The sequence below is a fragment of the Lepidochelys kempii genome, chromosome 7 (genome assembly GCF_965140285.1).
Source record: "Lepidochelys kempii isolate rLepKem1 chromosome 7, rLepKem1.hap1, whole genome shotgun sequence".
Lineage (NCBI taxonomy): Eukaryota > Metazoa > Chordata > Testudines > Cheloniidae > Lepidochelys > Lepidochelys kempii.
Genome location: NC_136386.1, coordinates 85,601,987 through 85,841,783, shown reverse-complemented (window position 1 = coordinate 85,841,783; position 239,797 = coordinate 85,601,987). Strand labels below are relative to the sequence as shown.

General features: G+C 42.4%; 2 protein-coding genes across 11 annotated transcripts in view; one reads left to right on the top strand and one right to left on the bottom strand.

Annotated features, from left to right (window-relative positions):
• Window positions 1–8,569: 8,569 nt before the first annotated feature.
• Window positions 8,570–158,343, bottom strand: MCU (mitochondrial calcium uniporter). 5 transcript variants are annotated; one of them, XM_073353630.2, is made up of 9 exons: window positions 158,138–158,213; window positions 116,727–116,906; window positions 36,449–36,518; window positions 29,787–29,957; window positions 22,418–22,522; window positions 18,432–18,592; window positions 17,352–17,555; window positions 12,550–12,666; window positions 8,570–10,473 (listed from the first exon to the last, which is right to left on the bottom strand). In XM_073353630.2, exons 2-9 carry the CDS (start codon window positions 116,784–116,786, stop codon window positions 10,396–10,398), a joined length of 966 nt encoding a protein of 321 aa, XP_073209731.1. In that variant the 5' UTR covers window positions 116,787–116,906; window positions 158,138–158,213; the 3' UTR covers window positions 8,570–10,395. The 5 variants fall into 5 exon arrangements, with proteins under 5 accessions (XP_073209731.1, XP_073209732.1, XP_073209730.1 ...); XM_073353631.2 differs by lacking the exon at window positions 158,138–158,213 and adding an exon at window positions 117,223–118,448; XM_073353629.2 differs by lacking the exon at window positions 116,727–116,906 and having other exon boundaries at window positions 158,138–158,338.
• Window positions 158,344–213,464: 55,121 nt separating this feature from the next.
• The window catches only part of MICU1 (mitochondrial calcium uptake 1), a 217,284-nt gene continuing 190,951 nt past the window's right edge, over window positions 213,465–239,797 (top strand). For 2 of the 6 annotated variants that reach the window (XM_073353622.2, XM_073353623.2), the window contains exon 1: window positions 213,469–213,706. In XM_073353622.2, the coding sequence (XP_073209723.1) occupies window positions 213,570–213,706 (137 nt within the window). In that variant the 5' untranslated portion in view covers window positions 213,469–213,569. Of the gene's footprint in view, window positions 213,913–239,797 lie in introns of all 6 variants that reach the window. The other 4 variants (XM_078853821.1, XM_078853824.1, XM_078853823.1 and 1 more) reach the window with 4 other exon arrangements.

Below are 239,797 nucleotides of genomic sequence, written 5' to 3'. Positions count from 1 at the left end.
AAACAAATGTGGTAGCCTCCAACACAGCACCCAAAAGTCAGCTCCTTGCTACACTCACCAGAGAAGCTGACAACTTAATGAGCAGACAGGGGAATGCTCTCTCATTCCTTTACCAGCCATAGCCTGGCAGGCCAGGGTAGTGGGTGTGCAGCTACCCCCGGCTTCCTCCACGGGGGACCCAGACTCCCACAAACTGCAGGAAGCACCCTCGGCCCTTGGGCAGACTCACCCAGAGTCGCTCGGTCCCCCTCTGTCCCGCCGCCGGCCCACAGAACCAGCCCAAATCCTCCAGCAGCCACTCAGGCCAGGCTATCGCTCTTGCTGAAGGGGACAGATTAGCAGTCTAAGTAGCCTATTTTAAACACCTGCGGACCCTTTGTGCCATGTGCTTTGCAGCAGCTGCCTCCTCCCCTCCCAGGAGTGCAGCAGGCCTTCATCACCCCCTGAGGGGCCCCAGTGCCCCCTAGGATGCTCAGAGCTAGGGAGTCTGCACAGCTCCACCCCTTTCAGAGTCCCAGGTCGAACTGATCAGCACTGGTGTGTAACAGGAGCCTTCACATTATGTCCTAACTGGTTCCAACTGGCTCATGCCAGAGCCTCTTAAAGGTAGTTTTCCCCAGCTCCAGGATTAGGTGAGTGCATATCTCATCCCAGAGTCTCTGTGCTGGTACAGGGATGAATTTGACACCCTGAAACTACAGGTTTAAATCCCAGCAGGAGTAACTCAGCCGTTTGTCCTTCTGAAGTACATAATTTGAATTCAGCAGAGTTTATTGGGGAAGGGAGATTTCAGGGAGAAACTGGTATTGAGTACCTCACTGCTCTGCATAGATATTCAAGACCCTATACATGTTGTATAAAAAAACCTTTTCCTCTTTCTCTTTGGGTAAAAATTGCCCTTACCAGTGATGTACTACAGTATATTGCTTCCCTGGCTGCTCATATCCACCCCAGCAGTGGCTGTATTTCAGGGGTGAAGCAACTTCCATATTTATATAGTGTGTTAATGCTTTTGAGATTTGTTGTGATGAAGGTTGCTATATTAATACCTGGTACAGCCCCCTCCCATAAAATAGGGTTGCTAACTTTCTACTCACACAAAACCAAAACACCCTTGTCCTACCCCTGTCTCACCTCTTCTCCAGGGTCCTGCCCCTGCTCACTCCATCCTCCCCACCCCCCATCACTTGCTCTCCCCACCCTCACTCACTCGCTCCTTTTCACCAGCTGGCTCAGGGACCTGGGGTGTGGGAGGAGATGAGGGCTCTTGCTGGGGGTGCAGGCTCCAGGGTGTGGGAGGGGGGCTCCACGCTGAAGTAGTGGGTTGAGATGCAAGAGGGGGTGAGGGCTCCAGCTGGAGCTTAGGATGAGGTGTTTGGGCTGCAGAAGGGTGCTCTGGGCTGGGATTGAGGGGTTCAGAGGACAGGAAGGGGATCAAGGCTGAGGCAGGGGTTTGGGAGGAGGTGCAGGCTCTGGGCAGCACTTACCTCAAGCAGCTCTTGAAAGCAGCAGCATGTCACCCCTCTGGCTCCTACTCAGAGGTGCTGCCAGGTGGCTCTTAAAGCTGCCCCATCTGCAGGTGCCACCCCGCAGCTCCCATTGACCGTGGTTCCCCTGCCAATGGGAGCTGCAGAGCTGGTGCTTCAGGCAGGGGCAGCATGAGGCTCCCTCTGGGTGCCCTTATGCGTAGGAGTCAGAGCAGGGAACATGCTGCTGCTTCAGGGAGCTGTGTCGAGCCATGGGAGGCAGGGAGCCTGCCTTAGCCCTGCTGTGCCGCTGACCAGTGCTACCAGGGTCCCTTTTTGATTGGGCTTTCCAGTGGAAAACCGGACACCTGGCAACCCTACCATAAAAAAGGTAAAACTTTTAGTGCATGTTGTAATAGGATTGTGAGATAGTGTATAAGGTCTTGCAACAGAAGGAGAAGAAAAACTAAAATTCACCATGTAAAGCCAGGGAGCACAGAGTCCAGAGATGACCATTTTCATTCCCAGAAGAAAGAAAAAGGAGGACTTGTGGCACCTTAGAGACTAACAAATTTATTTGAGCATAAGCTTTCATGAACTACAGCTCACTTCATCCAATGAAGTGCCACAAGTCCTCCTTTTCTTTTTGCGGATACAGACTAACACGGCTGCTACTCTGATTCCCAGAAGAGAAACTAAAATTGAAGGGCGAATATTGCAGCAAGTCAATACTATTACAGTTTGCCATTTTCATTTAGAAGCTGATTCATACTTAAAATCAAGGGTAAATAAAAATGACAAGTTTGAATTGAAATTCCTATTTGTGTTACAAGTGTGTATATGTATTATTTCTCTGCATACAATTACATTGCCTTCTGCAGCTCTTTTTGTGCAGCAGATATATTAATTTTGACAGTAGCACTGTGGAGGTTGTATGTGAGTGACTGATGACTATTAGCACAGAGAAAACAATGGCATCTGACTCACATTCATTCAACTCCAAACACTAAAAGGGAACAGACATAGCCCCATAATGGTCTGTTTGGAAACCCAAGACAGTGGAGATTCCAGCCTTTTGGATGACAAAACTATACCAAACCCCTGACCTCTCCTCTCTATTCCAGGGATTCAGTTTAAAGCTTTAAAGATACAAAGTATTGCATTTGATCCAAATCTATCTTTGAATTTCTTCTGAATATGCAGTAAAGATAAGGAGCTCATGCAAGTTGTATGAAAGCCACCACCTGTATAGAGCTCTTCTGTCAGCATGGTCTAGGCTGACCAGACAAAAAGTATGCAAAATCGGAACAGAGGGTGTGTATATGGGTCCTCAAAGAATCAATCCTGAAGCACTTACATGAGAGGAAAGTGATCAGGAACAGTCAGCATGGATTCACCAAGGGAAGGTCATGCCTGACTAATCTAATCGCCTTCTATGATGAGATTACTGGTTCTGTGGATGAAGGGAAAGCAGTGGATGTATTGTTTCTTGACTTTAGCAAAGCTTTTGACACGGTCTCCCACAGTATTCTTGTCAGCAAGTTAAAGAAGTACAGGCTAGATGAATGCATTATAAGGTGGGTAGAAAGCTGGCTAGATTGTCGGGCTCAACGGGTAGTGATCAATGGCTCCATGTCTAGTTGGCAGCCGGTGTCAAGTGGAGTGCCCCAGGGGTCAGTCCTGGGGCCGGTTTTGTTCAATATCTTCATAAATGATCCGGAGGATGGTGTGGATTGCACTCTCAGCAAATTTGCGGATGATACTAAACTGGGAGGAGTGGTAGATACGCTGGAGGGCAGGGATAGGATACAGAGGGACCTAGACAAATTGGAGGATTGGGCCAAAAGAAATCTGATGAGGTTCAATAAGGATAAGGGCAGGGTCCTGCACTTAGGACGGAAGAACCCAATGCACAGCTACAGACTAGGGACCGAATGGCTAGGCAGCAGTTCTGCGGAAAAGGACCTGGGGTGACAGTGGACAAGAAGCTGGATATGAGTCAGCAGTGTGCCCTTGTTGCCAAGAAGGCCAATGGCATTTTGGGATGTATAAGTAGGGGCATAGCTAGCAGGTCGAGGGACGTGATCGTCCCCCTCTATTCGACATTGGTGAAGCCTCATCTGGAGTACTGTGTCCAGTTTTGGGCCCCACACTACAAGAAGGATGTGGATAAATTGGAAAGAGTCCAGTGAAGGGCAACAAAAATGATTAGGGGTCTGAAACACATGACTTATGAGGAGAGGCTGAGGGAACTGGGATTGTTTAGTCTGCAGAAGAGAAGAATGAGGGGGGATTTGATAGCTGCTTTCAACTACCTGAGAGGTGGTTCCAGAGAGGATGGTTCTAGACTATTCTCAGTGGTAGAAGAGGACAGGACAAGGAGTAATGGTCTCAAGTTGCAGTGGGGGAGGTTTAGGTTGGATATTAGGAAAAACTTTTTCACTAGGAGAGTGGTGAAACACTGGAATGCATTGCCTAGGGAGGTGGTGGAATCTCCTTCCTTAGAAGTTTTTAAGGTCAGGCTTGACAAAGCCCTAGCTGGGATGATTTAATTGGGGATTGGTCCTGCTTTTGAGCAGGGGGTTGGACTAGATGACCTCCTGAGGTCCCTTCCAACCCTGATATTCTATGATTCTATGTGGGGGTAATAGGCACCTATATAAGAGAAAGCCCCAAATATTGGGACTGTCCCTATAAAATCAGGACATCTGGTCACCTAGCATGATCATACTTGCCACCCACTTCCTCTCCCCTGCAGCCTGGTCCAAATGTAATCATGGATAAGCTAGAATTGTGACACACACCCCCCCCCCCGGCCAGGGAAGGTTTAGATCCAAACTAGGTTTGCCTGGAGCTATTGGTATATGGAAGCTGAAATTCAGGGGAGGAAAGAAAAGTGAAAGGCACACGAATACCCTTATTACATGGGGGTTTGGAGTTTACTTAGGCATCCATCCAATAGTGATGAGCTGCAAAGTCCTATGAAGGCACTTTCATAAGATAAAAAGAAAAGGAGTACTTGTGGCACCTTAGAGACTAACCAATGAGGAGACAAGATACTTTCAAAAGCTGGGAGGAGGGAGAGAAACAAAGGGTCTGTGTCTGTCTATATGCTGCTTTTGCCGGGGATAGACCAGGAATGGAGTCTTAGAACTTTAGTAAGTAGTCTAGCTAGGTATGTGTTAGATTATGATTTCTTTAAATGGCTGAGAAAAGAACTGTACTGAATAGAAGGACTATTCCTGTCTGTGTGTCTTTTTTGTAACTTAAGGTTTTGCCTAGAGGGATTCTGTATGTTTTGAATCTAATTACCCTGTAAGGTATCTACCATCCTGATTTTACAGAGGTGATTTCTTTACTTCAATTAAAAGTCTTCTTGTAAGAAAACTGAATGCTTTTTCATTGTTCTCAGATCGAAGGGTTTGGGTCTGTGGTCACCTATGCAAATTGGTGAGGATTTTTACCAAACCTTCCCCAGGAAGTGGGGTGCAAGGGTTGGGAGGATTTTGGGGGGAAAGACATGTCCAAACTACGTTTCCCAGTAAACCCAGTTAAAGTTTGATGGTGGCAGTGGCGATCCAGGGACAAAGGATAAAATTAATTTGTACCTTGGGGAAGTTTTAACCTAAGCTGGTGAAAGTAAGCTTAGGAGGTTTTCATGCAGGTCCCCACATCTGTACCCTAGAGTTCAGAGTGGGGGAGGAACCTTGACATCCAATGAAGTGAGCTGTAGCTCACGAAAGCTTATGCTCAAATAAATTGGTTAGTCTCTAAGGTGCCACAAGTACTCCTTTTCTTTTTGCGAATACAGACCAACACGGCTGTTACTCTGAAACCTTTCATAAGATAGTATCTAATCAAAGCCTATCAGTCCTATTGTCAGTGTAGAGGGCGTGCTGTTGAGTGGTGAGGTATTTCCTGCCAAGTACCATTTTATGACAGTTCATGGCAGAAGAAATGACTGAGCCATTTGAAGTGTATCCAATTATACTGTTTTGCAGGCACCAGCCAGTACTCACAAGTCAAGATGCAATGTGTTTGATTTACTAACCTTATACAGACAGCTCAGCCTCCTCCTCTATTTAGTCAGATGAGAAAGGATCATGCAGATTATCTACACAGGAGCATCCACTCATTGCACCATTTCACTATTTGCTATTGTTGAGTTTAGGTAACTTTGCCAGAATCATCCTTGTAACACATGAAAGTTAGATGGAAACACGACACCAGTTGCTGTTTGAGCTAATGAAATCTTTCACAGCAGAAATGATCCTGGCAGGCCTGAGATCCTGGCTGGCAGAAGGTGGAAGAAAAAGCAGATCAGCACTTCCTGATGCTGGGAAGCCATTGACAGCCTGACACATGCTGTAAGATCCCCATCCGCAGTTAACTGGAGGATGTGTGCTCCAGATAAGCCTGGACATGGTGCCAAGATTAATTGAGAGTGTGTCAAGGACTTCTACTGAGATAGCTCTTGTTTCTGTAAACAAGCTGTCCCAGGACAGAGCATTCATGCTCCACCTAGACTGAATTCACAAGATTTTAATAGCCCTTCATTTGGCACTACTATGGAACTTGAACCACACGTGTGAAGAACAAGTAATCTAAATTTAAAGGTCACAAAGATTAAAAACAAAGTGTTGAGGAGGCAGTACAGTCAGCCCTGAGTTTAGGATCGGGGAGGGGAAGGGATTATTCCATTCCCCATTTGGCAAATATTCTATTGGAAATTTAATTATACTAATTAGCACCTAGACAATATTCATCCATAGAGATCAAAGCACTTTATAAGGTAAAATAAATTTCCCCAATTTACAGATGTGGAAATTGAGGCACAGAGAACTTGAACTTGCCCGAGATCACAAAGCTAGGCAATGGCAGAACTGGGATTGTAACCTACCTCCTATTTCAGTATCCGGCCCCTTGGATCATGCAGGCAAGGCTACAGACTGGTACCTGCCTCTAATGCTCTAGATGTGGAAACCAAAATTTGCCACCCTTGTCATATACATCGAAGAATGCTCTGGTCTGGCCTTCTGCACTTAAGGATCTAAAACAAGGATGTCAGTGAGAGATCAGGAATGATTATGTAGGGTGAACTGGCTAGAGTTTCCAGGATTCAGTGGCAACATTGTTTTATGGGAAATGCTCACCATTGCTCTTTTTTTTAAATTAAGTTTCTAGTTTGCTAGAGCACAAAATTAAGATTAAGGCCACTGGCACACACGGTCTAACCACACATACAGCATGGCTTTCAACTCAAACAAAAATATAAAGAGTTAAATAAGGTGATCCAATAGCTCAGTTAGTAGAGGAAATCTACCCACTTTACTTGATGGGTTGTGGTACAAGATATCCTGAGCCAACAGCACCTTCAGGATTGCTTACCAGCCTAGGGCAGTTCTGCCATATTACAGAAAAGACACTGGAGTTTGTATGTTAGAGAAATGTGAGAACTGCAAAGGCAGCTGCTTGTTATATAATGGATGACTAACAGCTGGTCTATGGAACAACATCACTGCTACCTATAAGGAGAGGAGAAAGGTTAGAGGCAACTCTGGATGGACAGACCTCCAGGTTAGGGTTACCTGGGGCAAGGCAGAACTTGTCTCGGGAAGGGGTATAAACACTCCACTCCCTAAAAACACACTTTTAAAAAGAACAGTCACGTATCTTGGAAGTGATAAGCACAGAGCCTATTGTCTCAGCAAATGAGAATTGAATTTGGGAGACAAAGGAGCAGATGAACTAAGGCAACAGGTCCCATAATTGCAGCTGCTTCCATCTTGCTGGTGACAGATTACACTGGAGCTGGTGCATGCAGTGTTGCATCAGGCAATGTTGCCTATGCTTAAATTGTAACAACTAGAAATTTCATTACTACCTGTTTGGCTTTTAAAGTGAAGAGAAATTACAGGCAAAAAAGTGGCAGGAGCTCTGAGTTTTTTGGCACTTCTCAGACTGTAACATGGTAGCGGTACCCTCCTCCTTGTGTCAATCAGATGTGCATTTTGGTGGGGCTAATGGGCAGGGAAAATCAATCAGATAAGGACAACTTGCAGGAAACAGACGTACAGGAACACCAGAACAGATAACCACCCCAGTAGAAGAGTGTAGAATCAGTAACTTCATGTCACCTCCTCCCTCCCTCGGACTCTCCTCTGGAATGATAAAGGCGGTAGGGAAAAGTTCTTTCATGGTATTTCCTTGCCTTGTGATTCAGGATTTTAGCTTTTAGTGGCTACCAGAGGTAGGCCCAGAATACTTTTGGATGCCACTTCTGCCCAGTTCTTTATGTAAAGTATGTTCCAGGTCGGTGTGTCCAGACAAGGTTAGGAACTAATCCAACTACCGTATTGGGAAAAAGCTGCTGTTACCGAACAATTAAACTTCATAAAAATTGACCGCAACTACAGATCGGTAAAAACAGACACGTTCACCTGGTTTTAAACCCTAAAAGGGGCTGAGTGTGTGAATACTAGCCAATAATCTATTCCACAACCAAACAGGAGAAAGTCCTCTGGAATCTAGTGTGTTGAGACTGTAACCAGAACAAACTAAATACCCTGCTAATTATGATCTTAATAAGCAGCCACGAATAGCAGGTAAATGTTTGTGTCAAACAAACTGCAACACAGCCACTAAAGTCTTAAAAGGCTTTAAATCTCTGAATGCCCAATTCCAATGGAGAGCCTTTAAAATTAAAAATGCTGGGATGGCTCGAGGTCTAAGGACGCAGGTGGCTGCATTCCAGATGAGCTGCTCCTTGGGTATATTGTTATGCTGGAGTTCCAGCTTGCCAAGGTGTCCCCAGATTTCCTCAACCCCTACAGTGACGTCTACTGTTCACAACGAAGGTGGTAACAGTAGCACAAAGCTTTGACAGAAGCACTGTTGATGTATCTCATGTATGACATAAGATGGTGACAGCTCCATTTGAGTCTGAGCAGGAAGGTTGGTGCCTGCATCAAAATGGTCTCAAATGAGATAAAGTCAGGGAAATGCAATTTGAATGAAAAGAAATAAGGGGAAATTAGGAGTTCAGCTGCTGCATGAGGGACGCTCCCCCCTCAACTGGAGAAAAAGTTTTTTAAGAACACAAGTTCAAAAACTGAATAATTATTTATTGTTCCAGAAGTACATTGCTTTATACATATTTCATAAATGATACAGGATTTTACACATGTTCAGGTTTTTTTTTCCTTTTAAGTAAGGATTTTTCTCCATGCCCCTCCCTCACCCCAAACACACAGTAAGGTTTCAGCTACAAGACTGTGTTAGTTTTCTTTCCCTTTAAAACTCAGCACGCAAACAGGATAAAACAGGTAAAAAATAACCCACATAATGTAATTAAAACAAAAAGAGAGGGAAAATGTGGGGAGAAAAAATTAGAAACATGCATCCATTCGGTTCAATATGCCACCGAGTGAGGAGAGGCAGCAACAATCCCATCTGTTTTTCCATATCTGCAAGGCACCTGGCATCTTAATATTGGTTTAGTTTTTTTGTTGTTCTTTTTTTAAACATGGTTCTCCAAAAACTGGAGCCTCTCGTCAAGACACAGTGAGAAGTAAGAATGAACTGTCAAGAGGAACCCCCATCTTTTTGTGTATTATGTATGGAGCCCTATTCCCACCTCCATCCTGTTTCCACAATATTTATCAACAGGATGAGGGATCCATTTTGAATGTAGTTATCTGCTTACAAATCAGCTAGTTTCAGGCAAGGTGGAAAGCAATGTGTCAGTTTTCCAAACCCAATATCTTTTTTTAAATAAGAATGGGGGAATGCAATTAGCCTGCACTAAGAAATCCTACCCTTGGGCATCAGAGTTCATTGAAAGCTATCTAAATAAGGGAGCAGGCTAACAAATCAAAGTGCAATTCTGTATCTTTTGCTACGGGAACCCTGGCCTTTGACAAAGCCTGCAGATATAGCAGTGTACCATAAATGAGACCATTTATCCCATTACACAAGCAGTCAAACTTAAATCAAATTTAATTTTTCCCATCCTGAAACTGCTTGGTTAAGTAAGAGTCATGATTCTGAGTCAATTTCCTAATCCTTGAAACCTTCAAGGTTTGGTAATCCAGGTGGCTACCAGATTTGGGGTGGGAGAGATGAAAACCTTCCTCCCTTAAGACTGAGTACAAAAACTCTCATGCAATGTTGCCATTATTTCTAGAAGTAGCTCTAGAGCACTGGGACACTTCATAGTTGAAGAAGGTATTAAGGAATAATCCAAAGTGTCCATTATCAAACATTTAGAACAAAGATAGTTCCATTTCTGATTTGGATAAAACTCATCAGTGTAACCAACAAGTAATGGAAGAAGTCAGTGAAGGGCATGGGGGTGGGCAGGGGAAACTCATGATTTTCAGTAGAAGGCAGTCTTGCAGTAACTTTACAAAAAAGATACCAGTTCTGACCAGGACTGTGTGTTAATGGAGATGGAGCTCATTATCTGATCACCAGCCATAGCTCCAGATGGCTTGGTTTTTTTGGTGCGCTTTGTTATTGGTGTGTGTCAAAAATCAAAAAAGGAAAAAATTTAAAAGAGCTCAGCAGGCTGCTGGTGCATTATTGAGAGGCAGACCCTGCAAAGCTGGAAGAAGACAGCCCCCCCAGCATTACATTCTCATTATGAAAACCCCCAATCTTGTATTTGTACACCATTTTCATCCAGATACAAATGCTTGCATGTGACAATATTTGCCAAGCCCTTTTTTGAGGCTAACATTCCACAATGCCCGATCTTCAGATTTAAGAGATTTTCCCCCCACGGTCCTTTTTTGTTTTAAATTAAAGGTAAAAACCCTCCACCCCCACACTACCTCCCAGCTTCTACCTTTAATTAAATGCTTTAATTAAAAAGGGAAGAGCTATGAACAGGTTCTCTTTTTGCTGGGATTCAGACATTCTTTGCTGATCAGTCTTTATCATTGATTTGCTGGACAGGCAGGTGAACCTGCAGTGGGTCTCGAAGTCTCTTAAGATCCAATTCTGCCTAAAAATAAAGATAAAGTATAAAGGACAGGTTTCTTAAACATCTTCAATTGCCAGTGCCTGCCCTCCAACCCACGGGTGCCATAAGAGTAAATATCCAAAGAGGAAGTCTTAAAGTCACAGTCTGAGCATCAGCAACAGATATTCTGGTCATTATAGTCACTTACTGACAGCTTTCTACACCTAGAACACTACTCATCTGTTCTGGTATTCAACCATTAAAAAATTAACTTAACAGAAGCCAGAATCCACTGAGACAAACTAGTGTCTTAAAAAAAACCCAAACAAAAAACAATACAAAAAGTCAAGGAACTACCATTGTGAAGTCTTTGCAAAATGACACTCAACAGCTATAATCCCTTCTGACCAGGGACCATCATTTTTGTTGAGTTTTCTTATAACCACTTGTAACCTCCTTGAGACAGGTGGCGTGAACATAAGAATGGCCATACTGCGTCAGACCAATGGTCCATCCAGCCCAGTATCCTGTCTACCGACAGTGGCCAGTGCCAGGTGCCCCAGAGAGAGTGAACTTAACAGGTAATGATCAAGTGATCTCTCTCCTGCCATCCATCTCCACCCTCTGACAAACAGAGGCTAGGGACACCATTCCTTACCCATCCCGGCTAATAGCCATTAATGGACTTAACCTCCATGAATTTATCTAGTTCTCTTTTAAACCCTGTTATAGTCCTAGCCTTCACAACCTCCTCGGGCAAGGAGGTCCACAGGTTAACTGTGCGCTGTGTGAAGAACTTCCTTTTATTTGTTTTAAACCTGCTGCCCATTAAATTTCATTTGGTGGCCCCTAGTTCTTATATTATGGGAACAAGTACATAACTTTTCCTTATTCACTTTCTCCACACCACTCATGATTTTATATACCTCTATCATATCCCCCCTTAGTCTCCTCTTTTCCAAGCTGAAAAGGCCTAGCCTCTTTAATCTCTCCTCATATGGGACCTGCTCCAAACCCCTAATCATTTTAGCTTCCCCTCTCTGAACCTTTTCTAATGCCAGTTTATCTTTTTTGAGATGAGGAGACCACATCTGTACGCAGTATTCAAGATGTGGGCGTACCATGGATTTATAGAAGGGCAATAAGATATTCTCTGTCTTATTCTCTATCCCTATCCCTTTAAAAGTTATTCTTAACATCCTGTTTCCTTTTTTTGACTGCCACTGCACACTGCATGGATGTCTTCCGAGAACTATCCATGATGACTCCAAGATCTCTTTCCTGATTATTTGTAGCTAAATTAGACCCCATCGTATTGTATATATAGTTGGTTATTTTTTCCAATGTGCATTACTTTACATTTATCCACATTAAATTTCATTTGCCATTTTGTTGCCCAATTACTTAGTTTTGTGAAATCTTTAAGTTATTCACAGTGTGCTTTGGTCTTAACTATCTTGAGCAGTTTAGTATCATCTGCAAACTTTGCCACCTCACTGTTTACTTCTTTCTCCAGATCATTTATGAATAAGTTGAATGGGATTGATCCTAGGACTGACCCTTGGGAAACACCACTAGTTACCCCTCTCCATTCTGAAAATTTACCATTTATTCCTACCCTTTGTTCCCGGTCTTTTAACCAGTTCTCAGTCCATGAAAGGATCTTCCCTCTTATGTTCTTATTAAGACACACCCAGGGAACTGAGTGGATGAAAAGTCTTCAGCCCTTAGTAGATCCATAGTATGTAGGTGGACAGAAGCAGAGAAAGGAGGAAAACTAGACTCAGACCTTCTGAGGCATAAAGTGCTCCAAGCACCTCTAAAAAGATGCAAGGTTTGTCAATTTCTCAGACGCTCTTACAGATACATGGCTCCTTTTTCAGACTCCATCTTTGAACAGCAGTTGCACCTGTTTGCTTTTATGCATAGCGCATGCCAAAATACTAAATCCAATTAACGGTTTATTGATGGCTATGACAAGAAAGTAGACTGGAAACCCAAACTAAGACAGAGACTATCATTCTACTTTCGTTTGAAGTGCACCCATCAATTATGGTTAAAAACACAAGTGGGGGGGGCAAGTTCTTTCGTTTTCACTCCGGCAAAACTTTGAATTACCTGAGCAATTGCATCCTTGAGTTGATTGTATTTCTCTAGGTCAAAACGTGTCTTTTTGGCTCCTTTATGGAAAAATAATAAGTACTGTCGGTCTCTGGCATCTGGGTAAATATACTCCTGCAGAGAAGGGGGAGGGAGGGAGGCAGAGATAAGAATTAAAAACTTCCAAACACAGGCTGCTACAAACTTAGCATATATTGGAGGGGCTGAATTGTTACTGGTATTGAAGTGTGGGTTTACTTGCTAAATGCAAGCAGCCACTCCACTTCTCCAACACTTACCTGTCTCTGAACCTCAATCCTGACTTGCAGTAGCCCCCCTCATGCCCTAAATTTGGGACTCTTTTGAGAAGGAAGAGTTAAGTATGCCAAACCATCAAACCGTGGGTTTTTTTTGGGATGCTGGCATATCCGCATGTGATAGGGTGTCCTCCCCCGCACTGGCCATGCAAGAACTGAATTAGGCCCAGATGCGCCCAATCAGCTAATTAGGCTGCAAAGAGGAGCTTTAGGCTAGAGACAGGTAATTAGAGAGAACCTCAACAGCTCCACTGCCTAGTTCCTAGCCTCTTTGGAGGAGAAGGTCACCAGAAAAGTCACTAGATTTTACAGAAACTGGAGTGATGTGTTATCTATCTATAGTCCACTCTTGGGGTGCATGTGCCCTATGTGTTGAGATTGGAGTCTTTTGGTCAGTCATGTCTGCTGGGGCTTAATCTGTGCCTTACATGTCCTTGGGCTCCTGTACTGAGAGCGTAGTGTGGAGTGGCCGCAACTGCCACTAAGTTCCTTCACTGCAGAATCCAGATGGTAAGGACTCCATAGTAACAGGAAGAAGGGTGGGTTGTGGAATACATATAACACCTCTGCAAGGTAAATAACTTTTCTTCAAATGCTTGTCCATATGTATTCTGCTCTTCGTGACTCACAAGCAGTGTTTTGATGTGAAAGCAGTGGGTACTTGGAGCCTACTTAAATAAAAATTATGGCAAAGCTCTGCCAAAAGATGTGTGGGAATCCAAGGGATTGGAGAATTAGTATACATCAGTCCCAAGGACCACAGTATCAGAAATGCATCCAATAGGATCCTAGGCATAAATCCCTTCTGGAACAGAAGCTGAGATGCTTGTTACATGAGACCGGCCATCCTGGGTCAGATCAAAGGTCCATCTAGCCCAGTAGCCTGTCTTCCAACAGTGGCCAAAAACACTTATCTCCAGACACCCTCAGTATGGAGGTGCTGTCTGTTATCACTTGGACAGTCAGTCTTTGACTCAATGGTAGAAAGGTAGCACAGGTTTGTAAACTGTGCTGAGAACATTTATATGTACATTTAGAGTTGAGTCACAGACTTGTGCCCAGAGGTAAAAGTAAGTCGGTCCGGTCCGGAATACCGGTAAAAAAAGATGCAGTAGTGTACTGGCAAAGAAGTGGAGCATTCAGTACTGGCTCACTTTCACCTCTTTTGACTGCAGAACAAAAAATTCAAACTAAAAGCTAATAAAAAGTTTGGAAAAGGAAAACTCACTGTCACATTTGTTTGTTGTTTCTCTCCCTCTCCTCCAGCCAGGCTGCCGACAGGGCTAGGCTCCCCGTTCCCCTGACCCCCACACTCAGCAGGGGCTCCCCTCTAGCTTGTAGCAGGGAGCAGGAGGACTGGCTGAGGGAGAAGCCTCCTCAGGTAGCCTGCTGCCTGCATAAGAACAGTTTAAATTTAGCTGTTCACTGTAGATTCGGGGCTATTTCTGGCTTCCTTGTTAATTTCACTCAGGGTTGTTGCTGGGAGCGGGGGAGGGGGTTGTGAGAGACCAAGGCAGGGGCAGAATACAATGGATTTAAGCTGTGCGGCCAAATGGCTAGAGGTAATAAAAGCCAGTAGGAGGGGAAAACTCACTGTCACATTGGTTTCTCTCCTCCTTCCTCCTCCAGCCAGGCTCCCCAGGCGGCTAGTCTCTCTCCCCCCTGCCCCAGCAGGGGCTGCAGCGGCTCCCCTCTAGCTTGTAGCAGGGAGACTGGCTGAGGGAGAAGCCTCTCTAAGATGCCTGCTCTCTGCATAAGAACAGTTTAAATTTAGCTGCTCACTCCCTGGTCTGAACCGCGGAATGAGGGGCTATTTCTGGCTTCCTTGTTAATTTCACTTAAGGTTGTTGGGGCGGGTTACCAAAGCCTGAGCAGTTCTTTTCTGCCCCCTGGATGAGGCGATCTTCAATAATATAATACACAAAAAATACAATCAAAATCAGGAATCATTTCCAAGTTCAAATCTATCCCATTCCCCCCGCAGGAGAATATCATGGTTGTGATGTCCAAACTGCTTGCAGATCCTCTTTGAAATGTTACTGTTTAAAAAAAAGTTCGAGAGGATTCTTATACCTCAGAGAATTGGCTGTTCTCTGAGCAGGTCTTAAAAGTCCTTGTAGCCTTCTGGGTGAGACTGTGCAGCTAGGACCACCACCTCATCTAGGGATGAGGACAAAATACCCATGGCTAATGCCTGACCCTCAGTTTGAAGGTGTTCCTCTTGGGAAAATTACTCATGGGTCACAGGTTCATGTACTGCAATCTGAAACACCCTAGGCTCCTGGCATGGAGAAGGTTCTCGTCCTAGGAGGAGGTGCGGCGGTGTGATGACCTGGGCAGTGAAGACTCTAGAGGTTCTAACAGGGCCACATAGGAACACTGTATGGGAAAGGGGCTGTGCCACGAAGAAGGGTATTTTGGCATATGCCTACGCTCAACCCCACCCTGAAACCCAGACCTCTCGAATTCATAATATTCAATAGAAAAAGCCCTTGGAGAATAAGTAGGGAAGCCCTCCCCATTGTGTTTAAGTCAAAGCATGAAAAGGACCATTTTAGGCCTAAGGGAGTAGGCTGCTGAAGTTGGAGTGTTAGGTTGCATAGTGATCCTACAAGACATCAGCCCCTGGCAGGCACTCTGTGCTAATGAGGTAGAAGGTATTTGTACCAAGGTAGGAATGCTTAGTCATGTAGATGGCAGAGGAGATTCTAGTTCCTTTGAGAGCTGAAGAGCCTTCAGTATTGCATGCTTCCCTGATATCCAGAGCACAGTGCTACAAACTTCAGTGCAATAGGAGGTAATATCAGGATTGTGCCTGGTACTGATGTGCTTGGTACAGAAGTGAGTAGCACTGAAGACAGCTGTACTAGGGAAACTGGTACCATAAATCACTAGTGCTGAAGCCCTTGATTCTGAGCTAATCCCAAATACCCTGGGCCTTGATTTCAATTCTCAAGGCAGTCCTCAGAGCTCAGATCAGGCCATATAGAGAGTCTCCATTGAATGAGAAAGGTGAGATGATTTAGATCTCTTCTTACTGGGAATTCCTGTTGGGGATCTGCCCCTGCTTTTCCATTTTGTCTGAGGACTTGGATTTAACAGTTCTAGCTGAGTCCAAAGAAGGCATGGTCTTCAAAGACGAAACATGGGAGCTAGTGGATGTGGAAGTCACAGGGCACTAATGGGCTGAGGTGAAACTTGTCGAAGATCTGCACTGCCTGGATTGAAGGCTGGCTGCATGGAGCACTCCAATGAACCTTTTCAAATGTGCTTTCCCAGCTTTTAAGATCCTTTTAGAAAAGGACTTACACACCACCCACATGTCAGGGATGTATGCTTCCCCTAAACAAAAAAGACATCTTATGTGCCCATCATTTATTGGAATTGCCACTTTGCAAGCGGGGCAAGACTTAAAGACAGGAGGCTTAGGGAGGGGACATTATTAAGTTCTAGTACTGGCAAACTCCTGATCAGAAAAGAAAAAAAGAAAAATTAAGAAATTTATAAAAACTATCAACATGTTGCCAATTGGCAACTACCAAACTATCTCAAACTAATTAACTCTAATATGTACATAAATATTTACAGAAAAGCAAGAAAGGGATGAGTAAAGAGGTGTACACTGAGAAGCTCCATCTTGTAGCCCTGGCTGGTGAGAAGGAACCACTGCCCTTCGGTACCCTCTGTACAGGAGCACAGGAACACTCAAAGCGTATGCACGGTCCTAAATGGACGCTGCTGGCCGAAAGACACCAATAGACTACATGGGATGCACATGCACTCACAGTGGAATACATATAGACAAGTATTTGGAAAAGAATTGCAAATCTTCAAACAGGTGAGTATGAACGGGTTTTTCTACAGCCTTGGATTGCTGAGAAAGGGGGCGCAGACAGGCAGAAAGGACAAGGAAGGTGGTCTGATGGAGAGGGAGCTGGATGGGCACTACAACTATTATTGTACTTCTCATCCATCCCCTCAAAGTGCTGCTCTTATTACTCCTTAAAATATGTGGGAGATCAGAGACGTGAGAAATTACTCTACTTCCCAAATAAGAAAGACCTGGGCAGTAAAACCAGGAAAAGAACCAATCAAACACATTCTTCTAGCTTTCCTGCTGTGATCTATAAGGTAAGGACCCTCCTTGATCTGCAGGAATAAGGTTCCAGGCTGATCTAGTTCCAAGTTATTATAAGCTAATCACATGCACAGAGAACACCTACTGATAGTTCTGTTTTATCATGGCAGACTAATAGTACACTTCCTCAACCAGCAAGATACCACCTCAGTTATGAGTAGCTCGTGCATATCCAGTAACAGATGAGTGTAATTTTCATGTTCATGCCACCAGCAGTGAATGGGGAAGTTGGGTGTGTTTTGGGGGAAGAGAAATAAAGGTATCGTGAAAGGGGGCAGGACGGTGTCCAAAGGGCATGCTTTTCAAAGCTTTGCATGAGCTAAATCTATCATTAAGATGATCGCAACACAGAGGGCAAGTCTTACCTGACGTGTCATTACGAAGTAAGCATACATTGCCATTGCGCTACCATAGGTGATAAAGTAGGTGACTGGCTCCATAATGTCCCAAGAGTACTCCCACCAGGTGAGCCGGGCCAGAATCCCAAACTGAGTGGCCATGTAGGCCAGTCCACCCCACAGAACCCAGGTGGTCCTCTTCTCTGCTTTTCTGCCGATTTCCATCCTGACCTAGTGGACACAAACAAACTGTGTTGTATTCTCAATACCTTCTGGGGTTGAGACAATCATTCTGAGATTAGGTAAAAATAAAGGTCTACTTTCTATGAAAGCGGTTAGTGTTCACAGGTGCTTGATTCGAGTGTTATAGTTTATGCAGAAAGAGAACAGGGAGCAAAAAAACTAACTCTAGCCTCTTTCGGGTCAACATCTCACATATTCACTTTGACTAAGCGATAGATACATAGCCACGGCACGACTTATATTCTTGTCAGAAATGTAGATGGCTATGTATGTTTATGATTGTCATCACTACGTTGTTGGTGAGTGCTCTGATGCACTATTTTCAGTCTGTCTTTTAATATGATTTGTTTTAATTGTTTTGTTTAATGGCTGCTCTGGAGACTGTAACCACCACTTATGATATATCCTACTTTCACTGTCAAAATAGTGTATCAAAACTGTATCAAAACATTGCTTTGAAACCAATATGGCTCAAAATATTTGTTAGCCTGTCTTGTTTGCTTTGTGTTTTCTTCCTTTTTCTTATCAAATTAAATAAATAAAATGGTTTAAAAATGACAACACTTTTTGCAAGAATGTGGGGTCTTGGTCTGGGGCCAATTTGGGAAGTGACCAGTTTTAAAAACATCCTGTCAAATTTTTAAAAAATCATTTCATTTTATTTTCAACTCTATGCAGCAAATGCTATTTATTCTGTGAAGACCATACACATGGCTTTCCACCCATTTAGTGAGCCAGTCTTTACGTTTCAAATAGTTTTTAAAGCTTAACCTACAATTAGGGCCACCATTTAAGACAGACTTCACTCTAACGATGAAAGTAAATGGGCTCAGTGGATAAGTAGATTTCCATAGGAGATCTCACCTTTTCCAGGGGTGCTAGCTGCTCCTTGAGGTCTTCTAGCCGCCCAATCAACTCCTTTTCCTTGTTCAGTTGGTGTTCCTCAATGCACAGAGTGGTGTACAGCTGCTGAACCAATGTCTTCACATCATTCAGCGTGGTTGCATCTTCATGGCTTAACAGGTCTAAAGAAAAAGGAGACTGCTTTATGTGCCTTTATCCACATTGGTTATCATGTACTCTTCAAAACAGCTGTGGGAGTCCAGGGACTTGCATTAGTATCTATTCTGCTTGCCTAGAAAATTTATGGAACAGTCTATTAGAGAACTGCAGCACTCGAGTTTTAAGTAAAGTTATGTTTCAGAGTAGCAGCCATGTTAGTCTGTATTCGCAAAAAGAAAAGGAGTACTTGTGGCACCTTAGAGACTAACCAATTTATCTGAGCATAAGCTTTCGTGAGCTACAGCTCACAAAGTTATGACATTTTCTAGGAAGAATGCTATGCTTCACACTAGAGGCACCTAAAAATTGATACCAAAGGCCATACTGCCTTATACCCAAATATTCCAACATAGCCAAATCACAGAATAGTCTTCATCCCAACGCCAAATATGGAATGTTTATTAAAAATCAAGCAAGCCAGTAAAGGAGAGTCATATCTAATTAAATACTAACTAATATATATTCCATGCAGAAAACCTCAATAATTTTAACAGTAAGGTTGAGAAATCAAGCACTATAAAGCCATGAAAAGCAATGTTAAAAGATTGCACACTTAATTTTAATTCCGCTTACATGTATTACAGCTGCCTTAAAATATGTTAGCCAGTGTTAATTTGTCAATACAATGCAAGTTAGAGCAAGGGTGGCCAAACTACTGTCCAGGGGCCGCATCTGTCCCTCCAGATATTTTAATCTGGCCCTTGAGCTTCCACTGGGGAGCAGGGTCCGGGGCTTGCCATGCTCCAGCCAGGGAGTGGGGTCAAGGGCTTGCCCCGCTTCATGCGGCTCCTGGAATCAGCAGCATATCCCTCCTCTGGCTCCTACGTGAAGGGGTTGCCGGGGGTTCTGCATGCTGCCCCCACCCCAAGTGCCGCCATTGCAGCTCCCATCGGCCAGGAACCATGGCCAATGGGAGCTGCAGAGGCAGCGCCTGTGGACAGGGTAGCGCACAGAGCTGCCTGGCCGCGCCTCTGCATAGGAGCTGGATGGGGGACATACCGCTGCTTCTGGGAACTGCTTGAAGTAAGCACTGCCCTGACCCTCTTCACGTGCCCCAAGCCCCAGCCCTGATCCCCCTCCTGCCCTTGAACCCCTCAGTCTTAGCCCAGAGCACCCTCCTATACCGCCAACCCCTCATCCCCAGCCCCATCCCAGAGCCTGCACCCGCAGCTGGAGACCTCATCCGCTCCCACACCCCAACCCCCAATTTTGTGAGCATTCATGGCCCGCCATACAATTTCTATACCCAGATGTGGCCCTTGGGCCAAAAAGTTTGCCCACCCCTGAGTTAGAACTTATATAAACTTGTATACAGTAAGTTGAATACAATCTTCAGGTTTAGCTTGTTTTGTAGATTTTACTGAGACTTGGAAACCAAGCTAAGTTTCAAAAACATCCATTCAGTAAAAACTAAAAAATATTTGTAGCTTTAATGCCAGCAGTTCCATTGTAAGAGATGGCTCAATATTAAGCCACACTTCTCACCTTTCATTTAGATCAAAGAACAGCAGACTGTTTTCTTTAATGTAAACAAGAAATCACTTTTTAAAAAGGAAGTGGCTTCGACCTGAATGCTTGGCTGAAAATATCTTTTTAACTCAAGTTTATGGTTTCTTAGCATTTATTTTCTAAAATATATTGAAAGAGTATTTGTAAAATGAAAATACATCTGAAAAGCTAGATGAAATTTAATGGTGGGGACTGTTGGTGAATATTAATTTTATAGCCATCAGCTAATCAAGGAATTCTCCCTAGGAGAATGGGCCAGAGGTGGAAATTTGCATTTGCATCGGTGATCCTAGACTCCATCTGAACCAGCACTATTAATGTCTGTGCTGAGCTGTGTAAATTTAGCAGGTCAAGTGTTGGGTCTACTCGACATTGTCATGTATTAGAGTTGCATGAACTGTTCTACACTGGGACAAATAACTCCTCCTCTCAACACAGAAAAGTATATAATTGTATATTTGATTTAACAAAGGGGAAAATGAGAAGTTAATGGGCAGATCAACTTTGTATAGTGTCTTAAGACTGGTTGAGAAGAGCTCAGGGTCCCACTGGTGTTATGGTTAGGAGACACGTTCAAATTCTTACTCTCATTCCCGTAAGAGTGTGGGAATGTGAGGAGGGAGATTCAGTACTCATTCAGTGGGGAAATGACCCATTCTGGCTCATTAAAGAGGTGAGCAGATGGACTCCAAAGGGAATTCTCCACCGACTTGTCTGTTCAGAGACAGCTGTGATGTGAGAATTTAAATAGTTGGAGCTTTTGTTTTACACAGCTACGCTACAGCATGATTCATGGACTTGCAGGCTAACAACCTAATGATAAAGGAGAGGTATCTGCGGTACTAACGCACCAGTTCCATACTCAAACGGCTTATGAGCCCAGTGAGGATGAGGATGCCACTGTCTCATCTTGAGAAACCCTGATTTCTCTCCTCTCTTCATTTAGGGGTTTGCACCCCAGGGCAGTGCTAGGGGGGCTAGCAAGGGCTATGGCTACCCCAAAATTTGCCTTAGCCCTCTGGTAGCTACCCCCCGTGCAAAGGTCAAATGTTATGCAGAATTAAGGGTGGCATGGTATGGCACGGCGCTGCTGGTGGTGGCAGTGCTGCCTTCCAAGCTGGGTGCTGAGCCAGCAGCCACCGCTCTCTTGCCACCCAGCTCTGAAGGCAGCGGTGCCACCAGCAGCAGCGGAGGAGTGAGGGTAGCATATCGAGCATGGGGAAGGGGTGGAGGCACGGAAATAACAAATGGGGGGGACAGAGCATGCAAGAGAGACAGGGAGGAGCATGCATAAGGGAGAGGGATCACAGTGGAGGAGAGGGCAATCACAACAGGGGCATGGGGGAGCTGGGAGGGGTCCGATCCCACTGCCATGGCTGTCCGAGGGCTCCTAGTGGCAGGCTTGCTAGCACCGAGCTGAGCTGTGGTGCAGGGCAGCAGGCAGTGTGAGGTGTGCGGGGCTGAACCTCAAGGTGCAGCAAGAGGCAGCAAGGGGCCAGAGCCCTCATGCTCCTCCCTGGCCCCGTGTGGAGGCAGAGAAGTCTCCATGCTCCCGTACGTGCGCCCACAAGATGTATGGCACAGCCCCTTCAATTTTCTGACTAGCCCAGCTCAACCCCGCCCTCCCAAAGTGGCGGCTGGTGCCGCCCCTGTTTGCAACCCTTTATACACTCTGCTTAGTTTATTTCACTGAGGGCTAGCATCATTCAGCTGTCAACACAGCTTTGGTAACAGAGTCGGCTGGTCAGATTTTGCTACCTCTACTGGCCACATATGTGTGGTAGTTGGGAACAGTATAGGTGCCACATTCAGGAAACAAATCTCCACTACTTAAGTGCGTCAGAATGGTGGAAAGGATTTGTATGTGGAGGGTTCTTCCAAACCAGATTACAGTAGTTTTAACAGAGGTCACATTTTGGGTTTAAACTAAAGAGCTTAACTCTGCATATTAAAAACGCTAAACCAATTCTACTAGTTTTCTTCATTTATTCCTCTATTAGTAGGGGTGTTGCTTGAGAACAAGATGGATGTTTGTTTATAAATGTTTGATGCTGTATACAATTATACAAACACTGCAGTTAGGACTTCAAGTGGATGATTAGACAATAGGAAGATTCACTTTAGAAATAACCTGTTTTTACACAAGTGTCCTTCATTTGAAACATCTTTTAAATGTCAATTAGTTTGTGAGATTGAAGTAACTCCTTAAATAACTAAGTGCAGAATTTGCTACTAAACATTTTTTAAATTATTTTTCAGATGCAACAAATTGGTTTTACCTCTCTTTGGTGGTCGAACATGGTATGTTAAGTCATTGATGACCAGTTTGAAGTCATCCAGCAGGAGGAGGTCTATGCCAGTTGAAGAGGCTACTCGCGTACCATCTGTATGACAAATCACAGATGGACTCATTAAGGATTAAGAAGAAAACATTCACCTGTATTACTGCAGTTAAAGAAGAAGCTGACATCGTTATTTATACAATTTCTGGGCTACGAAAGCATTCAGAAACTCTAATGATTTCCTAGTAGCTAGTACTCTGCCATGCCATGCAAGATCTCCTGGTTTATATTCCTGACTTGGCAAGGACTGACTCGGTTTCTGAATCCTTCAGTAGCTTGTGAGGGCTAGTAACTAGAACTTTCAAGAACCAGTCATGTCTTGCTGTCAGTTGGATATTATAACATGCTACCATGTTCTGCAATAGTACAGACACTGGATGCCCTGTATCTAATCATTTGAGCACTGCAAATCTGCAGATATCTGCGGACCATATTTGCGGACTGGATGCAGGTAGAAGTTTGTATCTGCACAGGGTTCTACTAATCATACTGCTGTAAAATATGATTTCTACCACCCTCTATGTAAGAAGCGACAACAGCTTTGACACCTCCAACCCAGAGGGGTCCTCCTTTTTGAATTTCCTATCAAAGACTTTCTAGAAATATATGTATTTGTGTGTGTGATCATTCTGTGACCCCACAGTAAAAACCGGTTATCTACTCTTTGTAACTGTTGTTCTTCGAGATGTGTTGCTCGTGTCCATTCCAAGTAAGTATGTACATGCCGCGTGTGCGATCGTTGGAAGGTTTTTCCCCTAATGGTACCCATTGCGTTAGCTGTGCAGGCCCTAGACTGGCACCTTCGCGGCTGTGTATATAGGTCCCTGCTGACCTGCCGCCTCTTCAGTTCCTTCTTGCCGGATACTCCAACAGAGGGGAGGTGGGTGGGTCTTGGAATGGACATGAGCAACACATCTCAAAGAACAACAGTTATGAACAGTAGGTAATAGTTTTTTCTTCAAGTGATTGCTCATGTCAATTCCAAGTAGGTGACTCCCAAGCAGTTCCCTGAAGAAGGTGTCAAGCACCACCCTGCTTGTTTATATAGAACATCATTGTGATGTTGTTTGTCAACACTGAAACACATTTGCCCTGAAGACAGGCCTGAAATGTCTGGCAAGCTAGATGCACCACTCGTAGCTCCCTGACATTGATGTGCAGTGATAGTTCTACCTGGGACCATAGACCTTGAGTCCTGACGTCGCCAAGGTGTGCCCCCCACTCCAGCACCGACGCGTCCATGACTAGTGACAGCGACGGCTGTGGTTTGGAGAAAGATACTCCCACATAGACCACCTGCGGCTGTAGCCACCACAGGAGGGACTGGAAGACCCGAGGAGGGAGTGTGATCAGCCTGTCCAGCAGGTGCTGGCTCGGCCTGTACACCTGAACCAGCCATGCCTGGAGAGGGCAGAGCCGCAGTCTTGTGTGCTGCACTACTTAGGCGCAAGCTGCCATATGATCCAGCAATCTTAGGCAATTCTTGGCTGTTGTGGTTAGGAACTGATGGAGACCTTTGATAATGGCACTTAGGGTCAGGGAAGGGATGCCCTGGCTTGGGTGGAGTCCAAGAGAGCCCCAATGAATTCTATTCTCTGAGTGGGGGGTTAGGGTTGATTTCGCCACATTGAGGATGAGAGAGTCTGAGGAACGGTGTCCGCACCAGGATCATGTGTTCCTCCACCTGAGCTCGATATTGCCCCTCGATGAGCCAGTCATCCAGGTATGGGAAGACTTGCACCTGGTGCCTGTGAAGAAAGACTGCCACTCACTTGGTGAACACCTGAGAGCTGCTGATAGTCCAAATGGGAGGACCGTGAACTGACAGTGCTGGCCTCTGACCACAAATTGCAGAATATGTCTGTGGGACGGGATTATGGAGACATGGAAGTATGTGTCTTTCAAGTCAAGGGCGGCATACCAGTCCCCCAGATCCAAGGAAGGGATGATGGAAGCCAGGGAGACCATGCAGAACTTCATTTTCATCATGAATCTGTTGAGATTTCATGGGTCTAGAACAGGCCTGAGCCCACCCATGGCCCTGGGGATTCGAAAATAACGGGAGAAGAACCCTCTGCCCCTGAATTCCAGAGGAACCTCCTCTCCTGCCTGGAGTAGGAGGACGATTTTCTGCGGAAAAAGGACCTAGGGGTGACAGTGGACAAGAAGCTGGATATGAATCAGCAGTGTGCCCTTGTTGCCAAGAAGGCCAATGGCATTTTGGGATGTATAAGTAGGGGCAAAGCGAGCAGATCGAGGGACGTGATCGTCCCCCTCTATTCGACATTGGTGAGGCCTCATCTGGAGTACTGTGTCCAGTTTTGGGCCCCACACTTCAAGAAGGATGTGGATAAATTGGAGAGAGTCCAGCGAAGGGCAACAAAAATGATTAGGGGACTGGAACACATGAGTTATGAGGAGAGGCTGAGGGAGCTGGGATTGTTTAGCCTGCAGAAGAGAAGAATGAGGGGGGATTTGATAGCTGCTTTCAACTACCTGAAAGGGGGTTCCAAAGAGGATGGCTCTAGACTGTTCTCAATGGTAGCAGATGACAGAACGAGGAGTAATGGTCTCAAGTTGCAGTGGGGGAGGTTTAGATTGGATATTAGGAAAAACTTTTTCACTAAGAGGGTGGTGAAATACTGGAATGCGTTACCTAGGGAGGTGGTAGAATCTCCTTCCTTAGAGGTTTTTAAGGTCAGGCTTGACAAAGCCCTGGCTGGGATGATTTAACTGGGAATTGGTCCTGCTTCGAGCAGGGGGTTGGACGAGATGACCTTCTGGGGTCCCTTCCAACCCTGATATTCTATGATTCTATGATTGCAACTCCTGCATAAAGAGTTGCTCGTGAGAAGGGTCCCTGAAGAGGGACAGGGAAGGTGGGTGGGAGGGCGGGAAGGAACAGAATTGGAGAGAATATCCCAATTCCACGTGCTCAGGACCCATTGGTCAGAGATGATTTGAGACCAGATATGGTAGAAATGGGATAGATGCTTCACGAAGGGAGGGAACGGATCCAGGCATTGAGCTGGTGCCTGTCCTTAGGTGCACCTTCAAAAGTTTGGCTTTGCTCCTGACTACTGTTTAGCCAAGCCCTGGCCCTGGCCCGAGGAGGATTGCGATGGGCGCCTCCTGTTACTCCTGCCCCGCTTTCTACTGAAACCCTGCCTAGGAGGGGCAGAGTAACATAGAATGGCGGTCTGGGGTTTAAACGGCTTTCTCTGAAGGGCCGGTGTGTGAAGCCCCAGGGACTTAAGGGCTGCCCATGAGTCCTTAAGGCTATGCAGCCTTGAGTCAGTCTGCTCTGCAAGCAGGCCCAAGCAGTTGAAGGGCAGGTCCTGGATTGTATTTTAGACCTCTTGCAGGAGCCCAGAAACCCAGAGCCAAGAGCTGCATCTCATAGTCACTGCTGTGGCCATAGCGTGGATAGCTCAGCCAGTGGAGTCCAGGGCGGCTGCAGAGATGTCCTGGCCACCACCTTGCCCTCCTCCAGGACTGCTGAGAATTCGGAGCATTAGTCCGCTGGGAGAAATTCCTGAAACTTCGCCAAAGTGTTGCAGGAATTATAAGCATAGCGGCTTAGGACTGCATGCTGGTTAGCTATCCGAAGCTGGAGCCCTCGGGTGGAGTATACTTTCCAACCGAAGAGGTCCAGCTTTGGGCTTCCTTGGATTCAGGCATGGGCCCCAGTTGCCCCTGCTGCTCCTTATGGTAAGCTGCCTCCACCACCAGGGTCCCAGGCTGGGGGTGGGTAAACAGTTGCTCGTATTCTTTGGACAGCACAATGTATCTCTGCTCTACCCCCTTGGCTGTTAGTGGAATAGAGGCAGGAGTGTGCCACAATACCTTGGCAGTGTTTTGGATAGTTTTAACAAGGCGCAAGGATACCCTTGACAGCCCTTCTGGGACCAAAATATCCACCATCAGGTCCGTTGTCCTCCATGGACTTCCTCAGTTTGCAAATTAAGGTTTTGGGCCACCCTCCTAAGAGGGTCCTGATGGGCTCTAACGTCCATGGCAGGCAATCTGGTGGATGTCCCTGCCACTGCCTCATCAGGGGAGGAAGATGATGATCCCTTTGGTGGCATGGGGTCTTTCAGACCCTCCAGCTCACTGGGAGGGGGGAGGAGGGAGGAGAGAAGAAGAGGGTATGTGCGCTGCTGCCTGGGTGTTGGCCCCTTGCGTTGCGCAGGTGGCTGCGGGGGTACCCAGTGCCGCGGTGGGTACAGAGCCGGCGCTCGTATCAGTCATACCTGTCTTGCTGGTTCATCGGCCTGAGCCTGTGCATCCCAACCCCGAGGGGATTCTCGGGTGACTGAGGAGGCCAATGGAGGTGCACGGGCCTCTGACACCAGGGCCCTGGACCCCGACACTTGGGCTTGGTGATAGGCCCTTGGTGTCCAAAATGGCCACCGAGGGGACCAGGACATTATGGACACTGGTTGCCCCTCATCCTGCCTGGGGTGGCACCCGGATCAGTGCTGGGAGTGGTACCGGCTCTGGTGAGAAACACAGGCATCTGCCTCTGACTCAGAAGAAAAGTCCGAGCCTGACCATGGTGGAGCGGACCCAGACAGTGCTGGGGAATGGTGCCACATCATAGTGGGCTTGCTCCTGTGGCGGACAAGCATCGGTGCTGCTGCTGCTGCCGCCGCCGGTGCCGGTGTGCAGGCCGATGGGATAGCAGACTGTGCCATCATGGCAATCAGGTCCCTTGCTGCCTCGAACGTGTCCAAAGTGGAGGGAAGACCCAGATCCTCCTCCGGTTTCTCCCGTACCAGGAAGTCCACCAGGATCACACTCAATGTACCTTCCCATGAAGCTGGAGTCAACAGCGCTGGCATAGGCAGGGTTGAGGCTGGGTGTCCCGATGTGGGACGCATCCCACTGGTGTCCGCACACTCTGATGGCTTGGTAAGGGAGCGCCCCCATCAGCCCTTTTCTCCTTGTGTGGCACTGGGGATTGCGAGAGATGCCGCACGCTGGAGCTGGTTCTTGGCGCCAAGGAATGGTAGTGCTGGGGCTCCTTAGATGAGTCCTCCCTCAGTGCCAAAGCCTCCTGCACCTAGGCTGATGCACTGTGCACCAAAGTTCCTGGTGCTAGGTCCAAAACTGCCTGGGGGTGAAGGGCTGACTCCATGAGGAGGAGTTTCAGCCAAGAGTCCCGTTCCTTTTTAGTTCTGGAGGTAAAGCCTATACAGATATTGCACCTGTCAGACTGGTGATTTTCACCCAGGCACTTAAGACAGAAATCACGTGGTCCTCCTTTGGACATAGACTTAAGGAATGATGCGCACAACTTGAAGCCCTGAGATGAAGGCATGCCCCGGTCCTGGGGAAGGGGTTATGTGGGGCGACCCCCAACGTAAACCTAACTAACTACAACTAAGCTACATAACTATTTACAGATAGACAAGAAAGAAGACCACTAGGGAAGCACTTGCAAATGCAAGAAAGAGCTGCTACAATGACTGTCACTGGTGGTAAGAAGGAACTTATATACATGGCCACAAAGGCAGCACTCCAGGGGTCTCCACAGCCGACCAGACGGATACCACTAGGGGAAAAACCTTCCGACGATCATGCATGCGGCGCACATACACCTACTTGGAATGGATATGAGCAATCGCTAGAAGAATAATAACTGTTTTAAAGTTGTGGTGGTGCATACACCATGGGTGATCTAAGCACAATACTTGAGTGTACTTTGCTCTATGAACACTCCTCCTCGCAAATTGATTAGAGGGCTCCAGTTGTGTCACTAGAAGAGTCTCTAAATAATCAGGTTTTTTAAGTACACTCCTGCCATGCCTTCAGACTAGACGTTAGGGTAACCACAACCAGGACTTATAGTGGCCAAAAGGCAGCTTATCTGAGCAACTGTACCCTTTGCATGATTAATAAACTTGTTTAGAGACAGGGCACAAGCTATCTACACAAGTTCATGAGGGAGCATCTCTATTAAAGCAAAACCATTTGCTTGTTAAACAGAATTTCAACTGATCGAATACGTTTAGATTGTAGGGTTTAAAAATATATTTAAAGAAAAAATACTTTCAGCAGCAGACCCTTTCTACTCTTCCTGGAATGATCTAATTTTGTGAAGACCACAGCAAGGAAAAAGTGATTCTTCTCGGACTTCTTTCAATAGAATGTCTCCATGGGTAGTCTCTCATATTTCGATGCTGGTGCCACTATCAAGCATGGCTTTACAAAAAAAAGACCTAATTTTCACAGTGAGAAAAATGCCAACACCTTTCTAGATGTTTGGATCTGATAGGCAGGGGGAGGGAAAACAAGATAATTGATAGATGTTTATATTTCTATTTTCAAAGTAGTTTTTTAAACTGTCCTATGGTACTTTGATTTAATCTTTTTTGCTAAAATGATTCTCATTCAGAGGTATTAATGTGAAGCTCCTCTTTGCCACTTTGACATCCTCAACCATTAAACTCCCGAATACCTATGCAACTTCTAAAAATGAGGTTGTGTGAGCTGTTACATTCACACAGTTACAATAACTAATGCTGCAGCAAGGGCTAGCGTGCTTCTGCTCCATGTAGTTTTCATTACGAATCACTTTTTTGAGAGTCAAGTATCAGAGGGGTAGCCGTGTTAGTCTCGATCTGTAAAAGTGGCGAAGAGTCCTGTGGCACCTTATAGACTAACAGACGTATTGGAGCATAAGCTTTCATGGGTGAATACCCACTTTGTCGGATGCATGTAGTGGAAATTTCCAGAGGCAGGAATAAATATGCAAGCAAGCATCAGGCTAGGGATAACGAAATTAGTTCAATCAAGGAGGATGAGGCCCAACTGCTAGAAGAGGGCCTCATCCTCCCTGACTGAACTAACCTCGTTATCCCTAGCCTGATGCTTGCTTGCATATTTATACCTGCCTCTAGAAATTTCCACTACATGCATCCGACGAAGTGGGTATTCACCCATGAAAGCTTATGCTCCAATATGTCTGTCTATAAGGTGCCACAGGACTCTGCCTTTTTTTTTTTTTTAGAGTGAGATGCGAAGGTAAGAAGAAAACTATAGCTCTAGCAATAAGAAGTTTCTAAGTTGAAGCTTGGTATTAGAAATGTCCACACTCCCTCCATATCACTGTCTAGCCTGTCCATGAAATATATGAGCATGCACTCAGAAAACAGAATACTTCCTACCTTGGAGGCTGCACTTCCACTGGTAAATATGATCAAGACATTACTTTTAAAAAAGTTTAAGGCCTGAAATGGTGCTATAGTTGGATGGAATAAGGTGCTATGAGTAGTCAATTTGTTTGCATAAATAACTGTACCTGGGGAGTAGATTGCGACCCGGTCAATTCCCCGGTCCTCTGTCTGCAGCTGTTGTAAGAACACTCCAACAGAGTCTGAGATAGGTTTAAGCGTGAACTGGCAACGCTCACGCCGAGATGGAAGATTCACAGAAATCACAGGTAACCCATTTTGGTAAACCACTGTCACATCTAGAGAAAAGAAAATTAGCCTCAAGACAGACCATTTCCAAATACACAGTATAAAAAAAGTACCTTGTGTAACAATCCTGTATCTGTCCCCATGAAGACATGACAGGGATGGTTAAATATTAAAGTGGAAGCTTCAAGTTTTGAATTATTGTTCATTACTATACAGGCAACCTCATCAATCTTCATGTTGAAGGGTATCAGAAGTTCTCCCTCCCCACAAGTTCACAGCATCTATTAACTTTCTGGTGCTTTGTTGGAAAGTCTTAAAGTGGAGTGTGATTCTTTGAAATACGATGACAGTGTAGCTATTGGACAAAAGTGCATGGTAATTAATAGCAGCCGTGATAAAAAATGTTCTTTAATCTAAGCACCAAACATTCGGTACTTCGCAAGACAAAACAGATGGTCTTTCAGGTTCTATTCTCCCTGAAATAAAGACAGATCACACACTAGGAGACCCAGCAAAAAGGACATGATTTAGAAAAATTATGTTTTTACTCTAATTCCATTTCCCCCTATTTGTGTTGAATGAACAAATCAGCATTAAGTAGGACCAGTAAGAGGCCAGTCAGAACTCTGAAATCACAGAGACAATATTCCATCAGTTTTATAAGCTAGAAGGTGTTAGGATATAGATATTCAGGCCTTTCTGTAAAGGCCTATACTCAAAGAATTTAGGTGTATTCTTATCACTTAGCTAGTTCTAGAGGTATAAAAGAGAGAATCAAAATTACTGTCTGACTGTATAAGGCCTTTTCTCACTGACACTCTGAGGCCCTGTTCTTAGGCTAAGGCCTTTGGCTAAGCAGCAGAGGCAGCCATAAGCTGGGAAGCTAACGGTCACATCCTCACATTCCAAACTAGTCACATTGAAATAAGGTGCTATTGGGCTGTTAGGAATACAATCCTGTCCTGATAATGCCTATCGCCTCCAGAGAAAGGGAAGTCCCTAGAAGATGTAAAAGGAAACTTAGTTTGATAGCATCCTGTCTGGCAAGAACTCACCTATCAATAGCTGGGATGTGAAATCCTCATTTCTTTGTTGTTCTATCACTGTAGTCCCCATTTCCCTATTGTTTGTCTGTATAATCTCTCTCTGGTTCTGTGATTGTTTCTGTCTGCTGTATAATTAATTTTGCTGGGTGTAAACTAATTAAGGTGGTGGGATATAATTGGTGACATAATCATGTTACAATATGTTAGGATTGGTTAGTTAAAGTTCAGTAAAATGATTGGTTAAGGTATAGCTAAGCAGAATTCACGTTTTAATATATAGTCTGCAGTCAATCAGGAAGCGGTGGGGGAAATGGGAACAGGGAATGGGGGTGGGGAATTGGAATCACGTTTTGCTAAGGGGGGAATGGGGGTGAGGAAATTGGAATCATGTTTTGCTGAGGGGGCAATGGGAACAGGGACACAGGTAAGGCTTTGTGGTGTCAGAGCTGGGAAGGGAGACACTAAGGAAGGAAACCGGAATCATGCTTGCTGAAAGTTCACCCCAATAAACATCAAATTGTTTGCACCTTTGGACTTCAGGTATTATTGCTGTCTGTTCATGCGAGAAGGACCAGGGAAGTAAGTGGGTGAAGGAATAAGACCCCAACAGAAGGTAGTCCGTCTAATGCTATATCACTCATACATAGAAATAGGAAGGGGAGAAAAAACAACACTTACACTGACAATCATCATAGGCTAAGCTGGAGACAAAGAAATTCTCAATTTTTTAAGTGTTCTGAGGTGCATTTTCACACAGGTGCATGAGGATTTCTGTGTGACTCATAATTCCTTGTCCCAAACATAAGTTAAGTAAGTTATTTTATTATTTGCATGATCACAGCATCCACATTGTGCTAGGGGCTGTCCACATATAGAAAGACAGTCTGCTCCAACAGCTTACACTCTAAAATGAACAGATGGAGTGAGAGAGCGGGATAAAATAAAGCTGCCTACCTACCCATTATTAGTTGGTCAAGTTTTCCAAGTAACAGTCGCTGACTAATGAAGTATGGGAAAATAGAGGGTTAGCAGTATATATTTCTAATAAAATATGCAAAACTTCATGGTCTTTGAATTTTTATGTTAGGCATAGTGTTTACCATGTCTGAAGATAAAACCCAGGCACCTATAGTAATCTAGTCCAACATTAGTTTATCAGTATCTCAGGCCTCAAAAACCGCACTTATTTAACCAAATCATTTTCTAAATAAATTTAATTAAATTGGTGCAACTTCCTGGTGTTACTGTTATTAAATCAGTTTTAGGACTGCTAAAATCAAGACAAGGGAGAGATGCACTGATTTAAGTGAGGCTATTTAGAAACTGATCTAGTTAAGTTGATACAATTTCTATGTGTAGATCAGTATACAGACAGTTGTGCTGCTGACATACCTTACGCTACTCTTCACAGGCAGGTTGCAAAATGATCATCCCGCCTGTATTGCTCATCCTTTCAAACTAGTAGGACTGAAACTGGGACCATGCCCTTTTAGAAATATCAGTAGGAAACATGCCAAAAAACCCATACAAACTGAACAGTATATCGTAAGTGGAGCAGAAAACTGCATACAAGGGAAGTTTAATGTTGCATTAGCATGTGTGGAATTAAGGGTATGTCTATACTACCTGCCATATCGGCAGGCAGCGGCTGATCCAGCAGGGGGTTGATTTATCTCATCTAGACTGGACGCGATAAATCGATCCCCAAGTGTTCTCCCGTCGACTCCTGTACTCCACTGCCGCACGAGGCGCAGGCAGAGTCAACAGGGGAGCGGCAGCAGTCGACTCACCATAGTGAAGACACCGTGGTCAGTAGGCGTAAGTATGTCTACTTCAGCTACATTATTGACATGGCTGAAGTTGTGTAACTTAGATCGATCCCCTCACCTAGTGTAGACCAGGGCTAAGATATGAAAGGAAGCCATGGAACTAAGTCTGAACAGCAACAATCTAGATTCAAGACATACGACTACCTGTGAGTAAATGCAATGCATCACACCTAGGTAAAGGGGCAAACAGAACTACATATGCAAGAATTGCAGCTTCTAATGCTAAGATGCATCTTTAAGAAGTATAACAAAGTCTTAAGGCAAGGGGACAGTATGGCAACCAGAAGCATCTATGAGGCATATTTAAATTCCATAACAGTTATGTATAACCTCAGTTTCATAGTTATGTGTGTTTGAGGAAACTCTGCATCTAAAGTGGAGGCCCATACACTGTAATTCAGTGCAATGACAAGGTGTGGTCACCTGCGGAGACAGTACAAAGTCAAGAAGAGCCCCAAAAACATTAAGGAACTAGTAGCTGTAATCGAATGCTGTCTCTGGGAAACAAATCACAATGCTCAACTAACAAATTATGAACACTTGATTAAATGAATATTCATCTGCCAAAAACAGTGAAGCAGCAGGTTACAGAGAACAACAACGCAGACCTGTATACCATTTTGATTTATATGATTTGTCAAAAATCTTAGGAGAAACAATATGATGCAACATACAAAATTCCAAAGATTAAAAACCTGTGATAATAGTATTATCCCTGAAAAATATGCATTTTTTTTAAACATTGCACAAAGCAAAGACTGGTTTGTAAGGTAACAAAACAGTTTCAGGAATTCAGAAAAAAGATTTTAAATCCTGATATTTTAGGAAAATGTCAACCATAATTTAATTATACCACTACCTTTCCACTGAAGTTGCATGATCTGGTTCTCAGGCTGGATTCAAAGAATTATTGTCAAAACACACCACCTTTCCCTCTTTAATGCTAGTTTGTGCTCTAGAACATAAGTTTACTTTTCCAAGTTAACAGGTCATGTGGCTAGCCTTTGCTAGGCTATTTCTTGGCCTTTGCTGAAGTTCATCTTCGAGAGAACCAGAGTGTGTGTCTTTCTATTCCAATAAGCAATTGGGAACCTCTATCTATAACTCCCAATGGTTTGAGATTTGTCTATGGATCAGAGCCTGCATTAAACTGCTAGGATTTCTATAGTAACATTTCTTTTGCTACTTTTTATTCCGCTCTCTATCTGACTTAGAGTGAGCCTCATCAGGGTACTTGGAGATCTACAACTTGAATTTAAAACACTCAAATTATACCATCCAGGTTTAATACTGTGTTGTATTTTACATGGTGTGATGAAAAAATGCAAGCCAGTGGTTGTTGATTATGTAATCTATATGCAAAGTGTCAGTTGTTCAAAGTAAACTCATCTTACTTATGCAGCTGTAAAACAGTCCTGACTAGAATAAATATAACTTCCGAAAGTGTTGGGGTATCCATATTCTCCTACATCAAAATTTGCACTTCACTGAAAAGAAGGGATACATAACTTTCTTTTCTACACCATTACACTTAGAGAAAGAAAAACTCTGTCTGTAGAAATGTATATGGCAAAGAGCTCACATATTGGTTAAAGTTAATGCCTCAAAACATCCAGAGTGAATTTCAGCAAATTATTATTAATGACCTCCCTGGGTTCTCACATAATCATGGCATAGATTATTTTCCCAAGCAAAAAAAATTGCTTTCACCTTTGAGAGTTAGCTTATCAGAGACCTCTCAAGTTATCCAATAAATGGGGCTTCTTATTGACTGTTTTCTATTGATGCATAATTCACACTCACATTTTCTGTTATACTGCACACTGGCAGCACAAACTGTTACATCAGAGACTGGAAATATTTTAATTTCAGATGATGTCCTGGTCACACATGTCTTAGACGTGACCCCAATGCTGGGAAAGAACACTCCTTACAGAAAACGTCCCTGGCTTTTCAAGGTCCCAGTGTCTACATTTTTTGTCAAATGGTGACTGGTTTCTCTTGTATTTAGTTTATCCACCAATTTAATTAAGATCCCAGATCTATACAAAATGTTTGGGCTATTCATTCTCTCAGCAGGAAATATTTGCCATTTGGAGCACTTGTTATACTGTATGTTTTCACTAACATGCAGACCTATTTTGGGATACAAGACTACAAAATTGCTCTCCAAAGATTTTTCTTCAAATGTGCATATAACTGGAGATCTAGCACAAGGACCTTTGGCAATGACCCCTTTGAATTCTGATCCACTTACAATTTTTGGGGGTGGGGCAGGAATGTATATTAATGCTTCTTTTAGCTTGAAACTGCATGGCTGTGTCGTGGGAGATTTCAATTACAATTACTTCTTCCACTGCATGCAAATGTAAAAAGCATGTAACCCCCCCCATACTAGGGGTTCTCAAACTGGGGGTCAGGACCCCTCAGGTGGTCCTGAGGTTATGACATGGGGGGTTGCAAGCTCTCAGCCTTCACCCCAAACCCCACTTTGCCTCCAGCATTTATAATGGTGTTACAAATTAAAAACACTTTTTGATATATTTAAGGGGGGGGAGCGCGCACTCAGAGGCTTGCTATGTGAAAGGGGTCACCAGCACAAAAGTTTGAGAACCACTGCCCTATACAGTAAGATGGGCCCTGACCTGTATAACAATAAAATCTAAACATGCTTGTCAAAGATTAAGACAATGTTTTTGTTCTGGATAGGTGGCTTACTTAAATAACAGGAAACTAACATTTATAAGGAGTGCCTACTTTTGCAGTTTGTTTTAACATGGAAGTTTTTAATGCCAGTTTGTAAATTCTGATCTCTTGGAATGATCATTTCATCTCTATTTTGGGGTAAAACATGGCTAATCCATTGCATTGCCTCCACAACTTTCCTAGATCCCGTTGACCTAGAAGTACACAGGTGGGATGAGGCAAGGAGATGCTTTGCTGGACTGGTGTTCGGCTATTTCAAAAGCAGCACAGACTGGCTCTGGAGGGAGCTGGTATGAAAGGCTACGGCTTGTTTGGAGGGAGGAAGAGGAAAGGTATAGGAAGAGTAAAAGTAAAATTGTGCTATACTTGGGGCTCAGTAGCTATTTTGAAAAAGAAAGCCACGGATTGGTTTAGTGGCACAGCTACACAGCATTCTGTAAGATGAGAGTGACCTTCAAGACTCTTAGTTCACATAAGCAAATGAGGTGGGCTGCGGATGTGATGTATGGTTTCTGGGCATGAACATTGATCAAGCCTTTCTGAAAAAAAAAAATGACCACTCTCTTCTCAAGTCAGGAAATGGAACTGAAGATGAACAAAAATCCTTTTATCTTCCTCCTTCCTTCCCAGAGGGAGGGTGCTACCATGGTGAAGCAGAACTAGGGAAAACTCAGGAAAAGAAAAGGAGCAGCTGTCCTAGAAGGATTATGTGCATGCATTTATCCAAACTTCAACAAAAGATATTGGGGCAGCCCAATTTTTATTTTATTTTACACAAGCCACTCTATGAACAGTATTTCAGACTGCTGTTGTCTTAGCATTGCCCTTTCCTCTCCACCCCCACCCCAGTCCCTGGAGAAAAACTGGATTGCATCCCAGGAAAAACAAACAACCACACTGGGTGATTTAAGTTGGAAAGTCATTCAGAAACAAGAATAAAAATTCTTTGCCAAAACTCACCATCAGAGGGCACTACTGTACTGCAATGCACCACTCTCAAGCTCTGCCATGGAGAAAGCCTCTGGTGCACCTAGAAAATCCAAAATGGAATGGTTAATAAAGCGCAAAAGCTGGGTTATGCCAGTCTGTCAGACGCTCACCCCACTGCCACCTCCTATCTCCTCTCCACACATCCTAATGACATTTATCTAGGCATATCCTCCTATCTACCACAGGGATAACAGCAAGTCAGGGGTATCTGTCAAGAGCAGCATCTTTTGTTGCCATCTGTCATCCAGAAGGGATTTACCCCCTCAGCCATGTTCACTTCTCATGGTTTCTGCCCACCAAATAGTGTAGTTGGAGAAAACTTTAAAGGGGCAGCTTAGAAATCAATGTTTTTTGGCGTAACAGCCACCTTAGCTTAAAACTGAATTTTTGAAAATTAAATTTGAGAGAGTCACAGGCAAGAAAACACACAAGTGTTATCAAACTGTACTGCTCTTTACCTTAGGAAAGACAGAAGGAACTGCAACATAATGGGTGAATAGAATGATCTAACCTATAATTCTTCATATCTCATTTTGTCCTTTGGGTATATAAATCAACACAACAGAGGAAAAGGTAATTTTTAGCATGTTTCATACAAGCAAGCTTGTATACAACCACCTCACCAGAATCAGGGACAAAGGGGCAAGACCACTGGGCTGAAAAAGACTGCCTTGCAGTAATCAGGAGAAAAGTACAGAAGTGGATTAACTTACTTTTGTATGTATTGACGTTATTTATCCTCAGTAAGCCACGTACACTAGTTTGTAGAGGAGAGGCTAGAGTCAGGCTGATTTAAGTACTTGTTTCCAGAAATATTGTATTCTAGGATAACCCCACTACACGTGTTTATGAAATGCTTACTGGTAGATTACAGCACTAGCACAAACCTCCAGATCCCCCCGTTTTATCAACTATATGGCATTCGTCAAGATTGGAGTAGTCTATATATTTAAGTAGTTAGTACAGTTAGATCTTTGAGCAGTTTGTGACCATGTTTAATTGCAAATTATTTTTATATTCCAAAGCCCATATTCAAATTACAAGTGTACCTTTAGGAAAGAGCCTTGCTTTAAGTGTTTTTTGGACAATTTCTGCATTGATCAGAATTTTGTATCAAGAACACAAGCGTGTTAGTTATTGCTGTACCTAGTTGTCAAATGGACTTAAAACTATTGGGTTAGGGGAATGTCAATGGAATAAAAATTGCTTTCTCAGCAATTTAATTTCTGCTTTTCTTTTGAAAGCAGTTGTACAAATTGAATCCGGACCCCAATATCACAGTCTTTAGGCTGGGAAATATGCCCTCCTGCTGAAAACATTGAAAATTCTAAAAATCCAATCCAACTTATATTGTATTTACATTATTTTCTCACATTTGAAAATGCAAATCAATGCAAGTCAGTTTCACTCTAACTTGGGGTCAGTTGCATTTTGAACATCTCAGAGCTGTGTTTGGGTGGTGAACAAAAGAGAAATGGTCATTTTAAAAGTCTGTCTGAATTTAAAGAAATGAATTTAAAGATGTCTATTGGGCTGGAAAAATCTTGCTTTTACAAAAGTCTACATTTTGGGCCAAATTTAAAATTACAGTGTCCCTTTAATATTTGAAAATAGCAAGTCTGACTAAAAGCAAAAGATGGTTTGGAATGAAGATCTGGATATTTAATCTGACTCTGGGATCCCAATAGGAATATTGAATGTCCACTGCTTGAGCTACCAAGCAAAACCCGCCCACTGAGTTAGGAACATGGTTCAATTTACTTTGAAACAAACGGTCACAGCTCCAGATGTCAATTGTCAAAAGCTGTGCAATTCATATGTAAACACACAAGGCTGTAAATATGACATACGGTTGTCCCTAGTTCAAGAGAAACTAAGACCCTTTTGAAGGAAGTTGAAATTACTAACTACTTACATTAATGCTTCTAAATCTACACGAAGTCCAACAGCCATCAGTCACACACAGATTGTAAAGTTGTGAATTTTTAAAAAATTAAGTGTTCTGAAGACAGTTCTGATATTGCTCAATATTTCATTTTTGTTTCACTCTATTTCAAGGCAGAACAGCAAACCCTTTAAACTTAACACTTCTAGTCCTTTCCCCTCCTTTCTGAAGCTACAATCTCTATGCATAAACATCAGATAGAGGATTACCATACTACCTGCAGGACAATCCTAAATCTGACAGCTGTTTAAACAGTCCCAAAAATCATTTAAGGCCTGTTTTATCATTACCACATAATTGTCATAATCATTCAAGTGTTCTTTTTTTTAAATCACACACACTGCCCTGATATGATGTGATGACATAAAGCCAACTATCCCTCAAAACAGTGTCAAAAGTGGCAGTTGTGGAGATATTACACTAGGACAGAGGTGGGCAAACTACGGCCTGCAGGACTGTCCTACCCAGCCCTTGAGCTCCCAGCCGGGAAGGCTAGCCCCCGGCCCCTCCCTCACTGTCCCCCCTCTCCCGCAGCCTCAGCTTGCTGTGCGCCAGCACTCTGGGCGGCGTGGCTGGCTCTGGCCGGGCAGCACGGCTGCTAGTCCTGCTGCTTTGAGTGGCAAGGTAAGGCGGCAGGGAGCGGGAGGTATGATAAGGGGCAGCGAGTCCAGGGGGGATTGGATGGGTGGGGGGCTCTAAGGGGGGCAGTCAGGGGCTGGGGACCAGGCTGTTTGAGGAGGCACAGCCTTCCCTACCCAGCTGTCCATACAGTTTCAGAACCCCGATGTGTCCCTCAGGCAAAAATGTTTGCCCACCCCTGCTCTAGGAGGATTGTAAGTTTAGGTGGCGAGTATGCAGCATGCAGAGACACTCTAGAAACTTTCCTACTTTAATGCAAAATATTCTTCAAAACAAAGGAAGAGGGAAAAGAAAGAAATTATGCTGTGTATGTGCCAAAAGGCTGTTATAAGGCAAGGTATTTAACCATTGATCATTATTCTAAGATGGTCAAGCACTCATTTTCACACAACACAGATGACAAGGCCCCACATCTATTTTGTGCCTACACATCTTTAGGAAGTGAAGGATTTGTAATTTCCGAGTCAAACAGAACCAATTTAGTTTTGAAACAAGGTTTTCAGTAACCCTATGGAAAGAATTTGGTTCGCATTTCACTTTATAGATTCCAAGGCCAAAAGGGACAACTGTGATCATCCATTCTGACCTCTTGTGTAACACAGGCCAGAGAATTTCCCCAAAATAATTCCTAGAGCATCTTTTGGGAAAATATCCAATCCTGATTTAATATGTCAGTGACAGACTCCAACAAGAAGCTTGGTAAGTTGTTTCAATGGTTGATTTTTAACCATAAGAGTACCTGACCCCTTATTTCCAGTCTGAATTTGTCTAGCTTCAGCTTCTGGCCATTGGATAGTGTTATACCTTTCTCTGTTAGATTAAAGAGCCCATTATTAAATATGTGTTCCCTATGTTGATATTTATAGACTAATCAAATCATCTCAACCTCTTCTTCATTAAGATAAATAGATTGAACTCGGAGTCTATCACTAAAGGCAGATTTTCTAATCCTTTAATCATTCTCATAGCTCTTCTCTGAACCCTCTTCAATTTATCAACATCCAGGTTAAAATCACATATCACTTACATTCATCCCAAGATTCAGAACTGGGCCTCAGTATAATGAGGCATTGTCAACAGACATCCCATTCCACCCCAATGTGTGCTATTCAACAGGTTTACAGGGAAAAATGGCAGAACAACGAAATTCTGGACCAAAAGAGCAGTTCATTTCATGCTTCACTGATCATGTCTCACAATCAATTATTTGAGGACACTTCGTTCATAGCCAAAAACTTTAGTTTTAGTAAAGTGATACACAATAATCATATCCAAGCTCACACTGAGGCATACATTTACTATACATTTAATATGAAGAGAGACTAGAACTATGAATTCGCTTTTCATGTCCATTCAGTCCTTGACCTCTCTGTCTTGTCCAGAATGGGTTTAGTGTTTCACATCTCAGTTGGTGTATCTACACAACATTTTGGATTGAACAGGAATGAGCCTCTAGCCTGGGTCAACATACTTGTGCTAGGAGGACTCGTGCTATGCTCTAAAAATAGCTGAAAAACTAAGTTGTGGCTCACGCTTTGAAGCCTATGGCTGGGCTTCAGACTCCAACCTCCAGCCCAAGGCACGACTTCAAAGCACTGTCTATACAGCTATTAACTGGGACAGTGGTTTGTGTGTTGTGGAAAACTGTCTACTACAAACTGGATGGAAACCACTACCAACTATTTCACCTAGGCTAGCATAAGTATCCTGACAGTAGTGATTTTTGGTTACTAATGTCTGGAACTTGATTTAAACCAGGGACCAAGATTAAGTGACAAAGAAATATGAGTTTCTTTTAAATTGACGTTATTACACATAAAAATATGCTCACTGAGAATCCTGAAAGTTTCCCAGCTGCAAACTAATCTAGTAACATTTGAGAACCAAGCTTCAGACTAGGTGATTAGAACTCCTGAATCACAATGTGAAAGGACAGCACATATTTTCTGAGGAGGAAGAGAATGTAAAAAAGGTTTAAAATAACAAGAGCTTGTACTATTTATGATGCAAAATATTTTAAAAACTTCAAAATATTAGTGAGTGCACACTGCAGTGTTCATGCCAGCAACCTAAGAAGGAACCCCGTCAAATGTGTACCAGCCTGAAATCAGATTTGAGCCAATTAGTCTTTTCAACAGTTCCAGCCATTTTTCTTCCCTATCCAGTTCTGCACTGTGTAAAACGGAATGCCCTTTGTTGACTCTGACACTGGTTACCTCAGAAGCTACTGGTTAGAATTTCTAGGACATGACAAAACTATTGCTAATAGGGTGTCGCCTAGTCCATCTTCTGTTCAGCCTCTGGCTTGGACATCTGGCTACACCTGAAATGAGAAGTCCTATTTATTCCTATATGTTCCACTCCACAGTATTATCTAAGCGTTTGTTATTTATTTATTTTTTTTAAAGCTTCTGAGAAGTCTTTCATTCAGAGATCTTTTCTTCCTTCTCCCCTCCTAGCTCCCTCTCTGAACCCATGAATCCTTAGCTGTCCCGCAGGACTTCTCCTGAGTTGTTTTGGAGAGTACAATTACTGACATTTTTACTTTCATTACCAGATTTACATCAAGAAATAACTTTGTACGGCAGGTTTCCTCAAACATTTTCCAACACGATCTTTACAGACATTCACAGTGTAAAAGTATTATCTTAACTAGTTATGTATTTTAACACATTTTAGGCTATTATGTGTATATTTAAAAGTCTGCAACCCAATAAAATGCACACCAGCAGCCTGATATCGTAACATTCATTGTTACAAGAGTAACATTCAAGCCTAAAGGATGCTGCTCTGTACTGTAAAGCCACATGAGAGATCAAACTTAAGATTCATAATCCTTCATTCCCTGGCTAACAAGGGCTAATTTTTCTTTGAACAGATCGCATTAGGGCAAAATGGGTGGGAGAGGAAAAAAAGAGGGATAATGGGGGAGTTTTATTCATGTCCCTCTTACACCTACATGGTTGCAGAGTAACAGAAGTATCCTACTCCATTTGAGTATCTGGGAGCAATGCTATCAGAGATGCTCCGTTGAGAAGACCTCTCTCTTGCAATTCATGTGTTCTCACCAACCTGAAAACCACACCCAAGAGGCTGCATTGTTCACTGCGCACAGCTCCTGCTTCCCACAATGCAGTCCAATAGACTTAGATTTAAACAAATGGCTTAAGCTCATTTCTTGTTTGCCTAGCTTCCTGTTCTTCCCTCCCCTCATTCAACTACCTACTGAATGACTGTTGTGCCCTGAAGAAATGTTTTAGTGTTTGACCTCCAAACAGATAAAGGCCCAAAGTGGTTGTCAAGGTAACTGAGGCATGTCTGAACAGCAATAAGAGTCTCTTAAATCCTTACGTTTTACCAGGACACGGAAGGCAGACACAAAGGAATAATGCCAATAATATCTGGGGAAACATTAAATCTTTTCCTCAAATGCCAAGCAGCAGACTGTGTGAATGATCTCGAGGTTGGTTTCTACTCAGCAAAAGAAGCTTCCCTTACAGACATAGGGGTTACAGTCTGAGGTAGTTGAATAAGCCCTACACATTAGAGACCCTTTGGTATATTCCCTTCCCATCCCCTTACCCTTAATTATCTTACCTCTATTCTATTACCTGTGTGCAGCTTCAGCTCACATTTACATTCCTTTCCTAGCAGATGTACATAGGATGAAGAGCTTAAGCCGTGGGTGGCTGCTATAAGTATTTCCCTGTCAGTGTGTTTCCTTCACTTATCTTTTTCAATAAAAGAAACAGGTAACAAGCCAATTCGAGGAAAAGGGGGTGGAGGAGGAGGTAGGGGTAGCATTTAACCCCTTGAAAAAGGAAGGTAGCAGCTGTCCCATGTTCCTTATTAAATTCTCCATGCAGTGCTATAGGGCTAGGATAGCTGACATGAGCAACCCTATGTTAAAACAAGACATGCTCAAACAAGTAATTGCTGAAACAACTAACTATTGTGAATATGTTTACAGTAAACAAGGGAGGTAGAAACAAAATTTAAACTAACTATTGTGGGTATGTTTATAGTAAAGTAGGCAGAAACACCCTACATTGATATGCTATCCTTATGCAATCTGCAAAGCAATTCGTCTTTACCAGGAATAGATGTTAGTAGCTAGGGCAGATGTACATAAACTGTGGGGTGTGTGACATGAATTGGAACTGTGGTATCACTCTGTCTAAAGAGCCTGGGCCTGGCTTGTGTGTGCAAAATGCTGTTACATGCCTAATAAAGTAACCCGAGTGACCAGTAGGGTTGCCAACCCTCCAGGATTCTCCTGCAGTCTAAGAATTAAAGATTAATCTTTGAAGATTAGGTCATGTGATGAAACCTCCAGGAACAAGTCCAACCAAAATTGGCAATCCTAGTGACCAGCTAGAGTCAAACAGTTTTTTGGATCTCCAAAAACCGGAAGCGTGTTTGTGACATTCCCCAGGGTACAGTCTCGACTACTGAACAGCTGTGTCCCCTCAATTCTCCAATCTGGGGTGCCTTTTACACTGCTTCTTCTGTGAGAGCAGCCACTCTTGGCCTGCTCATGAAGCCTCCAGTTTGTAATTTACTCCCAGCTATTCTTCAGGAGTGGCTAGCTGGAGCACTCTTGCATTGTATTACAGAGGGACAGCAGCAAATTCCAAGTCCCAGACTTGTCCCCAGAAATGTGCATCTTGTACTGCCCAGCTCTTTCCTTCTAGACAATATAAGATAACAGAAAGTCCATCATTTCATTAATAGAAAATGATATGCACAAATCTTGTTATCTCAAAAGGAGTTCCCAAACACTTCAATCCAAACACACTGGTTTAGATAACACAATCAAGCAAGTGTATTAACTATAGAAAGATACATTTTTAAGAGATTACAAGTAATGAGACCTAAAAGTCAGAATTGGTTACAAAGAAATAAAAAAGAAAAATTGCAAACAAATACCTAACTTAAACTACGTGAATTTAAAGCAAAAAGTTCTCTTTCACCACATGCTCACAATAGTCTGGCTGGATTTCTTTCAGCCAGGACCCCTCCCTCAGTTCAATGAAGCTTCCTTTGTTTTAAGTGTTGTTAATGCAGTGAGTAGAGACAAGGGGAGAGAGTAATTTGGGGTGTCTGTTCCTCATCTCCAGCTGGGATTCAACGACAGCCAGTATATTTACACAGGAACCTCCAGCTTTTCCATTGCCAAGATATAAATTTCTCACTCACACCCTTCTTGCTGCCAAAGTATGGCCACAACCAGGTGACAGTCCATTTGATTTTGTTGACACCTGGCTGAGTTGTCAGTTTGCCTTTGGTCTCTGAGGAACTGGTTTGTGCCTGCTCTTCTAAACTTTGAGCATGTCTCAGCAATGTCATACAAAGTTGCCACACACATTTTATCAAGACAATAACAATCAGCAAATTATGAGTTTTTGTGGGAGAGTTACATCGGTGGGAGTGAAATTTTAGTGTAGGCACTTACAGAGTTAGATCAATGTAAGGTGCCTTGCATCAACCTAACTCTGTAGTGTAGACTAGGACTTAGTCAAGATGTTACCTAGGTCAACGGGAGACCTTCTCCCGTTGGTGTAGGCATTCCATTTCTCCTAGACGCAGTAGCTATGTCAACAGGAGAAGCCTTCCCAACGACATAACGCTGTCTATGCTGTGGATTAGGTCGGTATAACTATGTCGCTTCGGGGTGTGGATTTTCCACACCTGTGAGCAGCGCAGTTACACAGACAAATTCCTAGCACAGGCCAAGCCTGAGGTGGATGTCAGGGGAGGCACCCACACTTCTAAGCTGAACACATTCTACCTCGATCCAGGACTGAAATAGAGTGGGGAAAAAAGTTCAAGGAAATACTTCCTTACATTTCCAGCATTGTCAACTCTTGTAATGTTATTGAAAGTCTCAATATTTGGTGTGGTGGCTTTTTAAAGAAAGACCCAGCTCCTGGAATCTAGTGATTAGGTGAGAATCTCAGCCTTCATTTTGTTTTGTTTTTAAAGTAAGTCTCTAGCCCTCGTGGTAGCAGAGAAAGGCTTGAAAACAGTACCCGAGTCTAACCTGAAGGCTCAAAAACCAGGAAGGAAATAAAAACACTTCAAAAAAATCATACTTTAAAAAGCAGTCTCTTCACTTTGGGTGGGCCTGACTCATGATTTTTGAGCACACAGGGTTGGCAGTATTTCTATCACTTGTTTCACCAACTTATGTGAGTGTTCATTATGGAGAATACGGTCTCCTCCTTATCCTCAGATCAAGTGACATGTAACTGTTTAGCTCTTTCAAGAATTTCACCAGTTCTGGTCTTCACTAGTGCTAAAGTAACTTCCATAATTCTGCACCCACCCACCTTTAATGCTATTAAAAAGCGCTGTAAGAGATATAATATATAAAAGGGGAGAGAACAAGACAGCTGTGGTTAACCAGCACCCCACAACTAGTGTGTTCACTTTGGTAACCTATTTCTGGGTCACCAAGAGTCATCTGATTCCATCAGGCAATTCCTTTTCCTCCTATTACTACCAGGCTAAAGATTATTTTCCCCCTTCCCTTTTGCTTAGGTAATTGTTAGAGATTCCAATTTATCTCCCTCTCCAAGGGAAGTTCAGTAATTCAGGATTCTAAATCTGGAAGGACTACAGTACTTCGAAGACAAATGAAAAAAGTGAGTAGTAGGCCACGTTTTAAGTATAGTTTGTTCAAGTACAAAGAAAATCCCTTTGTAGATAGATGTATGGTTCCTTATCTAGAAAAAAAGCTTAATCACATTCCATCCCCAGGTCTGGTTAGGATTGGCCAGTTTTCCTTCATAAAGTTTTGAAAATTCAGCTCAGGGAATAAATCTTCATTCTCCATTTTCAATTCATGGCATTCATCTACTAGGTGAGGTTTATACAGTTAAAAAACCCTTCACTGGTCCTATACATATATTAAAACAGAAAGGAAGCATCTGTCATTTGACTCATGAAATGCATGTCTGAAAAGATTTTTCTCTAGAAACACTTGCCACGATATGGACATATTGCATTACTGACTTCTGTTTTACCTCTGTTCCTTGACAACTTTAGGTAACTGTTTACAGAGCCATAGTTCTGTAGGCAGCACAAGATGCCTAAGAGAACAATTGAAGAGTATAAGAAACTGCTAACCAAGATTTATACTATAAACATTTAAAACTACCAAAAAGCATCCAATTTAATCCGACAGTGGGCTAGAGAGCAAAGACTCAATTTGTATATGAACTTTCACTTTCCCCATTTCTACGTAAGTGAAGTGTCTGATGTTTCTCTGCACACCCCATCCGCACCTCTTCTATTATCGAAGAGACCGAATAATGCTGACCCACTGTTCACTTTAGATGCACATATGAGAGCGTGGGTGACTGTAGAAATTAAAAAGAAGTGAAAGACAGTATTTTTCAATAGGAGCAAATCTTTATCAACGTAATAAAGAAAGTACCATATGCAACATCCCCTACTCCCACCCCTGAGGTTCACCCACTCTGTACCCAGGTGTGCAGCTTTCCCACAGGCCTTCTTCTCTCCCCTACAGATCTTACATTTTCCCCTAGTGCTCCTTTGCAAGGGGAGGAGAAATGAACCTGGAGTTAACTCCTTGTATAAAAGGGACACAGCAGTAATCCGGACCCTGTTATCTAGGTATATGTAGAATTGCAGCACAGTACATTTTCCTCCAAGTATGGAATATTTAGCAACCCAGTGGTGGGTTATAAGTAACATCACACTCCTCCCCAGACAGCAACTGTAAAAATTACAGATAGTGAGTCTGCAAGAGAAGAAAATGCTATGGATTTATAGCAGTCAGCAGTACTGGATTTATTTTACTTCTCAAATTACAGACACCTCTAGAAACTTTGTGAACATATGGACTATTTAACTGGTCTTGCCCTCAGCACTCCTGTCATAAATATAAAGGGAAAGGTAACCACCTTTCTGTATACAGAACTAGAAAATCCTTCCTGGCCAGAGGCAAAACCCTTTCACCTGTAAAGGGTTAAGAAGCTAAGATAACCTCGCTGGCACTTGACCAAAATGACCAATGACAAGACAAGATACTTTCAAAGCTGGAGGGGTGGGGAACAAAGGGTCTGTGTGATGCTTTTGCCGGGAACAGAACAGAAATGGAGTATTAGAACTTGTTAGTAAGTAATCTAGCTAGAAATGTGTTAGATTTCCTTTTGTTTAAATGGCTGGTAAATAAGCTGTGCTGAATGGAATGTATATTCCTGGTTTTGTGTCTTTTTGTAAATGAAGGTTTTGCCTAGAGGGATTCTCTGTGTTTTGAATCTGATTACCTTGTAAGGTTATTTACCATCCTGATTTTACAGAGGTGATTCTTTTACTTTTTCTTTAATTAAAGTTCTTTTTAAGATCCTGACTGGTTTTTCATTGTTCTTAAGATCCAAGGGTTTGGGTCTGTGTTCACCTATGCAAATTGGTGAGGATTTTTAATCAAGCCTTCCCCAGGAAAGGGGGTGTAGGCCTTGGGGGGGGATATTTGGTGGAGGTGGTGGGGAAAGAAGTCTCCAAGTAGGCTCTTTCCCTGTTCTTTGTTTAACATGCTTGGTGGTGGCAGCATAGGGTTCAAGGACAAGGCAAAGTTTGTACCTTGAGGAAGTTTTTAACCTACGCTGGTAAAAATAAGCTTCGGGGGTCTTTCATTCAGGTCCCCACATCTGTACCCTAGAGTTCAGAGTGGGGAAGGAACCTTGACAACTCCCAAGTGTTCTTCTGGAACAGAGATGCTCTATGAAGCATTAAATATTGCAGGAGAACTATGCACTAGCAATTTTACACAAGGATAATTTAATGTCTTTAGATAAAGTGGTTGTATAAACAACAACTTTTTTTATCCCAATAAGATCTCAATTTCCCTCTCCATTAAATGTAACTTTTGGATTTACAATCTAACCAAGAGAGGATGTTGCTGCTACTACTAGAAATCAATTTGCTAATAAGTAGGCCACCAAATGGACTGCACTGAAGAACACTAGTTCTATACAACTTCACTTCCACCAGGGTGAGAAAAAGGTTGCTATTTAACTGATTTCTTAGAAGAATAAATGGCTGGAACAGCATCTATCTTCATAGTACAGTCACCAAATCAGAACTATTTAAGCTCAATATTTTGAAGTAATCAAAGACAGAGCTCCTGCACTATAAAACTGAATACAATATTACATAGATGTATGGAATATGATGCAGTAGGTAGTAGCTACTCAATAGCTTTTCAGGAACAGATATAATCTAAGTGGATTATTTCAGCTGAGGTCAACACTGTTTTCAGGCCAAACCTAATATTGTGTCAAGAGTAAGCTCCATGGGAGAAGAGACAGCATGCCCTAGTAAGCTATTTCCTTAGGCCTCAGACGACATCTCACAAAGCTGCATGGGTGGACTGAGGTCAAGTTCTGATTAGTGCTATTTGTTTATTTCTGTCATTTCTGGTCTTTCCCTTGCCTTAGAACAAAAGCTGAAGTGGGACTGGACATCTGCCTGTGTATAAAAATACTGGTAGTCAAAGCTCATCTTTAGTCATATATACACATTTATCTAAACATACTTTAACTCACTGTATAAAGATATTCTGTCAAACTACCAAGAAAAGCAGATGGGTGTGTGTGTGTGCGCATGCGTATTTTAGCAGTTGTCCAAGAAGGTACTTAATAGATGTAGGCAGCAGCCACTTAAGCTTCTTTTTCTCTGCAGAGTGGTCAGCTTTAAGTATAATTTGTTTTTTGAAGTGTTAAAAGCACTTGGTTTCATTTATAATGATTTCAGTTAACAAAAGAAATGGCTTAATGCTAAACCTACTTTTTCTAACTCACTCTGAAATAAAACCTACACGAACTGAAACCATGGGCACAACGTTTAAATTATTTTGCTTCTAAAAAAATTACTAAGAAGGTCATTGCAAATATTTGCAGTGAATTTATACTTCTAACCACCTGAAAAAGGTTTCCACTGGAAACCATGGCACAACTTTTTGACTATGGCAGGGAATCACAAAGAAAGTTCTGATATGTGAAGAGAGACCAAATTAACATTTTACAGTCCTTGGGGCTATGAAAAGCCTACTTTGGATACCTCAAATTACTACTTATAGGCCACACATCAGATGTATATGCATTCCACAGTAGTTCACCAGATTTTATTCTATAGCACTTCAGATTTTCCTCCTTTACAACGAGGCTTTCGCAACAGGTCTGAATAGCAACATATTCATGTTCTGTCGGTCACTTAAAAATGAATAAAATGCCAAAATCCTAGCAACTTAAACCAGATCAAACCCACTTTAAGCAGCAATGTAGGTAACCGAGTGCTTCAAGGTGGGCCAGTGTTTCCATTCTACATTCTGCTATCAGAATCTTAAACTTGGCTGCTTTAAATGAAGTGATTTTGGGAAAGACAGCTTGCTCAACAAATGTCAGCCCCATGCAATTTTGTCATCTTCTTAAGCTAAGATAATAACTTGTGAAAGGTGCCAAGTTGACAGTTCTGTAGAGTTATGTTCTTTGTTTATCTAAAGAAACAGCACAGTATGAACAGCAGTGATGCAAACTTCCCCAAGAACATGCAATAACCTGGAAGAACCACCTTCAAAACGAGAAGGTAGTTCCAGTTTTCATACCTGTGCAAAATGACCTCTCCCGAGTCCAAGCCTCAACAACCACCGTGGTTACCGCTGATGAACTAACATGGAACTGGACTAAGACTACAAACTCATTTCACACAGGTCAGATTACCATTAGGTAATAATGTTACTCACCATCCTAAATACCAAATTAAATCTGAGTATGTAAAGACAAAAAGCTCCATATATTCATACAATCCCAGGAGCCATAAAAAAAACCAACTATGCCTGCTTCATGATTTAATAGCCTAAAAATTGTTCACATTTTAAAAAGATAGAAAGCAATAAACTGTTCCTAGCTAGAGCTCAGTAGAAGTCCTGAACATGTCCAGGTTGAGAGATATTTTACAGAGACAGCTCTTATTTCCACTGAAAAAAAATCTGTGAAAGGGGAGTTCTTGAAGTTATGACTTTAAAAAAAAAAAGTGAGATTAATTTCAGCTTCTGCAGAACAGCTGGTAGAATAATTCACCACTGGGGGGGGGGGCGGGGGGGAAGGAAGCATTTAAAAAGGAGCACTGAAACTACTAGAGATGGTATAAATGATTGTCAGACTGAACAGCAAATAATTCTTAAAGATAACCACCATCATTGAAATTGTTGCATGATGGGTAATTGGAGACCTGTACGTCTGAATTGCCATTAGCAACCTGAACAGGAGAGCTAACTTCCAAGTTACCTGAAGTTGTAAATTATCCTCTTTCTAGGATTTATAAATAACTTTAGAAAGCATTAAGTTACAAAATTAACAGTTGTATCTATCCAAGAAATAAACTTCCTTTAGCAAAAGCAATGACAGTTTATAACATTTGTTACCATGAAGAATACTGAAATTTCTAATACAAATAGTATTATTTAATTACATATATGTGACCTTATTCCATTAAAGTAATAGAAAATAGCTCTTTTCTTTTGCATTGGATTAACACATGTGGTACAGTGCAGTTTCATTAGTGCATTTCACTTCATTCTACACAACACCCACCACACCCTATCTTTTAGATGGGCAAAAGTAGGTACTTAAGTAGCCAGTGGCTTCCACGTTGCTGGACTTTACAAAAAGGAGACAAGACATTTACAATGCACGCTTCACTTCTCTACAGTGGAAAAAGGACAGTAAATTGTCTAAACTCCTACATGCCACAGGGAGCTACAACAGTGGTACTCTCAACTCACCTAACAATATTGTTAATCTATCCAACCACACACTTAGCCCAGCAGAATAGTCTGTCCTATCTTGGGGACTCTCTTTCTGCCCCACCACCCCCACGAACATGATACAGTTCTGTGGTGATCTGGAAGCCTACTTTCGTCGTCTCCAACTCAAGGAATATTTTCAGCACACCACTGAACAATGTACGGACCCACAGGAACCCTCCTACCAACACTACAAGAAGAATTCTGCATGGACTCCTCCTGACAGTCAAAATGACAGACTGGACTTCTACATAAAGTGCTTCCGCAGACATGCACAGGCTGAAACTGTGAACAAACAGCATCACTTGCCCCATAACCTTAGCAGTACAGAACGCAACGCCATCCACAGCCTCAGAAACAACTCTGACATTATAATCAAAGGGGCTGACAAAGGAGGTGCTGTAGTCAATGAACAGGTCAGATTATGAACAGGAGGCTGCCAGGCAACTCTCCAACACCACATTGTACAGGCCACTATCCTCTGATCCCACTGAGTGCCACCAAAAGAAACTACCCCAGCTGCTCAAGGAACTCCCTGCTACAGCATGGGAACAAATCTACATGGACACACCGCCAGATCCCCGACCAGGGGTATTCTATCTGCTACCCAAGATCCATAAACCTGGAAACCCTGGACACCCCATCATCTCAGGGAACAGCACTCTTACAGTAGGATTATCTGGCTATTTGGATTCTCCCCTCAGGCCCTACGCTACCAGTGCTCCTAGTTATCTTTGAGACACCACCGACTTCCTGAGGAAACTACAAGGCACTGGTGATCTTCCTGAAAACACCATCCTGGCCAACATGGATGTAGAACAGGGGTCTCAAACACACGGCCCACGGGATTCTTTCCTGCGGCCAGGCAAGCTCCCCGCGGCCCCAGCCTACCTCTAGGCCGGGGTGGGCAAACTACGGCCCCAGGCCGGATCCGGCCCCTCAGGGATTTGGATCCGGCCTACGGATTTGCCAACCCCGTGGTGCTGAGGGCTCCACACCACTCTGGGAAGCGGTGAGCACCCTGTCCCTGCGGCCCAGACCGGGGGGGCAGAGAACTCTGAGCTGTTCTTGCCTGTGGTTACCTCCCCTGAAGCTCCCATTGGCGGAGAACGGGGAAGCGCAGCCAATGGGAGCGTCGGGGGAGGTACCCACAGGCAAAAACAGCTCACGGAGTTCTCTGCTTCCGCTCCCTCCCCCGGGTAAAGTAGCCTAGGAGCTTGGGTAAAGTTCCTAGGCTGTCAGCCAGGCAAACCGCAGAGCTGATAGTGGGTGGGTGGAACTACCAGCAACCTTACCTAGTTTCCATCAAATCTTAGTCAAAATTGAACCATGTGTTGCTAACCTTCTGAATGTTCGACCAATCTGCATTCTAAAGTGGAAAGATGATCCACTGGAGAATTTCCAACCAGTTCTAATGGAAACATTCTACCTAGATAAATTATTTTGGTGAGAGAAAGTAGTTAAGGTTATTAGACTTCCTTCTAATCCACACAGTGTAACGCATATGAAATTCACCTCAATCAGTGAGTGAAACTGTACACAAGTTTGAGAACAACGGAACAGATCTAGAGACTATTTGGTGAACAAAGTACATGTGCAACAGATTCATATGCATAAAATGAAGCTGCCAATCCCCAGGTCAGGAGCGCAGCCATAGGGATCCATAAGTCATCAAGAGAAGCTGTAGTCATCACTGGAGGAGAAGATGGACAAACGAATACAAGTTGGAGGACCCCCAGCTTTGACTGGCATGGGAGTATTAGGAGGTGGGGGAACAAAGAGGAGGAAGAAGCATAGCGGCATGGGGCTGAGGCAAAAGAAAGAGACCGAACTTGGAATCAGAAAGGGGCTGAAGGTGGGGGAAAGGACAGTGTCTGAAAGGTCAATGGTTAAGAGTAGAAATAGGTTGCAAGGGGGGTGGGGATGGAATTTATTCTAAGTGTGAGACTGTAGAGAGTTTCAGTGGAGAGGATGGTTAAGGGACCTTGATTTGTGAAAAACTGTGGGATGAATTGATTTTAATTGTGGGTTGCAAACCAAAATTGTGTTACAATTGGAATGACTTTATTGTAATTTGTGGGGAATTAATTATGTAAATGGGGGCAACGTGAATTATTTTTTTAACTGGGGAAGGAAAATTGATCCTATGAGGAAGCAAGTGGGGAGATTCATTCTGATGTGTCGAAGAGCAAAGATGAAGAATTTATTTTTAATCTACTAGTCCTTATTACGTGGTAGTGACAGGTCCTGGTCGGCAAGCAACAACCAGGAAAGTAATTCATTAGATGGTCTCACTACTAAAATTTTTGAAACCTCTGGTCTCGTCCACTCTTTGCAAATAGAACCATCACAAATCATAATGTGTATTGACAGTCACTGCTTCCCTCAATGGATCACTGCCATAATGGATGTCAGGGGTGCGGGACATAAATAGAAAACCTTGTATTCAAACATTCACAACCGTTGAAGGCATTTGCCAGGAATTCCATTTGTTTGAAGAGTTGCTGACAGTGAATTAAGTATTGCAGTCAGGAGAGCCGTATTTCACATCACATTCTAAATGAGTACTAGCCACAGACTGATACTTTACCAAGGAAGGGCCCACACATAGTAAAGAAAGAGATACAGCAAGTGTTTTAGTGCTGAACCAGAGCATGATGCCGATAACCATATTTGAACCAGTCAGAAAGAAGACCTACTCTACCCTTCAAGTTGAGAGAGATACTAATTTTTAAAATATTTTTTATACAGGCAGAGTATTATTGAAGGTAGAGCATTAGCAATATCACTCAGTCATTGAGATTACATGACAGTCATTCATGGAAAGGTCAAAATCTAAAAGAAACCAACATCCTGTTAACAAAAAGATACTTATAATATTGTACTGGTGACTGCACTAGTCTAATCCCTGTTCCAGTGCATACCATTCCACCAAGTTCCTGAACTATTGAAATATCTTTCAGAGTTACCACATGCATCCAACACAAGGTCATACCCAGCTGAGTCCCTAGACTTGTAGATTTATTGTATACAACACTCCTTTTTCACTACTAGTTATTTCATTTGCCTTGAAATAGGAACTGCACACATTGATAAATGAATAGTAAAAGGTCACTTAGCTTCTCTGTGGCTTTTGTAAATATCTCAGTACCAGTACTGTATCTATTAATGTCAAGAATTATTGGATAGTACAAAACAAGTTGTATGCCAAAGGAATATATTAGATCTCATTTAGTATGGTACACTCGACTAGCCATTTTCCATTACTAAAAATAAGAAATCTTAGCAACAAAGAACCTGAAACTGTTGATCATTAGAGATCAGAATAATTTTTTTTTAAAATAAAAACATTGTTTTTACATTCCAAAGGATTTACTGGTAATTTACATCTTACTTTGAGATCTGTGAACTTCACTTTTTCTTACTGGACAACAGAATTGATTTTTGATTTAAGACGTGTAGCTATAGCAACAGACGTTAGAATTCTGTAACAGGTTAAATTACAGAGTTCCATCATCATTTATGACTTAGTTCAGTGGTTCTCAACAACAGATGAAAGCACCGGATCCACGGAGAGCTGCCAAGTCATAGGATTTTAACTCTCCTTGTTACCACCAGTTAAATTGTATGTAAAAAAGTTTAAAAAAAAAAACACAAAGAAACAAACACGTTTTCTACTATTACATTTTGCCCTGCAAACAAATTGCTGCCTGGGCAGTCCCACTACTGGGACTCCCTCTGAGACCTTTCCACTTGACTTATCTAGAACACCTTGTCCAGCTCTGGAAGAACACTTCGTCCAGTTCTCTGGAACCTAAAAAAGTCAAGTTTGACTTCAGATTTCGTCACTCAGGTTCCTTTATTTGGTAGATAGCAAAACTAAGCTGAGTTGATCAGATTCAAGTGTAGGGGGTTGATATAGGCCAGGCTGCAGCTACAGTTACAGACTTCTATGAACCCTAGGGGCAGGGAAACTTGGCCTATTGCAATCTTGTATCAGGGAGAATTCTTCAATAGTAGGTAGGGGCCTAACTTGCTTCGGTGCTTTAGTAAATCCCAATAGGCATTTTTTGGTACCTAAGTACCTTTGTAAATCTGGCCTGTGGACCATAATTGCAAATGTTTGAAAAAATCCTGCTTAGTTTATGCCTGGTTAATCTTACCCCCTCAATGTGATCTGACCATGGGAAACAAGACAAAAATAGCCTCATGTGAGCTAATAGCTCCCCATGGAACATCAGAGCAAGTCTGAGAATTTCTGTGATGACAAACTTTCATCTACTACTGCTGTTTCATGGGGAGGGACAGGTTCTACTGCTGTAACTTGAACAAGAATTTATTTTTGTAGTTTTCAGAGTAACAGCCGTGTTAGTCTGTATTCTCAAAAAGAAAAGGAGTACTTGTGGCACCTTAGAGACTAACCAATTTATTTGAGCATAAGCTTTCGTGAGCTACAGCTCACTTCATCGGTATGCATCCGATGAAGTGAGCTGTAGCTCACGAAAGCTTATGCTCAAATAAATTGGTTAGTCTCTAAGGTGCCACAAGTACTCCTTTTCTTTTTGTAGTTTTGTTTTTGTTTGTTATTGTTTCAGATCATTGATAGGGTCTCCTGTTTTCTGGTGACCAGAGCCTTACGTAGATCTTCATCCTCCTGAATAGGAGATGAAACAAGATTGTTAGGAGGATGTATAATTTTACAATAAGGTCTATGGGAAGACTTCCTTTTTCCTTGGGTATCAGCATCTTTTTTGTAGATTTGCCAGTGAAAACATGAGAGGGCTGAGAGAGATCTTGCTGTAGGCTTCCCGAAGAAGGCAGTGTGCATTTACTGTGCATTTTGGGGCTGAGCTTTGTTTTTCTCGGGAAAAACTGCCTTCACTTGTGCTTCCATCTGGTACTTAGTTCTGTATCTCTCAAAGGTTTGTCCTTGGGTCAGGAATATTGTTCACTACTTGTGGGAAATGTCTCATCCAGGGAGGGAGATGTCTAGGAAAGTATTCACCCAATCACTCCTCTTTGCAAAAGAGCCCAGTTCTAGGTCATCTGTCATTCTCGATAGCTACAGCCTTCTAGAGCTTATCAACTGTATTGCTAGATCATTCAGAGATAATCATTAAACTGATACAAAATATACCCAGCCCCCACTGGCCAAAAGGGACAAATCACTGAGCTCCATGTTGCACTGCTGTTAGATTATTTGTTTGAGACACAACTCTTTTCGATAGCCACAGGAGAACTAGCAACATGATGGTATGTAATGGTCAGAACGATTTACTGCAAGACTATCAGCTATTTGTAATTAAATAAAAATTATAGTAATGTTGAAAACAAGGTAGCAATGTTTAAAGCTAGGACTTCCCAAGACAAATTCCAAGAAACTATGTTAGGCTACATCAGCCTCAACTTTGAAACACTGCCTTGTATGTTTACTGCATTAACAAGAAAAATCAAGATTGTGTTTAAGTCAGGGGTGGCCAACCTGAGCCTGAGAAGAAGCCAGAATTTACTGATTTACATTGCCAAAGAGCCACAGTAATATGTCACCAGCCCCACCCCCGCATCAGCTCCCCCACCCCACTCCCAGCACCTCCCACCCACCAGCAGCCCCGCCGATCAGTGCCTCCCACTCCCTCCCCATACCTCCCAATCAGCTGTTTCAAGGCATGCAGGAAGCTCGGGAGTGGGGGTGGGGGGTGGGAAGAGAAGGAGCAAGGGCACTGCAGGCTCAAGGGAGGGGGCAGGAAGGGGTAGAGTGGGGGCAGGGCCTGTGGCAGAGCCAGAGGTTGAGCAGTGAGCACTCCCCGGCACATTGGAAAGAACTGCCACTTTTAGGTGTGTAATCGAGCTACCTAAGAGATCGATGGGGTGGGATCTGAGTTACCCAGGAACGAATTTTCTGTAGTATCTGGCTGGTGAATCTTGCCCATGTGCTCAGGGTTTAGCTGATTGCCATATTTGGGGTCAGGAAAGAATTTTCCTCCAGGGCAGACTGGAAGAGGCCCTGGAGGTTTTTCGCCTTCCTCTGCAGCATGGGGCACGGGTCACTTCCTGGACGATTCTCTGCTCCTTGAAGTCTTTAAACCACGATTTGAGGACTTCAATAGCTCAGACATAGGTGAGAGGTTTTTCGCAGGAGTGGTGGGTGAAATTCTGTGGCCTGTGTTGTGCAGGAGGTCAGACTAGATGATCATAATGGTCCCTTCTGACCTTAGTATCAATGAATCTATAAAGTGTTCTCCGACCTGACAGCAGGATTGTCTGGCTATGTGGACTCCCTCCTCAGGCCCTACGCTACCAACATTCCCAGCTATCTTCGAGACACCACTGACTCCTGAGGAAACTACAATCCATCCTGAATACACCATCCTAGCCACTATGGATGTAGAAGCCCTCTACACCAACATTCCACACAAAGATGGACAAGCCATCAGGAACAGTATCCCCGATAATGTCATGGCAAACTGGTGGCTGAACTTTGTGACTTTGTCCTCACCCATAACTATTTCACATTTGGGGACAATGTATACCTTCAAATCAGCAGCACTGCTATGGGTACCCGCACTGCCCCACAGTATGCCAACATTTTTATGGCTGATTTAGAACAACGCTTCCTCAGCTCTCGTCCCCGAACGCCCCTACTCTACTTGCGCTACATTGATGACCTCTTCATCATCTGGACCCATGGAAAAGAAGCCCTTGAGGAATTCCACCATGATTTCAACAATTTCCATCCCACCATCGACCTCAGCCTGGACCAGTCCACACAAGAGATCCACTTCCTGGACACTACGGTGCTAATAAGCGATGGTCACATAAACACCACCATATGCCAGAAACCTACTGACCGCTATTCCTACCTACATGCCTCCAGCTTTCATCCAGACCACACCACACGATCCACTGTCTACAGCCAAGCTCTACGATACAACCGCATTTGCTCCAACCCCTCAGACAGAGACAAACACCTACAAGATCTCTATCAAGCATTCTTACAACTACAATACCCACCTGCGGAAGTGAAGGAAGACTGACAGAGCCAGAAGGGTACCCAGAAGACACCTACTACAGGACAGGCCCAACAAAGAAAATAACAGAACGCCACTAGCCATCACCTTCAGCCCCCAACTAAAACCTCTCCAACACATCATCAAGGATCTACAACCTATCCTGAAAGATGACCCATCACTCTCACAGATCTTGGAGACAGGCCAGTCCTTGATTACAGACAGCCCCCCAACCTGAAGCAAATACTCACCAGCTACTATACACCACACAACAAAAACACTAACCCAGGAATCTATCCTTGCAACAAAGCCCGTTGCCAACTGTGTCCACATATCTATTCAGGGGACACCATCATAGGGATGAATCACATCAGCCACACTATCAGAGGCTCGTTCACCTGCACATCTACCAATGTGATATATGCCGTCATGTGCCAGCAATGCCCCTCTGCCATGTACATTGGTCAAACTGGACAGTCTCTACGTAAAAGAATAAATGGACACAAATCAGACATCAAGAATTATAACATTCAAAAACCAGTTGGAGAACACTTCAATCTCTTTGGTCACTTGATTACAGACCTAAAAGTGGCAATTCTTCAACAAAAAAACTTCAAAAACAGACCGTAACGAGAGACTGCTGAATTGGAATTAATTTGCGAACTGGATACAATTAACTTAGGCTTGAATAACGACTAGGAGTAGATGTGTCATTACACAAAGTAAAACTATTTCCCCTTGTTTATTTCCCCTCCTACTGTTCTTGTAAAGTGCTTGAAATGGCCCACCTTGATTATCACTACTAAAGTTTCCCTCCCCCTCGCTCTCCTGCTGGTAGTAGCTCACCTTTCCTGATCACTCGTTACAGTTTGTATGGTAACACCCATTGTTTCATATTCTCTGTGTATATAAAATCTTCACACTATATTTTCCACTGTATGCATCCGATGAAGTGAGCTGTACCTCACGAAAGCTTATGCTCTAATAAATCTGTTAGTCTCTAAGGTGCCACAGTACTCCTTTTCTTTTTAGGATACAAACTAACATGGCTGCTAGTCTGAAACCTAATTTCATAGGATCTCAGGCTAAGTCACCTGAACATAAAATGAAAGCGGTTTTCCCTAACTTTGCAAAAGTGCATTAACGTTGAAACAGAAAGAAAAGCAGAAAAATAATCTCCCCTCTAGAAGTATTTTCTGTTTAAAAAAACTGCATGCATACGCCCAGATAGAGAAGTCTATAATTACTACAATTGACCATTATTGACCACCCCTACAAAAACAGGGATCGTTTGTACAGGTTTAGGGAGGCTTAACATTGTCATCACATTTGAGAAGAACCAGAGAACTATTCTTGAGCTTTTACATAGTCTAAATATAGGAATTTTTATATCCTCTTTTAAAAATCATTTAAATAAAGATCTGGACTGACCATCCTGGCAGAATGAAGTCTGTCATAAAACTGATCAATACTGTAAAGCTGTTAATGAATGCTCCTCCACAGATGCGCCTGACTAGTCCTACACTTTTTACAGAAAACGCCAGAGTGCCAACTGGTTTTATTTGCAGTGGTGATTCACTGTGGTAGGTACCCCTTAACGAACATCAGATCAAACCCACAAACTCATTTCATATACACCAGTGAATCTCAGTTATCCTTGAAACACTGATTAGCCTTCTTTTACTCCATAAATAATTTTTCTTGCCCCAAAACAGAAATGGGCATAAAACTTTAGATCACCTTTAAATCAGGTTATCTTACTGTAAGTTCTTTATGTAAGTCTGTTCTTTGCTGAAAGTGTTTAATAAGTTAATAAGCTCCATTTCACAGCAAAAGTATACCTGAGTGAGACCACTCCAACTACTGCATAAAGCAGTAGAATGTCTGTCTTCAGAAGGATCCCCAACGATGTAGTGCATAATTATATAGTTATGCAACATTGTTTATATTTTAGAAACAAAACCATCACCACAAAAACTAAACTCTTTTCCAACTAACTTTTAGAAGGGCTTTGAATGCTGCAAGGTAACCAAATTCTGAGCTTCAGAATACGCGAAATCTTGGAAGTAGATTGCCTGGTGTGATTGTAAAGTTACACAATTCTGCTAAGCAATTCCAGCAAACAAAATATCCTCTCTGTTGAGTTTGACAACCAACCAACCCACCCCAACCAAACGATTCAACATTTCATCGGTCACTGCAACAAATATTCACCTTAATAGGGCAGTCAAATGTAGATATGAATGTGCCAGCTATCTGGCACACAGTTTAGCAGCAACTGTTAAATGAGGTGGAACAGCCAGCAAAGAAAATCTCACTTGAGCTTTTTCATCTTCATCCACTGTAGCTATAAAACAAACCCTTCTGCATAGCTCTCAACTGTCTGAAGAGAAGAAATAGTCACTTGTTTGCTAGGGCAAGTTAAAGTGCTACAATTCACTTCAATAGCGCATCCCTTTAAATACATGCACTGTTACTGTATCATCAAGTACATAAAGCAGGGTTGAAAGAAGACAAATGTATGTGGTGGTGGGTTGGGTTTTTTGTTTTTTTGGGGGGCAAGCTTTTTGGATTAATGCAGCTTGACTGTTGATTTATGCAATGCTTCTCTCTTTTCCCACAGGGTGAAGATTCTTTATCCAGAATTGCATCTAGTGAATCCAGTGAGCAGCTAGCAGAATCCACTAAATGATGGTACTGAAGACTGGAGTATTTTATTTCACCTGTTGGTCCAGATTGCACAAAGTTTTGACAATAAGCAATTTTTTAAGTGGCGCTTTGAAGCGGGCGGTCTGGGCTTTGGGACAACTGGAACATGAGCCCTCTGTAGTTCCCATTACATATGACGCATTTTCTTCATTGATTTAATGGATGAGAGAGAGAGGATTCTTGAGTTTGAACCAGCAAATCAGTTCATAGTATAATTTAAGGAAAAGCACACACTGAAAAGTCACACTGACCTCCTTCTACACAGAAAGCAGCAGTAGGTCTACTGGGCTTTTTTCTTCTGAAAGCAATATTCCTTTCCCACAGTCTCTTTAAAAACTTAATACCCAACTGAAGAAATACATGTACATCCTCATCTCAGAAATGCAGTCTCTTAATTGAAGGCAGGTAGTACCTCTGTCTAAATGTAAAAAATGATTTTTTAATCAATGGGGATACTCCTCTTTTAGATGTGATCAGTCAGCATCTCTTAACTACACTTACCTAACATCAGTGTCATCACACACTGAAAGATTCAAGAGAACATATGCAGATTTTTATGCAGGGAGCTTTTAAACAACAGTATGTATAAGTGAAGTCTACTAGTTTTCACATGCTTCTCAGGATAAGCCCAATCCTAAAAATATAAAAAGTGATATATGGCTGGATTATACCACCGATTCACAAGCTTCATGCAGTTGAGTCAGCTGGCATTATTGACCTAACATTTTATTATTTAACCTCATAATGCAACCAAAAGGATGAATATTCTAAAATAAAGGAAGTTTAGTATCTTCTATAGTTGTGATCCAGTAGTTATCAAAGTCAATTTTAAAATGCTTCTCAACAAGAATCCAACCACTGTATTGCAGACCTGCATATTTAAAACTTGCCCTGAATTACTAGTGAGGAGCTAACAATTAAAAAAGGAAGTTTGGTTTCATAGGAGAAGCAGCAGATAGAAGAGCAGAGAGGCATTTGTGCACATGCAGAAGTATTCCTTAAATCACATTGAGGTGGAGTGCTCCTGGCATTTCTCATCTGATCTGGATTTCAGTTTAAACTTTGTGATAAAGTTACTGTTAGCGTGTCTAAAAAGAAACAGAATGGAGCTAAAAGGTGAGAAGTTATTTAAGCTATTCCAACCCAAGGCCAGAGATGGGGCTCAGCTGCAACTCTGTCACATAAGCCCCTGTCTTGGGAGAGTAGAAGACCTATGTGAGAGGAAGTAGAGATTCACATCAATGAACTTTATAGAATAATAGGACCGGACACCATGCAAGCCTCTGACCTAACTGAACTCATGCTGGAATCTGCTTCTGAATCCATATATCAGAGCTGTGAATCTTGGAACTTGTCCCTGTGCTCCAGGACACTGTGTTGTGATGAAAATATAAATTTGATTTTACAGCATGTTTTATTCTAGAATTTCTAAGTTACAATGGTAATCAGGTAGCATGCTCAAAGTTGGGAAGAAAGCTTGGCAGGGTGGCCTGCAGCCTTACCTGATCATCTTCGCATAACACACAATACTTTGAAGAATATTCTAATGCCAAGAAAAAAAATGTTCCACAGCCAAGGCTGCTGGTGTCAGGAGCAGACACCAGATCATGAGTTACTGGAATTTTTGAACTGTTCCCTTTCCCACTACCATATATTAATTAGCTGTATATGCTCCGGCAGTAGGTCATTTTCCCTTACAATTCAAGAGTCCATGGCAGGCAGGCTGCCTGCTGATATTGCAATGAAGGATTTTACCTCATGTTAAGCTTTCACATTCCACAGACAGAAGGCACACAGTCTTAAAATTTTAATAATCCTAATTTGCTAAATCAGATTTACCATAGGACAGAAACCTATACCCATTACTCGCATTCCCAAGTTCCTAATTTGTGCTACTGACCGTCTACATTTAGTTATCAATACAGCACATCCTGCTGTGTATTACTAAATTAAAGAAATATGTACAGCGAGTTATCCATGGGCTAAAGTACAGGCTTTTGTAACCATCCATTTTCATTAACTGGCCTTACTTTTTGTCACAATAGTCCACTGCTCCTTACTACCACAGAGGGGACAACCACCATAATCTCTTTAGAGCATTAAGACCAAGGAAAAATAGGCCATGGTGCTGCAAACTTCACTAGTTTCTTGGCTAATGGACAAAAGAGAAAATACGACTAATCAGTATCTCAAGTGAAAATAGCCCAGTGTTTTTAAATCATGTAACTAAATTTTCTAATTGTATCTGAGCCAAATGTAAGTAAGTGCTTCACTACCTGATTAAATATGATTAAGATATTTTAAATTAATACTTACTGAGGAAAGTTTATCTTTAAGATCACCACTGCATACTATGCATCAAAATTTTCACTCATACTGAAGCTATTTAGCTGCTTGTCTACACAAGAAATTAACTGAAATAGCTATTGCTAAACAGCTCTCCATGTGGACACTTCAACACGGGAACTATTCCAGAATAGCCATTGCACTTAAATTCACACCCTACCTTAACATGAAATAATTTTCAAGTGTAGACAAGTAATACTTTGAAGTGTTAATATCAGTGCAGTTATTTGTGGTTTCATAGTACTTTTTCATCCAAAGATGTCAATGCAGGTTGATATCAGATTAAATTTCTAGGAGAGGAACTTCAATGCATGACTGAGGTAAACAAAAACAGACTAGAAAAAACTAAAGTAAAAAAAACCAAGTAATTTATATTCATCAATAAGATCTAGATATACAAAGACTGCTCTTCACTCACCCACCCAGCCTCCTCCTCGATACTCCAACGATGTCACACATTTAATCCTGATTTGCCATGAAAAATCATGTGAATACTCTTGTCAAACCAGAGAGAGAAATATACACTGGTCTGAAATTATGTTCATACCTGCACTAGTGCTAAAAATGCCCTACTAAACAGAGGAAGCCATTTTCTAATAGTAGCAAACAGATTGTTATCTGACCTTAAAGAGAATGGAGAAGGAATACTGATCTTAAAAGCAAGATCAGGGAAAAATCTTGATCCCTGCAAGTTTGGCCCCCTCCCGCAGCTGTCATTAAGTGAAATGAGAAGTTGGACTGCAAGTGAGGGCTCCTAAATATGAAACAGCAAAAGATACCAGGCAACAGCCCAAACTGCATCTGAATTTGTAGAGGAAGGGTAAGGGAGATAGAGTTGTATGACAGAACATATGGAAAGAGTATCTCCAGGATTGAGTCATCCATTTCTCCACCTTTATCATTTATGCACATTGATGTGTCAGAGTTACATACAAAGGGCAAAGGAGAGGTCATTGATTTAGAAAAAAATACAGAGACTTGTGAAAAATCAGTTAAATGGATGCAAAGAAATGAGATGGTCAAATTTTGGCTATGCCAACGTTTAACTTTCCTTTCAAAAAAATTAAACATCCCTTTTATTTAGTGAAGATATGGGAAATGAAAGGAAGGGAGACAGGGAAAAGAACCCAAAATACTGACAATATATATTTGTTTTGCATTCTTTCTGTTGGAAAAGTAAACTTAGCAGACTGCATTTTTCTAAAACTACCTCTGGATTGGACAGGTATTTTTCCTTCACCAAGATTTCAGGTCCTTTCTGGCCTTGGAATCTATGAAAACAGCCAGTTGTTGCTACAAGACAACCTGGAACACATATGGAAGACCCATAACCTTTTTTATTGGTCATAAAAGGCTGAATGAACCCACATGGAAGCACATCACACTGCAACTAGACCACCAGGTTGGCTGTTAATCCTCTTGTTATGATAAAGTCACTGAAAAAAATTGTGGGAGTGACTAAAAAGTTACTTTCCAAGCCCAGCTTGGTGTTCAACAGATACCTTCTTACCCACCCCATGACAGTTTAACAGCACCAAGGTGAAAGCCTAGTGTATTGACTAAATCTTTTTTCTATTAAAATAGTTTAGTGTCAAAAGCTGTGAGATCTAGGAATGTATGATGGCTACTCTGTTTGTTTTTATAGTCACTGTAGTGCTAGTATCTAACCTGTTAAGTGTTTAATATAAACTCTCTCCCCACCTTTCCCTTCCCAAATACAAGTTTCAGCTACTGTTAGAATTCCAGGTCAGTGAGTCAGTCACACTGGACCCTACTTAAAAAGGAATTAAAAATTCACAGGACGTCTTGTGACTGCAAGACTTCCTTCCCCACCACTTCACCTCCTGAGCCCGCATGCTGGCCTCAAATATTTCAGGGCCTATGGGTAAAAAGGCTATTCTAGCTATCATTTCAACATTGAATGTAATTTAATAGAGGTGTGCATAAAGACATATTAGTCTGGGGGGGGCTAAGGATGGAAAAAGTTCCAAATGGCTGTTAACATTTCATTTAAACCTTGCCTGAAAGAGGTTTACCACCCTCCCTTGGTTGTATACTGTTCATACATGCCATCTACACTAGGCTGCACATAAAGTGTCAGCAATCTTCTCACAACTCAACTCCTGCCAATCTCAAGGACCAACTACCCACTCAATTTTCAAGCATTCTGTTGGCACCTTGCTCAGACTCTTAATCCCAACACTGATTATCACTCAGTTGCTTTCAACGTCATTTCATCCCACAGTGCCCAAACTCCAAAGATCCCATGCTGTTCTGATGAACTTGCCAGGAAGATGGTTACTCTCTGTGAAAAAAAATAAAAGGAAACATGACAGGAAAAGAGTATTCAACACTACACAATTTAAATTCTGACTTTATTGTATGACCGAGGGAGAAAACTGAACGAGGTTAAAATTAATTTTATTTGCAAATATTATTTCAGTTTGGCCTTTATTTAAAGGCAGAAACACTTAACCAATGATTTCTCAATTTTCCTTTCTTGGCAATAAAATAGGCTTGAAAGATTACACAGTCCTTAATCTCAGAAGGATGAACAATCACCCAAGTAAGCAATGAATTAATTAATAATATAAGGATGGCAGGTCTAGTGGTAAGAGCAAGAGTAAGGAGAATAAGCACACCTGGATTCTTTTAACACCTGATAGCACCTCTCTGTGACATGGACAAATCACAACCTTATTATGCCTCATTTTTCTTACACGTTCCCCACTTACCATTCTCAGAGGAGAACTGTGCTGTCTAATGTTTATTAAGCATTTTGAGATCCTTGAGAAGTAGAAATGCAAATCAGTCACCAAGAACACCATCAACATAGGTGCAAGTTTTCAGTAATCTCAAGAGAATGAACAGAACATGCATTAGGACTGAACCAAACTTAACACTAAGAGATCCCTCCAGCTCAGGGATGAAGCTCAGTGGTGGAACTTTGTTTTGCCCATACTGGGTTCACCAATTTGAGATTTTAATCAAGACTCTAGTGATGGCTGTTTTTCCTAAAAACGCCAGCCCCTGGAAACTCTGTATTTTTTCCAAACAAAAGCAAAGTAAGTTTCTCAATGATCTGGTTACAGAGAAAAGTTTGAAAATATGACCACCTTAAGGCTCAGAACAGAATATGAGAAGACCAACTTAATTTTTAAGCACATAAGGTTGGCAATACTGTGTAGCTCTTGCAGACAAAAAAACCTTCCATCTACATTAATGTATATCAAGCCCATTTTATGAGCACTAAACTGTAAGAGAAGAAACATTTCTTTTAGTGTGGACAGAGTAACAGCTGGGAGAAGGAATAAAAATGGCAATATCTGGGGATCACTGTAGCACATGGGTTTCTTAAGTTCTTGTTCAACTGCTTGGACACTAAAAACTCAGCAGCGGGTAGACGAGGTCAGTTGTGCTTATTTATGCTGTTTTAATAACTAAAGGGAAACTTTACTGGACTGAATATCTGCCAGAACCGCCTTTCCCTAGGCCTACACAATTTGTTTACAGATGCTGCAATATTAAACTATTTTGCTACTGCGCACAGCTTGAACTTAGCATTATTTGCCTGCATTTTAAGAAGTTAGAGTGTTATTTTAACTCCCAAGGACTACAAAAGAAATTAGTGCAGTTTATTTTTGACTGAAGAACAAACATGCTGCAGGTGGGGACAATAGGATCACCGCATTCTCAATCTAGAAAAAAAATCAGTTCTGCCTGTTTCCTCCTTTTATATTTGAACATGGAATGACTGGAGGACTAGCCTTTCATGGGACCCATCCTCCCACACCCCAAACCGAAGTGGACCTCTTGCTCAGAACTGGAATACCAATGCTGTCTTTCAGAAGTCATGCGTTTACCTTAAAAAGTGACTTTAAACATGTTTAAGACCTCTAATATTCAGACTATAATTTTCAACAGATGACAATCTGAGGATAAAAAAAGGCGATTCTATATGATGAATTTCACTCACATTATTAACATTCAATCAGTCATTGATAACCAAGTAGCATCTAGGGGCCTTAATCAAGTTCAGGGCCCTATTGTGCTAGGTATTATACATATGACATTATGAGTTTGTCTGTACTGCAAATAGACACCTGTGGCTGGCCCGTGCTTACGCTAAGTGGCTGTTCAATTGTGGTGTAGACCCTGGGACTTGGGCTGCAACCCAAGTTCTGGGACCCTCCCACATCGCAGGCTGGGAGAAAGGAGGTACCTTCATTTTACAGTTGGGGATCTGAGGCACACCAAGAGTTTAAGCAACTCTTCCACTTAGTTTGTAGCAGTGTGAAGGCTTTAACCCAGATTCAAATCCCAGTCTAGTGTATTAAGTACAAAATTGTATTTCGTTCCAACATCCAACTTATATTATCACTAAAAACAGAAATACACATACTTCAATCATTGCTTCCTCCTGAGATATTTATTGCCTATTATAGTAGCTATGTGATATCATAGCCAACTATACCATTCAAACAATATTACTTGTAATAAGCTTCCTGGATATCAGTGTGTGTGCACAATAATTTTTACTTCTAGTGGTTTTTACTATCATCTAGTAGCAGTGCTTGTTACAGACCCTATAAATAACTAAGCAACATGAATCCCAGTAATGCTTAGGGCTGCATGATTTTATCTTTCAAGACAGATTGATTCAATAGGAGGTTTATATTTCAATCCAATGCCTATTATTACACCCTGCTTACCACCACATAAAAACAAAACAGACAAACACACAGAGTAGGTCTGAAGAGATTTCCCTTTTCGACTAGGGTTTCTACTAAGGTCTCTCTCAACGCATGACTCATTGCCCAGGTATCGTTCATATAGCTTGCCTTTAACCATTTCATTTAGTGTGCCAGTACATATACACAGCAGAGACTTGCTCTGTCTCCTCCGCTTCAGAGTGCTTCACACACAAATGAGGCATCAAAAGTAGTACAAACATTTATGTGGCATAAAAATGAAAAGTCATATTCCCAATATGATTACAATAGCCATGATCAATAGAAATACGTTCTAAGGTACTCTGCAGAAAACTTCTGTGGTAGTAGAATGAAAGGAAGTGCAAAAGAAGCTTATGTTTGCAAAACAGAAGCAAACTCAGAGCTCTTATCCTTTGGGTCACCAGCAAATGAGAGTACCAGGAGCACGATGGACAATCCCTATCACTGGGGATTGGAGAGTTCCAGTCCCACAGAGTTGGGAGCTGCTCCATCACACATCTCCCAACTTAGCAGCTGTTTTGGCTGTTTCTGGACTTGCACTAGAAGCTGCACAGGTTGCGTCACATATCACAGCTTTATTCAGATGGGACAATTCTCCTTCCCCTTGACACTGGCAAGGAAGAAAGGGAAAGTAAAGAAATGGTGGAAAAAACTTACTTTTTTCTCTATGCATTTGTTGCGTCAAATACATGTCAAAGGAATTTTAAAAGCTAGGTTACAAAGGTCAGTAATAATTATATTCACATAATACAAGTATAGCTATACAGTCTATATGAAGGGTGAGCTAAGGGTTTAATATACTGGTAGAAGGGAAAGCATCTTAGAATGAAAGGATAAAGGACAGCTTTATAACCACAACTGGGGCCAGCTAAAATCCCTGGTAGTGAAAGAAAGAGAGGCTGAAGACTGTCCCAACCATTGCTATGGTGACTAATTAAATGGTATGTCACCAGATGCCCTGGGCATTTCCAACTACAAAACAATTTATAATTCAGAGCTACACCCCGCGCCCCACCCCACCCCTTTTTTTTTTTTTAAAATCAGGCCCCACAAAACAGGTATTGGCATATGCCCAAGACAGCCAGCTAGTATTTCAGTCTATTCCCTTTGGCCCTTTAACAGCTTCTATTATTCTTTCTTCCTCATCCTCATCTCCCTCTTGGTTTGCTGTTCAATTTCTCTTTGAGCCCTGCCTTTTTCCTACATAGCACTAGTGTTCAGAGGTACAATCATCAGATCTATCACAATTAGGGCTGTCAAGTGATTTAAAAAGTTAATCATGATTAAACAAAATTGTGATTAATCGCACCGTTAAACAATAGAATACCATTTATTTAAATATTTTTGGTTGCTTTCTACACTTTCAAATATATTGATTTCAATTACAACACAGAATGCAAAGTGTATAGTGCTCACTATTTTATTACAAATATTCGCATTGTAAAAAACAAAAGAAATAGCATATTTCAATTCACCTAATACAAGTACTGTAGTGTAACCTTTTTATCATGAAAGCTTAACTTAAAAAATGTAGAACTACATGCAAGAAAATAACTGCAATCAAAAATAAAACAAAGTAAAACTTTGGAGCCTACAAGTCCACCCAGTCTTACCTCAGCCAATTGCTCAGACAAACAAGTTTGGTTACATTTGCAGGAGATAATGCTGCCCACTTTTTGTTTACAGTGTCATCTGAAAGTGAGCACAAGCGTTGTAACCGGCGTCAAGATATTTATGTGCCAGATGCCCTAAAGATTCATATGTCCCTTCATGCTTCAACCACCATTCTAAAGGATGTGTGTACATGCTTATGAGGGATTCTGCTCAATAACAATCCAAAGCAGAGCGGATCAATGCATGTTCGTTTTCATCATCTGAGTCAGATGCCACCAGCAGAAGGTTGATTTTAATTTTTGGTGGTTCGGGTTCCATAGTTTCTGCATCAGAGTGTTGCTCTTAAGACTTCTGAAAACATGCTCCACACCTCGCCCCTCTCAGATTTTGGAAGGGACTTCAGATTCTTAAACCTTGGGTGGGATGCAGTAGATCTTTTTAGACAACTCACATTGGTACCTTCTTTGCATTTTGTCAAATCTGCGGTGAAAGTGTTCTTAAAACAAACATGTGCTGGGCCATCATCCAAGACTGCTATAGCATGAATTATTTGGCAGAATGCGGGTAAAACAGAACAGGAGACATACAATTCTCCCCCACAGAGTTCAGTCACAAATTTTGTTAAGACACTATTTTTTTTAACGAGCATCATCAGCATGGAAACACTTCCTCCAGAATGGTGGTTGAAGCATGAAGAGGAATATGAATGTTTAGCATATCTGGCATGTAAATACCTTGCAATGCTGGCTACATACGTGCCATGAGAATGCCTGGTCTCACTTTCAGGTGGCATTGTAAATAAGAAGCAGGCAGCAGTATCTCCCATCAATGTGAACAAATTTGTTTGTCTTAGCAACTGGTTGAACAAGAAGTAAGACTGAGTGGACCTGTATGCGCTAAAGTTTTACATTGTTTTGTTTTTGAGTGCAGTTATGTAACCAAAAAACCCCCTACATTTGTAAGTTATACTTTCACGACAAAGAGATTGCACTACAGTACTTGTATGAGGTGAATTGAAAAATACTATTTTTTATCATTTTCACAGTGCAAATATTTGTAATAAAAAATACGAAGAGAGCACTGTATACTTTGTATTCTGTGCTGTAATAGAAATTAATGTATTTGAAAAGACATCCAAAATTTAATAAATTTCAATCGGCATTCTATTGTTTAACAGTGCGATTGTGATTTATTTTTTTAATTGCAGTAAAAAAATTTGAGTTAAATCGCGTGAGTTAACTGTGATTAATCGACAGCCCTAATCACAATGTAATTTGCAGTACTTGGATAATGCTGCTGATGGCAGCTCAAGAGCACCATATATTCCAAATAGCTCCCTTTTCTAGGCTTTGTCTTCTCTTCACAGGAAATAAAGTCTTCTTGTTTGGTGTAGTTAGATTCCACATTATATAACACCGAACCCAAATCTGAGCAACAGCATAGAACCCAGATTTTAAGGAGTCCTTTACACTCTGTGCCTTAAATATAGCACGTGTAAGATCTACATAGCTTTGATCTTTATTTGCCTATTATGTCTCAACAATTGTTGGCACATCTGGTTTCTGGGTCACTTACTTTGCCGCAAAAGCTCAGACTCCTCTATGGAATATTCAGAAATTTGACTTCGCCTCACTTTCATATGCAACAGTGCAGCCAAGCGGAAATCCAGGTCTTCAACACTTCATCTCCCTCCTGGAGTTGCATTTTAAACAAGACTAGGATTTGGCGTCACAATATTATCACTTGTGCATCCCTTTCTGAATCTCAGTTTACTATATGCCAATACATTCTCTACATAGACTGACTGTACATAACATCTATCCTACGTATCCTTAGAGGTCTCCTCAGCGATATCTGGAGTGCCATGAAAGCTTTATGGAAAGAAGTTTCACTTAACCTGTATTCTACCATTTGTAAGTTTGTACTGAGAGGTCTATGTAATTTTTATGGTAGTCTAATTTCATTGCTATAGAAGTACATCCCAATAGTGAGTTGAGGGAAGGCCTCATGGTCATCTTAGGGCACTCTAGATATATCAACTTTATAAGTAGGAAGAAATAGAAGTCAAGTGGAGGACAGGAAACTCCCCTTCCTGAAACCTATGCATCAATCCTTCAGATTTTTTTTTAATTGCAATTAAGCCTAAATTTAATGCAACTTTTATTGTGTATATGCCTGAAAGTTACTCCAGATGTCAGAACACTGCCATGTGGAAAACCTATAATCATTTGCTTGCCACTTACTCTCCTAGGCTGTGTAGAGGGGAAGAACCATGGCTTGGCATTCAAACAATGATTTTCATAATGTGAACTTTGGTGGAAATGTACTTTTTTGGAAGAGAAGAGTGGCTATGATGTATGACCTTGATGGTAGAGGTGGGATTAAAGTGAATAGACACAGGGTGGAGAAAAAGCCAAAGTGACTGGTCAGGGAGGTAGAAATTCCTTCACCATCCCTGAATAGAGAACTTGAATCCATAAAAGAAAGCAGAACATGCAGCTCCACAAGAACTCTCCAAGTGAAAAAGTATCAGTACTTGGCTTTCAGATTACCTAGAACATAGAAATATCACTACGTTCATGGACAACATTTAACTTATATCCATATTTCATTAGATAAACTCCTCAGTGGTCCTTCTGAGTATCTGAACCTCTTTGGAATATAGCCAGTATATTAGCCTTTTGCAAACACAAAAAAGAAGGCGTTAGCTATGGTGAATCCGATTAGTGGCCACCATTTTGGAAACAATCCAGTACATTGAGGCTTTCAGACAACTACACATTTCCTCCAAGGATGTGTCTATACTATAATTACACATCCATGCCTGGTCCGTGGCCAGCTGACTCAGGCTAAGGGGCTTGGGTTAAGGGGCTGGGTAATTATGGTGTAGATGTTTGGGCTCAGGCTGGAGCCTGGGCACTGGGACTCAACAAGGTGAGAGGGACCCAGAGGTCAGACTGTAGCCTGAGCCTCAACTAATACACCACAATTAAACAGCCCCTTTGCCGGAGCCTTGTGAGTCAGCTAGCACTGCAGGTGTCTAACTGCAGTGTTGACATACCCGAAGGGTCTATGCAAAGAAAAATACTTGCTAAAATTTTGCACCTAGCCCCTTTAGCTAGCTCTACTTTCTTTGCTTGACCATTCCCACAGTCCTCCACACAATGAAATTCAGCTAACCAGGATGAAATTTGAGAGGTGACTGACCAAACACATTGCTCAATGCTATCCAGCCCTATACATTGAGTTTGACAAGAGAAACCACAATCAGAGCCCACGTGGAAAATGCAAATCTCCATTGTTGTTTATTCTCATTCCATTGGAAGATATATAGACCTTACTAGTTCTGAATATTTGCAGAAAGGCGAACTGCTGTTATGACAGCTGCCTATGATAGTCAGCACTCACAAGCTAATCCTTGGACATCACATCCCAGTCTATGGTGAATGGAGGTGTTCTACATCAGCTGCAAAATCATCAACTCTTTATGACCTTTCAAATGACCTTTTTCTATGCTTGGAGAAAGGGGTGGCAAGGGTTTGAAAATGCTAACTCCTTGAAGCTTGTGCATAATTTATCCAGTTACTTACACCCAGCAGTTTTACTCTGCAGCAGTGTCCTAACGTACTGGCTTTCAGCTACCATAGAATCAGAACAGGAAGGGACCTCGAGAGGTCATCTAGTCCAGTCCCCTGCACTTAAGGCAGGACTAAGTATTATCTAGACCATCCCTGAGAAGTGTTCGTCCAAATTGCTCTTAAAAATTCCCAATGATAGAGATTCCACAACCTCCCTAGGCAATTTATTCCAGTGCTTAACTACTCGGACAGTTAGGAAGTTTTTCCTAATTTCCAACCTAAACATCTGCAGAGGCACATAGAGTTAAGTGTCCCACATCTACTCAGTGACATATGAAGGATTTAGGCAGCCCTTATATGTTCAGTTTTTAGAGTTAACTGATGAATTGGAATCCTTCGTGAGACAGCCAGAATGCCTGCTCCTTATTGATCAGTTTAACTGAGGGCTCGTTGCCAGGTACCAAAAGGAATATTCCAGAAAGTTGTATATGGCATTAGGCAAAACAAATTCACCCACAAAACTGAATATAGTACTTTTATTTTCAACACCATGATAAAATCAATCCATGCATTCAGTTATTTAATGTTGTCATGTTTGATATTACTGGCTTTAAGTTGTTGCTGACTGCTGGTTCCACACATACAACTTTAAAATATGCATGTTTTCCCAGAGACATCCAGTGCAGAGTGTGGGAGCTAGGAAGGGTGGGGCACAAGTTTTAGACCTTTCCCTGGCCATCTCATCTTATGCAGTCATAAGCCATTTGCATGCTATCTCTGCTTGGAATTTCATACTGTGATAATATACCATTCATTCCACTGGAGCATGACTTATTCGGCTAGAGTCCAAATGCCTCCCACCACAACTTTTAACAGCAACCTGAGTTTTCTTTTGGTGAAGAGGGCATGTTAACAGGAAAGAATTGCCAAAAGTCACAAGTTCCAACTCGGGCCTTTCGAAAACTTTCAATACTCCCAGACTTTTAGAGGATGGGGTTAAGCTAGCCAATTTCATAACCTTCTTCCCACCTATAGCACAAATGCTATTAAAAGAATTCTGACTACGCACATTTTGTCCAATATAGCCTCCAATAAATGGTAAGTAACATTTCTCCACATATTTTTGTAAACATTTGAGCTTTTCTGACGATCACTATTTTTGGTGACAGTTGCAACACCAGTTGACAGACAACTCAATGCAGCATGCTCTTACGATGATCATCCCAACCGTTGGGAATTCCTTCACAAGCCATGATTTGCCATAACTGACCGTCACTCTCAAAGAATTTGAGAAGAGTAGGAAAGTTTGATTATTTTCACTACAGACTGTGTAGAATATACAGCTCATACTAGGCTTTGCTGATCCATCCAAGCAAGGAGGAAAGCGAGGAGGTTCTACAGATGTTTTTTTTTTTTTTTTTCCCAGTGCAGTTATTTTCAATGGCCCCTTTTGATGAGAACTAACAATCCTTATTTTATATACAGGGAGAAAAACTGATTGATTCAGTTTGCATGAAACCCTTTCAATTAATTACTAGAAAACACTAAGCAAAATAATAAGTCTTGCTGCCCAGCCAGCTATCTTGGGATTCAGAAGTGAATGGTCACATACAGAAGTAGCATTGGATTCCAAGAGCATGTATTTGTCAGCATTGACTAATCTGAAAGCCACAACCTAGACAAACTCTTAACAATGCAAGGCCCATTTAGATAGTTAGTGTGGACAAAAGCAAGGTTAAATAATGACAGTTCAGTTACTCATAGGAGGACAGATTATATTATGAATATATTTCCTTTCCCTCCTTACCACTATAACAGCTTTTTGGAAGAGCTACTGTATTACAATAGTTGACTATGCGCTGAAAAGAACAGGAAAACAGAAAGACATCCTGGGACAAGTATGATCAGTTCCGTGCTCCTTGTATCATTTGGGAAGTTGTGCACACTGCTGAAACGCACTTACTCATAGTCACTGACAGAGCTTTTTACTAATAAGTGTGTTACCCTCTCAGGCCAGTAGGCTTTAGCAGACATTATCAGGAGATTTAACAGGCAATAGTTAGTTAGCATCTAAGCCTATAGCACCAAGCAGGCACTTTATTTATTTTTTATATATATATATATATATATACACACACACACACACAAAGCATGCAGTTTAAGCATTTCAGGTATAGTTCTATCCTACAAGGTTACTAAAAATGGCATTGTGGTGTTCCATATTAGTTGTCTCAGATGTCCATCTCATATTTGCTCAGTTTGTGAACATAAAATGTCTTCTGGCTCACAAACTAGCCCTGGGTTCCGAGTCAAGATTTTGGTGGGTTTTTTGTTTTAAAATCTCATGGATCACTACCAGATTATGCCCTCACTGAAATCTGTGCATCACCATTAGCCTTAAGTGAGTTTACACAGGAATCAAAAAGGGCATGATCTGAAGGAATGGGGTTTCATAGGTATACCTGAGCTGCTGAACATTTGGAGATGGTTTAACAAGGGGAGATCGGGCGGGTGGGGGGACAACCTGACTCACAAAGCTCAGGCTGAATTTGTAGACCTAGCAACTAGAAAAGATTTCTGTTTGCAGAGTAAGTCTGGTCTACACTACAAAATTTACTTCGGTATAAAATTTATGTTGCTCATGGGTGTGAATAATCCACACACCTGAGCAACAAAGTTATATTGACTTAAGCGCTGATGTAAACAGTGCTACGTTGGCAGGAGCTCTCCCACCGACATACCTACTGCTTCTCATGAAGGTGATGTTATTAAGCTGATGGAAGAGCTTTCTCCCATCAGCTTAGAGCAGGGGTGGGTAACCTATGGCCCGCAGGCCACATCTGGCCTGCTGCTTCATTTCATACAGCTCACAGCAAGGCTCTGCTCTACGGGCCGGAAGCCCCAGGCCTCAGCCACCCTGGCGGGGCTGGAGACTCAAGTGCTGACTTGCCCTGCTGCGGGGAGAAGCTAGGGTTGCCAGACCATTAAGTGTCCAGTCAGCTCCGTGCAGCTCCCAGAAGTAACCGGCACGTCCCTGTAGCCCCTAGGAGCAGGGGCAACCAGGGAAGCTCCATGCACTGCCCCTGCAGCTCCCATTGGCTGGGAACTGTGGCCAATGGGAGCTGGCGGTGGCTGCATGTGCAAGCAGTGCACACTGCCCTGAGCCCCCTGGCCCCTCCGCCTAGGGGCTGGACATGTCATTTGCTTCCAGGAGCAGTGCGGCAATAGCGCAGGCAGGAAGCCTGCCTTAGCCCTGCTGCACCGCCGACTGGGAGCTGCCTGAGGTAAGTGTTGCCCAGCCGGAGTCCGCACCCCCAACCCCCTGTCCCAGGTCGGAACCCCCCCTCCTCTCACACCCCAAACCCCTGCCCTGAGTCCGCTCCCGCAGTCCAAACCCCTCATCCCCAGCCCCACCCCAGAGTCCATACCCCCAGCCGGAGCTCTCACCCTCTCCTGCACTCCAACCCCTGCCCGGAGCCCCCTCCTGGACCCTGAACTCCTAATTTCTGGCCCCACCCCACAGCCTAAGGGAAGTCGAGTCTTCATGCCCCACCGCAGGACTGTTTTTGGTCCATGACCGATTTTTTCTGTGGGTCAACAGTCCGTGATAGAAAGAAGGTTCCACACCCCGGCTTAGAGCATCTCTACCAGAAGCACTGCAGCTGCGCTACTGTAAAAATTTGTAGTGCACATCTGCTCTAAATACACTTGATAAGAAAATCAGTCAGACACACTGACTATACCACTTTTACACTTTTTCAGTGTAGAACTAATACTTTAAGGCAGCATAAGTGCATTACTCTATGATCCCTCCCCTAGTCTACCCTCTGGTCCCCTGGTATTACTCCAATTTTTTTGGCAGTTTAATTCATTCTAAACCTTTAGATAGTCTGGAAGTGTTTTTTGCAGATGAAAATCATTGGTGGGGGGCAGGAGGGAAGGGGGCAATGGAGAGAGGACTGACTGCAAGGCTAGGAAATTACTATTTAATCTCTGCAATTTACCAGCACTGTAGCTTGGACAGTTGTGTTAGGAACGGACAATGATTTAATTAATACTTATTTTTCCTTCTCTTGCACCCCAACTCAGCTTTGACAGTTTTGCACAGAAAATGTTTGCTAATCTGGGTCATGATATTTTAATTACCAGTGTAACGGAGGAAAAACTATTTTGATCCACTCCTTTCACTCATAACTGTAGCATTGACAGTTTAGGCTGAAATTTTCTGTGTTTGGTCTCTTCTTGAAGGGGACGTTTTGAAAATCTGAGCAAAATCTCAGCTGAAAAATGGCTGAAGGAAAGGTTACACTCATGCTGCTATTCAAAAATATTTTTGCCACTCTTGTATAAGGATATTATGTAAAGACGGCTGATCATTTACAAATCTGTATGTGGCGTACCTAGCCCTCACTGAGTTATCTGACTGGTTTAAAAATGGATTTTGAATAAAAGGAATATTTAAATTGTTCACTGAATATGCATTTGAAAAATGAAAGCTTTCTCTGTAAGCTTAGACGCAGTGTGCATGTGTGGACAGTATGGGAAGTAAATACTTTTCATACCTGGTTAAATGCCTCTCATTCTCCTTCCCCCAAACAATCAACATTCTGGTACTGGAGTATTAAAATTTAATCGTTTTTAAAATTTGCTGATGGAAGCAAGCAAGCTCAGCCATCCATTTCTGCCTCCTTGTAACGTATATTTTTTAAACAGCTCAGCAGCAGAGGAACCAGTAAAGGCTTAGCTATTTAAACTACATGCATTCCATTGCACACTTTGGTGTGGTGGGGGATGGAGAATGGAGAGAACAGAGGCCAACTCCCTCTGCTCATTCTAAAGGTAGATTTAAAATGTTTTGCTTTTTTTTAAAAGGAAAGAAAAAAAATCACCCCGAGACAGTCTGATAGAGGATACAACGTTGTCGCTTTCAGTCAATATAGACAACAACCTTGCAGCAACAGCACCAAGGTTACTAGTGGAACTCTGGCAGTTGTACTGCCAGGGCTGTCCATGTCTGTTATTGTGGTTTGCTTTCTCAGGCGTCTGATGTATGCGGAAGGCAGGGAGATACTCTTGCTCGGTCATGAAATTCCCTCTGCTTACTCAACAAGCAAGGTTAGGGAAGAGCGTTATGTTGCTCATAATCCCAGCTCCCCCGACAATAGCAAGGTTCTAATACTATGCAGGTGTCAGTCAGGCTAAGTGACAAAATTAAGCTTTAAAATAAACTCATCATTAAATATTGTCCTCCTTTCTCTCCCCCCACCCTTCTTAAAAAGTGACTGGTAACTATCAGCTTTAGGAATTACCTTTGGTGCAGGGAACTCCCATACTATGCCCTAGAAACACAAGGCAGATCCGCAGTCTCATTTCCAGGATGCTGTCACATGCAGGTTTCCCCAGACACTTAGAAATTGAGTCTGTTCCTCCCCCTACATGCATGTCAGTCACCATTAAAATTTATACGCATACACGAATGCAACAAGGGGTTTTCCAGATGAGCACGGACATTTCAGAGATCTAATCTTTTAATTTAATCTTGCAATCACCTTCCATGGTTCTGTGTCTGAGCTTGTAAAATACAGGTTATTGGTAGGCATTAATTGCATTTACATCTCATCCTAGGGTGACCAGTCAGCAAGTGTGAAAAATCAGGACGGGAGTGGAAGGTAATAGGAGCCTATATAAGAAAAAGACCCAAAAATCGGGACTGTCCCTATAAAATCAGGACATCTGGTTACCCTATCTCAACCTCTTAAATTGCTCCACAGGAAACCAAATTTGAGCTCTTTATTTCTCCAAATATTCCAAAATAAGCCCCTCTCCCAAATAGTTTGAATACCAATTTTAGAAAATTAGAGCAGAAATGTTAACACTTTGATATCTTCCCCACCCTCCATTCCTCGTTTTATTCTTCTCCAGAAAGCATACACTTTTACTTAGATGTAAATCTGTTCAAGAATTGCATTAGATACTACAAGTTACTCCTGAAGGAGGTATTCTGCTTTCCAACTACGGCCAACAGATGCCAAACTACTGCTTCCAAACCAAATAGTTATGAAATAATGAAGCATGTTACAGAAGACAAAATTAGTCTGCTGCACAGACTGGTGCATTGATGGGTGCCATGTTCTCGCCACCCGTGACATTAAGCAGCAGAGTTAATTATGCAGAATAGCAAAAGAGATAATAATTGGATATTTACTTTCTGAGATAGTGAGTGCACTTAGCTTCTAGAATCAGGCTTCAAGAGCTAGGTTGTTCTTAACCTGATTTGGAAGTCATCATATGTAGGAAAGCAAATACTACAGATTTAACTTAGTTTTTGGAGCGCAACAGTAGCTTTCTACTGCAACAGTATAAAATAGGTGCCAAAAATCGTGCCAAAATGCCCGAAGAGATGGAAAGAATCATGCTCAGCCCTAGGTGAAGTATAGACAGCAAGAGCCCCTAAAATTGCTTCACTGTGAGTCTCTTATGTAGTAACCAATTATATACAGAAGAAATAAGATGAACAGACTTGCTTGTGTTGAATTCTTTTGAATTCTCTAAAGGTTTACACCAAAATGCATACTAAGAAGTTAGCTTTCAAAAAGGTTCAAAAAATTAATTCTGGTGCTTTTTGTCGACAAAGGTTTTACCAACAAAAATGCATTTTAGACATAGTGTCTGTTGTAGACAAGCCAGTGTGCTCACCCTCACATGACTTAGGAGCAGCTTTGCCTTATTCCTAATGAGCTCTGTCCAGAAAGATAGCTGTGATATGGAACCTTAGTTTATAATACATAGGAGGCTGAGAGGGAGAGAGATTATCCAAGTTCCCACCACAGCAGACCACCTCAAAGAAAAATGTTACGTATTTTAATCAAGACTGGAGGTGCAATGTCATACATTCAGACCCTGCGCTATTTCAGACAATAAAACCATCTGAAGACAGTCTCCAATGATACTCCTGAAACAAGAATGGTATACATGCAGCACTGCAGCAACTTCACTGAACCAAACCAGAGAGAGTATCTGAGATAGGAATTATATTGCAACAGCATAATACAGAAATTAATTTTCTGCATTAATCAACCTATTTCCTCTATTTAGCTGGAGGGGAAAAAAAACACACACACACAAAAAAAACCAGTCAATTGTTCAAATGTAAGACATTCATGACTCCCAGAGATGAGAGAAGGGAAGACATTGATCTGAAATGAAAATCGTGGTAAATCTGTCGATTCTTTTAGTTATTCTTGGACCCAATCATAATGCAGAAGCCATTGCCTAACACCACTGTTGGATGCTAAGAGACTATTAAAATTAAAAATGGAAAGCACAGATCTTGCTTAATTGGTTTGATAGATCTTTTACTGCATAGGAAATGTAGAGGCTAACATAAAACCTGGCTTGGAAAAAGTGGTGACAGGAACCGAGTGAGCTTCAATAGACAGGATGCAGAATTCATTCTTAACGATACTAGAGAATACTCAGTGCTCTCTCTGCAGAAGCGTAATGTGAATGGGGGGAAATGGGAGAGACCAAAGAAAAACAAAAGGATGCCCAAATGAATTGATATTCCATCTGTTATATTTTGAATTTACTGACAAGGCCGTACCCCCGGGGTAGACTTTCCCTCTTTCTCCAGAGGAAATGAAGGCGCTTGTGGTTTCCCCATCACAAACAAAGTCTCAAATTATCAAATTAAAAGTCAACCATCAATTTATACAACTAGGATACACTGGTGAGGTCCCCCCAGATCTCAGTTTCACTTTCTCCACTGGTTCATTAGAGTAATCTTCAGGGCACAACCTAAGGTATGAAGTACTTGTGGCACCTTAGAGACTAACCAGTTTATTTGAGCATAAGCTTTCGTGAGCTACAGCTCACTTCATGAAGCTGTCATGTCATGAAAGCTTATGCTCAAATAAACTGGCTAGTCTCTAAGGTGCCACAAGTACTCCTTTTCTTTTTGCAAATACAGACTAACACGGGTGTTACTCTGAAACCTAAGGTATGCTTCTCCTAGACCAGGGGTAGGCAACCTATGGCATGAGTGCCAAAGGCGGCACGTGAGCTGATCTTCAGTGGCACTCATGCTGCCCGGGTCCTGGCCATCGGTCCAGGGGGCTCTGCATTTTAGTTTAAATTAAGCTTCTTAAACATTTTAAAAACCTTATTTACTTTACATACAACCATAGTTTAGTTATATATTATAGACTTATAGAAAGAGACCTTCCAAAAAGTTAAAACGTATTACTGGCACGCGAAAACTTAAATTAGAATGAATAAATGAAGACTTGGCACACTACTTCTGAAAGGTTGCCGACACCTGTCCTAGACTTTTGCCTGAGGACAATTACAGATGGTGGTGGTGAAGCTGAATGGTGAATAAGTGTGTCAATGTGGCCCAGGAAGAGGCTGGCATATTGGGGAACCATTCTAGTACCCTGGTTATTCCCATGGTTTGGACAAAGTGTTTGCTGAAATGTAAGAGTGTTATGCGTGAGGATAAAAAGGACAAGTAAATACACCAAGAGAACCTGTTTCGATACAGAAATAAAACCCCTTCTGACCGCACACCCCTGCTTGTCACCTACCACCCCACAGTAAAACCCATTCAATGTATAAAGCAATTACAACCCATACTTGATAGGGACCACATCCTGAAAGAAACCTTTCCTGAACCCCCTCTTCTGGGCTTCAAACAACCCCCCAACCTCTCCAATCTCATCATCTGAAGCAAGGTCCACACATACCAGGACAAACCAACTCAAAGCAGTACCAGACCCTTCCACAACAAATGCAATAGCTGGAGACATATCTACATCACTACGAAGACCAAAGTGCCCCACAGCAGACCTTTCAAGAGCAATGGATCCTCCACATGCCTATCATAACATGTACACTAAGTGCCCCAATAGCAATCATGTGGATGAAACCAGACAATCACTACACTCCCTAATGAACGCTCACAGAAAAATAAAAACACACACCATATCACTTGCAGGAGAACTCTTTTCACAAAGTGATCACTCCATACAAGACCTCTCAGTCATCACCCTCAAAGGAAACCTTCACAGCACCTTCAAAAGAGGAGCCTGGGAGCTTAAATTCATAACTTTGCTACACACTAAAAATCATGGACTGAACAGAGAAATTGGATTTATGGCTCACTACTACACATACTTGGAAGGTTACACAGGGCTCTTCTTAAGAGGAGCTCCGCGTACGCTTGAAAGCATGTGTCTGTCTTTCACCAAAAGAAGTTGGTCCAGTAAAAGATATTTCTCCCCATCTTGTCTCTCTAATGAGGGAATATAAGCAGTTTAACTCTCAGTGCTCGTTACCCCCATTCCAGGAGGGGCATAGAACACTAAACATTTTAGAACTCAAAAAAAAATATGCACGTCAAACAAGAGAAGGGGAATACTGAAAACGTAGAATATATTCTCAAGCCATCTAATCCGACTACATGAGATGTCACTTACTCTTTCAAAAGAAGATTCAAGTCTGGCATATTAAGATGTCCTCGCCCTATTCAGCCACACTAGCATTGCAGATGTGTTTGGATGCAAAAAAACAAAAACAAAAAAACCCCCTTCTCTTTAAAGCAATCCTGTGTATACAGTGTGCTCCATTACAGGCAGAGCTGATAGCACAATTTACAGTTAAGGTTGTCCAACACTTCGCATTAAAACACATTTCCATGGCTTATAACTCTGTGAAACAACTGTTAAGGCTGAAATTTTCCACACCAGGCATCTTCCTCAGGCTGAATATTTTTGGCAAGTTTCAGAAAGAAAGGTTCAGCCATTTATGAGACGGACATTAGGTAAAAATAAATTTAACCTGTTTTAGAAAAGTTCTTACAGACCTTTAGTTAAGCTCTAACACCCTCCATACTTTGAAGCAAGGCCTTGAAATGGCACTCTAGTATCAAGGATGTGCCTTTTAAGATTCATTTGAAAATATATTCAATTTTTGGCCAAGTTTTGAGCCTCTGAAAAATACAGTTTGCAAATGATCAGTAGAGACTTGTTACAGACTGGCAGCTAAATTCTCAGAGATTCTGTCTGCACTGGGCATACTCATCCCATCAGCTCTTGTGTGTCAACTGGATTTGGCATGCACCAACTCCACAGAGACTGAGCATGCTCCATTTCAGAGCTACAGAAGCACAGCAGGACTTTCTCTTCAATTGTTGCTCCCTACTCCTGCTGGGGGCTCCTGTGGCACCAAACACTGGAACTATGAGCAGGCAGTTTCTCCTGCACTCTCAATGCTCCCCCTGCGGGCACCCTTGCAAGGTACAGAAGGAAGCAGGAGCAGCTATATTGGAATGCAGAGGAATGAGAAATGGGGTAGAAGACAAGGTGGACTGTGGGAGTCAAAGGTTCAGTGGAAGCAGAAATGGAAAGGTACAGAGAGGGAGGAGCTGGATATATGAAGGAGCTGGGACGTGGCAGGGACTGGAGAAGCAACAGAAGGGGACAGAGACAGGTTGGGACACAGGGGGAAAAAGGGTCCAACCACCACTGAAGCATAGTCCTCTCCAGCAAATTTAGCAGGGAGACCTCAAGTCTCTATATTCCTCCGTCATCAATAAATAGCTCTGAAACCCATCTGCAAAATGTGTATGTCATCCTCATCTCCCGCCCACCCGCAATGACTAATTCAAAGGGTAACACCCTTCTCCTTCTCCATTTACTTGGCTAACTCCAGTGGTAGAGATCTGTGCTGTGGATCTAAAGGTTTAAATGCAAGTTGCTGGCCACTACTCTTTCACAACTTGGAATTTGTTTCAGTGTCTTAAAAATTAGGAGATTATATAAAAAAAGCCTCCACTGAAAGTATGTTCAGGCTGCAAAGTCAAGCACTCAAAAATTAGGAAATGCCAGAACAAAGGTTGCCTGTGCAACCTGTCTCCTTTGTGCATATACCTTACGATACAGTCTTTAATTACATGGTCACATTTTTTCCCCACAGGATTCTGCCTCACTCAGTGCACAGGATGGATAGTGCTCTGAATCAGGTTTGTGTAGTGAACGAGGCCATTGTCTGTAGGACTCCTGCTTAATTTGTTGCATAAATTGGCAAGTGTGTAGGAAATGAGTCAGGGTATTACAGGAAAAGCAATAGTCTCCTGGTTTAGGCAACTAAATGCCACCCTGCATGACTGGATTGCATCACTGCCTCTGCCAGAGTTCATATATGGTGTGACAAGTCACACCAAAAATTTCATAGTGAGCTACTAGTTTTTTCCTTTTCTGGGTGAATAGTCTGAGACTTCCGAGGCCAAATTTTCAGAAGATCCAAGTCTTCACAACTGGAGCTGTGCTTTGAACACATCTAGTACTATAAAAAAGGTTAAGTATTCTAAAAAAAATTAAGTGCTAGGTGTCTCAAGTTGAGCACCCAAAATTAGGGGATCCTTTGGTGGACCCTCTGTCTCAATTTCCTAACTGTAAAACTGGGATAATACCACCACTTATTTCCACATGGGTACTGTGAAGATAAATTCACTTTTGTTTGTAAAACTCACATATTATGGTAAAAACACCGTAGAAACACCCAGGAGGAAATCGTTTCATATTGAGTGCAGTGTTTGGATGGTGTGTATTAATTATATATTTAACAGAGGATTAAAAGAAATATTGAATAACTATCCATTCACTGAATGAGATGGGGTTTTGTGGAGAAAATGGCATTTCATCATATCCTTAGAGACTATCACAATGTATGTATACAAGAGGGCCTGAAGGGCTAAAATCCACATGCTGTTTATGTTACAACCTGATATATAGACTGTGTCAGCTCTTTTTACAGGCCCAAAATCCAGAGTTTGGTCAAGAAGACAGAGGCCTAGCAAGTAGTGAACAATATTAGCTAAGAAGCAGAACAAACAAAGGACAACCTTACTTTTTGCTCAGGTAAGCTTGGTCAGCAAGAAGCCAGATGGAAATTATCACTGGGGGCTTTATCTCAAAGTTGATAACAGACCATGGGAATGAAAGGGGCCCTGTTTCTTCTGTAGAAGAGGTGCCTTCCTACACACCAGCCTTGAGTTTATGGAAGAGGTTCAAACATATCAGTATTAGATATGATATCCTCCCTCTCACAGATGTGCACCTCTCCTCCTAGCCATTGCCAGTACCTGCCTTAGAAACACAAATGAATAATTAAAACACAACCTTTATTGCTATATACTTTTCATTTGTTGTTTTGCTTTAACTCCTAGGTGTGTACCTGTTGGACAATCAAGGAAACTACTTTATTACCTATGGATCCCAAATCAGAATTCAACATATATATTTTATACTAACACACTTTATATATTGTTTAATGGAAAACACCTGTGTACTAATTAAGTGTCATGTTTCAGAGTAACAGCCGTGTTAGTCTGTATTCACAAAAAGAAAAGGAGTACGTGTGGCACCTTACAGACTAACCAATTTATTTGAGCATAAGCTTTCGTGAGCTACAGCTCACTTCATCGGATGCATACTGTGGAAAATACAGAAGATGTTTTTATACACACAAACCATGAAATAATGGGTGTTTATCACTACAAAAGGTTTTCTCTCTCCCCCCACCCCACTCTCCTGCTGGTAATAGCTTATCTAAAGTGATCACTCTCCTTACAATGTGTACGATACTCAAGGTGGGCCATTTCCAGCACAGATCCAGGGTTTAACAAGAAGGTCTGAGGAACAGTGGGGCGGGGGAAAGCAATGAAGGGGAAATTGATTCATTATAAAAAGTAACCTATTTCCCCTTGTTCATTCCTTTCCCCTGCCCCACTGTTCCTCAGACCTTCTTGTTAAACCCTGCATCTGTGCTGGAAATGGCCCACCTTGAGTATCATACACATTATAAGGAGAGTGATCACTTTAGATAAGCTATTACCAGCAGGAGAGTGGGGTGGGGGGAGAGAGAAAACCTTTTGTAGTGATAAACACCCATTATTTCATGGTTTGTGTGTATAAAAACATCTTCTGTATTTTCCACAGTATGCATCCGATCAAGTGAGCTGCAGCTCACGAAAGCTTATGCTCAAATAAATTGGTTAGTCTTTAAGGTGCCACAAGTATTCCTTTTCTTTAAGTGTCATGCGTTAACCTGAAACTATGGGCGGAGACATTATGTAACCTTTTGACCATTGGCTACTGTGCTTATCTTGTCTTGCTGCTAGACCTATCCAGGGGTTTGGGTCTGCCTACCCCGTCATTTCCCTCCACCCATGGAAAATCCATATAATCCATTGTAATCAATTATTTGGCAGTGTCTCTGAGCCGAATAAGCGAGGTGACACTCCGTCAGCGCTGTACGTAATAAACCCACGTGCTTGATTCTACACGGTGTCCACATTTGTTCTTTCAGGGCCAAATTTTGATCTAATACAGTAACTCCTCACTTAATGTCGTCTCGCTTAACGTTGTTTCGATGTTACGTCCCTGCTCCATTACAGAACATCCTCATTTAAAGTTGTGCAATGCTCCCCTATAAAGTCATTTGGCCACCTGCTTTGTCCATGGCTGGCAGCCCCCCTACACCCTCCCCCGCAGTGCCTCCCGCCCGCCGGCGGACGCTGCAGATCAGCACCTTCCCCCTGCTCTCCCTGCCTCTTGCCCATGGCAATCAGCTGTCTTGCAGTGTTCAGGAGGCTGGGGGGGAGGAGCGAGGACACGGCACACAGCTTTCCTCCCCTGCCTTGTGAACACCATAAACCAGTTGATTGCCACAGGCAGGAGGCAGGGGAGGGAGGGAGGGAGGGGGCAAGCTGCATCCTCACTCCTCCCCTCAGCCTCCTGAGCACCACAAGACAGCTGATTGCTGCGGGCAGGAGGTGGGAGGAACAGGGGAAGGCACTGATCTGCGGGGTCCACCAACGGGTGGGAGGCACTGTGGGGGCAGTATAGGGGGGCTGCCAGCCTGTTTAATACCTGTATTAAATTGCTTGTTTAAAATGTATATAATGCCTTTTGCCTGGGAAAAAAAATTCTCTGGAACCTAACCCCCCCATTTACATTAATTCTTATGGGGAAATAGGATTCTCTTATCATTTTGCTTCAAGTTGCGTTTTTCAGGAACTTAACTACAAAGTTAAGTGAGGAGTTACTGTATATGCATTGAAGTACAAAACACAGTGACCATATTTTTTTTTTAAAAACTAAAGTTTTCAAATCTTTTCTATTAATTTCTAGGCAACAGTGCAGGAACTCCCTGTACTTCAGAGATGGTCAGAAATACACTGAATACAATCTAAAAGGCAACAGATTGTGAATTACACTTGCCTATTAATATTGACTTAGAAAACAGAATAAAAACTAATCATCTTTCAGGTAGGCACTCCATACTTTGCAGTCTCATATCACACAGAAAAATGTATGCAACTGTTATCAATCTCTGAACAGAAAAAGTGTTATACCAGGGTAAACAGGAGGGTCAGCCATCTATTCTTAACAAATTAACATAATCCACTAGGTTTTGCCTGCCTAGAGTTCAGAGGGGGAAAAAGGCTAAACATACACACCTTCTTGGTACTTTCAACTCTAATTATTCAAATAATGAATATGTTAATTTAGTAAAAATTCTACCAGTTTACTAAGTGGAGGGAAGTTAGCTTATGTTTTCTCAAAGTTGTAGTTGCTATAAGTAAATTATTTTCTCATATAATATCCAGTCTTCCTATGTGGCATGTCCATTAGGGGAAGTTTGCCACCATAGCAGCCCATTTCGAATGATCCTGGGCTAATCTCTTTGTGGATTCTCTAAGAGTCCTTTTGATTCACCCTACATGACACATCGTTCATCCAAGATCCTATTTTTCCACCTTGTGTTCTTCTGCCATCAACTTTCCCTTCCAATCAGTCTGTTGGAAATGGGCAACTCTCTTTGTAGTAAGGGTAGACTAAGTTGCATGTTTTTTTCCCTCCAAGATGCTAGCATATGATTCCCCATAGACAGCAGCTTTTGGTTCATCCATCGATAAATACATAGAATGCTTTTCTGGCTACTATTTCCAAGGAGAGGTGACAGATTCTTTATAGCATACAACCAGAAGGGAATCCATAGCCTTTGAAACAGAACCATAATAAAGCTCTATGACAGATAGTAAACCTCTTTAAAAGGTTTACTATATATTCCTCCAGTTCAGTAGTTCTGTTTCTAAGTACATGGTTGTTAATGATTACAAATGCATATAGCACTTTTTATCTTTGAAGTTCCAAAGCTTCAGTAAGCATCCTTGAACTCCAGACAAATCTGCTGCAGGTATTGTGTTACTCAATTCAATTGTGATTTTGGCTTGAGCGAGTAATGTTTTATAATAGGCTGAGGAAGGAGATCTTTGAGTTTGATGCAGAAAAAAATGGCTTAATGTCCTCTGACATCTTGAACTCTTTTGTGCAAAGGGGATGTTTAATCTCCATCTTTTCATTTTAGGTGCTTCTTGCCAGTTTCTAATAAGAAGCCAAACTGCTGCATGATCTGACCAGGAAATAGAGCCTTGCTATGCTGATGTTGCTGTATGAAGTAAAGATTTAGAGATTTTAGAATATCTGCTCTCACATATATTCTATGGCAGTGGTTCTCAACTTGGGTTATGTGTACCCATGGGGTACGCAGAAGCCTTCCTGGGGGCAGATCAATTCATCTAGATATTTGCCTACTTGTACAACAGACTACAAGCAGTCCTCGACTTTACGACGCTCAACTTACGACTTACGCAATGGAGTGTATTGCGGTTCCGAGTTACAACATTTCGACTTACAATGCAATTTTCAGGAACCAATTGTGTCGTAAGTCCAAGGACTGCCTGTACATAAAAAGCCTTAGCGAAATCAGTACAAACTACCATTTCATACAGACAATGACATGTTTATACTGCTCTATACACCGAAGTGTAAGTACAATCTTTATATTCCAATTGATGTATTTTATAATTATATGGTAAAAATGAGAACGTTAGCAATTTTTCAGTAGTAGTATGTTGTGACACGTTTGTATTTTTATGTTTGACTTTGTAAGAAAGCAGATTTTCAGTGAGGTTTAACTTAGGGGTACGCAAGACAAATCAGACTCCTGAAAGGGGTACAGTAGTCTGGAAAGGTTGAGAGCCACTGTTCTATGGGCTATTGAAAATGAGTAGTTTCTTCTCTTGGGATTAAGACACCTCCAGAAATCCCAGAAACCATGTTTAAACATTAGAGAGATTATTCTGTGTTGGATTTTCTATACTTTATTTTACTTCCGTATGACCTAACCTCACGTCCAGAACACAATATAATTGTCTCCAATTATAATATTTCCTTCTTTAAAATCTTCTAGTATGTGAAAGTATTTCCTGGGGGCGGGTGGGGGGGGGAAAGCATTTTACCTTGATTTGGTGTGTAAGTACTTCCTAAAATTAGTATTCTATCACCAATTGTACAGGTAAGTAGTAGACATCTGCTTTCATTACCTCTATATTTATCCTTTAATTGGAACGATAAGTTTGGCAACAATGATTGCTGTTCTTTTATTTGATGTTCCTGGAGAAATGTAAAGCATGTGGAACCAGTTACCTCTGATGTATTTATTAGGTTAAGGTGACTTCTTAAGGTGACTTTCTTGTACAAAGCATATATCTGAGATTTCAGCTTTGATAGCTTGAAAAGCTTTTTTTTCCTTTTTAAAACTATTAAGAACACTGGTATTTATGGTATAGAATGTAATTGTATTACCCAGGAAAAAAGATGTACATTGTTAGCCAGTAGAGAACACTCTAAAGAACACGTAAAGTCAAAATATCATCTGAAGCCCTAATTCAAATCATTGGACTTTTACTTCCCTCTTTTTAAAAAGTAATATTTTTAAATTGAAAGTGCATTTGTGCCATTGTAGGTTTCTGCACTCAAACAAAAATATTCTTCTGCATAAAATATCCATTTTCATTCAGATCCAAACAAATTTAGATTTAAGAAGATTTTTGTTTTTATTATCCCAACCCAACTTCTCCAAACCTTTTAACTTTTTAAGCTCTCTTCTCCCTGCTTTTCCTTTAAAAACTGTACTGTCCACCCCTTTCATCATTTTACAAACATAGAAAATTAACACTCTCAATATAAACACCCAGTTAAACTTTAGAGCATTATCCTTAGTTTCCGCAATCCCTTCCCTATCTTCTCTCCCTTAAATCCTTCACACCTCAAAAATATATTGAAACAAAAAACTAAACAAATCCCTTCTCCTTTACACTGTGGAGATTTCCAAATGGATGTGGCTAACTGGCCCACTCCTCCCATATAGTGAACTCCCTCTGGGGGAAACTCAAAACCCACACCCTGTGTGAAGCTGAAGCACTGTAATTTTTTTTTTTTCCCCACAAAGAAAGAATAATATCTGTGATAGAATTACACTAAGCCAGATTTTAGGCATTACATCCTATTTAAGGATACAGCTGCACCAAATCTCCTCCAAATGATACAGCTAGCACATTTGTAATCCTTGTTTCCCTTCCCCGTTATATTCTTGGACTTAAGTAATACCCTTTTAGAGTGGTTCAGAGTACTTCATAAGCAAAGCAGACACACAGTTTCCTGCTCCACCATTTTCCTTCCTCTTTCTAAGATTCATCTTGAATGTCCGTCTCCTTATGAATCTTTCTCAATTTCACTGTTCTATTTTTGGATGATCCCTTTCTCCTAGGTTAACTAATTGCCAATCTTTATTTTGGCTCTCTGGTTCAATGTCTGTGTCCTCATCCAAGTCAGGATTGCGTTCTACTCATTTTAATCTTTCAAAGCTCCCAATACCCTCCTCTTTTTTCCTTTCCTGTACCTTGTGGGTGAAGAGGAGCTTAAAGGGGAAACCCCTTCTGAATCTCATGGGGGCATCCCTTATGCTGATAGGTAATTGGTCGACTTATCAAAGCAGAACAAAGCGAGATAAAAGCATAGGCTAAAAGAGATTAAAGTGACAGTTTTCACTAAATCACCTGGTCAGATATGGGATTGCAGAGGAGGGGTCAGAAAGTCCTGAAGCAAAACCGAAAAGCCCCTGAAGGAGGCCAAAATGAAATGAACACAGTTCAGATGCAAGAACCAATGAAAAAAACTTGTACCCTGTGTTGGCAATAATTAGCGACCTGCTTTTGGATATTACAATCTCTCCTAGGAGTCAAGCTCTTCAGAGAAAGCTTCAGAAATTGTCCAACCCTAACTGAGTCCTTTGGTATTGTCCATTATCTCCACAGTTTACCTTAAATCTTCAGCTCTCCATGGAAACAAACAGATTTAAACTCATACCCTTAATTTCAACAAGACAGCCTTAAAAAAAAGGAGGGGGGGAATCAGAAGCTCTTTCTCCAGTATACTCAACACCTGGAAGGTTCCATTTTTTTTGTCCCCAAAGTATTTATTCTGCACCAGAAATTGAATTTTTATCAAATGAAAGAACTCAGTGTAGTAGGAAACAGCAAGAACAAATTGGAATGTACATGTGATTACATCATGGGAAATCTTTGCTACATTAACTGGCTGCACCTAATCTGACTAATAGAAGGCTGTTAATAAGCCAGTTTTAAGATTTATCATTCTATGTATTTATTGTTAAAGAGATGAAAGGACTTACAAAACTTTTCTGAGAGACCATATGGAAGTCATAGCATGTATTTTAGAAAACAATTTCTTTAGCACCAAGCTTAACATGGTAAGCATTACTGGTATAGTAATGCTGGTATATTATTCCCAGCATTATGTACCAGAATCTAATATCTTTGTACAGTGCATAACTGAATGGAAGCACATGGGGTGGTTAGGGATAGGGAAGAGAATACGTTTCCGAGAGAGGGGACAAGATCCCCCTGAAGAATTAATGCTCCAACTACACATCTGCTTGCAGCTACTATACTTCCATCCTAGCTATTAGATATCCAGACAGGAGGTACTGAAATTTATATTCAAGGGCATATATTCTGATCAACCAACTATGGACATTAGTTGTTACCACAAAAGTCAAATTACATGCTTGGTAACTTTGGCATGTTAAATCAGTAATCAACATCATGATTTTCAGCATTCATAGAACACTTCAGTACAAATTCAGTTGTTATGACCACTGTACAAAGCAACTACTTCAGTGTTTACAATTTGTTTCACTGTGGTGACAGTGAAAGAGCATTCCTATTCCCCTGCTGCAAGGGATATCCAAAACAGCCACAGGTTTGTGCATTTCAGTTGGCCGGGCAAGGCGGCTCAAGATCGAAGATACTTGAGTCACTGAGGCATCCTTTTCATTTATAGTCAGAAAGGGGGCTAAATATGGGACATTTTCCTACTCCTTTGACTTCCAGTCAAATGTACAAGTCAAAATGAAGATATATAAGAAGAGTGATATCACCTCAATTTCAAAGTAGCTGAAAAACTCAAGATATGTATTAAACATGGACCTAACCAAGAATAAAATTGAACAATCTCAACCCAGTAATTTTGTCATTAATGCTCAAGGTAAAATGCTGCTTTGTAATTCCACATTTATGTTAGCTCTAAAGAGGTAAAATAAAAGGATTGATGTTTTTTTCTTAGGTTATTGACAAAATGGAATGGAGCAGACATGCAGTACTGGTGCGCTATTTTTACCATGTCATTTTTATAGTCAATCACATGTTAAAGGGGACTTTGACCTTGGGTAAAAAGGGGGTGGGGGAGAGAGAAATAGTATTTACATTAAAAGCAATGTACTTAGGCAGTAGCTTTTTGAATTCCCACTTCTATTTTTGTTTTAATGATAGACCCGTCACTCAAAGAGAACTAAACTTATAGAGGTCTTAATTTAAAATAGTTTCAAATGCCCTCAGCCATTGTCTGGCACTCTTTACAGGGACGATAGTGCAGAGCTCAAAGACCAGGATGGATTAAAAAAAAAATCAATGATTAAAAAAACAAAAAATCTTTTTTTGATAAAATGCTTTCTGAGGGAAAAATACCTATCTAAAGATAGTTTTAATTAAGATACCTCATCATTGAATAAGGATTATAGGGAATAGGGATTATAAATTCTAATTCTATAGTATGAGACAATATATTCATGAAATGTTTAGGAAAAGTTTTGTAAATGAGTTCCAATAGTTCACTGATTAGGGACTCAATCTTATGGGGTTCCAGGGGCTTCTGTATAGATTATTTAGGTTAATCTTTCTATCTACTCAATGGGACTCAGTGCTCAGTCTAGAAGATACCATCAGAGATTATTAGTTTTGTAGTTCTCAAACTGCAGATTTGTGTCTCCAGAGATAATATGCTTCTTAACAGCAAAAATGTTTTTAAATAAATATATAAATAATATATAGAGGTGAGAAATAACAGATCTCAACCCTATTGTCCCTCTGCAAATTTGTGTACACAGAGTCAATCCTTTACCTCTCTCTAAAAGTGCAAAGTTTAAAAAAGTTCAGTGAATAGAAGATTGTTGGGGGCGGAATAGATCTGGACAAGAAGAAGAAGTCTGGAGATAAGTGTCAGAAGGGAGGGACAGGCAGCAGAATCAAAATTGAAACTGTTTGAGCAGCATACTCCAGAAGTATTTCCAAGTGTAACCTTCACTGATTTGAGGTCTACCATACCATTCTCTAACTAGAAGGAAAAACCTATAAATGGCAGCAGGCTGTAAGAGAGACCCAGTTTGGGAATATTTTAATGAAGTTGGTCTACCTGTGGGTAAGACAGGCATGCGTGCAACATGCAAACAGTGTAACAAAGAAATGTAAGGCCTGGTGCCTCAATGAAACAACATCATGAGAAGTGTTCCTTCTCAAGAGGAAGCTGCATTGAAGATGATGAAAGGAACATGTCTGAACATGCAGGATCTTCAGGTTGGTAAACTTTTTTATTTCATACTTCTTTCTTAAGGGCTGCCTGTCCTCCTTCTGGACTATTCTTGAATTCTCATGTTTGAGCAAAAAATATATAGTTGTTGCTCTACGGTACTATCATTTTAGATACAGTTGTGATAAAAAAAATAAATAGCTGAAATAGGCAGATCTTCCTTTTACAATTTCACCTTTAAAGTAGTACTGAGTGTCAGTGAATGCAATGAGGAATACTAAATGAGCAGTATGGGAATAATTAAATAACTGCATTGACTCATTTTGTTTAGGAGAATCCAACTTCAACATTCAGGATTCTGAAGACTATCCACCTTTAAGATAACCATCATTTTCTATAGTTTCAGAGTTATCTGCCAAGGGTAGTGTTTCAGTCACATCACGTATGTCACATAGCCACAGTATATCACCTGTAGCAAAAAGAAAAAAAATCTCCATCATCCAGTAACAACCATAGATAAGTTTGTGATAAGAACCAGCAGATTACAAAAAAGAGGTAACTGATGAAAAAATTGCCCAGTTTATGCAACAAACTCTCCTTTCTGTATGACGGAGAACCCTAACTTCATTAACATGGTGCAGTCATTAAGACCAGGATACAGTCCACCCAACAGAGCAGATGTCGCAGGCAAATTGCTGGAAAAAATGCATGAATGAGAAATTGAGTAGTGTGCAAAAGGTCTAGAGGGTAAAATCGTTAACCTGAATATTGATGGGTGAAGCAATGTCCACAATGATCCTGTTGTATGTGCTTGTGTGACAACAGAAGATGGGAATGTCTTCCTTACAGAAACAACTGATACATCAGGAAACGCGCACACAGCAGAATACTTACAAGTAGCAGCAGTAAAATCTACAACAAACTGTGAAAAAAAATTCAAATGTCTAGTCTGCAGCTTGGTCACAGACAATGCTGCAAATGTATCCAAGATGAGAAAAGAGTCCCAAGCTAATAACATACAGTCACAGTGCTCATTTGATGCACCTCCTAGCCAAAGACATCAGTGTTCCAGAAAGAAAGGCTAATGTTTTTGAAATTGCAAAATACTTCCGTAATAGCCACTTTGCAGCAGCTGCTCTGAAAAAAGCAGGAGGAACCAAGTAACTCTCCCAAAAGACGTGCGATGGAACTCAATAGAGGACTGTTTTGAGCACTATATCAAGAACTGGCCTAATCTGATGACAGTTTGTGAACAAAATTGTGAAAAAAATAGATGGCACTATCACAGCCAAAGTTCTTAACACTGGGCTTAAGAGAAATGTTGAAGACATGCTGAGTATCCTGAAGCCCATTTCTGTAGCCTTGAACAAAATGCAGGGAAATAGCTGTTTTATTGCTGACGCTGTTGAAATTTGGAAGGAACTGAGTGTGATCTTAAAAAAGGGAAATAGGCAATGACAGAGTTAAATTACAAGCATTAAAAAAACGAATGGGACAAGCATTATCTCCAGCTCACTTTCTTGCAAATATTCTCAATACTCGCTACCAGGGTCAAATCTGAACTGTTGAAGAGGAGTTGGCTAGGACATGGACATCCAGCAATCATCCCTCCATAATGCCAACTATAATAAACTTCAGAGCTAAGGGTGAACCATTCAAGAAATACACGTTTGCTGATGTTATAAAGAAAGTCACACCAGTGAACTGGTGGAAAGCACTTAAGCACTTAGATTCAGAAACAGCTGAAGTGATAATTTCATTTTTAACAGCAGTAGCTTCTTCTGCCGGTGTAGAAAGAATATTTTCTTCCTTTAGACGGGATTCATTTCAAATTGAGAAATCATTTGGGACCTGAAAAAGCAGGAAAACTTGCTTTTCTTTTCCAGATTATGAACCAACAGGAAAATGAAGGTGAAGACAACTGAGTTAGCTGCAGAAGCCAATATTTTCAGTTTCTCATGTTGACCTGGTTGACATAGTCTATTTAATTTTTGTTTTAAAAAAAACAAAAAAACTAACTATTTTAGTTAACAATTTTAACAAAAACCTGATTTTAAAAAACTTGAAGGTTTAACTAAATCCAAAAAAATCATATGCTTGTTTTGTTAAAATATTATATATGTTTGCTCTCCCATTCAGAAAGAAAAATATTAGCCAATCTCTGAATGGGACAGGAAAGCAATTTTCAATTGTCCATCACTGAACAAAACTTAACCAGCTAACAAGAATTAAGCTAATGCCCCCAAAGCAGCACAAAAAGCACTTGCATTTTTACCACCATTACAGAAAGAGAGAAGAGAAGTCAAGGAATGGAAGACTATATTTCCACATAACAACCCTCTACAATCTCCTCAGTTAGTCAATCAATACAAAATACGAGATCATGACTCCAGCCTTACTGAGGCTATATATGTTAATGCTTTGCCTTTGGGGCTCTCTATATGGGGACCTATATTTTGGTAAACATCTGTTTACTTACAAACGTGGTTAATATAGAGGGGTCTGTTTCGAAGTCTGAACATTCAGCTCTCTTCATAAGACAGAAGGGGGATGTAAGTTACTTACTTACAATTAATTCTCACTTCTCAGAAAGAAATTGGAAATCCCCCACTCTTGGATCCAAGCTTTCAAGGGGGAGGGGGGGTGGGGAGGGAACCAAACGAACAAAAACAAACCTGGCTGAACTCCCTTCTTACTTTGATGTCCTCCACCCATAAGCTACATAAGTATGAGGTGACATGCACTTATCCACAGTAGATTAAGCAACAGTATTAGTCTCAACTGACTTGTTCCCCCCACAAAAAAACTGTATAGACTATCTCAAGCATAAAAACACTCCCAACTCTCTTGGAAGAAGGGAAATGGAAATATATTACAGAGAAGTATTTTTTCTCTGAAAGGCAAGCTGTATAATACATCACTCTCAGACTGAAATTCCAACAAACACTTGTTACAATATGAACAAGTATTTATAATGTAATGCAATTAGCATGGTATGCAACAGTAACAAAAATTAGATTTCTTTAAATGTAGAGAGGATTAAGACACCTCTTAAAAAGACAACACAAAAAAAAATTACGTATGGAAACATCATGAAAAGTTAAACCTACGGGGGCACGAGATCTGGGCTACTCCCAAATCAGAAAAAAGTTTTTACACTGATGGGCCAAACCTGGATTCATGCCGTGATGCTGAGTCCAAGCAATAATGCTTTGAAAAAGTATTTGAAGAACTCCGATGGCTGCCCTGTAAATCTCCTGGATAGGAACCAATCTGAGGCTGGCTACCATCGCTGACATGCCTCTGACCTCATGCGCCTTAACATGCCCTTGAAGGTTCAGGCCTGCTAAGGAAAAACAAACAATGAGAGATTTTATCAGACAACTATTTCTACATGTTCTTGGAGATATCCTAACCTAATGTATTAGGTGGGGGTTTTCAAAGGAGCCCAAGGAAATTAGGTGCTTAAATCCAACTTCAGAACAATCTGAATGCATAACTTCTTTAGGCTCCTTTAAAGATCCCCCGCCTTACTGTCCGAAAAAAAAAGCGGGATGAATTTTCTATAGCTTTACTTCATGTGAAGTAAGAGTTAAGGATCCTTTCCACATGTAACTGAGATGGTGCTGAGTGAGTAAGTAACTTCTCAGACCTTTAATACATAGGAGTTCAGCCAGATTCAGACAGGGAACACAGATCTCCACTCTCATATCTATTATATTACTACTTGCTTTATTTTCCCCTCAACCTCTAGTTGCTTCTCACCACAGCTAAGTGGTTTTTAAAAACTTGGCATGAAACTTAGGCCCCTCCTCCTAATGACTTGCCATGCTTAAAATTTAGTTTGTGTTTAAACAGCACACTACAAATAGTATTCTATTTTCCTATATGATGCACCAGATACTGTTAAACATGTTTTAAACCAGGGGTCTCAAACACGTGGCCCGCGGGGCTATTTCTTGTGGCCTGCCAGCTCCCTACGGTCCCCTCTCCCAGTGTTTACCTAGAGAGTGTCTGGCCCGGTGCGCACCGGGGGCAGGGCAGGCTCCCTGCCTGCCTGCCCTCCCCCACGCCACTCCGGGAAGTGCCCGGGACCTGGGGGAAGGGGGACACAGGGGTCTGTGTGTTGCTCTTGCTCCAGGCACCGCCCCCAGCAGCTCCCATTGGCTGTGAACCACGTGCCTGGAGCAAGAGCAACACACAGACCTCTGTACCCCCCATCCCCTAGGTCCCGGCCACTTCCCAGAGTGGCGCGGTGGCAAGGCAGGCAGGGAGCCTGCCCTGCCCCCAGCGCGCACCGGGCCAGAGCCCGCGCCCCGAACCCTTTCTGCAGCCCAACCCCCTGCCCTGAGCCCCCAGCTGCACCCCAACCCCCTGCCCTGAGCCCCCAGCTGCACCCTACACCCCTCCTGCACCCCCTGGGGGGCAGGGAGGGGGTGGAGTTGGGGTGGGGCTTTCAGGGAAGGGGTTGGAATGGGAGCAGGGAAGAGATGGGGAAGGGGCAGGGCCTCATGAAAGGGGTGGAGTGGGGGTGGGGCCAAGGGGGGGAGGTGTCAGTAATGCAGCCCTTGGGCCAATGTACTAGTCCCCATGTGGCCCTTGTGGTCATTTGAGATTGAGACCCCTGTTTTAAACAGTTCTAGTCAAATGAATGCATTTCCTCTAAGAACTGAAAAACAAAAATATAAAAATTTTAAATACACAGGAGTCAAGAAAGTTATGCCTTTAACACCACCACAACCTGTCACACTACATATGGGTACTGACAATCTGCAAGGGAGGGGGGAGGCATTTCACCATTCCACAATGAATACTGACTCATAAGTGTTGCAAAGCCTCAGAGTGCAGCTCAGCTGAATACCAGTTAGTGAGACCAAGTGGAAAGATCACTGGATAGATGTCACAGGCACCCATGTTGGAGAAGAGTAATTGCATCCTTCTTTCCCTCTCCTCCCCATCCCCAGGCGCGCACACAGAGAAAGGACTTTCCTCATAAAGGCAACCACAAATGCTCTTCACTAACCACTCTTTAAAGACCTCCTACTTAAGGCAAGTGAAAGACTTATGGAGGAGAACAATATTCTAAACTTTACTTACACCTAGAACCAAACTTATGAAGTTTGTGAACCTTTTGTTACATAACCACCATTATCTCCAGCAGCATCTACCAATATTTACTTCTTGCTTTGAAGTAGCCATGTAAATGAAAAATTCAACTCCAATCCTTGGAGATTAAATTTCCTGCTTAATATAGCAAAGCAAATTCATGCCACAGCACACAATCCAAAGATCATTCCAAAAGGCAGCAAGTAATATTTTATGTTACAAAGCTCTAAATTCCCATTTGGCACAGCTACAGAGAACCAATAAAGATTACCGTTAAGATCAGGGATGCACTATTAAGGGCTCAAAACTTCTCACATTCTTTTTAAGGTATTTTTAAAATGTAAAGTGATTAGTCGAAAAAATAGTTTCATTGCCCCAGGTCTTACAGTGGAGCACGAGAGTAAACATATTTAAAAGGTTAATAAAACAGTAAGCAAGAATTTTATGTTTGAAGTAGTCACTTTTCCGTGTAGTTACTATCAACTGTATCACACTTGCCAAAATATTCTGAAGTATAAAGCATACAACAGCTTCAAAAGAACTGTTATTCCAATACATCAAAACCATCTTTTATGTAAGCCACACAGTCGTTGTAAGGTTCACAAAAATGTAAGCAGAACAAAATGCCTGTGCTAAGGGTTTCACCTGCCAGCCCCACAGAATCTTCTTGGGAGGAAGCAAAGTGGTACCAAGTTTGTAATACCAACTCTCCAGGGAAAGTAGGCTCAGGAACCACTATCTCAGACGAGAAGAAAAGACAAAATAAGCAGAGCAGCGAGACACAGGACATATAGAAATCTTTGAACATTTATTTTTTCAAGAGATTCATAGGATTTTTTGGTTTGTTTTGTATTTCGTTTTTCTTTTTGGGGTGGGGGAGGAGCTGAAGGTGAAACAGACTGTCGGGAGCTGCTGCTCTTTTGCAGTAGGCGAAGAGAAAAAACTGGGGAAAAGCAGCATACAAGTGTCAGTTCTCCTTTAAAAAGGAGGGATAAGGCAAGCCAAGGATTCATTAAGAAGGGAAGAGGAGAGCTCTGGATCCATTGAGTTGAAGGTACCGGAAACTGTTTGATCAGAAGGAGACAAAAATTAACTGATGTAGAGGTGTCAATTTATTACATTTTGGGTAGCAAACTTGGTTGGCGAGCGTGTGAAGATGTAGCAACTTAAATTGAATAGCTTTGACTAGAAGCAATTGGTGGTGGTGATTTGGCATTTTTCACTCAGGTTACGTTAAGGTAAACCGTTACATAATTAGGCGTTGTAACTTTTCCAACCCTGCACCCAAAAGCAAAGATAATGAGCAGAGTCATCAGCAACATATCAATTTTGTACCTAATTTGTCTGATCTCATTCTGGCACCAAACCTTTACATCAAAACCTGTCTTGAATTAGATACCCCATATGAACTTACTCACTGTACCTCCTTACCCAAGAAGACAGGTCTCATCTAGATAATGACTGGTCATCCATGGTTTGCTCTCCTATAAAGAGCTTATCCAACTAGGAGAAAATCCAGCAAACTATATTTTAAAATTAATTCTTTGTCTTAAAAGACTACATTACACCCCTCTCTCCAGTCATGTTTGTTGAAAGTCACTAAATGTGTTCCACCTCCCAAGGAAGAGAATAAATTATGTAGTCCTGCAACTATGTTCGGTCCCATATCATAGAAACATAGGGTCCTCAAGAGGTCATCTAGTAGAGCCCCCTGCCCTGAGTCAGGACTAAGCATACCTAGATAACCCTTGACAGGTTTGTCAACTCTGCTCTTAAAAACCTCCTGTGATGGGGATTCCACAACCTCCTTGGGAGTCTATTTCAGACTTCAATTACCCTTATAGCTAGAAAGTTTTTCTTAATATCTAACCTAGATATCCCTGCTTCTATCAATTCGAAGCAACACTAGCTCCTAGTGCACCCCACACATTATAGTAAAACAACAGACACACTGAACTGGGGATTTTGAAATTCAAAATCCAGCTCTTACTGGAAACTATAAACTGAAGCATTACCCAAAGAATTTTTTCTGTTTCAGAGAGTACACTTACAGCACTGCAAGGGCATCAACTGCTATTTGTTTAGCAAAGTATTAGGTGTGACAATTTCATTTTTACAGACAGTTTGGTTTCCTATCAATTTTCGGTAGACAATGTGGTATTTCAACAGTATTGGATATAAGTTTTTTCTTATCCCCTATGCAAGGCTTCCTTTTCCTTTCTCTATTTTGGTGGCACCCAACAGAGCAAGACCTGTAAGTTATCCAAAAACACATACTTATGATAGCAGGAAATGCATGCTGCGCTTCTCATAATTGCTGGCAGTTATGGTTAGAATTGTCTCAACTCTCACTCTAGCCTATTTTACCTTTAGCACTTTCTAAAGCCATGAACTCAAGAGCACTGAAGTAACAGGCAAGAAGCTAACATACATTTGCCCACTGTCCTAGGGAGGCATGGAAGAATTCAGGTTGTGGTGTTTTTTCGTTTTGTTAAAAAAAACCCAAACACCCAAATTCTTTCCATATAACTTTTTATTCCATGTAAGCATGAGAAGCTTCCCACAAAGCATTTAATTCTGAAGTGAGAAACAAATTCTATCTTGCTCTGAGGCATGTTATCTTATGGCTTCTGATGCAGTCTGCTGGGCTTCTATAGAAGATGCACTCCCACATCCTGGTCAGACCAGCCATATTCAGGAAAAATACTGTGTTTGCTCTGCACAAGTGGAACGCTTTTAGAACACAACCACCTCAAATCACGATGATTTAGTGAGCCTAGAAAACAAATTGGGAATTCTTCCAGGATTTTACTTTAAAGAAAATTTGCCCCAAGGAAAAGTTGTAGCAATTTTATTACAAGGCTTGTGGTATTTGGTGTTTTCTTGGAGCCTGGAGTCAGGTAATTACATGAGCATCTCAGCTTTCATTTGAATAAAGTTTCTAGCTACTTAGAAAAAAATGGAAAACTTGATCCTCAAGGCTCAAAAAAGAAAAGACAAATCACCACCACCACAAATTATTTTTAAAATCAGGATTTTTTAAGCCAATCTATTTTTCAAGGATTGCATTTGGCAGTACTGAAATGGGCTGTACGGTTGAAATATATTTCCTACAGAGTAAGGCTGTTTCTCCTAACTCTCAAGAGATGAGCTAGGAGGACCAGTTCTATACAAATAAATGAGTCATGAGACTTGGTTCAGGGAAGTTTAGGAATAGAAATGAAGGAAAATTCTGCATCAGAGGTATCGCAAAGAAGGCCTCAATTGAATTACTGTTGGCTCTCAACAATATACTAGGTGGGTTTTTTTTTGTTGTTTTTTTTTGACAGGGTAGAGGGGTAAAGTCAAACACACACTCAGGAACGTATTATCTGCTTGTACTTTTCTTTAAAGCCTATACATATGCTCCTGCTAGACCACAAAGGCCTGGTCTACACTTTAAATTCAGATAGACATAGCTACGATGCTCAGAGGTGGGAAATGTTGGCTCCACAGTTTGCCATCCTAACTTCTGGTGTAGACACAGTTAGGCTGATAGAAAAATGTTTCCATCCATTTAACTACAATCACTTGGGGAAGTGATGTTCCCATATGAATGGGAAAAAAAACATTTCTCTCTCTATAGGTTGCATCTACACTATGGGATTATTGTACAATGCCAAAGCTAAGCCACTATAGTCGATGACTGTACACATGGCTCAGGTGGTTTCCAAAGGTCCTTTTCCCCCCATTAGGAAAACTAAAGTTCTATTCAGCTTTATAACCATGATAGGCGTTATCTATTAGGGAAGCTAAAGCTGCAAAAACCCACAAATAAGCCCCATCCAGTAACATTAAGGACACACTGCTTTTTGGATGCTCAGCTGAAGGTTATAGCGGTCATACAAAGTATAGCAATACTAGGAGTAGAATTATTTCAACAGAATTGAGTAACACCACTTTATTCTGTGTTGTGTCAAATATTGTTTAATGCTTATAAGTGAAGAATGGATACCACTATTAGTAGCCCAAAATAGTGCAGGCATTCCCCTCCCACCCTCAGCTATTGAGATGACTCCAATTCTTCTGTACAGCCAATTAACATCCTAGTCTTGGGTCTTTTGAACCAGGATGTGACATTAAACATCCACTGGGCACTTGGCAAAGAGCAAAATTATTTCCATTAAATAGCCAAGCTGTGCTTAAATGGTAATTTTCAGATGAAAGGCCTCAACCCACACTACTACTATTCTAGGGATAGAGCTAAGGCACCATTAGTTTGAACAGGATTTTGTCACAGCATAATTCTCTGCGTAATCATGGTAAAAAATGATGATTTCACACTATGACCATGGCAATCTCATGGACCCTGCTGCCTATACCAACAGTTTGTTAGTTCATTTTGATCTAGTCTTTTCTGAAACAGGCCTGGATCAAAGTTAACTAACCAATTAACACAGAACCTGTGAATCTGCCATTTATGTGGACCTACTGCTGCACATTAACAGTTGGTTAGTTTATTTTGATCTAGTCCCATTTGAAAGAGGAATATATTAAAGCCAACCAATGCACTATTAATGAGCAGCTGTAGGATCCATAAAATTGGCAAAATTCACAGGTTCCTTAACAGTGGTGACCACCATGATAATTGTATCCTTAACCATTACATTACATATTTGAAGCCAGCTGGGTCCTAGGTTGCCACACTCATATGGGAGACCAGAGTTTAATTTTCAGTCTCATACCAAATTGACAGTGATTAGCAGTGCTAAACTCCAGCTGGTAGTGAGAGGAACACTTAGGAAAAGTAACAGTGAAATACCTAAGCGCAAAAAAAGCAACACCAACAGCTCCAGAGAGTCTCCATCCAAGATAATATATTTGTTGCCGAGTCTTAGAAGGAATTAGGAGAGATCCTTTATTTGACAAAGGGCTCGTCTTCACTGGTGCAGCTGTGCCACTGTAACACCTAGTGAAAAAGCTACCTATCCCAAGGTGAGGGCTTCTCCCATTGACATAGTTACCACCTCTCAGCGAGGTGGATTACCTACACTGATGGGAGAAGCCCTCCCATGGACATAGTGCTGTCTACATCGGGGGTTAAGCTAGTATAACTGCATCACTCAGGCATGTGGATTTTCCACACCCGTGAGTGAAGTAGTTATACTGAAATAAGTTGGTAGTGGAGACCAAGCCTGAAAGACCCCACCTATTCAAACTGCAAACTTTACATTTGCACAAATGAACGTTTAATACTGCACTGCATTGCTGTACTGCTTTCATCCCAGTGTATGACAACATTTTACAGACATTACATGTCATTAATTATTACATGTAGTTGTATTATTACATGGAGGTTTTCAGCAGATTTATTAAGATACTGTGTAGAGCCTGGATTTGACCTGTCTGACAAGGACACCCCAACAAGCTTTTGAAGTTTTTAAAGTTTAAGAAACAAGTCCATGATGATTCTAGGTGCCTCTATTTTTGCTTAGCCCAGACATCTTCAAGAGGCCTGCTTTTCAGGGTTCTGCAATTTCTGAAAGTCAGACGCCCTCCTTTACAACATCCCAGAAGTTGGACACACCAAAACTGAGACACCCACAAATCACTACTCACTCTTGAAAATCTTGGCCTTAGTCTTTTTGACTTTCCAATTGCTCAAACATTACAACACTTTGAGAAAAGGAGAATCAATTTTTTTGTCAGAGCCATGCTCAATTTTGGCAAAGGTCAAAAAACAGCTTTCAACTTATGTGGCTCCCTTTTCAAGATCCTCCTGCCTCTTTTGTCATCGTATTCTTTGCTTCAGTTTCATGGATGCATAGATCTCAAGGCCAGAAGGGATTACTGTGATCATCTAGTTCAGGGATCGTCAGCGTTTGGCACGCGGTCCGCCAGGGTAAAGGTGGGCCGGGCCAGTTTACCTGCCGCGTCTGCAGGTTCGGCCGATCGCAGCTCCCATTGGCTGCTGTTTGCCGCTCGAGGCCAATGGGGGCTGCGGGAAGGAGAACAGGCTGACGGATGTGCTGGCTGCCGCTTCCCACAGCCCCCATTGGCCTGGAGTGGCAAACCGCGGCCAGTGGGAGCCGCAATCGGCCAAACCTGCGGATGCAGCAGGTAAACAAACCGGCCCGGCCTGCCAGGGGGCTTACCCTGGCAGGCCACGTGCCAAACGTTGCCAATCCCTGATCTAGTTTGGCCTTCTGTATAACACAGGCCATTTAACGTCTCCAAAACAACCCCTAGAACACAGCTTGTAGAAAAACATCTGATTTTGATTTAAAAATTGCCAGTAATGGAGATTCCACCACAACTCTTGGTAAACTGTGTCAATGCTTAATTACCCTCACTTAAAAATGTACTCTTTATTTCCAGTCTGAATTTGTCTGGCTTCAACTTCCAGCCATTGGAGTGTGTTATACCTTTATCTGCTAGATTAAGGAGCCCATCAAATATTCATTCCCATGTAGGTACTTCTAGACACAAGCATCCGGCTTGCTGCCTTTTTAAACTGTGTTAGGAAGATCTTGGGGTCGGGTACAGGTCCACAGACCGGTCATTGAGAAACACTGTTCTAGACTATAATCAATTCTCCCCTTAACTTTCTTTTCGTTAAACTAAGTAGACTGAACTCCCCAAGTGTCATTATAAGGCATGTTTTCTAACCCTTTAATCATTCTCGTGGCTCTTCTATGAACCCTCTATAATTTATCAACTTCCTTCTTCATTTGTGGACACCAGAACTGGACACACTATTCCAGCAGAGGTCACACCAGTGCGAAATACACAAGTTAATATCCTTTCTACTCCTGTTTGAGATTCCCCCATTTATGCATCCAAGGATCGCATTAACCCTTTTGGCCACAGCATCACACTGGGAGCTCATGTTAGAGTGATTATCTACTCTCATCCCCAAATCCTTTCCAGAGAGACATTTCCCAGGATAGACTTCCCCATCCCATACGTAAGGGATGCATTCTTTGTTGCTAGATTATACATTTACCTTTAGGCATATTAAAATGCTGTGCTGTGAAGAGATTCCGAAGCCCACCTGCTTAAGCTTCAGAGCCCAAGCTCTGGCCTGAGCCACATCGTCAAAGTGCTGCCTACACAGCTATTTTTAGAGTGCCAGCACAAACTCCACTCGCCTGAGTCTGTTGACCCAGAATGGGAGGATCATTCCCACACTGAGCTCCAACATTCTGTGTAGACTTACTCTAAGAGTCCTGTGTAAAAATGATACCCGTTGTCGGTTCTCTCCGTACTGAAGGAGATAAATGCATCAAGCAGATACCCGAAAGTAAGTAGCGTTGTAGTGCAGCCTCGGGCACTCAAATGTAAGTCCACCGGGGTAATTCAAGATCTCAACTCTATACAAAAAGACAACTATAAAGGAAGTTTTGGAAAACCCCTCTTCCTCCACAACTCTGTGCATGACAATCGCCGCTTGGAACAACATCACTTATCCAAGGCACAAACAATCTGGAGGAGCTCATATGCTATTTCCCTCAAACCTATAAAACTAACCAGACAGTTTGAGATACAGTTCTCACTTTCCATGCACTAAAAACTGGCAAGAACACACAAGACATTTATGATTAATTCTACATGTTTTACAGTAGACAAACTGATTAATTTTGATTCCTTAATGAGGATTTTTTGTTTTATATGAATACAAACCTATTAAAAGTAGTACGCATCTCTTAACTACAGCTAATCATTTTAGGTTTTAATTTGCTGAAGCATTCAGATGAATAAAGATGGTGACAAATTTGCCCATCAGTGATCAGCTCTGTTTACTGTATTCATTTTCCAGAGGAAGTGAGTGGGGGAAGATGCACATGCATGTGGAAACACTACATTAATTAAAGTTCCTGTATTATGTTCACTTACATACTCAATCATCAGCCAATATTATACACTTCATGGGAAAAAAATCTCAACTTCCTTTTTTTGTTTTTTAAAAAACACACAAACCTCTTACCCCTCCCACTATCAGATGAGCCTCTTTAACTGTCAAACAAAGTCCTTCAAGGGAAGCTACTACAGAGCAAAACTACCAACTAATACAATTGAGCAAGGTTTTGGTGCTCAATGCAATAAATGGCAGGGACCTGTTCAACGCAGGTTGGCTGGAATGCATTAGAACAGTGACAGTTCCAACAGTTGTGGGAGCAAAAGCGTCACTTCCACAAACATGATGGTCACTGCTACTTGGTCATGAAAGTTAAAGGTATTGGCAAGTGATCAGTCTTCTTCTGAGGAAAGACACTTCGGAGATGTGCAAGTGCTAAACAGTCTCTTAATAACAGGTTTCAGAGTAACAGCCGTGTTAGTCTGTATACGCAAAAAGAAAAGGAGTACTTGTGGCAACTTAGAGACCAACCAATTTATTTGAGCATAACCTTTCGTGAGCTACAGCTCACTTCATCAGATGCATACTGTGGAAAGTGTAGAAGATCTTTTTATACACACAAAGCATGAAAAAATACCTCCCCCCACCCCACTCTCCTGCTGGTAATAGCTTATCTAAAGTGATCACTCTCCTTACAATGTGTATGATAATCAAGGTGGGCCATTTCCAGCACAATCCAGGGTTTAACAAGAACGTCTGGGGGGGGTGGGGGTAGGGAAAAACAAGGGGAAATAGTTTACCTTGCATAATGACTTAGCCACACCCTGTCTCTATTCAAGCCTAAGTTAATTGTATCCAGTTCGCAAATGAATTCCAATTCAACAGTTTCTCGCTGGAGTCAGGATTTAAAGTTTTTTTGTTGTAATATCACAACTTTCATGTCTAATCGCGTGACCAGAGAGATTGAAGTGGTCTCCGACTGGTTTATGAATGTTATAATTCTTGACATTTGATTTGTGTCCATTTATTCTTTTACGTAGAGACTGTCCAGTTTGACCAATGTACATGGAATGTTGGTGTAGAGGGCTTCTACATCCATAGTGGCCAGGATGGTGTTATCAGGAAGATCACGGATAGACTCGGGGCCTCTCCTTCTGCCCCTCCACCCCCAGGAACATAAGAGTTCTGTGGTGACCTAGAATTCTATTTTCGACATCTCCGACTCAAGGAATATTTCCAACATACCTCTGAACAACATACTAATCCACAGAGACCTCCCTACCAACACTACAAAAAGAAGGGATTCTAGGTGGACTCCTCCTGAAGGTCGAAACAGCAGACTGGACTTCTACAGAAAGTGCTTCCGCCGGCGTGCACGGGCTGAAATTGTGGAAAAGCAGCATCAATTGCCCCATAACCTCAGCCGTGCGGAACACAATGCCATCCACAGCCTCAGAAACAATTCTGACATCATAATCAAAAAGGCTGACAAAGGAGGTGCTGTTTTCATCATGAATAGGTCGGAATATGAACAAGAGGCTGCTCGGCAGCTCTCCAACACCACTTTCTACAAGCCATTACCCTCTGATCCCACTGAGAGTTACCAAAAGCAACTACAGCATTTGCTCAAGAAACTCCCTGAAAAAGCACAAGATCAAATCCGCACAGACACACCCCTGGAACCACGACCTGGGATATTCTATCTACTACCCAAGATCCATAAACCTGGAAATCCTGCGCGCCCCATCATCTCGGGCATTGGCACCCTGACAGCAGGATTGTCTGGCTATGTAGACTCCCTCCTCAGGCCCTACGCTACCAGCACTCCCAGCTACCTTCGAGATACCACTGACTTCCTGAGGAAACAACAATCCATCGGTGATCTTCCTGATAACACCATCCTGGCCACTATGGATGTAGAAGCCCTCTACACCAACATTCCACACAAAGATGGACTACAAGCCGTCAAGAACACTATCCCCGATAATGTCACGGCTAGCCTGGTGGCTGAACTTTGTGACTTTGTCCTTACTCATAACTATTTTACATTGGGGACAATGTATACCTTCAAATCAGCGGCACTGCTATGGGTACCCGCATGGCCCCACAGTATGCTAACATTTTTATGGCTGACTTAGAACAACGCTTCCTCAGCTCTCGTCCCCTAACGCCCCTACTCTACTTGCGCTATTTGATGACATCTTCATCATCTGGACCCATGGAAAAGAAGCCCTTGAGGAATTCCACCATGATTTCAACAATTTCCATCCCACCATCAACCTCAGCCTGGACCAGTCCACACAAGAGATCCACTTCCTGGACACTACAGTGCTCATAAACAATGGTCACATAAACACCACCCTATACCGGAAACCTACTGACCACTATTCCTACCTACATGCCTCCAGCTTTCACCCTGACCACACCACACGCTCCATCGTCTACAGCCAAGCTCTGCGATACAACCGCATTTGCTCCAACCCCTCAGACAGAGACAAACACCTACAAGATCTCTATCAAGCATTCTTACAACTACAATACCCACCTGCGGAAGTGAAGAAACTGATTGATAGAGCCAGAAGAGTTCCCAGAAGTCACCTACTACAGGACACGCTTAACAGAATGCCACTAGCCGTCACCTTCAGCCCCCAACTAAAACTCCTCCAACGCATTATTAAGGATCTACAACCTATCCTGAAGGATGACCCAACACTCTCACAAATCTTGGTAGACAGGCCAGTCCTTGCCTACAGACAGCCCCCCACCCTGAAGCAAATACTCACCAGCAACCACATACCACACACCACACAACAGAACCACTAACCCAGGAACCTATCCTTGCAACAAAGCTCGTTGCCAACTGTGCCCACATATCTATTCAGGGGACACCATCACAGGGCCTAATAACATCAGCCACACTATCAGAGGCTCGTTCACCTGCACATCCACCAATGTGATATATGCCATCATGTGCCAGCAATGCCCCTCTGCCATGTACATTGGTCAAACTGGACAGTCTCTACGTAAAAGAATAAATGGATACAAATCAAATGTCAAGAATTATAACATTCATAAACCAGTCAGAGAACACTTCAATCTCTCTGGTCACGCGATTACAGACATGAAAGTTGCGATATTACAACAAAAAAACTTCAAAACCAGACTCCAGCGAGAGACTGTTGAATTGGAATTCATTTGCGAACTGGATACAATTAACTTAGGCTTGAATGGAGACTAGGTGTAGCTAAGTCATTATGCAAGGTAACCTATTTCCCCTTGTTTTTCCGTACCCCCTTCCCCCCTCCCCCCAGACGTTCTTGTTAAACCCTGGATTTGTGCTGGAAATGGCCCACCTTGATTATCATACACATTGTAAGGAGAGTGATCACTTTAGATAAGCTATTACCAGCAGGAGAGTGGGGTGGGGGGAGGTATTTTTTCATGCTTTGTGTGTATAAAAAGATCTTCTACACTTTCCACAGTATGCATCCAATGAAGTGAGCTGTAGCTCACGAAAGCTCATTCTCAAATAAATTGGTTAGTCTCTAGGGTGCCACAAGTACTCCTTCTCAGTCTCTTAATAATGGACTTTCTTTAAAGCAAAGATTTGACTTCAACAATTTTCACTTTGAGCAAAAATATGTCTTAATAAATAATGTATCTGGTTGCTAATTGAGCATTACAAATAACCATAATGAAAATCAAAAAGCTAGATGAGGGAAGATTATTCAAATTCCTGTTATTTGTTGGAGCATCTAATTTCCATTAAGTTTTTTGTATAGTACTACATTTAACTTAGTGTTTTGAGCCAGCTAAACATCACAGAAAGTTATGTTTATTTTAATTGTCCACTGTTACTTACCCTTTCTAAAAAGGATGGGAAGTCAGTAGTTTACATTTTCTTTTTTGAGAATCATTTCGGAGACAATGTTCACCAGGATCCTACTTTCATCTCAACATTATTGCCACCAAAGGCATTCATGGGAGGGAATACATTCTTCCTTGTATTCTTTTCTGGAAGATCCTCAGGTATAATGAGGATTTTGTAATTAAGTTTTATTTGCAACATTCATAGGTGTTTCTGTTAAACTACTGCACCGGGGCACCAAATTTAATTGGAAGGCTCCAACACGTGCATCAGACAGCTGATACAGAAATTAAACACGTACAAAGCATAATCTGAGAAACTTGAAAATATGATTTCTGTACTTTACAGCCCAACTTTACAAAACACTGTGAGGCTCTTTCTAACTAATACCAAGATTATCTAACAAATACAATTCCAAAGCACCACGTGATGGGGTGTCTACCCCACACAGGACTGGAAGGGGTTAAGGTGGCCAGGTAGGCCTATTAACTACCCAGGCTGCACCTGGAGGAGAAGCCAGGGAGGGCTGGGACCTAATTGCTGATGGTACCCAGCTGAGGAGGAATAGGTGGGGCCTATATAAGCCAGGAACAGAGCAGCTGCAGTCACTCCCTGGGAAGAGGGTTTGGAGCTGGTACACCCAAGAAAGGAGGGGAACCAGGAGTTGTAGGAAGCAGCCCAGGGAAGAAGTAGTGAAGGCTGGGAGAGTAAAGCTCAGAACTGCAAGGGTGAGGGTTAGGGTTGCCATCTGTCTAACTGCACAAAGACACTTGCCCCACTCCCTTCCCACCCCTTCCTCAAGGACATGACCCTGCCCTGCCCCTCCTCCGAGGCCCTGCCCCCCTACCTCTATCATTTGCTCTCCCCCACCCTCACCACTCACTTTCACCGGGCAGGGGGTTGGGGTGTGGGAGTGGGATGCAGTCTCTGGTATGGAGTTTGGGTGCAAGAGGCAGCTCAGGGCAGGGGTAGGTGGTTCGGGTGTGGGAGCGGGTTCGGGAGGGGGTTCAGGATGCGGACTCTGGGAGGGAATTTGGGGTGCGGTCTCCAGTTGGGCGGCGCTTACCTCAGGTGGCTCCCTGAAGCAGTAGCATGTCTGGTAGTGGCTCTTAGGCTTCAGGAGCATCCAAGTGGCTCTGCGCACTGCCCCTGCTTGAAGGGGCCACCCCCACAGCTCCCATTGGCCACGGTTCCCCGTTCCTGGCAAATGGGAACTGTGAAGTCAGCACTCGGGGCAGGGGCAGCACATGGAGACCTTCTGGCCATGCCTCTGTCTAGAAGCCACGGCTGGACATGCTGGGAGCGGCACGGAGCCAGGGCATACAGGGAGCCTGCCTTAGCCCCGCTGCACCACTGGACTACCACCCTAAAAATTTCCCAGATTGGCTTCAGTAGCCTTCAGGAGATGAAGCCTGATTCCAGGAGACTCCCACCCGAACTGGGAGGGTTTGCAATGCTATTTGAGGGTTGCTGGACTGGAACCCAGAGCAGTGGGCAGGCCCAGGTTTCCCTACTGGCCACTGGGGAAGTGGCACGATCAGGGCAGTGCTGGAGAAGACTGCCCGAGACTATTTGTGCAGAATGACTTTAGGAGAAATCTTGTGGTGACCTGGCTGCAGGGCCAAGCCACCAGCAGGAAGCTGCAGCTCCGGGAGTGAGAAGGGCCAGAGTAAAAGGAGACAATGCCAAAGGAAGGGCAGTGCCTGGAAAGAACTAATCCCCGAGAGCCACCAGGAGGAGGTACTACGTGCAGTGAGTGTACTGTGTGCCTCACCAAGAATTGCAAGGTGTCCCCTGCACAGGAGCATGGCCCCAATTTACAAGTTGCACTAGCCAGTAAAGCACAAGACAGATGCCAACTTACATTTGGTTAGAATGAGGAGCTGACTATTTCCCTTTTTTTTTTTTAAAAGGAGTCCAAGATTATTTAGGCATGTCAGGTGGGGTGTTTACATTGTCGTTTTCAGGAATATGACAATTCACAAAATATTAAATGATGTCTGCACAAGTTTCAGTATAGTGTTCAATTCCTTATGTCCTTAACTCATAAAAAGGTTTTAAAAGACAGAACTTTCTGAAAGAAGTTCACATAGAATCATACTGCACTGAAATGCCTTCTCTAATAGCACTGTTCCTTTACAAAATTTCTACTGTAAATCTGTATACATGCCATTAGGGAGGATGATGAGGGGACATGTGATTTCTTCCAATACAAATTGTCTCAAGTGACAGCCGTGAGATCCACAAATACTAGTAATTCTTTTATTCTAAGAGGTAATTTTGCTGTTAGTAGTAATAGTCCCATTTCTCCAACAGCAACTGTTTACTAGATCCTTTTTCTACATGTTTATTTGAAGGAGACAATATTCTCTCTTTCTATAATGAGTTTTTATTTTCTAGGATAGAAGAGTTACTGCCTCAGCCAATCAAAAATCTCCAGAGCCTGTTAATTTCACACGTTCATTTCAGCATAGAAATACTATTTGTTTGTGTTAAAAACTCTATTTGTAGGTGCCAAACAAACAATGTGAATGTACAGGAGTATTAAAATGAGACCTTCTGAACACTGGAGGATCCTGGATACAGAAACCAGGTTCATGAGCTTGTGATTGGTAATTCTGGACACAGAATATAGTAAACACAGTAACCAACGTAAGAGTTTGTGGACAAGTGTTGCCTACATTTGAAATTCTACCATGCTCACACACAAAAAGAGCAGACTGAAGCCTCACAACATACATTATCAAAAGCAGTTTCTGTTTCCTATGTTAGATAATTTCCCAACAGCTCATGAAGTAAAACAAAGCTGTTCTTCCTGCTAGGAAGTTGTTAGCAAATTCTATTAAAGCTGCAAACAGGACTGATGCTGTAGAAAAAGTGTATCTACAATTGTCAATTCTATGCTCAGAATTTAAACTGAGTAAAACAGCAGCGGGCAGTTTGATCACACAGATTCCCTTCCCCCATCGCCAAATCTACTGGGCTAAAAGCATCCCAGGCAACCATTAAGCAAACAGTTTGCAACAGGAAAAACGTCAGCCACTTGCATATATTTCAGTCTACTTACTCCACATAGCTTTGAAGTTTTCTGCCACGGAATTAATGAGTTTCTGAAACATCAGGATCGAACGCAAAGCTAAATATATATCAAATTTCTTTGTGCATTACTTAAAGTCTTCCACACCCATCCTAGACTGAAGGAGATAAGGCAGTAACAGCGAGCAGAACGGGAAAACTGACAAGATGCAGTTTAGATAGTAAAATCCACAAACTAGACACAGTGAAGCCCACTCCACTAAACCATATCCCTTCAAGGCCAATAAAAGTGTTGTGCTAGTTCTGAACAATTGTAGCAGCATCCTTAGGAAACAAACACTACTACAAATGTGTAAACATCAAGAAGTCACGGTGGCTAGGCTGGTTTCAGAGGAACAGCCGTGTTAGTCTGTATTCGCAAAAAGAAAAGGAGTACTTGTGGCACCTTAGAGACTAACCAATTTATTTGAGCATGAGCTTTCGTGAGCTACAGCTCACTTCATCAGATGTTGTTACCCTAACATTAGCACTCCTCTGCACTTCAGTGTGTTGAATAAGCTGGGTTCAGTTTTACATTTGGGTCCATGTACTAGAAAGACTGCAAAGATAATATGCTGAGCCCCTGCAGAATACATCAACTAACATAACCCCTTCCAACCAGTTTTGGGCAACAGAGATACTCTGAAGCATGTGCCTTCTAATCTTTATGAGAAAGAGTTCAGCAGCAGTTCAGTGATGTTTAAAACCATTGCCTCAGATTCTTGAAATGTTAGAGCCACAGGTAAATGAACGTTGTCCAAGCTCTGAGATCTCTGGACGTTCTTCTATTAACTATAAGCTATAGTACCCCCAACTCCAAGGAATAGCTCCAACTGCAGTGCAAGTGAAATCCCATCATATTGTCTTCTCTTTGGAGACATCTGTTGGAATCCAAGGCTGCTAGTGTCAAGTTCAGCGAAGGAGGCCAAGTCAGCATTTTTACATTGTGACATTCTGCACCTTGGGGCAGGACTCTGCAACCCCCCATATTCCTCATCTATATATAATTGTGATATTACACATAAAACATATCAGGTGAAAGGTTATGATCTGCTGAAAGCCATTTCTCTGTCCATATATGTATATCATTTATGCATATGAAGTTATGAGAATTGTGTTGTATGGTCGTCACTAAAACATGCTATAAGTTGGAGAATCAGCCAGATATTAGCTCCCTAGAGGTAACAACAAGGAAAGTAACCAATCCCCGGGTGGGATGTCAAACCCATCAGCAGCCATTGTCCAGCAAGGGAGCTACAATGCAATGACTCACCTGCATGAGGCTACCCCAGGGGTATTGCTCTACCTTGCCTGGAGACTCAGCAATGCCCCCAGAGATGCCTGGACTTGTGTGCCCCAAGCACATGGGACTAAGGGTATAAAACAGAACACAGTGGCGACATGCTTGGCCTCTCTCCTCCACCCACCTATGTGGCAAGCAACAAGGACACTCGGACGACTACAAATGAGGGGACTGGCCCAGGTTTAGGGGACAAACCTGTATATCAAGGACTGCAATATCGAGTGGGGTGAGAAAAACTGCTTAATCTATGTGTTGCCCAGTCAAATATAGTTGAGAGTTTAGACTTCATGGTTATAGTTTCTTTTGGTAACTGACTTTCTGCCTATCAATCAATATCACTTAAAAAAAAATCAATCTTTTATTGTTTATCTTTACCACTGAGTTTGTATGAAGCGTGTGGCAAATCTGCTCAGGTTTTGCAAAAGTTGGTGTATATCCACTTTCCATTAGGGTTACCACATGTCCCTATTTTCCCGGACATGTCCAGCTTTTCGGTTCTTAAATAGCCATCCAGGAGGAATTTTTAAATATCTAAAAACGTCCGGGATTTTGCCATTATTATTTTTCCCCAAAGAAGAGTTGATCACTCGAGAAAGAAAATGAATGTTGATCACTCGAGAGAGTGGCCACTTTTTCCCCCCTAGCTCCCAGAGCTTGCACCACAAAAACAGCTGTTTCGCGCAGCTCGGAGGGAAGGGGAAGGAGGGAATGCGGTGAGCTCAGGGGAGGAGGCGGGGCCGGGGCAAGGATGGAGACTTTGGGGAGAAGGTGGAGTTGGGGTGGAGCCGGGGGTGTGTGTGTGAGCAAATACACCCTCCCCCCCTGTGGAATGTCCTCTTTTTTGAATGTTCAAATATGGTAACCCTACTTTCCATTGGTGAAGTGGTGAACCAATTAATAAATGTGCACCCTCATCTTGAGCAGTGCAAGATGGTATATTCCTGATGTACGGTGCTGTGGGGATTTGGCTCTGGTGCCTCTCTCTGTGAGATTCATGAGTGGCTCTGGGAGCATTCATGCAATATAACTGCATGTGGGGGTCTCTACATGCAGTTGTCCTGAGTGACAACAGCTCCTGGAGGGGTTTGCTGCTGGTCACTAGCAAGGCATTGTGAGAGACAGCCCAAGCTGGAGAGAGTTAAGCGAGCACAGTGGTCCCACTCCCAGTCACAGGCTGTACCCCAGGGATCCTGTCACATACAGCTTCAACCCCTCAGGGACCATTTCTGAAGGTTTAATGAAATCCACCATCCTGCATCAAAACTGAGAACAGTTTAGAAAAATAATTAGTGGATATGTAAATAAGGAAGCAACTGGGTCTGAGATAGAAGTCATCATAGAATTAGAAGGAACCACAAGGGTCATCTGAACCATCCAACACAGATAGCTATTCAGCCTCTTTTTGAAAACCTCCAGTGAAGAAGCTTCTATTACCTCCCAAGGGAGTCTGTTCAACTGGCCCACTGTTCTTACAGTTAGGGAGTTCTTCCTGAGGTTTCATCTAAATCTGCTATGCTGTAGTTTGAACCCATTGCCTCTTGTTCTGCTCTCTGTAACAAAAAGAGAACAACTTTTCTCCATCGTTTTTATGGCAGTCTTTCAAGTATCTGAAGACTATCATAACCCCCCCCTAATTTCCTCTTTTCCAGCCTAAACATACCAGTTCCATCAGCCTTTGCTCATATGGCTTGCATTCCATCCCTTTGATCATCTTTGTCCCTCACCTCTGGATCCTTTCTACACATTAGTAACCAAAATTGGACACAGTACTTCAGCAAAGGCCTAACCAGCACTGAGTATAGCAGTACAAATCACCTCCCGTGACTTGCACGCTATGCCTCTGTTAATGCAACTTAAACTCACATTTTCTTTTTTTGCAACAGCATCGCATTGCTGACTCATATTGAGGTTGTGATCCACCATAACTTCCAGATCCTTCTCAGCAGTGATGCTGCCAGGCCAGTTTTTTCCCCATTCTGTATTTTTGCATTTGGTTTGTGTTCAATTAGTGTAGCATCTTACAGCTGTCTTTGGAGAACTGGGCTACAGACAACAAAATGAAATTAAACAAGTTATCTAGATCCCTCTGAATTTTAGCTCTATCCTCCAAAGCATTGATAACCCACCCCAAAGCTTTGTCTTCTGCAAATTTGATCAGTATGCTCTCTATTCCTACATCCAGATCATTAATAAAGATGTTTAACACTGTATCCAGAGCAGATCCCTGTGGAATCCCAATTGAGATCTCCCTCCAATCCAACATTATTCCATTAATAGTTACTTTTTGTTTGCAGTTATTTAACCAAATTATGTATCCACTTAATAGTAGTTCTGCTGAGCACACATTTCTCCAGCTTACTTATCATAGTGTCATGTGGGACTGTGTCAAAAGCCTTGATGAAGTTCAGTTATATAATGTCCACCTCATTCCCCTCATCCACCAAATCAGTTATTCTGTCAAAGAAAGAAACTTAGCTGGTTAGGCATGATTTGTTCTTTGCTCTAGTAGCTTCCCAGGTATCTAAATCAGGCTGACTGGTCTATAGTTCTCCGGCTCCTCCTTTTTCCCTGCTAGCCCTTCACCAGTCTTCCAGCACCACCCCTCTCATCCATGAATTTGTAAATATTATTGCCAGTGGCTCCAAGATTTCTTCTGCTAATTCCTTCAGTACCCTTGGTGAATAGCCTCCAGCCCTGATGATGTGAACTCATTCTGATGTGTTCTTTATTTATCCTTATATGCTTCCCTTCCCCTTTATTGGCTATGGTATCTTTACTAGTCCTCCAGCTATGTTATTTTTTTTGCGAGACGACTGAAGCAAAGTAATCATTGAACAGCTCTGCTTTCCTATCAACTTCCGTTACCAGCTCATCTTCTCCATTGAACAGCAGACCCCCACAATCGTTGATCTTCTTTGTATAACATATTTGAAGAACCTCTTCTTGTTGTCTCTAACATTTCTTGCCAGCTGTAACTCATTCTTTGCCTTGGTTTTCCTGATTTTGTCCCTACATGCTCACATTATTCCCACGTATACTTCCTTGGTGACATGCCCTTCCTTCCATTTTCTGTATGTATCCCTTTTGGTTTTTAGATAGCTAAAAATCTCCTTGTGCAGTCACACTGGTGAAGCAGAGACATGAAAAAGCGACCATTATTTCTTAGGGCTAGTCTACACGGTGCAGCAATGCTCACCAGAGGGGATGTCAACTGTAAAGCGCTCTTAAGTGTTGCGCTATAAAACAGTCCCCTGTAGACCCTGCTGATGAGCTCTAAAAGGTATCTAGCTTGCATTATCATAGTACTGTTTCAACTGGGACTACATCAACGTGCATTAAGTACCTTTCAGAGTGCATCAACAGGATCCGCGCAGATCACTTAGAGTGCAACACTTCAGAGGGCTCTACATATTACACCCCAGATTACACTACATGGCATGACAATGTGCACCATCGTAGACAAGCCCTGAGTGTTGCATAAGTACAAGAACATAATGAATCATGTTCAAAATCATCAAGTTACAAGTGATCAAATTGATTTAGTGAAATATGCCTGAATTATGGATTCAGGCAAGCAAGCATGTAATTTGCATAATGTCCATCAGCAGAGAAACTAATCACATTTTAGCTTACTTCACATTGTTGCCATCTCTGTTAATAACTGGACAGTTTTCTAAGCTAGGTGGTAGAGGGTCATTTAAGACAGTGCTATAGCATGCATGTAGGAAAATGACCACCTCTGGAACTATTTTGTGTTGCTTCCAAGCACCAAAAGCAATCCATTATGAAGCAGTCCCATAGTCTGGAAGAAAGCCTTTATGCAACATATGAAACAGTGGACCAACTTTCGGAATGGAATCTAGCAGGGTCCATTGATTTACATCAGGAAGCAGAAAACCTTGATCAATTTTTTTTTATCTTGCTTTGTATTTGTAATTTTTATTTTCTTAAAGAAAGGTTGCTTCTTGCTGGTTGGTAACCATTAAAATGTGTTGATTTTCATAGTTATATAAAATTATAAATTTATATATAATATATAAATTGCATAATAAATAAAAATAGCATGTGATAGGATCTACTAGTTTTAAAATCTCGGACACTGATCACAAATAATCATTTCTAAACACTAGCTGCAATTAAGACTTCCTTTGTTTAATTAATCCGTTAGTTTTAAATGCAGAATATTTTTAATAAACTTTTTAAATTTTTCCTTAACGTATCTACCATATTTAAGCTAATAAGACAATTTTTACATTTTAAAAATTGAACTCCAATTTCCACCCAAATGCATCTTGACAAATCGTGAACCCAAAAAAAAAAATCATAATTTAGTAAATAAGAAATACATCATTAACCATCTTCTAATACTGTAAAAATTAAGACTGAATATATATCTTAACATGCATTTAATTGCTTAACTAAATGTGTACAAATATAATGTATCCTCCTGGTTAGCTGACAATAGTACCAGATTTAGCGTAAGGACTGTATTTAGTTGCAAATCAACATGTTTTAATGGTTACCGACCAATGAGAATCTCAAACTGGGCGGTACAGAGTGTATTGTGGAGGGGAGGGGTAAGAAGCTGGGGGAGGGGGGGCGGGAAGAGAGCCTTACTGTGTACATTTCACCCACAGCAATGAATAACTAGCTGACATATCAGGTCCTCAGATGGCACTGTGCATTTTGACGGATTTCTGTTAAACTTGCATAGCATTATACAAAGTTGTTGCCATCTGTACTTTAATCTGTTTGCTACGACGTGGTGTGAACATTTAATTTTAAGTATGGATATGATTCTACCACGGAGGTCATGGATCCAGTGACATTCCAGGCCTGTGAGACTTATTCTGGGCAAGCCCTGGGACCGCCAGAGCATTGTTTTGTTTTTGAGTGCAGTAATGTAACAAAAAACAAACAAACCGACAAAAAAACCCTACATTTGTAAATTGCACTTTCACGACAAAGACTGCACTACAGTACTTGTATGAGGTGAACTGAAAAATACTATTTCTTTTATCATTTTTACAGTGCAAATATTTTAATAAAAATATACACGGATTTCAATTACAACACAGAATACAGTATGTACAAAAATATAGAAAAACATCCAAAATATTAAATAAATTTCAATTGGTATTCTATTGTTTAACAGTGTGATTAAAAGTGCAATTAATCGTGAATTTTTTTTTTTAAAATCACAATCAATTTTTTAAAATCTGTGTATGTACTTGTGTGGTGGGGTGTGGAAACTACTACAGACACAAAGAAGGAAGGCATGATCAAATACATTTGAGAACCACTGGAATAGATTGTAGTAAATTTAGACCTTAAGGTTGATTTTTTTTTCTTTTCTTAAGAGAACGTTTTTAAAATTAAAAATCCATTTTAAAAAAAATTTTTTTGCAAGTCCTGCAATATTCTGGTGCTTAACATGATTCCAGCAGCTGATGCTTTATTATATATGAGAGAAAAGTATAATTATGTAGATCAAAAAATCTTTTAAAGAAAAACGTGCAAAAAACCACAAACAGGAATTTTTTAAAAAGTGTATCAGAAGCAGGAAGCCCACCTGGGCAGTGGTCCCACTGGCCAAACAAAGTGTTAAAGGAGCACTCAAGGAAGACAAGGCCATTGCAGAAAAAATAAATGAATTTTACACATCCCTCTTGAATGCAGGAGATCTGGGGGAGATCTCCACACCTCAGCCATTCTTTTTAGGTGACATATCTGAGGACCTGTCCAAGATTGAGGTGTCAGTAGAGATGGTTTTGGAACAAACTGATACATTAAACAGCAATAAGTCACCAGGACCAGATGGTATTCACTCAAGAATTCTGAATGAACTCATCTGAAATTGCAGAACTATTAACTGTGATATGTAATCTAGTGCTTAAATCAGACTCTATATCAGATGACTCAATGATAGCTAATGTAATATCAGTTTTTAAAGCAGTCTCCAGAGGCAATCCTGGGAACTACTTTCAGTACCAGTCTATTAGAATTCTTTGAGGGTGGCAACAAGCATGTGGACAAAGACCCTGTTGATATACTGTAACTGGACTTTCAGACAACCTTTGATAAGATCCCACACCAAAGGCTCTGAATCAAAGTAAGCAATCATGGGATAATAGGGAAGGTCCTCTCATAGATAAGTAACTAGTTAGAAGATAGGAAACAAAGGGAAGAAATAAATGCCCATTTTTTTTTATAGTAGAGAGGAAAACAGAGGCATCTCCCAGGAATCTGTAGGACAAGTGCTGTTCAACATATTCATCAATGATCTGTATAGTTAAGTCCAAAACTGACTGTAAGAGTTATAAAGGGATCTTGCAAAACTGGGTGACTGGGCAAGAAAATGGCAGATGAAATTCAAGGTTGATAAAACAAAGTAATGCACATTGGAAAACAATCCCAACTATGTACACATAGTACACAAAATGCTGGGGTTTAAATTAGCTGTCATCAGTAATACACAGATTTTCGAGTCACCGTAGATAGTTCTCTGAAAACATTACTTAGTGCACAGCAGCAGTCAAAAAAGCTAACCATGTTAGGAACCATTAGGACAGGTATAGACAGGACAGAAAATATCATAATGCCATTATATAAATCCATGGTATGCCCACACCTTTAATACTGTGTGCAGTTCTGGTCACCCTATCTCAAAATGGATACATTAGATATGGAAAAAGTACATAAAAGGGCAACAAAATGACTTAGGAGTAAGGAACAACTTCCATATGACGAAAGACTAGGACAGTTGACCGTGTGTGTGAGCTACAGAATCATGAATGACATGGAGAAAATGAATAAGGAAGTGTTACTTACCCCTTCGCATAACACATGAACAAGGGGTCACCCAATGAAATTAATAGGCAGCAGGTTTAAAAACATACAATATAAGGGAGTACTTCTTCATACACCACACAGTCAACATGTGGAACACAACCAGGGGATGTTATGAAGACCGAAAGTATAACTGGGTTCAAAAAAGAAATTAGAAAAATTCATGGATGATAGGCCCATCAAAGGCTATTAGCCAAGATGGTCAGGAACACAACCCCATGCTCAGGGTGTCCCCCTAAATCTCTGACTGCCAGAAGCTGGGACTGACAACAGGGGACGGGCGATCACTAGATAAACTGTCCTGTTCTGTTTATTCCCTTTGAAGCATCTGGCTGCTGTTGGAAGACATCATACCGGGCTAAATGATCCACTGTTGTGACCCAAGATGGCCATTCTTATGAGAATTTCAGCTTTCATTTTAAAAATGCACATTTCTCGCTCTTGTAGTTGCTGAAAAGAAGCTTGAAAATACGAACTCTGAAGGTTCAAATACCAGAAGACAAATGAAGAGACCCAACAAGGAATCTCATGACGCTGTGTAGCTTAACTCATGGTTTTTGAAAACTTGGTATTGACAGTACAGGTTCCCTTGCCACTCAAATTTTCTGATTGCTTTTTTGTTAGAAATGCAGATTCTGTCTAGGCAGAGAGGAAGCCTGTAACAATGGCTGGCAAATACTGTAATGACAAATATCATAAAAGTCAGATGATGAAAAATTGAGCTCTAAACAGGAAAAGGGATTTTTAAATTGCTGTTTAAAACTATATTTTCTGTGCGCCCCCCCAAAGTGTGTGTGTGTTGGGGGGGTTAACACCTACATAACTGTTCTAGCATCTTCATAGTGGAAGCCTTTGTCAGAGTTTCAACATAGTTTCTGTTCAATTAACATGCTGACCACTCACAATAAAATACTCTGACATCCCAGTGGCCCTCCAACCATGCTAGATTCTACATCTCTATAGAAAAAAAAAAAAACCAAAAAAGCACAAAAAAATTAAAATTTTCAGTTCTTCATATCTCATTAGTATGTTTTCATGCTTCAGAAATAATTCTTCTAGGCAGCAGGTGCTATCTCTTCACTTTTCAAAAGCTCATCTAGTCCCTGGAGGCCTTATAGCTTTGTGCATGTCATTTTACTGGTTTTTTTTTGTGTTTTTTTTTAAATCACACATTTGCATGCTGGCTGTATTTGAATTTACCCCATTGATTACATTAGTGGGCATGCCTCCCCATAGTTGCATTTTTAATTGTTCTGCCTGTACATTTTACTTAAGCCTCATTTTCTTTCAAGGAAGATGCAAGATTAACTTTGCCATTTTAAATGTTATAAAACTAAAAACCATATTTGACCAAGGTAAACCCCTTTGAAAGTCACCAACAAATACAACTGTGAAAGTTTCTACTCAGATTTTCTTCAGAATGCAGCATTTGTGTACTACTCCATATGGATTAAGTCCTCCCCCTCACTTTTTTTTTTAAATCCTCCCCATCTGTTGAAAGTGAAGTTGGGTGTTTATTTCAATTCTAGGGTGTAGTCACCTGTTAATAGACAGAAAAGAAATAGATCTAGTGGTGCAGCTTAACAAGAAAGCATTCATCACCACCATGGATGCTGCTTAATAGCCTAACTTCACCTTCATCTCAAGAGTCTCAACACAATGCAATTTCAAAACAGTCTTTTTAATGGAAGAGGACTCTTCTGATCCATCCCTATCAGACAATGCCATGTGACTTACACTTCAGCTAATACAGTGTAATACATTCATAGGTAACCCATAATTGGCATATTGTGTAATTTCAGGAGTTATTGACACATGGTAGTATTCGTCTCAATCATTTGACCTTTGGTTCTGTGCCCACATCCTGCCAAGTCCCAACCAAAATTAAATGGACAAATATTTTGTGTATATTCAGTGAAGTCACCATTTTGCCCCCTTTGTGACGACACTTACTGTAGCACACTTGGAGCAGAAAAGATATTTTCCTTCATAATCTAAGAGGTCCTGCTATAAACCAATGTCAGTTGAGCAATCCCTTAAAATTTCCAAGAGCCCCAGTTGTTACTCCAACAGGAGAGTCTCATACATATAAAGAGCCAAAAAGTTATTCCCAACCTGGGTCTCCCAGAATGTAGCAATACCTACAAGACAGGATAGGGGTGAAGAAAGAATTGCTAGTAAAAATAAAACTCTGCTTCACATGCAGGTGTGAGGGTGGAGGGTTGTCTAAATTCCAAACTCAAGTCCCCCGCAAGTCAGTGCATTTCTATGAAGCCAAACTCACTTCCATGTGCCAGCCAAGGCTGACGGTCATGATTCTTGTGAAAAAATTTGGATAAGTGTCAATGAAACTTAAGGAAAAAAGTGTTTCCAGTTGCTTCATGCTTCCAGTTTATCTAGGCAGCATAGTTACTATCCTAAACTGGGAGATTATGCAGTATTAGTGCTATTTCCATCAATACATAGAGACCAAAAAACTGCTATTATTAAGAGATGAGTTTTAAGTTTCTATGGCATCCATTTATCTACCCAACTTTTTTTAGCTGGGTAGACCAGTACTAGATTAAATCTTAGTTCATAGTGACAAAGGAATCCATGTTTTGTAGTCAAGTTAATGCTTTCCAAACTAAAAGAAACCTTCCTGTATTTTGATCTGATACTTTCCACATGGCCTTAAGAGTCTAATTTCTGGACTTGCGCGGCTGTATGTATTGCCATTACCAAAAAAAGTGTTTAGGTTATTTAGCATTGTTGTTCTGCCTAGCAGTTGGACCGAAGGAGCCTGCAATCTAAGTTACAGATAACAGAAAGCTCAAAAGGGTCAGAAGTTTGGAAGGGATACAAACCCTGTTGCTTCACAGCATGCAATCATCTTTGATTTGAGGAAGAGGCTACCCCTACAGCTAGTGTTATGCTAGATCATATTAAAGAAATTCCGTATAAAAATCACAAATGAGTTTGATTCCCCATAGTTTAAAATTCCAGGGTATTACTAATTAAGAGGTCTCTTGGTTTTTCTCTTATTTTTAGTTTCTCTCCCTCTCTGTGTGAAACCTGCAAGCTGCTAATTGTGTTAGTATATCCTACCACAGAGTCTGTTCTCAAAGCAATACTTTGGAACAACAATTACCCACACAGAGAGAGACTCAAAGCAATACGTTGTAACAGAAACAGCACACAGAGACTCCCAGCCCTTTTGTTGTATTTATCTCACTTTGTTAACAATTGTGATTAAAATATAGATAGAAGATGTATGCGGATGGATGCTTGGTGTGGATAATAACTGAATGATCAGGGAGGCGTGCCAGCCTAAGAATCCACTGTCAATCGGCCGAAGAAGGCGTCAAGTGGAAACAACCAGAGGACCCCCAGAGAGCAGACTGGAATCCACCCAACAGCCTCAAGGATGGGAGAACCAAAGAACAAGATAACATCTGGCAGCACGGAGCCATCAGGAATGTGCCATCTGCTGATTGATTCAGCAACAGCATGATGAAGCAATTCCCATAGACTGGCATAGGAAGAAATTCCTATAAAAATGGACTCTAGAAAGTGAGAACTTTGGGGTCTGATTCTGTAAACCAACTTCCAGGGCATCAGATGTGCATCTGATAAGGCCCTGCTCCCTTCTCGTGTCCTGGCCACCTGGCCAGTGGCTTGGCATGAGCAACTCTAAGGCTGGTAACTATGATAACAACCTTGCAGAAAGTGTGTGTGTGTGTGTAAGTAAATACAAAATTGAATGGAATGTTATAGCTATAACTAACGGCTTACTATGATTCTTTCTGTAGTCACAATAAATGTGGCATTTTGCCTTATTCCCTTTACTAAGATCCTGCTGGTTTTTATTTTATTGGTATAACACTAAATCATTCAAGTACATACATTTCAGGCTTCTTATACCTTCCTCTGAATCATTTAATACTGGCCACCATTGCAGACAGGATCCCATACTAGATGGAACATGGGTCTGACTTAATATGGCAATTTTTATGTTAAGTATTTGCACATCTATTTGGCTCTAACCTGGCAGTAACACAAGCCTGTATTCATTTAACTCAATATGGCCTTTCTAAATGTTGTATTACAAATAAAAAGTTTAATGGACATGAATGTATCCCTTTTGTATTGTTGAATTATCCTCAAAGCAGTATATGTGTTCACTAATTCAGGAAAATAAACTATTGACCCCCATAGCGAGGAGGCATGGCCTCCCGCCCTGTCAGACAGGGAGAGACCTGAAATCACCCCCTGAAGGGCAGAACCAGGCCACCTGCGGCCACCCCGCCAGAAGCAGAGGGGTGGGACTGGAAGCAGGATTACAAAAGGCCAGCCTCCTAGCTCAGTAGGGGGAGAGCTGCCAGGGGAGCAGGACATCTCTTCCTTGCTGCCAGAGCCCAGAGCTGAAGGAGATGGCTGCCCAACCAGAGGAGTTACCTGAATTGCCGGAAACCAACAACGCCGACAAACTGCCAGGGATGTCATTGGCTGTTTACCCAGAGGACAGCCCTGGAACCCAGATACCCCTATCTGGGGAGGGTAGGAAGGAGCCCATCGATGCCAAATAGGGTTTGACTATGGAACTATTGTGAACTGGCCAGCGTGTTGCGGGCCCCCACTGATCTAGGGGTGAGCCTACTGCCATTAATAGGGCTGTGGGCTGGGATGCAGTGGAGTGGGAGGGCCTGTGTCCCCCTACCCCAGGCACTTCACCTGTGGAGGGTGGCCACCTCCCCACTAATAGGCCAGGAGGTCTGAAGCAGTCTGGTTCCCGCTGGAACTAGGGCGCCAGGTGCATTTGCTGTGACTCCCAGTTGGGAGTTAATTCCCCACCCTGAACTGTTGGACTGTATCACACGGACTGAGCCCGAGATATAAACTGTGAACTGCCCTGATTGAGGGACTTGGCAGAAGCGCTAACTGCTAATTGGACTAATCACCAGGAGGACTCACTGGCTGTGAGCTGCACCCTGCTTGCGAAGCAGCGAGGAGGCGCGGCCTCCCAACCTGTCAGAAGGGGAGAGAGACGCGCATCTCCATACAACCCCACCTCTGTGACATCCTGTACTGTCCATGCATGTGATGAACATAGGAAGGTCACTCACATGAAATCTTTTCTTTAATGCTTAATGGTATTAAATAACTTGGCCCATTTCTGCATGCCACCTGCAAGCTACTGAAGTCACCAAGGAGCTCTATGCTAAATAATCCTACTGATCCTTAGTTTGTGCGCGCTCTATGAGCCAGCAATATTATTTATTGATATCATTATTGTATGGTACCTTTTTGAACTGCAGGTACAATGAACAGAGCTATGCAGTTTGCATTCTCATCAGTTATGCTGTTAGAATTACTGTTTTCACCCTCTAAACATAAGATACTATATAATCCCAAATGTAACTGTACTGCTGACAAATTAGTTTAAGAATATATTTTGTTTAAAAGCTTAAAGGATCCAAGAACTAGTGTTTAGTGCAGGATCTCACCTAAAATCAACATACCGTAAGTCATCAATGATTACAATATAATGGAGGTTCTTGGAAGTGATAAATACCCATGTCAGATGGAATGTATCACAGAGACTGCATTGTAGTATCAAGCAATTTGTTCGAAGCGGTGTTAGATCCGGATAAGGAGGAATTTTGGAAAGCCAAACAGTTTACTGCTGCTGGAACTACAACACTGAATTCCTTCAGGGGCTCTGTACAGCTTCCAAGAAGAGAGTGGAGAGGGATGGAAAGTCTGTATAAAAAAAATGATCATAGCTTCTCTTTGCCAGGGTTGGCCTCAGCTCCCATCTGTAAACACATGCTTACTCATGCTGAAAGCCTGCAGCATATTACGGACGTCAGAATCATTCTGCATAGCTTCACTGCCAATTGTATCCAAAAGGATACACGCACATACCTAGTAACTTTGCCTTATTACAAGCTGAAGTGCTGCATTTTCCAAGGTTAGTACACACCTTTCCTTCAGTCTCCTATTGCTCTTAAAAGCATGGAGTTCCCAACCTATTGGTTTTGACAGCCATGGGGGGGAGGAGGGGGGAAGAGTTGTGGAGGCGTCACAGATAAATTTCAGGGGCTCACATCTTCCATCTATTCTTTTATGGGCAGATAACAGGAAGTTTCAAAATTTTCCTCAACATGGGTCAGAGAAAGGAGAAGGTTGAGAACCCCTGCTCCACTGCAAAATGAAGATTGGGAGCAGTGATAACACATTACCTACTCCTTCCCAGCCAATTTTTAGCAAAAAATCAGATTATTATTAATTGCTATTGTTACTTCTTGGCTCAAGATCCTAAAATACGGAATCATTCGGAGGATCATGTCAGTCCTCTTAGCTACATAAACATCGCCACATTTAAAAATGTGGCTCGGAATGAATAGTTAAAATTTGATGAACTAGGATGATCCAGATGTTTGTTTCATTATAATCTGGATTTTCACCCAGTAGCCACACACTGCAATCTCACCATCAGCCTCCTGGTGCCTTTATATAAAATCATGTGTGTTAACTATTACGATGTGTGAGAGGCAGCCACTATTTCCTCCCTCAACTCTTTCTTCAAAATGTTCACCTTGTCTAGTACTTTGCAATTGACCTAGAGGCATCTAATCTCTCTCCACATCCCAAAGTTCACATATAGTTAGGGCCCTACCAAATTCATGGTCCATTCTGGTCAATTTCACAGTCATAGGATTTTTAAAGTCATAGATTTCATGATTTCAGCTATTTAAATCTGAAATTTCAAGGTGTTGTAATTGTAGGGGTTCTGACACAAAAAGGAGTTGCAGGGTTATTGCAGGGGGAGATTGCAGGGTTGTTGTATGGGGGGCTGCAGAACTTGCTACCCTAACTTCTGCACTGCTGCTAGCGGCGATGCTGGACAGCTGAAGAGCAGTGACTGCTGGCCAGGAGCCCAGCTCTGAAGGCAGAGCTGCTGCCAGCAGCAGCGCAGAAGTAAGGGTGGCATGGTATGGTATTGCCACCCTTACTTCTACACTGCTGCTAGCGGGGCATCACCTTCAGAGCTGGGTGCCCAGCCAACAGCCGCTGCTCTCCAGCCACCCAGCTCTGAAGGCAGTGCAGAAGGGTGGCAATACTGCAATTTCCTAAAAACAACTTGCAACCCCCCTGCAACTCCCTTTTGGATCAAGACCCCCAATTTGAGAAACACTCATCTCCTCCATGAAATCTGTAGGGTATAGAGTAAAAGCACACAAGACCAGATTTCATGGTCCATGACACTTTTTCCATGGCTGGGAATTTGGTAGGGCCCTACACATAGTAGAACCTGAAAGATACAAACCACCAGAGTTATTGACTGACCTGTCAACTGTACACCACGTGGAACAAGTAAGTAAGTAATCAGGCAGCAGTGGAGACACCAAAAAAACCCAAAACCCAGCAAATACTTCATGATGCCTGAATTACATCTTAAAGGTAGGCACATCTGGGCTGCCTGTCCCCCTACACCCCTTATTTGCCACATGGTAGGGGGGCCAGCCACTTGCAGATAGGAGGTGAAGAGGCTGAGAATTTCACAGGCACAGCTGTGAGCCCCCGAGCAGCAAGAGCAGGAGCAGTGCTAGGGTCTGTGCTGCTTTCCTGTAAGCCATGGGTGCAGTTTCTCCCCCAGGCCAGCTGGGAGGGGGACAAGCTTGCATCGTCAGTCCCAGCTGGGAAAGACACTTCCCAAGCTCCTGCTGGAACCTGGCCTGGAGCCTTTGCTGCTGGAGCCCAAGCTCCTGCCTACACATTGCGCTCCGGAGGAGCGGCTCAGTTTTAAAGGGTCACAGCCCCAGGGTGCCTCAGTCATCACCCTTGCAGCCACAGGACTAGAACCAGCTGCCTGTCCCCACCCTCACTCACCAGGCAGCCATTTACCGGTAGGAGGTGCGAGGTGAAGACACTGAAGTTTGCAGGCACAGCTGTGAGCCCCCACTCTGAGCAGTCCACCCTGAGGAGCGTCCCGTAACATCTTGTTTAGAGTTATGAACATTTCAGAGTTATGTACAACCTCCATTCCCAGGGTGTGCAATTTGGAGGTTCTACTGTAAGTATCAAGTGGCAGCTTTACGCATAGGCAGCTGCACAGGGACCTACTCATCCAGTGGCTCTGCACATACATGTAACACAGGGCTGAACGAAACAGCCTTTGGCACAAGTCAGAAGAGATTGGACGGAGCCCTATATATCCTGCTTCACAGAGGATAACCTTGTAAATACTCATAAATGTATTAATATATAAATATGGGGTAACTGACTACTTCTTAAATCCCTACACACTAGTGGGCAGAATGGATTAGTGCTTCAGCTGTACTGATACAATTGGTACTTCCAGCAAGTTCCACAATACTCCAGAAATGGCTCCACTGACCTCTCTGGTCAAGGTTTGGCACTCCAGAGTGGATATGTATCCCAAGTAAAAACTCTCAAATATTTACATTTTAAATATATAAATTCTATACAAAATTATAAACAACAATTTTATGTATCTTCATTTGTACATATTTTAAATGTTTACATATTTAACAAGCAGACGACAGATGGACAGCAGTGTGACATAATCTGAGACTGGTACTTACAAAGTAGTGCTACTAAGACTGCTGTGCGCAGATGGGGTGCACTATGTGCACCCAGAATAAAATGGCTACCTTTCGACACTTTGAACCAGTGCAATTTGTACTGACTGAATCACACCAGAACAGGTTGCAAATCATACCACCCTTTAGCAGACAAAGCTTAAGAACTCAAGCCCTTTAAAAAAAAAAAAAAAAAAAAAAACACAACCCAAAAACCAGTATAGCTTTTGGTCTCTGCCAACAAGTGGAAGGAGGGGGAAAAAAAAAATGCATCTCTTCTCAAGTGGTAACAGCCTCAATGGCTTCTTGCGTACCAGACACCTAAACGTTCTCTCGTGTGTGCACCATTGTTGGTGGAACTGACATGCCACCCAAATCCACTTTGTTCTTTGTTGAGTAGATCTCTGGCACCAGCGCCCGCTTCTGGTGTCATTAGTTAAAGTTAATTAATGTATACTTGGGCATGAGAAGAGATGGCTGAGGATGATGGCTGCTCAGCCAATCCAGAGCCACTTACACAGCATAGTGCTTGCTCTTCTGGTTGGAAAAAGCTCTCTGCAGATATTTAGAGGCCTGCAGCTCTTAAAGGGTGAAGTAATGGTGATAAAAGTAATGAGGAAAGGAAATCCCTGGGGACCTTTCAAGGTCATGTATAGAAAAGAAGCTGTTTTCTGTCCTGAGGACAGGTATTATGTGAGTGCTCTCAGCTCTGACCTACTTAAGGCAGTTTTCTACATGGGGAACTCCAGAATTGAAGTGTCTGGTGCACTGTGTTTCAGTTCAGGAAAACTAACACTTGGATGACTTTGTAAGGAGTAGGTACTTCAAAAACAAAACCAAGCTGTTGTTGAGCAGACCCCCTCCATAATCACCTAATACTTGCCTGCTCATTGTCATCCATGATGCTGTTTGAATGTTCCATGCAGGGTGGATTGATTTAAAAATGGCGACTCAAAATCAGAAAGCAGGAAAGCAGTGAATAATTAAATAATCATTTTTAATCTTGTTTTGCATTTTGTAGTTATTTTCCTAAAGAGAAGTTGATTCTCATTTGGTTGGTATAACCATTAAGTCACGTTGATTTGCAACTAGGGTTGCCAACTTTGGTTGGACGAATTCCTGAAGATTGTCCAATGCCGGGACAATCCTGGAGGGTTGTCAACCCTATTTGCAACTCCTTTACACAAAATTTGCTTCTGGTTAGCAAAAACCAGCACAATAAATCCGTGTACAGAGATGAAATGTAAGTAATGATCTAGCTTAATGTACACTCCTCCAGATTCCTAATTTATTAAGTAGAAAATGGTAAATGATACTTATTTACTAGATTAATTTTTTATTCAAGCTATGTGTCAAGCTGCATCTGGATGAAAATTGGAGTTCAATTGAAATGCACAAAAAATTTTCCAATAAAACTTCCTTAAATGTGATGAATACATAAGAAATAAGAGTAGGTTAAATATGTTTTAAATGCAAAATGTTAGTTTTATTAAACAAAGGAAGAATCTGTAATTCGTGAATTGAACTAATTCTTTTCCTCCTCCAATCTATGAATAAAAAAAACAAACAAACAATGTTGAGAGCATCACCTCTACTAGTTCTAAAATCTTGACCGACAAGCTGACCAGAAACAACCCTCAATTCGTTTCAACTTTGAATGAGCTAGTCATTGCACTGAACTAATTCAATAATCTGAAATAAAGAAAATATTCTCTGCACTTGCAGAAGAGGCTTATGTTCTCAAATACTGGTTAGCATTTCAATAAACCCTAGTTCTAGTTTGCTTAGCTAGTGATGTATACCAAGTGAGTGGTTTGACTTGGCTTAAAATTTTGCCTTGAGAATTTTTAATTTAAATTTCAATAGATTAGACCATAATGTAGGTTGGCATAACTTCAAATTTTAAATACTTATTTTTAAAGAAAAATAAATTAAAATCCAATTTAAATATCTGTTACCTTTAATCCACCCTAGTTCAATGATACTTCATGATAAGAGGGGCTGTTAAGAATGAACTAAAGTTGGGGGAGGAATGTTTTAAAACACAAAAACAAGCAAAGATAGAGCATTCCTAATTGCAGGCAAGAGGAAGCGTGTCTACTTTTTTATTACATAAAGGACAAACTGGCTGTCTTTTCACGAGGAAGGAGATGTGCTTACTCGGGTATCTGAAGTGATGGTATGGGGACTGGGCTGAGGGATTGATACACGTGTACACAAATAAATCAATTAAATTATGAAATTAAGCCCAAACAACCTTCAAGCTATTCCTGGTCACAGAGCTGAGACAGGATTACAGAGGGCAGGATTTTGGCAGAGGACCAGAGGGGACAAAATTAAGTGTCATGCAAGCCCACCCAAAAAAGTGGATGGCTAAATCTTATTAATATACCAAGGCGGGGACAGACCCAAGTGTTGCTTACCTTCGGCACTTATCATACCATGGATGCACCCTCTAATGCTGAGGCAGAGTACAGAGGATGTGCCAGAACTCTAAACAGCAACACAAGGAGATGGAACCCAATTGCTACCTCACCCGAGTCCTGTAGCTCATCTCTTTCCCCTGTCAGTGCCTACCCTACACAAGCCCAGAACTTGATAAGCCAGTGCTAGGAAAGTGACTAGAATCCTGCTCTCCACCAATTAGAAGAAAATCTCACCCCGAACTCAACATGCCAGGTAAGACACATTCTTCAAAGCACTCTCCTTACCCTGTATACCAGTTAAGGGACACCTGCTCACTTCAGAACCAATGACGAACAACCAGTAGGTAGCCATTCTCTAGCCAATCATGCAAACTACCACGTGACCAAACACAGACAACTGTTAGTATCACCCTGCCTGTCATCACTGCTTCTGTGAGTAACAGCTGAAAGGTACAGCATTCAGCTAGAGAATGGTATGCTGGGGACATCAAAAGCAGCATTCTGAGTTGAGAAGCACTCAGCCAAGACTGGGATGCGGAAGGACTGATTATTTACATTTCTCTTAAAATGAACAACAAGAGAATAGTGCTAGACAAACTCACACAAAATGGATAAAATAAAGCATATATCCTGAACTGGAAAATACAACCAACATATTAAAACCATTATGTCCATATCAAAACATCTCACCCTTATATTTATAGGAACAATACATCACCAGGAAGGGCATTCATACAGAACCATCATTAAGTTACATTCCCCTTCCTTTAATTTCCCATACTTCCTGTCTTCTGAGACGCCTCCCTTTCCTCCCACCCCAAGAAACATTCAACTTCCCAATAGGAGTTTTTAAAAAGCTAATCTGAATGGTTGGGTATAAACACTTTGAAAAATGGCAAGGGGTCATGATATAACAATGTATAGTCAATATAGAATATACTGCTGAAAACTTAATTCTGTAATAAGATATATACTTAAGAAGGCCATACTGGGTCAGACCGAAGGTCTATCTAGCCCAGTATCTGGTCTTCCAACAGTGGACTATGTTAGGTGCCCCAGAGGAAATGAACAGAACAGGTAATCAAGTGATCCATCCCCTGTTGCTCATTCCCAGCTTCATGTCTTGACATTAACTGAAACGTTTTATTGTAAATGAGTTGTAATATCAGTAAGCTTATTCCTTAAATTAAAACATTGGCTCAGCACAAGAAATTTAACTCTTTGTTGATGCATTCATGAAAGAGCGGTATTTCTGAAATGCCAACGTATCAATGGCTCTAAAGCAGTTTAAATAGAATCACAGAATCTCAATTTATTAACTGTCTACAATACTTAGGAAATGACAGTATTAACAAACAGATTTGTCTTGTAATTTTCCTTCACCAAGCCTAAAGACACTCAGATAAGGTCCCAGAAGTTTCATGCTAGGAATTGTGGAGAGGCACACAACAATCAGTAAAGGAAAGCCTCTCATAACTCAGTGACTACCAGCCATTTTTAAAGGAGCTGAACGGACTACTGGCCAGTCCTCGATTCAAGGGAGGGTGAGGGTTTGTCTACACTGGCAAGTTTTGTTGAAACTAATGTCGATAAGGGAAAAATAGACAAAAGAAAAGTCACCAGAGCATGTCTACATTTACTCCCTCTGTCAGATTGTGTTCACATTTGGGGCACCTTTGTCAAGAGCGAGAGCAATGGACTGTCGGTATGTATCCCACAGTGCCTGGCGACACCATCCGACGCGAGGTGTTGTGGGAATGCAGAAACAGAGCGCAGAGCGCAGCACACCCTGGGATGTGCAAAATGTGCTGTCGTGCACCGCTTTGTGTTCCACTCCTCCACAGGTCTCTGGCTTTCTTTTGTGCCGTTTTCCCAACTGTCTGTCTTTTGTAGTGCGCGCCAGAATCTGCAGTGAGAGGATGGATCCCGCACTTCTCTCCATGCACTGTTAGCTGTCGTGAGGATATCACGCATGGCAGCACAGTTACTCGCAAAGTTAGCAGAGGATGAATCGCAGGCACTCGAGTGTGATACGGATGGCAGCAATTTATCAGTGTTTTGTGCATTCACAGAGAAGCTGCATACAGTAGAGTGTTGCTTTTGGGCTAGGGAAACAACCACGGATTGGTGGAATCGCATTGTCATACAGATGTGCGATGACGACCAGTGGGTACAGAACTTTAGGGTGCATAAAGCAACCTTCGTGGAGCTGTGCGCTGAGCTGGCCCCCGACCTGCAGCACAAGGACACCAGATTGAGAGCTGCATGTTGCAATCACTGTGTGGAAGCTGGTGAATCCAGACTCCCACTCCAAATTGATTTACTACTGACCGGTAAAGTCCACAGTTGAGGCTATATTACTCCAAGTGTGCAGGTCAATAAATCACATCCTGCTGCATAGGACCGCAACTCTGGAAAATGTTGAGGAAGAATCTGGATCAGACTCCCTCTCTCACCACCTCCTCCAAGGTATTTGGAGGATTGTAAGCAGGAGAGAGAGAGAGAGGGAGCATGTTCGTTCTTGTGTTATAGGATTATTTTGTATACTATTTGTAGGTGGCCATTTTAAGGAAAGTGGGGTTGAACTGCCATCTGAAGATAGATAATCCTTAGGAAAAAAAGTGTACATATTTCCTGAAAGGGAGGAAAGAACTCCAATTTTCCACCTCAACAATAATACTCAAATAATAACTGAACTTTTTCAGTGTACTTGATTTCCAAATAAGTTTCCCATGTCCTGTACTTCACAAAGTGTCCTCTTTAGAGCTGTGGTCTAGGACTAGTAAATTCATTTTTATCTCCCCTAATGCCTCCAGCTCTTCCCTGTTTTTCCAATATTCTTGCAACCACTGAGCTAGTCACACTTAACAGAAGAGTCTGTCGGGGGGGGGGGGGGAGGGAAAAAAAAGACACCAAAAAATTTAACATATAAAGAACCCCAATAGACAAAAAAAGAACCAACATGGTTGAAAGGAGTATAGTTTCAAGTAGCATAGTATTAAGTTTCTCAGCTATCAATGGCAGCCCTTTCCACCTCCTCTTAAAAATCCTAACTACCTTTGGTGTTTTTAGATACATATTAAAAAAACCCAAATCCATCTTTGACCTTCTGGATTAACACATGTCTGTATTATGAACAAAATTTCCAATAATTCAACCAGAAGATGGACATTGGGGTAGGATGGGAGAATCTTGGCTGGTGAAACCTGTAGCGAATACTTTGTGCATGTTTTGGGCACAGCAATCTATTGACACCAAACAGCAGCATAACTGGTCTAAATCTACTATAACAGGTCAACTGGTAGAAGTATTTCCAGGGATCTGAATTATTCTTACTCAGCTTCTCTATCAATACAAGTGTGGTGCCCACCATCATGAAAAGTCATGAATGGGTCCTGTTTGCTTCCTCTTATTCCCACCCTGCCTACTTATTACAGTGAGCTTCCTGTAAAAGGGAAGCTCCTGTAATTAATTCTGCATTACGCCAAACTGATTGGCACACTAGTTCAGAGAATAAAATTAAACATGCCAACTCTTAAGTGAAAACATGATTCATCAACAGGGGAAATTTTTAATAATTACTTTATTAGACAACCTATATGGGTAGCTGTGTTTGCTTCTGCTGAGTAAAAGGGGCTGCTCACTTTGACAGTTAAAGAGAAACCAGACACTACTTCAGAGACAAGTGTAACTATTTGCACATGAACATTTACACCAAAAGTAAATCAAAATAATTCATTTTAACGGGCATTAAACTAGATCACTTGGAAATTCAATGAGGCAAAAATAACTGATTTAATTGCTTTCAGTGAGCTAATTTCTCTAAATATAGAAACGAGACTGATGGACTATTGTTAAATATTACTGATTCTAATTTGAAAATCCAGAGATATTTACTATAAAGCCAGATTTTCCATTTTTAAACTACAAATCAGAAAGTACAAGCTTCAACTCCAGTTTATATTTATAATTTTATATCTCTAGTTTCCTTCCATGAAGTAGGAAAACAGAACCATCTTCCACCAAGAAAGTTAGTATGTCTGCAGCTAACTAGTTCATACTGAATAAGTGTATGTCATTTAATTGTCAAACACAAAATGGATCACACTTTAATACAGATATCGATGTAAATGATCATGTAGATGTTTCCATAAAACTACAATGAGGCTTCATCATTACAATTCTGAGAAGACATCCCTAAATATTGCACTCCATCATACAAACATGTCAGTCCAGAGTAATTCTGTTTTACAAATACTGCCAAATCAAATAAATTAAGTTAAAATTACTGTGAACAGAACTATTTATATGAGTGATATATTATGTGGCAACTTCAATTCAAAGGACATGTGCATTGTATGAAGAGATATAAAACGAAACAGACAGTCCAATAAGAGAAACGGAAGCTCATGTTACATTTTGAAAACAAAACTGTTTACCCATGTAGAAAAGCACTACCAGAAAAGCTATATTCCCAGTTCTGGACTAGTTTAGATCATGGTTGTCCATTTTTCCAGTGCTGCTTACCTGAGTAGCTTAATTACTGAAGCAATGCTTCAGTTCCCTGCCAACCCAAGTTTGCCATGAATGAACTTACAGTCTGACTGGAGATACTAAAGATCCATCTTAAACTATGAACCCTCTCTCCCTTGCCTGTCCACTCACTTTCATATTGGCTCAAACAGCTCTCCTATAGATGGAGTACAACATCGCTCTCTAGGGCTAGGCTTCTTAATATACGATACGTAGGAGTAAACATGAGCTATTAACGGACACCATCTTGGACAAAAGTAGTATTTCCTGCCTCAAAGCAACCAAGTCACCTCCAAACTAAAACTCCTGGTATTACATAATGAACATTATACATTAGTTTAACTAATTCTGTACATTCAATCTACAGTGGCAGCACTCCCACTGCAGCCAAAATAAGCATCTACATGTCCACCTAACGTTTTCTCCTATAGCCTTGCCCTCACTTGCCTTCTTATAGATCAAGTACCTGGAAATGTCCCAAATATCATTCCCTCTGCTGCTTCAGCACTTCAATGATAATTACAGTCATTAAGTTTAAGGGACAGCCAAATAAACAGTACTGCATCATTTTTTTTGCAAGTCAGTCCTACAAGCACAACAACATATCTGGAAATTACAGCAGGAAGGTAATGTTTCTCCCTGTAGTTCTTGAATTTATTGCTGAGTTTTTAGTAATACACATTACTTATATACAAGTCTTGCTCACAAGGATACAGACTAACTTGATTTCCTTGCAGCCACCCAACTCGTTCAAATTTAATACGATATCACCAAATGGAAAGGAATAGGAATGCAGTTGTGTATTAATTACCAAAACTGCAAACTGCTAAAACAATTAAATCCAACAAAACTCCAGGTATTACAGTCTGTACCATTAAAAAAAAAAAAATCAATCTCTGAGTGGGGCTAACACTCTTTTCAGCAACAAGCCCTTATGAGCTTATAGGATGTGTCTCTGCTGCAGTTAGACACCCGCAGCTCATCTGTGCCAGCTGACTCAGGCTTGTGGGATGCTTTAACTGCAGTGTAGATGTTGGGGATCCTCTGGGACCCTCACACCTCTCTGGGGCCTAGAGCCCAGAATCCAGCCCAAGCATCTACATGGCAATTAAATAGCCCCCTAGCCTGAGTCAAGTGGCACTGACTAGCTGTGGGTTTTTAATTGGAGTGTAGCAGTATAGCAGATGCTGTTATGAATTTTGAACACACGATCGTCTGTCATGTGAAGAAAAAATTTCTAACTCCCGCTTTTTCTTCTGCGGAAAGCCAAGAAAATTTCCCAAACACGGTAAATGAGAGCATTTCCATGCTAAAAAAAGGAACAGACTTTTTGCTATGCAATCTCAGCATATTTTTGCTCACGGTCATCTAAGGAGAAAGTAAGTTATTCTTCCATTCCCTCTCCTGCGCACGCACACACACACGAGAAATCCAGCCACTACAAACCAAGCAAGATTCTTCCGGCTTAACATAAGCATCTTATAATAGATTTATTCAAGTTCAATACACAGCCTACGTTCCAGTTCTATCTAGAACCAGAACACATGGCTGGGACATGGAAAAATCAGACTGTACTGAGAGACCTTTAAATCATTCTTCCTCTATAAAGTGTTTGTTATCACATACAACCGGAATACCGATTCATTCTCATCAGCAGTCCTCCAAATCCCAGAGGCAAACTTCTGGCCTCTGGATGATTCTCTAGCATTAATATAAACCACATGCATATCTTGATAAATTAGTTCTAACAGTCCCCCTGTTCTCTTAAAATCCTCATCTGTCATTAGGACTACACCTGCACTCAAGAGCTAGGGGTGCGGCTCCCAGCTCATGTTGCCGTTCCTGCACTAGCTGCTAAAAATAGTCGTGCAACCATGGTAGCATGGGCAGGGCAGCAGTAACATGGAGTAAGGCAGATTTGTAGGGGGTGGGTTCCCAAGCCTGTGCCACCACTGCCACTGCCCGTGTTACCGTGGCTACACTTAAAAAAACAAAAAACAAAACAAAAAAAAAACACCTCTCTCAAGTGGAGATAGCACAGGTACAGCTACGTGAGCTGGAAAACACACCCCTAGGCTATGTCTACACTTAGAGACAAGAGAAGTCATTATATATTTAAAGCTTTCCCATTTTTAGAGGTACTTTGCCAGGCAGAGTGCATTCTTTTCTGAGTCGAACAGCAAATCAGAATGAGATTGCTATGTTATGGGAAAAGCACTAAATAGGGTTCAGCTCTCCATTTAAAAGGAATAATTTTAAAAAATCTCTCTAAAAATAGTTTATGTCAACAGATCTTTGAAATTCAAAAATATACCTTGGACTCGGCCATTCTGATTAAAGCTCATTGTTTGCATTTTGACTGGTAGTATGAATATTTATTACTTTTGCTACTTTGGAGATCAGAAAAATGCACAATGGGAACTTCTTCTGGTAGCAGGAAGTAAGGATTTTAGCGAACACTTACTTCCACAAATATTCTATATGAGGTAACAGGAGACAAGGGAATGCAAAGAAAATACCTCCATTTGAAGTTATCCCAGGAGAGCAAACATTTGTGAAAAAAGAGGTAGGAACCCTCTGCAACATTTCCACGAGTCATTGGCACATTGTCAGTTTTTCCATTGAGTGTAATGAGATCGGAGAAGGTAACAGGTTTAAGTGCTGAATTTGTGTTTTACTCATTCCTGCTTCTTTTGGATTTCAAGTTTTTCATAAGACTTAAGAAACCTCTCCTGAATAGGCAATTTGTTATTTTAGTTCTCAAGTTAAGATTCCCCTTTATTAGTGTTACAAACAGACCTACGGGTCCCAATCATGGGATAAGGGTTTGAACTGTACTATATATTGTAAAAGCACATAGAACACTGACTCTGTACCAAAGAATTTACAATGTAAGTGCAACATAAGAAAGAAGTGTACAACTAAGATGGAGGGAACACAAGAAATACAGGTGAGACTATCCGATAAGCAGAAGACACAGTACACCAACTTTTAGCAAACAAACTTTAAACGTAAAGATTGTATCTCCTACCCAAACTAAACGAACCAGAGTCTCCCTTCTACCAACATCACATCAACGAGAAGCCAGAATGGTGGCTGAGGATGTTACAAATAAAAACTTAAAGGAAACTTAAATTTGGTCTTAAAGAGCCTCACAATGGTGAAAGCTACCCACTCCCTTTAAAAATTAATATGATTATGGGGTCATACTGCATTATCTCAAAAAAACCCAAACCATTGCTTGCTTTTTTTTTTTTTTTGAACACAGAAGTAAAGAAACAAAAAAATTTTGGCTGGCTCAGAGACTTGGTGAATATTAGACTGCCAGCCAGGAGAAAGAGGAGAGGAGCAACATAGGAATTGCTCCTCAGGCCCATGTTTGAAAGATAGAGGATGGACTGGAAGTATTAGAGATGATACTCAGCATCTGGAAGAGAGGATGCAGTTTGCACTGATTCCTGGCAACTCTGTGTGCCATGTAACAAGAGATGACCATTTGTCATTTCCCAGCTCCAGGGTATATGCAGACTTAGCCCAGATGATAAATTTGTGGTAGCTGTGGCGGTTTCCCACATACCCTTGGGAGACCTTACTGAGTTCCTTTGGGGTCCATTGTATTACGCGCAAGTTTATGTATTACTGTGGGCTGGGACTGGAAGTAACCTCTGTTGGGGGGCAGGGGAGACAGGTGTGATGTGTGGCCTGGGAGTTTAAAAGGACTATACTGAAAATGTGGCAGACAAAAATGGTCTTTTGCGACAGTAAGTATGAAGTGGATTTCATGAGGAACACCAAGGGAGAGGTTAATGTAAATTCCCCACCTCCAGATATGCAAAAACCTAGACTTTTGAAACTATGCTCTGAGGAGTGGTGGGTCATTGTCTGCTGTCCAGTCTCTGGGAACAGGTAGTCATCAAAGCAGGAATTATGCAAACAAAAGGCTGAACTGCACAGTCTGGGTTATAGTTCTGAATCTGTAACAGTTATGAACTTGTTGCCACAGGGAAAACCCAGCTGTGGGTTTTGAAGGACTGACACCGACCAGAGCTTGAGACTGGAGTTGGGGGTGATCTCTGGTAATCTTTTTAGCATGCACAGGTTCTTTTATTGTTTTTAAGATTTTCTCTAATATGTTTACCCTGTATTACAAGATGGTATGTACAAATGACTGTCATTCAGCATCAAGTTTTTAGTGCCTATCAGGGATGCAAAAAGAAGGTCTGCTCTCCTTCCCTGGGGAGAACAGGGCCTGCAATTATTTGTTACACAGGAAGTCTGCATAGCACTGGTTCCAAAACAAGTACAGCACACAAGTCAGTCTGCCAAGTCTCAGCTAAAAGTGCTCTCAGAAAAGTGACAGGTATGTCACTGTTCATGATGGAAACTCTTAAGATCAAAAACATTAAGAGTCAGATAACTTATTTAAGCATATTTTACCTCCTTTCCAATAACCATACCACCTCAACTTTATTTAAGTGTGTGACTGACCTCCCCAGACCACTTCAAGCCTTGCACTAATCCTAGAGGAGAAGCACTACAGACATATTGCATTTAACAAGTGATGCTATACTGTCAGTCTAAAGCTTAACAACTGTACCTGTGTACAGAAGTACACTCAAAGTCCTCCTTAAATGGAGCACATAACTGCAATCCCCAAATCAAATTCAGAACGGTCACTGTCAGCTTCATAAGTCTGGGAATTATCTCATTGTATGGCAGTCCCTGTCCCTCCATAACGGCTAATTCAAGTGATCTACCAAGACAAGCTCAAATACTCTGAATTTCTGCTCTCCCACTTATCACGGTGGAGCTATGCAACTTTAATCATTCCTAAAAGCTGCCACAGCGATTTAAGGACATCATAATTCACCCTCTTCATGAAGAGGGGTAAGGTACTTTATATTTTACAAGAGGCAGCAAGCCAGTGTGAGATCATCTACTATTGGAAAGTTATTTGGTGTCCTACTGGAAAACTATATGTTTTCATCTTTATTAATAGGATGCAATACGAGACATTAACATGGGGAAAGTAAAGGGCTGCGAAAACTTTAACAGGAAAAAAAAAAAAAAATGATAAGCCACTTTCTTCTCAATGCTCAGGACTGATCTGTCCTAGAGGGCCTAAAAACATTTAGTTTGCTGAAAAACCACATCACTGAACACTCTTTACTATACCAGCAATACCCAAGGTGGTTTCTTCTCCAAAAAATATTCCTATGATAACAGTTACTCCATACACTCCTACATTACCACATTTCAGTACCATAAACAGAGCAATCGTTCAGGTAGGTGAACCAGCCCAAAGGTAGTGCTTTCTGTCTTATGAAGTTTCTAGACCTAAAGTGAGAGTGCTGCAGAAGCAGTATTCAGCCTGGTGGAAGGGGGTGAGGCATAATGGAGGGAGAGATGCTGAACAAAACACCCAGAGAGGTGGGGACTGGAACAGAGGGAAGGAATAATTATTCCTGAAGAGGAATAACCATGGGAGGGAGCAATCCAAAGATGGACAGTTTAGGGAGGTGCAATTCCTTTCAGGTTTGGAAGCACAACACTATCATATAGTCCTTGTACATGCTCTGAACAGAGCTTTTAGAGCAGCGGTGGGAAAACTACGGCCCGCCAGCTGTTTTAAGCCAGCCCCCAAGCTCCTGCTGGGAGCTCCAGCCAAGGGAGCAGGGTTGGGGTCTGCTCCATGCAGCTCCCGGAAGCAGCCGCATGGCCCCTCTCTGGCACTCCAATGGGAGCTGCAGGGAAAGTGTGCAGAGCCTCCGCATAGGAGCCAGAGAAGGGACATGCTGCTGCTTCCGGAAGCAGCTTGAGATAAGCACTGCCCGGAACCTGCATCCCTGAGCCTTTCCCCATGCCCCAACCCCCTGCCCCAGCCCTGATCCCCCTCCCACGCTTTGAACCCCTTAATTGCAGCCTGGAGCACCCTCCTGCACTCCAAACCCCTCATCCCCAACTCCACCCCAGAGTCTGCACACCCAGCTGGAGCCCTAACTTGCCCACCCCCCTGCACCCCACTCCCCCGCCCAAGCCCAGAGCCCCCTCCTGCACCCTGAACTCCTCATTTCTGGTCCCACCCCAGAGCCTGCACCCCCAACCAGAGCCCTCGCCCACACCCCAACCCCAATTTTCTGAGCATGCATGGCCCATCATACAATTTCTATTCCCAGATGGGCCTTTGGGCCAAAAAGTTTGCCCACCCCTGCAGTAGAATGACAAGACTAAAAGCAAGTTATCAGGCCCTTTTCTCATTCAAAGCAGCCTGTCCCCTTGTTTCCCATCCACTATTTGGTACAAGTCAAACTATGTATAATAAAAACATCACTTCAGTCCAAGGTTTTTAGCTTGCCATGGATTCTGTTTTACCAAAAAAAGCCAACCATGTTAGATGTCCACTTGTTCACCAGGACTAGAAATGGTTCAACACTCAGCCTATGGGATACTGCGCCCTTCAAAACTGTGGCAGCACATCTGGTCTGAGGCAGCAGACACATTTTGCCTTACATGTGGTCACAGATCCTAACAAGTGCCCCCTCCTGGCCTCCTACTGGGACGGCTTTGAGATGAATCCAAGCCTGATGCTCTGGATCCCTAAACAGGTGTTTCAAGCTTCTGGAGAGTCAACAAGCTGTAGTACAGGTTCCTCCCTTGGCCCGTCTGGCACATTTTCTGGGCACTGACTCGGTCTGCCACTTCTCAGAAATGAAGCCCCTCAGCACACCCGCCTTAGGCCCCCAGGACCAGCACTGACCCTTACAAGATAACCCAGTTACTTAAACACACACAGTCTCAGAACCCCATCTCTAAGATGTGAAGCTTCTGGTTTATAGTTTTATTTCCTCAGGGGCACACAGCAGTTGTGAAAAAGTTAATGCACACTCACACTCTGCACAGAGTCTGACTCAATTTGCTCTTTGATACTTAAATCATATAAAGCACAAGAGTACAAATCATCCAAAACAAACACTATGTGAATGTCACTTTCTATCTCACCCTTCCCTTGGAAGTCCTTCGGGACCATAAAATGTCCAGCAAGTTGTCTCTGGAAGGTATCCCCTGCCTCATGAAGGCCATTAAATGGAGAGTAGTATCTTCCTCATAGACTTAAGATGACCCCTGAGCAGAACAGTTTCTACCCTTTTTAAAACTCTCATCCCTCTGTGTCAGGTGCCACCCCTGTCAGCTTTCCCACATCAGCTCTTTCCCAGAGCTAGAGCACCCACGGAGAAAAGATAGTGGGTTCTCAGCATCCACCAGCAGCCAAGCTCCCGCCTCTTCCCTCCCCCACCCCGCAGCACCTCTCCCCCACTGATCACTCCTCCCCCTCCCTCCCAGGGCCTATCACCCACTGTGAGCAGCTGTTTCACGACATGCAGGTTGGTTCCAGGAAGGAGCAGGGATAGGGTGCACTCGGGGAATGAAAGGGGTGGGGGGAGGGGAGAAAAGGAGGGTGGGGGTAGAGCAGTGGTGGGAAGAGGCGGGACGGGGGCTTTGGGGAAGGTGTAGAGTGTGGGCAGGGGATGGGAGAAGAAAAGATGAGCACCCCCCCAGGTAGAGAGGAAGTCAGCGCCTATGCACATAAGTACAAACCCCTGCCAGATAACTCTTGTTGCCAAGGTGACTTTTGCCCCTGCCAAACCTGTTCTTCTGGGCAGGGACCAATCCTCTGTCTAAAGTGACTAGATTTCCAACAATTGAATACTTAAAATGAGCTACCCTCTGACTTGAAGTAGACGTTAGTGTACCTTGAAAGCTTGTCTCTTTCACCAAAAGAAGTTGGTCGGAGAAAAGATATTACCTCACCCACCTAGACTCTCTCCTGCCCTCTATTTTTTTTTGCCAGAAGCCTTTGGAACCTCAAATCAATATGGGGGCAAACAGATCATGGTTAAGGCAAAAAACTGCACACTCAAAATGGATGTTTCCAGCCTGACAGAGGATTCATAATCTCACACAATTCATAAATTATATAGATTCTCAAATTATTACACATGCAGCCAATTATGTTTGGCAGCACTCAGAGGTAAAAGGGAAATGCTGACTAGCTCCAAGGAGTGTCCATTTTCAGTTGACCTTAGCCAGGAATGGCCAAGATGCAAGGAATCAGACAAGGGACGCAGCTTGCACTCAGGGGGAAGGGGGCAGTACAGCTTTCTGATGCCTAACCATCAGCTCACTTCTTCCATTCTTCCCAACCAAGAGAATCTAGTTAGACTAGCAGTCTAATAACTTATCCCTAATGAATAATGACTAACACTTGTTTGTACAGAAGAATGGGCCATCCTTATCATATTGGTTATCTCAGGAAGTGCAGCAGAAAAGCGAGTTTCTGATGCAGATAATTGTTTCTGAATTAGCAAAGTTTAGCTGCTCCAATTGTCAGAAATGGGTCATTCTTCTAACGTAGATTAATGTAGACAGGCAAAAGAGGTCTCTAGAGACAATCCAACACCAGAACCCATCTGGAGACATTATAGCAGTGTTGTGTTAAGGATTTTAATTTGGTGGACAAATTGTGGTCACAGCATGCTCACCCAAAGATTAAAAGAGAGAAAGAAACGTGATGAGCTCTACAGTATTTTTACAACTCATCTGACAGTCACGCTTCTTAAAATAGGTCTTAATTACTCTTGATTTGAAAATTGTAGTTATGATATGGTATATTCCAGGAGAGTAGGGCTTAGAAGAGCTGAGTAAATTGAGGTCTTTGGGGATAAGCTACTTCAGCCTGCAGGTAGTCATTAGTACAGTTTTAATATTGTCACAAAAATTCCAAATCCACACAATCCAGGGAAACTATTAAAACCCTGCTAAGTAACAATGTTTTAATGGTTATTGATACATTTGTTTCAGCCATGGAATGGACAGCATCATTGGGCACATGCTGTACCTAAACCTATCAGTTCAATGCAAGACAATGGAAAGCTCCTAGAACAAGAACATTTAAACTTTTTCTAGGAACAAAGAGGTTATCACCAGACTTTGGTTCTAACCCATATACTTACCATTACATTGATACTGAACAACCTGCACTGAAATCTTAGAGGAACTCAGAGTGCTGATGAACATAAGTAACCATAGTCTTTCCTCTAAAAATCAAAACTTAGAATATATATAGGAAGCCCACCCACAATTTTGTTGCATTACTAGAAGGGTTAGATCAGGGACAGTTTCAGTAATTTCTCCTGGTTTTATTTGTTTTAAAAAGTCAGTGGGCAATTACTATTATGTCCAGAACCCCTTGAGTTAACCAACATCTGAACACTGCATAGATGGAGACTATGAATTGAATTTCTTTCAGGAATCCAGCCCAACTCTGTTTGCCTCAATGCCATGTAAGAATTCATCACACTACTGTTCCCCCCCCCCCATCGCTATATAGGAATAAATCATGAGGATTAGACATTCAGAACCAGTGTGCAGCACAAATGTAGATTATAATATTTTAAGAGCTTTAGTAAATAAATCACTCATTTGAAAATATTTATAGTTTACTTCTGGATAGAGCTCCTTCACACAAGACATCTCTCCAACCATATTCCTGCATCACGTAACTCCCACTATTAAAATCTTACCCTCCACATCCATACCACTCTGTAGAAGTCAGCTGCAACACAGAATCAAATCATAGGTTTCCCTGCATGTTCCCTTGCCTCACAATAATCCTTATTTTCAGAAGCAAGCATTTAGAAACAGTTTTCTCTCAGATATTACTCAGCCTGCCTTCGTCAGTGGATAAAGCCCACTATCTAAACAGCAGACAAGCAGAAAGCCCTGGCCATAATAGCCAAAAGTTGCTGAAAGAGAATGATCATACATCTTATTGCCACCCCTCAGATTCCTCAGACCAATAGCGTCAACACTAATGGCTACTATAATGGCCAATACCTGCAAAAAAGTGAAGTACCTGACTCATTCACACTCCACTCCTATTGTTTAAAGATGGCACTGGTTTGTACAGCACATTTTGTAGTACTATACCACGTTGTAACATTCCACCTCAAGCCATCCAATAGGACGTTGTCAGGCTTCTCCTCTCCCTCTCCTACTACTTCCAGTCCTTCCCACTTCTTCTGAGTAATTCTTCCCATCTCTCCCTCTCTGTACCTGTCACATAAACTTACCCCTATCTCAACTTCACTTTCCTCAATCACTATCCTCACCAATTTTGACCCTGGCTTTCCATGTGTCCACACTCATTCTTGGCTGAATATTCATTATCATCCTCAAACCTTTTTCAGTCACTACTTTCCAGGACAGGGTCCTCCATCCTGCAAGTATGGCCTACATTCTTTGTTCCTAGATGTAGGACTTTACATTTGGCCATATTAAAATGTATTTTGTTTGCTTGTGCCCAGTTTACCAAGTAATTCAGATTGCTCTGGATCTGTGAACTGTCCTCTTAATTGTTTACCCAATCTGCATGTCATCTGGAAACTTTCAGTTCTGCATGCTCTCTCTCCTCCATTCTCAAAAAAATCATCCACTGACCTCAGTTACCTCCCAGCTCCCTTCATTTTTAAGATTAAGTGATCCATAGACAACTGCTGTCTTGAGTTCTTTGGCTCCAATTCTATTTTGTATTCCCTCCATTCTGTCTTCCTCCTTTTTCATTCCATTGAAACTGCTCTCTTCAAAAATATAACCAAGTCTTTGTAGCCAAAAATATTGGGTCCCAGGCTTCACCCTTATCCTCCTTAACCTCTCTACTGCTTTTGACACGGTTGTAAATTCATTCCTGACATCTTATCTACCTTGCTCTTGTGTGATGCTAATCTCTACTAACTATTCAGCAGATCCTCCTCTTGGTCTCTCCCAGTGTCCTTGGGGGTACTACAGAGCTCTCTGCCCCATGTCTTGCCATTCTACACCCTCTTTGGGTGATCTCATCCACAAAGTCATTAGCTTTTCCACTCTTTCTTGAAAGCCCACTCCTAGCATATCTTCAGGGAATTTACCAACTGAAAATAGCAACCATGAGCTCTAACTGGAAACAGCTTACATATTCTATAAAAACCTCAAACTTTTTATGTTACCAAGACTCAGCCAATCACTGTGTCAACCATGTATATACTGAGCACCTTCTTCCTTCTCTGCCTGAAGATTACAAACTCACCAGAGAGGAATCTGGCATACTTTTCTGTTTGGAGAACACATACTCAGGGCTGGATTAATGCAAGAGCATTAAGGGGCTACAACCCAGGGCCTCAGATTTCAAGGGGCTCCCAAAATATATAAATTTACTGCACTGTTTTTCAATTGGCAGCCCTTAGGCCAGATCTGGCCCACATGGGACTTCCATTTGACCAATCACTGGCCACCAGCTGTTCCTTCATGCTCACTAAGCAGCAGCAGCCAATCAGAGCTCCTCAGGAAGCAGCCGAGCTCTCCTCACTGCCCCTCAGGAGCCAACCTATTCTCACAGGAAGGGGGGGTAGAGTGGTCCCTGCTCACAAGAGTAGAGCAAAGGAGAGGAGAGGAGGGGGAGCAAAGAGAACCCTGCAGCTCATGGTAGCTTCACTCTTTCTTCCCATGAACAGTAATGGCTCCTCCACTCCTCCCTCTCTGTAACACCCAGCCTGGGGATGATGAACTCCTGGAACTACCTACCCCTCCTCTGCCTACACAGGGGTACCCACTGCAATGCCTCCCCCCAACCTGGGAAGCGGGAGGTGAAGAACCCCAATAAGAGTGAAGGTGGGGGGGTGGAATACAGCTTATGGGGGCTGGGCAGATGTGGAGCTAAAAGGCAGAACTGATGGGGACTGGCCAGATTCACTTCAGTTTATTTTTCCTTCTGTTTACTGTCATACCATTAATTTAGAAACATTTCATTTACATTCTCACACACTGAAACTGGACTGTGTCGATACATTTCAACTTAGTGGTACACTTTTAATCAGGTGCTTAATCAGATACTTACACAACATAAAGAAATCAGTAATTGATGTGCTTCACTAGTTTTACTTGATTGTGTGCTGTGCAGTACTTTTCCAAAAATAGACTATGCAAGCAAGTGTCAACATTTCAGGCAGTAATAAAGGGAAATTAGAGGTCCATTCTTTTTTCATGAGTTTAACTTCTAATTTTAATTTAATATAATAGAATTAAAGCAGCATGTTATGGCATTACAGTTCATTTGTATAATCTTGTATGCAAGGTTTTGTTAGACTATTGCCTATCAGCATGCTTTACCTTTTATTTTGAGATTAATAAATCTAATCTGGTACACTTAGTCTTGAAGGGCATGACCCCCTAACTGGAGTCAGGCTCACTACAGAGCAAACATCTGAAGAGCCTTTTGGCCCTAGAGTGTGCTCTTTGTCTTATCAGGCCTGTCAGAAAACGTAACTGAGTATCACCAGTATAGATAATTAGACAATTAAAGCATAACATCACTATGCGTATCACTACCAGGTACGAGCCAAAACGAAAATGGTTTTGTTCATTTAAACTTCCATTCAGCTTTCCAACTGGTCTATCATTTAAAAACCAGAACCAAAACAACACAGGTAATTTAACAGAGTGTTTGGCATCTGGGTGATGGTACAACAGCAGAGGGAAGGAACTGAACATGCAAAGAGGGACTCCCAAAACTCTAACAGCCCAGGTCCCTATCAAACTTAATCCAGCCCTACACATACCATACTCTTGGTGCTATTGGAAATACTCATGGACACTAGTCTGCAACTCCTCTAAGCAAGGATTCTAGTTGATTGGTACACCGATCAACTGCTCTACATCATATATTTGTGGTGCTTTGTAATCTTACAATCCTCAACCCTACAACTTTTTGTGACTGTCAGATAATATAGCCCATTAGATTATAGCAGTAATATCATACACACAATTTTTTATATCACAGACTGGATCCACACACACTGTAAAAATCCAAACTCACTGCAACATTAAAGAGGACCTGTGAAGAAGACACTAAAACCCATTTAATTCTCCATTGTGTCAACTGCTCCCAACCAACCAGGATGAAGAGACATAGGGATTCAATGCATAAGTGAAAGCCATGCTTCAGGGCCCACAGGCAGAGTTGCCAAAACCATACAACAACATTACAACTACAGGGGGGGAAAATCCACTACAAACACTGAGCAAGCCAAAAGTGTTCAGGCAAAGTCCTCCCTTTGGAGGACAGGGTTCTGAAAGTTTGGTTTTTATTCTATGTCCTCTAGGTTCTCTGGGCCTGCTCCTAACTCCAGCAGTAGTCTGGCAGCTGGATGTCACAATGAGACACTGTGGAGTATCAGTCTGTTGGGATCCTAGAGGTGGGCAGGCAGAGCCCACCCACTACTAAAGGACCTCTCCCAGCCTAAGGAGAGGATCCACAAGGTCCGGGATCTCAGTTAAGTACGCGGGACAACTAAAGATGTAACAGGGACAGGAGTGAGGTTACAGGGCTAAATGAAGGGAACTGGATGGGGACACAGAGAACCCCAGACAGAGCCCACTGTTCCTTGAAGGCATCAAGGGAGCCAGCAGATGCCACCCAGAGGAACTCTGCCCGGATGCGTGAAACCAGAAAGGAGCGGAAGTAGGCCGCACAGTCACAGAGCACCTCCTCGTCTACCATCCTCTTCCTGGTGGTGTAAATCGCTTCTTTGGCTAGTGCCAGGAGGAGGCTGATGAGGAGGTCTCACATCTTAGTAGGGCCACAGATAGGGTGTGCAAGATGAACAAGTGTGGGGAGAAGTGCAGCCAGAACCAGAACAGGAGGTTCTGGAGAAGCCGGAATAGGAGCTGCAACCTGGTGCACTCCAGGTACACGTGCGCCAGGGTCTCCCTCACACTGCAGATGGGGCAGGTGTCCTGGATGGGGCTGAACCACGCCAAGAACACGCCCGTGCTCACGGCCCCGTGAAGGAGCTGCCAACTGATATCTCCAGCGGGCCTCAGGACCAGGGTGGAGTATGGGCTGGCCCTCCGGAGTGCCTCACCCTCCAGAAGCGGTAGGAGGTCCTGTCACTTTGTATCGGGGTGGGACGCAAGGGTGAGGACGTGAAAGGTGTGGAGCACAAGCATGTACAGATGTTTCCTGGCATGGTCTGAAAGCAAGCTGGTTATAACTCGTGCAGCTGGCTCACAGTGAAGGGGTTGGGTGGCCAGGTGGGTCCCTGGGGCAGGGGCCTGATGAAAAGGTCCAGAGGGCCTGGGGTGCAGGGGGCACCCTCTCGCAGGACTTGGTCGAGGTAGCCCAGGCAGTAAAGCGGCCTTCACCTCCTGAACCATGCGCCGGGGAGTATGAGGGCCAGAGAGCCCCATGCGCTGAGCAAGCATCAGGGGATCCAGCCAGTCTCCGCAGTCATAGTCCAGGAAGTCTCCAACTCTGGTGACTTCTGCCAGGACCAGCCTCTGTCGCACTAAGCGAGACTCCGCCACCGGCGCACAGAGTTGTGGAGTATCAGAGAGAGCAGATGGAACCCAGACAGGTTTTTAAACTTGTTTGTGGGTTGAATGCTACTCTTAGTCTGGTTAGTAGGAATATTCAGCACATAGATTTCAGTCACCATTGCAATAGTTTCACCTTTAAAACTTAGCAGGAAATACAATTTCAACAAACTGCCTTTCTGGAGCCAGAGTAACAAATAGAGATTTAATAGTTAAACAACAAATAAATGGTAATGCCACACAAGTAGCTTCAGCTTACCGAATTTGGGCTTAATTAAGATGCTGTAAGATCTTGTATTTACCAGAGAAATGCATCAACTACTAGAGCTATCTCAACTTTTAGAATCAAGTGAGCAGGAATCTATTCATTAAATACAATCCAGTCTCTCCCTGCTCTGATGAATCATGCCCCAAATCAAAGTTCATGAGAGGAGCTGGTCTTACAAACACGTACCATACAAAGCTAGGGAAAAGCTGCGATACTTTGAAAACATATTATAAATTTTAAGTGACATACAAAAAAATTAAGAATTAATGCTACATAAGGTGTAGCAATTCAGAATTGGACATTCTTACAAACAGAAGTCATGCATTAATTACAACTTTCCACTAAAGCAGCAAATCCACAGGTATCATTATAGACAGATTTATAACCGAACTGTGATAAGATAAGGAGTACTTGTGGCACCTTAGGACTAACCAATTTATTTGAGCATGAGCTTTCGTGAGTTACAGCTCACTTCATCGGATGCATACTGTGGAAACTGCAGCAGACATTATATACACACAGAGATCATGAAACAATACCTCCTCCCACCCCACTGTCCTGCTGGTAATAGCTTATCTAAAGTGATCATCAAGCTGGGCCATTTCCAGCACAAATCCAGGCTCTCTCACCCCCACCCCCATACACACACAAACTCACTCTCCTGCTGGCAATAGCTCATCCAAACTGACCACTCTCCAAGTTTAAATCCAAGTTAAACCAGAACTTCGAGGGGGGGGGGTAGGAAAAAACAAGGGGAAATAGGCTACCTTGCATAATGACTTAGCCACTCCCAGTCTCTATTTAAGCCTAAATTAATAGTATCCAATTTGCAAATGAATTCCAATTCAGTAGTTTCTCACTGGAGTCTGGATTTAAAGTTTTTTTGTTCTAAGACAGCGACCTTCATGTCTGTAATTGCGTGACCAGAGAGATTGAAGTGTTCTCTGACTGGTTTATGAATGTTATAATTCTTGACATCTGATTTGTGTCCATTTATTCTTTTACGTAGAGACTGTCCAGTTTGACAAATGTAAATGGCAGAGGGGCATTGCTGGCACATGATGGCATATATCACATTGGTGGATGTGCAGGTGAACGAGCCTCTGATAGTGTGGCTGATGTTATTAGGCCCTGTGATGGTGTCCCCTGAATAGATATGTGGGCACAGTTGGCAACGAGCTTTGTTGCAAGGATAAGTTCCTGGGTTAGTGGTTCTGTTGGGTGGTATGTGGTTGTTGGTGAGTATTTGCTTCAGGTTGCGGGGCTGTCTGTAGGCAAGGACTTGCCTGTCTCCCAAGATTTGAGAGAGTGTTGGGTCATCCTTTAGGATAGGTTGTAGATCCTTAATAATGCGTTGGAGGGGTTTTAGTTGGGGGCTGAAGATGACGGCTAGTGGCGTTCTGTTATTTTCTTTGTTAGGCCTGTCCTGTAGTAGATGACTTCTGGGAACTCTTCTGGCTCTATCAATCTGTTTCTTCACTTCCGCAGGTGGGTATTGTAGTTGTAAGAAAGCTTGACAGAGATCTTGTAGGTGTTTGTCTCTGTCTGAGGGGTTGGAGCAAATGCGGTTGTATCGCAGAGCTTGGCTGTAGACGATGGATCGTGTGGTGTGGTCAGGGTGAAAGCTGGAGGCATGTAGGTAGGAACAGCGGTCAGTAGGTTTCCGGTATAGGGTGGTGTTTATGTGACCATTGTTTATTAGCACTGTAGTGTCCAGGAAGTGGATCTCTTGTGTGGACTGGACCAGGCTGAGGTTGATGGTGGAATGGAAGTTGTTGAAATCATGGTGGAATTCCTCAAGGGCTTCTTTTCCATGGGTCCAGATGATGAAGATGTCATCAATATAGCGCAAGTAGAGTAGGGGCTTTAGGGGATGAGAGCTGAGGAAGCGTTGATCTAGATCAGCCATAAAAATGTTACCACACTGTGGGGCCATGCGCGTACCCATAGCAGTGCCGCTGATCTGAAGGTATACATTGTCCCCAAATGTAAAATAGGTATGAGTAAGGACAAAGTCACAAAGTTCAGCCACCAGGTTAGCCGTGACATTATCGGGGATAGTGTTCTTGACGGCTTGTAGTCCATCTTTGTGTGGAATGTTGGTGTAGAGGGCTTCTACATCCATAGTGGCCAGGATGGTGTTATCAGGAAGATCACTGATGGATTGTTGTTTCCTCAGGAAGTCAGTGGTGTCTCGAAGGTAGCTGGGAGTGCTGGTAGCGTAGGGCCTGAAGAGGGAGTCTACATAGCCAGACAATCCTGCTGTCAGGGTGCCAATGCCTGAGATGATGGGGCGCCCAGGATTTCCAGGTTTATGGATCTTGGGTAGTAGATAGAATATCCCAGGTCAGGGTTCCAGGGGTGTGTCTGTGCGGATTTGATCTTGTGCTTTTTCAGGGAGTTTCTTGAGCAAATGCTGTAGTTGCTTTTGGTAACTCTCAGTGGGATCATAGGGTTTTGTGCTGGAAATGGCCCACCTTGATTATCATGCACGTTGTAGGGAGAGTGGTCACTTTGGATGGGCTATTACCAGCAGGAGATTGAGTTTGTGTGGGGTGGGGGTGGAGGGTGAGGAAACCTGGATTTGTGCTGGAAATGGCCCAGCTTGATGATCACTTTAGATAAGCTATTACCAGCAGGACAGTGGGGTGGGAGGAGGTATTGTTTCATGATCTCTGTGTGTATATAAAGTCTGCTGCAGTTTCCACGGTATGCATCCGATGAAGTGAGCTGTAACTCACGAAAGCTCATGCTCAAATAAATTGGTTAGTCTCTAAGGTGCCACAAGTACTCCTTTTCTTTTTGCGAATACAGACTAACATGGCTGTTACTCTGAAACCTGTGATAAGGTAAGAGCTGTAAGAAGATTTCATGGTTGAGTATTCTGTACACACAGTCTGAACTGAGGAATACCACAGTATTTTCAGCAATTCTTTCTTACTCATTTGTGTAGAAATAGTCCTTGAAAACTTGCTAAGTGAAACTTCCTTCCATACCAGTTTACTTTTTAGCTCTCACACATTGGTTTATTACATATTGTACACAAAGGTGTGCTGTTAGTAATTTTTTCTTCAAGTGAAGACAAATAGTTAATAGGCTTTTCCAAACAGACATAAGCAAAATTTGTATTTTACAAAAATCTTTACCAAGTCTCTAAGTGAAGTACACTAATTTGCTTCAGAGTAACAGCCGTGTTAGTCTGTATTCGCAAAAAGAAAAGGAGTACTTGTGGCACCTTAGAGACTAACCAATTTATTAGAGCATAAGCTTTCGTGAGCTACAGCTCACTTCCTTATAGCACTAATGTACCCATTTTTCTGCCCCATGCCCAAGGTCAGCAAAGAGAAAAACTCCATTTGGCATTTGTATTTTATCACACACTCTCCCTTCTACCCCCAAAAAGCTCATCTATTTGTGAATTACATGTCCTTAACTGATGACCCAACTAGCATACTGTGAGGATCCAACTCACATACTAATATGTACTTGAGCAACAGAATAGAAGTCAGAATTGTTGCCGGGAGTCATCCGAGCTACAGACCAATAGAGAGTGCCACCTACTGTATACACAGGACAATTGCCGAGAGAGGTCTAATTTAATCTTGAAAGGAAAATAAGGAAACAAAAAATTGCTCTGTCTGTAGATGTTCTCCCCTCATTGTGTTTATGATTTTATCCCGACATTAGTATGTTTGTGTGTTATTCAATATATATCTTTTAAAACCAGGAAGAAGTTATACAAAAAATCTAAAAATTAAACTAAACCTCTCCCACTTCCTATGGCTACTAACATTTAGATACTTTAATACTTCAACGCAGACATCACCAGATTCATGCCAATTAAAAGCTATTTCATATTCCAAGGCCAGTTTGAGAAGGCTGATCCAGAAACTGATTGCTAACAGAGTATAATCAAGTATCTCGCTAGATTAGGATGCCCCAAAGACTTTTTCCTTCTCCTTCAGCTTGATTACAGATCTAAAAAATACTCCTTGTATACATGTGATACTAAGCTTTCCTTAAAGAGCTATTTTGTAGTTCTACCATTTGTTTAAATATATTGTAAACTTTCTAAACCCAGTGTAAACTAGTATCATTCTGAACTCTAGCAACGAAGAAAATAAGGCATTAATTTTTTAAAATCCTATACATCATTTGACAAGCAACTTGTCTGCCATCTGTCTTATCACAATACTTACTATCCTGTCACTTGACAATTGTACAAAGATTTCCTATTCAGATATCTGTATGCAGATTATTTGCCATTTATTAATTTATAAGTCTGCAGGTGGAGGGAAAGGGAAGTTTGACAGGGTTTGCTTAACGATGATGGCAGAGAAGCAGTGTAAATCGTAGCACTGAAAAGCAGGAGGGATCATGTTCCAAATTTTCCATCTGTAACTTGTACATGTTCGATCCCATCTTAAAGTTACACTTTTTCAGCTAGAAGATACAAGAGCCTCTTTTTTATTATACTTCTACTTTGGCTCTTACTTCCTTTGTTTCTTATCTGTACACCGTTACATTTGAATTTAGCCTTCATTTTTGATAGTGATCTGTAGAGGAAGATACAAATGCAGACTCTCTACAATCAAGGCACTTTTAATTCAAACTTCACATAAATTAACCATCACTATAGCAGATATGCAGTAAGATAATGCTAAGAATGTTGAACAGTTGCTTTAATGAGCTGTAAGAGCACACTAGTGGCCTTGTACACCCTTCCACCTTCATACCTTGCATATGTTTTATTAATTTTATTTACATAGGTTGGTTTTCTAGTCCCCAAAGAGTTGATAAACAGGGGTTTATCGAGAGACTCTAGAGAACCACTTAGAAAATTTTAAAAACAAGTTTGTGAGTATTAATAAATGAAAGGATTTTGTTGGGATGTTTAAAAATGGATCACAGTTTATATAACATTAGAAAACAAAACAAAGAGTTCAGCACAACTATGGAAAAGCTCACATCAATATTAATGATACATAAAAAAAATTCAGCAACACAACTGACACTCTTTTACCTTTACAATGTGCATGATAATCAAGGTGGGCCATTTCCTTTAGAAAGTCAATGCTGTCCATTCTATAGTTTAATCCCTTCAACTCTGTGTTTTTTGTTGTCATATGCAGAATGATATCAACTTTGACACTGCTGCATGACTCATCGTAGCCTTGATTATTCCCTCATGCACAACCTACACACTACCTTCCTCATTCCTATCCCCAAGGATCATTTTTCTGCCATGTGTTTAGCAGATTAAGCATTACAGGCAAGTACATATTTAAGAGGAAGTGTTAATTAAACTAACCAGCCTGTATGATCTTGCTTTCAGTATACAACTTTACTCTGAGGGAGGGAGGGAGGGAGACCAGCTTCTTACAACTATGTTACATCATTGGCTAGGGGCCAACACATATGGCTGTGGACAATCCCGAAGGAAGACACTCTGCTGACCGCCAAGAAGGAAGCCCCAATGCCGCTCCTCAGCACTTCTAAAGGCAATTAGAACAAAAGCAGGCCTGTTTCACTTTATGGTTGCCCCCCTCTCTCTTGCTAGCTCCCGGGATCTCTCCACCGTTAATACCATTATCAGCCCTAACCAGAAGGAGCTCGCCTCATCACGAGGGGTCCCCCCGGCGCCTCCCGAACCTTTCCCCTCCGCCAGGCAATACGAGCCCAGCAATCAAGATCCACCCGGGAACCCGCGGACAGGAGAGGAGGTGACATGGACAGTGCAGGGCTTCTCCCCAGTCACTGCAGCAGCACCTCCTCGCTCAGCCCCGGCAGCCCTGCACCCCAGCCGCGCTCACCCATCAGACACACGCCTAAGGCACCCGGGGCCCTCCTCGGGATCCCGCCGGGGAAGCCCGAGCGGGGCTCCCCGCGGGGCTGGGCACAGGGCAGAGCCCCCGGGAAGTGCCTGGGTGTCTACGGGAGCGTCCCGCCCCGCCCGCCGAGGGACCCGAGCTCCCCTGCCTGCCGCGCCGGCTCCGCGAGACGCTGAACGTGGCCGGGCTGCTCCCCCGGAGCCCGCCGCCGGTGCGGAGCAGCTGCTGCCGCACAGCGAGAAAGCGACTGCGGCGGCCCACGGGGGCTGTTGCGGTCCCGCGGCTCCCGCCTTCCCAGTGTCCTGCCCGCACATCCCCCAGCCCCGCTGCGGCACCTGAAGGGCACAGCCCCGCCGCCGCCTGCCGCGCTCACCGTCCTGTGCTGCTGTCGGTGCCTGCCCAGCCCGGGGAAGCAGCCGGCGGCTGTCAGCGCCCCGCCGCCGCCCCGCGAAAAGCGGAGCAGCAGCGATCTCCCCACGGCAGCCGCCATCTCTCAAGTGGAAGCAGCCCGGCCGGCCCCCGCCCCACTCAGGCAGGCTGCGCCGCGGGGCTGCCAGGAGTCGGGGCGGGCGTGCAACCACCAGCCAATCCGCGGGCTCCGCCCCCGAGCTGGGGCGGGGCTAAGGTTCGTCGCGCTCGCTCCTGCGAGTAAACTGATGTAAGGCGGGACTCTAGGGTGTCAATCAGCGGGGACGGTTAGTAAGTGGTGGCCGCGAGGCCGGAAACAGCGCGGGGAGTTCAAGCGAGAGGGGGAGGGGCACGGCTCGGGACAGGGGCTAGGGCGGTGACACAACTCAGGTCGGACTCGTAAGGCAGCGGGCAGGGTGGATAGCGGCACAGCCTGGGTAGGCCAGAAAAATTGGTCCGTAATTAGGGTTGCCAATTGTGGTTGGATATATTCCTGGAGAGTTCATCACATGCCATAATCTTTAACTCCTAGAGACTCCAGGCTAATCCTGGAGGGTTGGCACCCTATCTGTAATAGACCAGAAAGGGACCCTGGGATACCTGGAGTCCTTGTGGCACTTTAGAGACTAACAAATTTGTTTGGGCACAAGCTTTGCTGGGCTAGAACCCACTTCATCAGAGGCATGGAGTGGAAATTACAGGAGAAGGTATAAATACATGAAAGGATGGGAGTTGCCTTACCAAGTGTGAGGTCAGTCTAAGGAGACAATTTACTTAACAGCACAATACCAAGGGAGGAAAAATAACAGTTGAAGTGGTAATGAGAGTGGCCCATTTCAGATAGTTGACAAGAAGGTGTGAATAACAGTAGAGGGAAATTCGTATTGGGGAATTTAGGTTGTGTAATGACCCATCCACTCCCAGTCTTTATTCAGGCCTAATCTGATGGTGGCCAGTTTACAAATTAATTCCAGTTCTGCAGTTTCACGTTGGAGTCTGTTTTTGAAGTTTTGAACCTCTCCACCACATCATCAAGGATCTACAACCTATCCTGAAGGACAATCTCTCACTCTCACAGACCTTGCTTACAGACAGCCCCCCAACCTGAAGCAAATACACACCACACAACAAAAACACCAACCCAGGAACCAAACCCTGCAACAAACCCCAGTGCCAACTCTGCCCACCCGCCTATGGAACACCATCATAGGACCTAACCACATCAGCCACACCATCAGGGGCTCGTTCACCTGCACATCTACCAGTGTGATATATGCCATCATGTGCCAGCAACGCCCCTCTGCCATGTACATTGACCAAACCAGGCAGTCTCTATGCAAAAGAATAAATGGACACAAATCTGACATCAGGAATCATAACATTCAAAAACCAGTAGGAGACCACTTCACTCTCTCTGGTCACTCAATAACAGACCTAAAAATGGCAATTCTTCAACCAAATAAATTTGTTAGTCTGTAAGGTGCCACAAGGACTCCTCGTTGTTTTTGCTGATACAGACTAACACGGCTACCACTCTGAAACCTTGAATACCTGGAAATCTCTTGGACCCCAGCTAGGGTGACCAGTTGTCCAGTTCTTGGCCGGACCACTCAGTCGAAAAGGGATCCTGGCGGTGCCGGTCAGCACCAGGGACATTAAAGGTCAGGTTGTCGGTGCTGTGGAGCCAAGACAGGCTAGTGCCTACCTGTCCTGGCATCGGGCTGTGCCCTGGAAGCAGGCAGCAGGTCTGGCTCCTCAGCGGTAGGGGCTACGGGGCTCCATGAGCTGCTCCTGCCCCAAGCACCAGCTCCGCACTCCCATTGGCCAGTTCCTGGCCAATGGAAGCTGGGGGGGGCAGCGCCTGCAGCGGGTGAGAGCAGCATGTGGAGCCTCGTGCCCACCCACCCCTGCCTACTAGCGTTGGACCGGCTGGCCACTTCCAGGGCAAGCGCACCACAGTGTCAGGACAGGCAGTTAGCCTGCCTGAGCCCCACTGCACTGCTGACCGGGAGCTGCCCAAAGTAAGCCTGTGCCCCAACCCTGAGCCCCTGCCCCAGCCCTGAGGTCCCCCCAATCCAGAGCCCCATCCTGCACCCCAAACCCCTCATCCCTGGACCCACCCCAGAGCCCATATCCCCTCCTGCAACCCAACCCCCAGCTCTGAGTCCCCTGAAACCTGGAGCCCCCTCCTGCACCCCAAAGCCTTTGTCCCTTGGCCTAGCCCAGAGCCTGTCCCCCAGCCCAGAGCCCTCACATCCCCCTGCACCCCAACCCCCTGCCACAGCCCTGAGCCCCCCTCAAACCCAGAGCCCCCGCCTGCATTCCAACCCCTTCATGACCAGCCCCAGCCCAGAGCCCACACCCCCAGCCCAGAGCCCTCACCCCCCTGCACCCCAACCCCTTGCCCAGAGCCCCCTCCCACACCCTGAACTCCTCATCCCCAGCCCTACCCCAGAGCCCTCACCCCCTCCTGCATTCCAACCCCCTGCCTCAAACCGCAGGCCCCGCCCACACTCTGAATCCCTTGGCCCCACTCCCCAGCCTGGAGCCTGCTCCTGCACTCCAAACCTCTGGGATCCCGATATACCTATGTACCCCTGTGCCCTCTGCCAGCTGGCATCAAGAGGTACTTGGGTCAAGAGACTTTGAACTGATTTGCAATCAAATAATGCAAATCCTATCCTCAATATTATTTCTAGGCTCCTTTTCAAGGCCATGGAGTGGGTAAGACTGTTACTAAGCTCTTCTTCTTTCACACACATAGACACACACACACATACACACAGAGATGGGGGAGGACACCACCAGGAGCATCTTCAGCCCAGCTTCCTCCCAGACTTTGGAATGAGAGAGTGCAAGTAGATTCTTCACTCCCACCCCACTTCTCCAATGTCCAAGGGCATTTCTGCTGAGAAGTTCTCCAATCCACATAAGACACCAGAATTAGCCTACTTTGATCATCTTTTTTCTCCACCCACAAGTCGGAGAGAGGTCTCGGGAAGAGGCATTGAAACAATACTCTTTTCAAAGGCCATAGCAGCTTTCTCCTAGTCCTTGTGCCAATTCCTGCAGTGCATTCTGGGATGTTCCTGTGTGGTGCTGGCAGCAGCAAAGAGAGGCAACAGGTGCTGGCTTCTAAGCAAAGGCAGCTGCAGGCATTGCTTGGGGAGGCAAGAGGGCTGCGAGGCCTTTATCTGTGCAAAATATGAAGAGAAATGTCTCTCATTAAACCTACACAACCTTAAAAACTATTTTTAAAAGCAATGGCTGGCTAGGCCAACGGGCTTCCGAGGAGATTTCTAGAAACACATGGAAGGCAGGAGGAGGTGGGTATGGCACAGGATAAAAGGTACTGCAAGGGGGCTAAACAGCAGGGAAAGGGTCCCTCCACCATGGAGGGGTATAGGAGAGAGGGGTACAACACAGGGTGAGAGACTGTATGCCTGGGCAAAGGCTCAACCTGTTCAGGGTAAGGGTAGAGCACAGGGGAGGCTACACAATAAGACGTGTACTTCAACTGCAAGGGGAGGAGGGGGAAGCTACGATACGTAGGTCATTTTCAGGCATGTGTCTGGCAGGCCAGATTTGTCATTACTTTGATATGAAAAGTAATGATGGCCTTCAAATGGTGAAATCACAACAGAGTAGCATCATGTCATGATAACATATGAGGACACCACAACTCAAGCACATGACATGTCAGTGCATCTTCATGATGCCACAATAGGACACAAAGATATTACATCTCAGAGTTGTGAATTCTCAACATAACTTCACTCCACTGCCACATGGAGTGATGATGTGGCAGCTCAGAGTTATAAAGATGCAAGCCCAGCTTATCACACTTGCACTTGATATAATGCAATCATACCTTGAAGCACAAAAGTTCAATGCATAATATCATAGATGAATGTGGTTGTCACAGTGTAGTAGAAATACACCATCACGGGACACATCAAAGCTCAAAATGATGAAATCAGGACATAGCTACATCACAAAGCCATATAATAGCATCACTGCTCAAATGAAGTCAACAATATCACTGTGACATGAGGACATCACATGAATGGATTTAATGATGTAGCTTGAGTGATGAAATTACACTAGCATTGCACCATCAAAGTAGTGAAATCACAATATTATGTCATTACCTGATGGTAGAACCAGATGACAACAGAGATCAATATGATGAATTGGGAATGCAATAAAATTACACAACCATGTGACGTTACAACATCATAGACTGATTAGGCAATAAAGTCACAGGGCAACAGTATAATGGTATAGTCTAACAATATCATAGCTTAATATGATGAGATCATAACACAGCATCATTGTGACAAGTAATATTGTAGCTTAAAGCATGAAGTTATAATGCAACATGTCATTGCAAATAAAAATTAAATCACAACATAACATCAGTGCATTTTGACAGCATATTGCTTTGCTGTGTGAAAATATTGTAACTTCATCTTAGAGTTGCAATGCAACAGCATCAGGGTATGACATGATATCACAACTCAGAGCAATGACATCACAATGTAACATCATTTTGTTGTTAGACAACATGCTGCTACAGAGGCCTACAGCTATTCTTCAGTGATCTTGTGAGCCCTGCAGAATGCAAAACAATTCCATTGAAACGGGAAATTGGAATGTTCCTGCAAAATTTGGGATGGGTCGCAACATCAGGGTTTTGATGGGGGAGGGGAATATATATGTAAATATGTTAATTAAATCTTGCTATGAGTGAAGATTTTGATGTATGTGGGGTTAATATAATGAAATGTGTAAGAAATTCATTGAAAGGTCATTTACTTTGATTATTTTTCTTAGAAGGGACCACCTGTCTATGGGTTATTACAGTAACTCTGATAGTTCCTTTTTTAATTCTGTAAAAGGAATATTCTTGAAAGCAAATAAGAGCATTAATTTTGATTTTGGATGTGGCCCCAGAATTGCTGTATTAAGTGATGGGCGTTCAAAATAATTTTTTTAAATTTGCAAGTAGTTCCCACACATACCAGTATTCTTATGGCTCTGAATAAAATAAAGCGTTTGGCTCAAAAGCAGCTGGGATCATGTATTTTTTGAAGTCCAAAGCACAAGATGATTGGTTTCCTGATGAAAATGTATTAGAGTGTTCGTTCTGCATGGAGGATTTATTGTAAAACTCCGGAACTTCTCTCAGTCTGTTTATGCGAGATGCCAGGAGCTGGATCACAACAACATAAGTGACAGGCAATTTATTGTTATATTTTGAAATCTGCCATGGTGCTGGACAACTCCCTTTCTGATTTCTCCCCACTCCATCCTTACTCCCAGTTTTAATATGCCTTTCACTGTATCTTAATTTTTTCCCATTTAAAGTCACTTTATGTTCACAGAGTGGAGTAAGCTTTTTTTTTGTACACTTTGGCACAGCCATAAGCAGTTGTTAGTCTATGAATGAATATTAAGACTTTCAGCATCCTTACATCCACTTCCTAACCACATGAACACACCAGATTGGGCTTTTGTGAACTGGTACCACCTGGAACAGACTTCCCTCAACAATTAAATTCTGTACTGGGCTTCATATGATACAGAAACATAGAACTAAGCTTCCCTCAACTTGAAGCAGTCAGAATGGTCATTTTTTTAACCAGAACCTCTGATTTTTTTTTACCTCATGGGTAAAAAGTAAATGACAGAGGGATAAAGTATAGCCCCTTGAAGTGAATTACAAGAAAATGGTTAAAGGTGTTAAGGCTGCTGTGATCCTCAAAAAATCACTGGATTTTATAGATTCCAGATATTATTTAGGGCTGTTGTTCAAGACAGACAACTGCTAAAAATAAAGACCAGAGCCAGAACACAATTGGTGAATGACATAAATAAGATTTTGCTTTTACATCCCTCCAGTCTCTGTGCCATCATCTCTCTGAATCGTACTACTTTCGCAGGCTCTCTAGGTCCCAGCAGTCTTTCCAGGTCTGGTTGCTACACTCCTTTTTATGTTTTCTTTTTTCTACCCTTAATCTTTCATCTGGTGCTGCTACTTTCTCTATCCTCTCACCTTTTTGACAACTGCTCTTTTTTTCCAGGCAAGTTCTCTAAACAATCTAATTTATTTTTTACATAATGTGCTTCATACAAAGTATCACAAACTGATTTGCAGAGAGAGATGAATCTCAGTTTCTTCAGAGTTTTTCACTGAATTCTTCTGCAGGGCTGTACTCTATATGAGCAATCCCTACTGCTTTTAGGTCTCCTGGACTCAATTCTCTTTCTCAGTGGGAAAGAAAGGTGGATTCTCCATCATTTGATGTCTTTAAATCAAGGCTGATTGTCTTTCTAAAATAGATGTTATAGCTCAGACTGAAATTATGGGTTTGATGCAGAAATTACAGGGGAAGGTTCTATGGCCTGTGTTATGCAGGATGCCAGATTAGTCCTATTCATAATGGGCTCTTCTCACCTAAAAAAGTGAGGATTTCACATCCAGACTCTACCTCGGTCTCCCAGTTACAGAAGCAGAGGACTTGAAAAACATTGTTTTTGCATGATCTCAGAACATCCACCCCCCAGAACAGTTGGAAATCCCATGCTTAGCCTATTGATGCTCCTCAGTCTTCCTAGCCCAGTCCTCATGCTGGCTGGAACTGCTCCTTTACAAAAATAAAATCATGGCGTCAACAGATACCCTAGAGATAAGTGATTTTGCAGGGTCCAAATTTCAAAGGTGGACATCTAAAAAGTATGTCCATATCCCATACTGAGATTGGTACTTGGATATTTAAATGCCTGATTTTGCAAGTTCTGGATGCCCTATTGTAGCACCCACATCTGGAAATTAGGTTTTAACTCTAATATAAAAAATGAATTTCAACAACTGTTTTTTAAATGTTTTCAATATAACAAAGAGAAAATATTGAAAAATAACATAGGAATTTGCTATCACAGCTGCCTGATGCTATAAATTAGAACAAAAGTAATTCACCTCACACTTGAATGCGCGACAAGCATGAGACTTTTATTATTTTTACTCTAAGAAAAGATCTGATTTATAAATACCAAGGTTGGTGGTTAACATAATTGAATGTATCTTGCAACATTATTTAAAGTCTCCTGTTCATGCGGGAAGCCTGGGAGGGCTGAGAAGCAAGCGGCAGCTTCGCGCTCAGGCCCAGGGAGGCGGAGGCGGAGCGGAGGTGAGCTGGGGAGGGGGGGCGCGAGGAGGGCCGCCTGCACCGCAGCAGGTAACCCGGGGGGAGGGGTGCAGGGGAACGCTCCCCGCCCCAGCTTTCACCTCCGCCTCCCCGGGCCTGAGTGCGCCGCCGCTGCCTGCTTCTCAGCCCTCCCTGGCTTCCCTCACGAACAGCTGATTCGCGGGAAGCCTGTGAGGGGCAGAGAAGCAGGGCGGGGTGGCACGTTCAGGGGAGGAGGCGGAAGCGGAGCGGAGGTGAGCTGGGGCTGGGCACGGGGCGGGGCGGGGAACTGCCAGTGGGGGCTCTGCACCCACCAAATTTTCCCCGTGGGTGCTCCAGCCCCAGAGCACCCACAGAGTTGGTGTCTAAGATGCCACTTTTGATGTGATCAGTGGGGGGAGCAGCTGCTCCCCCTGCTTCCCCCTAGCTACACTACCCCGCCCCTAGGAGCCAGAGGGGACTCCCCACCTCGTCCCCCAGCAGGTCCCTCTGGCTCTTAGGGGTGGGGTGGGCACCCACTACAGTGGCCCATAAGACCCTCCTGCCCGGTTCTGGGGGCAGTCAGGGGACGGGGGAGGAGGGTAGATGGGGCAGGGGTCCCGGGGGGGGGGTGTCAAGGAATGCAAGGGGTTGGATGGGGCAGGAGTCCCAGGGAGCGGGGATGGGCCACAACCCCCTCGTGGGGTGAGGAGGGAACCGGTTGTTAAGATTTTGGCAGCTCATCACTGACTAGCGGGGACTAACTTCTGGTTAGTATCAGTAAAACAGCAGCTCTTACTTAGAGACACCAATACTTAACTCCATAATAATGGAAGTATTAAAGGACCACCGGTCGCCTAGGCCCAAAATGTAGACCCAGTGCTGCTGCCTTCTCGTCCCTGAGATGAATACCCCGCTGTGGCGCCACTGTCCCCTTTGGCATAGAATGGTGCAAATTGAATCATTCTCTGAAAAGCACTTGTTCCTTGAGAAAAGAAAGCAAGGTCAAAGAAATACAATAAGTGATCTTTTGAAGAGGACTTAGCTCGAAGAGAAATGCACAGAATTCAGTACAACAACAGATGGGTAAAATCCATAAAGATTGGCAATAAGAGTATGTGATGAATCCTGAGATACCATCAGAAACAAAGAACTAGCTGTGAAAATAGTTAGTTTGAGGGAAGATTGTTACCTCAGAGTTCATGTTTTAACGTATATTTCTGTGTGGGTTTTTACCTTTTTTTGACTAATTTTTTTAACATGGTCCTAAGGATTATTATACTAACAGAAGGGACCACTGCATATAAAAAGCAGCCTTTGCAAATAAGTATTTGGACCTGTTTTTTACCAGTCATGTTTTGCTCACTGTGTCCAGCCTCTTTTTGCATAGAAAATTGACAGAAGCACAGAATGGGCTTTAAAATAATGATAATATTTTGCACATACATAGGCCCTGGTTCTGTAGTTGACTCCTTGTGAACAGACTCTTGCACCCATGCACAGCCCTAGAGTTTCACTCACACAGAGTCAGTGGCAGGACTGAGTCCATAATACGTTTCTTCTAGAAATCTCAGAGCACTTTAAACCCGTTATTTGATTAATATTCACAATATCCCTGTTGTTAGGTAAAAAGAGTTAGACCAAATGTTTTTTATAGATATGTTAAACTGAGAGAATAATGACATGCCCAAAGTCAAAGTGACACACACAGCAAATTAACAAGATGTAGCCAGCAGAGTCCTGGTTCCTAGTCTAATGTACTAGTAAGTACATCCTACCTCATGTGACCTACTCATCCCGTTTGTTATTAAAGAGAGACTTAAAGAAACTTGATTCTATGTCTTTTCACTGTTCTAGAATAGTGTTGAACAATAGCCTGGAATGTGATTCTAGTGTTTTGTCTATCCCGTTTACTATAACATAGAACTGTGACAATCTGATTATATGGTGGCATCCGGATATACCACTGGAAAGATAATAATTATGGATCAGAATTCAAATGACCTAGATTGTATATCTGTATGAAGAATAAATTGTTGATGCTCTTTACTGATACTTTTTAAAGATTTCCTCAGTAGATATACTGTTGAATATAAACAGAAGTTTTACAGAACACTTCACTGGTGTATTTGAAGAACCATCCTCCTGGAAAATATCCATTGTGGTTCAGGAGCTGTTCAGAAATCCTTCTCAGTGATAGCTCTGTCATTATGAAATGGCAGTTTCATTAGAACTCCAGTTCAATAATGAAGTCCCTTTTCATTCTAGATTCCCCAAATGCCTCTCTTGTCTACATTCTTGTTCAATAATTGCTTTCTCAAACGGGGTTTCAAAAGTACTCTCTCTCACTCACACACAATTCTAGTTCATTAAAGATTGTCATAGTTCCCAGTTCTTGGACCTTCAAATATGTGCTATACATCACAAGATCATTCCTCAGTAATTTCAAATTCTCATATAACTGTGTTCTCAGAATGTTTATTCAGGAAAGGCTTCCTCAGATTCCTCAGCGTTCTGCAAAGCCCCAGCCAGCTCTGGTTCCTATGCCTTCCCTGAGTCACTCTAAGACAGGGCCCGGTTTGCTAGTTCCACACAGCTGCAGTTTAGTAATGTCTTCCTGAGGTACATCCATGTCCTCAGATACCTCTCTGGAGTGCTGCAATGCCTATTCAGGCACAGTAAATACATGGCCAATTAAAATTTTTAAATGTAATGCCCTGATTTTTTGGCATTTTGGGAAGTGCATCTCCTACAGTCATTGACAGGAAATGCAGCTGCTTTTGGAAGGCTGAACTGAGTGTGACAGGAACAGACTTCACAACAGGAAAGAAGTTGGAAAAAAGATGGACAGCCTGATACCATGCAAAGGCTAAGAGGCTAGAAAAAAGCACAAGATGAGAAAGGGACGAAAAGACTAATAATTAATTAACAAATGTATATTGTGCTTTAGGATAGTCATTAAAGTTCATAGTAATGGAAATAAAACTGCCAAACACTGAGATCAATAAGATATTAAATTTAAAAAGACATTTCCAATGCTTGGCACCAAAGGGTTTATCCGGAGAACTGCGAAGGCTAACTGGGTCAGGATACTGGTAATGAGGTACAGGACCATCTCCTTCTAAGTGAAGTCCATCCCAGGTTGGCAGTGGCCAAAAGTCATCACCATCTAATGACTATTTAGTAGTGAATTGTGAAATGATGGCCTCACTTTAGTTTGTATCAGAAAAATGTCACAAGTGAGGATGCTTTCAGCCCCTTTCCCAGAGCTTTATTGCCATCTCTCTGCCAGTTTTAACCCCTAAGGTTGCATTTGCCTACCTCTATTTTTAATGGCACACATGCCCACCTCAGAACTTACACTCAAATGACATTTTCACTCTTCTGTATTCTTCCTTTTAAGTGAGGATAGGTGTATTTTATGTTATTTGGGAGCCTAGCTGGAGAGGTAGCTAAAATACTTCACAGTTTATGATTCCCTTTTATTATTATACAGGTTTTCCCTTTCAGAAATAAATATATAACTGACTTCACTATGAAATGATATCCTATGAGTGCTCCAAAAGAAGGCGAGTATAAACAGTTCTGGTAGCATACTTATTCCTGCTAAACCACTTTCTGAAGAAATTTTAATAACTAGGAGCCTACTTCCAGAAATGGAATTTGTTCACTTGACACAAATTCCTGATTGAAAATTATATAAGTTTTGCCTTTAACGTGACTTGTCAACCTCTCACCAAATTCCCTGCACTGTAGCAATATGAGCCAATTCTCCCAACAGTCAGGCAAGGAGGGGCATCTTCATCATGTTACAAGTCTGAAACTTGAGAAAGTTTTCAACTTCTTGGGTCAAACTAAAGAGGCAGTGTACTGCAGTGCATCGGGCACAGGGCAGGGAGCCTTGAGACCTGGTTCCATTGCCAGCTCTGCCACAGATTTACTGTGTGACACTGGATAAATCACCTAAACTCTAGCTCCATTTCCTATGGACCAGCTCTCTTCCCATTCATGATCACACAGTTCTCTCTCTCCCCATTCATGATCACATAATACCTCTAGCAATTACACAATTGCTCATATGGAAAAATAATACTAAGAAAGCATTTATGAATTTTGGCTGCTTTTAGTATGATAAGCATTTTGTCTGTTTTTAAGCTTAATTACACTGCTTTTACTTTTCACTTCATCTACCACTCCCATCTATTCTGTTTCTCTCATCTGGAAATTAGGGGATAGCCAGCAGTATCTGATGAGCCAGCCCCACACAGACCACCCACAACTGTTCCAATGTCTAGTAGTCCCATCTTAAACTTCTGGAATCTCTGTTTTCTGGCCTAAGCCATGGGACGTTGGGGGGAAAGTGGGGTATTCTGGACCCAGGAGGGTGGTATGTGCTTTTTACAGTAAACCCTTGCTGAACTGGATTAATAATTTCTAGGGCTGTCAAGCGATTTAATAAATTAACTGCACTGTTAAACAATAACAGAATACTATTTATTTAAATATTTTTGGGTGTCTTCTACATTTTCAAATACATTCATTTCAATTACAACACACAATACAAAGCGCACAGTGCTCAATTTATATTTATTTTATTACAAATATTTGCACTGAAAAAAACAAAAGAGATAGTATTTTTCAATTCACCTAATATAAGTGCTGTAGTGCAATCTCTTTATCGTGAAAGTTGAACTTACAAATGTAGAATTATGTACAAAAATAACTGCATTCAAAAATAAAACAGTGTAAAACTTTAGAGTCTACAAGTCCACTCAGTCCTATTTCTTGTTCACCCAATCTCTCAGACAAACAAGTTTGTTTATATTTGCAGGAGATAATGCTGCCTGCTTCTTGTTCGCAATGTCACCTGAAAGTGAGAACAGGCGTTTGCATGGCACTGTTGCAGCTGGCGTCACAAGTTATTTACATGCCAGATGCACTAAAGATTCATATGTCCCATCATGCTTCATACACCATTCCAGAGGACATGTGTCCATGCTGATGACAGGTTCTGCTCGATAAGAATCCAAAGCAGTGCAGACCAACAAGTTCATTTTCATCATCTGAGTCAGATGCCACTAGCAGAAGGTTGATTTTCTTTTTTCGGGGGTTGGGTTCTGTAGTTTCTGCATTGTAGTGTTGCTCTTTTAAGACTTCTGAAAGCATGCTCCACACCTCATCCCTCTCAGATTTTGGAAGGCACTTCAGATTCTTAAACCTTGGGTCAAGTGCTGTAGCTATCTTTAGAAATCTCACATCGATACCTTCTTTGCATTTGTCAAATCTGCAGTGAAAGTGTTTTTAAAATGAACAACATTTACTGAGTCATCATCCGAGACTACTATAACATGAAATATATGGAAGAATGGGGGTAAAACAGGGCCGGAGAAATACAGTTCTCCCCCAAAAGAGCTCAGTCACAAATTTAATTAAAGCATTATTTTTTTAACGAGCATCATCAGCATGGAAGCATGTCCCCTGGAATGGTGACCGAAGCATGAAGGGGCATATGAATGTTTGGCATCTGGCACATAAATACCTTGCAATGCCAGCTATAATAGTGCCATGTGAATGCCTATTCTCACTTTCTGGTGACACTGTAAATAAGAAGTGGGCAGCATTATCTCCCATAAATGTAAACACACTTGTTTGTCTTAGCAATTGGCTCAACAAGAAGTAGGACTGAGTGGATTTGTAGGCTCTAAAGTTTTGCATTGTTTTGTTTTTGAGTGCAGTTATGTAACAAAAAAAAAATCTACATTTGTAAGTTACATTTTCACTATAAAGAGATTGCACTACTGTACTTGTATGAGGTGAACTGAAAAATACTATTTCTTTTGTTTATCATTTTTACAGTGCAAATATTTTTAATAAAAATAATAATATAAAGTGAGCACTGTACACTTGTTTCTGTGTTGTAATAGAAATCAATATATTTGAAAATATATAAAAACATCCAAAATATTTAATAAATTTCAATTGGTATTCTATTGTTTAACAGTGCGATTAAAACTGCAATTAATTTTTTTAATCACAATTAATTTTTTTTAGTTAATCGTGTGAGTTAACTGCAATTAATCGACAGCCCTAATAATTTCCCAAATTAATTAATAATCTCTGCAGGCAGCTGTGCAACATTTCTATGAACTCTCTTGAGCCAATCAGAATGTGAACCCGTAGTGACACTTCTTTATAGCATTTATGTGCTCTTATGTCCATGTGCCTAATATGCTGGCTGGCTTGTCCTCTGTGTGCATTCAGCATATATTGCTTCCTAAAAGGTCTTTTCCATCTTTGTCTTGTGAGATCCTGTGATAATAAGGTGAGGTAATAGAGCAGAACATATTGTAACCTATTCATCTCCTACCGACAAGGCTGCAAGTAACCATAAGATTCCTGACATAAGAACCAGAATATATACAAGGAAATTAAAAAAGGATTTGCAGGCCACCTCTAAGAACACAGGGTCGGTAACTCATTTGTGGGCAAGTAAAAGCCATTGGATTTGGTGTTATATGCCTCAGTTGGAGGCTGAATGACTTCAATCACCAGAGAAGTTCAATTCTCACTCAGGAATGCACAGCTTGAAGTGCCAGTGTGACAGAATGTAACATAAGAATAAGGGAAATAGCTCAGTGTGTTTTCTAGTCATTACAGACATAGATGTGACATAAGTGACAGCCAGTCAGAAAACTCCAACTGTGCTCAATGTCAAAAGCCATTCTAGAACTTTACAGAAAGAAAGAAAGCAGGAAAACTTCCATTTAATTACAACCTCTGTGTTCATTTGTTTTATATCATTATTTTGCCAATGATCTTATTTATGCCATTCTTCAGTTTCTACAGAACTGCACAGATTTATCCGCTTCAGATCTATCCACTTCTGTTTCCTTCAGGGCTTTACTTTATCTAAAATCTTGGAATTGTATTTTTTCCCCATTTGCAAATGGGTCATCTGGCAGTTTGCAGAGGAAGCAGACACTTTGACAGGGTCCAATGAAAAGTAATTAATTCTAAATATAGGGATTATCCAAAATTACTAAAAGAACAGAAAACTACATAAAGATATCAGATAAAATGTAACAGACTCTCCCTCTCTCGTGTATTCTCCTAGTTCATAGATTTACCTCAAAATATAGCCCTTCTGAAACCATTAGTGGACACAGTGGAACTATACAACAGAAAAAAAATTACAAAGTAATTCACTTTAATTTGGTTCAACTCTTTTGAGAAGTCACTTTATAAAAAAATGTTTACTGACTTTTCACCCACATCACATTTTGGGGGGCATGGGTTGTGCCGAGTTTAATACATTCTAATAGTATTATTGGCTCTCTTTTATGGCATAACTCAAATCAACAGAAAATAATAATGCTGCTGTTTGCTTTCCATGGCAGGCTTTTCCGAAGTGTAAGCACTCACACAGCCCAACAGGAACAGATGGCATTATTGCATTCTGTATTTGTTCCTCTGCAACACTCTTTTGCCAACTTATAGTCTTGTTTGTTGGTTATGGCAGTGCAATACATTCATCCTACAGAGAAAGATAATTAAGCATCATATGCTGTGACAAAGTGGGAATTTTCTGTAATATTTTTATGAAGCCTATGCTTACCTCAGTTTCCCTCTGTACTTTGCATTGCTACCCAGTGGGTGCAAAAGGGTTAATACTGCTTCTGGAACAGTGCAGGAGACATGAGGTATGTGTCACCTAGCTGTCTGAGTGGAATGACAAGGTCCTTAAAGAACTGATTGAAACTGATCCACATCAACAGAGGATTCGGAGAGACAATGAGAACCTCCATTGACTGAACAATCAACACCTAACAGATCCCAGCAAGTGGAACATGTGAACTTAGCTGGAGAGCAAAGGGGGAACTCAAGTGGCTGGAGTAAGGTCTGCCCTTTTGAGGGACATGGCCACTCTTATCTGGGTGTAAGGACGAAGGGAAGAAGACAAAGCCAGAAAGGGATCCATGAGAACTTGGCTGGCTCATTGCACTGCCTTGGGCAGGATAACCTATGGCTTAACTTTGACCGCTCTTTGCTAACCCAAAAGCTTTCAACTTCTGTATGCCAGGTGACTAATACATCCTACTCTGTTTTGAAACGGTTGCTTGCTGTTGCTGAAAATACTCAATGAGAACATTGTGCCCTGAAGGTGCATAGTACAAACCTCCTACAGGAGTCTGGCTCAGCTGCTGCAGGAGCCACAGAGAGAGATAGGGCCCAGTCTCTGAGTCATGAAGGCCATGGTCCTGTCCCTGTGGAACTGTGTGAGTCCTTGGGGCCTGGCCCACTAAAGAGGTCACTCTCAGGGGACTGGTTACAAGCTAGGGCATAGACCACATCTTTTGGATCTGTGACAGACATAGCAAGAAGTGTGGTTATACCAGATACTTACATACCTTGAGTGCACTGGGAGGCACATGGCTCAAAACCAAGCACCTTTAACCATCAGTTATAACTGCATCTCTTGAAGGATGTTGTTAATTGTATTAAATATTTTGATACATTTCTGTAATCATTTAGTTAATCTTAACACACATGGTTACAACTAGAGAGGGCTGAATATGGGAAAATAATGTAAATGTACATGTAAATAATGATTTGAGCAGAAAAGTGCCAACATTTGCAGTGAATATTATTTGCAATAAATGATTCAACTAGCTCTTCTTATAATAGATTAATGGATAGTCAGAACCTTCAGCACTCAGATTCCATCTTTCATAATAAACTTATTACATTTAATGAGTTTTGTCATACTGTATTCCACAGCATAGCATACATAATATAAATAAGATCAAGCAAACAAGCTTCTTATAGCATGTAGAGTGATTATTCTCTGTATCTGGCCTGATTGGTTATTGTAATATCCTCAAATAAAGTTATAGTCACCAAGTGGACTCATTAAAATGACACTTGAAGAGCGTGGACACATCGTACTTACTCCATAGCTATGAGCACAGAATCTTCAACAAGTGTGAGCCCTCACTGGCACTTAATATGTTACAATAATAGGCATCCTAGAACTATCACATATGGAAAGATATGATTGCAGAGATTGTCAAGGAACCCAGCCATGGGGGAAATGTGGCAGGTTCAGCTGAAGCTAATTGCTCCTCTCAAGAGGAAGCAACAGGAGCTATAAAAAGGCAGAACAGTTGCATGCCTCTCCCTCTGGATTTGGACTGAACTGAAAGCCTGATTCAAGCTTGGACAAACGAAGATGCTGGTTGAATGAAACCCTTTTGTTTATTTTGATTAGGTCTATGAACCCAGACTGCTGAGTTGTTTCTGCATCTGGCCTTAACTTACATGGCCTATAATAAATGATTCCTTGTATACTTGCCAGGAGTTACATTTTCAATGCATTGTACAGGGATTTCACCCGGCAACACCAATGATCATCAGTAGAGGTCTAAAAGATCTTGTACAAAGTGTCTTCTGAATCTTCGTTGCTAATTAATTGAATTTCAGGACCAAATCTTTATTACTGTCCTCCCTGCAAAGCAATTTAGGTGCAAAACAGCAGTGTATTTTGCTCTGATTCACATACCATAACCAAAAAACAAAACTCCAAACTAAGGTGTTCCCAGAAACTGTGAGGAACTGTGATGTACAAAGCAGAAAAGACACAGCTTGATTGTCAAATATCAACATATTGAGATTTAATTGCTGGCACTTAATGCAATAAACAATATTTTTGTCCCCTGGGGGTTTTAGTGTTTGTATCACAGCCTTGATGTTCAACATACAGGAAGGATAAAGTATATACATACGTATATGTAAGCAAAAGATAACTGATATTAACATAATAGATTATGTGAATCTCTGTTGCTGCTATTTAGTACTCAAATAAGCACCTAAAGATTAAGTACAAGTAGGAGGAGGAAAAGGGGGGTAAAAGAGAAGGGGAAGAGCAGATGAAGAGAGACAGAAAGCCAGGAGAATAAAAAGGAGGAAAGTGGAAAAGTAGAGAGAGAAGTGACACAGCTATTCCTTACTATTTGGGGAATTCTGCACCACTGCACATGTACAGTATTCATGTTCCCCACAGATTTTTTTCTCCACAGAAAATACATTCTGCCAGAGGGGTGCTGCAGTTATATCTTTCACCCACCAGGGGCTGTTGTGGCTCCAGAACAGAGGCATCTGGCTCACCAGCTGTAACAATCAGCAGGCAATAGGGAGGAGAAGAGACTATATTCCCCACAGTGCCCTGCCCACAAGGCCAAATGAGGAGGTATGGGATATGGGAGGGATAGATAGAGGGGGTCACATGGAGCTGCTTGGGCAGTCATATAGACTGGTATTCAGAAGGGCTAGTGTGGGGGACAGACTGGGGCAGAGGCTGAATGGGAGTGGGGGTGCAGGGCCACATGGGGGTGGAGGGTGGCTGAGTGGGGGTGCAAGCCCACATGGGAATGGGGGCAGGGGTGCATAGGGCAAGGAGTGGCTGAGTGGGGGTGCAGGGACACATGGGGATGGGGAGGAGAGGTGGCTGAGTGGGGGTGCAGGGACACTTGGGATGGGTTTAATTGGGACGGGGGTACAGGGACACACGGGGACAGGGGCTGATGTGCGTGACTGAATGGGAGAGGCTAGCTGTCAGACAGAGTCAACATAGGGAGGCTCCCCAACTTCCTAACAATCCCTCTCCCCCCAAAAAGACTGTTCCATACTTCTCCCACCCACATCCAACAACCCTCCAGATTCACTCCTAGGCTCCTTCTCAGCAATAATTTTCCTTTCCCTCAGCTCCTCCATTACCTCTGACTCCCCCAAGCCTTTGCACTGCTTCTGTGGGGTGCGGGAAATATATTTATGTATTGTAGTTTAAATTAATTATTACTCAAAGTTCCATATTAATATGCCTAGTAAGGAATTGATTTGTCAAAAAACATTTCCTGAATCTTTTTTGTTATCTGTACTGTTACAGACATACTTGTTGACAGGTATTCTGAAATAAATTGCCAACATAATTGAAACTGGCATGATTATATTGCATTTTTTTAACAAATAAAGTATGCAGAATTAAAGTAGTCTAGGAGAGCCACAGACTGGGCTGATAATTGGCTCACTGGCTTCCAGATAAAGGACATCTCTGTAGCTGACACTATCTGCAAAAGAAACAGGTAATATTTATACTATTAAAAAGAAAAGACTATTTAGAAAAAGAACAATTGGCTGATTAACCATAGAAAAATTAATAGATAAATTACATATTTATGGCACTAAAGATTTTAATCACCTAGGGTCAGACTTTAGCAATCCAATAAGTGCCCATATCTGTCAGCTATCCTCATGCAAACACTGAAAGCTGCATTATTCTCACAGTACATGTCTTTCTTAGCCTTCTAGCTCATCATGATGAATGTCTTCACTCTTCATCTTGTGGCCCAACATACTTCTCTCATGTATTACTGAAACTCAAAATTCAGCTTTTCAATGTTATATAAAATCACAATTGTTACTAAAGAAAGTAGTTCTTAAGAATTCACTTGGTTTACAGAAAGCAAACTGCTTCCACACAATTTGTGATTAGCAGTTAAACAGAAATCTGTTTATTTTGTTAGCAACATCAATTGTCTTCTCAGTGAAGACCATTTATTAATACAGATCCACTGCTGTAAGTGATGGTAATCTAGAAAACACAAACCAACAAAAAATGAGGATGCTCCCATTTCAAGATGACATTTCTCATTTTGTCTTTAATGTGTACAGATATTTGCCACACATCTGGTAAAAGTCTATCTCATGCTGTAAAGATTTAAAAATCCTGCAGCAGCTAGAAATGACCAGTTCTCAGAATTCAGAAGTAAAAGACAAGAAAAAATAGAATAGATCAGATATCCCTTTCCCTGCCACAAATGCAGATTATAACCCCCCACATAGAGGACCTACCTGACATCAAACTGATACTACACTGGATTGTGTATGCTTAAATCACAACCTTAACATGACTAAACCATGATAGGATTCTTCTGAAGTTATTAAAATGTGCCTATTTAACAATCGCTATATCTTTTTGGTTTTTTCACATTTTAGTCAAACAGATAATGTATGATTACAAGAGTAAATCAGCAGCAAGCTTAAATATCCTTATCACTGATAGCATTGTAGATAAAGAAGGAAGGAAGCCTCTCTCAAGTCCTCATTAGCTCGCCATCTAATCTATAAACACAGACTTCCCTGTTATGCTTCTTAATTTCTCCATATCAGCCTTATGACTGAATTATTTTCTTTGTGTATATACATGTGTATTTAGTGGTTGTGAAAGACACTAGACTGAACACCCTGGAGAATACTTATTTCTTCATTTATTTATTTTGATTTATTCAGACATATGGTAAAAGCATGCTATCCATAGTTCTAATGCACTCTTGACAATATTTAAATTGACAATTATTGATCCACAGAAGAAGCAAAATATGGATAGCAACAGTGCCCATATTCCCTTGCCAAGGTATCTGCGGGGATGCTGTTCATGAGGGACCACCTCTAGGACGCAGAAGGATATTTCAGTCTAAAAAGTCTATTCAGTCTTTGGCCCCTTCTCAAAGGCTACCTTAATACTGTGTAGCATTTGGGTATATAATTGGTATGAAAGACGCTATATAAAATAAAGGTGAGGTGGACTGGCTCTCTTAAATTATCCATTACAGGTGCCAACTTGTCCAAAAATGTTGTCAGAGTTTGTCCATGCACTTCAAGACTGGAAAATCTGTAAACAGGTCAGTCCAGATATTTCTTTGTAGTACATTAGAAGCCAGATTCAACTGCTATTGAAGTCAACAAGAATCCTTCCTTTGACCTCAGCAGGAATGGATTCGGCCATTATAGCTGATGCCATGTATTTAAAATACTTTTTTGTTTAGAACAAAAGTAAGTAATACATTTTTATATGTACTGTGATAGTTCTTGAGGTACCAGGGACTGTGAGTCACCTTGCATGAGCATTATCATGGGGGACTCTTGCTTATCATAACTCGGTGTCAGCTCCCTAATACCACCAGCCTGTTAGCCACTCAAATACTCTCCTCTGGGCTTTGTCAGGCCTGACTTAAGGTAAAGCCTTACAGATTAACAACAAGTGCACCCCAGTACTTGAGTCCCTTTGAAGTGTTCCCCTTTGTTACCCAGCCCCTGAGACTGGCTAGTCACAAAAATCCCAGATCCTCCCCAGCAAAGGTGCCATGTACTCTGGTTTATTAGTTTTACCTAAAATCATTGCTCCTGTAAAATCACACAACACTGGGACAAAAAAACAGAAGTAGGTTTGTTTAAGAAAGAATGGAGCATTAACTAGAAACAAGTGAAAGTGGTGGACATGAATGGTTACAATGCAAAACATAATCATAAAATGCAAATCTAGGTGTGCACTTATTAATCGTTACCTTTCCTATCTAATAAAGTAGGTTTCCCTCCCAAAGTTCAGTCTGTTGTAGAGTTGGCGGGCTTCATGGGAAGCAGGATCCAATTTTTCATGAGAACATATCTGCTCTCCAAGTTGTCTCCTCAGTGAAAGGAAGCAGAGGATCTTTCCCCCTCCTCTGTTATACTGAAGCAGACTTTTGTCTTTATTCATAGGCAGGGTGATTGTCTGTTGTAATGTTCCTTTTTTATCTCCAAGTGGTTTTGATTGTTTGCAATTGTTTCTGATAGTTTTCTATTGATAGTTTGGGGATGGAGCAAGCCTAGACAACTGAGCTTTTCTTGACATCAATGGCTAACCAGTGAAGGGTGAAAACTCCTACCTGCCTGAATGAGTCATCACTGAGATCTGTTATCCCCTCATGACTAACTTTTACTCCAAATCCACAAAGCCTACTTTCAGTATAAATACCTTATTCCTTAAATATTATCTGTATATTTATCTCACAATGATTATGAATCTTGACAAATTACAAGCTTTCTGTCAATACCTTACATGTAACTCTTTATGGATAAATATCTTGCAAGACGTGTATAATGAGTTTGTGAGGTCTGAGGTAAGAGTTGTTTGCAAAAGAACAGGAGCTTGTGTCACATGTACTTTCCCAAACTTTACAGTAACTGTTCTTCACACTAAGCACAGTTCTATTTTACTAGGAAGAGAGCAGCTCTGTACTTTGTACTTGGTTCTGTAGAGATTTTTCTCCATAGTCTAATACACAAGGGCATATTTGCCTACTATGACCAAATGAATCTGCTTCTGCTATATGTTAAATATATTTGGAGTCCAATTGTGTTAAATATTATATCTCTTCAGAGAATTAAAATTTCCCTTATAATACAGAACAGTACCTGGCTTCAATTAGTATTGTCTGAAAATTTAGGCTTTGTAGGCCTATTCCCACTTCCCCTCAGTCAACCTTTCCTCCACACTCCTCTACCATTTAGGTATGAGCTTGAGGATTCTGAGTATTTTGCAAAGCTTCTCAGCATTTACACATACAAACCTCCTGAAGGAAGATTTCTTATCTACAGGAGGGGATTGTCTCTCCTGCTGAAAACCCAAGGAAGAGAAAATTTGTGGAGAGCCCCTGTGTGGTGTGGTTAGTCGTCCACCTCCCTTCTCCATCTGAACAATGAAGAATAGTTCAGAAGCCCCAGTTGCTGCAGATGCCCTGAGATTCACATGGATCTTAGGGGATCCACAAGCAGCACAGTTCTATTTACAGTAGTACCTCAGAGTTACGAACGTTTTGGGAAGGGAGATTGTTTGTAACTCTGAAATGTTGGTTTCAGAGTAGCAGCCGTGTTAGTCTGTATTCGCAAAAAGAACTGGAGGACTTGTGGCACCTTAGAGACTAAGAAAATTTATTTGAGGATAAACTTTCATGAGCTACAGCTCACTTCGGTTCTTTCAAAAGTTTACAACTGAACATTGACTTAAGACAGCTTTGAAACTTTACTGTGCAGAAGAAAAATGCTGCTTTTCGCCATCTCAATTTAAATGAAACAAGCACAGAAACAGTAACCTTCTCAAATCTTTTTTTAAAAACTTTCCCTTTATATTTTTAGTGGTTTTCGTTTAACACAGTACTGTGCTGTATTTGCTTTTTTTTTTTTTTTCTTTGCGGGGAGGAGGGGGATGTCTCTGCTGAGGCCTGATTGCATTCCTCCAGTTCCAAATGAGGTGTGTGGTTGACTGGTCCGTTTGTAACTCTGCTGTTTGTAACTCTGAGGTTCCACTGTACATGGAGACCCTGTGGCTTTGCACCAACTCTAGGGATCCCAGCATTGTCTTTGGCTCCCTGGCAGTATGACTGCATTGATCGACATAAATTTCCCTGTCAGATGTTCCTGAAATTCTCTTTCACCAGTGTGAAGGGGGCACTACACAAAAAGTTAACACAGCCTCTGACTGCAGTAACTTTTTAGTGAATTTGGTGCTGGTTTCTGGGAAAGAAGGTCACTCCTAGGCCCTGCCTTTGACTTACACTTGGCACATTGACACCCCATGTTGGAGGTCCTAGACAACCCTTTGCAGATCCACAGTTGAGAGAGGCGGCACCACAGAGATAGCTTATCATCCACACACAGAAGGCAGCCTTTTGATCCCAGGAGAACAATCCCCCTGTGATTATAGTTTCCACTGGAAGCAGAGCAATACAATCCCTTGAGAACAAGGATATCCTGATAAGAAAACATTGGCTTGTCTGGTTTCAGAGTAACAGCCGTGTTAGTCTGTATTTGCAAAAAGAAAAGGAATACTTGTGGCACCTCAGAGACTAACCAATTTATTTGAGCATAAGCTTTCATGAGCTACAGCTCACTTCATCGGATGCATATCGTTCGTCTGTAATGGAAAGATAGTTCTTAGAAATTCTTCTGTCCTGGGGTAATACTGGACTTGGAGAGTAACACCTTTGTTGCAAACTAAGTCTCAACAATACTTCTCTCCCTTCCCACCCCCAGTGCACAAACCCAAGAGGAAGTGTGGACTGTCTACAGATATAGATAACCAGAAGGGCCCGATCCTTAGCTAGTGTAAAATCTATGTAACAGCATTGAATGAAATGGAGTTACATCGCTTTACATCAGTTTTAGATCTGGATCTTAATTTTTTACCATCTCCTTGCTTATGTTTGGGGGTTGGACTAGATGACCTTCTGGGGTCCCTTCCAACCCTGATATTCTATGATTCTATGTCCAGTTTCTGCCTCCCAATAGTGGGTTGGTCATAGTGGGTATTACTACGGCTGGACAACACAAGAAGTTTCTCAGGGAAACTGGTTTGAAACACTATTGCTCTGTTTGGATTCAAAAGTTACCATGCAAGTCAATCACCCAGCTGGTTTTACTTCATTTGACATACCCAGAAAAACGTCTGGAAAATGAATCCCCTTAGCCCCTACTCTTTGTTTACATTCTTTTTAACAGTAACTTTTTGAGCTGTTTAAATGAACTTTAACATCAATTATTAATTTTGCTGAAAAGCATGCCTTTATAGTGGATTTTTAATACAGATGCATCCCAATTATGGTTTGAGAAACATGAAATTAATTTGGATAACTGGGAATTCCTACAATCAGGAGTCAATCTACTGGAAGAACCCGGGCGTTCGTTGGTTAGGAAAGTTGTATGCTGAAGTGTGTATACCAGTGTTCAAGTAACTGAGATCCCACTATGTCTTAATTTGCTTTATTTAAAAAAAGTGGATGCTATACATATTTTGGAATTTTTGAAATAATGCAATTATTGACTGAGTTACACAGTTAAGAGATGGAGGATCAGAGGCTCAACTCCACTGACGTCAAAGGAGCTATACCAATTAACACCAGCAGAGTACCAGACCAAGCACCTTTAAGGTGTATTGTGAAATGATCAAATATGACAGATAATAGATAAGTCTGACTAGTCAGTGCGGGCACTGAGCTATGTTGTTATCAGCTATAACCAGGCAGTGCTGACCTTGCTGACCACTCTAGACCCCCAGTTCATTCAAAATAGAATGATCTAAAAGCAGTAACAAATGTCACACATTGTGCAGCTGTTCAGGAATCCCTCCACTTCTAATTTGGTTGGCCATGGTACGAGGCTTATTGCAATAGTGGCATATGAGTATCCTGGCCTGTGTTTTCTGGCTTACATTGATTGTATCTTTAGGGAGTTTTTTTAAAAACACACATTATAAGTACAGTTGACAGCAATGGCTCCTTTCAGAGCAGTTCTGGCCTATTGTGCAGCTACAGTACAATGATTTTTCAAAAGCTTTTATACTCAATAGATTGCTTTATTTTCCCATAGGGATATGCAGTATCTTGAATCTGCACAGGATCCTTAATCTCTGAACTTTGATTTCTGTTGCAAATTGACTTTGCACTTATCTGTATGACACAAGAACTGTATGAAACCTGTTATTTAAGTCCTCCTATTGCATAAACATCCACTTACACCTTTTTAAGAGAGTGCAGCATATCTTGTCATACACAGCCCTACAGAAAGTTTTACCAAACTAGGGTCACAGCAGTTGCTTTTCAAAGTTAATAATCTTATCCATTTTTTGTTTGATTTAAATTGACTGAACCATATTCATGCCCTTAATAAGGACATTTTTAAATTGAAATTATTTTAAAGTTGGAAAATATAAACATAAAATGCATTTGAAAGCAAGGCTGGTATGGCTAAAATTAGCCCTCCAACCCCAACAATGAATTATCTGTTTGGATCACAGTTGCAAATTTGCACATGATTCAGCATGCATGTCATATTTTCCCTTCACTGTGTCATACCATTCCTGTGACCATGCAAGTCACTAAGGGCTCAATCTTCAGAAGCATCTAATAAGCGCTGGGTGAAGCAGCAGAGGGAGAAGCCTATAAAGGAGTCTTTTGCTGCTCCTCTATCCTGGGACCTGGTTCAGTACTGCCCTCGTCCCTAGTGCTGGCATAGTTTAGAGCAGCGCTTCCTTAACCTATGGTAGCTAGCTTTGGCCTATGGAGGCTGGTATGCTAGCTGGAGATTATCAGTGCACAGCAGTACTCTGGCTTTGCCCCTTTCTTCCTGGCTTCTTACACTATGACCTGGAATGGGAATGGTGTAAGAACTCACTATTCCAGCTCTAGAAAATTTAGAGATTTCCTTTAACTGGGGTAATCCCCGCAACTGGCTGATTATGTCAATTTTCTGGCCCCTTTGTTCTACCAGAATGGTGTAAAGAGGCCACAGCTGGGACAAGGATGTGGTCATCTAAGGGCAAGATGATTGTAAATGTCACCATATTTGTTTCTGGGCTCTAACCATTCCATAATATCCCTAGCTGTGAAAGTATTTCTCCCCTCTCTATTTTCTTTTTGGTTTGCATAATAATTTGCTACAACAAATAGACAACATGCTATTTACATTAATCTGGAATTTCAAGATCTGTATGTAGCTTCCCACCTCTACCTAGGACTTTCACAAATAAATAATTCTTCCCAATGAGATAATTTTTTGTTGTTCTAGAAGATGTCTCTTTTAGAATCTAAGGAATTCTTGCAGCCCCACTTTTATGCACTTTCTTCTTTCAAGGCATCATGTTGTGGTGAGCATTCTTTTGGCAGAGAGTTCGATACAACTCCTACCGCAGCCCATTAATATGGTTACTGAATCAACTAGACAGGTAGCTGCATCATGATGGGTTCTGTCTACAAAGGGCTAACTAGTGGTGTAAAGGACCGATCTGAGTCTCAATTTCTGATCCCCTACACAGCAGTGAACTACATCAGCGGTTCTCAAACTTTAGCAACCTAAGGACCCCCATTTTGATTTAATTTTTTTCACAGACCCCCCAAGCTGTCCACTCAGCTCCAGGCCCCACACCCACTCCACCACTTCCCCCAAGGCCCCACCCCTACCCCACTTCTTCCTGTCCCTGCTTTACCCCTGCCTCTCCTCTTCCCTGACTTTTTCCTCCCCCTCCCCTGAGTGTGCCCCATCCCTGCTCCTCTCCCTCCCAGCACCTCCTGAACAGGCTGTTCCCCAGCATGCAGGAAGTGCTGGGAGGGAGGAGAAGGGGTTGAGGGAGGGAGGGGGAGGAGTTGATCAGCAGGGCCCATGGACCCCCTGGAGTACCGTTGCAGACCCCCAGGGGTTTGCAGAACCCAGTTTGAGAAATGCTGAACTATATTATTCTCAGGTTTCAGTAATCTGAACTAGGTTGCATCCTTCATTTTGAGTGTGTGAAAAGGATTTTCAGGCACCAACGACGATAGTCTGAATTTGTCATTTTTAAGTAGGAAAATGACCTACTGACACTGACAGTGACCCTGCCCTTTGTGTGGAACCATGAAAACAAATATATTAAACTGAGGGATGTAAACTAGTGAGAAATATGTACAGAACTGAGATTCTTCAATGTCACATTTCTGACCTGTGTACCTATAGTTCATCTATAATCTCCTGAAAAGGACCCCTTGGGGTGTAAAGTGGAGAAGTGCTCACATCTTTGTATGTGCTTTCAAGCTGTGAAAGTGCAAGGAAGTGTTTCTAAGTGGTTAGAGCAGGAGACGATTGTCTGTTCGTGGATCTGCCTCTAACTTGATATGATATATTTTTAATACAACATTAGTGCCTAGAGACCCCAATTGGAGACTGGGGCGTCATTGTGCTCGATGCCGTATACTCTTTTAATAAAAAGACAACCCATGTCCCCAAAACATAGCTTTAGCATCTGGTGAGAGACAACAGGGAGAGAGAACAGATAGACAGAGGGAGGATGAGGTAACAGAGAAACGGTTGTGTTTAGTAGCAGCAATCTAGTCACACCAGCTGCTAACCGTTGACTTGAACTGGAGTTGTGGATGCTCAGCATTTCTTAAACATCAGACCCAACCTACTTCAAATAGGCATCCAAAATCAGTGGCCACTTTTGAAAAGGTCGGCCTTTGTGTCTCTTTACTTCACTTTTTTAAATCTGCAAAATGAAGTTACAGTGCTAAATCTGAGCTACTTCACAAGTGTGTAGTGAAGCTTAATTACTGTAATGCTGAGAAAGAGATAAAGGTCCTCAGATAAAAGCTGCTACATAAGGGCAAAGTATCATTGTTACTGCAGCTCTGGCAGGTGATATGGGGATCATATAATTCCTCATGGAGAGGTGAATAAAACAATCCAAGCAATTTCTTCAGTAAGAGAGAAGTCATATATTTAAATATGTCTCTATTTCACTGAAGAATGCATTCAAAAATGGCTTTTGCTTACTTTATATTGTCATTATTTTTCATTTAGTTCCTATTCTCACAAACAATTAGTGCTATGTCATAACAGAATATTCTGTATATTGATGCTCAATATATGTTACTGCATGTAATTAGAAAACCTGTACAGAGACAGATTTCATATTGGCCACAGTATTTTGTATTTTATTCAGACCAGTAACTAGTGGTATAAATATAGCTATCTCAGCTACATTGCAAACAGAGTACTTCCTACTTCTGTTTGTCACCGTTTCTCTAAGACATCTATTAACCTGTGTGGAAAGGTCTAGCCACATGACAAACAAGACCTTGCATTCCTGTTTCTGTGTTACCCTTGTTACCTTGTCTCTCCTCTTGTCCAGAGACAGTATAACTATGGAGGTCGGGTGTTCATACACAAATAAGCAACATCCTTCTGTGCTGTAGCATAGATGTTACTAAGGAAAACGTTATCGTATACATTAAACCATTTATCAAGAGACAATTAAGAAATGAACTCTTGGAGTCAAGCACCACATAGAGATTCTGCACTGAGTGAAACTCTGCTTTTATTGCCCTCATTAATACCACCAAATGAGCATACTGTGCAGTTCTGATCAGAAAAGTGACCATGAAAATGATAGATATAGGTGCCCCATATTTACTTTCTGTAATAAGTCTGCTTCGTTTAAAAGTCAAACAAGATTCACCAGAAGAAATGCAGCCACACCTGCTAAGGTGCACCAAATAAATCTTTAAAAGGTAGCGAGATTTTAGTTGCAATAAGGTTGTAAAGGGATATTGAAATGTGAAATGTCCAGTGAAGTCACAGGGAGAGAAAAGAGAGCTAGGAGCTTTAAAGGGGAACGTTATCTCCTTAAAACAGACTGAAGACATGATTGACACACTGTGTCAAATCCAAATGCCTTGGAGTCAATGAAGTGACACTGGGGATGGATTTGGCCCTGTGGATTTTGATTTTTAGTTTGGCTTAAGTTACTTGCACCATATTGTTTTGAGACTCCTGCAGTACATCTTATTGATTCCCAGGAAAACTGTCTCACTTTTGAAAGTGAGGTTTAGAAAAGAGAAAGGCAGGAAACCCAGACAAGGGCAAATCGGTTGCTATCATTTCCTTTCAGGTTTTATTGCTTCCCCCTGCAGGTTTTAAAAGAATGGTACAATTGGGTCCATCTCTTCATATCTGTGATCAACTGTAGACAAAGGCTAAGGGAGGGGTTGCTTCTGTGCTCCCTAGAGACTGTATTCAAATTTCATGTTCCAGATATGTATAAAAGAACATAGGTAGGTGAAAACTGAAATTCAGAAATGCACACAAGGTGAAAAATGAAATGACCATAAATAGCTGCTTTTCTACAAAATTCCCGTTTTGGACGGTGCCAAGATGGAGCAGTATCAGAAAAGTTGATGTTGATGCCTTGTGGAGTGAACTAAAGACTGGTGAAAAGCTTTAGTATCTTAAAGTTAAAGCTGTCATCTTTTAATTTCTTGACTTTTATGGTTTTCGGTCAGATTTATTTAAAAAAAATTATTTCTTTTTTTAATATGCGAACACAATTATCCTAGAGACTGGATGAAGGAAGGTTCTTCATCAGTTCATCAAAGTATTAACAGCAATTTTATGTATTCCTGCATTTCTATCGTGAGTCAAAGATTATTATCAGTATCCCATTGAATGTTATTTTATCATATGGCATGGCACTTCCAATGGTCTAGTCTAATATCAATGCACAGAGATTTGAAGGTGTAATTCTCATCATTTTGAAAGGAGTCCATGTGGCCAAGACTGCCTGGCCCACAGAGTTGAGGCTGTATTCCTTTGCGCTTCACTGCACGCTGCAAAATACTTCCCCTAGATGAGTCACCAAAAAGTGCCATTCACTTTAATGACTTACATTGCTATTGGGGTTGTCACTGAAATCAGAGGAGCATTCGGACTTACAACAGGTTGTCGTGGACTTTTGATGACTCACCTTGTTAGCAGGCGTTGAAACTGTGAAGGGAGGTGCTGTTTGATTCCTTCTGACTCACTGTGGCAGGTATGGTTTGTTAATCCCATCCAGGTAGTTGATCACCAAAGCCCTTCCCTTGGAACTAAGTATGGGCGTGGGCAGGCGGGGGAGAGATTTAGACTGAGGTTTACATTTTTGTTGCTATTTGAGTTACTAACAAAACAAATCCCCAGAAAGGAGGGTAGTTTTAGATTTAAAACTGTGTGCACAGATTTTGTTCAGAGGAGGGTGGAAATCGCAGCTGCTTCCAAGATCTTTATCTTGTTATTGAAAGTCTGTGTGAAAAAATAAAGACTACGTACAAAAACAACTAGTGCAGGGGTCAGTCTTGAACTGGAAGACAAGACATGGCTCATAGCTCTGATACAAGATTACATCCCAAACAAAGAGACAGGCAGTAAAAACACAAAGCAATAGCAGAAGCTTCAATCTGGGAAATAAAGGGAAACAACATAAGGAAGAAAACAGCAGGAGAAAACAAAGCTCTAAGGCAACCATCCCCCCCATGGTGAGAGATAGATCTGAAATGTCTGGAGAGCAGGCTCTACCATCCCACTTTGTGCAGTTGAACAGCCGGAATTAGTCACAGATGGGTCAAGCTTCCTCCTTTAAAATTCCATGGCAGGACTCCAACTGCCCTCACTGGGAGTTGGATAAGCCCTTCAATAAAATGGTGTTTTTATGTAGGAGGTATTTGAAATTAAATGTTAAAATAACGCTGCCTTTATGTAGGCCAATTACCAACTATGGGCGAAATTCTGGCAGGTCACACCTAAGCCCACCAGAGGGACCATGTGACAGATGCTGGGCAACCCAGTGTTGGTATCCTCCACAATCAGCACAGAGGGAGCTGCAGAGATAGGGTTGCCAGGTGTCCAGTTTTTGACTGGAAAGTCATGTCGAATGGGGACCTGTACAGTGTCTGGTTAGATGTACTGACCAGACACCAAAAGTCTGGTTACCGTGGGTAGTGGGGGGAGATACCAGATCATCAACCTGCACCAGCCCCTGTTCAGCAAGGGCAGCCTCCTACCAGCATCTCATGGGCAGGCAGGCTGGCTCCCTGTCAGGGGCTGCAGCTCCCATCCCAGCCCCAGAGTAGAAGAAGCCCAGGTGGGGTGGGGGAGGGAGATGGAGGGAGAGCAGTGAGCGAGGGGGAGAGGAGCGAGTGAGGGTGGGGCCTGTATAAGAAGCAGAGCAGGGGGCAGGATGTTGAGGGAAGAGGTGAAGCAGGAGTGGGGCCTCGGGGGAGAGGCGGAACAGCGGCAGGGGCTCAGTGGGAGAGGCGGGGCCTCGGGGTAGGTTCCGGCACTCCTGGTGTAGTGTAGTTTTCAGAAATTAAAAAGTTGGCAACCCTATGCAGAGATGTGTTGCAGAGGGTGGCCCAGTAGTTGATATGTGGTTTATATCTATATGCACTCTGGTCTAGCAGAGGGTGTACACAGAAACATGCATACACCTTACCTCAGACACCTTACCTGTGTGGGGCAGAGGAAGCTATGTGTGACTGTTGTTGGCTTGCAACATATGTGTCTTTAGCTGCTAGCATCTCTTTGCAGCAGCATAAGGAGCTACAAAGACCTAGCTCTGTCCTCCACTATGCTGTCACACCTGACTACATTTGTCACGTCCTTGTCAAAGATCACCCCCTCCCCAGCTAGGTCCTCAATAGTTTCTGTCCCCTTTACGATAATGGGGAGGCAGAAGTTCCATGGCTCCTGTAGGGACTAATCAGCCTAGTTCCCCTGGGTTTCAGAGCTTCTTCTTCAAGAATCCTGGGTTCAGGTAGATAAAGGAACACAGGCCCACTCACTCCACTGAGTTGCAGCTCAGGACCCTTGTTTGGAAAAGCCAGAACCCGTCCTGTGTTGTTTTCTGAGTTATTTCCTACCTCTGTCGTCATCCTCAGATTCTTGCGCTGCTTCTCCCTCTTTGGTGGATTGATTTGTCTGGCAGCTTCTCATTAGCCTGGTGGAGGGATCCTCTCTTGTTTCTCTGGCAGCTGTCCTACCCTCCTGCCTTGCAGCCCTTTTACAGCTGCCAATTGGGCTGCCAATCAGCTCTGGCTGAGCGTGCAGGCAATTGCTCTGTTATTCATTTGGCTGCTGAACCATCATGGGGTTCATAGACCCCATGACACAGCCATACAGAGAAGCATAATTATGCTGCTCTTACGGAACCTTGGCCCTGATTCTCAGCTGAGCTGCAGCCACTTTGCACTCCCCTTCCACTACAAACAAGCTGTAAACATGGCATATCTGACCAGTGGAGGATTTCCCTTGCACAGGAGAATCCTCCAATGGCATCAGGTGACCAGAGGAGCTCAAACATCACCCCTCCTCCTGGGCCCCTGATACAAAAGTCAGAATGAAAAGATACGGCTGGGATGTCCTTGCACCCCAACACTTTCCAGTTGCTGGAACAGCCTTTGGGTGTTAGTGGAAGCTGGCGTAAAGTAAAACCATCCTGAGGCTGCTCAACTTTGAGACTAACTTAGTGGTTGGCTAGGTCCAGGATTTTGGGATGGGGCTGGGGGAGAGAAGGGAAGGAGGACTGAAATAAAAGTAGCCTGGCTGTAGCTCAGATGCAGCCTGGGGTCGAGCCCTATTTACACATCCTTTCTGGGGGCCTGTGCAGAAGGATCTATATCACTTTACCCTCCACTGACATGCAGACGTCTTTGGCATTGAGCAGGGCAGACCTTTAACAGCAGAAGGGTCCATTTTTCGTGAAACCTGAACTTGGTTTTTAAAATGTTTTTATTTATTTTGTCATTTCACAAATGGTCCTGGGGCTGACACTTGACTATATACTGGCACTGATTTCCACACCTAATTACTACTATTACTGTTACAATACAGTATTATATTATAGATACAGTATTACTTATTGCTGTACCTTACATGCATACATAGAACACTGCATAAAATAGGATGTCCTTAACTGAAATAATCATTCACCAAAGACGCAGCATTTTCATCAAAAATCAGTCAGAAATATAGGACTAGCACTTGTTGCAGAACCCTAAAACAGGCTATTTAAAAATGGGCTCTCTTTTCTGAAAAGTATGTGCACCAGTTGTGAGGGCTTGCCATCATTCACCAAGTGTGATTAAGGTGGGAAAGGGGGCTAGAATCTAGTAAATGATGATGCAAGTCTACCTTCAGAGTTCCTAAAATAGGTTCCTTTAGTAGGTATTTCTTATTTGTGCTAACTTGGATTCTTTCCAATCAACAAATGCGGAGATTATAATGTTTAAGGAGCAGCCAATCATCAGAGCTAGCTCAGCACCTACTAGAAGGCCTTCACCTGCTATGGACAGTCATAGCAACATTTTAACAAATTTATTCAAGCTCTTTCATTGAGATAAGAATGACAAATTTAGAAAAGGTAAGAAGCCTGTATGTTATTCCACAATTGCTTGACATTTCATTGAACTGCACCAGACCTCATCTGCATCTTGCTGGATCTCTGCTGCACAACACCACATCTTCAAGGCCCTGGAGAATAGACTGAAGAGGACCCCCGTCCTCTCCGCATGACATTTTTGCAGATCATTCACATGAAATGTTATCCTGGATCCTCTGGAGCCTAGTAGGTCAGAGCATTCTTAGAGCTGCTAAACTGTGGATCACACTAAAGACCTTTAATGCACAGTTTGTTGACACAGCACAACATCCACTGTGTAATCTGTGTGCAATACTTATACAAATAAAAATTCCATAGGAAAAATCTATTAGCATGCATGCTTAGTATTTGCTGGTTTTTTTGTATTAAGTTTTTCAGTAATTGAAACACTTTTAAAGATTTAAGCAATTTCTCGAAATATAGACCAAATTACTTAAAATCTCCTACAATTTCCAACATAAAGACAATCATAAGCGTGCAAATCCTCCTCTCACAGGCATAATCAAAACAATAGAAAACTGAAGCACTGTAGATCTATCTAGTATCCCACTAATGCTCACAAACAAACCTTCAGTGGTAACAAAAAAACTTGTTTAACGGGCAAAGATTGAAAAGAATAACACAGGACATTAGGTAAAGTTACGTGCGATGATAATTAAAGAAAATTAAAAAGCAAATAAATACTCCAAAATAGTAAGTTCCAGCAAAGAGTAGGAGACAACCAAAGATAACACCAGTTGTTATAACACTTTCAGAAGTTTATTGGATACAGCAGCAGCGGTTTTCCATGGCATACTCAATCCACCAGGCAAAACACATGCATTGGGAGACTCACTCCCATATTGTGGTTTGGCCTTATTAACAAGCAAGTGAATTAAGACAACAGAGTCCAGTCCAAGATTTCTCCCCAAGAATGTATCCCTCACAAAACCTGCCCCTTTGGCCATCTCTGACAGACCTAAGATCACTCATTCAGTGCAGATACATTGTGAAGCCTGCTTCTTTGGTTTTCATTCTCTCCAGTTGGTAGGCACGCCTTCAAAGCTTGTAATTGTTGGCAAGTATTGTAAGGCTAGACCAGCTTTAGCCCCTTTCTCCAGGAGAGATTATTAACAGCTTCCTCCTTTGTTCATATGGAGTTTACCAGTCCTATCACACAGTGCATTTTGTAGAGAGAAATCTCCAGTCTAGCTACTCCTTTTATAACATCCATATTACATTGCATGGGTATTTCAAGATTGTAATGCCTCACAATGTGGATTACAGAATTAGTTAGAGTCCCACCCACACAACATATTTATAACTTTGCAGCAGCACATTGTAATATGAGTATGGCATCATTTTTAAACAGCATATTGACTTCTATGTTATGAGAGATGACTATAACTTCATGAAGGACACCAAGTGCTAAACAATCATCATTGTAATAAATAATGATTGTGGTATTCCTAAGTAGCACATACTGAGTTAGCCATACAATCTTCCTCCAAGTTCTGTGAGTCTACCGACTAGGTTAGTTAATTCAGTTTCTTTTTCTTATTCCCCCCAGTGAATGTACGAGCTCCTTCAAAACCACAAGTGACCTCCACGACACACTTTGATTTAGCAGAATATAGCCTAGCTAAGTTAAGTTAGGTCCCATGTTTTGCTCTTAGTTCTTTAATAACTAAGAATCACCATTACCTATTCAAAGCAGAATACAAGGCCAGATCCTGGTGCTCTTGAAAGTGTTTCAGACCTTTGTCGTGGACTTCAAGGAGACCAGGATTTAGTTGATAATCCTGTTTTATGGATGGAAACTGCAGATTAACACTTCTAGCAGTTTCAGAATAAGGATACTGGGGCTCAAGGATTCACAAACTATTGAAATTATTCCCAGAATGGCACTACTACAGGAAGTTTACCTCCAGGGATTTTGTAACTTAAGCTAGTGTAATGAATTCCAACCTTCCTCTTTGGCGGCATATCCTTTCCCTTCACCCCGCCCAAAATTTCCAAGTTTCCCGATTCACCTTTTTCTGCTGACCCTAAAATGCCTTTGCAAGAAGTCTCATCTTGTTGCTACATTCATCCACTTTATTTTGAAGAAAGTTGTTATCCTTGTAAAAGGTAGAGTTCATTACAAGAGGTTTCAAGGACAGATATAGTCATGGACTTTAAGGTCAGAAGGGTCTGCCAGATCATCCAGCCGGAGCTTCTGTCTACCACAGGCCACTAAAACCACCCAGTCACCCCCACACCAAGCCCAGAATTAGATCAGAATATTACAGCCCTCAGGAAACTGAACTATTGTGTTCCACAGGCAGAAAATAGAAGGGACTGATATGCACCCGTGCCCAATATTTTCTTCTCCATATGGTGCTGCCTTGAGAAGAAGGACTTCATTCTTTGATCTATAATCTTAAGAGACTTCTGTGGAACATCATGTATGTTATGGATCAGATGTATGCAGGGCCGGCTCCAGGCACCAGCTTTCCAAGCAGATGCTTGGGGCGGCATTCATAATGGAGCGGCAGTCCGTGTCCCGCGGCGGCAAGTCAGCGGCCGCTCTGCCGCTCTTCCCGCCACAGTGGCTTTTGGGCCGCTCTTCAATTCGGCGGCAGCTCCGCCGCTGTTGCGGGGGGGGCAATTTGGCAGCCACTGCTTGGGGCGGCAAAATTGGTAGAGCCGGCCCTGGATGTATGTCTTGCTTGTAGCCCTGCTTAACATCTAGGAGCCTAGCATCACAAAATTAGGGGTTCACTTTTATGGAAGGAACTCTAGTGGAATTTCCCATATTAGGCTGCAGTCCTTTAGAGCTGAATTTAAAAAAGGGGAATCCTTACAAGAGAAGGAGCCTTGTTTTTTGGCTTCCTGGTAGCGGCAGACCTTTAGCTGTCTTTTCATGGCCATTGCAGCAAAAAAAAAAAAAAAAGAAAAAAAGAGATTTAACATGAGGTTTAAGAGTATAAAATCTTGAAGGGATGGAACAGAACTCAGGGGATAATAACTGAACAGCAGCTCATTCACACCTGTCACCAGCAGCTGTTTACATTTTATTATCATTTGTTTATTTTTTTGATGTTGTGAGTGATCTACATTATGGCCCACAGCAGTATCAGGATAATTCTCTAGGAGGTACTTTCCTCTCTGGGCTACAATGCTATGCAGCAATGGGCTTACTGTGTTTAGATTCCTGTATCACAACCATCACCATGGTATCTAATCCCCTTCTTCATATCTGATCTTTGATTCTGGCTAGGACATGAACCCCAGTTAACTATGTAAAAGGCAGCTATGCTAACCATTACACAACTTATCATGCCTTGGACTCATATTCAATGCTGACAGTAAAGTACTGAGTTCCTGTGGAAGCATTCGTGTCCCTTTTTGAGGTGCTAACTCTTCAATCTGGTTTTAAATCACAGTCTCTTCTTCCAGATTGGTGGTTGTGTAGGTGAAAGCTAAAAATCCCATGGCTCTTTAGTCTTTTCTGATATAGTAGGGAAGAATCCCAGTGTCCTGGCGAACTGTCTTTTTGTGAATCAGATTCTAATATCCAGAGCTGAATGTGAGCTATTTCTGAGCATGACTACTTTACATCATAATTGCACTAGAAGAAACTAACTCAGTACTTTGTACAAACTTGGAAATCCCTCTAGTATAAATGGTAGTTGAAATAAAACCAAATTCTATTCTATAAATTTGATGTTCTGAGTAGAAAACACTTAGAAAGCACTTAGATTCTCCGCTACTCCCTGATTTTCTATTTGTTACAAAAATTGCAAACAAATTTTATATGATCCTGCCAACAGCTGCAGCAGTTTAGGTGATAGAAAAGAAAATATAACTGATATTGGTGTGCAAATGATCTCTGAAGGCAAAAAATAGTTGAGATATCACATAAGATGTTTCCTTAATTAAACATTTATATAGGTATTAAAATGGAGCTGAGAAAATGGATTGATAACCTGTTTTCCATCAGCAAGACTTGTGTCAAAAGCACTGCACAGAAAAGGTGAGCTTTGAATGGCAGAGCAGAGTACAAATAAGATCCGAGAATAATGATGATGAGCATCCTCTCGGATGATTTCCAAAGACTAGGCAAGGAGAGACCACACAGAAGAATGTATCCATCTGAGGGATTTCATAGGAAGAAAAAAAAATCTAAGTTAGCCCACAGAGAAGCATAACCCTCCAATCAGCATTTGAACTAGCCACTTTTATAAAGCTCTGAATGTATAAATAAAGATGTCGGCACCATAAAATCCATCTGCTGTCAATGCTGAGAACTTTTTAAATTGCCCTAATTAAACATTGAATTATTCATTTTGACAAGAGGCAGCTTTAAAAGACATTGATTGCTAAATAAAATATAGATTGCCAAATTCACAGCTGGTGTAACTGACCAGACTTCAGCAGAGTTATGCCACAGATGAATTTGGCCCAGAGTATTTAGCCTAATCCTTTGCATGAACTTACTTTGCTTCATGCTACAAATGAAATGCTCACCTTGCTTAGGAAATTAATGCAATATGCAATTATGAGGCTGGAGTGCAAATGTTATGTTTCCAGATGGGCAAGAGGTACTTGGAACTCTGGAACATTGCCTATGAATTAAAGGAATAGATTGATGAGGTTTTCACTTTACACTCTGTTGGCTAATGATATATTTCTCATCCTTTCTGCTTGATGATCTCCACAGACTAGAAGCAGATGCAAGAACAGATCAAAAACATGTGGAACATTAGTGTCAGGGTCAGGACATAGGCAGCTGATCCTAGTGGCTAGCGTAGAGCAGGGGGACTCGTCCCCACACCAGCCAGGGTCCAGAACCAGAAGGACAGGAGCCCAGGTCAGGAACAAAGAGTCTGATACCAGGAATCAGGCCAACTCAGGAAACCAGGAAGTCAGGATCAGAACATTAGCCAGAGCTCAGGAAACACATGTCAGATACAGGAATCAGGCTGAGTCAGGAAACCAGGAATTTAGGACCAGGAGATGAGCTAGTAGCAGTGGGGTGAGCAGTTCAAAGCAGGACAGAAGCCAATTGTATAAATGGCCTTTCTGTTGCTCGTTCTAGCTTAAGTAAGGGAAAGGAGCCAATCAGGAATTTTGGTGTTCCACCAATTGGGATTCAGGGGTGGAGCCACCCATCTGAGCTGGACTTCAAGGATTCCTGGTCTTAGTTGCTGCTCATCAGCTGGAGGACTTGAGTGTGATGACCTTACAGGACCCCTCTAGATTTGGGTTTGAGACCCATGGGTCAAGACAGTTAGCTATCGGATACATTGGTAAATCAAACCAAAAGATGAACCACTTCATCATGAAAATGTAGATAAACTGGAAAATCCATCAGCAAAATATTCAGTAGTGAAATGTTCTTGCTTGAAATTGCTTCGGAATAATTGTTGCTAGCAAAGGCATTACAATAAGGCCAAATCCTCAGGACTAGGAAGGTTTCCTACTCTCCCAGACAGGAGCTCTGAAACAGCCTAACGAATCCTGAGCATGGTCGATCAGCCCAGTGAGGCATGTGAGGTAGCTGTTTGATAGTCAGGTCCCCTGCAAGCCCGGAAAGGGGCAGAAAGATCATACAGATTAACTCTCTGTTCCCTCCACTAGGCCTCCATTGCTTTTGCTCCCTCTTCCCTTTGCTGGGGTTACAGAAGCTACCCTTGCCTAAAGGCAGAGATAGGGTACATGGTGCCACCTGAAGCAGTATTTAGTCAGAGACCCTCAAACAACAATTATTTTGGTGGGAGTTACAGGAAATTGAGAGGGTTGCAGGAAACTCTGCTGCCCCCTACTCCTGTAGGATTTGGGGTCAATGGGCCCAGTTCCTGACTGACAGCTCAATTTCTGAGCTGTTGCCTGGCTTTGATGCCCACAGATAAGAAATAATCTTTGCAATGGACCCTATTTTGCCCTCAAATACATGAATGCTGCTATAGCTGATATCAATGAGAGTTGCCCCTCCCCCCTTATCTGTGCGCAGAATTGGACCTAAAGTATTTTGCCTGAGGAGTGATGACAAGAAGATGATTGTGAAATAGAGTGTCAGAACCCATGAAGCTGCAAGGACGTTTATATGAATTCTCACCTTGGTGTCCGGTGTTAGAATCCTACAAACAGATGTACAACTGATGCACTGACCTGCGGTGGCAATCAGAATGGGTTTGTTCTATTAACTCCAACTCAGAGAATAAAAGGAAATGGGGCTCTGTCTGAGGTAGGTTGAATTAGGGTTAAAAGCAGAAAGGGCCTGCAGGAAAAAAACATAGTTATATCCAAGCCCAGAAAAAGCTTAAGGCGAGATTTTTATGTTGTTGTTGTTTACTTCAATTAACAATAAATGGAAGCTCTGTAAAGACGGTGAGTTTGGACCAAACTCGTTGTGGGTGTTAGGAGCAGGATGGAAATGCCACCTGCTTGCAAAGTGTTATGTGAAAATAAATAGATGTTAAGCACTTTGCATGCTTAAAAGAAAAAGTCATTGATCTCATTATAGTTCAGCTGGAAGCCAAAAACAGTTGTATTGATTCTAGTCATGGGGGCCTGAAGGGCTAATTTGTCTAGACGTTATTATATGGGGTTCTTTCCTTTTCCATGACCTCTATTTGCAAATCCCATATGAGAAAAAATAAATGCTTTTGATATAAAAGCTGAAATATGTTATCATTTTTTGGAAAACAACTCAATATTTTTAAAGTTAATTAAATACAATAAACAGACCGCCATCACTTACCTTATAGTACATGAATGAGGACGTGTATGGAAACATGAAATAAAATCCATGTTAATTAAAAATTTATACTGAAGAGCAAATAAGTTAAATATAAATTGTCTCTTAGTGATTTTAAAAATAGTTACAGATTTGGATTTTTGCTTTGATGTACCCTATTAAAATAAATTTCTTAAAGGATTCTTTCCTGCAACAGCACTCCTAATGTTGTCTCATCTTATCTTCTTTAAAATTGCCTGCCCTTTCCTCAGATGCAGCCGACACATGTGCAACCCACACAAAACAGGAATGAAACCGAGGAAACACAAATAGTGTCAACATTGATACAGGTACTGGAACATATGGTGCTGATAGAAAGCTGAGATTACGTTCGTTTTCTTACTGAATTATTATCATCATCATCATTCTATCCTCAATCAAAAGCAAGTTAAACAAACTGTGGATTATAGCAACTTGGTTTCTCATTTTATAAACTTGAATAAATGTAATGATTGTTATGATAATTTTTTTGTCAATAAAGTAGCAAGAGAACTTTACTCACTAAACAAAGAGGAATTTCAGTCCATTTTCTCTCCCTCTTGAAATAAAAGTGAATCTGTGCAGTAGTATAATGATAGCTAGGGAAACAGATATATTTCACTGTTCATTTTCATATAAATGAGATCTCAGATTTCATGGTAAGCAATTTGGCAAGGCCTACATCTGAAACACTCTACAAATTCAAGTCTTTTCAAAGACGAATTTTAAACAGCAACATTACATTACACACCCGTTAACAATGACAATATTTTTTCTAATTCAATAGCAGATGTCAGATTCATTAAGGTTGTGTCATGGTATTTTTTCCCCACAAACCTTGCATATTTATGTCTTTAAAAATTGTTTGAAAATGTATTGATTATGATTTTAGAGTTTGGGGTATATATTTATAATCAATAAAAGTATAGCTAGCTAGCTAGAAATAGTGTGTGGGGGGTGATGAGTGTGGAGAATGAGAGACAGAGTGACACATAGACACACATTCCATTGTGACTCGTCTTGAATTTCCTAAACTCTCAATCCTTCCACTGAAGGCAATGGGAGTTTTGGCACTGATGTCAATGAAGGCAGCATTGGGCTCAGCATGCAGGATTGAGGCTTTTATATTTTATACTACTGTAAGATAAAAGAATTCTCTTTAGAGGTATGCAGGTGCACTTGAAATCAACTAGTTTCTCACTTTTCATTATATGCTATATTTTAGACAGAGATTTTTTATTTTTTGTGCATTTTTAAGAGGAAGAAAACAAATTACATTAGGGAAAAGCAGTGAAATAAATATGAGCGATGGGCTGGCATAGCAGCATTGGCACATAACATTTGTATTCTATCTTGGTTAAGAAGAGATCATCCTATTAAGATTCTAGCTTCTATTTGCATTCTGTTTCTAAGCATTGACTAGTGATTAGGGCAGGTGGCTGTCATCTAGGGCTCCTCGGCCATGTGTACACTACCACTTATATCAGAAAAACATATGTCGCTCAGGGGTGTGAAAAAACATACCCCTGACCGACAGAAGTTTCGCTGGCATCAGTGGTAGTGTGCACAGTGCTATTTTGGTGGGAGAGCTTCTCTTGCCGACATAGCTACCACCGTTCATTGAGGTGGCTTGATTATGTTGATGGAAAAGCTGTCCACACGAGCGGCTACATGAGTTATCTTACAGCAGTGCAACTGCATTGGTATAGCTGTGCCACTGTCAGCTTATTAGTGTAGACATGACCCTAGATTCTAATCAAAGGGACTGGAAGCTGGATTCCCAGGTGAGTGCCATACCCACTAGACTATAGTCATTCTCTGTCTCTCTGGCCCAATGACCACTTAAGTAAGTCATGTAAGTATAACAGCTTCAACAGGAGAGACTGAGGGTATGTCTACACTACGAAATTAGGTCAAATTTATAGAAGTTGATTTTTTAGGAAGCGATTTTATACAGTTGATTGTGTGTGTCCCCACTAAGCACATTAAGTCACCGGAGTGCATCCACAGTAGCGTGACTAGCGTCAACTTTTGGAGCGTTGCACTGTGGGTAGCTATCCCACAGTTCCCGCAGTCTCTGCCACCCATTGGAATTCTGGGTTAAGCTCCCAATGCCTGATGGGGCAAAAACATTGTCGCGTGTGGTTTTGGGTACATGTCATCAGTCGCCCCTCCCTCTGTGAAAGCAACGGCAGACAATTGTTTTGTGCCTTTTTTCCGTGCAGACCCCATACTGCTTTCAGCAGACAGTGCAGTAGGACTGCTAACCATTGTCATCGAACCAACGCTTCCGCTGCAACTCTGCTCTCCTACTCTTGACTCGATAGCAAATTTCTCCATGTTGGCTGTCATGGGCTCCTGCTTCCACTGCAACTCTGCTCTCCTGCTCTCATGAATCCAGCTCACCTCTTTGTTCTCTATAAATATCTATTCTCGTGGCATCCGTCGTCAGCCACTGCTTTCGCTGCAATTCTGCACTCCTGCAGATACCATACCAATGCAAGCATGAAGCCCGCTCAGATCACTGCGGTAGTTATGAACATTGTAAACACCTCGCGCATTATCCTGCAGTATGTTCAGAACCAGAACCTGCAAAAGCAGGCGAGGAGCCGATGGCACTGGGGTGACAAGAGTGATGAGGACATGGACACACACAGACTTCTCTCAAAGTACGGGCCCCGGCAATTTGGACATCCTGGTGGCAGTGGGGCAGGCTCATGCCGTGGAACACTGATTCTGGACTGGTGGGACCACATAGTGTTGCAGGTCTGGGATGATTCCCAGTGGCTGCGAAACTTTCGCATGTGTAAGGGCACTTTCATGGAACTTTGTGACTTACTTTCCCCTGCCCTGAAGCTCAAGAATACCAAGATGAGAGCAGCCCGCGCAGTTCACAAGCGAGTGGCGATCACCCTCTGGAAGCTTGCAATGCCAGACACATACCGGTCAGTCGGGAATCAATTTGGAGTGGGCAAATCTACTGTGGGGGCTTGTGTGATCCAAGTAGCCAGCGCAATCACTGAGCTGTTGCTATCAAGGGTAGTGACTCTGGGAAATGTGGAGGTCATAGTGGATGGCTTTGCTGCAATGGGATTCCCTAACTGTGGTGGGGCGATAGACAGAATGCATATCCCTATCTTGGGACCGGACCACCTTGGCAGCCAGTACATAAACCGCAAGGGGTACTTTTCAGTGGTGCTGCAAGCACTGGTGGATCACAAGGGATGTTTCACTAGCATCAACATGGGATGGCCAGGAAAGGTACATGACGCTCGCATCTTCAGGAACTCTGGTCTGTATGAACAGCTGCAGCAAGGGACTTACTTTCCAGACCAGAAAATAACCATTGGGGATGTTGAAATGCCTATAGTTATCCTCGGAGACCCAGCCTAGCCCTTAATGCCATGGCTCATGAAGCCATACGCAGGCAGCCTGGACAGTAGTCAGGAGCTGTTCAACTATAGGCTGAGCAAGTGCAGAATGGTGGTAGAATGTGCATTTGGACATTTAAAAGCACGCTGGCACAGTTTACTGACTCGCTTAGACCTCAGCGAAACCAATATTCCCATTGTTATTACTGCTTGCGGTATGCTCCACAATATCTGTGAGGGTAAGGGGGAAACATTTATGGCTGGGTGGGAGGTTGAGGCAAATCACCTGGCCGCTGATTACATGCAGCCAGACACTAGGGTGGTTAGAAGAGCACAGCACTGTGCGCTGTGCATCAGAGAAGCTTTGAAAACCAGTTTCATGGTTGACCAGGCTACGGTGTGAGAGTTCTGTTTGTTTCTCCTTGATGAAAACCCACCCCCTAGATTCACTCTACTTCCCTGTAAGCCAACCGCCCTCCCCCCTTCGATCACCTCTTGCAGAGCCAATAAAGTCATTGTTTTTTCAAATTCATGCATTCTTTATTAATTTGTCACACAAATAGGGGGATAACTGCCAAGGGAGCCCAGGATGGGTGTGGGAGGAGGGAAGCACCGGGTGGGGTGGTGGAGGAGGGGAGCAGGGAAGGACAAGGCCACACTGCACTTCAAAACTTATTGAATGCCAGCGTTCTGTTGCTTGGGCAGTCCTCTGGGGTGGAGTGGTTGGGTGCCTGGAGCCCTCCCCCCTGCATTCTTGGGCATCTGGGTGAGGAGGCTATGGAACGTAGGGAGGAGGGCGGTTGGTTACACAGGGGCTGCAGCAGCAGTCTGTGCTCCTGCTGCATTTCCTGCAGCTCAACCATACGCAGGAGCATATCAGTTTGATCCTCCAGTAGCCTCAGCATTGCATCCTGCCTCCTCTCATCACGCTGCTGCCACCTATCATCTTGATCCTGCCACCTCTCCTCTCACACATCCCTCCTGTCCTCTCGTTCATTTTGTACTTTCGTGGACTCTGACATTGCTTGCCTCCATGCATTCTGCTGAGCTCTTTCAGTGCGGGAGGACAGCATGAGCTCAGAGAACATTTCATCGCAAGTGCGGTTTTTTTGCCTTCTTATCTGTGCTAGCCTCTGGGATGGAGATGATAGGGGGAGCATTGAAACATTTGCAGCTGTGGGAGGAAAAAAAGGGAGAGTAGTATTTAAAAAGACACATTTTAGAGAACAATGGGTAGACTCTTCCACGGTGAACCAAGCTGTTAACATTACATAGCACATGTGCTTTCAGTACCAGGTTGCCCCCCCTCCACACCCAATTCTCTGGGATGATTGCTTCACCCCTCCCCCCACTGCATGGCTAACAGCGGGGATGATTTCTTTTCAGCCACAGGCAAACAGCCCAGCAGGAACGGTCACTTCTGAATGTCCCCTTAATAAAATTCCCCTATTCCAACCAGGTGACCATGAATGATATCAATCTCCTGAGGATAACACAGAGAGATAAAGAATGGATGTTGCTTGAATGCCAGCAAACACTGGGACCATACGCTGCCATGCTTTGTTATGCAATGATTCCAGACTATGTGGTACTGGCCTGCCGTGGTAAAGTGTCCTACCAGGGAGGACGGAATAAGGCTGCCCTCCCCAGAAACCTTTTGCAAAGGCTTTGGGAGTACCTCCAGGAGAGCTTCATTGAGATGTCCCTGGAGGATTTCTGCTCCACTCCAGACATGTTTTCCTAAGTCCCTGAGGAAAGGAAGGGCTTAGGCTACTGCAGCCTTCTCTTTGGCACTTCCTATGGGCTCGCTTAGGCGTCTCCCTACTCACCTTGCTGTCCTCTGTGAATCCTGGTTTTTTGGGTTTTTTTGGAAGTGGAGGGGCTGGTTTTATTGAGGTGAAAGGCTGAGACCAAGGTGCCATACTGCTTCAACACGCAGGTGTACCTGGCGATCTTGCCTTCCATGTTCTTCTCTGCCTGCTTCTGCGGTTTCATCAGCTTCTTCTTCTTGTTGTAATGCAGCTTGGCTTTCTTCTTGCGTTTCTCCTCCAGGGTCAAGGTCTAAATCTTCCCATGTATTGTATATGGAATTGGAATGCCTAACTTGGAGCTCTGAATTCCACTGAGTGGCAGGGTGGCTAAACAACAGACATTGCTATACTGTCACATATAGAGTTGACATCTGTCTGGTTTTTCAGAAGTTTGTTTTGTGTTCTGGCTAGAAGTCTTTGAGTCATAATTTCATGTGGAGGCCTTTTTTTAGCAGTTTGCTTATTGATTTAAAAATTGTGATATCATCCCAAATTTTGCATAGATGTTAAGTGGTTATGAATGGGTGAATTATCTTGAGGTAGTATTTTCAAATCTTACACTACTGTCAGGGGAAATTTGAATATGCCCAAGTCATGTTCCTTCAATTGTTTTCAGGTCAGAAATATGATGAGTATTGTAGCATTTTATAAGTTCTTAACATTCTCCCATAGAAGAGATAATTAGATTTGCTGAATTAATTTTAGAAAACAACTCAGAGTTTTTATATCTTTAATAAATTCTGCTGGAGATTTTTGTAACTATTATTTCTAGGGTAGACAGTGCACCTTTACAATTGGTGTAAAAATGTCTTCACTGTGGCTATAATTATGGCTCAGAAGGCTTCAGATGGTTGCTTTTATGTAACCTGTACTGGGTGATGTCTATACTGAAAAACTGTATAAAAATACACCTCAAGATATGAAATAATCTGTTGCAGCAATGAAACAGGGGAGAGTTAATAAAACATTGTGAACTTTTTAAAAATGAAGAATCTGTGTTTCAGGAATTATAAAACACCATTCACATCAGAATGTTGGTTGTAAAAGTATTTTCTTTCCTTAAAACTGTACTGGTAATGTAGTAGCAATTGCTGCTGGTACACTTTACAATATATGCAAAGGGAAGGTATGTAATTGCCAAAACAATAAAGGCATCATTGTACTTTGTGAAAAAATGTAGTATATATATATAAAAAACAGTGATAGTGTGGTGATCCTGGATGTCACTAGCAAACTTCCCAGTGGCTGCAGTCTTGAAATAAAAGAACGAGTGTGGGAGAGAAGAATAAATGCTGGCGATTGAGGAGCTAGAAATCAGACCAAGGCAGGTTTTCCACTTCATCTCTAAACGGTATGGCTCCACCCAGGGATGGCGTTAGACTCGCTGAGGCCTAGGGCAGAAAACAAGGAATGGGCCCCCACCCCACATCCCTTACCTGCTCACACATTGGATTTCTGCAACATTTCTGAAGCCGAATCCCGAATGCCACAGTGTAGGGCTGAAGCCCGAGCCTCACTACACGGGGCCCCCTGTGGTGTGGGGCCCTGGGCAATTGCCATGCTTGCTACCCTGAAATGCTGGCCCTGGCTCCACCCTGCTTTCATTTGCTACAACTCTATTCCTTTCCCTGAAAGGAGTGCTATCTTTAACTTGGTCTACGCGAATGATATTACCATTGTGTTTTGTTTTGTTAGCCCTCTTGTTCAACATGTATGCTAGACTGTTAGGAGAGTTAAGTCCGCCAGTGGGGCTCCATACAGGTGCAGTGGGTCCAGCCATGTGGCTGCAGTTTCAGGATTGTAGCCTAATTCTCCTAATGGTCTCATATACCTGGAACAAGAAGGCTGACAAGACATAACACTATGGTATCCTGCATGCGAGAGCTCTCAAAGCAGATAAATGATCACCCTTAAATACCTTGTTTCAGAGTAACAGCCGTGTTAGTCTGTATTCGCAAAAAGAAAAGGAGTACTTGTGGCACCTTAGAGACTAACCAATTTATTTGAGCATGAGCTTTTGTGAGCTACAGCTCACTTCATGCATCCGATGAAGTGAGCTGTAGCTCACGAAAGCTCATGCTCAAATAAATTGGTTAGTCTCTAAGGTGCCACAAGTACTCCTTTTCTTTTTTCTTAAATACCTTGTGAATCTTCCAAAAAAGAAGGAACAGAGCCACTCAAGTGTGACTTAATCTGCTTGGGACCACAGGTATGTGAATGATATCTTATGGTTAATGGTACATGAAACTGATGATAGAGCTAAAAGAATGGCACAGACACCTGATCTTCATCAATTGTAAGAAGGAGATGGTTAACCAGTGAAACTAGGTTATGATTCCTGTATCTTTTCCAGGCCTGAAACCATAATTACTGAGGTCCAGACTCCAGATTTTGCTAGCATTGTCTTGCTTCCTGTAACCTTCTGAACAATGTTTTCCATAACAAGGTGCTTAGATACTACCTATAGTGATAGGAGCTAGTACAAAACTTTGCAATAGATAGAGAAAGGGAGTTTTGAAACAAGGTAGTTCTTGTCAAGAGACTGTTTCTCAAGCAGAAGCCTCGTACTTCCATCTTTAAAGACAGCTGGCATCCTGCCCTCCCATATTTTCCCCTATTTCTTCCAGTTTCTTCACTGTCCTTTTTGACAGCACTTTATGTATAGTCATTTTCAGTATTTGCAACTGATTTGTGCTAACCTGAACTACTTGTGACCTGGAATGGCTTTTAAAAGAAATCTTTGACTTTCAAAATGGGAAGAAGAAACACAATAATTCTTAGAAATTCAAACCTTGCAAAGCTCTGACACACTTTGTATATTGTCAGTTAGAGCCTGATCTTGCTGTTGGTGACACTGGGGCATGGCCACTAGGTAACTCGAGGGGATGGAAGACCACGAGTGTCGATGAAGCCCCCTCGCACTAGGCCCAGGTGTCCTTGGCCCCCCCCTCCCGCCTGGAGGCACTTGCAGCAGCTCTGCGTACTAGGCCCAAGTGTCCTTGGCCCCCCCACCTGAAGGCACACACAGCAGTTATGCTAAGGATCTGCAACAGATCTGCAATCTGCAAGGCCAAACAGGGGAGATATGGAAGAACAATGCTGAATAAAGCAGCTTTATGTATAGTTTAACAAATGATACAGAGAACCAGGGAACTAGCTGGAAACTGGATTGGCTAGCTATATGGATACTTGGGGCAGCTTGCTATTGGATAAGTATGCTGGGAAAAAGGATGTATAAAAGCCTGTGTAACTTCCTGCTCTGTGTACAGGATTTGAGATTCAAATCTCCCTGTACCTTTTTGAAGCTTCAGATAAACTTTTCTGCTTCTCCACCCCGTTGTGATTATTGGGTGTAGCACACCGGGTAACGAACCAACTTCAGCTGTTGTTTAGCCTCTTGGCACTGGGTGCCGGCAACAGCTTTTGGCGTCCCTGGGTGGGTGACAAGGCTGCAATTTAGCCTTGCCCGGACCCCTCCTGGAGGTCGAGGATTGCGGCGAGAACCGACGCCCAGCGCGCACCGATGAGTTCATCGGGGGCCTCGGAGGAGACGCGATTTGATCGACCCCGGAGGGCACAACGGTGCAACGCACTCATATAGTGGAGAAGCAGTTGTGGACGGCGGTGAAGAACCGGTCCCTTAGACATGTGGGAGGAGCAGCTGCAGGCCACGGTGAAAAACCGGTCCCTTGGATAAGGTAGGAACCTTTTAAAATCCGGATTGTATGCTCTGTTGGAACCTGGGGATGCCCAGAGTTACCCTGTAGGTATGGGACAGGGACAGAGCTCAGGGGTTAGGGCACGGTGTACGCCCCTAGAGTGCATTCTAGCAAACTGGAAGGTATTTGGGGCAGATCCAATGACTAAGAGCCAATTAAAACGATTTTGTACAGTTGACTGGCCTCAATATCAACTAGAGGACCAGGAATGGTGGCCACCAGGAGGGTCAATTAATTACAACATGATCCTCCAATTAGTTTTGTTTTGTCAGTAAATGGGTAAATGGAATAAATATTTGTATGCACAAGCGTTTATGGCTTTAAAAAATAAAACAGAGCTGTAATTCTGCAAAGTTGTATTTTGACTCCGACTGGTTCGGTAGTAGCTAATGTTAGTCCCCAGACCCCCACCCCCACTGTAATGGCAGAGCCGGTGTCCCCTTTGGCCCCCACACCCCCACCGTATAAGAGTAGAATGCCTCGGGTTACAGAGATTGCCCCCTCGGTGGGACTCTATCCTTTGCTTACCGAGACTGTTGTGGCTTGCCCAGGGGCAGACGGACGTCAGGCTACCACTATGCAAGTTTACACCCATGTGCCATTCAATCCAATAGACTTAGCAGCTTTTAAAACACAGGCTGGAGAATTCTCAACGAACGCAAGCAGGTTTATTTCAGTCTTTGAGGGGTGCCTCAGTAGTCACAAGCCGATTGAGACGACTGTAATATCCTCCTGAGAACCCTGTTGTCTGAGGTGGAGAGGGATCAGGTTACAGCTAAGGCAAGGGGACCGTCAGCGTTCAAGCAAAAAAAAAAGGAATCTGTCAAGTTCCTCTCCAAATAATCGTAAGCAGCTCAGGGCATTTCTGGGTATGGCAGGCTTTTGCAGAATATGGATCCCAGAGTTTGGACTGTGGGCTAAACCCCTGTACGACTGTGTAAAAGGAGCGGATCATAACCCCTTCTATTGGACCCCAGAGGCTGATAGGGCATTTAAAATCCTGAAAAGAAAATTAATGGAAGCCCCAGCTCTGGACCTGCCGGATCTCTCTAAGCCGTTTCAGTTGTATGTACGTGAACGAAGGGGGGTGGCCCTAGGAGTGCTCACACAGCTGTTAAAAGCATGGAGACATCCGGTGGCTTATTTTTCTAAGCAATTGGATCAGGTTGCAAAGGGTTGGCCGGCATGTTTACGGGCGGTCGCAGCTACTGCCCTAGTGCTTAAGAAAGCGGAGAAGCTAACATTGGGAGGGGCTTTGCAAATCTATGCTCCCCATACGGTCCGAGCCTTATTGGATGCAAAGGGAGGGCTTTGGCTCACCCAGGCTCGGATTGCTCGGTACCAGGCTAAGCTGATAGGGAACTCTGAAGTCAGCCTACAGCCTTGCCCCTCCCTTAAGCCAGCCACTCTCTTGCCAGAAACAGAGGAACAGAAACATGACTGTTTAGAGATCACAGATGCCCAGTACTCCAGCCGTCCAGATTTAAAGGATGTACCCCTCCCAAATGCAGATTATGAGTGGTACACTGATGGTAGCAGTACTGTAATAGATGGACAAAGGAGGGTGGGTTATGCTGATGTGACCCTCCATGACACTGTGGAAGCTGAAGGTTTGCCTGCTGGGACCTCTGCCCAGCTTGCCGAATTAATAGCCCTGACCCGTGCACTTGAACTGTCAAAAGGAAAGCGGGTCAACATTTTTACTGATTCAAAGTATGCTTTTGGTGTGCTGCATGCTCATGCTGGCCTATGGAAGCAAAGGGGAATGCTGACAGCCCAAGGCTCCCCAGTTAAGTATGGGCCCCAAATCCTCCAGCTCCTAGAAGCTGTACAACTCCCCTCGGAAGTGGCGGTGGTACATTGTAAAGCCCATCAAAGGGAGGATCAAGTTGTGGCCAGAGGTAACGCCCAGGCAGATAGAGAGGCTAGCATGCTGCCACCCTGCCATCCCCTCAGACTGAGAACGCCCATATGCATGCCCTTATCCCATCAGTAGGGGAGCTTCCAACCCCTCAGTACTCTGGGGAGGAGAAAGAGCTAACTGACAAACTCAGTCTCCGGGAAAAGGAGGGATGGCTCCATTCCCCAGAAGGGAAGGTCCTCTTACCAAAGGGCCTAATCCAGCCAGTGCTGCAGAAACTACATCAAATCACTCATGCTGGCAGGGAAGCACTTATCCAACTAATGGGAAAATATTTTATCACTTCCGGACTCCAACCCTGGCTGCCCAGGTACAAGCGGACTGCTTAGTCTGCCAAAAGAATAACCCCCGACCGGGACATCCTGTGCCACCAGCTGCCCTAGAACCCACTCCGGGCCCTGGACAAGTGTGGCAAATAGACTTTACTGAGTTTCCCCGGACCCAAGGGTTCAAATATCTCCTTGTCTTAGTGGATCGGTTCAGCGGATGGCCAGAAGCCTTCCCATGCCGTAATTGCACTGCCAGAACAGTGGCCCTCAAGTTTGTTAAGGAGATCATTCCTCGCTTTGGACTCCCCCGGTGGATGAAATCTGACAACGGGACACACGTCACGTCAAAAATCATTCAAAGCATCTCACATGCCTTACAGGTCCCCTGGAAACTCCATATGCCCTGGAGACCGCAAGCCAGTGGGGTAGTGGAGCGTACCAATCAGACCCTTAAACGGCATCTCTCAAAAGTGTGCCAAGAAGCCTCACTGCGATGGCCTGATGCTTTGCCCCTCGTCCTGCTCCGCATCCGCGTTCTCCCAAAGGGTAGATTAGGGCTTAGTCCCTTTGAAATTATGTTTGGAAGGGCATGGCCTATGAATGGCACCCCGGTTCTGTCAGGGGAATGGGAGTTGGGTAATGGTTTTTCGTCACAGTATATGTGTTTCCTGTCTGCTGTTCCCTTGTCTCTTCACAGGTATACCAAGGATTCCCAGCCTCTCCCCTTGGACTCTCCCGTCCACTCCTTACAGCCCGGTGACTCCATGCTTGTTTGTACCTGGAAAGATGAGCGTCTCCAGGAAAAGTGGAAAGGACCCTATACCGTCCTGCTGGTCTCCCATACAGCGGCAAAGATCGAGGGACACAAGAACTGGATCCATCACTCTTGTCTGAAGGCAGTACCCGCCCCCTCGTCAGCAGAACAGTGGACCATCCAACCTGCTGACTCCTCATCTCGTGACGATCTCGGGCTAAAGCTAATGTTTAAAGATACAAATAGTGGGCACCTTAACGCTAAAATGGGCCCACCCAGGTACTGGAGACCCTGGGTTGGAAAGACTCTGGTGATAATTAATTGGGTAACATTGTTATTCTCTGTATTGGTATTTCTAAATTGTGCATATTGGGAGCATAACTCCTTTGTTTCGCTTGCGCACCATGTTGCTAATTTAACAAACCAGACTGATTGCTGGGTATGTGCTCCAATTCCACTGTCCCCCCAAAACGGGAATGCCTCTTGACATGCTGCCCTTGACCCTAGCAGAATTAGCTGCCACCAAAGAGCAGGAAAAAACGGATTCGCCATTCTGGAACAAGACCTCTTTACAGCAAGCCACCTATCAGGACCAGGAGTATTCAGTTGCAGTACTCACTGAGGGAGTGTTATGTTTTACCTGAAACCAATCTGCTCACTATGGGCGTCCTGTGGGAAAAAGCTCCTGTGTTATTACACAGTGGGCTGATGGGTATTGGATAAAGCCAAGAGGGGAGGCCAACAGTGTGGGTGTAATGGTTCCTCCCATTTTAGGGAAACTCTTACAAATACTCTTACCACAAAAGAAAGGTTTGGAAATATAACTTGCCGTCCAGTTAATATCTCCAATGTAGCAAGCCAATGGTGGGTTTGTAGTGGTCCCTATGGTGAGTGTAATTTGAACGGCACAATTAGAAACGCCCCCACTTGTACCCAATCAAAAAAAATAAGATGCCCCCGTAGGGGCATAAAAATTGTTTAAAAAAGCAGTCAAAGCAGCCTTAAATATCCCAGGAATCCCCTTAAGAAACAGTCCTTACTGGGCCCTACAGGGTCACTATTTTGTATGTGGCCGAAAGGCTTACAAGGTGCTGCCAGCCAACTGGACAGGTAGCTGTTATATAGCTCATGGAGTTCCTCATCTTTCCATAACTGCCACACTGCCCAAAGGAAAGATTAGAAATGCCCGAGACACCTCTGTTGAGTCACGAGAAGAGACCCTGCGGCGACTGACTACAGCATTGGAGGGCAATATGAAGAATCCCCTCACAACCGAGAAGCTGGTAGGGTGCTCTGTACTGGGAATAGCGCCACTGGTTTCCGGGCCAGCCATGGCATGCATAGGCCGCTATACTATAAGGCTGCAGATGGTACTTGAGAAGGTGGCCTTAGAGGACTCGGTTAGTAATTTAGGGTCAGCAGTAAAAACATTAAATAAAGAGGTACAGCAGCTCAGGACGTTTTCCCTCCAAAACAGGCTGGCTTTGGACTATCTCTTGGCATCCCAAGGGGGGGTTTGTGCCTCGTCGGGCCCCGATGTTGTGTATATGTAAATAATAGCAGTTACGAAATCTATAAAAAAGTGGTACAGGCTGAGGCCCATGCCCGAGCCGGAGCACAGGTTGCCTATACTGCCCCAGAGAACGATTGGTTGCAAACCTTGTTTTCAGGCTGGAGTTTGTCGTCTTGGCTTGGTGGTTTATTTAGCCTGCTATTGAAATTTCTCTTTCCTGTATTGCTTGTATTACTGGTATTATGCTGTGCAGTATCATGTGTTAGGGCCCTTTTGCAAAAGTTAATACGTCATTCTCTTCAGGGCTGTCACAAAGTGCTTATGCAAAGTCCTATTGTAAAGAAATAAGTAGCCCAAGTGAGAAAACTCAGAGCCAAGGTTGTTGAGTGTTTTCAAAGGGGGGAGTTGTTGGGGACACTGGGGCATGGCCACTAGGTAACTCGAGGGGATGGAAGACCACGAGTGTCGATAAAGCCCCCTTGCACTAGGCCCAGGTGTCCTTGGCCCCCCCTCCTGCCTGGAGGCACTCGCAGCAGCTCTGTGTACTAGGCCCAAGTGTCCTTGGCCCCCCCACCTGAAGGCACACACAGCAGTTATGCTAAGGATATGCAACAATATGCTGCGGAGTCAGACTGCCTGAAACTTAGCAAGGCCAAACAGGGGAGATATGGAAGAACAATGCTGAATAAAGCAGCTTTATGTATAGTTTAACAAATGATACAGAGAACCAGGGAACTAGCTGGAAACTGGATTGGCTAGCTATATGGATACTTGGGGCAGCTTGCTATTGGATAAGTATGCTGGGAAAAAGGATGTATAAAAGCCTGTGTAACTTCCTGCTCTGTGTACAGGATTTGAGATTCAAATCTCCCTGTACCTTTTTGAAGCTTCAAATAAACTTTTCTGCTTCTCCACCCCGTTGTGATTATTGGGTGTAGCACACCGGGTAACGAACCAACTTCAGCTGTTGTTTAGCCTCTTGGCACTGGGTGCCGGCAACATTGTAATCAGGGCCGTCCCTAGACATTGTAGTGCCCTATGCAGCCTGGCCCCAGGCCTCCACGGGGGATGGGGGTCAATGTTCCCTCTAATTTTTGACAGACTGTGTGCACAAAAAATTTCTTCTGTGCAAACTTTTGACAGGCCATGTGCACAAAAAATGTCTTCTGTTCAAATTTTTGTGCGTGCAGTGTTTCGCCGTGTGCACAGGGTTTAGGATTGGTGTGTGTGCGCACACGTGCACAGCTTAGAGGGAACAGTGTTGTGGGTGGGGTCTGTGCCCAAGGTCTGTGGGGGGCAGAAGGCTTGGGGGGTAGGGGGAAACCGCCCCCCAGCATGAGCTGGCGAAGCTGGTTGGGGCTGAGTTGCTCCACTTCCTGCCACCTGGTGATTGCTGGGCGGCCCGACCTCACAGTCAGGGGGCGACAAGAAGTGGAGTGACCCGGCCCCAACCTGCTCCATTCCCCTGGCTCCCAGCCTTGGGACTTGGTGGGCAGGGGGGAACTGCTCCCCAGCACTCACTGGTGGCGCAGCTGGGCGCCAGCGGAGCGGAGCAGGCTGGGGCCAGGTTGTTCCACTTCCTGCCGCCCGGTGTGTGCAGGGCGTGCCCGACCCCTGCTGCAGTTCACCTGAACCTAGCTCAGGGGAAGGGGTGGGGTGAGGGTGGGGTTAGGGCTGGGGCGGAGCAGTGGTGGGGGCTTTGGGGAAAAGGCAGGGCGGGGGCTTTGGAGAAAAGGCAGGGTGGGGGTAGCTTTCCTGGTGGGCTCAGCCAGCCAGGGGATCAGGCTGGCCGCTAGAGCAGCACGCAGCTGTGTAGGGCACCAGAAAATTTGGGGCAATTTGGTGCCCTAAATTTCCTGGTGCCCTACACAGCTGCGTATTCTGCATATGGGTAAGGATGGCCTTGCTTGCAATGAGCTCTGCATGGGCTCAGGGGTCCACACATGCAGATGTAGTGCAGACTGGAGTGTTAGTTTCTCCTGGTCCATTTGTGCATCTCTCACACAATAACAGAGGATAGATTTAAAAAAAAAAAACATAGAAGAATGTGATTGCAAAGGCACAGAAACGAGCAGGGAAGACTGGGGGCTGAGGTAGTACGTGAAACTATGTTTTACTAATTTTTTTGAAGTTGATTAGATTTCAAGGTGACTGTCTCCTGAGTTAAGCAATATCTTCGGGATCCCTCTTTGGCGGGTGCAAGGTATTATCCTCACTACACACAGCCCCAGGCCAGTTACACGCTTCCACCTCCAGGGAGAGGGGCCAGGCAGGCGGGGAAGCCAAAGGAAACGTCCCTGAGCTCAGGACGCCCCAGCTCCCAAGATGCACGTTGGTAAAGAGGTCCACGTCCAGCAGGCTGGGCGCCCCAGAATGCACACGCTATGACATCACATGGAGACGTCATGACGCGTGGGTCCTGCCTGACAATGCCGTCACAGAGAGGCGGAGGTCAAGGCGCAGGCAACGGCAGAGCTCCTCAGTCCTACACCCCAGCGACGGTCCGTCCCGCCCCGGCTCTGGTCCGCCACCATCCCAGCATGCCTCTGCCGACGGAAGAGCGGCGGGGGCGGGGCCTTTCTGTACGCCGCTCCAGTTTTCTCTGTACTCGGGAGGGCGGAGCTGGTTGCTGGGGCAGGGGAGTGTGGCGTCGTCGCTGCGGAGCCCGGGACAGCGGGTAAGAGCGGCCGGCCCCGCACCCTCCTGAGGCGGGGGCTGTATTCGCAGAGCCGAATGCACCGAGAGGGCACAGAGGTCTCTGTGGTGAACCGTGACTCTCCGCGGTGGGGCGGGCCGGGTGGCTCGGTACCCTCTGCTGCTCCGTCACGCCCCCCATCCAAGTCTGCGAGCCCGGTTTGCCGCAGCCTTTGCGGAGGAAGCTCGGTGCGTGTCAGCAATGGGTTGAGGGGTCTGCGGGGGGAGGCGGCTGGGGGCCGCCCTCAGAGGAGCGCTGGGGGTCCTGACTTATCAGAGTGCTGCCATTCACTCGTAGGGTCATGATAGAGGGCAAAGTGGGGCTGGCCCCATTGTCCACAGCTCAGTGCCAGAGGCCGGGTACAGCCGCTGGGGCAGGGAACAACAGTCCAGCCTAGCTGCTGGGATGTGGGAGGATAGAGGGGTTCCTCCTACTTGGGGATAAACTTGGCCATACCCCCGCCACCCCACATCTGAGCTGCCTGTCCCAGTGTCGGGAGTGTGGGGTCTCTTCCCCCAGCTGCAGTGCCTCGCTCTGGGGCTTGGCCCTTCCAAGAAGCAAAAGTAACCAGACTGGTCAGTTTCACTGCTCCTCTTAAAGAATCCTGTGAGCTTCCAGAGAAACTAACAAGACAGCTTCACTCTGCTGCTTGGGAAACCTCTGATCATCAGCTGAGTCACTGAGTTGTCAGACAGCACTGCTTACACTCACTTTCAGAAGGGGATAAGGACCATATAGGGGGAAGATACTTGTAAAAAATTATAAGTTCTAGAAGCTTTTTTTAAAAATGAAAGCTTAAACTCTATAGAAATGCATGATTCCCATACTTGACAGATAACACTTCCTGCTTGCAAAAGGTAAGTAGGTGAGTGGATTTTCCAAGCTCTGATTAATTAAATTGCATATTTTGAGTTCTTTATGTAGAATATATCCCCTAAATTGTTCTAATATTTTCAGGATATGTGACTTTAATGATATTGTAAGAAATCTTTTCCTCATGTTGTGCTTCTTGAATAGGTAACTCAACAGCATTCAGAAAAGTGACCCAAGTTGCAGACCTAGTATGAGTGAAGTCCAAGATTATTCCATGGGGGCAATCTTAAAAATAAACTGTCCTGTTCTAAAACAAACGTCCCTTTATTCGCCATCTTCAAATATAGTATACGGCTCTTTCAAGCAACACTGCCTATAGCAGTGGTCCTCAAACTTTTTTTGTTGCACCTCTCCCCCCTTACTCTTAATGGAATCCATCCATCCACCCCCAAACCCTCCCTGGAGTGGCAATCAGCAGCCAGGGGCAGAAGCCTGAGCTGGAGTGACACTGGGAGCAGAGTGGGGCTGGGTGGTGCACCCTATCCTCCTTCCTCAAATGTTCCTCTGTGCCCCACAGTTTGGGGACCACTGGCCAATAGAATAACAATCCTATTTGGCCCTCGAGGCCACTAATTTTACAGTTTTAAATAATGAGTATATTTTGTTTGTATTCTGGGAAGAGTATTTCAGTGGCCTTCAGCCTTAATGTTAGTTACAACTCCATATCAACCTTATATTGTAAATCAGTGGATCTCAACTTGGGTACGTGAACCCCTGGGGGTATGCAAAGGTTTTCAGGGAGTGCATCAACTCACCTTGATACTTGCCTAGATTTACAACAGGCTTCATAAAAAGCACCAGCAAAGTCGGTACAAACTAAAATTTCACACAGACCATGACTTATTTATACAGCTCTATATACCGTACGTACCCTGAAATGTAAGTTACAATATTTATATTCCGGTTGCTTTATAACTATATGGTAAAAATGAGAAAGTAAGCATTTTTTTTCATTAATAGTGTGCTGTGATACTTTTGTATTTTTATGTCTGCTTTTGTAAGCAAGTAGTTTTTAAGTGCGGTGTAACTTGGGGGTGACAAATCAGACTCCTGAAAGGGGTACAGTAGTCTGGAAAGATTGAGAGCCCTTGTGTAAATAGATCAATGGCATTATCCAGTTCAATAAGCTGGGTTTCCAAGGAGCAGAGAAGTAAGTATTGATAAAGAAGGAAAAAAGTCTGAAAAAGGACACTGATGTCGAAGTTTTGGAGACATAGTGGGATTTCATGGAGGGTTCATGCCACAGCTCTAGAGGAGAAGGCAAAAACCCCAACCCTACTTCCTGAAAGTCTTCACCATTGGACAGAGTTATGACTGGTGGCTAGCCAAACCTAGCATTACAATAAGAATATCATCTGCAAAAATTCCTGTAAGGGGAAGCAGGTTCATCAGTTCACATCCAGTCAAGATTGCAAGTGATCAGAAGTTATCATCATTTGATTACTCAGTTGTAAAATGAACTGGTGATGGAAGTTCAGCATCCTAACTGACATTGTTTATCAGGAAGGATGAGTGACAGAACCTGGAGATGCTCATTCTGTAACAAGGGCACATAGGTTGGAAAAAGAAATTAGCTTGTCTCTTGTCAATGCTGCACTAATTTTAATGGATAGGACTTTAGTCCCCAATACTGCCAAGGTAATAGTAATTCCCTTTTAAGAAAGTTGGCTAAACCTTATATTCAGTAACTTTTTTGTTTCATTCCTTTTCCTTTCAAATTATTTAGGGATATGTACATTTTGCCTTTTATTATTGGGGTAGCTTGTCAACATTAATATAATGGGGGCTCGGCCCTATTTTAATCAGAATTGGATTGGATTGTTCCAGGTGCTATATACACATAGGAATACACAGTCCTGTTTCATTGTGTACAACTGTGCCATGCTTTAAAGGGAAAAAAACTGTAATGAAACTCAGTGACTGAAAATTAATTCTTCCCTTTTCAAACTCAGTCTAAACCAGATTCTAAACCAAAAATTCAAGTCCTAATTCAAGACCTAATTCGATGTAAACATGCAATACAAGATTTTAGTGTTTGTTGTATTGGGTATTGTGTTAACAATTCATACTTATTATGGCTATATTTTATGGAAAATTAATACATATTTTGAAATAATCCACTTCAAAAGGAATTTGGTTTTGCAAACCGAACAGCTGTGTGGGTGATATTTTTCACTTATGGTCTGGGTGAGCCTTCCTTCTAATCTTCAGCAGATATGTGAGCTTCAGCTATCTTCATTTGTTTTTATAATTCTGTGTATAGATGTTACTTTAACAAACTTGAGTTTTCTTCTCCAAATTATATGTGGCAGCCTTTGGAATGGTTACTTCCTAGTACTAAGAAACTAAGATATTAAAAAATATACCTACACAGCAAAAGAGAAACCATGTACAAGTTCCAAGTATCAGAGGGGTAGCCGTGTTAGTCTGTATTCACAAATAAAAAACGAGGAGTCCGGTGGCACCTCAAAGACTAACAGATTTATTTGAGCATAAGCTTTCATGGGCATAAGCTTTCTTCACAAGTGGGGGTTTTTACCCACGAAAGTTTATGCTCAAATAAATCTGTTAGTCTTTAAGGTGCCACCACACTCATTGTTTTCAAGTTTCGAAATAATCTAAAAAGCAAATTGCTTACTCAAGCATATACGTCGTATGAGGACTTATGCCCTATATGGGGATTTTAGCTTTAAGCTATGTTGCAGGAGCCATACTCATCGCTCAGTCCATTCCAGTCCTAATGTTTTCTATCCATTTTGGTATAAAATTAAATTTAATCTTTCAATTGCACAATTTTAAATGTGCTACTGATTTCTGTATTTACTTAGACTCATAGCCTTTAAGGCCAGAAGGGACCATCATGATCCATCTGAGCTCTTACCTGTTGCAGGCTACAGAACCTCACCCACCCACTCCTGTAGCAGGCTCATAACCTCTGGCCAAGTGCCTGAAGTCCTCATAGCTTCATTTAAAGAAGTTCAAGTTACAGAGAATCTACCATTTACTCTAGTTCAAGCCTGAAAGTGTTCCATGTCCCAGGCTTCAGAGGAAGGTGAAAAAAACCTCAGTGTCTCTGCCAATCTGACGCAGGGGAAAATTTCTTCCTGGCCCTGAGCACGTGGGAAGGACCTGCCAGCCAAATACCCGGGAAAGAATTCTCTGTAGTAACTCAGAGCCCTCTCTCTTTAGTGTCCCATCTCTGGCAACTGGAGGTAATTTGCTAATAGCAATTGTGGATGGGCCATATGCCATTCTAGGCAGCCTCATCATACCATCCCCTCCATAAACTTATCAAGATAAGTTTTGAAACAAGTTAGGTTTTTTGCCCCCACTGCTCCCCTTGGAAGGCTGTTGCAGAATTTCACTCCTCTGATGGCAAGAAACCTTCACATAATTTTGAGCCTAAACTTATTTATAGCCAGTTTATATCCATTTGTTCTTGCACCAACATCAGCCCTTACCTTAAATAACTCCTCTCTCTCCCTGGTGTTTGTTCCTCTGATGTATTTATAGAAAGCCATCATATCACCTCTTATCCTTAGTTTTGTTAGACTAGACAAGCCAAGCTCCTTAAGTCTCCTCTTATAAGGTAGGTTTTCTATTCCTCTGATCATCCTAATAGCCCTTCTCTGCACTTGTGCCAGTTTTAACCAGAATTGCACACCGTATTCCAGATGAGGTCTCACCGGTGCCCTGTATAATGTCAATAACACTTCCCTATTTCTACTGGAAATACCTTACCTGATGCTTCCTAGGATTGCATTAGCCTTTTTTACAGCTGCATCACATTGGTGATAAGTGGTCATCCAGTGATTGACCAATACACCCAGGTCTTTTGCCTCCTCTGCTTCTTCCAACTGATATGTCCCCCACGTTTAGCAAAAAATCTTTGTTAGCCTAAGTGCATGACTTTGCAGTATTGATTTTCATCCCATTTCTTTTACTTCAGTTCTCAAGGTTTGCTGAAATCTTTTTGTATGATATTCTGCTCCTCCTCCATATTGGCAATATCTCCCAACTTTGTGTCATGTGCAAATTTTATTAGCTCACATATACTCCTTGTGCCACAGTCATTAATGAAAATGTTAAATATGATTAGTCCCAAGATGGATCCTTGAGGAACTCCACTAGTAACCTCCCTCCACTTTTTTATTTACCTTTCAGCATGACCCATTGCAGTCACCCCTTTAACCAGTTCCTGACCCACCTTTTGATTCTTATTAAGCCCCATCTTTTCCAATTTAACTAATTGCCCGTGTGGAACTGTATCAAATGCTTTGCTGAAACCCAGGTAGATTAGGTCTACTGCATGTCCTTCTTCAAGAAGTTATCTTCTCAGAGAAAGAGATCAGGTTGGTCTGGCATGATCTACCTTTTGTAAAACCATGTTCTATCTTACCCTATTTACCTCTATGTTGTTAACTACTTTCTCTTTCAAAATTTGTTCTAAGACCTTGCATAAAATTGAGGTCAAACTAACAGGTCTGTAGTTTCCTGCATCATTTTTTCCCTTTCTTAAATATAGATATTATTTGCGTTCTCCAGTCATAGAATATAACCCCCAAGCTTACAGATTCATTATTATTGGGCTTGCAATTTCATGTGCCAGTTCCTTTAATGTTCTTGAATGGAGAACATCCGGGTCCCCCAATTCATCCCATTACGCTGTTTGAGTTTGATTTCCACCTCAAATGTGGTAATTTCTACTTTCATATCCTTGTTCCTGTTAGCTACCCTGCCACTATCTCAAGCATCTCAGTGCCCTTATTAAAAACTGAGGCAAAGTATTTGTTTAGGCGTCGGGTCATACCTGTGTTCTCTTATCTCCATCCCGTCCTCAGTGCTTAGTGGTCCCACTTCTTCTTTCCTTGTTTTCTTTGTATCTGTGTAGATAACGAACATTTTACTGTTGGTTTTAATTTCCTTTGCGATGTCCAACTCTGATTGGCTTTTGGCAGTTTTCACTTTTCCCGTACATTTTCTGACCTCCAAGAGGTAGCTTTGCTGATCCATCCCTTCTTTCATTCCTTCTAGGCTTTCTGTTTTGAGATGCAAACCAACCCAATGAAGAAGCAACCCCTCCCTACAAATATTTTCCCCTTATTTGGGATGCAGCCTTAAGATAGTTATGGAAATGGACTGGACTGAAGAACTTGAGCATCTGAACACGAAGGAGGCTTGGAATTATTTTAAGTCAAAGTTGCAGAAACTAATTCCCTTAATGTTTTTAAAGTTGTCTCTCTTAAAATTAGGGACCCTAGTTGCAGACCTATTTTTCTTTCCATATAGTTTAAATTGAATTAACTCATGATCACTCAAACTAAGCTTTCTTCTACAGCCAGTTCTTTTTTGATGCCTTTGCTGCTTACCAATACTAAATCTAAAATCGTGTCACTTCTTGTTGGTTCGGTGACTGTTTGGTGAAGAAATCTGTTGGCTATCACATCCAGCAATATCTGGGCCCTACCATTATTAGTAGCACTTATCCTTCAGTCTATATCTAGAAGATTAAAGATTAAAGACTAAAGATTAAAGAAGATTAAATACCATAATCACAAAATTCCCAATAGTATTTATTTCATTAAAAATATTATTGGTCTCTGTCCATATCCAACTTGGATCATGTGAGTCTGTAGGAGACCCCAACCACTATCCCGGTGGAGTGTTTGTTAGTTTTCTTTCCCAAAGCAATTTTTGACTCAAACAGATTGTTTTAGCCATTCCATCACTTCTAATTTCTTGTTTCAGAGTAACAGCCGTGTTAGTCTGTATTCGCAAAAAGAAAAGGAATACTTGCGGCACCTTAGAGACTAACCAATTTGTTTGAGCATAAGCTTTCGTGACCTACAGCTTATGCTCAAATAAATTGATTAGTCTCTAAGGTGCCACAAGTACTCCTTTTCTAATTTCTTGACAGTCTGCTTCATCATTAATATACAATGCTACTCCATCACCCTTACCTTTTTATTTCTGTCTTTCCTGAACAGCATTTATCTTTCAACACCTGTATTCCAGTCATGATTACTATCCCCCCACCTGTTTCTGTTATCCCTAAAATATCTGGTTTTCTCTTACATTTTGTTACCTGGGCCCCCTGCATTTGTGTACAAACATCTTAGCTGTTTCTGTTTTGATCTCAGCCAGATTCTTTGTCCAATTAGGTGCAGTCATTTTATTGCTTGTATCGCCTACCTGACTGTTACTGTCAGTGGTATTGGCACTATCTTTCCTCTTGACCATTCTCCTACCCTCTGTTGTTCCTTTCTCCATTGCTGTATCCTCCCAGTTGATTTTCTTCTTGCTCCATAGTAGAATCAGGCATGGTGATTATGTAAGTATCTCCCAGCTGTCTCCCCCAAATTCCTAGTTTAAAGATTTTAATTAGATGTGCCAACCTCTGGCCCAGAAGACTGTTTCCCTCCCTATTCAGGTGACATCCATCACATAAGAACAGTCCTCTGCCCGTGAATGCCTGCCAGTGGTCGAATACCAAAAAACTGCTCCCTATAGCACCATTGCTTGAGCTATCTGTTGATCAACATATTTTCTTGTCTTCACTTTTCTCCTCAGGGAGTGGTAGAATCCCAGTGAAGATCACCTGAACCTCCATTTCTTTAAGCATCTTCCTCAGCCTGGCATAGTCTTCCTTGATGATGCATACCGTAAGAATCTAGCAATATCATTGTCCTTCATGTGGGAAGCAATCTGTGGATTCTTTCCAGCTTCCATTTGGATCCTCTTCAGCTTCAGGTCCGCATATTATATCTTCGCTGCTGGCAAACAGCACATCCTTCTGTTCTCCAGATAAGTTCTGGTGACAGGCCTGTTTGTTCTTAGTCGGGACGTCCCAGTCATGTAGATCTGCTTCTTCCAGTGTTGGTGCAATTCTCTGGCCTTCCCCCTTCTGTTCTTTCTGGCTGCAAGTCATATTGTCTTCTGTTCTCTCTTGCAATCTTCAGTGAGTCATCCTCTGGCTATCTCCATTGTCTCTTGCCCTCTTCTTGTAGGACTAGCGCTCTTTTCTCCTTCCTTCTCTCCCATCTTCTGTTGCTGCCTACCTCTCCCCTTCTTTTTCCAAATTAGCAAACATGTTCCTCAGCTCTTTCTTCTTCACTAGTTGGTCTGTTCCTCTGCCTTTGTTCTCATAGTCACATGCTTCCACTGTTCACTTTCTTAATCCAGCAGTCTACCCTCACAGTTCTCTGGTCTAGCATGCGTCTACAAGTCTTGAGGCTTCCCTCCAGGCTCCTCCTTTCCTTCCCTCTATCCACTCAAATCCCCTTTAAAACTCAGCTATAGTTTCTAACTGCATCTCCAAACCTCAAATCTTCTCTTGTGTCAGATCTATCAGATTGCACTTAATACAAATGAATCACTTTTTAGGTACCCTCTCCAGAACAATGTACGTGCCACAGCTTTTATATCCAGTTATCTTCATTGTCTCTTTCATTCCTTGGGTCTCTACCATTGCTACCTCCTGCTGCTGTCATAGTCTTCCCTCCTAAGCTGCTGTCAAAAAGGAAACTCTCACTCCTCCCCCCTGGCTTTCAGCTCTATTTTCTAACTTCTGTGCTGCTGCACAGTAACTACAATTCTTCATTCCCCTGTCGACCACTGCAGCTAGCTGCCCCTGCTTCTGCTACTCCAACTAAAAAAAACTCCAACACATGTAAGCACATTTGTCTTGTGCTCATTCCCTTTTGTGTCACAGGGTGGAATTGCCCTAATGGGGTTGCTGAGGATTCCCCTTGTGTTGGAAGAGCATCCGTTCTCTAGGGCACTTGTTACTGCTTCTCCTCACCCCACTGTGTAATGAGTGTGTTGGGGTTGTTGGTGGAGCACACTTCTGCTCTGGTTATCTGGGATAGGTGGAATGTCCCAGAGTTATTCTAACTTGCGCTGAGAAAGAACCAAACCAGATACTGTCTTCTTCAAGATGAGGGTGGGGGACTAGAGATTGTAAAGTCAATTATACTTCTCAGATGCACCAAGCAGAGCTTGGGAATACCTGATGATTTGTACTTTTATCTTGATTCTGTTTAATAAGCAGGGATAAGGAATAGGGACTTAATTTTTTTCAAATTAAAGTTTCGATTCTTGAGCCCTACAATAGAACAATTAAAATATTCTGCAATTATGCAGCAAGAGACTTGGCTGCATGACCATATTACACAGGAGAGACTGACAATATGCATATGATTAGACTAACCTATCTTTTGTGTTTATATTGCCTTCATCACCATAGTATTTAAGCTCCTCACAATCTTTAAACTGCATCTTCACAACTCCCTGGTGAGCAATTAAGTGACTTGCTCAAGGTCACACAAGGGAGTCTGCAACAGCAGGAAATCAAACCCACATCTCCTGAGTCCCATGCTGGTGCCACTAGACCATCTTTCCTTAAATAATACTGCATAAAAAAGGATCTTGAACCATGAAACCTTAGATTAAAAGTCAGATGCTGTACCAATTCAGTTATTTGGGCTCATAACCAGGACTGGTAAAACCTAACCGAGGAAAGGTTCTTTTCTTCAGTCATCCCATATGCTCCAATCCTAATTCAACAGGATTTAGCAGGTAGATCACTGTGGCAATGGATCTTGATCAGTATTGCAAAGCCTATAATATGTTGTACCTGAGAAATCATCAACCAATATCTTGTATTGCAAATATGGGGTCAGGAACATGTTTACTAGGAATTCCAAACCACAGCATTACATCTGCAGCGGCACAGGAGCCAGCAAACAGAGCTGTAATCAGGGGAGTTTGAGTGGGAATTCTGTTGGAGGAGAAGATTAACAAGATTTCGGTGGGAAGGCTATGACGGATACAGAGGCAGCAATGGGAGTGACCCAAGTAGTGGAAGACACAATGAAGATGACTGGATGTGGAAGCTGCAGTATGTACATGATCCTGGAGGGTGTACCTGGAAAGAGTTTTGTCTGCATGAAGTACTGTCTGATAGAGCTGATGGAAGAAAAGATCCGAGGATTGGAGATGCAGGTTGAAAGTCTGGTTGAGTAAAGAAGGGGGTTCGAGCGGATTATGGAGCAAAGACATGAGGCAGCTGAAGGGAAAAGCTCAGACTCGCAGATGGAAGCAGGACCGAAGAACTTTGAAGGGAGACTGCTGGGTGAATAAAATGGACAGTGGAAGCATGTGACTAAGAGAACCAGGCAGAGGAAAAGACGGGCTAGTGAAGGAGAAATAGAGCTCAAGAACGGGTTTGCAGAGTTGGAAAATGAAGAAGGGGCTCAGCAGGTGGTCACTGAAGGTGGAAGGGCAAGGAAGAAGAAAAGAGCGGCTATTCCTATAGGAAAAAGGGAAGAGTCAATGGAGACTACAGCAAATATGAGTCCCAGGAGGATACAGGATGGGTTGAAGAGGATTACAAGGGAGACTAGGAATGGAAAGAACTTGTAGCCAGAGGGAATAGGGGATAGACCGGAGAATCGCACCGTCACCAGGAAAAGGCAGGTCTACTTGATCGGGGACTCCTTACTGAGAAGAATGGACAGGCCTGGAATCAGAGCTGATCTAGAGAATAGAAGGGTGTGCTGTCTTCCAGGTGCTAAGATACGGGATGTGGACCTGAGGTTGAAGAGGATCCTAAAGGGAGAGGGAAAGAATCCACTGATCATCCTTCATGTGGGAACAGATGATACCGATAGTCTCCCTTGATATGTTCCAGCAAGAATCTATGCCAGGCTGGGGAAGACGCTTAAGGAAATCAAGGCTCAGGTGACCTTCAGTGGGATTCTGCCTCTTCCTAGAGAAGGGCAACAAAGGTGTGACAAGATTATGAGCATCAACAGATGGTTCAGGCAGTGGTGCTATAAGGAGGGCTTTGGGATGTATGGCCACTGGGAGGCATTCATGGACAGAGGACAGTTCTCTCGGGATGGACTTCATCTGAGTAGGGAAAGAAATAGCTTTCTAGGATGGAGGCTGGCACAACTGATTAAGAGAGCTTTAAACTAGGAATTTGGGGGAGATGGTTGGGAGATGTCCAGGTAATCTCCACGCCGGATTTTAACATTGAGAGGGAAGAAAACAAAGTAAGAAAGGATACAGCCGTGGGTAGGTGGAAGGGCAGTGTGGATACCAGTCTAATAGGTCATACTGGCTGTAGAATGTCCATGCCTAATCGGGTAAAGAATGTGAGTGAGGCCAAACAGAAAAAATTAAGATGTTTGTACACCAGTGCGAGTAGCCTCGGTAACAAAATGAAGGAACTAGAGCTACTGGTGCAGGAAGTGAAACCAGATATTCTAGGGATAACAGAAACATGGTGGGATAGTCGTCATGACTGGACTCCAGGTATTGAAGGGTATGTGCTGTTTAGGAAAGACAGAAATAAAGGCAAAAGTGGTGGAGTAGCATTCTATATCAATGATGAGGCAGAATGTAAAGAAATAAGAAGGGATGGAATGGATAAGACAAGGTCTGTCTGGGCAAAAGTCACATTGGGGAAGAAAACTGCTAGAGCCTCCCCTGTGATAGTGCTTGGGGTGTGCTATAGACCGCCGGGATCTAATTTGGATATTGTGACATGATAAAAAACCCCTGCTTCAATCAGACAAGAGGAGGAGTTGAAGCAGAGTGGATTGGTGTTGGAGCAGAGAGCAGTTTGGAGGGAAGCAGAGGAGAGTTTGGAGAAGTTCTGCAGTGGGCTAAGAAGACCAAGACTCTCAGTAAAGGGACACCTGGTTTGTGCAGAGGGAGGGCAGGAAGCCCCATAAGTTGAAGGGCAGGAGAGGGAAGTAGCCCAGGGGAAGGAACCACTAGTTCTAGTGGTTTACCGCTATCCCTAGGGCCCCTGGGCTGGGACCCGGAGTAGAGGGCGGGCCCAGGTCCCTCCCTCTCCACTCTACTCCCCTCCTCTAAGACACTAGTGGGGCAGTTAATACCCCAGTTCAGGGGCAAGAAACGGTGCCCTGAACCCCCGCCCAAGAACAGATAGTGGGAGATCCATCGTAGTAGTGCCGGCAATTTGCCACAATATGGATAGAGCCTTTTTAAATGTTTTTAATGAAGTAAATACTAATGGAAACTGCATGATCATGGGAGACTTTACCTTCCCAGATATAGACTGGAGGACAAGTGCTAGCAATAATAATAGGGCTCAGATTTTCCTAGATGCGATAACTGATGAATTCCTTCATCAAGTAGTTGCTGAACCAACAAGAGGGGATGCCATTTTAGTTTTGGTTTTGGTGAGTAGTGAGGACCTCATAGAAGAAATGGTTGTAGGGGGCAACCTTGGTTCAAGTCATCATGAGCTAATTCAGTTCAAACTGAATGGAAGGATAAACAAAAATAAATCTGCGACTAGGGTTTTTGATTTTCAAAAGGGCTGACTTTCAAAAATTAAGGAAATTAGTTAGGGAAGTGGATTGGACTGAAGAACTTATGGATCTAAAGGCAGAGGAGGCCTGGGATTACTTTATGTCAAAACTGCAGAAGCTATCGGAAACCTGCATCCCAAGAAAGGGGAAAAAATTCATAGGCAGGAGTTGTAGATCAAGCTGGATGAGCAAGCATCTCAGAGAGGTGATTAAGAAAAAGCAGAAAGCATACAGGGAGTGGAAGATGGGAGGGATCAGCAAGGAAAGCTACCTTATTGAGGTCAGAATATGTAGGGATAAAGTGAGAGGCTAAAAGTCACGTAGAGTTGGACCTTGCAAGGGGAATTGAAACCAATAGTAAAAGATTCTATAGCCATATAAATAAGAAGAAAACAAAAAAAGAAGAAGTGGGACCGCTAAACACTGAGGATGGAGTGGAGGTTAAGGATAATGTAGGCATGGCCCAATATCTAAACAAATACTTTGCTTCAGTCTTTAATGAGGATCTTAGGGATAATAGTAGAATGACAAATGGGAATGAGGCTATGAAGGTAGATATTACCATATCTGAGGTAGAAGCGAAACTCAAACAGCTTAATGGGACTAAATCGGGGGCCGCAGATAATCTTCATCCAAGAATATTAAAGCAATTGGCACATGAAATTGCAAGCCCATTAGCAAGAGTTTTTAATGAACCTGTAAACTCAGGGGTTGTACCGTATGACTGGAGAATTGCTAACATAGTTCCTATTTTTAAGAAAGGGGAAAAAAAAGTGATCCGGGTAACTACAGGCCTGTTAGATTGACATCTGTAGCATGCAAGGTCTTGGAAAAAATTTAGAAGGAGAAAGTAGTTAAGGACATTGAGGTGAATGTTAATTGGGACAAAATACAACATGGTTTTACAAAAGGTAGATCATGCCAAACCAACCTGATCAGCAAATTTGCGGATGATACTAAACTGGGAGGAGTGGTAGATACGCTGGAGGGGAGGGATAGGATACAGAAGGACCTAGACCAATTGGAAGATTGGGCCAAAAGGAATCTGATGAGGTTCAATAAGGATAAGTGCAGGGTCCTGCACTTAGGACGAAAGAACCCAATGCACAGCTACAGACTAGGGACCGAATGGCTAGGCAGCAGTTCTGCGGAAAAGGACCTAGGGGTGACAGTGGACGAGAAGCTGGATATGAGTCAGCAGTGTGCCCTTGTTGCCAAGAAGGCCAATGGCATTTTGGGATGTATAAGTAGGGGCATAGCGAGCAGATCGAGGGACGTGATCGTTCCCTTCTATTCGACATTGGTGAGGCCTCATCTGGAGTACTGTGTCCAGTTTTGGGCCCCACACTTCAAGAAGGATGTGGATAAATTGGAGAGAGTCCAGCGAAGGGCAACAAAAATGATTAGGGGACTGGAACACATGAGTTATGAGGAGAGGCTGAGGGAGCTGGGATTGTTTAGCCTGCAGAAGAGAAGAATGAGGGGGGATTTGATAGCTGCTTTCAACTACCTGAAAGGGGGTTCCAAAGAGGATGGCTCTAGACTGTTCTCAATGGTAGCAGATGACAGAATGAGGAGTAATGGTCTCAAGTTGCAGTGGGGGAGGTTTAGATTGGATATTAGGAAAAACTTTTTCACTAAGAGGGTGGTGAAACACTGGAATGCGTTACCTAGGGAGGTGGTAGAATCTCCTTCCTTAGAGGTTTTTAAGGTCAGGCTTGACAAAGCCCTGGCTGGGATGATTTAACTGGGAATGGGTCCTGCTTTGAGCAGGGGGTTGGACTAGATGACCTTCTGGGGTCCCTTCCAACCCTGATATTCTATGATTCTATGATTCTATGATCATCTTCTTTGAGAAAGTAACAGATTTTTTAGACAGAGGAAACGCAGTGGATCTGATTTACCTAGATTTCAGTAAGGCATTGGATATGGTGCCACATGGGAATTTATTAGTTAAATTGGAAAAGATGGGGATCAATATGAAAATTGAAAGGTGGATAAGGAATGGTTAACAGGGAGACTACAGCGGGTCATACTGAAAGGTGAACTGTCAGGCTGGAGGGAGGTTACCAGTGGAGTTCCTCAGGGATCGGTTTTGGGACCAATCTTATTTAATCTTTTTATTAGTGACCTTGGCACAAAAAGTGGGAGTGTGCTAGTAAAGTTTGCGGATGATACAAAGCTGGGAGGTATTGCCAATTTAGAGAAGGACCGGGATATCATACAGGAGGATCTGGATGACCTTGTAAACTGGAGTAATAGTAATAGGATGAAATTTAATAGTGAGAAGTGTAAGGTCATGCATTTAGGGATTAACAACAAGAATTTTAGTTATAAGCTGGGGACGCATCAGTTAGAAGTAATGGAGGAGGAAAAGGACCTTGGAGTATTGGTTGACCACATGATGACTGTGATGTGGCCATGAAAAAAGCTGATGCGGTCTTGGGATGCATCAAGCGAGGTATTTCCAGTTGAGATAAGGAGGTGTTTGTACCGTTATACAAGGCACTGGTGAGACCTCATCTGGAATACTGTGTGCAGTTCTGGTCTCTTATGTTTAAGAAGGATGAATTCAAACTGGAAAAGGTACAGAGAAGGGCTACTAGGATGATCCGAGGAATGGAAAACCTGTCTTATGAAAGGAGACTCAAGGAGCTTGGCTTGTTTAGCTTAACCAAAAGAAGGCTGAGGGGAGATATGATTGCTCTCTATAAATATATCAGAGGGATAAATACCGGAGAGGGGGAGGAATTATTTAAGCTCAGTACCAATGTGGACACAAGAACAAATGGATATAAACTGGCCATCGGGAAGTTTAGACTTGAAATTAGACGAAGGTTTCTAACCATCAGAGGAGTGAAGTTCTGGAAAAGCCTTCCAAGGGAATCAGTGGGGGCAAAAGACCTATCTGGCTTTAAGATTAAACTCGGTAAGTTTATGGAGGAGATGGTATGATGGGATAACATGATTTTGGCAATTAATTGATCTTTAACTATTCATGGTAAAGAGGCCCAATAGCCTGTGATGGGATGTTAGATGGGGTGGGATCTGAGTTACTACAGAGTTACTACTTCTTTCCTGGGTATCTGGCTGGTGAATCTTGCCCACATGCTCAGGATTCAGCTGATTGCCATATTTGGGGTCGGGAACGAATTTTCCTCCAGGGCGGATTGGAAGAGGCCTTGGGGTTTTTTCGCCTTCCTCTGTAGCATGGGTCATGGGTCACTTGCTGGAGGATTCTCTGCTCCTTGAAGTCTTTAAACCATGATTTGAGGACTTCAATAGCTCAGATAAACCAGGTGAGAGGTTTATCACAGGAGTGGGTGGGTGAGATTCATTGGCCTACATTGTGGAGGAGGTCAGACTAGATGATCATAATGGTCCCTTCTGACCTTAATATCTATGAGTTTATGTGTAAGACCCTGTTTATTGCCCCCTCGTTCTCCTTTAGTCTTAGTTTTCCCATTATATACTTTTTATGTATTTGTTCAGTTTCTTTCTGTCCAAATAACTTTGCTGTATTTTCATCGTATATCAGTCTCATGATTCAAAACATTCCCTTAAATTGTCGAATATTCTGGTATCATTTGTTAGTACACATTAAAAAGTATTTTGATGCAACCCCCTCCTCCCCCACTTTATTTATGGCTTAAAACTGCTTGCTTTCTGAATCATCAGTTTGGCTGCAAAAGTCTGTGTGCTATTCATTACTCTCCCCCCCCTTACTCTCAACAAGAAATTTTAATTTCATGCTCTGAAGGAAAATGAATGATGTGATTCACTTATCTCATTAATCATTTCTTTACTGACTGATTGAGTCTCTGGACTTCCCTGTACATCATGTTAAACTCTTAGTAGAATTTCTTCCTGGAGGATTCCCATTTTGCCTTTCTGATATCCAGGTTCATAGGATCCACTGGTTTAGAAAGACATGTCAGCAAACTTTTTCACAGTAGGGCACCTAATTAGGATTCCTCAAATTATGGTAGTTTTGGGACACTATCAGGTTTAAAACTAACTTTTTAAAGACTAAATTTTCTTTACCTCTTATAACAAATATCGTAGCAGATTGGGAAATTGGAAACATCCAAGAAAAAAATGTGACTTCTTATACCATTAATGCTGACTTGTTCCCTCTGAATTTCACTCACGAAGTGAGTTTCCCTTACTTGCTGTCATGCACTAGCACAGTCCTGCAGCGGCTGGCTTGCATGTACTGAAGGGGAATCTTTTTTTAAATCCAACAAAATATTTTTTAATAGGAAAGAAAACTTCATGGAAATATTTCAGGTGATCTTAGATTTTTGAAAATAACCCCCCTAGCCTAGACCTTAAATTTAGGTCTGTATCTGCTTGGCAGTGTCCCTTTTAATATGAACTTAGTTCCAAATCAGTCTTTTTTTCTGTTTGATTGAGTAGGCGGAGGAGAAGTGTGGTTACATTTCAGATTTATCAGTACTGCTTATTTCAACTGACTTCTTTCTGCTGAAAGGAAAGAGAATAAAACCTACTTTCAAAGAAAATATAAGGATGTTCGTGTTTCAGACAGTGTTCATATCTTGGTCTATAATTCCTTAAGTGAGAGAGACGCATCATTATAGCTGGTTTAAGAATTTAATCTTAAATTTATATGTAGAAGTTGCGTTAAATGTATTTGGATGAATTTGCTTTGTTCATTGCAATGTAATTGTAGTCAAGTCAAATACTTCTCCCGCTGGACTGGGCTCTGTTGTCAGAACATAATTTTTTTTCTTTAAAGTTTTCCACTGTTGCTACCAGTGGTGCTGCTCGTAGTTTATACTTATGTTTCCATTACCACCATCACCAGTGTTTTAACACTGCTACCCAGAATAAGTATGATTGCAATGGTGCACAAGCGTTCTGTGTTTATGGATAGGTGGTGTGTTACAGGTAGCATGCTAGAAGGTTGCAATCGTGATGGTAATGCGAACGTATTTTAGTGTAGACAAGATTTCACTTAGTTACTGTTCAGCATCACTCATTTGGAAATTGGGTCTGTCCTATATATCCCTTTGCGCTCTTCTTGTCCTTAGAGGTTAGGTATTTTCGATGCATCATTAGGACTGTGCTTTTAGAGTGACATGCCTCATGAAAGAGAAGACAGTTTGTCTCTTTTAGCTGGAGAATCTTAGCAGAGTAGTTTTCAGATGTCTTCACTCACTGTCTCCTCTTAGATGTTGAAGACTGTGTAACCTCTTTGTGATGGTTGGTTTGAAATTCTCATCCTAAAGCCTAAGGGATTGTAGCAAAACCAGATCTATTAAAAATACGAAGAGAAAATTGGATTAAACCAAACTGTAGACTGTGATATGCTCTGCAGAAAATCATCTAGATAGGTGTGCCTTCATGGTGTTTTAAAAAAAGCAGGGTGGATTTGATTTTAAATCACTAGTCAGGAAGACTCAATTTAATCATGGATTTCTATGTAAAAGTGCATTCTTGTTGGTTGTTATAACCTTAATACATATGCTTCAGAACTAAGAGAGAGATGTAGGTTTCATTTTTAGAGGGTACACACTATACATTTTTAAACAGTTATTTATTTTGAAAACTTTACAAATTAGTTTTACAGCTATATCAGAAAATGAATGATTTGTTATTTCATTTACCAAAGGTAATTGAAGCAGATATTTATGAAGTAATTGGGAGGTGAGCTATCGCCAATTCAACAGGTTAATCATTAATATTTGGAGGATATTCTTGCCATGCTGTATTAGGAGGAGAACATCACCAGACAGACATTTAAATTGTTTTATTTAACTAAAACAATGTTATGTATTCTGGATTTTTTTCTTCAACAGCAAACATAGAATATTTTAGCAAAACAAGTATATGAATTTTTGAATTTAGTTAAACGTTCAAGTTTTTTTTAAAATTAGGTTTGTTTTTGTTAAAATTGTTTAACTAAAATACTTAAATGAAATATTTTTTAAACATAAAAATGTAAATAGTCTATGTAAGCCAGGTCAACATGAGAAACTTAAAATATTGGCTTCTGCAGCTAACTCGGTCGTCTTCACGTTCAAGTTTTTCTGCTTTTTAAGGTCCCAAACGATTTCTCAATTTGGAACGAATTAGTCCAAAGGAAGAAAATATTCTTTCTACACCGGCAGAAGAAGTTACTGCTGTTAAAAGTGAGATTATCACTTCAACGGTCTCTGAATCCAAATGCTTAAGTGACTTCCACCCGTTCACTGGTGTGACTTTCTTTAAAACATCATCAGCAAACATATATTTCTTGAACGATTCTTATTCCCAAACTGGGTCTTTCTTATGACCTGCTGCCATTATAGGTTTTCCCTTATAGTGAGAGAATGGTATGGTAGATCTCAAATCAATGAAGGCTACACTCAGAAAGACACCCCCTCCCCCCCGCACATCCGTCTTCAGGGTCAGGTGAGCATTATCTTATTGTAGTCCCTAACTGACCAAGGGAAAGGGTGGCGGGGGGGCTGACTCACTTGAGAGTCCAACAGATCCTTTGGTGCTGCCTAGGCCAGTGTCCTTTGTCTCTGTGAGGCTGGGCTGGGTTTGTCCAATACATGCCCTGATGAGGTGTGAACTGCCCCTCTGCTCTTGGAGAGTTTTTGCCTGAGCTTGTTTTAAGCCACGAGGACACATTTTCAGCCTCATAACTATACACATGAAATTACAACCTATAACGTTACTATAACAACAATACTCAGGGCATCATGAGCCTTCTGAAGACACCTGACATGAAAAACTTTGCATTGGATACCACACAATCATTTTATAAGGTTGAACATGGGGGTGGAGGGTGTTTCCCCGAGGTACAGTGTGTCAGAATGGGTTGTTGCACTTGAGGCCAAAGCCTCAGCAGTGCTTGTGGTCCCCCCAGGAGCATGCCATGTGGTCGTGCTACTGGTGTTGGGAATGGGGCAGGGGTGGCTTCTGCTCCTTGGAGCTCAAGCTGGCAATTGACCCCTTCCCCCATTCCCTGGGCAGCTCTAACAGCCCACATCCGCTGCTGCTGCCCATGGGAACCAGGGTGAGTCTACAGAAATCTGAGGCTCTAAGCAGCTGCTTCGTCTGCTTCTAGCTACAGTTGCTTCTTTGTGTAAGGTCTTTCAGTTCTAACTGCCAGGATAGTTTGATCTTCCCTCCACGATCTCACCTGCGATGGTATTTACCCAAATGTACCCTCTAAGGAGGAGGAATCTCATATGAAATGGCCATTGTACGTGTCCCAGATCCATTCAGGATTGCCTTAATTGCCTTGCATGCAAGGTCTTGGCTTCTGTTTTTCCTGTAACATTTTAACACTTTCCAAGTTCTTGGGAAGCTGTAGACACATGGGACTTTTTTCCTTAACATCTTATCTAGACTGGGGATTTCAGCCGTCAGTGGCTGACCACCAGCATTAATCTGTAGCAGTGTTGTCAATCTTAAAAGTTCAGAGGTTGCATATCAGCTCCCTCTTTGTAAGAGTGTCTTAAAAATGAGATTTTTAAAAAAAATATAGGTGTTTATTTTATTTCCGTTCTGTTTTTGGAGCCTTGAGGGGCACTCCAATCAGGCATACAACTGCACATTCAAGTTATTTAAATATCTGTCTCTGTGCTGTCAGGCTTTAGAATTAACACACTAATATGATGAATGAAGGCATTTCATACCTCAGTTGTTTGACTGTCTAAAGCAGGCCCCGGTTGTATGCTTTTAAGGTTGCTGAGACTATTTTTTGAAAATTAAGGTTTGCATGCTACAGAATCTGAATCTTTCCTGGGAGGCAGGTCTAGGCTTTGACTGACCCAGTTTAGAGAGTGTTAAGCACAGTACAGTATATTCTGCTGCCTTTGCAAAAGCCAAAGCACTTGGTGTTTGGCTTCAGAATACTCCGAGTCCAAGTAAGCTCTTTGGCCAATATTTCTCATGTTTAGTGCAAAACACAATGCACTAAGCAATTAGGCCTATCAGTTTTCTTGATTCTATAGGGAGCTTTTTGTTAATGTTTAGTATAGTTCTTGTCTAAAAGAGTTTGATAACTAAAATAATATGTAGCTGGAATGTCAAAATGGTGAGAGTTCAGAGTGTACTTTTAATTTCATAAAGGACCTATTTTCTTCCATTGTATACACAGCGAATCACTAACTTATAAAACAGAAGACACTTGCAGATTTTACAAATTTAACTTTTGTTTTCAGGTTTTGATGAGACTGTCTGTAATGTAGAAAATATCATATGCATACACATACACACTACTTCAAAGCATGGGTTCTAAACCTGGGAGTTGTGATGGTGATTCCTGTGGTGATGTGCTTCCCATGCTCCTAAAAGGGAAAAGGGTCCTGGTTAGATCACGGCAGATTCCTGGGACCTCTTGATGGCACCTAGCAGAGGATGTATTGTGTGCATAGGGTTTCACAGGGCTCTCTTGGTTTAGATATCTACACAATAGTTAACCAAAGCGTGGCAGGTGACGTCTATACCGAAAGCCAGTAGCCTACTGGTTGACATAATCATTATGAAATATATGTACAGCTAATATTTAAGGAGCTCTGTATCTATACTAATCATTGTGTTGTTAAGGTCTTGGGGTTAAAGCAGGTCACTAGGAGGTGACATACTTCAGAAATGTTCCTTTCAGGCAGGAGGGAAAACACCTTCTGGCCATTTGTGTATTGGTATGCCTGTTTGCATACTGAGCCAAGTGTGGACTGAGAGACCGTGAAATCTACAAAACCGGAAATCTACAGGAATAAACAAATGAGGGGCGGGGTATCCAGTTTATGAATAAAACGAACTGACAGTGTGTTTGTCTCATGAAAAGAGGGTCACGGTCAGCCTGGCTGTAAAGTGCTGCAGGTATTTTGGATGAGCAATACTCTACAAGACGTGAGAGTATCTTGTTAACTAAGTCTACACTCAAGAATGCGTGTTATGATTTTATTTTATATACATTTGTTTCCATCTAGCAACTGAGCTATGTGTGTTAAAGTATTTTTTATTTGATTTCTTTTGTTGCTGGGCTTTGCAGGTCCTGCTTTTCTCACCACTATAACTAGCGCACAAGTTTTTGTTTTAGCATAAATAGAAGCCAGAAAATATTTGAGAAGTGGGCAAGGAGCTCTCCTTGATGGCTAAGCACTACTTCCCTCTGTATTAAAATGGAAAAGGTCATCTGCAGAATTGCATATTGTAAATACAGTAATCATGTTGCATTTACTAACACCATTTAAATTATTAAAACTAAAATTAGTACAAATCTGATGTATTTTTTACTACTCTGCATTCCTCTCAGCTTGGACACTGAAAATCAAGTCACTTTCAGTTTTGTTTGTAGCTGGATTTACTTTCTGGTTCTCTGTGCAGCAGTGTTTGAGTTTCTCAGTCTTTTTCTTTTAGTGTTAAGTGGTGCAAGGATTAAGCACTATGAGAATAGCCTCGATTTAGAAAAAGAAGTGGCATCAATGATTTTTGCTCAAATTAGTGAGGAAATTAATACATGGATTCTTTCTTTCTTTCTGCATGATCAGTAGCTAGATATTCTGGACACCTATTTGGACTGCTTTCAAGAAATAAGTGGCTGATCAGTGGGTATGGAGGTGAGAACCAATCACAGCTATTATGTAACATAGTCAGATAAATCTTCGGGAAGTTGCTTAAAATGCTTTACTTATTTGATCAGAAAGTTAAAACCAGTTTAAATGTGAAAAATAAATATGATGCACATGCTAAATAGAGAGGAAAATAAATACCTATGAATCTTATTTATACCAGACCAACAATTGGACAAAACAGGTTTCGAAGTTAGCTACATCTTCACTATTTTATTCCCACATTAGATGTCATCTTATGATAAATTGATCCATTTAATAACCAAGTGTTTCCTTTAAATACTTTTAATGAAATAAATACTATTTGGAATTGTGTGATTCTGGGAGATGAAAGTCTCCCATCTATAGATTGAAGGACAAGTGCTACTAATGGTAGGGCCCAGATATTCCTGGATGTGATAGCCAACAGATTTCTTCAACAAATTGTCACCAAACCAACAAGAGATGGTACCATTTTAGATTTAGTATTGGTAAGCAGCAAGGACGTCATAGAAGAACTGGTTGTAGAGGACAACCTTGGTTCAAGTTATGAGCCAATTCAGTTTAAACTAAATGGAAGGATAAACAAAAATAGGTCTGCAACTAGGGTCCTTGATTTGAAAAGGACCAATGTTAAAAAATTAAGGGAATTAGTTAGGGAGGTGGAGTGGACTGAAGAACTTGAGGATCTGAATGTGGAGGAGGCTTGGAATTAGTTTCTGCGACTTTGACTTAAAGTATCATAAGTCTGCATCCCAAACAAGGAGAAAATATTTGTAGGGAAATGGATGAACAAGCATCTCAAACAGGTTATTAAGAGAAAGCAGAAAGCCTACAAGGAGTGGAAGGCAGGATGGATCAGCAAGGAAAGCTATCTCTTGCATGTCAGAAAGTGTAGGAAAAAAGCAACAACTGCCAAAAGCCAAGCAGATTTGGGCCTTGCAAAGGAAATTAAAACCAATAGTAAAAGGTTCGTCGGCCATATAAACAAAAAGAAAACAAGGAAAGAGGAAGCGGGACTGCTAAAAACTGATGGGATGAAGATTAAAGATAATCTAGGCATGGCCCAACACCTCAACAAAATGTTTGCCTGTTTTTATGTTTTTAATAAGGGTAACAATGAGCTTTGGGTTAGTGGCAGGGTATCTAATGGAAATGAGGCTGTGCAAGTCAAACTCAAAAAGCTTAATAGGACTGAATCAGGAGGTCTGGATGTTCTCCATCCAAAAATATTAAAGGAACTGGCACATGAAATTGCAAGCCCAAGAGCAAGGATTTTTAATGAATCTGTAAACTCAGGGGTTGTCCTCTATGACTGGAGAATTGCTAGTATAGTACCTATATCTAAGAAAGGAAAATATGATCTGGGAAGTTGCAGGTCTGTTTGTTTGACTTCAATTATATGCTAGGTCTTGGAACAAATTTTGAAAGCGAAAGTAAATAAGGGCATATAAGTAAGCAGTAATTAGGATAAAATGCAACATGGATTTACCAAAGGTAGATCATGCCAGACCAACTGATCTTTCTTTGAGAAGATTATTGATTGATTTGTTTATTTTTAAGACACAAGAAATGCAGTAGATCTAATCTACCTGGATTTCAGTAAAGCTTTCTGCTACTGTTCCACATTGGAAATTATTAGTTAGATTGGAGAAGATGGGTATTAGGTGGTGTCAGGGTTTCCTCCCCACTCTGAACTCTAGGGTACAGATGTGGGGACCCGCATGAAAGACCCCCAAGCTTATTTCTACCAGCTTAGATTAAAACTTCCCCAAAGCACAAATTCTTTGCCCTTGGATGGTACGCTGCCACCACCAAGTGATTTAACAAGAATCAGGGAAAGGACCACTTGGAGTTCCTATTCCCCCCAAGCCCTTACACCCCCTTTCCTGGGGAGGCTTGAGAATAATATCCTAACCAATTGGTTACAAAGTGATCACAGACCCAAACCCCTGGGTCTTAGGACAATAGAGAAATCAGTCTGCTTCTTAAAAGAAGCATTTTATTTTTTTTAAAAAAAGGTAAAAATCACCTCTTTAAAATCAGGATGGAAAATAACTTTACAGGGTAACAAAAGATTCAAAAACACAGCAAAACTTCCTCTAGGCTTAGTTTCAAAGTTACAGAAAGCAGGAATAAACTTTCCTCCAGCAAGGGAAAAATTCACAAGCAAAACAAAAGATAATCTAACATGCCTTACCTGGCTTTTACTTATCAATTTTTGTAATATGAGAGACTTTTAGGATGGTTTATAAGAGAAGGAGTTTTCTCACCTGATGCTTCTCTGCTTCCCAAGAGAACACACAAAAACAAAGCCTTCCCCCTGCCCAAGATTTGAAAGTATCTTCTTTCCCCATTGGTCCTTTTGATCAGGGGCCATCCAGGTTATCTGAGCTTCTTAACCCCTTACAGGTAAGGAGGAATTCTAGGCTACCCTTAATTGTATGGTTATGACAGATGGTTAAGGAACTGGTTAGGAATTTCCCCCCAGCTCAGATCAGTAGAGACTCTGGTTGTATTTCATATTCCTCTTCAGCATGGAGCCCATGTCACTTGAAGGTTTGAACTAGAGTAAATGGTAGACAGTAACTTTAAGTCTTTAAATGAACATTTGGGGACTTCAGTAGCTCAGCCAGAGTTTATGGGTCTTTTACAGGAATGGGTGTGTGAGGTTCTGTGGCCTGCGATGTGCGGGTCAGACTAGCTGATCACAATGGTCCCTTCTGGCCTTAAATTCTGAGTCTAAATGTTGATGGCATAAAAACTGGTATTCAATGGGTAACTCTCTGGCACATCATTATATTAAATAAACCGCCAGGTGCCATCTGTTACCAAGCCTATTTAAATATCTTGATCACTCACTTATAACATGCCAGTACCACCTGTTTGGAAAAAGGTGAACTAATTGAAAGGTGAGTATCTTGATAGTCTGGAATCTTGGAATGTACCTTGTATGCTCAATAAAGCTCAATAAACAAGTTAAAAGACGGGTCTGTAACCGCTTAGGAGGGTGATGTAAACTGACTAGACACGTACTACCTTCTGAACTAATTTCTGTAGGTTTAAGAGAGGGTAAGGTTCATAGTCATTAAACCTCCTCTCCATACAGAGATTTCATTTAGTTTTCTATTTTATTTTGTAACATTTCAGATTTGGATAATGTTCACATTTAAACGCCTTAAAATATTTGAGCATTGTTGATATTTGATCAGTGTTTGATGATTGGTCAATCGACCAGTTGTTTTCGTATTTGGTCAAATGCCCAACGCTACTTTGTGTGAATCAGAAACAAGATTGTGACTCCCGCACTATGGATCATCTAAAGCTTAGCGGTATTGTGGACGCGGTGCTCTAAATCTCTCAAAGATTGGGGGTGTGCAATCTTTCTTATATACTTAGTAAATCATGGAGGAAAAAGCATTGAAAATAAGGTTGTTTGTTCTAAGCTACTGTATGAACATGACCTTTTAATTATTAAAGGCCAGAAATAAGGTTGAATGAGGGGGAAGAGAGTGTAGAGGGTAAAATATCTCTGGTGAAGGGGTAAAGGAAATCCTTCAAGCTTCCACTCAAACCACTGATGTTCTCAGTGACTCCCATTTCTAGCGCTGAGGTTGGGAAAGACAGACAAATCCACTCCTTAGTGATGGTTAAAAGTAACTTGCCAACCTGTGGCTTGGGTTCCTGATATAGATCAGATAGTCTACAACCCATCAATCCACAACATATAGTATCAGTCAATTTGAATTTTGCTCTCAAATAAATGGAATTCCCTTTTTGAAATGAATGATGAAATAATAAACCAAAACTCCCATCACAAAATCAATTACTTCTGCTAGAAAATTTCATCTTCATTCTGAAATCTAATTCAGGTATCTCTGTACATTACTTACTTTATTAATGTGGGTAATCCTTTCTCTGAAAATATGACAGCACCAGTCATGCTGAAAATCCTGACGTGTGGGAAAGTGTGTAGCTGCACTTCCTGAAAGTCACTCTTGGAAAACACAGATCTATACATCTTAACAGCTAGAATTCATCTCTGGAACAGAGCATGTTACATTGGTACGTTGACACAAACCACTACCAGTGAAAGAGAGATTAGTACATGAAAAGTATTGAGAAGGACAAATGATTTGTTTAAAAAAAATCACTTGGCGTTAATCTGTGGTCTTTTGCAGTGATTCTTTCTTTAATCTGCAAATACTGAAATGCACAAGCCATACACACCTAATGAAAGCTGTCAAGGTTATTGTTAAGGAGATCACTTCACAGAC

What these genes read in the sequence shown, in the direction of transcription:
- MCU (XM_073353628.2), bottom strand. Translation starts at nt 154,058, where the DNA reads ATGGATGTAGAAGCCCTCTACACCAACATTCCACACAAAGATGGACTA.